At 38.7% G+C, this 288,358-nt stretch overlaps 10 protein-coding genes and 2 non-coding genes across 30 annotated transcripts in view; 5 read left to right on the plus strand and 7 right to left on the minus strand.

Moving 5' to 3' along the window:
• Nucleotides 1–1,086: 1,086 nt before the first annotated feature.
• LOC111564208 (actin related protein 3) lies at nt 1,087–23,298 on the minus strand. Its single transcript, XM_023263654.3, has 12 exons — nt 23,104–23,298; nt 18,566–18,621; nt 18,065–18,189; nt 14,978–15,088; nt 14,624–14,719; nt 13,119–13,226; nt 12,130–12,273; nt 9,715–9,888; nt 8,772–8,864; nt 6,793–6,918; nt 5,692–5,775; nt 1,087–2,204 (listed from the first exon to the last, which is right to left on the minus strand). The coding sequence occupies exons 1-12, from the start codon at nt 23,145–23,147 to the stop codon at nt 2,109–2,111; spliced, it is 1,257 nt and encodes a 418-aa protein (XP_023119422.1). The 5' UTR covers nt 23,148–23,298; the 3' UTR covers nt 1,087–2,108.
• A 761-nt stretch (nt 23,299–24,059) lies between these two features.
• On the plus strand, nt 24,060–28,200 carry LOC111564380 (uncharacterized). Of its 2 annotated transcripts, XM_055015412.1 has the most exons (4): nt 24,060–24,364; nt 26,350–26,530; nt 26,746–26,903; nt 27,004–28,200. In XM_055015412.1, the coding sequence occupies exons 2-4, from the start codon at nt 26,455–26,457 to the stop codon at nt 27,754–27,756; spliced, it is 987 nt and encodes a 328-aa protein (XP_054871387.1). In that variant the 5' UTR covers nt 24,060–24,364; nt 26,350–26,454; the 3' UTR covers nt 27,757–28,200. The 2 variants fall into 2 exon arrangements, with proteins under 2 accessions (XP_054871387.1, XP_023119680.1); XM_023263912.3 differs by lacking the exon at nt 26,350–26,530 and having other exon boundaries at nt 24,074–24,364.
• Nucleotides 28,201–29,755: 1,555 nt separating this feature from the next.
• On the plus strand, nt 29,756–38,015 carry ddx18 (DEAD (Asp-Glu-Ala-Asp) box polypeptide 18). Its single transcript, XM_023263668.3, has 14 exons — nt 29,756–29,915; nt 31,192–31,392; nt 31,493–31,684; nt 32,471–32,606; nt 32,775–32,875; nt 32,987–33,186; nt 33,335–33,449; nt 33,842–33,981; nt 34,088–34,249; nt 34,341–34,493; nt 34,632–34,745; nt 36,910–36,966; nt 37,101–37,278; nt 37,532–38,015. The coding sequence occupies exons 1-14, from the start codon at nt 29,810–29,812 to the stop codon at nt 37,675–37,677; spliced, it is 2,001 nt and encodes a 666-aa protein (XP_023119436.1). The 5' UTR covers nt 29,756–29,809; the 3' UTR covers nt 37,678–38,015.
• On the minus strand, nt 38,013–65,094 carry LOC111564220 (glycerol kinase-like). Of its 2 annotated transcripts, XM_023263680.3 has the most exons (20): nt 64,857–65,094; nt 60,863–60,936; nt 57,862–57,968; nt 57,653–57,730; nt 55,837–55,916; nt 55,351–55,488; nt 54,977–55,086; nt 52,925–52,991; nt 49,126–49,161; nt 48,293–48,360; nt 47,314–47,356; nt 47,115–47,195; nt 46,872–46,950; nt 46,622–46,718; nt 45,958–46,042; nt 45,492–45,612; nt 43,746–43,889; nt 41,819–41,905; nt 41,566–41,640; nt 38,013–39,185 (listed from the first exon to the last, which is right to left on the minus strand). In XM_023263680.3, exons 1-19 carry the CDS (start codon nt 64,908–64,910, stop codon nt 41,567–41,569), a joined length of 1,623 nt encoding a protein of 540 aa, XP_023119448.1. In that variant the 5' UTR covers nt 64,911–65,094; the 3' UTR covers nt 38,013–39,185; nt 41,566. The 2 variants fall into 2 exon arrangements, with proteins under 2 accessions (XP_023119448.1, XP_023119456.1); XM_023263688.3 differs by lacking the exon at nt 41,566–41,640.
• A 4,513-nt stretch (nt 65,095–69,607) lies between these two features.
• On the minus strand, nt 69,608–79,340 carry si:dkey-219c10.4 (high affinity cGMP-specific 3',5'-cyclic phosphodiesterase 9A). 2 transcript variants are annotated; one of them, XM_023263610.3, is made up of 14 exons: nt 79,199–79,340; nt 76,720–76,881; nt 76,586–76,637; nt 75,895–75,997; nt 74,849–74,991; nt 74,699–74,758; nt 73,336–73,513; nt 72,400–72,522; nt 71,723–71,815; nt 71,498–71,565; nt 71,299–71,401; nt 70,662–70,766; nt 70,308–70,454; nt 69,608–70,202 (listed from the first exon to the last, which is right to left on the minus strand). In XM_023263610.3, the coding sequence occupies exons 1-14, from the start codon at nt 79,284–79,286 to the stop codon at nt 70,017–70,019; spliced, it is 1,611 nt and encodes a 536-aa protein (XP_023119378.1). In that variant the 5' UTR covers nt 79,287–79,340; the 3' UTR covers nt 69,608–70,016. The 2 variants fall into 2 exon arrangements, with proteins under 2 accessions (XP_023119378.1, XP_054870962.1); XM_055014987.1 differs by lacking the exon at nt 79,199–79,340 and having other exon boundaries at nt 76,725–76,862.
• Nucleotides 79,341–81,204: 1,864 nt separating this feature from the next.
• On the plus strand, nt 81,205–85,239 carry nifk (nucleolar protein interacting with the FHA domain of MKI67). The gene is made up of 6 exons (XM_023263885.3): nt 81,205–81,422; nt 82,871–82,999; nt 83,468–83,576; nt 83,857–84,068; nt 84,334–84,396; nt 84,634–85,239. Exons 1-6 carry the CDS (start codon nt 81,300–81,302, stop codon nt 84,841–84,843), a joined length of 846 nt encoding a protein of 281 aa, XP_023119653.1. The 5' UTR covers nt 81,205–81,299; the 3' UTR covers nt 84,844–85,239.
• On the plus strand, nt 83,185–83,315 carry LOC111564402 (small nucleolar RNA ACA64). Its single transcript, XR_002745777.1, has one exon. It is a non-coding gene; the product is annotated as a small nucleolar RNA ACA64 (small nucleolar RNA).
• On the plus strand, nt 84,433–84,563 carry LOC111564409 (small nucleolar RNA ACA64). Its single transcript, XR_002745779.1, has one exon. It is a non-coding gene; the product is annotated as a small nucleolar RNA ACA64 (small nucleolar RNA).
• Nucleotides 85,240–89,847: 4,608 nt separating the features above from the next.
• LOC111564385 (interleukin-1 receptor-like 2) lies at nt 89,848–122,696 on the minus strand. Of its 4 annotated transcripts, none has more exons than XM_023263926.3 (12): nt 122,389–122,696; nt 102,780–102,857; nt 100,946–101,198; nt 100,557–100,749; nt 100,261–100,432; nt 100,042–100,101; nt 99,043–99,178; nt 98,742–98,896; nt 96,621–96,764; nt 95,225–95,392; nt 93,716–93,996; nt 89,848–91,081 (listed from the first exon to the last, which is right to left on the minus strand). In XM_023263926.3, the coding sequence occupies exons 2-12, from the start codon at nt 102,853–102,855 to the stop codon at nt 90,785–90,787; spliced, it is 1,935 nt and encodes a 644-aa protein (XP_023119694.2). In that variant the 5' UTR covers nt 102,856–102,857; nt 122,389–122,696; the 3' UTR covers nt 89,848–90,784. The 4 variants fall into 4 exon arrangements, with proteins under 4 accessions (XP_023119694.2, XP_023119712.2, XP_023119703.2 ...); XM_023263944.3 differs by lacking the exon at nt 122,389–122,696 and adding an exon at nt 116,183–116,340; XM_023263935.3 differs by lacking the exon at nt 122,389–122,696 and adding an exon at nt 102,964–103,303.
• Nucleotides 122,697–123,989: 1,293 nt separating this feature from the next.
• On the minus strand, nt 123,990–134,551 carry LOC111564373 (interleukin-1 receptor type 2). The gene is made up of 10 exons (XM_023263898.3): nt 134,374–134,551; nt 131,837–131,930; nt 130,537–130,795; nt 129,805–129,979; nt 128,417–128,594; nt 127,702–127,797; nt 127,552–127,617; nt 127,332–127,467; nt 126,735–126,880; nt 123,990–126,571 (listed from the first exon to the last, which is right to left on the minus strand). Exons 2-10 carry the CDS (start codon nt 131,919–131,921, stop codon nt 126,420–126,422), a joined length of 1,293 nt encoding a protein of 430 aa, XP_023119666.2. The 5' UTR covers nt 131,922–131,930; nt 134,374–134,551; the 3' UTR covers nt 123,990–126,419.
• An 8,263-nt stretch (nt 134,552–142,814) lies between these two features.
• On the minus strand, nt 142,815–270,794 carry LOC111564115 (mitogen-activated protein kinase kinase kinase kinase 4-like). 12 transcript variants are annotated; one of them, XM_055015025.1, is made up of 32 exons: nt 270,511–270,794; nt 270,181–270,246; nt 211,696–211,752; nt 193,737–193,862; nt 189,637–189,747; nt 189,266–189,356; nt 187,757–187,887; nt 187,371–187,425; nt 186,884–186,962; nt 186,599–186,774; nt 186,336–186,408; nt 184,182–184,392; nt 175,920–176,081; nt 174,607–174,693; nt 171,737–172,069; nt 170,149–170,304; nt 164,108–164,401; nt 162,384–162,493; nt 160,732–160,892; nt 160,424–160,521; nt 159,548–159,726; nt 158,572–158,689; nt 157,592–158,050; nt 156,367–156,481; nt 154,230–154,418; nt 153,294–153,437; nt 150,959–151,093; nt 149,185–149,285; nt 148,767–148,916; nt 147,719–147,878; nt 147,325–147,464; nt 142,815–146,080 (listed from the first exon to the last, which is right to left on the minus strand). In XM_055015025.1, exons 1-32 carry the CDS (start codon nt 270,565–270,567, stop codon nt 145,997–145,999), a joined length of 4,608 nt encoding a protein of 1,535 aa, XP_054871000.1. In that variant the 5' UTR covers nt 270,568–270,794; the 3' UTR covers nt 142,815–145,996. The 12 variants fall into 12 exon arrangements, with proteins under 12 accessions (XP_054871000.1, XP_035801205.2, XP_054871001.1 ...); XM_035945312.2 differs by having other exon boundaries at nt 157,592–157,942; nt 270,511–270,793; XM_055015026.1 differs by having other exon boundaries at nt 154,230–154,397; nt 270,511–270,793.
• Nucleotides 270,795–280,941: 10,147 nt separating this feature from the next.
• The window catches only part of lonrf2 (LON peptidase N-terminal domain and ring finger 2), a 15,631-nt gene continuing 8,214 nt past the window's right edge, over nt 280,942–288,358 (minus strand). For both annotated transcript variants that reach the window (XM_023263820.3, XM_023263812.3), the window contains 8 exons: nt 288,024–288,249; nt 287,066–287,165; nt 286,748–286,862; nt 285,790–285,911; nt 285,482–285,668; nt 285,213–285,347; nt 284,696–284,845; nt 280,942–283,343 (listed from right to left, as the gene is read on the minus strand). In XM_023263820.3, coding sequence (XP_023119588.1) covers nt 283,185–283,343; nt 284,696–284,845; nt 285,213–285,347; nt 285,482–285,668; nt 285,790–285,911; nt 286,748–286,862; nt 287,066–287,165; nt 288,024–288,249 — 1,194 coding nt within the window. In that variant the 3' untranslated portion in view covers nt 280,942–283,184. The remainder of the gene's footprint in view (nt 283,344–284,695; nt 284,846–285,212; nt 285,348–285,481; nt 285,669–285,789; nt 285,912–286,747; nt 286,863–287,065; nt 287,166–288,023; nt 288,250–288,358) is intronic.

The raw sequence follows: 288,358 nt of genomic DNA on the forward strand, positions 1-288,358 counted from the left end.
CTTTTTTGATTTTAGGAAATGGCTGCAATGAAACAAAGAGTGAAAAATTTAAAGGGGTCTGAATACTTTCCGTACCCACTGTATAAACCACCTATTCCTCTGTAGGGTTGTGGGGGGGCTGGAGTCAGCTGACTTGGATGTAACATTGAGTACGTACTTGATTATTAATAGTACTGTTCAGTACACATATGTTTACAAACTGTATAAACCTGAATACTTCCATGTAAAGGTCAAAGCACAACCACAGAGGTGGTCAGGATGTTAAAGGTTATAAGGGAAACATTTGCCCCTGCTCTATGTCACACTAAAGATGTATTACATAAGTGATGGAGTGTTAACAATCTAAAAGAAGGATAATGACCAAAAATATTGTTAAACGCTGCTTTAATATCAATTTCTCAGTTAAAATGTGTAGACAAAAACATTCCTTTGAGTTCTTTGTGTCACAGCATATCAGTAATGAGCTCGTCATAGTTTTAAATGATTCTGAATGTCTTTTATGAGTGTAGTTAGTATTTAAATCACTTTATATGCTTGTATTTTACCGTACCAGAGGTTAGAAAATTGTATTGAAGTACCTTGGATATATCACACAAAGCTGCCACTTGTGCATCTCTATCATACAGGAATAGTTCCTAAGGATATAATTCTTAACAGAAATGCATATGTGAATCTGCCCTCCAAAGTGGTACCGATGACCCCAATTTGACCTACTTGGCTCATGGACTATTAGGGTGAAGACAGGGGACACCCTGGACAGGTCACCACTCTATCAGAGAGCCAGTGAAACTATGGCATGTCAAAGCTAATATAAATCCTGAGGTTTTTACAATGACTGGTTGTACACAAGCTTCAACTATCATTGAAAAATCATATATATATATGTGGTGAGAAAGGAGTTAAAAAAATCAAATTTACAGGAGACTTTTAAAAATATATATTTTACTACCCCATTTATACAAATGTAACTAATTACATTACTTAAGATGCATATTTGACATTACTGATTAGGAAAAATTGGAATTAATAATATAAAACATTAGCTGACTGAGCAGAAATGAAAGAAGTCAAGAAGAACACCAATGCTTAGAAACAAATTTGAGCCTTTATTGGAATGTTGCAAGGCATTAAATACACAAATCGCATTCTTTTAATAATTTGGTATTTAATTAAAAAAAATCTAGTCTAACAATACTGGTCTGACAGTCATTCTTATTCAGTTTCATTTTTATAACCTCAGTAAGTCCTCTCTCTTTTCTTTCACTGCATCAGAGGTGGAAACCTGACATGGTCTAAAGTGAAAGCAGATGTGAATTCATGTACAGAGAATTAAAGGGCAGACAGCGATGACACATTGCGAATAATAGGAGAGCACCTGCTCAAATTCCAAAAAAAACAAACAAAAAAACTGCGTATCAAAGCTGCATCGTGGATTAAAACAGTCTCTTGCTGATACTGGTATGCTTTTTTAAATTTTTTACCCCTGATTTCCCAAGTTTTACATATAAAAAACTTTTGTATGAAATATAAACAAGCTCTTACCATGATACACAGACATGTGCATTTGAAGCTGAAAAGAAAATGCTGGAAATAAAAGGAGACAATAATATGTTCTAAACTTGTCATTGATCGTGAGAGTCATCAATCTTGCCTGGACCCATGTTCTATAAACATAAATAATATGTTCTGGTGTCAGGAAGTTTTTTATCAATGTTACTGTCGTCATCCTACGCCAACATCCGCCAGCACCATCATCATCGTCATCTTTATCATCATCTCTCACTGCATGTTGCGAAACAGATCCAGAAATGTTAAAACTGTTTTGGCTTACAAACCGTTTTCCCTCATTTTGAAAAGAAAAAAAAAATAGAAAAGAAAGAAACTGGGGAAAAAAGGAACATTCACAATAAAATCTCCAGCCCATCTGTGTTTGGTCTGGTGTCTTTTCTTTTTTTTTTATTATCTCTTTCTGGATCGCCTTCTCATCCCCCCCTACACATCCATAACTGAACGAGTAATCGAAAAGCACAGCCTAACGTCACCGCCCCTCCCCTCCCCTCCCCTCCCCCTCCCCTCCCTGTAACTGTTAGACTCTTAAGGTCCAAAAGTTACGACATGACTCCGAACACAGGGTTGTGGCGACAGATGCTCGGCCCGATCTCTTCATAGTCCTTTTTGGTGTGGCAAACCTGGTAGAACTCAGGCTGGAAAAAAGACAGAAAAAGCACATCAACATATTAAATGTTGCATACATTTACATGTTTATTACTCCGCCAAGGAATATGGCAGTTATGTGATGATCGGCGTCTGTCTGTCCGTCTGTGTGTCTGTTTGTGTGTCTGTCTGTGTCCGTCTGTCTGTGTGTCTGTCTGTGTGTCTACAACGTTACTCAAAAATGGACTAATGGATTTGGATGAAATTTTCAGGGAAGGTCAGAAATGACACAAGGACCAAGTGAGTAGATTTTGGCAGTGATGCGGCTTATAGTCTGGATCCACAGATTTGTTAAAGATTTCTGTATCATTGCAAGATAGCAGCACAGCGTCACTGTAGCCATGACAACAAGTGAACGCTATGTCAGCTGCCTTCTGACGATCACATGATTGCGATCCTACTATAAATCCACCACTGCTGACTTGCTGGGACTTATGTCAGTCAGAAATGATACAAAGAACAATTGATTAAATTGTGGGGGTGTTTCCAAGTCCTGCTACATATTTAGGTCACATAATTCGGTATCCATACATAACGTACACATACATAACACACGCCTGTGCTCAGTGCACAGTAATTTTGTTTGTGGGTACATCTATATTAAATGCCCACATTCTATGTTGCAGTGATTTCTGATCATCAATAGCTAATAAACAAATGTTGCATTTCTAAAAAAAAAAAAAAAAAAAAAATGTGCTGCATTCCTGACAATGCCATATGGGGAACTGAACAGCCTTGGCGGAGTACTGTGCTCTCGGACAGCTTTTCTTGTTTTGATATGCTGTTGTTGTAAAAGCAAAACTTTCTTTGTACCAAGGACCTTTTGTCAGACATATGTGACATAAGGTGGTACAACAGTAACTGTTAAAACGTGAAATATAAACTCTGCATTTTTTTCTGCTACTGCATACAGGCTTACTATGTAAACAACATGTACTATGCTTTCCATCATACTAAAAACTGAGAAATTTAAATAAAGTTTGAAGTCTTTCTCTCTCTTTCAAATGCCTACTCTGACTCAATCTTTAATCATCTGAACCCCAAAACTCATCGCTGAGTTTGAAAGGCATGCTGTCTTTAAAAAAAAAAGGGGGGGGGGGGGGGGAAGCAACATTTATCAGAGCCAGCAACTGCAAAAACAGAGTATCACTGAATTTTGAACAGTAATCGATCAAGGTTCACATATAGCTTCTTCGGGAAAACTAACCAAATCTAAACTTAAAATAGGCCGACTGACTGATTACAAGTTTGTAGACACCTGTGATGCTAATTAGAGGACACACCCTGATTGAACATGTCCCTATGGTCACATTATTTCCAGTCTTTTCTAGGGATACCATCATTTTTGTCCAGGCCTGTTTCATGAGTTTATTTTTTAAATAATTCTGTTGAACCACAGTTCAAAAGCAATGTCTGATTTTCATTGGAAAATTTTCATAGAATTTTTATTTATTATTACTTTTGTCAGATTCAAATTATTTCTGTGACCATTGTGGGTTTTTCTTTAATTAACTGAGGGGTACCAACAATTTTGCCCACGTGTGTATAACAATCAAATAATTTCATTTTTTAAATCCCCAGTTTGTAATTTCTGCATCTAGAGGTCTCTCAATCAAAACAATAACAAAAGACTACTTTGATGAAATTGTAAAGTACTGAGTGATCATGTGAGTTTTCACCACCACTGCAGATGACAACCTATCTGATGTGACATAGGCAGAAATCTTATACACAAACAAGGTCATCTACTAAAGCTTTATCCATGTTACGTTTAGACACATATATTCACATTTAATTTTGTTGTAATGAAATAGTGCTGGTCATTGCTCATTTACCATTAGACAAGTGGACTACCTATACAATCGCTGTACATAACGTTACGTGGTTAATTCAGTCATAGGGTAACAAAGCTCTATTATCAATACAATTCAATACAATGTCGGCTGGCAATAAACTGCAATAGTCAATCCAATACCTGCAAGTGTACATGAATGACTTTTAACTTGGGAGCATGCATGGGGCGGTTGCATTGTTTACATCACTACTGCAAGAGGGAGGAAAACCTCTCATACTCCAGAGACAAATGACGTTACTTTTACCAGTTACTGGTATTGGATTTATCATTACAGATATCTCCAAATTAGCTGCAGATATTTACAATGTACATTGCAGATATCTGCGGCTGAATTAAGTTCTAGTTGTTTTAAATATCTTTGGTTTAATTCTGACTAGTAATAATTCTAGTTCAAGATATCTTTAATGGTATATTCAATATGTTTACATCGTCTTTTTAAGACTCTTGAACTAAGTTGGAATTAAAACTAAAATTACGTCTGGTCAAAATGAAATTACAGATATCTTGAATAAGACTGCTGGCTTTGTGCAACACACTGCAGATACTATGGCACAGTAACTGTAACTGCATATTACAAGCTGTTTTACCACCACATCAGCCTGTGGCTAAAGTTCAGGGAAATTTCAACTGCAAGTCTCTGATGAATGAACCTCATGTTCTCCACAAAGTCCTTGCTAATACGCGCTAGACTAGTGACACAATGAGATATCTATAGCAATCATTGTAACCCGCCGAAACTGAGTTACACATATCTCTAATGATCATATTGAATGGTCAGAATGACATTATTAATATCTAGAAAAACAATTCTGAATAGTCACATTGTAACTATAATTAGTCGAAATGGCATTTCTGATATGTGAAACATTAATTCTGGACAGACAAACTCAGTTATCAAATCTTAAAACAGTTTAGCATAGAGTGCTTGTCTCTCTGCTTAGTTTTGGACTTGTTTATTGACACAACTTCTCTCCTTCTCACTTCTACACTTAAGGGTGGCAGGCAGCAAACAACTTCACGCTGAAACAAGACCTCGTCAGAGTACAGGAATTGAGGTGTGGCAATGTTGGAGTCAATGTGCTCAAACCGTCAATACTGTGAGTTCACTAAATTAAATCAGGACTATGATACTCAGACGATGATGCTGATAAACTAGCCCTCAATGCAGGATACATTCTGGAAGGTAGAAATATAGAGCAATAAACTTTCTTTAACTGAAATCCGGAGACATAAAAGGAGTAATTAATCTTATCTGGGGAACAATTCCATTAGATTTTAACATCAATTAGCCTTTTGCAAATCAACTGTCAGAGACCTATGCTCCTAGTCATATTTCCTGCTGGTGAAATTATCAGCCTAGCTCACTGAAAAAACTTATCAAGACAGGGGAAAAAAGAATAATGAAATGTCACAACCACCCACAGGATTCACTTCCACTCAGCAGGACTAAAATAAATTGCGCAACAAATAAGGATTTTATAGAAGTACTGCATGCCCTTGTATGGTCCACAAGAAGAAAGGCATTATGTTAGTGAAATTAAAAGCAGATGTCATCCTGCTGTCACAAGGTATGACTAGTACATGTTGATGAAGTAGTGTGACTGCATGTTTGAAATACTTACAGTTGATGCTAACATTGATCCACCAAACCACACTGCATATCTCTGCATGTGATGAGTGATAACCTGGACATCGATTGGTTTGGGCTGCGGAGGGAGCACACAGAAAAAATTGGGGATCAGTTACATCTGGGCCACTTTGGGAACAACAGTATGGGAGGGATGGGTGTAGTAATGGGAAGACATGAGGCAGACGAAACTGAATTAAACTGTAAGGGCTTTTAAAAAAGACATCTGAAATCTTAAATCCTAATATCTCTTGAACAGTTCTTTTAAATCTGAGCACTTGATGCTCTGTCTTTGTTTTGCACACATACTGAGGATCTATCTATCCATCCATCCATTATCTACACACTGCTTTACCCTCTGCAGGGTTGTGGTGGGCTGTAGTCTTTACCCTGGACAGGCCACCAGTCTATTAGAGAGGCAGACAAATCAAGCACACTCACACTGATGGACAATTTAGAATCAGCAATTAACCTCAGCATGTCTTTGGAGTGTGGGAAGAAGCTGGAGCACAGGGAGAACATGCAAACTCCTCACAGAAAGATCCCAGGTTAGGACCTTCTAGCTGTGAGGTGACTGTGCTAACCGTGCAGCCTATCCATAAATACATGATTATCTATCTCTAAATGCATGGATCTATAAATACATGAAGTTAATTGCACTGATGTACGTGATATTTGGGTAAAGCTACTGCTGGCTGCAGACAAAACCTATTAACATATCTTTGAATGTTGTAGCTACATTAGCTACACAATTTGCTTCATTCATGACTGAGGTAGATTTACACCTACAAATCATCTCATCAAGATGGATCACAGGTATCCCCTTCATGACCTGACCAGTTAAGGAGGAGGTCAGACAGACAATCTGACTTTTACCTGAGGCTAAAACATTTTGATTGTGGGTTTCAAGGCTTTATTACATTTTTAATACATGAATTTGCAATTGAAATTAGTTGATCTGCATTCAATGTGTTTCTGTACCAACAGTATTTGTAGAGGGAGAGGACTTTTCTCTCAGTGCAACTGCTCACACGGTAATTGTGTTTTGTTGAGCAATATCGATCCGTGCTGCGTATAAATTAATGTCTCCTCTCACCTTGAGCTTGCCTCCACTCAGCTCCTCACTCATCTTCAGTCGGGCATCAACCGTCCTCTTTAAGTCTCTCTGCAGACGGCGCCCAAAGTCCCTGAACATGGTGGAGCCTCCTGACAGAACAATGTTCTGTGGAAGAAAAAGGTGATGGGGATTACAGGGATGTAGAATAAGAAGTTGTTAACACCAGTAACATACAAATGGGTGCAGGCCAGCCAGTCTGGGAAAACAGTCTATCTTAGGGCACAACACTGGGATGGGAAATATTTCAGGCTAAAACGATTCCTCCAGTTATTTGAGTAATTTGATTACTAAAATTATTCAAGTCAAAATTCTCTGAATCGAAGCTTTGTATAATCCACTACATACTAGACCCCCGGTCACTAACTGATGGACCGCGAGTCCAGACTCAGACTTCATGTGATTTTAAATTTGACGGAGGCTTCTACTTTAACCGGCCCAGTTTTTCTAGTGTTTACAGCTTCGGCTTAGTAGATCAGAGGCTGAACTACGAAGGCAGTTCAACATAGTCAGACTTTCTTTGTGTAAGTCGGCTCAATAAAAACTAAAACCTCAGTCAGAGTTAACAGGTATGAAGGTGGTTTTCAACTTTCCTTTTTAACTCAGAATTTCTGCTACAAACTCGTCACACAAAAAAAGGCATTTAACGCATCATCTAACTCGTTTTCTGCATAAAATGAAATGATTGCAAACAGGTCATTTTAATAGAGAACAACGAGAAACAGAAAAATTCGTGATGGTAAAAAGCTGCTACTGGAAATTATGTAAGACAGGAATGCTGGTAGAAAACTGTTAAACATGCATAATGTATTTATTTTACCGATCAATGCAGCTGATTATTTCTAACAGACAGCTGCACAATAAAACTATCAAACTTCACATATTTAAACATGATATTGTATTGAAGTGCATGTAGATCTGATAGTGTCTCAAAAAGAAGGAAATCACTTTAATTTGTGGCTAAATCAAAGTGAAACTAATGTTACTGACTGAATATTCTCTGTAATAAAAACTAATAATCTAATCAGTTTTCTTAGTTGTGTTCTATCAGCTGCAGTACCAGCAGTTTAGACGGACCAAACATAAAAACATATTGATGTGATTTCTGCATCACCAACTACATGCATGTAGGTTCCCATGACTTTGAGTTTTAGTTAAAAACCCCTGTACTATTCTATATATGTACAATACCCCCGTACTATACTATATATGTACAATACCCCTGTACCATACGATTATAGTATAGTACAGGGGTATTGTACATAAATGACTACATATGTTTTTTTAAGAATTAAAACAGAAAGTAAAACTGGTAGAAACAGGTTGAGCTCATGGTCGTAGCGGTGCTGAGAAGGGAGGATACAATACCCCTGTACTTTACTGTATATGTACAGTATACCACAGATGCCTGCCCGCGTTCCGCCAGGACGGTTATTTCTGTTGCACAGTGCGCTCACTTACGCATTTGATGCTGTAACGCGCATGTCAAGCACGGAATCTGATTACTTGATTGATCACCAGAATAATCGACAGAATACGAGACTACTAAAATAATCGATAGCTGCAGCCCTAGAAATATTCCTCGATAAACACAATGGCCTATAAATCTAACCACTGATGTCCCTGAAGAATGACAACACCAAAGCATGACTCTTCTAATTAGCTAAAAGTTAAAACAAAAACATCCATTGTCTGTAACCAAGCTCATTTGCTCGAAACTAAGAAAAAATAATTGCACTGCTTTCACAACAGCAGTTTGTCTATTAGGCAAAGTCATAGACTGGCTTTGTAATAACTCATGGTATAGTCAAAGCCAGTCTTGGTGAACAGTAAACAATCTTTCAAGTCTTTTAACATTGTCTTTGGTGTCCTACGATGGCTCAATCAGAACAAAGATACAGAGAAAGAGAAAAACAGTCCTCTAATAAGATGTGATGCAAGAGTATTGCAGGCCAGCTTACCTTATAGAGAGGACGCCTGACATCAATAGGGCAGTTCTGAATGACTTCATCCACCACCTCAGAGATGGGCTGAGTAAAGTCAGGGTTGGCAAACTGTGATGGTGAGGAAACAAAGACATGTCATCCTGTGCTGTGCATGTAACAAAGATACTGAATGTACTTACTGTATACCAAAATATGCCCGAGTGATGTTCAGTTAAATAGCTTGAATGTTTGTCTATCATCAGAAATAGAGAACATCAACAGAGTAGCCATGTGATTGATGCAGCACAGCGGGTTGGATGAGGTTTGGACCGCATGGAGAGGTTTCTAATTGAGGTAAAACTATATTCCAAGTCCCCCATTCAGCATTTATAAGCAGTATACAAACATGTAATTCCAAGTTTACAAGCCATTATGAAATAGTCGTAAGCAAATACAAAGGAAGTTTATGTACATATTAATGTACAGCGTATGTCAACAATTCATCTATTATAAAAACTAGATTTTATATTATTGCATATTATTTGAAGTGTTTCATTCTTTTTTAATTCACTATTTAATACAATAATCTAATAATAGTCTATTTGTTTCTTAAAAATGATAAAGAAAAGGACTTACAGTGAAGTACAACCTTACAACCTAGATTTGAACAATTAACATCACATTTGTGTGATAATAAAACTGACAGGCAGTCCTTTGTGTCCCACATTTCTATGTCCACCATCTCTATGTTTTCTTTTTTTGCACAAAGGCAAGGCAATGGATTTTTCATGTATGTTAATTTTGGTGCTGTTGTGAGATTTTGTGGGCGGTCTTGTGATGCAACTCCAATGTAACTGACATCTAATGTAGTCAGCGGCCACTATGTGCAATGCTCTGACAAAACTAGGTATGGTGGTTTCAGTTATCTATAGTTTTAATAACATTGTGTTTCCTGCTTTGATTTGCTCTGCACACGAACCTCTGGGTGGAAGAAGATCTCAGGCCCCAGGAAGCGCTCGTAGCCCACATCGATGGTGAACTCCTTCTTGCTGATGGCATTGATGCCGGTGTACTGCTTGATCCACTTGGAGCCATCTGTGTCATACTTGTTGAACTCTTTGACTAGATCTGGGCACACGTAGCTAAACCGCTCCTGATGGGCAGACCAGTAACATTGTGTTAGTTTTCGTATAGTAGATTGTAAAAATGTAACAGGGTTAGTACAATTTGAATTTACCAGCTAAATCATTCCACCTCTATTTGTCACACTTTTATTATCATTGTGTAATGGAAGAACAATCAGGACAGCACACAACAGTTTACTGTATTCAGAGAAGATGTCATTATTTTGATTTGAAGGGAATGTGGGTTCTGCGGCTAGCCAGACAGCAGTGGAATTAACATTTCCAGACATGATTGGCCATATGCACAACAAGCATCACCTCAATACTTGTGTTAATTATTTGAATTCACATTATTTCTTGTTTGTTTGTGCTGGGGTAATGAAGAATGGTCCTTGACATCAAGAACAAAGTCCTGGATAACAAGCTATTGAATAAACATGAGGGAATTGTGGAGAATTGAGGTGAATCAATAAAATGCTGTGACTGACAGGAGTAGTAACAACAGATAAAACGCAACTAACATAAAGTAATATCAAATTGTGACCTGGAGCGTTGCAAACTGGCTTATAAAAATATTTTTTGGACACTTTTGTTGAAACAAATTCAGCTGTCAAAGAGGAACTTGTATGGTTCATCCTTAAATCTGTGCTGCTATTGTGTTATGTCGCACAAAACAACCATCTCAAGCTTGATTTGATCTCAGTTTGATTCATTATCAGAAACTAAAAGTATTGAGTTGCTGAAGGACACAGGCTGCATGTAACAGGCAGACCGAGAGTGCCATCTGGTGTTGTCATGTAGAACACCGTGAAATTCCACTTGGCTATCTCATTTTTCAAACTGAAGAACAGTCTTGTGCTGTCACTGTGGCAAATGAAGCTGGAGTTCGATGCATCTTTTCTAACAGAAGCATTCCTACTGCAAAGAATGAAAAGTGTCTCCTACTACTAGTGTTTAATAAGTAGCTTATTTACAAGACTCCAAATCTGCGCACATACAAATGAAAAGCTACAAAGTGTTATAGATTTTGCCAAAAAAAAAAATAATTTCATATCATTTTAGGCTATATACATATACCTTTACTTATAGTATGTGCAAGTCAACTGTCCATAAAGTCTTTGATAAAATACTGAATTCATGTGACATCACTGTCCTGGCAAATCCATCTGTTGTAAAGTACAAATAATCACAGTTTTTAAATGAACACACATTCTATGACACGACTGGTTTCACTGGTCTTCTAAATCTGCAGCATTCTGTCATTTGGTTAGAGGTAGGTTACTTTTATGCTAATCGTGCTCATATCTTCAGTCAGGCATACCTACTACAGTGATGGAGAAAGCCATAGTGTGCATGCAATATTTGTCATTCATGCGAGATTGGAAAGCTCATTATGTGACATAATGCATGACAATAATACACTAATGGAAAAAAAATCTAAACAAAAAGCAATGTATCAAGCTGTCTAATATATTTCCTAAACTTGAAAATCTGCCCATGTATGATGCTAATCTAACTACTACTCTACGAACAATAAAATAAAAATACCACAACAGCTCTGATGGAACCCAGAACTCAACCTGAGGACGGCCACTATATATCAAATGACTTAACCAAGTCTAATATGATAGAAAGTTTATGGTGGAACTTGCTGTTAGATTTAGACAGAGTTTAATATCTATGTCAGGAACAATTTAGAATTACAAGTAACTAATGAAATTACTGCTGCTGTTTGTTTGATGCGCATCTCTTCTGTTTTGATCACGCTCATATGGATCCTGTTGTTGGAAGCAACAAACTAAAGTTCAGCTACTGTAACATGCTGTCAAAGCCTGGATTACATTCATTATTGGTGTGTCTCATTAATCTGACATTGCATTACAAACATCACAGATAAGTTCATCTCTATGGACGTTTCAGTTTAGATATGAAATTGTAGGGCACAGAGAATGAGAAAGGTGCATTGTGATTTTGTGACTTAAAAAGTGAGCTGGGTGTTCATTCAGACATGAAGTCGACACATTCAGGTGATGTCAGATTAACAGAAAAGGAGTGCATGTCTGAAAAGGGCTTTACAGTTTAGGAATTGTTTTTAATAACATGTACACACATATTTCTTCCATGCTAGAGCAAAGGAATCCATGCCGGGGTTATCTGCTTTTAGAACCATAACAGAACAATGTGTTAATCCAACTGGTGACACAATGAATAAGTATAATAACTGCTTTCTTAGCAGAGGAAATGACTGGTGGGAATTGTGGCAAACCTACCTTCACTGCCTTGGCTGTCTCCAGCGACTGCTCCGGTGGGATGCCCACCTCCCTCTCCCTCAGGAGCTGCTGAGTGAAGTAGGTAATGTCTCGGCCTGCAATGGGGATGTGCTTTATACAGCTGCCGATTACGTAACCTTCAGCCTGAGAGAGACCGGGAAAAAATAGAGAGAAAGAAAGAGAGGATATCATCTAAGGTGCAACATAACAGAATAACATGCACTGATTACACAAAGAGACACAGAGTCTCCACTTGTTAAAGCCTGATTTGTTTTCATCAGATCTGTGTCCTGCCAGGCCTTCCACATCACAACAGTGCTGTGTTTGACTTATTTTTTTGTGCATGTTCAGCAGTGGCTACAGACATGCTGATTTGGCCTGCCAGCCACTAAATATATTCCACAAGCACATTTTGAAAAACTGAGTAAGTCCTTCCAACCTCTGAAACACTCTTGCCTACTTTTACACATCAACACTATCCAGTTATTTAGCAAGTCAACAGGTTGTCCATACAGTGTAAAACCTCAATATAACACCTTTTAACAAATGGATTTTACACACTGCGGCTCATAAAAACAGTTAAATGTAAGCCATCTGTGTTTAACAGTCAACAAATGACCATAAAGAACACAACAATCAACTGAAATGTTATTCAGGGTGAAACAAAAAAAAGCATCACACCTCTCTAAAATTGAAGTGCAAGACCACTTAAGGAACTGATGTTTATAAAAGCTCCTACCTAGTTTCTGTATAAATAACAAGCTGCTATGAAAATAAACTGGCACAAATGTGTTGAAAGATGTTTAAACAGAGCACAACACAATAGATATTACCATATGCCAAACTACTACATAGCCATAAGGGAACACACAGTGCAAAATATTCTATATTTACATATAAATGTTGGTAATATAACAACCAATAAGTTTGTGCTTGAGAGTGTGATTATTGAAAGAACCATGACTTTTTGACAGGTAAGGGAAACTTACCACAGGAATTACATGGGTAACACCGTCTCCGCTGTCGATGACGGTGCCTGTCAGTGTCCTCTCTCCCACTTGTCTGGAGGTCCAGGAGGCTGCTAGAGCAAGCACAGCCTGCCACCCATACAGACAGGGAAATGTCAGACATATTGATAAAGTATATACTGCACAGTATATTCATGCTTTGACACTGCTGTTCTGTAGTACCTTTATGTGAATTACTAGGCTTCGCTGTAATAGTAACTAGTCATATGGTCACATTATGAATCAGTACACATGCCCAAAAAGTGATATAGTCTAAAGGATATTTCCTGATCGTACAGTATCTTTCTCACATTTAGACTGTATATAAAAGATGGACGTAGCCATCCGAGTTTAGAAGTTGGCTGGTGCCATCTTGCTTCTTGGAGTGTTGATCTGAGTGGAGAACCTGAGGACACTATGTACAGTGACATAGTAATCTCATGTCAATCACAAGGTAGACCTGCACTAAAATTTACTTCATTATGTGTCTTTCTCTAAATTGGACCATAATTTACATCTTGAAATTAGCTTTTGAGACTATTAATTCATTCGGAAATCTTTCAATTAGATAGCAGATCACGTGAGAAGTTCTGTAAAGCGTCTCGAGACAATTTGACTGTAATTGGCGCTATATAAATAAAATTGAATTGAATTGAATTGAATTATTTTCTCATTGTTCTGACTCATCAGATGTTGACTTTGATTACAAAAGTGCCTGTCATTTGTGGTGCATATTCATTTTAAAAATCTTTAGTATGGGAAACAGAAACAACCTGCAAGCACCAACCTTTATGCTGAAAATAAGTTTTGCCATTGCACAGTTTGGATCACATAACAAGGCAGTCGTGCTTGGCGCTTTTCGTGAATTTGCCATTTTGATGATGGCCTCACGTCCTGAGTCCTGGTGTGCAAATGCTCCATCAGAACAGTTCCACCATTACGATACTGCACTGGCAGCACTGATGTACCTTGAACCTAACATGACCCAAGATTAGTGTAACTAGTTTAAATGGAAACAACCAAGGCCAGCCCAGTAGCTCACCTGGTTGAGCAGGCTACTATGGCCATAGATCGATTTCGGCCAAAGGACTTGCTGCATGTCGTTTTCCCATCTCTTCTCCCTACCTTTCCCGTCTCTCTAAAACTGCTCTACAACAAAGACTCAAATTGCTAAATGTTAAATGAATAAATAAATACAAACAAGCAAGTGTTTTTCCCCTATAGCAGAATGACACTGCGCTTCAGCCAGTATGTTCTCCAGTGCTGACACAGAGTGGCGGAAAAAGACCTGGCTACACAGTACGATTTCTTATAGACATCTATACAAGCAGGCTGCTTTCTGCAAACAAAGGAGTTGCTCCCTGCTAATGTAAGTAAGTGTTAGGCACTTGCATATTGCTTTCGATTTTCAGAACCAGAGGCTACATCCATCTTTAATACACACTTTCTATTTACAGACAAACTACACATCTAAGCATGAGTCTGACCTGCACAGCGATGTACAGCCCTGGTACATTGAAGGACTCAAACATGATCTCAGCAGTGTACTCTCGGTTTTCTGGTGTGTTCAGTGGAGGCTCTGTCTGCAAACAAAAGAATGAGTACATTTACTCTGTAACAAACTCAGACTTAAAAAGTAGAAATCTGACTAAAAGCAGGAAACAGAACTGCTTGGTTTATCATTAGAATAATATCTTCATATATGAAATGGTACAAAGAATAAACACACAATATATTCAGAAGACAGCGTTTCATTTGTTACTTGGCTGCTAAAAGGCGTTATTTGTGGCTAAATGTTATGTTCCTAGTGTTGGATTGTCCATGTTTCAAAAGACCCTTACCAGGAGGAAGTAGTGGTCCTCAGGCTCAGCCCTCAAGTACTTGAAGATGATCTGCTCCATGAAGCGCTCCATTAGGTCCCAGTCCTCCACAATTCCATGACGGATTGGCCACTAATGAAAGAGTTCAGTTAATTAGAATAATGCACCTGTGATTCCAAGGCAGCTGGATAAATACATGAATATAAATACTAATAGAAAATAAACACTGATAAATGCAGTAAAGTGATCATATACTGTAGATACTATATAGTATATGAAAGCAGCCCAGACTAGGAGTTGCCAAGCAGGCTATTTTCTAGTTTCAAGGTTCTTGCAGTTTTCACAGTATTATCATCATATTGTCTAATACCAATACTGTGACAACAATGTCTAAACTGTCTAATGACAGCATGCAGTTGATACGCCTGACTCAGCCCTAAAAGCAGACTGCCGTCATTTACAACACTGAAACATGGAGGTAGTTCAGTGAACGATTTAGAACAACATCCAGAGAATATTGATTAACACGAAATGCAGCAGCCGATGTTCATGTCCGGTTACATTCCTTAAATTAAGTGTTATGAATAACAATAATTATGGCTAGTCTCCATTTAGGTTCTCCTGGGCCATATTCTGTGTCCATAGTGCCATGTGACATACTAACTGCATGAGTAAGGATGTTTTAATGTTGGGTTTTTGCAGTTAGCATACATGTAATCAGAAAAAAAGACTGACTGACAGCAATTTACACAATAAATGTGTCACTGGACGTTAGTAAAACTGTAGGTTTACAATGTCACTTCCAATTAACATATAGAACAAGGAAATGCATTGATTGAAATGCAATAACTGTTCTTTGTTCTCTGAGGTGCTGTGTGGTGGAACAGTTTCATACCATTTCACAATGGCTTTTAATGATTTCAGACTATTCCACTACATTGCAGGAGAATAGTGTCCAACAACAGCACGCTAAGTTTAGTTCCAATGTGAACACTCCATACTACAAAACTATAGGTTATTTCCACTGCAGGAACATAATGACCTGTAACATGAAGTTCATTATAACCTGAACCTTTTGACAAGTTGTAACGCAAAGTTGGTGGCTATTTTATAAACTTGAAGAGGTGACAGTGAAACAAAGTCTTCCATTTTTTATGTGGGGAAAACTTGCTTTTCATTGTTTCTTATTAAAGAAAGTTTTCGAAGTCCTTGGTACTTTTCTTGCATGTTTAGTTCAGGTATGGGTTAGTAATCTCCTGTAGTGAAAAAGAGCTGTTAGTGCGCAAAACCGGGACACAGATCAGGTGTTTTTCACACTGATGAACTGGCTTACAGCAACACTGAAATGAAATGACTACAGTTAAATAAAAATGCTTTTTTGCTCTGAGACACGAACAGCCTGTTCTTATCTTTTTTTAGTAATATGCATGGAGTCCCAGATAGCCAGGAATAACAGCATCTGATGAAATCACACTCAGTCAGCCATGCCACAGAACATATACTAAATTTAGGTCATCTTGTACAACATCTTGTCAGTCCCATCTAATCACCAAGTCACATTATATAGTTGTGGATGTAAGAAGCTAAATTCACCCTATAGTTCCAACAAAGTAAAATCAACTAAATATGTCATGTTTTACCTCTGGAGGTCACAACTGGATTATTTAAACATTGTAACATATTGCATACATTAAATAGTCAATATGTAAATGTGGAATTTGTTGTTATTATTTAACTTTGGATAAAACTAAATAAATAAATTCTTGCTTGGATGAGAGGAAAAAAGAGGAAAAATCACCTTTAGCCCCATGAGTCACAGGTTATTTTCAATACCTTAATTTTTAGGCTCTTTTCTTGGTTACTATATGGACTGTCCATACACCCTGTTCCTTGTTTATTTCTTAACAGTACAAAGTGTACAGATCTTCCATGTTCATATGATAATACTTGCAGATTTTTCATTTTAACCTTTATGTAAAGGAAAAACTATTTCAGTATGTGAAATTGTGTTTATAGATGTATCTCACCATAAAATGCTGGCAGTGACTGTGAGTAAATTATATAGAGATTGTCTGGAATATGGCAACAATCAGAAACACGAAAACTACACAACTAGCCACATTAGTTTTACATATGTGTTACTGAATTAACTGTCATTGTACTATTTATGTATTTATTTAGCTCCTGTGTGTATTATATACATACGAGCCAACTTACAGAGGTGGCAAACCAAGCAGATGTTTAGCCTCTCCCACCTCTATCTCCACACAAAAAAATGTTAAAGGCCACTTTACCTAGAGGGACCCAGAGTCCAGCATTACCACTGCCTACTTGCCAACAGGGGACTTGCACTCAGCTTGTGAACACAACTTTTGAATCATTACAGTGAAAAGCAAATCCATTGTTTTTTATTTAGTTTTCACTAAGGGTGGGATATTATGTCAGCCCTACGTTGGAGACACTGCAGACATTTTGCTGTGATTTCAAACCAAGGGTACTCTTTGGCACATAGACAAACAACTAGTATCAACATTACATGATGAAACAAGAGGGACTTTGTGCACTCCCAGCAGCTCAAGCTCATTTACTCTCGTGAGCATCACCGCAGTGAATGTGACAACACTGAAAAGCATGCTGGCTTGCATACTTCAAAATCCAACCAGATGCAGTTGGACATCCTTATATTTTTGCATATTATATTTTACATACTCTGTAATGGGATATAATTTGTTTTCTACTGTACTATATATAGTTAGGTAGTAGGGATATCGGAACGCAGTCTATATTTCACAGACAAAAGCAACTAACATTGCTGGAAAAGTCAAGTCAACAAGTTGCATTTGATTTGCATTACAACTTCCTGCATAAAGTACTTCAAGAGCAATTCAACTCAGAAGACAGGATGTGGATTTGGATGCAAAGTGCATTTACTAGATTTAAAGAGTTAACAGGCTCTCCTTTACCTGGCCTAGTTTGTAAATCCTTCAGCACATTACCTGCACAATGATAATGTCAGCATTTGAATGTTTTACTTTCTTTAGAGATTGAAGCACAGTAATTGCTTTGCCAGTTGATCTGTGGGTGAACTAAGCTGTCAGGGTCACGTACCTTAGTGGAATATGTGGGTTTGTCTACTGCTTCATCTCCGATGTAGAAATCCAAGTCATCCACCCCCTTCATCATCCTCCGCTGGGCCTGGTCTCCGACCTTGGCTGACTCTTTGATGGCGATACCTTACAAGAAAAGAGAGAATTTAATTTAGAGTACTACAGAGGATACAGTGCAGAGAATTTAAATGGGTAAGTAATTTAGAAAGGCTGACTGATACGTAACATTTCATGATGGTTTTGTATATCACATGAAAGTATAAAACTGGATAAGAAAGAAACCCTTTAGTTTGTGAACCAGTTACAGGAATTATCTCAAGTTAATACGAAGAATTCAAACATCCTTTTGGAGCTTATTTTATTTAATTACAACAAATAATAAATGAAGCTGTCTAAACAGGAAAACATGTTTGTTGTATCAAAGAAGCATCATGGTAGTTGTTATTGTCACTGGTCAGTTGGGCTGTTGTGATGGGAATTCAATGCACAGCAAAATACTCACATGATGGCACGATGAACTGTGGCTCTGTGTTCCCTGCATACCCCAGTTTGGTGTAACTGCAAGAGAAATTAATTAGGTTTCACTATAGGGAAGCAGCAACATATATATAAAGAAAACAAACAAAAAAACAACACCGGCCACGCTGGTGGCACAGCATTTGTGGGAGAGAGAGTTTAGTTTATTTTTGGCGAGACGTGTGCTATCGTTTTGATCAATGCCATCACTGTCCTTTGGCTCACTGGTTAGATGCCAAAAGCAGCGGCAGCAGCGTTGCTAATGGGAGTCCATAAAAAGAGCCATTCATGTTGCATTGGTAAACTGAGTGAACTATTCATATCTGTCAAGGGGGGAAAATAAGGGCAATATGTATAAATTGAACATCGTTCACATAAAGTAACTGTGACATCAGGGCTGAATGCTAAATGCTGCATTACCTACTTCTCTACAGTAAAAAAGTAAGCTAACAAGAAGAGAGAAGTGAGTACTAATGTAAAACATACTTATGTTTCTAAAAAATAATCAAGTCTGGGATCAATAAGCAACTTTTCCATGTCTATGTTCAAATCCAAGTCAGTTTAGACACTGGGAGCATACTTTCAGCCTTAACATCAAGGACTTCAGTTTACAGCCTTCTCTTCTTGGTATGAGTGGTGCTTTGCAGGGCACATGCTAACCAGATGTAGTCCTGACTGGAGTAGACCCAGACAGGAGTCCATACTTCCTGCACACACAGCCCAAGGGACTGATAGAGGATACTGCTGACGAATGCCAAAGCACTGTGGGCATAATAGACCACATCCTGGTCATAACAGTGGCTCCTTTGAATTGTCCAAAAAAGTAGCAGGAAGGACCACATCAGCAGTATTTAAAAGACATAATTTGGAAAAATTATGACAGACCAACTGTCCTAAACACACTGTCATGGCTTGTTGTTAATATGTAAAAGGTAGACAGGGATCACGAGAAAGACCCTGTTTTGAAAATTTAGACAAACAAGTTAATTAAGGATTTTGAATTTGAATGAAAGGTTTCTTCTCCCTAGATTGCATCTTCCAAAGGACAGAAAATGTTTATTTATACATATATATATATATATATATATATATATATATATATATATATATATATATATATATATATATATATATATATATATATATATATATATATATATATGGCAACAACAGACATTTGTGTAGAATGAATTCACGCAGAAAGCACAAATATAGGATTAAGAAACAGCACTCTATAATGGTGGGCACTACTACTTAAGGGCAAAACACCAAAACTACAACTTCTTGTGGCCACATAAGATCTGGAAAAAAATAACTTTTTAACTGCCACACATTTACAAATGATAAAAGTACATTGATAATTATTTACTGATTGTAACAGAAGAGAAAAAGAATAATCAACAGCTCAAAAAAGCCTGTGTGTTGCATGTGTGTCTGTGTAGTTAGAAGACAAAAGGAAATTCCATTTCTCAGCTGGAGAGATTTTACTTACAATCTGATTTCTGTCTAGTTTGTTTGCGTAAAATAAACTCACCCGTCAGTGATATTACGAGACACTGACTGGCAGGCAACACTGACTGCACACTGCTATTTTTTTTTCTCAGCTTCACCTGAACAACTGTTGGTTTGTCAAGATCTGAAAACACAATGGTGCACAAACACAGCATTATAGTATAATCTAATCTTGCAACTGCACCTATTTATCAAGCACTGTAAAACAGAATAGTGCAAGTTGCTTCAGATAAAACAAAAGAAATAGTTAAAAAACAAATGTTTGACAAAACTAAGTGCAGTTTTTTCTAGAGGCAAACTGTCAAAATATTGTATATCTGCAAATACATAAGTATATCCGCTTGTAGGTACAAACTCAGAGAATTTTAAAGCAACTGATATGCTACTTTGTTGTGTAAGACAAAATTGAAAAAGGGCTCTAAAATAAAGAGGGAACAATAAAGACATTAAATAAATACAAGAGTACATAGGGGGCATTAAAATAAATGAAAACATAAGTTCATAAATAAAGACAATATACAAACTAGAAAACCAAACTTATTAGCCAGACCTAAATATTGGATGTGTTCTCCTGATAGTCATATCAATATTGTTGTTTTTTTTTTATGTTGGTTCACTTCTGCTGCTTTAGTCAACTGCACTTTCAGCCATTGCAAACAGCTAACCATGTTCAGTGTTCAACTGATAAATCCTCCATACGCCACCTGTCCAGCGTTACAAAGTCAAAGTCAGTCACTAACCAATCAACAATGTTAAGTATTTAACAGCTAAAAAAACAATAGTTTCTCAGATGATGAAGACCAAAACAAAATTAAAAGGTGCATAAATGTTCAACTTGCAGTAATCAAAATCCTTTAATCCTTAAAAATAAGGAACTAGCGATTAGGGGAAAAAAACTGATTTCTCATATCAGTAAGAACAGCATGGGCTGACAGCAACAGAATGCAGCAGCAGTATTCTGAACACCTTCATACCACAGAACAGTCCCAGCTTGTCTACTCCAACCTGCCTTGACAAGCTTAAAATATACCACACGTCTGACAGTGGACATCATCACACATGACAGCTGAAGCTGATCACAAAAAGCTGAACTCCTGATACCATTTTTGGCAAATTAGAGCAAAAACTGGAGATCTGCATTTTTTTTTGCAACTGGTGGACAGAACAGAAAGGCCGCTGTTGGTTATGTAGGTCACTTAAACTGGTTGGAGATTGATATCAGCTGTCAGTTAGCTGAAATTTGGTTTGCTAAATACAGATGACAAATTATTCCACCTAACCTTCTGACTGCACTTAGCTGCACCTGATAATTTTTCCTGCTACAGACACCTTGGTGTAACGATAGCTGTGCACTAAAGGCAACCTAAACAAAACTATACCCAGATGTACTCGGCGGTTCTTTCTAGTCTAATCTAAGAATAGGAACCAAGGCGCTTTGAAGGTTCATGAGTAGAAGGAAGTGAAGTTGTCACTATTTGGACATTGTGAGCATGACTCAGAGACAGCTGTTGAACTCCCTCAGCGCTTTACAACATCTGCAGATAACTGGCACACTGTGGCTCAGCTGCAAATCCAATGTTTGTCAAAGTTTCCACTTAAAAAAGCCCAACTATAAACCAAATATCAACCTAAACTGTACTCCGGTGAGCAAATGTTATTTGTGCAGATAAAAAGTCATTCTTGTAGTCACAGATACTGGAACATATGTCTTGGCCAGAAAAGTAGAAGCCATCTGCTTGGTGAGAAGAAATTAGCACAGGCTAACCCACTTCTGCACTTTCTTTTGCTGTCCCAGTGCAGATCAGAGGCAGCAGACTGGTGAACAGCCTGGAGGGAGGGGTTGAGTAGGGAGGTATGCAATGTGAGGAGTTCAAGCCTCTACATGCAAGCAATGCAAACCACTTTTAGCCCCCAAAATTAACCTGACATTCCTATCATTCTTAGTATTATTATTATTACTTGGTCGAACCTAAATGTCTATATTGTTAAAAGATACTTAACCAAAGAGGGATTCGAAAAAATGATGTGAACACAATAATAAAATCCAATAGCAGTACTTCAAATGTCATACTTAGGTTGGTCCTTTATTTCGAAAGGACAGACAATCAAAAGTGAAACTCTACCTTGTAGTAAAGTAAGAAAGAAGCCCTGTACAGCACACCCGATCAATACAAACAGTGCTGCAGGACGAGCCAAGGTGTTACCTTCTCTGCCCTAGAAAACAACATACGATGCCATGGCGATTCTAAGCTTTGAAATATCTTTTAAAAAATGAATGTAAAGAACATCAGTAGCCTCATAAAGAGGAGAAATTAGAGAAGTTCAAAAAAACATGCTCGGATGCCGAGAAACGACCATATATGGACTAAAAAGCGTGAATGAGGAAGTGTAGGCTGTATAGGAAGTAGTACTGCGCCTGCTCAAATCTACATTACTGAGCAAAACCATTTATGAATTGCACTAGCTAATACGACGGCCACTTTCCCGACAAAGGCATCAGAGTGGCAAATCAGGTCAATAATCATAGAACGTTTGGTTGGAGCTGCAATAACGGCTTGATAACTCCAAATGAATGAAACCAGCGGTGGGGGAAACCTTCCTCACTCAGGTTTCAGTCTCGCAACAGCAAACACTAGCTGAGTTGTAATGAAATCCCTTCCGTAGGAAAACAGACTTCCAGCTAGTGATGAAAGCTCGCCAGTGATGGAAGTAGCTAACAAGCCGGAAAACGATTTAACAAAAATAAGCGGCGACTGTGTGCACCAGAGCAGCTCAGACGACCTGGCTCGGTTTATCTCGGAACGCAACCGTAATATGAGATAGTAATATGTCACAGTTAGCTATACGTTAGCATACTAGCTCACTGGCTAGCTGTGTGCATATACAAGGAGACGGACAAACACACCCAGTTGCTGCTGTCGCTGCTGACACTGACAGTACCGTAACCGTGCTCAGCCTCTCGGTGACACCCCAGCCCCTTGTCTGCACGGCGGTCCGGTTTGAACAACTCACCCGGTGCCGCAGTCGACAACACACGCCGGTAACCGTCCAGCCATCGCTCCTCCGGGTTTCTGGTGCTTTAGAAACGGTTAAATGGGATGGATAGCAGGCTGTGTCGGCTGGAGGATCTGGCAAGCCGTCCACAGGCGGAACCCCGAGCCCGCACAGTGCCGTTTCCACTTCCGCACTTGGCTTCTGGCAGGCAGGGAGAGGCAAGATGGCGGAGGCCGGGTAGAGCGACGCAGGCAGGGCTGAGGAGCTGTCAATCACCGGGAGGGGACGGCAGCACTGTACTCCTGCTAACCCCCACAGTTTAATAAACACGGTTTTAAGAGATTACACTTAATTTTATAGTCTAAATCAGTGTCGTATTTATTATCCAGCGAGACAATATTTATTTGTGTCCTTACCTTTTTTTTTTAACTACACAAAGGTAATCCGGTATTTCTTTTGTATCACAGAAATGACACTATTTTTTGTTAATAATACTTAAAATACGAAGTTAAAAAATAAGTAATATATGATATGATTTCATGACAAAAATTTTACATTAACTGTCATTTCATTTACATGAATTGACTATAAGCAGAATAAAGACTATGGAAATAATAATTTTTATAAAGATACATGTGTTATTTTCTTCATATAAAATGCCAATATATTCCAGAAAACAGGAACCTTTAGGTAATGTTCCCCAAAGATTCTGTTATAGTTCCCTGAAAAGTAATATATGTAGAATTTTCCAAGAAGGCTCAAGTTTAATTTTCAGGGAACGTTCCGCGAAGGATCCTGTTTGCTGGGTATAAAATCTAATAATTAAAAAGCAGTTATAGTTTTAACTTCAACAAATGGTGGAAAAAATGATCATCCATCGTGTTATACTGAGTTATACTGTATCCGAATGTGTAATAATCATAGTCTATGGTAATAAGCTTGTCTAATTCCTAGGCTGCTCCAGCTCAGTGGGTGGCGGTAACGGTCCTTCACATTCAGACGCCATCTTGCCAGAATGTAAAGCGAAGAAGAAGAACGTGAACCATGAGAGAACCTGCCCCGCAGCGACAACCGCAAGTATGATGAGAAATAGCGGGGACTATGACTCACTTTCGTGGTCAGATACGGGGGCCACACTGGGGGCCCACAATGGACAACATGCTGATAGATTTCTGGCGCAGACATGAATGTCTGTTTAACTCCTCGGCTGATTCTTACTACGACAAAGATGTAAAGACAAAACTGTGGACTGAGTTTGCCTTGTCCATCGGAAAGTCAGGTAAGGCTGATGGTTGAAGGATGATGAAAAGGCTATGGCAGTATGTTGTGGATACTGCTTTTAGTTTATGTTGCATAAAAAAAGTGAAGCATTGTGGAAACACATGGGAGCAGCAGAGGTGTGAACCGAGCTGAACTCAGTTTAGTCAGACAGGACATGGCTGACAGAAGATGATATTGACAGTGTTATACTGCCAGTGAAAGAGCCACAGTTTTTGCAGGGTGGCCAGACAGAGACCACCATCACAGTGCCTCATTAGTATGTTATTTGTTTGTTTCTGCATGGAACATCACTGCAACATATTTTTTTTTTTTTGGTTACTCACTCTCATCATTTACTTATTGAGGCGAAACTACTATGTAGACATGCACTATGAAAAATCATCACTCTGTCTTTCTCTGTGGCTGCTGGCGTTGTACAGAAGTTTCTGCCGCTTGTTTCCAGAGCTCTTCCAAGTGGTTCTCTACAGTCTGTAAGATTTTGTACAAGAGCTTCAACTAAACCCACAGCTAACCCTAAATCATACACACTTTAACTAATAAAAGCATTTACAGATTTTCTATTTATGCATTTATAAAAGAGAACAACAGCACAAAATCTTTAAGTTACAACCAAATTATTGTGAAAATTTTATGACTGGTCAGAACTACTTTTTACTTAAAGTACATTCTACTGTTTCGTGCAGTATTCAAGTCAAGCTTGTTTATACTCAAAAGAGACACAGTGATGTATGTGATGCAACGGTGCAAAACAGCATACTGGCTTGCATACTGTACACAGCTCTCTATCACACTTCACTATATGCTGGGTGGTTTGGCCAGACTTTAGTTTATGGTGACCACGGTCACCCCAGACCTCCTGTTGGCTTCACCCTGTACGCTAACACAAGGTACAGGAAGATACAGTCAAGTCCATGAATATTTGGACAGTCACACAAATTTCAATATTTCAGCTCTGTACACCACCACATTGGATTTGAAATGAAACAATAATATGTGCTTCAAGTGCAGACTTTCAGCTTTAATTTGAGGGTGTTTACATCCAAATCAGATGAATGGTGTAGGAATTACAACACATTTTAGATGTGCCTTCCACCTTTTACAGGGACCAAAAATAATTGGACAATTGGCTGCTCAGCTGTTCCACGGCCAGGTGTGTGTTATTCCCTCATTATTTCATTTACAAGGAACAAATGAAAGATCTAGATTTCATTTAAAGTTTGAATTTGGAATCTGGTCCAAAGAGCTGTCACTGTCAGTGAAGCAAGCCATCACTGGGTTGGAAAATCAAAACAAACCCATCAGAGAGATAGCAAAAATATTAGGTGTATCCAAATCAACTGTTTCGTCCATTTTTAAAAAGAAAGAACGCACTGGTGAGCTCAGCAATGCCAGAAGCCCAAAAACCACGGAAAACAAGTGTTGTGGGTCACAGAAGTATCCTTTCCCTCAGCGTCAACAATTAAGAGAAGACTTCACCAGAGCGAATACAGAAGGTTCACCACAAGGTGGAAACCACTGGTGATCCTGAAAAACAGGAAGACCAGATTACAGTTTGCCAAAGAAACATCTAAAAGAGCCTGTGCAGTTCTTGCAGAATGATTTGAAGAGAAGAGTATAGAGAAGGGAAGGAACTACCCAAGATCCATAGCATACCACCTTATCAGTGAAGCATTGTTGTGGTAGTATCATGCCATGGGCATGTATGGCTGCCAATGGAACTGGTTCTCTTACATATATTGATGATGTGACTGCTGATAAAAGCAGCAGGATGAATTCTAAAGTGTTTCAGGCAATATTATCTGCTAATATTCAGCCAAATGCTTCAGAACTCATTGGACGATGCATCATGGTGCAGATGGACAATGACCAAAGCATACTGCAAAAGCAACCAAAGAGTTTTTAAAGTCAAAGAAGTGGAATGTTCTGCAATGGAAAAGTCAATCACCTGACCAGAATCCAACTGAGCGTGCATATCACTTTCAGAAGACACAACTGAAGGGAAAATACCCCAAGAACAAACAGAAACTGAAGACGGAAGCAGTAGCGGCCTGGCAGAGCATCACGAGGAACCAAACGCAGCATCTGGTGATGTCTATGGGTTCCAGACTTCATACTGTCAATGACTGCAAAGGATTTGCAACCAGATTCAAGAACCAAATATTAAGTAACAATTTGATTTATGATTATGTTAGTTTCTCTAATCGTTTCATTTCAAATCCATTGTGGCGGTCTGCAGAGCTGGAATGCTGAAAATCATGTCAATGTCCAAATATTTGTGGACCTTACTGTACATTAAGCTGAAGTAGGTTTAATGGTTTTTCATTTCTTTTTATGTTTTCTGTTATAGTTGACATAGGCTTTGTTTCCTTTTCTTTACAGTATCAGATGTTGAGAGAAGGTCCAGATCACTCAGGACTCAGTATGGGAGGGTGTTATGGCATCCAGAGAAGGTCAACACTGTCCAGCAAAAGATGCTTAGGGAGAAGCTTGATTTTTTGCGACCTTACATAGTTCGCAGGAGAGGTGAAACATGTCTGGTAAGTTGAGACAAATAGCAGAAAGTCTGGAGATGTTTCCTTGCAAATTTTGACTGCACATTTTTGCTCACTTCTGTTTTCTTTTTTCTTTTTTTTGCAGGAAGAAAAGTGTAACGATCAAGAGGAGGATGATAAGGAGTTGGAGACTGAGGAATGCGTTGATCCAGAGATGGGAAGCTCGTTAGGCAGCCCACTGGATGCTGATGTGACTGGGCAAGACCTGGATGATGAACTGCAGCCTCTTGGTTCTATCCCAAACCTTGCCTCCCTGCATTGTTCAAACCCACAGACTCAGGTCACAGAGGTGAAGTCTATCAGCTGCCCACAGTGTCACGATGGAGAGGACTCCCCTGATCAGCCTGAAACTGCTGCACTAGACACTTCCAAACATGACATACTGAACCAGTTCATGGAGGTTATGATGTCCGACATGCGTCAAATTAAAGACCCCATGGTACTCATGAGACTCCGCCGAGACATTACTGACCTGGTGTTCAAAGCAGTGGAGGAGGATACGCGGAGGAGATATATTCGAGTGCCGTCCACGGCCATGATGGGGGACAGCACACAGAGCGACTCATGTCCTCAGGAGCTGCGTTCACTGACAAACATCTCTTGGAGACAGAGATCTTTGAAGAGAAAGAACCAAGTGTGTGAGACTGAGAGGAGGATGCAGAAATGGGAGGAGATGAAACACATAAGGAAAATGGCCTCACAGCTTGTCCAGCAAGGCCAAACAGTGCAGAGGATGAGTGAAAATGGCTGTCAGGTTCCTATTCAAGATTTGGAGATCAAAAGAGAAACAGAGCCACATGTAGTTAAGACTGAGGAAGAGCCATTTTCAGTAGCTTGAAGGTTTACATACAGAGTTCATTGTTTTAGCCCTGGTTAAAGTCAGTCTGTAGGGTTTGTAAGCTACTATTCCTGGTCATAACAATTACCACAGAAATATTTGTGTTTGTAACTTACTAGTAGCACTCTGTTGAAAGTTTTAGTAATTAACAACATTTAAACTAGTAAAATACTGTATAAAGGGAATACCAAGGAATGCTTAAGACTCATCTCTGCTATTGCAAAGATAAAATTTCTCAATCTACGCCTCAAGTGTACAATTTAACTTGTGGATATTGTACATCTAGAAAAGTTACAGCTTAGGAAGTGTCATCCCTTTTTGCACAACCCTGAGCTTTAAGCGCAAGGTGCTGGGCACTGTGTGAGCCTACTGAGGTAGATGAAGCCTAATAAATGTTTTGATGTTCTGCTCTCATTAAAGAAAAAAATACTTGTTTTCACTGTTGTTGGTGTCTGTGTACATTGCCTCATTGGAGTAGCACCATATTCATGTACAATATACAACAGACGTGAGTATACCCCTGTGCAATAATGCTTAATTGTCAAATAGTTTCAGATTTTTCAGTTCATCAGTTGAGTGCTTGCTGTTATGAACAATGAAAATTTAATAATTAGAAAGACTATATTGAAAAGACAGGCCCCAAAGTAGTAAGACAGTGTAACTAAAGTGATATACCTGTGATCACTGGCCTGCAAGTTAGAAAGCCTATAATCACTGAAAGTATAGAGAAGTCATTTACAGTCAGGCTAACTACATGAACATGATTATAAAATGATTTGTGAACACCAGAACATTCTCAATTTTGGATGTATGGATTGTGTATCTGCTGCTGTCTGCATCATGGCTCTACATGTAAAAACAAAATGCTAGAGGAACTGAAAAGTTACTGCATGGTGATACAGTTTTTAACCATCTGACATTATGATATAGTGGTGTTGCCCAGTCATATCTGCAGTGGGCCATGCTGAGGACGAAAACATTCAGTTCTGTTCATTATTTTCTGTTGGATTTACGGTGTGGGTATTATGTGTGTGTGTGGTTGTATTCTAGAATATCATCCTGTCACTACTTCTGCAGCTTTTATCTTGTTTTATCCTGTTCAGGTCCTGCCCACCATCCTACTGTAGTCCAACTGCCACTTAATATCTGCACTACACTCTATGCCTAAAACAGTTAAGCTATTGTCTGTAATAAACCTGAGGTGATTTTAAGGACATTTAAACTGTAGACACAGATGTTAAGCGTAGGCCGCAAGCTCCCAAATTTCCGTTTCCATCCTTCTGTGGCTTTAAGGTCACATGAACTCCCTTCTCTACCTGTCTATCAGAGCCTGTCCTACAGGTGTTATCCCAGCTGATCTTAGATAACCATGAGACATGGCTGACACCTGGAGGGAGTCTGAGCAAACACAGTCACATATGATGAACTTCTTCTGGCATGGAATTTATTGAATAAGTCCACTCCAATGTGCCGGATTACAAACGGATTGAGGAACACTTGATTATTTCTTGGGTTCCTTCTACACAACATATTCCACAGTTTAAATGACTGTAGGAATTATTCATGGAGGTTAATAAGATACAGTTTTCTGTGTGTCGTGTTGCCTATTTCTGCACTGTACAGTGGTAATAAGCAGAATAATTTGATATACACAACTTGTGGTACATTATAAAAAGGCTAGAATTCCATTATTCACTCATATATTCACCTGCAGCTCATAAGAGTAATCGGGGTTGAATGCTGTTCATGCTGTTCATGAGTAACACGATACCGGTTGTATGCAGCTTTTAATCAGATTGTATGGACAAATGTTTGAGCTAGAAGGTTTTTTTTTAAATCCATGCTAACTTCTATGTTATTTATCTTTAGTCCCTCTAATGACAAAGCTCCCTGTGCACCTTCTAGTTATGCTCTAAGAATCTTCTCCTTAAGGCATTTTGCTTGTTTGCACAAGGCGAGGGGTCCTTTTCATTTTCGATCAGGCAGTGCAGACTGGTACCCCGAAGGGTCCTGAGCACCACACACATACACACGTGTGCTGTACGCCGTTACCATGGCGGACCTACAGATGAAGCTGCTCCGCAAGAAAATTCAGAAAAGGAATGAAAAAAATAAAGAGCGAAAATTACTGAAGAAGCCGACAGGAGACGAGGAGGCCGGTATGTGCTCTCCTCTTCATGAAAGCTAATCTGTTGCTGTTCGTTTCTTTCGTGTCTGAACTTCACTTGCTAAGCTAGCAGTGTTAGCTCCTCACGGTGCTGCATAAATCTGGAACTTTGTCACACTGGCCGTAAGTTACCGTCAAGATTCAGGACAACTTCAGCTGATATTAATGTATAACTTTTTAAAGGTATTGTATGTTTGTCTTACCGTAGGTAAGTGGCGATTAATAGGATTTACAAGTTAGCTAGCTAGTACTGTAACACATTCAGGTTTCCAGAGTTTTCTTTTAAGAGTGTGCTTGTCAACAGCATTCGATTTATTAATGTGATACAGACTTCCATTATGTACAGTATTGAAACAGAAGTAAGTGCAATATCCCTTAGATGTCACATGATTTAAAGTCCCATCACTTTACATTGATTGCTTTACTTCTAAATGGAGCCGTATCGTATTTGTTCTCATGTCAATTTAACGATTAAAAATGCAGGCCCACACAGTCCGAACTCAATGCAACAAAAATTAGTACGCCCTAACGACTAAGATTCACATATTTTGTTTATATTACCTAAAATAATCACCTACTTTTTTGGTGACCGACTGGATTGTCCCCAGCATGAGGAAACCAGTATTGCACAGATTTTACAAATGTTTTGCCATTCAGACATTTTTGTTCCGTCTGGTCTTTCCTCATGATTGGTTTGCTCCACTTTTCTCTCTAAAATAATTCAAAGCTGTTCTATGGAATTCAAGTCAGGAGACATCCTTGGTCAGGTCACAGTCTTCCCACCTCTGTACTTCATTGTCAGAACTATGCATTCACGATTATTTCTTTATTATTTATCAATGTTATTATGGTTACAACTGTGTTTCCACTAAGTTTTTGTTTGTCGTCAGTCTGTGTCCTTTTCCATCTTTGTAAAGTTTCACAATGAGGGTTTTCAGTTGACCTGTCAGTTCTTTTACTTGTGGAACCTTCATGTTGTGTGATGTTTCAGTGATCTCAGTCGAGGGTGACTCTTGTTGCATTGAGTGTTGACTTTGTAGCCTGTAGTTTCCATATAATCTTTTCTAAAGTATTTTGTATTTGGTTGTTCATAAGAGCAGGTGCACTACTTTTCAACTTAGAGAAACTCTAATTACTACAAGGTGGTACATTGTAAATCATTTGACACGTGATATTGCAAAGCAGTGTACTCGCTTGTGTTTTATTCTGTGTATCACACAGCTCCTCATCATCTGACAGATTATGTGTAATGATTTATTTTGTTGCAGTGAGTCTCACAGTAGGCTCAAATGGATTGGAAGACGAATGTTGTGAGGAACCTGCCGCTGCTGGTAAGACGGACGCGGAACTCAAGAAGAAACAGGCAAAGAAGGTTGAGGGACCAATGGAAGGGACCACCACCAAGGAAACTCCTTTGAAGAAAAAGAAAAAGAAGAAAAGGAAGCTTACTGACACTGATGAACCCCCAGGTAACCCACCACAAAAGTCTGCCCAATTGAAATTCCAAAGTACAGTTTCTTTACTGGTAACTATCATGGATAAGTATCATGACTATAATTTTCATTTTAGCTGAGAAGAAGAGCAAAACTGTGAAAGAAGCAGATGATGATGAAGACAATGAAGAAGATGAGGAGGAGGCGGTGGTTGCAGGAGAACAGACCACTGACACACCAGAGGACGTTGCAGATGAAGAAGATGAAGCCAGAGAGGAGGATGAAGAAGATGATGAGGATCAACCTGAGTTGCCATCTGGACTAACAGGTATTGAGAAATCATGTCTGCATATTGTAGATCAGGATCTCTAGTAGTATTAATACTTGTCTTCAAGCTTCACTCTCAGTCGCTGGCATACAGCACTCATACATGCAGCATTTGAGTAAATACTAATAAAGTTATTGTTTTGCTGTGGCCCTTTAAACTCCACCTGGGCTTTGTCAGATTGCAATGGATAAGCAGCAGAAATACATGCTATTGATAGGAAAGTTATCATCTGCACACACTGTGCTAGAGATTGAATGAATATTAGAGGTCAGCCCCCCATCCCACCCCTGTTTCAGTGTGCACACATTTTAGATTTGCTTAATCATAGTCCAAAAACATACAGCACTGTATATACTTCTGGTTTCTTGTTTGCACAACCTTTAAGAAATAGGGTTATAGTAGAAAGCAGGCTATAAGCAGGTTTCTATAGTCCTCTGTGGCCTTAAGTGGCCTGCTGTTGCAATTATTAACCAAACAAGATTTATTTTTTGTTAACATCAAAACACAATCACCAGAAGGAAAGAAACTAGTTTAGCTGCGCTGCCTTTATGTGTTGCCCTTTCAGTGTTTCCATCATGAAACGGGTGTCAGCTAAGGCAAACAGAGACTCTTGTGGTTTTCTTTGGGGGAAGCTGCAAGTGCTTCTTCTGACAGGAATAATTACAAGAACACGTTTGATGTAACTAGTTTCCTATTATGTTGCCTTCTTCAGGAAATTCAACTTTCTCTAAATTTAGCCTTGCGGAGAGCACTCTGTTTCTCATGAAGTGTCAACTTTTGTTTCAGGAGCGTTTGAGGACACATCGTTTTCCTCCCTTGCTGCCCTGGTCAGTGAGCACACGCTGAAAGGAGTGAAGGAGATGGGCTTTGAACACATGACAGAAATCCAGCACAAAAGTATCCGCCCTCTGCTGGAGGGAAGGTAGGTCAGATGGTTCTGGGATGGTTGTAAGTTTAGAATTGATGTACAACTGATTTTAAAACCTAGATAGTCATTTCATTTCACAGATTTTGATATTTTTAAAAAAAGCTCTGTAATGAATATTAAAGTAGAATGAAGATAAACTGTGTTTGCGTTCCTTCTCTGCAGGGATGTTCTGGCTGCTGCTAAAACAGGAAGTGGTAAAACCTTGGCCTTCCTCATCCCATCTATAGAGCTCATCTACAAACTCAAATTCATGCCTAGAAACGGTGAGATCCAATGTTTATTTACCGTTTCGCTCTACAGTTTGGTGGCCGTCTGTAGCACTTGATGACTGTTTAAACTTGTTTTTACACTGAGTTCTACTTTCTTCCCCCCAGGCACTGGTGTAGTGATCCTTTCTCCCACACGCGAGTTGGCAATGCAGACGTATGGCGTGCTAAAGGAACTGATGACGCACCATGTGCACACATACGGTCTGATCATGGGAGGCAGCAACCGCTCAGCTGAAGCCCAAAAACTCGCCAACGGTGTCAACATCCTGGTGGCCACACCTGGCCGTCTGCTGGACCACCTGCAGGTGAGCTCACTGGAATCCTGAGCAGGGTCATGGCATGCATGGCACATGTGCTTTGAAGAAAGAAGCACAAAATTATTGTTTCAACCTTGTGTTTCATTTTTTGTTATTCCATTTTAATACTTTGATGGCTTGCTTTCTGTGTCTTCAGAATACCCCTGGGTTCATGTTCAAGAACCTGCAGTGTCTGATTATTGATGAGGCTGATCGTATCTTAGAGGTGGGCTTCGAGGAGGAACTGAAGCAGATCATCAAACTGCTGCCAAGTATGTATCTGCTGCCACCAAACTCTCCTCTGTATTGTCCAGTACTGCACTTTGGTAACTGTTCAGAAATAAAGGGGGTCAAATTACTTATAAAGAGGGGGCAGAAACAGTTTATCCTCCAAAAATACTTGATTCCATGTCTTAAGTGCAACTGATAGCTTTTTTATGACCATATCGTATGCCTCCTTTTTCAGTCTCCAGTTTGGCTTTTTATGGAAAAATTGTCATTAAACCAAAGCAAAGATAATCATCAGAGTTACCCTAAGAGTCACAGAAGGTGTTCTTCTTATGACAAGTATCCATATTTCCATGCGTCACATAGGTGGAGTTCCCTTTAATGTTGATTTTTTATTTTATTTAAATCATCCTGTTCTCTTGATTTTCCTTTCTAGAGAGGAGACAGACCATGCTGTTTTCAGCCACTCAGACTCGAAAGGTGGAGGACTTGGCTCGCATCTCCCTGAAGAAAGAGCCCCTCTATGTTGGGGTGGATGACAACAAAGACAATGCCACAGTCGATGGCCTGGAGCAGGTACAGTCTGCTGTATTACCTGTGGGCTCAGTGTTGTACAGATGACGATTGGCTCCCGGGGTCCTGAGCACACTGAAGTGATACAGTTGTCTCTGATGTGTTTCAGGGCTATGTGGTGTGCCCATCAGAAAAGCGCTTCCTGCTGCTCTTCACCTTCCTGAAGAAGAACCGCAAGAAGAAGCTGATGGTCTTCTTCTCCTCCTGCATGTCTGTCAAATTCCATTATGAGTTACTCAACTACATTGATCTGCCTGTCATGGCCATCCATGTAAGACATCCCTCTCCACATCCAAAAGTCATATATGTACAGTACGATCTGCAGGGCCGGTTGTTGTAAAAGCGGTTGTTCCATCTTACAGGGCAAGCAGAAGCAGACCAAACGGACCACCACGTTCTTCCAGTTCTGCAATGCAGACTCAGGCATCCTACTGTGTACAGATGTGGCAGCTCGAGGGCTGGACATACCTGAGGTGGACTGGATTGTCCAGTATGACCCCCCAGATGATCCCAAGGTCTCAAAACTAGTAGAAAATAACAGAACTATACTTTAATGTATTTCTTGGTATTATTATTACTTTTACCAAATGATTATGTTAGAGAGAGAGAGAGATTGAACAGACTCCATTTTGAACTTCACTTTTCATTTGCAGGAGTACATCCACAGGGTGGGCAGAACAGCCCGGGGCATCAATGGCAGAGGCCATGCCCTCCTGATCCTTCGACCAGAAGAACTCGGCTTCCTGCGCTTCCTCAAACAGGCCAAGGTGATCATCTCGGAGTGTTTAGCTGTTCTTTAAGCCCTTTTCAGACGTAGACTTCTTTGTCATTCTGGCTGTAATTGAATGTGTCAACTATACATCAGAATCAGCAACCTTGTACATGTCACAAAAATTACCCTTGATGTGGACAAAAGATCAATCAAGATTTTACTTTTTACTTGTCTTTATGTCAGGCACATGAGCTGTTACACAGTCACAGTTTATCAGCTGCAGTTGAATCATTAGTTACATAGTAGCTGTCTGTAGGCTGAGGCCTCACCTCCATCACAGCTGTGGGGTATTTTAATTTACTGTTTGCAATGGTGTGAACAAAAACAATGAAAACCGTTGATGACAGAAAAGGATTTTTGACTTTAAACAATAGATCAGTTTCATCATTTCACATTAGCCTACTTCCAGTAATGGCATTCTTGTCTGCGTGGGTGCTTCCATAACTACATATAGAATGCAAAACCATCAAAACATGGCAAATCAAAGCCAAGTAACAATGAAATCTAGCTTTAAGTTGCTGTAGTTAGACTGTCATTACACATGGACAGAATTTTCAGTGTTTAAGAAGTCATAAATAAGCTGTACTTTTGGTTATTTGGACAGTTAGATAAACTTTTGTTAGTTTACATTAAGTTCTCTGTTTATAAGTGCATTGCTTTGTACACTGCCTGTCAGAAAAAAAAAAGTCGCAACCTGGATTTATCTGAGCAAATAGGTAAGAGCCTTCCATTGGATAATTACTGCAATGATGAATATGTTTCAGCAGGCAACAACTTATTTAACCCTAGCTGATGCAGTGAGGAGCTTCTCATTTCTTAAACAACCATGTCACAAGGCATATCCTGTGGTCATGGAAAGGATGTTAATCTGTTTCAGAAGGGTCAAATTATTAACCTGCATCAAGCAAAGAAAACAACTGAGGAGATTTCTGAAATGACTAAAATCAGGTTAAAAACCATCCAACACATTATTAAAACCTGAAGGACAGTGGAGAACCATCATCTTCGAGGAACAAATGTGGTCAGAACAAACTCCAAGATGATCGAAGCAAATCAACATTAGAACTCACAACTACGTTTAATAGTAAAAGTAAGAGAATTTCCAAACACACAATATGAAGGGAACTCAAAGGATCGGGACTAAACAGCTGTGTAGCCCTAAGAAAACCACTGATCAGTGAGGCTAATCAGAAAAAAAGGCTTCAATTTGCTAGGTAGCATAAAGATTGGACTCTGGAGCAATGGAAGAAGGTCATGTGGTCTGATGAGTCCAGATTTACCCTGTTCCAAAGTGATGGGGGCATCAGGGTAAGAAGAGAGGTGGATGAAGTGATTCATTCATCATGGCTTAGAGTTATGATCTAGGGTTGGTCAGGTTCAGCAATGTTCTGTTCCCAAAGAATGAGGTCAGCTGACTACATGAATATACTGAATGACCAGGTCTTTCCATCAATGGAGTTTTTCTTCATTGATAGCATGGACATGTTCCAAGATGAAGATGCCAGGATTCATGGGGTTCACATTGTGAATGAGAGGATCAGGGAGCATGAGACATCATTTTCACACATGGATTGACCTCTACAGAGTCCAGACCTCCAGCCCCATTGAGAATCTTTGGGATGCTCTGGAGAAGACTTTGCGCAGCGGTCCGACTCTCCATCATCAATATAAGATCTTGGTAGAACTCTGGACAGAAATACATGCTGTGATAGCTTATTGAAACGCTGCCACGGCCAATTAGTGTTGTCAGATATATTTAGGACATATTAGAGTGTGCAACTTTTTTTTGTTGTTTTTTTGGACGGGCAGTGTATTATGTCACTAGAGCTTTTGTCCAGTCTTGCTTGGGAGGCAAAAATGTCTTGTGCTCTTTGACTCCCTGCATCACTGTGATGGGTATGTTCACATGTCGCTGTGAAGAACATTACTGTAAAACTCACTTACCTGTAGATGATAGGTTGCTGTTACTTTAACTCAGCGATGAAGCAGCAATGTTGCATATCTTATGTCTGAAGAGATTTAGTGTTACATACACAATTAACTGCTCATTAATTTGTGTGTCCTTCCAACGTGAAATTTTCTCCAGTTGAAAATCTATCATGCTGTTTGAGTCTAACATTAGCATTTGCTTGTATTCACACTGATCTCATGTTGTCCAGGTCCCACTGAGTGAGTTTGAATTTTCCTGGAGTAAAATCTCTGACATCCAGTCACAGGTGAGAAATCGACTTAAGCCTACACTCAGTGACACCTCTAGTGCTGTTTGTGTGAAATAAGTGTATTAGTAAAAAAAATAAGTGCAGGCTCGTGCTTTAAGTCTAATTGCAAAACTCTGCTTCTCATTCCTTAGCTGGAGAAGCTGATTGAGAAGAACTACTATCTCCATAAGTCGGCTCAAGAGGCCTACAAGTCCTATGTGAGGGCGTACGACTCCCACTCACTCAAACAGATCTACAGTGTCAACACCCTCAACCTCCCCATGGTGGCGCTCTCGTTTGGCTTCAAAGTTCCTCCATACGTTGACCTCAGTATCCTTTACATGTCAGCTTCACAGTTTTGTTATTGTGCTGGTATCCCACATTTCACTTAGAATATAGAAACTGATAACTCTTTATGGATCCAAAAAATAATGAAGGCTATGTGTCACACAGGTGGCACATCTTTCTGTAGCTTTTTTTGTGCTAACAGTAGATGAAAATTAAACTTCCAAAACGATCAGGAAAATTTCCCATGAATAGATGAAGAGACTGTTGTTCTCCTTAACTGAACTCTTCTCTCTAGATGTCCACAGTAGTAAAGGAGCAAAGTTGCAGAAGCGAGGCGGCGGAGGTGGCTTTGGATACCAGAAGTCCAAGAATGTGCACAAATCCAAAATCTTTAAGCACGTCAACAAAGCAAGGAATGATAAGAGGCAGTTCTCCCGCTGAGGACTTTTAGTGCAGACATCAGTTCCTCCTGAGTGTTTTACACACTGTGGAGCTTTTTTATCACATGAACTTCCTGCTTTGAACGTGGTGCTGTGTCCATCTGACGTTAATCCAGTTTTTTTCCCACGAGTTGTTTAAAAGGGTTTTGTAAATGTTTATGTTAATGTTGAATGCCCAACTTCTTTCTGTCCCTCTGATACACAAAAATGCTCACATTTCTCTGATGCATCTAACATATCGAATCACTATTGATATTAAAGTATACTTCATCCATAGTCAGCCTTGTTGGGACTTTTCTGATGCTGATTACAATGAATAAAGGAGAGACTGTGAGGTGATTATGTAGTCATTTTTATTGTACAAGTCTGATTTTAACTATTGATTACAACGTATACGTTGCTGCAGAGCTGAAGAACTCTTGCAGTGCATCGGCAGCAATTAGGGAAAATAAGCAGTAGGGTTTGGGCAACTTGTGCATAGATTATACAAAGCTGAAGACAGCTTTGAGCTTTAAATCACACTTCAATCAGGACCTAACAATGACCACATGTTCTTTAAATAGTAAAAATGAACTTCACCTAGAGGGATCTTCACTCTGTATTAAAGTTTACATTTTCATTGTTGATGATGGCTCAGATGTTAAAAAGTCGTGTAAAAAGTATGAAACATAAATTGTCTTATTTTTTTAAAAAGCCCTTCATTAAAACATTAAAATAAGGATTCCTCCTAAAGAAACCAACAAGGCTCCAATATTTAATCTCCCTACACAGGATAAATTATAAAGTGCTATTGAGAGCCTGCAAAGAATCAGGTTTCAGTTTGTTTTTCTTTCTACACAATCAAAATAATTTTAGGCTCATTGAAATAGATCCAGTGATTCCGTTCCCTCTAAAAAAAAAAAAAAAAAAATCCTTACATCTCCATGGATGGTATTTCTCATTCTACATTAATTACACCAAAGGGAAAGGCCCACTTTTTTAAGTAGGTAAAGAGAAGTAACCATTTTAAAGAACTAATTTAGTCCTACTCACTCAACATGTGTAACATCAGGTCAGTGCTGGTTTTAGATCTCAAGAAAGTACAAACACATCAACACTACATACAGAGCAAGTGGGTGTGTAGTATTTCTTCGTTAGTTATGCAGTACAATAGTGCAACGCTTTACTTCAGACTGTGGACATCAGATTTCCCCTGTGCTCTACTGTACGAGTTCAGTGAGTTGAAGACAGATTTAGAGTTTATACTGGATGCTTTAAAAATGACTCCCCTTTCTCCAGAAAAGGAACAAGAATCTCAGAAAGCCCCACAGGATGTGTCACTCTTCATTTCAGCTGGCACTTGAGGTTGATAAGATCTTCGGATACAATGTCTAGGAGGCTGAAAGTAGCATCAAACAGTCTTCAGGCCCGTATTTACTGTGAGCTTCTTTCTTTTTCCAGTGCTGCTCCACAGCAGTCTTCCATGTTCCCAGCAGGGTCTGATACCACAATTAGATTACTGCTGGTGATCTGTGAAGACAGACAAGTTTTAGGATGAGCACAACACAGATTAGACCCAAGCAGACCACCTTCTTGCTGAACACAAGGTCTAGAGGCAAAGCAGTTATGAAGGTGCCTCTAAAAGTTACAGACTTGTAGCCGTTTACCAACAGCCTTAGATCACTGTCCACAAAACTCAAATGTTTGTTGTCATATCTTTCCTTGAACAGTGATATAAGGCTTTATAGTATATAATATCCCCAAAATGAGAGTTAAGCCTCTTGTTTCTGGATGAGGTCAAGAACTTTTTGAATTATCCTTGTGGTCCAAAGAAAATGTTTTCAAGCAAACATGCAAATGCCCTGAGGCTGTTGCTCTGTCCCTGAGCATCTGACTAGTTCAGCTGTTTTTGAATGATCTAATCTAAAACACAGCAGTTTAAAAATGGATCTGATCACACAGATGAAGCAACGAAAACAGATTCCAGAGCAGCACAACAAAACGGTCTAAAACTGATTTTGTTAGTTAAAAAAAAAACACTTACAAATGACAATGTACACAGGGTTATCATAGTCTCAAGCAATTGTGAGATACAATTTTGGACAATTTTATTAGCAGAAGTAGCAACAATTAGGGCAAAATATTTCAGGTTAGATGTCGTCATATATTTATCTTCTTGCCGTGATAACTGCAGGTTTTATTTACCTGCTCATGGTCTAGAGCAACTAAGCAATGAATATATCTTGACATATTTGAAAAGAAAACTATGCACTTTCCTGTTATTACTCTGCCAAGAAATGCAGCGAAGTTATGTGATGATTGCTGTTGGTTTGTCTTTGTGTCTGTTAGAAACATTGCTCAAAAATGGACTAACGGATTTGGATGAAATTTTCAGTGAAGGTCAGAAATGACACAAGGACCAGTTGATTAGATGTTGGCAGTGGCAGCTTATAGTCTGGATCCACGGATTTGTTAAGGATTTCTGTATCATTGCAAGATAGTGGCGCGTCACTGTAACTATGACAACAAGGGAACACTACGTCAGCTGCCTGACGATCACATGATTGTGATCCTACTACAAATCCACTGCTGCATACCATGAATTTTTTAAAAGAGTTCATTCAACGGAAACCATACGACTGAGCAGCCTTGGCAGAGTACTGCGCTCTGTGTGCTCTTCTTGTTTGTGATCCTTTGATCATCAAAAAAACTCTTATAGTTGATAAATGTAACTCCAATTAACAAAGCTGGTTTAAAAAAATATATAATTATTAATTGTATATAATGGAATTTAGAAGCCACACCATTTGTGGAACACCGCATTGCTTCATGTGAAGTGGGATGTTATCATATATTTTACCTTTATCAAAAAATTTCAGTTCCTATAATTTGGATATTGCACTGTTTAAAATATTTAGATAAGTTGTTCAGCTCTACCCTGTACTTTGTAAGGCTTTATAAATGCAAGAAATGGAAACAAATCTCACCTGCTCTCTGAGGCATTTCTAAGATTTTAGAAATACAGATTTAGGGGACATAATAGTAATTTACAGAGATTATTAAAGTTTTAATTTTACATAAATTAATTTAAGGCAATTGAAGCATCTGCAGGTACCTTGGATAATTGCCAGGTTCACTTCTTGCTGCTACTGTACCACAGAAGTACAATCAGAAAGGGTCAGGGTCACAATGGTCTTTCCTTCAACCTTTCACTTTTGTAATAAGTAAAACTCGGCTACACAGAACTCTAGACTGCAGGAAAAATCATCTGAATGTAAAGTGAAACACGGGTGCATTTTAAACTTTAGTTTCTCAGAATGTAGCAAGGCATGACCACGTGATCCAGACAATACGTTGAAACTGTACAATTGCAGCTACGCTAAAGACAGAGCAACAGCCTCGCTTTGTCAGCAGGACAAAGTGGAAACAACTAATACACATGCACACCGAAACAACACAAACACTGAGGCTGAACAGAGTTCAGCCATTTGACAATGTCATCCACAGCAGGTCTGACAGAGGGTCCTCTTCAAGCACAGTGACACTGAAAGTCCACCAGTTTGCATTTACTCAGTTGTTTGCTTCGGGTTTAAGTCAATTGACTCTTTTTAGGTCATAATTCAGTAGATTAAGTTGGATCACTCATCCTCAAAAACTGATAATCGTGAGCTTGTCGATCATCATTGGAAACCTGGTATCCACCAATGGTTTTGATGACCTTCCGAGAAATTTCGGACCCTAAAATGTCTATCAGTTTAGAAAAATCTGTGTCGGTCAAACTCATAAGTACACAATGTTAGTGATGCCTTTCCAACGTGACCATGCAAACCCAACCTCATCACAACACAAAGAAGATAGTGTCTTAAGTCTTCCAAGTGTCACAGAAGGCATATAGTAGTAAATGGAAGACCTTAGTGGTCCACTCTGGTGGGGGGAGGGGTAGGAGAAACCCCCCAGGGGCCGCCGTTCGCCTTCTTTCCTAAACCTGTTGACAGTAAAATGAGAGAGTGTCCGAGACGGACCACAGTCAGACTCCTGTCAAAGTTCCCTACTCGTGATTTCAGGGAAATTTATCAAACCAAAACACATTAAAATCAATTGCTGTATGTGTGGAATCATTTTCTGTCAGTTGTACATTTACAAGTTAATACTCAGTTGCGTACCGTTTCCATTGCAGCAAGACTCTGTGGTCTCCCAGTTCATGGCCTTCTGGACAGCCTTCTTCCAACGACCAAAACGGAACTCGCTCTCTGTTTTTGATGAGGAAACACGTAAGTTGCAGTGATGCAGTGAATATCTTCAGTCATGATAGTAACATCCACTAGATGGCAGCACATAAAAATGAAAAGTAACCAAGTGAAACTCAATCACTACAAATTTGGTCAATACTGAGCAAGTGTTTATTTTACAGAATGTGTGATTTCTGAAGTTTTTTCATGCATTATTCAGCAACTACAGAACAGATAAAAAAATCAAAACAGTGTCTGTGACAGAAAGACAGCAAACAGCACACAACTGAAGTCTGAGCGCTATATCAAAGGAATGGTAGCAAAGATCAGCAGCAGCCTTAAATAAACTAATTCAAGTTACTTATTTTGTCCCTTGTTATATGTAAATGAAAAAGACAGAATATAAAAAACAAAATAATCAGCCTAAAAGTGCATTAAATGCACCCACTACACCTTTTAATCTGTTTTGCTGTTGGTTTACTGTCCAGTTGGGCTGCAGCTATAGATTGCTTTAGTAATCGAGTATTTTATCTATTCTGGCGATTAATCGAGTAATCAGATGTCATGCTTGGAATGCGTGTTACAGCATCAAAAGCTGAAGTCAGCATGAACCGTCCTGGTGGAACACAGATGGACATCTGTGGTGTATTGTATATATATAGTATAATATAGGGGTATTTTACATATATAGTATAGTACAGGTGTATTGTACAGATATAGTATAGTACAGGGGTATTGTACATATATAGAATAGTGCAGGGGTTTTTAACTAAAATTCAAAGCCATGGGAACCTACATGTATTTAGTTGGTCATGCAGAAATCACATAAATATGTTTTTATGTTTGTTTAAACTGCTGGTACTGCAGCTGATAGAACACAAATAAGAAAACTGATTAGTTTATTAGTATTTATTAGAGAGAATATTCAGTCAGCAACATTAGTTTCATTTTGATTTGGCCACAAATTAAAGTGATTTCCTATATAGTTGTATTGTGCAGCTGTCTGTTAGAAATGATCAGCTGATCAATAAAATAAATACATTATGAACGTTAAAAAGTTTTCCACCAGCATTCCTGTCCTACACCATTTACAGTAGCAGCTTTTTACGGTCATAAATTTTTATATTCCTCATTGTTCTCCATTAAAACAACCTGTTTGCAATTGTTTCATTTTGTGATTTTGAGTCAAATGATGCGTTAAACGCTCCTGTTTGTGTGGACGAATTTGAAGCAGAAAGTCTGAGTTGACCAAGAAAGTTGATAATCACCTTCATACCTGTTAACTCTGACTGAACTTTTCGTTTTTGTTGAGCCAGCCTAGACAAACAAAGTCTGACTATGTTGAAATGCCTTCATAGTTCAGTCCTCTGATCTCCAAAATGCCGTAAACACTAGAAAAGCTGTGCCAGTTAAATTAGAAGCATCCCGTCAAATTTAAAATCCCCTTATAATTTTTTGACTATAGGTTTGGGTCCATATAGGATGAAGTCTGGGTCCAGACTCAGACCGTGGTCCACTAGCTGGTGACCTGGAGTCTAGTATGTGGTGGATTAAACGAAGCCTTGAATTAGAATTAGAATTTTGCCTCGAGGAATTTTAGTAATGGAATTACTCAAATAACTGGAGGAATTGTTTCAGCCCTACTGTCCAGCCTAATAGCTTGAAACCTGTTTCCGCTCATGCTGTAGTTGCTTCTCCGCCTTTGTGATGCAAGTGTTGCTGAGTACAGTTTGAGAGAGAGGAACTCCATGTTGTTTTTCAAGCTTTGCAGATTTTAGGAACTTTTCTGACAATCACATAAATCAAAAACCCAGCACAACCAGTCCAATCAAGCACAACACCGCTGGTTATGTTTTCTTACCGTCAGAGTTGATTTGTGGTTCATATTTCTCAGATGTGACATGTGGGAGTTGATCAGGGCTCAGGGTCCACACCTGCACGCCCTCTGCTGCCCCCGCTGCCATGGCTGCACCCAGAGCTGTGGTCTCCGACATGGTGGGTCGCACTAGTCCAGCACAGGACAGACGCACACAGGCATGAAAAAAAGATTCGTTTAAATCCAATACTTTTCTACAACCAAATCTCATTCCTTAAAATCAAAAAGATAAAACTGTACAATTTAATCATCATACAAAATCCATTTGTTAATTTAATTATACAGAGTGGATTTTTGCTTCAATGTAGTAATATTTATAGTAGTGGGATTTTTTCAAGAATGGATCCATTCAATTAAGAAACAAGAATGAAACAAACATTTGGCCTAATAATGAAAACAGAGGTTATTGTCCTCAGTCTATAAGCTACTGCACATACTTTAGTTTGGTCTGTGCAAAGTCTGGTTTTTCATGTATGACCAGATTGTCAATGCTTCCTGAACCATCAACTAAATGCAAACAACAGGTTTGTTTGTGTTTAAGTTAACTGGGACAAAAGTCAGGGAAGACAAAAAGGTATAAAGTCCTCATTTCATTGGTTACTTATATAAGCTACTGTTTGAACTAGAGGAGACGTCTAGTTTTTCATGCTGACAAATTTTCCCCTCAGAAGAGGGGATTTAACATTTCAATTCTGCCTTAAATGAAGCTACATGTCCTTAACTACTCCGCCAACTAACGCAGTAGCGTTATGTTACGATCGGCGTTGGTTTGTCCGTCTGTTTGTCTGTTAGCAACATTATTCAAAAAACGGACTATTGGATTTGAATGAAATTTTCAGGGAAGGTCAGAAATGACACAAGGACCAACTGATTATATTTTGGCAGTGATGCGGCTAATAGTCTGGATCTACGGATTTGTTAAAGATCTCTGTATCGTTGCGAGATAGCGGCACAGCGTCATTGTAACTATGACAACAAGTGAACACTCCGTCAGCTGCCTGCTGACGATCACATGATTGTGATCCTACTACAAATGCACCGCTGCAGACTTACCAGGATTTATCCGTCAGAAATGATACAAGGAATAACTGATTAAATTGTGGGGGTGTGGGGCGCCCGGATCAACTGGTTAAGCGGGCGACCCATGAACAGGGGCTATAGTGCCCGATGCAGCAGCCTGGGGTCGATTCCAGCTCCCGGCCTTTTGCTGCAGGTCTTCCCCTCGACTCCTCCCCCTTCTTTCCTGTCTACCTTTCTACTAATATGTCTAATAAAGCCAACAAAAGGCCAAAAAAACAAGTTGAAAAAAATAAAAATTGTGGGGGTGTTTCTGAGTCCCATCAGTTCCACCCGCTACATATTTAGGTCACGTGATTCGGTATCCATACATAATGCATAACACATGCCTGTGCTCAGTGCAAGGTCATTTTGTTTGTGGGTACATCTATATTAAATGGCCACATTCTAAGTTACCGTGACTTCTGATCATGAATAACTAATAATTAAATGCTGCATTTCTGACAATGCTATATGGAAGAATGAACAGCCTTGGCGGAGTACTGCACTCTCTGAGTGCTTTTCTAGTTTGCTTTGCTTCACTTGCTTCCTTCTGACCCTCAAACATGGAAACACACCTCTTCATCTTTGCATAAAGGACATAACATAAAACAAAACAAAGCAAAACAAACAAAGAAAAACGGATTTCCAATGTGACGTTGTTTAAGTCCTTACCTACAGGCATGCAGAGGATGTCGGCCTGCAGCTGCATCAGCAGCCTGTTGGACGTCATCCCTCCATCCACCTGCAGCTGAGTCAGAGGGACGCCACTGTCCTGGTTCATCGCATCAAGGATCTGATACAAACAATGCAGCAATTTATGACTTCATTTAAAGTTTTTTTTAAACACCTGACAAACTAAATGCAATAAAATCTGTCAGTCCAGCTCCTGGAAAAGTTTGTTGCTGTTGCTGAAGTTGGTGCTAAGAATGTTTTTATCAGTTTATTTTCTATTAACTGACTTTTTTGCTAGTTGAGAAAATCTACAACATTCACTACATAATTCTAGGTACCTTTCAGAATATTGAGTCCAATAAGCAACACAATGTGCAGAAAAACAAAAAGTGTATATATCAAGAGACTGAGACAACATTTTGAAGCGTGTGGAGGAAGAACATCATCTGAACTGGGCCCTGCTCACCTCTCTGGTCTGGAAGCAGACGGCCTCCAGAGCAGCAAACGCCAAGTGGTTTCTGTTGGTAAACTGTGTGAGCCCACAGATGATGCTAGAAAACACAAAGAGGAATTCAATTCAAATATAAAAGTAAAAAATGCTGACATTAGAATAATCTGTTAGCTGCTTATTGTAACTAGTCATTATTTTGTCCAAGGTAAAAGACAAAAATTACAACAAAACTGTTTCTTCAAGCATTGCTAAATGGTTAAAACAATTTATTTTATTATTTATTTAACAGGGGGCTGCACAGTGGCGTAGTGGTTAGCACTTTCGCCTTGCAGCGAGAAGATCCTTGGTTTGCGTCCCGGCTTTCCCGGGATCTTTCTGCATGGAGTTTGCATGTTCTCCCTGTGCATGCGTGGGTTTTCTCCGGGTACTCCGGCTTCCTCCCACAGTCCAAAAATATGCTGAGGTTCATTGATTATTCTAAATTGCCCGTAGGTGTGAATGTGAGAGTGCTTGTTTGTCTTTGTATGTGGCCCTGCGACAGACTGGCGACCTGTCTAGGGTGTCCCCTGCCTTCGCCTGAGTCAGCTGGGATAGGCTCCAGCACCCTCCGCGACCCTAATGAGGATTAAGCGGTGTATAGATAATGGATGGATATTTATTTAACAGCCGATCATCTCACCCTCTTGCACTGGGCTCCCAGTAGGGAGCATAGAGGCCAGAGAACGCAGGCACAAAGTAGCAGCCGTAAGACGAGCCTGCTGCAGCTGCTAGCTTCTCTGAAACGAGAGGATGACAAAAGACAGAGAGGAGTGTCGTTATCCAGGCAGAAATCTCTCCATTACACACATCATTTCATTATTACATTGCTACAGGTTATGGATGATTTCTGATTCGACATGAGATGAGGTAAGATGTGACTGTGAGAGTACCGATCTCAGAGGAGGACTGCACAATGCCCATGTTGTCCTTCAGCCACCGTACCACTGCCCCTGCAATGGCCACTGAACCCTGCAAGAACAACGAAACCCACCAGAACCAGAATCATCAGAGCTCCAGGCGGCTATCAGTCACTAATTAGTTAACACTAGGCAGGACATTACTGTAATAGGGAAGCAGATTTGGGAACTAAACTTGATTGAAAATGAGAAAGACTGATGGAATCTATTTCACACCTCTAGTGCATAGCAGGCAGGCTCGTCTTTTCCCATTTTGTAGGCAACTGTGGTGAGCAGGCCATGTTCTGACATCACAGGCTGATAGTCACAAGACAAATATGAGACAGAAGGTGAAATAACAAAACAATATATCTTAATCAAACAGTCACTGCGATGAATACTTTAAACAACAAAACAAAGAAAACCAATAACTTGCCTTGGTCCCTGTATTTCTGAGAAGGAAGCAACCAGTCCCATACCTATTAATAATAAGAATAACAATAATACTGAGAATAACACTGAGACTGATGACTGATTTATTGATGGTTTTCTTTCAGATTCCAAGCAGAATGATGTAGATTCACATACCGTGCTCTTTTTAAGAAGTTAGAACAAGACACAGGTTAATCTGCTATTTTCTACAGTGTTTGACACTTGCAAATGACTTAGCCCCATAAACCAAGCAGGCTCTCTAAACAAGTAGAGTACTGGTTGACAATATGAATTGCAGTCTGTTGTTAGCTGCTGGTGACACCAAATAGTGAGACAGACTATTTTACAGAACATGTTGCAAACTCAAATGGATCAACTCTTAAAAAATGATGACACATTTTAGAAAGCAATGAGCAGTGTGATTTCATCCTACAGGATTAGACTGTCAAGGCAGAGTTCCACTGTTTCATCCCATTGTGTCTGAAGGTGAACATTTGGCAAAAACAACCTGAACTATGACATGATAGCCAGTGGGTGTTCCAGTTGTTGGGCACATGGTCAAAACACAGTGGGTCTCTGGCCATAACACAATCATGATTCTCTGCTTGTCCTACTGAGTGAATCTGGCTCCTTGTAACTTGTCGAAAGGTTCACCATTTTTGACAGTTTAGGAGATTCAGCATTCATCACAGATGAACACCGAGACTTTAAGGGAGTGTTACAGGCATTGCAGAAGTGCTGGTAGCACCGTATCGCTGCACAAGGAGGCACAGTCTTCATGAAATCACTTCATGAAAATGCAGTCAAATCAAAACTCCTGAAGTTAATAGAGAAATAATAAAGGGTTTTGTGATGTTCCTTAGTTGGAAAGAATAAAAACAGCTTGGTTAAGGATGGTAAGAAACAGCGCGATCAAGTGCAAACACCATCACTGCACTTTTTAATGTAACAAAGTAAAATGAAGAAAACAGCAAATGGCTCACGTGTTTTTGGCCTGGCCTTCCTTGAAGCACATCTGACCAACCAGGGCAGCTGACTGGTCACCTAGACACTGATGGAGAGGACATGGTTATTGTCAAAAAACACATAACCAAATACAAACAAATCAGCCTTATCCTGGAAACTGGAATCTTAACAACACCCACACTTTCTGACCAATACAGATATCAATACATCCATCTATTCATTCATACATCCATTCATTAGATATTCACTGCTTAATCCTCATTGGGGTCGTGGGGAGCTGTAGTCTATCCCAGCTGACTTATGGTGAAGGCAGGGGACACCTGGACAGGTCACCAGTCTATCACAGGGCTACATATTGAGACAAACAATCACACTCACATTCACACCTATGGACAATTTAGAATCACCAATTAACCTCAACATGTTTTTGGACTGTGGGATGAAGCTGGAGAACCTGGAGAAAACCCACCACGGAGAACATTCAAACTCCATGCAGAAAGATCCCAGGCCTGGGGATTTTGTAGCTGCAAGACGACGGTGCTAACCACTGATCCACATGCAGCCCATATCAGTACATTTAAAACATAAATAAAACACTTCCATAAGGACTCCTTATAAATTAGATCTTACACAGCTGTGACAAATAAATGTACTAAGCATTGTGCACGATGGACTGACATTTCACGGCCAAAGAAAATCAACTTGTAAAAAATGTGAAACTATAACAGCAAATCTAAAAATAGCTGACTGTCATGTATAAACTGGACATTAGATCATATCAGTGACCATAAACAGCAAATTAAAAAAAGAGGATGCAACAAAGTGAAGGAAAGTAAAGAAAACTCCTTACCCCTGAGATTGGAACTCCTGCAAGAGAGCCGGATTTCTGGTTAGAAAACAGAACACAGTTTCAGATTTTGGATAAATGACTGTGGGACACTGCTGTCTACTGTATAATGGATCAACTGTGGATTTCACAAACCACACAACATGAATAGACAGCAAGTGTGTTCACATTAAAAATATTTGGACAAAGCAAGAAGGCATTCACTGTCATGCTTAATAACGGCAGGCCTCATGGGACATACTGCTCGTGTTAGGAACCAAACAACCAAACATGTAACTCCGACTAGCTATTTGTAGTAAAGTATATAACAAACAAAACACATTTGTGTATCCAATGATTGTAATACAATATATTCAAGAGCACTGCAGTGAAATGTGACCTATTACCATGTTAATATGTCCATGTGATGGGTGTGATAAGACTTCAGGTCATCAACATAATATGACTCAATTTCTATAACAATGTTAATCAATAAATCCTCAAAGGCCAAAAACAAAGCATGACCATAGTTAAGTTTAAGTTAAAGTTTAATTTATTTATATAGCATATTTCAACAACAAGGCGATTCAACGTGCTTCACAAGGACATTAAAACAGCAGATGAAAACACAATTATAAAAAGAAAAGGGACACATTTAGAAAATCATTAAAAAGGTCCATAGTAATCTTAACCAGAATTTGAGGATTAATGCATTATTCATACAAATTTCCAGCTTAATGTGATAAAAACCCCATGACAGCCTTCATGCTGCATGACAGGAGTCATGTCAGAGTGCTTTTATTACCCAATATAAAGGTCGGTTACACTACAACGCTTAATTACACCATGAGGTGCACAGAGTCCTCTTATGATGACTGCTCTTCTTAGTTGTGGATTGTGTTGATTTCATTTATTTCCATTTCCAAAACGGTTGTTGCAGTTAGGAAGAGTTGCAGGAAGATGCTTCCAAACAGCAAAATATACCTCAGACACTTAGAGGTAAAAGACAAACAAAAATGAGGAAAACAAACAAAGCTGACCTCTAAACTGCAGTACAAGGTGCATGTTGCATAAAAAGATTGAACAGGAAAGATCATGTTGTAGTCAGGAGATAAGATACGAGCGCAGACAAACACAGATAGACGATAACAGGACCAGTGACCTCCTATTTTATAATTCAGCTGACTTCAATATGGGTTCATCCAGCAGCACAGCTTCAGAAACCATTCAATAATCACACCATATTCCAGTGTGACTAAACAACAAGGCATCTTATCAGGCCATTTATCTGGGAGAGGCCACGATAAGAACTTTTATAGAATTCTATCTGTACTTAACAGAGCAAACCGTCCAATGCACATTCAATATAAAATATAGCAACATTCTCTTTTTAGAGCAGAATAATACAGGGTTATTCAAAAAAAAATGAACCGATTTCAGTATGCAATATTTTAATAAGGAAAAGCAATAGAAAACTCCAGCCAAGTCACAAGCATTCTACTCACAGTCAACTTTTTTTTTCCTGTCTTACAAGTATTCAATGTGGCTACCACCTGCAGCACGGGCAACATCAATGCGATAAGAGAATCTCTCCCAGATACGTATCAGCATATCACGATCCACTGAGTTGACCGCTGTTGTTATTCGATGACCTTAAACATCAAATAAAAGTTGATTGTGAATAGAATACTTGTGATTTGGCTGAAGTTTTCTATTGCTTTCCTTTATTAAAATATTGCGTAATGAAATCAGTTCATTCTTTTTGAAAAACCCTGTACTAAACAGCAATTAGTCGTGAATAAGACCAGAGAAAAAACAATATTCCTATTTTTTAAAAACAGACTAATGCTCTTTTGGCTTCTCTCTCAACCGCCAGACCCCAAAACCCCAAAAGGTTTAAAAGGCACGTTTTCTTAAAGGCAAACAAATTAAAGAAAGAAACTCTATACAGTCAATAAACTAATCATCTGCATCGTTCTTTAAAAAAAGCCAAATCTAAGCTTGAAATTGCTACATGTCATCAAAATCACTTCTTCCACTTCTCATTTAAAACGTCATCAGAAATGAACTGTTACTATTTACTAAACTTTATGTTGCTGTGTGAGAAGAGACGACAGACTCCGTTGCAACCAACAGTCACGTGAAAAAAGTTCAGGAATTCTGCTGAACTGCAGTCTGTTTACACAGAGCAGAAAGGTGATAAGAGAGACTGAGAGGGAAATAAAGCATACTTAAATAAAAGAAATGCGGCATGGATCAAAACAGTATAGAGAGGAGTAAGGGCTGAACACATCAATTTAAATTCTTTTATTTGTATTTTCCTTTGTGGTTTTTTCCTTTTTAAACTCTCTCAGTGACACTGACCTTCAGTTAAACCAGGGGTGTCAAACATACGGCCCGGTTCAAAACTGGCCCGCCAGAGGGTCCGATCTGGCCCACAGGATGACTTTGCAAGGTGTAAAAATTACAGAGAAGACATTAACTGCAGATTGGACATTTGTAAAACTGAACATTTTAAATAATTTCTAGACCTTGACAAGTTATTTTGATCATAAAGCAAAATATTATATTGTTGAGTCCCAGATACCTGGAACTAAATGTTTAGTGCCTTTGTAGACACACTGTGATCTGCAAGTTGTAATGTGGAAATGATAAACTGAGGCATACTAGTGTTGAAATTGAACTTAATTTTCTTCACAAATTTTCAGTTTGTTCACAGTGTTTTAGAAAAATACAGTTCCTTAACTGTGAACATTTTCAGAATGTATTTTATTGCAGTTAAACAAAGGGAAAAATCTGGAGTTGTGGTTATCTATAGGTTATTATGCAGTAATTTTACTGATCCGGCCCACTTGAAATCAAATTGGGCTGTATATGGCCCCTGAACTAAAATGAGTTTGACACCCCTGAGTTAAACATATTTCACAATGCTGAAATTATACAGGCTGATGCTATTTTAGCTGGAAAAGTTTTACTACTTCACAATCAACGCTATCTGTATATTATCTGCTATTCTGATGAACTATACACTTTATCTTATCAAGTTTTATTAGCCATTACAGTGATTAGACTATTTTATGACACCATTTACCAGAATATTTTCTAATTGCAGTTAGCCTTAGTCTGATGATATTTACTGTCTATGACAAAATAGAATTTGGGCTGCACTCAAAGACTCCTGGGAACACGACTTGGGTGTTGAAATGTCCAACAGCCAGTGGAGTGATGTTCTTTGTCTGGAGCGCTCTTCATTTGTATGCTCGACGAAAGACCTAACACAGCGCAAGAAGCCCACTACACCTACACAAAATTATTTAAAATATTTCCCAGCACAAGTGATGCCGTCTCCAGCTGATGATTTATACATTACATATGCATACTTGTTTTGGACATGCATGAGGCTTTTGGTCGACTGTAGCTAAAACTCTTTACACAGGTCCTCAACACAAGTATGACCCAGACTCCATCTATGCTCTATTCGATCTCTGACTCAAACTCACTACAATACAACTTCTTAACAGTTTTACGATCCATACAACTGGATGGGAAGTGAAGACTAACTAAAAGAATCTGGGAAATTGGGAAATAAAATCCTTATTTTTTTGTAGCCATGAGCAACATGGAAGTGTGGGAGACTGGGCGGTCGCTTTGACATATCTTAATAAAGAGGTTCAGAAAAATGTATTGACTTCTCTCTAAGATAGAAGGGTAACTAGGGACGGTTTAATCAGGTGTATCTATAAAAACAGACAGTATTATAGAAAAAGAACAAACAGCATTTGAAAAACTGTCCCAAACACACAGCAAGTTTATCGGCGCTTACCATGCAGCCGTATATTTCAGAGGAACTTCGGACTTTGGGCAGGATTTCCATCGGGACATCAAAGTACCTGGAAACAACACAACAGGACTCAATCACAATCACGTAGGTTTATAATGTACCAAGCACGATGCCACAGTTTTACAACAGGAACTTAACAACCTGTGACCTGGAGCTACCAAGAGCCTGAACCTGTGTGAACCTGTGAGGTCTTTGTTCTAGTTTCTGCCTCATCCCATGTTTTACAAACCAGAATGTTTCAGACAAAGGTTCTTGAAAAGATGAAAGTTGAAGAAACATTGCATTTTAATGCCGTGTTTGTTGCAAATGCGCCAAGTGCACATCTCTCTTGGGAAGTGTGTATTGTGTAATAGATTTAAATATTATGATGGGGCATTGTCATATGAAACACCATCAAATGCATGAGCATTACATCAGGCTGGATCAGATGCACTGCAAAATGTAAGATCTGTGGCCATTAAATTATGAGACTGGGCACATTGTAGTCATTGATCAATGGGCAACATAAACAACCCCTTTATCCTCTGGAGGGTCATGGGGGCCAGTGTGCCACCCTCAATCTGCTCAAGTTAAATAAAATTGAATTACAGCATTAGTCCCATTTGTCACACCTTATATATCCTAAACTGCAAGTTTGGAATTTGCTAACTGCACTGTTTCAGACTGCAATTTTGAGCTTACTATCAGGTTGTCCCAATAGCTCTCTGAAAAACCGACAGTTGATCCAAAACACTGCAGCGAGAGAACTGACGGGAGTTACCAAGAGAGATCATATTTCTTCTACACTGGTTTCTCTTCATTGGCTTCCTGTGACATCTATAATAGAATATAAAATCCTCCTCCTGACATGCAAAGCTCTTAAGGATCAATCTCCATCGTATCTTAAAGACCTTATAGTAGCATATCATCGTAACAGAACTTTTTGCTCTCAGATTGCAGGTTTACTTGTAGTTCTCAGAATTTCTAAAAGCAGAATGGGAGGCAGAGCCTTCAGTTATCAGGCAGCTCTCCTGTGGAACCAGCTCCCAGTTTGGGTTCAGGAGGCTGACACCCTCTCTATTTTTAAGACCAGGCTTAAAACATTCCTTTTTGACAGAGCTTATAGTTAGGGCTGACTCGGGTGACCCTGAGCGGGTCAGTTGGAGTCCAGATGTATGGGGCACAACTGACTTCGACGTCCCTTAGTTCTGCCCCTAGTTATGCTGCTATAGGCCTAGGCTGTTGGGGGACCTTTTTCGATGCACCGAGCCCTTCTCTCATCACCTATGTGTTTATTATCTATACCATTATTGCATTGCATTCACTCTGTGTCCCCCTGTGTCCTTTCTCCAAGTGTTCCTTGTTCCAGAGCTGGATGCTTCTGATCTGTGGCTGCTGTCCCACCAACTGGCTTAGCCTCCATCATGTCCATGTGTGATGCTTCTGCTGTCTTTCCTCCAGCCCACTGCTTCCAGCTGCCCATTTCCATCAATCTACTCTGCACTGACCTTACAATACATGATGTGCTCATCGACACACTCTTTGTATCTTACTTACCAGTTATATATGTAGTATATTTAATGTCAGAGCCGTACATCGTGACAGTAAACTTATGAATCAGTTTACACATTGGCTTGTACTTTATATGTATCATCTATGTTTCTCTTATCATGCATGTATACCAATGTGTGTTATACATTCCCTTGTCCCCCACCCCCCTCTTCTCCCATCCCTCTCCTTCCCCCTCTACCTATTCTGTCCCTCCTAACCCAGCCAGCGACAGATGGGTGCCCCCCATATGAGCCGTGTTCTGCTCAAGGTTTCTTCCCGTTAAGAGTTTTTTGCTTGCCACGGTCGCCTTAGGGCTTGCTCTGGGGGTTCACGCAAATGGGTTCTGTCTTGACAATTTGAATTGTAACTGACGCTGTATCAGTAAAATTTAAGTGAACTGAAATTGAATTGAATCTGAAATCAACTACCTACTGACAATTATGTTAAATGCAGCAAATTGTGATCATATAATGCTTCAGCGTGTGCATAAATGTGTTTGTTTACCTGCAGAGCTCAGGATCCCAGTCCATGGAGTGAATGTTGAACAGCATGGTGCGACTGGCATTAGACACATCTGTACAGTGGACTCCTCCATTCCTGCCCCCCGTCAAACACTGAGGGAAGAAACAAAAGGTAACTGGGTGCTTCACGAAAAAATAATACATGAATGGATGCACAGAGGCTGGTTTCAAACCAAGCAGGTTGAACTTGCCCATTAGCCAACATAGGAATGATTTTGTACACATTAGCTATGTGTTTTTAATCAGCTTTTAAAGGCATTCTCTGGGCTTCAGTTTGGCTCCATACAAACCAGTGGATTATGTCATCTCTTGCTTCATCTATCTTTACATGCAGTCTGTGTTTAACACTGCTCTTACCCAGATGATCCATGAGTCCACTGTGCCAAACATGGCACGGCCATCCAGCATTGCCTCTTGGATTTCGTCCACATTGTCCAGCAGCCAACGCAGTTTTACCGCACTGAAGTAGGTGCTGATTGGAAGGCCTGTCTTGTGCTGTGAAGAAACATGTTTCACATGGTTTTGGAAAGAAAGACCTCAACCTGCAGACACGCATATCAGAAAAATCATCAGGAAAGAGATCAAGGCCACACTGTTGGAGGTTTATGGATGCTTTCCATTAAATATAAAATAGAATCTTGTAGACTCTTCATTCAAAGCACTACTGACTTCCCCATACACTGGCAAGACCACTATCAAATATTCCATTGATATATATATATAATGTATTCCTCCCTATTGTGGTGAAATTTCTCAGGTTTGTGAACAGTACAGCCTGATTTTAAAATCCAACAGAATGAAAAAACAGAAACATACAGGGATGTCTTGTCCATCATTTCTTACCTTGAGATGGTTCTTGTTTCGGCCTGGAGCTTTGTTGATGAGCCTCTCCACTGTTGACTGTGTACGTAGATCCAGCCAAACTAAACACAGAGTGCAGGAGGAAGACTCACACATGAGAACCTGAAATATCTACATTAGTCTCATGAAAAAATGTCTACAGTACTGTGAACCAAAATTAAAAGAATGAATACATTTATTGCACTACTTAGCTTCATATATACACTATCATTCAAAAGTTTGGGGTCACCCAGGCAATTCCATGTTTTCCATGAAAATTCACACATTTATTGTATTATGTGCTAACATGATTGCACAAGGGTTTTCTAATCATCAATTAGCCTTTCAACACCATTAGCTAACACAATGTAGCATTAGAACACAGGAGTGATGGTTGCTGGAAATGGACCTCTGTACCCCTATGGAGATGTTCCATTAAAAATCAGCCGTTTCCAGCTGGAGTAGTCATTTACCGCATTAACAATGTGTAGATTGTATTCTGATTCATTTAATGTTAAGGACATTTCAAAGTGACCTCAAACTTCTGAACAGTAGTGTATAATTGTTCATTTCCATTCTTTTTTAATGAGTTATTTTAATTTGTTACATTCCATAATCTCACAAGGTATATATGTATTTTTGTGTCTACTTGATACTGAGGATATTAGGTGCCTCAGCATCAAGTAGACACAAAAACTATAAAGAACCAAAAGCACCTGTTCTGCTGGTTGTTGGTCACAGCACTCAGAATGATCTGGTCAGTGACAGTCACACCACATCTAAGCCATGAAAAACTACCCACTGACAGCATGGAACATTAACATGCTTGAACAAGGCCAAGTACAAGATGAAATGGAACAAAACTGACTCTGATAATCTCAGACAACATATGGCACCACCATTGAATCATAGCAACATATAGCATAAACAACAGGAACACTAAGAAAGAACTTTTGAATGCGAAACAGTTATTTCACTGAAACTGTTTCAATTTCTACCCATCTAGCCATTTTCTATACACACTTAATACTCATTAGGGTCACAGAGGGGGCTGGAGTCTATCCCAGCTGACTTGGGGTGAAGGCAGGTAACACCCCAGACAGGTCACCAGTCTATCACAGGGCTACATACACAAACAATCACACTCGCACTCACACCTACAGACAATTTAGAATCACCAATTAACCTGAGCATGTTTTTGGACTGTGGGAGGAAGCCGGAGAACTTGGACAAAACCCACATAGGCACAGGAAGAACATGCAAACTCCACGCAGAAAGACCCAACAATGTTTCAATATCCTACAAATAAAAACCATTTGAATAATTCGAGGCACTAACTTACATTTTAATCAAAGTAGCTTCAGACTAGCCAGCTGGACATTCCTTTATCTGGTCCCACTGTGTACACTGAACAGCTGACAACCCACTCGCAACACATCACTCACATTCCATTTATATTCCATTCATGAGCTTGAAAGCCTTGCAGATGAACTACCCTATGAAGTGCTTGGGGTTACAATGAAAGCTTGTCTTTGCTAATAATGTCAGGTTTGAGTGGGTGGTGACTGCATTGCTTAGCTTTCTCATTGAATCTCTGCTGAGATGGTGATTGGCCGGGCAGGGACATGACATAGGACACCACAATTTGATGCAACCAAGTCATGCACTGTGCACTTTCCCAGATTACATAATCTTATTTGCTCACATAATGATGTCACAGCTCAGTGACAAAATCTGACACTTCACCTATTTAGAACCAAAAAGATTGTAACAAAGGGAACTATTTTAAATCCTAAAACATACAGATAAATATACTTACCAATGGCATTGTAGAGTGGCTCACCAGTCTCCTTGTCCCAAACTAGGGTTGTCTCTCTCTGATTGGTCACACCCACCGCTGGAAATCAATACCAACATAAATGTCAATAAAACCTGTAGCCAACTTCTCTGTTGAGGGACTACCAGCTACTGTTACCTGTCCTCTCATTCAGATGGAGGTTTAAGCACTCCACACCATTAGTGTCTCACCTTTTATATTGGAGACGCTAATGTTGAGTTGGCAGAGTTTCTCGCAGGTCCTCTCCATGCACTCGTAGACAGATTGCATTATCTCCCTGGGGTCCTCCTCCACCCAGCTGAGTCAAACACACATACAGGCATGTAAACATACAGGCCACACATCTAGATCCAGAACCTGCTTTATCCTGGACGACTGGACATTTCTAAATATGCAAACAAAATCCTCGACATTACAGTTTAGTTGTGTGTTGTGTTCCTCAGCTGCAGCGACTGCTACAGTCTGACAGTCACATACAGACACTGTATTGTTCACCCCAGACTAATCACTCTCTGCCTTTCAATCAGTTGAATTTCTGACAGGTCATAACTCTTTGCTGCCTTTATTCAGTGTGAGTGCGTCCTGATTTTTATTGCGGCTGTCAAAAGATCCGTTATAAACTGTAGCCAACTCCATACATCCATCCATTATCTATAAACCACTTAATCCTCATTAGGCGAGGGGCTGGAGTCTATCACCGCTGACTTGGGGTGAAGGCAGGGGACACCCTGGACAGGTCACCAGTCTATCACAGCGCTACACATAGAGACAAACAATCACACTCACATTCACACCTGCGGACAATTTAGAGTTACCAATTAACCTCAGCATGTTTTTGGACTGTGGGAGGAAGTCGGTGTACCCGGAGAAAACCCACACAAAGGGAGAACATGCAAACTCCATGCAGAAAGATCCCAGGAAGGCCGGGATGCAAACTGGGGAACTTCTATCTGCAAGGCAACAGTGCTAACCACCGATCCACTGTGCAGCCCTGTAGTCAATTCATTTTCTATAATTGGAGTAAAACAATATTTATGTCTCTAAACTCTTTTATAGGTTTGAGGGTTACAAAACATCTTTCTCATATGTACTGTAAATGGAACTGTTGCCTAAGCCAGTAAGTACATCCAGAGGTGTCTTGGACTTCAGTGGTGCCTTTCTGACACTGCTCTGATGAACATCTCACTCAGGTACTGGTGCTGAAACAAACGATCACATGGCCAGAAACACAGATGGTAATAAGATCTGGAAAGGGACAGTATGGAAGGCAGAAGACTGTGTCGACTATACCATTTCTATAGTAAGGCACCAGGAATTTGTCGTAAGAACCCAACAAGAAAGATGTAGTCCAGGTTGAAGTGAGCCACAAAAGCTCTGGTCAAAACCATCTGGGAAAGGCGAACGTTGTTGGTTGAGTGAGGTTTGTAGAACTAGTGACAGAAAGCAAAGAGCAACCCCTATTCAGTTAAAGATGGCTGCTGTGTCCCTCTCAGTTAGTTTCTGGGAGACACTGGATTCATGCCAGCGAAAACCAAAAAGGCCTAAAAGATTTCCCTGTAGAAGCAGAAAAGGCATGTTTTTGACTCAGGCTGTGAAGAAAAGACAGGAGCTGCTTGATCCAAGAAGCCATGCAGTGGAACCACCTCAGGAAGAAATGCTTCAAAGCTCTAAGCATTGACCTGTCACCAAACTGGTCTTTCTGCAAGCAAGCCTGTGTCGTCATAACCTTGCAAAATAATCTAAATTACCACCGGCAGCTACAGGATATGTGCATCATAGAGAAAACAGCACAGGATTACAACAGGCCATCATCAATGTCATGAAAAACATAAATCAAATTAAAGCCTAGTCATAGATCCAGTGTTTTTAACAGCAAGGTATCACACTACTTTACTAGCATCCGTACAATGTGCAGCATTAGTTGCTTCATCTACAAGTCATGCAGGTACACAGCCATGAATGTTTTTGACCCAAGTACAACAGGTTACACCACAGGTTGCTCATCAACCAAATTTTAAATAAACAGTAACATCTGAAAATGTATCATCCATACCAACTTGTTGAGCAAGCACTAAAATAAAAGCCAGACTTTGGTGGTTATGCATCAAATAAAGTTAAGAAATTACTCTAAAATGCAGTTAAATTGTAACTTGTGTGATCTAGTAAAAACGTACCAGAGGAGAAGGAAGATACTATTGTTACTATCTGCAATTCTTCAGTCAGGCTGTATTTCTTTAGCATTTGTATTGATTTTTGGGCTGTTGTAGAAGATTTTTTTAATCAAGGTTTATCAAGTATGAGTCAAAATACTGAAGTTCAAAAGGAGGCAAACATCTAAAACTTTTGCCGTCCCTTAGCAAATGCACTACCGTTCAAAAGTTTGGGGTCACTTAGAAATGTCCTTATTTTTGAAAGAAAAGAAGTTTTTTTTCAATGAAGATAACATTAAATGAATCAGAAATACAGTCTACACATTGTTAATGTGGTAAATGACTGTTCTATCTGGAAATGACAGATTTTTAATGGAATATCTACATAGGGGGACAGAGGAACATTTCCAGCAACAATCACTCCTGTGTTCTAGTGCTACATTGTGTTACCTAATGGTGTTGAAAGGCTAATTGATGATTAGAAAACCCTTGTGCAATTATGTTAGCACATGAATAAAAGTGTGAGTTTGAACGATAGTGTACATATTATCATTATTAAGTGAAAAAAAGTAAATACAATCTCTCCATCATCGGGTGACGCAATTCTAGAGCTTCCATTTTTCCACTGTCTGAAAAGTTAAGAAATATCAGTTAAGCAGAAGTCAACACAAGATCTTAAAGAGCAAGAATTTTTCTGAAAAAACGTCATTGGTCCACAAATGGAAATGGTCTAAATGGAAGAGATATAAGAGGGAAACTTCACCAGGAATCCTGTCAGTTTTGCAATTATGCTAAACAGCGTCTGAAATAAAAATTAACAATAACATTTGGCAAGAGGGTCATTTTCTAAAGTCCAATCGTTGGAGGGGTTGTGTTTACCAATTTTCTCTTCAAAAATCAACAAAATTTGTCATTTACTCAGTGTTGCTGCATACAGTTTATCAAACCACTGGTACCAAGAGACATCGGTCTTGTAGATTTACAGGTTACTAAGTAGCAGAGCATCTAGAAATAGTGTTGTGGTGGAGTTCAAGTCACTTACCCCTCCTTGGGGAAACTCTGGTTGATCTCCACTTGATGGTGACAGATCAGTTCAGCTGTTTTTGCATTGAACACCTATAAAGACACACAGTTCAAAAGATGTCAAGAACAGAAACAAAAAAGATAAAGAGCAAAAACGATAATAGGAAGATTTGAGAATAAGGTTCTTCTAACAGGGGCTGCACAGTGGTGTAGTGGTTAGCACTTTCGCCTTGCAGCGAGAAGATCCCTGGTTCACGTCCCGGCTTTCCCGGGATCTTTCTGCATGGAGTTTGCATGTTCTCCCTGTGCATGCGTGGGTTTTCTCCGGGTACTCCGGCTTCCTCCCACAGTCCAAAAATATGCTGAGGTTAATTGATTATTCTAAATTGCCCGTAGGTGTGAATGTGAGAGTGATTGTTTGTCTCTGTATGTAGCCCTGCGACAGACTGGCGACCTGTCTAGGGTGTCCCCTGCCTTCACCCGAGTCAGCTGGGATAGGCTCCAGCCCCCCCCCGTGACCCTAATGAGGATTAAGCGGTGTACAGATAATGGATGGATGGATGGATGTTCTTCTAACAAGGAAAAAAGCTGTCATGGTTTGAAAACAACACATCATTTTCCCAAACCAGTGACTGTAACTTTTCTTTTTTTTCCAGTGACAAGAACAACAACGAAAAGAGTAGAAAGATGATCATCTTTGGCAGGATTTAATCCATTACTCACCATATCTGTCACCCCAGGGTGCTGCCAGGGACGGCAGATACAGACAATAGCTAGCCATTACAGACAAGAATGGAATTAACATAAGGTAGTATATTAGTTGAAACCTATAGTAAGACTGACTTCAGCACTTCCTCTAATAAAGTAATAGGATAAAACACCTGACTACACTACACTACACTACAGTACAGTACGCCCCTACAGTTCACGGCCAAGAAGAACAATGTTCTGGGACATTTGACCTACTAGTAGTTTTCAGTCGCTTTACTACCTGAACTTCTTTGTATTTTATGATTGTCTTAAAAAGAAAGCTAGGAAGACTGGGCAGGCCACAGACTGACCGTTCTGATGCTAAGACAGAGGTAACATTCAGTTGAAGTCACATATCTGGACAGCAAACAGGAAAAGCTCACCCTGTAAAAAGAGACGGAGCATGTGACAGAAGTAGGATGTCTGACGTAATTTTAGGCCAAAATTGCACCACAAATATTCAAAGTCAGACTTGTCCTGTATACAGGACACCAATGTGAGCAACTTCAATTTCCACAGTTTTTCCCATGTGATCCTGGTTGTCTGCCTGACCACGTAAGGTTGACGTCTAAAACAAGTCATGATTGTTATAAATCCATCAAGACAGCTCGAAAACAGCAATTTTCAATTTTCTCACTTTCCTCAGCAGTGTTTAGTCTGCGATTCTTCACATGTCAACATTATCCTTTTGAAAAACTGCAATATCCCTCTCCAACTGAAATGACAAGTCGAGTTAATCCACAGACCTCAATCATATTTTTTTCAAAGACAAGTGCATTGTGTGAACCTTCTGTCTGCTTCCTCAAAGAGCAGATTATCTCCATAAACCACATGTAGAAATTACTTAAAATTTACAGTTTTACAAATTTACAATCTGCAGTTAATGTCTTCTCTGTAATTTTTACACTTTGAAAAATCGTCCTTTGGGCCAGATTGGACCCTCTAACGGGCCAGTTTTGGTCCGTGGGTCATATGTTTGACACCCCTGCCTTAGGAGATTTGTGTCAGTTTTGTTTGGGTAATTAACTTGGGCAACTGTAGAACTTCCACAGTGGTATGAAAACTAAGTAAATCAACGTGAATAATTCAAAGAATTTCCTGATAATAAAAACTTTAACTAAAGCTGAAGTCAAGTTTCCAAAAAGTGAGGGATGAATTTGCAGTTCATATAGATAGGTAGCTAGATAGCTAGATAGCTAGATAGCTAGATAGGTAGATAGGTAGATAGGTAGATAGATAGATACTTTACTAATCACAAGGGAAATTCAAGCTGCTAAATACACTGAGAGGATCCAGGCTCAGATATGTTACCGATATATTTTAGCATTACCAGTTCCTTATTATCATCATGCTGTTTATTGCGACTATGGTCTACCCATGAAACATAAAAACAACCTTCTACGTTAAAGTTTAACATCTGGCCAGATCTACCTTTTGTGGGTCTGACCTTAGTGTGAGCTGATGGAAATGTTGGGCAAAGACCTGGTTCCTCATTAAAACAACATCCAGGGTAAAGTTTAGCACAGGTTTGCTGTGGACTTCCATAATTATTAACTACATGAATTTAAACTGTGTCCATAAGCACAACAAATAAAGTAGACTGGCGCTGCAAAACACTTAGCTGATCATGTTCAAAATATGGATCTGTTTTTGTTTTTTGGAAGCACTGTGAACAAACTGATGTTAACAAACCTTGATGAGGCAGCAGTAGTTTAGATTTAGTTGCTCTCTGACAGTCCTGGCATTAAAGCCTTGTTATTGCTTCCAGCTGACCTACTTGAGGAGCTCCAATTGTAATCACAATGGATTATTCAACAGGATTCATTTGACTGTTTTCTCAACAGTGGACTGTAAGTAATAATTAGACAAATGTCATGGGTTTCCTCAGGACAGGCTGATAAATTTCTAAGTAACATCTACAGAACTGGGATGATGGAGGTGTTTGTCTTTGTTGGTTAATAATAGGAAATGAGCAAATCAGAGAGAAATTTAAACAAAACGGTTGCAAAACTGTCACAAAAGAGAATTTCAGATTGTTTTAAGAGGAGTTGTGAGCTGTTCATTCCTCTGCTTGTCGTTCAGTAAATCAGAGTATGTCTTAGTGCCAGTTCCCTGCCATTTCAAGAATCATTTCAACACTTATCGGTTGGTACAATTTTAGGGCTGAACAATTAATTGAAAAACTATTGAAATTTCAATACGGCAATACTCAAATCACAGGTGCTGTAATGTTATAGTAACGGCAAAATGTATAACAGCATACCATTAGAAATCCAGTATTGTGGTACTACAGAGATTCTCAGTCAACAAATCACATTTTCCTAAACATAAGGGACCATGCTTGTTTTGTACAGGCCACAGTAGGAATCACATCGTTCATTTTGAGATTTGTTTCAGTTTAAAAAATGCAAACATGTACCATTTCTATTAAAATCATGACTCCTGAAACAATGTCTGTCAAAATAACAGGATTATGATGTGCTTTTTTTTTTTTTTTTTTTTTTTTTACATACTATTAAGCCTTGTTCAACGGTGTTTTGACTTCACATGACGGTATTTTAAAAGTGCTTTGGTTTCATTTGTATCACCAGTGCAGAACTTCTGATAATATTCTTGCTCTCAGGATACAGATTCTCTCATGAGCACAAGGTCCAAATTCTAATACTCAGACATAATCAATGAATCTGCTGCACATGTGTTGGTAAACATTAGCTGCATTTCAGCAGAACTGATCAATTCAGCAGTTCTACCAAGTGGCTGTAATGTTTGCTTCCACGTGTTGGAATACACCAGACAGCTGGAACAGCAACATGTTGGTTTCATGTTACAAGTTAAGCTGAACTCAGTTATCCTGGTCCTCTGTATCCGGTTACACACTACTGGTTATTATTTACACCACTAGTCAAAACTCTGGACACACCTTCTCATTCAGTGGTTTTTATTTAATTATTTTGTACATTGCAGATTAATACTGAAGACATCAAAACTATAAAAGAATATTATGTTGTAAACAAAAAAGTGTTTATCATCAGTATTAATATACAATGTAGAAAATAGCATAAATAAATAAAACGCATTGAATGAGAAGGTGTGTCCAGAGTTTTGAATGGTAGTGTGTGTCAGCCTACTCTGTTATTTCCACCTCCAACTCTCTGCTCAGTGAAAGTCTTCATTGTGGCAACAGCTCTATGGTGGAATCAACGAGCTGAACACTGGAGTCCAGTAGACAGTCAGAGGCAGCTCCTCTCATTGAGCAAACTCACCAGGAACCTGGTGGAGCTCGTCCCCTGGTCGATAGCAGCTACCAGCGGCTCCATTCTCCACTGTCCGCTCAAACACTGACGGAGACTCACGGTGACCGGTACCGGCTGCTGGCTGTCTGAGCTGCCCGCCGCCGCTTCCTTGTCTTGTTTCACTGAAACAAAACAACAAGACAAGGAAAGACCCACCACCCGTGACGGACAAGACGACCGACGGAGCGGACAGACCGACTGCTTGAGAGGATGTCCAGGAACCGGCCCGCGCACAGCCACCAATTGGCTGCTGTCAGAAGGCGTCGGCCACGCGCCGTCCAATCAGATTTGGGGGCACGCTCACACGAGTGCAAGACCCGAGGTCGCGAGGACACGAGAATACTACTGGAGATAGGATTTATGGCTCTTTGAAGGGAGCTGGATGTTGAGGAGCCGTTCCTTTCAAAGAGCCGTATAAAAGACTGGCTCGTTATATTCATTTCTTTTAGAAGTCAACCAGGGGTAAATGTTTTTATCAAGGAAACCATCGGTGGTAGCAGTTATAAGATATGATATGGATCAGAATAATTCAAACTTACACATCCCACCAATATATACTCTAGTTTTATTCATATTTTTTTTACACACACACACACACACACACACACACACACACACACACACACACACACACACACACACACATATACATTCTTAATTATTGTTTTTAGATTTTTTTTCTGTGTTGTTGAAATGTTCTTGTGTGGTTACATTGTTTTTGTTTTATTTATATATATATATATATATATATATATATATATATATATATATATATATATATATATATATATATATGTATATATATACATATATGGCGGTGTAAGTTGTTTGCTAACCTGGACTTGAAAAAGATGTTTTTCTGACAAATATTGCATTTTGCTTTACTTTCATCCCCAGAAAAGTGCATCCAAATGCTGTCACATTTCCTTTGACTCTGGCTCATTTTTTTTTTTTCCATTGTTAATATTTCTTCCCCTCTGATAAAGCGGTAAATGTGACTCTGCTCCAGTCTCCAGTCAGCTGGACTCAGGCAGCGCTCACACTTCTCTAAGTTAGCTGCATATAGCTACATTCATGTGAATGGAGGATGCTGTGGACAACTCAAACTTAGAGATGTCATTAGTCGTTTATGTGAAGGCAGCGTGGACAGCTCAGACTCAAGGGGCAGGTGACACATGAAGAAAGCACGGGCAATTTGCACATATCGTTCACTTAAAAGAGCCGTTCAAATGACTGACTCGTTGGTGAATGTCGCATCTCTAAAAACTACACCCGAAACATGAATGAGAGCAGAGATTGTTAGAGACATTTACACAGGCAGATCTATGCCTTAAAGGCTGGGAAATAGGTCAAGGAGACACTGGATCACTCCAAAATATATAAACATTTTGAAATCCTGTCAACCAGTTACTGGCTGCGCACATCACTGTCTCTCTCACTCCCTTACACACACTTAGACACACTTACACACACTTCCAACTGCAGCTGTTGCAGCAGCTCCCACTCCACATGCAGGGTTAAGGAGTTTACACACTGTCTCCTCTTCTCTCCTTTCAGTCACATGGGTTTCCTCTGATGATGAGGGCCTAAGGCCTAAAAATAGAATGGATCTTTATTTGGCTTTGTGAAGAACTGAGCTGTAGGGGCCTTCACTGGAACAGGGCTGTTACCAGACAGCTATCAAAGTTGGTTGGTTCTCCCTTTTAAATAAACCACTCAGCTGCAGGACAACTTTTTGGGCCATTAGCAACTAAAAAGTATGAAGAGCAAAAGTACTTGTCAGACAAACAATGGACCCCTCTGACCACTGTATTAATGTGGAATTATAAATACTAATGGATTTAAGGTTTCAGCTGCCTATTAATGTTTTTGTTGCTGGTTATTAAACATAGGTATTACAGACCGATCACAAAAAGGTTTGCTGGTTTGACTGGTTAGTATTCATTTATAAAGCCTTTGATACAGTACATGAAACATATGCTACTTCATATTATTTACTCCTCGGCCACAGTTACTCCTCTTGGTATCCAGTGAACGCACCAAAAGCAGAGGGGACAGGGCTTTTTCAGTTATTGCAAGCAGGCTGTGGAACAGTTGCTCATTCTATATTAAATCCTGTCCTGCAGTTACTAATTTAACATCAGTAATGAAGGCTCACCTTCACTCACTTGCTGCCCTAGTCACATCCATTTGTACTTTCTTTGCTTTTTCTGCTTTATATTAAATAGTACGGGCTGCACAGTGGGGCAGTGGTTAGCACTGTAGCCTAGAAGATCTCCGGTTAACATCCCGGCCTGGGCCTGGGATCTTTTTGTATGGAGTTTGCATGTTCTAAATTGTCCATAGGTGTGAATGTGAGTGTGACTGTTTGTCTCTCTGTGTAACCCTGTGATTGACTGGTGACTGTTAGAGAATTCTGCGATGTCAAAGGATGAACGAGGAGGCAGATTCAGAGACACGCTGGAGACTCAGATGGCTTATTTTGAGAATAAGGTTTACTGATATCAGGGGAAATGATACAACGAGCAACACGGTGATGTAAGCACTGGCAGCATCAATTCTGAAGATTCTCTTCCACCTTGGGTATATAAGGACTAGGGAGGAAAGCCATAATCAGATTACGGCCCAATATGGAGACAACTTATCTACTCAAGAATGTCAACTAGACAATATGTAATCATAACCAAGTCATGTCTTGGTACAGCATGTTTCATGGCAGCATCTGCCTTTCTCAGGGCCATATTAAGTACAGAGAGAGCCTAAACATTCTTACAGCCTCAGTTTGGGATAAGCAGAATAGGAACAAGGGTCAACCTATAGAATGATTTGAGGTGACTCATAGGATCTGCGAGGAAATACTCTAATAAGGGGAAAGAGAGTAATTTTTCCTTCACAGTGACCTGTCCAGGGTGTAACCTGCCTTCACCCTAAGTCAGCTGGGATAGACTCCAGCCTGATTTCATTCAGTTTTCTCATGTACTGTTTTGCTATTATAGCATAGTTTAGTCATTTGCTTTACATTTTCTGTCCTGTTCACACTGCTGTATTTATGATATGTATATATATATATATATATATATATATATATATATATATATATATATATATATATATATATATATATATATATATATATATATATATATATATATATATATATATACATATATATATATATATATATATATATATGCACTATTCCAGGTTATACACATTGGGTCTTGTCTCTCTTATAGCTTGTGACTTGTCCTGTCTGTCCCTGTATCTCTCTGCAGGTATTTCTGACTCAGGAGCTGTACAGGTCTGATCTGAAGTCTACTTGTCCTGTCAGTTGCTCCAGTGTTTGTGATCTCTTGTTTGCTTTTCTCTCATCTATCCATTTCCCTCTGCCCTTTACCCTCACCCCAACCGATGGAGCCTGGTTCTGCTGGAGGTTTCTTCCTGTTACAAGGGAGGAGTTCCTCTCCACCATTGCAAATTTCAATAGCTTGGGGAGTCCAGGCAATCTTTGGATTTGCTTTTTTTTTCAATCTCCACATCTATAAGGTCTGAGCTGTATAATCTATTATAGTCAGGTTATAAGGTTTTATCCTTAACATTTAAATTACACCAGTTGTTTCACATCATAAATAGCTATGTGGTCTTTGCCTCAAAATGTAAATTTTTTATGTATACACCAATGTTATGTTTTTTTCAGAAAAATCCTTTAATTCAACAGTGTCACACAATGGTCATGTTTGGTTTTGCAATCCCAGACCTGCCTCCGGAGTCCACTATGACAGGACCTACTTTATGGTGACACCTATAGTCCAGTCGTGCATCCTACACCTTTTGATATCTACAGACTAAACTTATTTTAGTTGTAGTTATTTTTACAATATGGATTTATTGAAAATAAACAAAGACCAAAAACAAACTGAAGACAGCTTAGAGTTGTTGGATTTAATTTCAGAGGGGTCTCAGGGGAAACATGTGCTTATCACCTTTATACATGCTAGTCTCATGATTTTACCAGGCACCCAGAAACCGACCAGTACATTACTAGTTGCTTAACTGATTGGTTAAATGACAGAAGCAATTTTATTAACTCGTATTGCAAAAGTCACTTTTCAAGCAAATGTTCTAAAAATCCACTAATTGAAGCTTCTTAAATGTTTGGTAGTGTACCAGGTTTTGATTATACTAGACTCAATACAATAATTGTTTGTTTGTTGTTTTGTTGTTTTTTGTTTGGTCATACAAAAAGGGACAATCTGAATGTTATGTATGATAGACATATTTCTGTGAATAAAATTACTTGACACATAAAAATGGACCAGTTTCATCAAACCATCAATAAACTATATTTATGTTTAAGATGTCTCGCACATTGCCAGACTTCTTAAACATAAATATATGTTTGAGAATGGAGCCATTCTCCAACAAACTTGCAATTAATCAGTTGACTCCACTTCACATCGTAATTTCAAGACCTTACAATATTACCAACCCAACAATTCTCTTGGACCAAGGTCTTTGGCAACAATGGGAAAAAAAATGTCTTAGAACAAGTAGAAACCTCCAGCAGAGCCAGGTTCAGGGAGGACGGAAATCTGCTTCGACTCTTGTGGACCCACAAGATATGAAGTAAATGTGGAGCTTTTGAGGCCCCTGGACGTATGGGGCCACGCCCGCTTGGCAGCATTGGTTGGATTCAACAAATCCCATACTGGAACACACTGTTAGGCAGTTGAAGGACCACTGCTGCAGTATTTTATTAACTTTACACCAAACCAATATACAATGCATACAGTTTATTTCTTTGAGTATAATCAACACTGGAGATTATAGCATGGTTTTCTCTGAACTACTTTGGTACCAAAAAATTAATGCAACACACTGGACCGTAAAATGTTACTGGTTAAAATGATTGTATTGTTTCCTGATTGAATCGATACTGCATACACTAAACCTACAACACAAACTATCTAAAATGGAATACAGTACTTATGCTTTACCCAGTAAATAAACAGTTGAAGATCAAATTTAGATGTCTCAAGTACATTTAAATCAGCTGTAGTTTATACAAATGTTCAGATTACTCAAATAGGCGACGCTGAGTTCATCAGTGTAATCTTTGTCCACTATAGTTCACTGTATGTCCGGTTTTGAGGCCTCTGGTCCAGCTTCTGTCTGGCTGTCCTGTCTGCCAACAGCTACCTCCTTGCTCTTGGCTGCATTCTCACTCTGAGCCCAATTCTTTTTCTCCCTCTCCAGTGCTTTCTCCATTTCAGTGTAGTAGTCCAGGGCCTTCCGCACTGGGTCGATAATGTGGTGCTGCAGAATTAACAAGGGATGAATAAAACTCCACCCTAACTGACCAAGCTGCATACAAAACAGTAAATACATACAGAATTTCCTCCATAGTTGTGATTTTATTACCTCCAGGCAGGGGAAGAGGTTGGCCAGCTCAATGAAGAGAGGCAGGAGGACAAATCTGATGAAACCAGTTTGAGATGAAGGCTTAGTTACTTTGTCCCGATCCATGAAGGGGGTGACTGGAAGACCCTCTAGCTTCTCCACATCACTCTGACAACAGAAGGACAACACAACTAGAACTGAAAACAAAAAACTTTCTATTATATTTTAGATTGAGCCGAGTCTTGAGTTCCACACACATTGAACTGTTACTCTGACTTACTGTGTCAAGAAGGTCAGATCGTGAGAGGAACAATAGAACAAATCAATAGTGTTGCCACAGTATGAAATGTCTTTACGCTGTGTTGGAGTCAGTACCTGGTTGTAGAACTCTTGCAAAAGACAATCCAGCCAGGGTTCAGCCACCTCCATGGGCCGTGCCTCATTGGATATGTCACTCACTTTGATCAGGATCATCATTAACTGCATAAACAAGCGGGAAAAAACAAATAGATGCTAATGCACATTTACTTAAGTAAGGTTTTGTTTCCCTGTAATGGAACTTTCTGTAGTGTAGTATGACTACTTTTACTTAAAGAGATCAGTCAATCGCAGACACTGTTCATTAGACAAAATATGTTTGCTAACATAATTTTATTCATGCATGATATCATTGGTGCTGAGCTATGCAATGTGTTTTTTTGTTTGTCAAAGAGTCAAATGGTTATTTACAAGGCTGCATAATTTCACCATTCAACAAAAGACAACTTTAAACTGAATAAGTAAATATAATAAATTCTCTGCTTCCTGTACTGTACTGTTTGCTCAACATCGTTCTGAAGAACAAAGTGAGAAAAAATGTGATTGTTTCCCCTGACAACAATGTCCCTGCTTCATATTACTTTACAATGCAATGCATTGCAAAAAAAAAATAAAATTAAAAGTCTGAGACAGTAATACTTACCAAGCATGTTTTTTAACTCATCTGTCTGTTGTGCACCTGCATTCATCTTACCACATCTCTATGATCCTTGTTGGTGAAGTCAAAAGCAGGCAGGATGAACTTGAACTTGCTGAGAATCTCATTGTGTCTTGTCATGTCAGTGGCCAGAATGCATCTGCAATTCCAGCAATATAGAAAACAACTGCTGTTGTGATTACATGATTTAATGTAATGAAAAAATGCAAAGAAGTAATTAGGAAGATGATCTCACTTGATGATTCCCTCCCTTATCCGTTTGTACTGATCCACGGACAGATTTCTGAAGATGTTGCTGTCTGTCTACAGTACAAAAAACTGTCTGATCACACTGGCAGTCTAAAGGTTGACAGGCTCCATATTATGGCAACAGATTGGTTCATACCTTCAGAGTATAGTCTATGCTATATAGCAGCTTAGACAGAAAATTTTAAGCAAACAGCAGGATTTTCATTCTTACCCTTTCAAGTATCTCAAAAGCTACAGCACAGTGGTGGTTCTCCAGCGGAGAGATGTCATTGTAGCGAAGAGCAAGTTCAGTCCGAGCATTTATCTGAAAGATGGTCAAAAATTAGTTTTAAATTACAATAAATGTAATTTAAATGGTATATTTATATAACTTGAAAATGAAGCTGCATAAGAATAAATAAAACATTATTTCAAAATGAGACTGGACTGCAAACAGGTCAAATACAATAGACACTGTGCACTATAATGATGCTGTCAGACTTTTAATGTATATGTAGTAAACAACTACCATTATATGGTGGGTAATTTTACACAAAAGTACAAATACCCTAAAAACATGTTTGAAGCTGTTCAGGAACACTGTCTCCATTACATAGTTCGTCCACTAGAGGACACTGACAACTGTAAACTGTAAAATTTCCCCTTAGACTGTATCTTATTAGGAATCACTTCAGTCAATGTATTGCATATTTCGATATTTTACTCATGTTCTCATGGAGCACAACATCCACAGTCCTCATCCAAAGTAAAAATGCATTGTAAAGTTCAGCTGGGGGCAACATGAAGCTTCAGCAGCCTGAAGTTGACAAATCAAGTGGGTATCCTCCAAAGGGCTATTCTTACTAGTCCCTCACTGTCTGCTGAAGCACAAACAGGAGCGTCAGATACCTGGTAAACATTGTTGTAGCCTGTGTGGTCGAGGTCGTGGCAGACTGCAGAGGTCAGCATGATCAGCAGGTCAACACTGTCCATCTTGCTCCTCAGGTCAGTCAGCCAGATCAAACCATACATCTGTTCACAAATGAGAAAAACTCAAACAATGAAGCAGACATGACCGGAACAGCTGTCTTGGAGATTTTCAGTTTTTTCGCTACCTGTCTCTCATTCATGCCAATTTCCTGCAGTGCCAAGATGGCTGCCTTTGTGGCTTCACATAATTCTTTTGTTTTAGGTATTTTGTGAGAACTGACAACTTTTGAGTTGTGCTACGGCTTGAAGGCAAGCAGGAAACCATTCTAGGCCTTTGCATGTGCAGTGCTGCTTATGACATGAAATTGTTTCTTATATACCCTGGGAATACAGTTAAGCTTAAGCATGTCAAATAGGACATAAAGTATTATGTAATCAGCTTTTTTGTCATGTTCATTGTATTCTTCAGGTAGTATAGCTTTAGTGGTAACAGGCATTAAAATGAAGAAGTAATTGAAGAAAACAATGGTGGTCTTTCTAAGGTTGAGGGAAGCTGAAATAAGATTAAGGAGATGTTAATTTAATTATCATAACAGGTATCCACTTTCACATGGTCACATTTTCATTTGATACACTTTTACTGACTGTAGCCGCTTCAAAGAACGTGAGCCTTATACATCAGATATATATGGGAAATGTTACAGTCAAGAACTCATCCATGAAGTGTTTTCCTTGATGAATGATAAATGCCTGACCTGCAGACTTGTCTGCCCTGAGGGTTAGATGTCCTTCACCAATTAGCCATCAAGGTGATTGCATAATTGCTCAATTTCATGATTACATATAAAATTGGTCTCTCTGTGATTTGTCCTGATCAAACTTCACACTAACACATGCACATACACACATACTCACCATCTGGGTAACACAGAAGCAGTGCTTGAAGTTGTGGAAAGGGATGTTGTTGTATCTTCGGTAGACTTCAAACAGGAACTGTTGCAGTACCTCAGGCTCAATATTGAAGGTTGCTATGAAATCTAAATCTGTGTACATGACCTGCAGGAGCACCATGATTTCTGCATCCTCCCACTGCCTGCACGCACGCACACACACACACACACACACACACACACACACACACACACACACACACACACACACACACACACACACACACACACACACACACACACACACACACACACACACAAAATGCACTATGCCGTGAAATGGTCCTTTTGAGAATAAGAGAACAGTGTGTGGCCTTCTCCATTAGATTCCAACATCTGGCCTCAAGAATTACGTATAAGCTGCTGCTCGGCTACACAGAAGGATCCACTGACAAGGGTAATGAAACAATGTTAAAGTCTCTCTCTGGTCATTGAATAACCCCCTGTAAACATGTCAAAATTATATGTTTTCCCAAATAGCTTAAATGTAAATCTCTGTCATTGCTTCCTCTAGAATGTGCACATATATAAAGTCTCCACCTCTGTTTTTATGCACTTGTCCCACCCACTGCAGCTCAAGCGCACCAGCTCAACTACAACTCTGTAAACACTGTAAAGCTACTCTCCACTCCACAATGGTAAGTTCTAATTTTGGAATAATTCAGACATACACACATTCTGAAGAAGGATAATGACAGAGAAAATCCTATCCTGCACACTGACAGGATTGATTCTTTAGGTTTCTTTCATACAGTAATTTGGACTATGTCTTTGGAAGGAATAGTTGAGAATCAGAGTTACACACTGTTGGCTTTGGCATTTTCCTGGAATTTGTTGACAGTAACATGAATGCAGACTGATGCTAGACATATCCTTTACACGACCCCACTGCCCAGACTGTGGTTATGACATGTGAGAAGCTTCAGTTCTGGCTCTGTAGTCTGCACATAACCCCATACCCATCCACCTCCATCATTCTGAGTTTCCTTTAAAAGCTTTGGAACAAATGAAATGATAATCATCCTTAGTGAATGCAGTCTTCCTCATGAAGCTCATTTCAAACATGGTCTGTTGGTCGAGCCTTTTATGAAAACCCTCTTTCAATTTGCAAGCACTCTGCGGGCCTATTCATATTGAGATGAGTGTGTTGATCAGAAGAAAAGGATGTGGGCTCCTACCCTCTTCAGAAACGCATCAGAAGTGTTGGGCACGAATGTCATTAACTAGCATTTGCCTCACTGTCTCTACATTAAGGAAACAGGTGCACTATGGTGATGAACACTGATTCTCCAGCTGACATTAAAGCTGCTTTTCACATCAAAACTTACCAGTTATCAAAGGTTGGGGTCTTTAAGTACTGCCTCACTTCCTCTGATACCTCCAGAGAGCTGACAACATAAGCAATAACAATAGCAAAGTATTCAAATTTTTACAGAACAGTTATAATGACTGTCGGTGACTTTTGCATGTGAACATACCTCATTTGCAGGAACTTTTCCCGTACATGTTCACACTCCTCCCTGGTTTTACGCAGGGTTCTTTTGTGATAGAATGGGGAAGGCTTGTGAGTTCCCTCTGAAAGATCTTTAAACAACCCCAACCAGCTTAGATGCTCCACACTCTGAAAACAGTGTGAATAAATTCAATTAGCTTGGAGGTTAGAGAAACACATCAAACCACTCACTAAAAAAAATCTGTATCAGCAGTAAACGTTGCATTTTTTTTTTGTCAGATTTTTACTGTGAATGAAAAGATTCCAACCCATGCTATGACAGGCTTTACTGTAGGCTTTGTGCTAAATGCGAACATCAACACACTGTGATGAACAGATCGCCTTTGCCATGTTAAACATCATAGATTACAGTGGAACCATGTTAACATTTGCTAAGTAGCAATGAACACATTTCATGGCAGTCAGTTCAATAGATGTTGGGATGTTCCAGCAAAAACTAAAAATGTCAATCTGATGGTGGCACCAAGTAAAATGTTAGGGAATCACCAGCAGGATTCACCTGGGAATCATGGGGTGTGTAGTTTCTGGCAATCCATCTAGCACATGTAAGATATTTAAGAGAATAACTAAAATGCTGAACTAGCTGGTGATGCACAAGGAAAAAGTCTCACATAACCAGATGTGACCCCACCGTGTGGGAAAATGGTCTGGCTACTGCTCATTACTATTTTGTTATCTAGGAAAAAAAATCTCAGTGTCTTTATATTTCTTCAAACCAATCATAGCTGTTTTGAGCGGTGCTCAGCCTGGGATGCACTGATGGTACATCTGCAAAATAGTGATGGGATGGAATGGAATGGTTGGGGTTAAGTATGCTAAAACCAAATCTATGTAGGTGTTCTGTGGTCATGCCATCACACCTTTTATGAAACAGACACCTTTTTCTGGCTCTGGTCAGTAATGTTTTTCTCATGTTTAAAAAAAAATGCTGATAACTATGCCATTCAAGTGCTGAAGTCCAGATTTTCCTGCAGTGACTTCCTTAAGTCGCGGGATAATTTGCTGATGTACCTCTAGTTTTTCCCTGAATGAATCCACTTGTTTCTTCATCTCATACACAACTGCAGGAGTCTCACCGGCCTCGAATAGGATTTTCTTCTCCAGGCTCTGCAATCTGAGTTGACACATTGTCAGAGAAGTGTTTGTTCATCTGTTGCTCATCAAGCAGTGTGTTGTCTCACATTCTAGCTCTGTTTCTGCCCTTCTTGTTCAAAGTATACACTACCGTTCAAAGGTTTGGGGTCACTTAGAAATGTCCTTATTTTTGAAAGAAAAGCAGTTTTTTTTTCAATGAAGATAACATTATATGAATCAGAAATACAGTCTAGACATGGTTAATGTGGTTAATGACTATTCTAGCTGGAAACAGCTGATTTTTAATGGATTATCAGAGGCCCATTTCCAGCAACCATCACCCCTGTGTTCTAATGCTACATTGGTGTTGAAAGGTGAATTGATGATTAGAAAACCCTTGTGCAATTATGTTAGCACATGAATCAAAGTGTGCGTTTTCATTGAAAACATGAAATTGTCTGGGTGAGCCCAAGCATTTGAACGGTAGTGTATGTTACTGCTCCTTGATCATATGTCACACTTTACAGTGCACACTGATTATAGCATACCAAAATCACAGTTTGTAATTTTTTTTTCCAGGAACATCTTGAAGAATCTTTTCCTCTCCCTTATTTCCCACCCTCTCTACCTTTTTTCCATGGATGAGAGATCAAATCCTAGTGCACCAGCAAGCTCTGCACCTATAAACACAAAAAAGGAGAGAGTATGTCAGCTGTTTTTATATGAACCCAAGTGATTCCTATGGTGCTAAATTAAAGATACCTAACGGGTCACTGTTGCAGTCGGCGGCCACCACCTCCAGCTTGTAGCAAGAGTTGGGGCTATTGGGCTCCAGACTCGGAGAGATGTTGATAATGTTGCCTTTGGGGTTGTACAGTTTCAGAATGTCATGGGGTCCTGCCTCGGCTGCAGAACGGAACAGATCTGGAAAGAGCACCGTAATGTTCGTTTCGCAGGTTTTGCAGAACAAACCTTACAGACTGAGGAAATCCACAAAGTAAGACTGTGAACAAGAGACTCAGTGCTTTCTATACAAATATTTAGGTGCCACTTCTTTACAAGGCACTATTTTTAAAGAATTTGTGAATTGTTACTATTAGTTGATAAATGACTGATTAAAGATTTAAAGGTCTGTTTTAAAATTATTGCCATCAAACACTAATAAGAACAACTTCTGAGTTTCCCCTTATTGATATCCTTAATCAAAGGACAACACACACACAACAAATCTGAGGGTTTGAAATGACTTCCTTGACATTTCTACAATAACTGTGTCAAACAAAGAGTGTGACTTCAGGTTCCAGGTAGTTGCAATGGTCAAGTTGTATAAACCAAACTATCAATTATCTAAAAAAATAAATACACGAGCAGATTAAGCCATATGGAAAACTAGAAAAGCACTCAGAGAGTGCAGTACTCCACCAAAGCTGTTCATTCCCCCATGCGGCATTGTCAGAAATGTAGTATTTTTTTTTTTAGAAATGCAGCATTTGTTTATTTGTTTTTGATGATCAGAAATCATGGCAACATAGAATGTGGCCATTTAATATAGATGTACCCACAAACAAAATGACCTTGCACTGAGCACAGGCGTGTGTTATGCATGTGTATGTTATGTTCGGATACCGAATTGTGTGGCCTACATATGTAGCAGCCGGTGGGAATTGATGGGACTCAGAAACACCCCCACGGTTTAATCAACTCTTCCTTGTATCATTTCCAATAGATAAGTCCCAATAAGTCCGCAGCGGTCAATTTGTAGTAGGATTGCAATCATGTGATTGTCAGCAGACAGCTGACATAGTGTTCACTTGTTGTCATAGTTACAGTGATGCTGCAATGATACATAAATCTTTAACAAATCTGTGGATCCAGACTATAAACCACATCACTGCCAAAATCTAATCACTTGGTCCTTGTGTCATTTCTGACTTTCCTGAAAAAATTTCATCCAAATCCATTTGTCCATTTTTGAGTAATGTTGCGAACAGACAGACAGACAAACGTACGCTGATGATCACATAACTCCGCAGCGTTCCTTGGCGATATCATTACTCCTTGGCGGAATAGTGATAATGCTTGTAGGTAGAGTAATGATAATGCTTGTAGGGTTATACAAAATATTTAAAAATGAGTTCCGCCTCAACCTACATGAGTAAAGTGCTGCCTGCACATCACTGCATAAATAGTAATATTTTAATGATATAGTGTGTAATAGCATGCAAAAGGACTATTTTATTGCACTGAATATTTTTACCTTTACTACTTCAAGTATGTTTTTTCCACTTATACTTTTACTAATTTTACTTAAGTAACATCTGCATTGGAGTTTTACCAGTAATGGAAAATTGTCACTGCATGATTTTGTTAATTTCACTTAAGTAAAGGACCTGAATACATCTTTCACCACTGCTGGCAGCCCCAAATGTGTCTTGTAACACTATAAATGTCATGCCTTAATAGATGACTTATTAGCATTAATAAAGCAATCATTTACGCTACAAGACCTTTACAAAATCTAATTCATCAGAGAGTTGTGCTACTCATAGTTCTTAAGAAGCCTTATATTAACAACACTGAAAAGTGTGTAGTCACTAACACTTGTAATGTACTGCACACTGGTTACCCATCACTTAGATGTAAGGCTTTAAACAAAACCTGGTTGAAATTTATAAGATCTCCAATGCTTCAACTAGAAACAAGACAAAAAAAAATAAAAAATCATGAAGCCGGGGCTGGACAAAGCCTCCAACTGATGTGACAAGTGGGGCTGTCAGTGGCAGCTGTATTGCTGTCTGTAACTCCGACTCCTTTATTCCTTGATCTGCTTGTGTAATGACTGGTATATATTTTGCATTCTTGCATTTATTAAGTTTACTTTCTCATTTAGGCAACAAACACACTATTGAAATATCATTTATCACCAACCTGCACTCTGTTAAGGCAACAGAAATGAATGCACTCTAGGAAGGATATCTATAATCACAGATTGTATATTCACATTATACTCTTAGTCTTTCAATAAGCATGAAGACATCATAAACATACGATGGTGAAACTTGGCAAATGAGAATTCTGATAAAAAAAAAAATTTACAAAGCAGATAATAATTCTACTCCAACACAATGATTGCACATGTAAATATGTGTGTGGAAATAGATATCACCTACTACACATAGTTTAAAATACATTTATGAAATAAAAGAGAACATTTAATAGTGCGATAATATTCAACTCCTACCCTTGACGTCCTGAGCTGGGCAGTCGACAGGGAACTCAGCCTGTTCTGGTCTCCCATTCACTGTGAAGTAGATTATTTTTGTTGCCATGTCATGAATTTAGAACCACAGAGGTTTCTGTATGCACTGCTGATCAGTATCTGATGTTTGTCTCCCCTCATTATTGTACTGATAAACACTGCCTCCCACTTAGTTTTGTTCTCTCCACCTCCTCTTCTGCTCCTCCTTCTCTTTCCATCCATTGTACTGTAACGTTTTTCCAAACACCAGGAGGAGGCATGATCAGTTTTTTTGATTGTGTGAGTTTATTATTTTATTCATTTGTTTCATTTGCAGATTTTTATGTGGACACTGCATTCGACCACACGAAAAATACATTTTTATCATAATTACACTATTATTATTTAATAATTCTGACACAGCATCTCATAATTGCAGAATATACACTACCAGTCAAAAGTTCGGACACACCTTCTCTTTTAATGTTTTTTCTTCATTTTCATGACTATTTACATTGTAGATTCTCACTGAAGGCATCAAAACTATGAATGACTACATATGAAATTATGTAGTAAACAAAAAAGTGTGAAATAAGTCAAAATCTGCTCTATATTTTAGATTCCTCAAAATAGCCACCCTTTGCTTTGATTACTGCTTTGCACACTCTTGGCATTCTCTGGATGAGACAGTCACCTGAAATGGTTTCACTTCACAGGTGTGCCTTGTCAAGGTTTGTGGAATTTCTTGCCTTCTTAATGGGGTTGGGAACATCAGTTGTGTTGTGCAGAAGTCAGGTTGGTACACAGTTGACAGCCCTGTTTGACCAGTTAGAATCCATATTTTGGCAAGAACCAATCAGCAAAGTAAAGAGAAACGACAGTCCATCATTACTTTAAGAAGGGTAGGTCAGTCAGTCCAGAAAATTGCAAAGATTTTAAATTTGTCCCCAAGTGCAGTCGCAAAAACCATCAAGCGCTACGACAAAACTGTTTCACATGAGGACCGTCCCAGGATAGGAAGTCACCTCTGCTGCTGAGGATAAGTTCATCTGAGTCACCAGTTCTCAGAAACAGCAAGTTAATAGCACCTCAGATTAGTTCCCAGATAAATGCCACACAGAGTTCTAGTAGCAGACACATCTCTATATCAACTTTTCAGAGGAGACTGTGCCAAAACACAAGGAATGGAAATTAGACCAGTGGAAATCTGTGCTTTGGTCTGATGAGTGCAAATTTGAGATCTTTGATTCCACCCGCCATGTCTTTGTGCAACGCAGAAAAGGTGAACGGATGGTCTCTACATGCATGGTTCCCACTGTGAAGCATGGATGAGGAGTTGTGATGTTGTGGGGATGCTTTGCTGGTGACACTGTTAGGGATTTATTCAAAACTGAAGCATGGCTACCACAGCATTCTGCACCGACATGCAATCCCATCCGGTTTTCATTTAGTAGTTAGGGCTTTTTGACCAAGAAGGAGTGTGATGGAGTGCTACGTGCACTTTGGTATTGTAAAGCTATTTTCAAACAGTCTTTTCTCCTAGTTATTTTAGATTTGTTCTCAGGACAAGTAAATTTACAAAACAATTGCATGTTTTAGTATTTTGTACATGGATTCTTTGAATGGGTGGGACATAAAATGTCCTCCAATTCTAGAATGACCCATGTGTTTGCAAAAAGAAAAAAACACAGTGCTTGTTGGGTTTTTAACACATCACTCCTTTCCTAAACTTTACTCATTTGTAAACCTGAAAAACTGTGGTTTGGCATTAAATAGAGATTAAATTAATTGTAAATGAATTATTCATCCATTATGATCAGACTATGTGTTTTGTTTTGTCTTTTTTTTTTAATCTCTCATTGTAGCTCCAAATGTGATAACATTAAACTTCCAGCAGCTCTTTGACGGTCCCTGCAGTGGCGTCAGGACACCTCCGGACCTGTAGGCGGCGCTGTGAGACTCTCACCACCGCAGTCAAAGCTTCCTTCGCGTCTCTTTAGCTGTCACCACATGGGCAACCGGACGGAGAGGACCAACGTGGTTTGGAGACAGTTGCTTCACTGGCTTGCTTAAATTCCACAGTTTATGTCAGTAATTAATAGATATGACTGAAAATAAAGCAGAGTCGGCCTCTAAGCCGACTAAAGAGCTTCTGGCGCTGAACCCCGCTCAGGAGTCAGAGTTTAAGAAGAAGGTGCAGGAGGCGAAGAAGAACAAATCGAACAAGGTGGGAGAAGTTGTGGCCCTGAAAGAAACGTGTGAAGTTATTGCACGAGTAATGCTTTGTATGGTTGTTTACTCCTACATTAAATAGTTGCTCTTTTTCGGGGTCCTATTTGAATTTGTGACCTGTTTAGTAAGTTAGTTGTATCCACTATAAACGTTTAAACCGTGTACTTTAATGGTGGCTACACGCTGTGACCGGATAGTTAATGTTTTAAGTTTAGTACGTGCGTTATTGTAATGGTTCATTAAAATGGCGGCTGTAGTTTTATCGTTGGCTACCTCAACAGAAACTATTGTTAGTCAAACTCAAAGGTACGTGTATAAAGCTATCAACACTTTGTCTTCTTGTCAGCTTATAAGAAGCTCTCACATTTGCCTGTCTGTCAAAATCCGTCATTTTGTTGTAAAACTACATTGTATCTGTGTTTTGCTGTCCCATAACATTTCTCCTCAGAGAATACTGCAGTAAATGACTATGAAAACCGGCATTCAACTATGTCAAAAATATTCACCAAGTAAACACTACCTAAGAAGACAATGTTGACATAATATGTATGTCAGCATGTGTATTGTCACAATCTCTCAATAGGCAATTAGTTTAGAATAATAGACTGAGAAAATCTCATGCTATGCTGGTGAGACAGAAGTACTACCAATATGACATTTACAGCTGAACACATTCAAAATTAAGTAGTTTTTCCCATAACATTTGTGACAGAATGCAGGGCTCCAAACAAACATCTTAATTTAAATGCACAAGCATATGAACTAGGTGAAATTTTCTTTACATCATCTTTAGTGCTGAATACTAACTATAAGTGTAACGTTTTGTCAGTTCCCATACCCATAAGTAATGTCTTAACACAATATATAAGTGATTGAGAAAAGGAAAACAAGGTAAGGATTACTGGTTTGTACATTTAATCATTTCTTTTACATAAGCACAACTAATCTAAAACTTGTAAGATTCAGCTCTTCTTTGGCCTGATTATAAACACCGGTAAACTGAATTGCCATCTGACTCCTCACTGGTTTGGTTTGAAAATGCTGCAGGGATGACGGCTGCTCCCAGTCATGCTTCAGTCAAAGCACAGGACAGGTTTCTTGGAGACGTTTTGCTTTTTAAATGTTTCACTATGGAACATGAATGTTCTGACGGCAAAAGCCTTGTTCCGAGCCACGCTTTGGTCCCCTCTATGCACTAAATACAATTTAATAAATGCCTGTATATTAAATAAAATGCAATAAATGACTTTTTATCATACTTAAATGATTCGTGGAGACTGAGAATTTTCTTGTGGTGTTGTTTGGAACAGTGTGACCGCTTTGCATGCAGAGACTCATGCTACTCAGAGGGGAAGAGGCAGCAATTCACCAATGTACATAAATGCCTCATATGCTTTGCTAGATACTACCATGGACATTTACATGTTTTGAATTTTTTCACAGGGGAGTCGTTTGACCCCAGGAGTAGTTTATGTCGGCCATCTGCCACCGGGACTGTTTGAGCCTCAACTCAAATCGTACTTCGGACAGTTTGGGGAGGTCCTGAGGCTGAGGCTATCCAGGAGCAAGAAGGTAACCCTGAAACTTTAGTAACAAACATAATGACACATCAGACAGTGAAAAGTCTAATTCGTATTGTTTCCACAAGAATATAATAGTAAAGACCTAAGATTTAGATTGTCTTAATTTTCAATATTAGATGAATGAAATGATGGCATAATGTTTCTGATAGTCCACGCTTTAATTGGACCTCTGGCTTAGACTGAAAATGGTCTCAGATGTAACAGTGGTCTGAGGTCAGATAACTGAGCCTAAAGTAATCAGGTGCATTAAGCTTATCACCTGCTCTGCCTGTTAGCAGAGTGATAAAACCCATGTGCCAACAAACACATGGAGGAAAACTGAAATATTTCATGAGAATCTACAGCCCATAAAAGGAAAATAGATTAAAATCTAAGTTAGATTGGTATGAGCGGTAGAGAACAGATCATGGGATATTTTCATTATTTCTCTCTATTCTTGTGTTTATTTTACTTGCAGACCGGTGGAAGTAAAGGCTATGCTTTTATAGAGTTTGACTGTGATGAAGTAGCCAAGATTGTTGCAGAGACTATGAATAATTACCTCATGGGAGAGAGACTCATCAAATGTGAGTATTGTTCACCTTTAAGTCTGTTCATCACCAGCGTGATTTCTGTTCATCAAGACAGAAGGATAGACATTTCCCCCAACACGTCTACATTAAAGCATATTAGAAAGTTTACCTGATAACCCTGTCAGTCACTTGTATTACCTTATTTAAAGTCTGTTTACAGAAATTGCTAGGGTATATGTATTGTTTTATGCCTTTTTTAAAGCGTGTTTGTTCAGTTTAATTTGTATGATTGAGTTATATCACAAATTCATTGTTGCCTCTTCCCTTTTCCCAGGTCATGTGATTCCACCAGAGAAGGTGCACGAGAAGCTGTTCGTTGGCAGCCAAAGGCAATTTAAAAAACCCTCATACCCTGCTGTAACACGCTACAATAAGAAGCACACCCCAGAGCAGGTTGCCAAGATGACCGACAAGCTCCTGCGCAAAGAATCGAAGCTCCGCAAGAGGCTTGCAGCACATGGTATCGACTATGACTTCCCGGGATTTGTAAGTGTTTTGAAATTAAGAGTTAACATTTCTATATCAATTATATGTAGTATATTGTCATTGAATATTATCTAACATTGCTGTTAGGAACATTAGGGTAAGAATACGCGTAACCATTCTAGAAAATTCAAGTGAGCTGGGATAATTGACATGCTCTTTGAACTCATACAGTTGGTTTCAGAGGTGTGTCACATACTAGAGCTACTAGTATATGTTTCTGTCTCTTGTTTCCGTCCTGCTTAACTTTAGTGCCCTTGCTTTCCAGGCTGCCCAGGTACCTCAGAAGAAGAAGTCCTCTGACACCATGAACGCATCCATGTGTAGTGAGGTAAGGCCAGCACAGGTTATTATGTTCAGCTTTGGCACACACTGAAAATGGCCGCAGGTGTGTCAGTGGTCTGTGGTCAGATAACTGTGCCTACAGTAGTGTGGTACATTAAGCTTATTGCGTGTGTCTCATGGTGGCGGCGTGATAAAACCCATGTACCAACATCCTCTCTGGGGAAAGTCCAAATCAGTAATCCCTCTGTACCAGGACCACTGATGATACCCTCTTTCACTTCAGGACAGCACACCGGTCTGCACACCCTCTCTTCTGGAGAGGAGGAAGTCCATGGTGGTTGACGACGATGCAGATGACGAGATTGTTGTGAAGATGCCGCCTGTAGAAAAAGATGAAGAGGGCGCTGCAGAGGAAGAGGAGGAGAGTGACAGTGAGGATGAGGAGGAATCGGAGAGCGAGGAACCCTCTGAAGAGGAAGCAGAGGAACAATGACAGTCTTGAGTGATGTATTGTGGACTTTGGTTGTCAGAGCCGAGGTACATCAAGATCATGAACTGTGTCCAAAAGCAAACTGTCTTTCTGTATGTAAAAATCACATTACAGTGAAGAAAGAGGCTCTTGTGTGACATTTCACTGTAATGATAGGTATTTTTGTTGGGACTGTGGATGGTGATGATGGTAGAATCATCTCACTGAAGCCAACTGATGACCAGCAGTTGTCCCTTGATGTCTTTGACAAAGGCAGTTTTCCATTTTAATCTTACGTTTCTTTTGCCATACATGGCTGTACATGTTGAAACGAACATTCAGCAAAGTTATGTATTGCTTTGTAAATATTCTTCTGCTATGTAATCTATGGTCTTTAAAAATAAATGAATTATTGAATCATTTTTTCATTACACACCATGAATTGTATGAAACAATAAGCAAGTAAATGACTCTCCTCGCCCTGCTAACAAAATACTCTGTTTTCACCTCAAAGTAGGACACATTACTGTAGGAGAATCATATATGTACATAATAAACTGATTCCAAGTTGAGTTTAGCATGCTGAGACACTGTCATGATGGGCTCTTGGTGATGGGACAGACCTCCGAAGTCAGTCATTGGCATCCGTCACAATGCAGTTGGATTTCTGACTTGATTCTGATGTGGTGGCCGTAACCTCATGAGATGGGTGCACTATAGCAATATGCACTTTGAAGGTGTCAAAACTAATAAGATGCAAGTGTTTTTGTAACTTCCTGTACAGATTAAAGGCTGATTTGAATGCAGTTTTTTTGGCTTTGCCTGAGCTGCTGCCACCAGCTCTTGGGTATATTTTTTATTGGTTGGTGACTCAGCTTGGAGGCACATAACCACTAAGTACTGGATTGCCAGTAAATAAAGCTAAATTCATTGCTGAATCTGTAAGGATTGTTATTATTACCTGACTTAATCAACTTTCATACAAAAGGATTCCAAACATTTAATGTTTCTCTTTTAGACGTAGTAAAAATGTCTAAGGGACTCAGTAAGAATCCAGAATCTGTATTGATTATGCTGTCTTTTTTGTATCTACATTTTTTTCTCAAAGCGTAAAATTTACATGCAACAACAAAAACACATTCAAAGTCACACTGAAAGGATCCACATCAGTTTCACTATTTTTTTGCTAGAAGTCCCTGAATGCTAGACTTTGCGGTGTAAATGAATTTTGTAAGATGCGACATTATGCAGAGGGATGAAGATTCAGCAGTGTCTCAAATCCATCTTTACTGCTCAGTGTAAACATTCAAATATTCATGATGTACACTACCAGTCAAACGTTTGGACATATCATTTAATGGTTTTTCTTTATTTTCATGAATATTTACATTGTAGATTCTCACTGAAGACATCAAAACTATGAATGAACACATGGAACTAGAAAAGCACTCAGAGTGCAGTACTCCGCCAAGGCTGTTCAGTTGACGTATCATTTCAGACGGATGAAATCTTTAATAAAAAATGACCTTGCGCTGAGCACAAGCATGTGTTATGCATGTGCATGTTACGTATGGATACCAAATTGCGTGTAAATTACTCTTATAAAAGTCTGTTGATCAGTTCATCACTTTTGGCAAACCTTTGTTTTGCTACTGTTAAGGCCTTTCAGTGCACATTTAAGAGCATTCCACTCAAAAAAGACATTATTCTGCAATGTTGGATTCACAGAGGAATACTTCTATCATATTTAACATGAAATAACCCCTTTCTCATGAGTTGAATGATTTTAACTTTCAAAACAACATTAAACCAACACTAGTTGTTTTAACATACACTTATCATGAATTAACTTCATATAAATACATTTAAACACAATATTACAAAACATTCAGTGCTTCTGGTATTACCCCAACTGGTTTTAGCTCATTTTTAACTCTATACACACCGACATGAAATAGCTACGGTTTGCTATGCTATTAGCTTAGTTAGCTACTTAACTCACCAGAGCATCGCTAGGTGTAAACACTACCCCACTCGTTCACCACCGGAGCAACGCACCGTCAAAATGTAAACCGAACCGGTAGATTTCCATCATCTCTCATATTCAATTCGTCAGCTAATTTAGCTGGTATATTTCTACTTTTCTACTATTTTATTTCTCCCGTGGCTTAACTTCTGCTACTCCTCTCTCTGTCCCTCTGCGTGCGCTGTCCTAATGGCTCTTTGGGTGTCTTAATGATAGGGGGTTGAGCTGTAGGGTCTTGTTCTATGACCAGATGTCTTCTAATTAGGAAACATATGTTGTGACCTCATACTTGTCCAAAGCATATAAAAGAGACCTTCGGTTATCGTTCGGGGAGTTTCATATTGGCTCTGAATCCTCCCAGGCAGTCTCTCTGTCTGATCGATGCTGTTCTTCATTATAATAAACTTATTATTAAGCAAGTCAGTGTCAACGGACGTTTTCTTCAACATCTGCACATCCTCGATGTCTAAGAGAAACCACGACACATGCTCCCTCATTGATGTATGCTGAACGTTCCATGCTCCCTCATTGGTGGATACTGAACATTCCATGCTTTCTCATTGGTGGAAACTGAACATTCCATACTTTCTCATTGGTGGAAACTAAACATTCCATCCTTCCTCATTGGTAGATACTGAACATTCCATGCCTCCTCATTGGTTGAAACTGAACATTCCATGCTCCCTCATTGGTGTATGCTGAACATTCTATGCTTCCTCATTTGTGGATACTGAACATTCCATGCTCCCTCATTGGTGTATGCTGAACACCCTATGCTTCCTCATTGGTGGAAATTGAACATTGCATGCCTCCTCATTGGTGGATACTGAACATTCCATGGTTCCTCATTTATGGAAACTAAACATTCCATGCTTACTCACTGTCTTGATCTGAACATCCCATGCTTCCTCATTGGTGGAAAATCAACATTCCATGCTGTCTCATTGGTGGAAAGTGAACATTCCATACTTTCTCATTGGTGGAAACTAAACATTCCATCCTTCCTCATTGGTAGATACTGAACATTCCATGCCTCCTCATTGGTAGATACTGAACATTCCATGCCTCCTCATTGGTTGAAACTGAACATTCCATGCTCCCTCATTGGTGTATGCTGAACATTCTATGCTTCCTCATTTGTGGATACTGAACATTCCATGCTCCCTCATTGGTGTATGCTGAACACCCTATGCTTCCTCATTGGTGGAAATTGAACATTGCATGCCTCCTCATTGGTGGATACTGAACATTCCATGGTTCCTCATTTATGGAAACTAAACATTCCATGCTTACTCACTGTCTTGATCTGAACATCCCATGCTTCCTCATTGGTGGAAAATCAACATTCCATGCTGTCTCATTGGTGGAAAGTGAACATTCCTTTCCTCCTCATTGTTGGGATCTGAACATCCCATGCTTCCTCACTGGTGAATACTGAAAATCCCATGATATCTAATTGTCTTGATCTGAACATTAAATGCCTCCTCATTGGTGGATATTGAACATGCCATGCTGTCTCATTGGTGGAAAGTGAACATTCCGTGCTTCCTCATTGTTGTGATCTGAACATTCCATGCCTCCTCATTGGTGGAAATTGACCATTCCATGCTTCCTCATTGTTGTGATCTGAACATTACATACACCTCCCATATGATGTTTAAAAAAATAGGGAAGGCTGCATTGTTAACAGGCAGAGCAGCCAAACTGTCACATATTCTGCAAGATTATGTTTTGTTTGCGTTGGTTTACTGCATTGTTGACTTAAGTCAAATACAATTTTAAGTCAGTTTCACTCAGTTTTCACCTTGTGTGAAGTGACTTGTGACATTTCACGTGTTTTTCTTGAAGAACTTTTCAAAAACTTTTATTTTTATTTTTATTTTAGCATTCTTCATGTGAACCTGCCTGGCTCTTAGAGGTTAACAGCTGTTTCTCTAGCCAGTTTAACATCTCCACACCTGATCAAACTGCCTTCTTTGCTGGTTGTGAAATCACATTCACCTTTTTGTCTCTGAATAGCAGTACTTCCATATAATTGTCAAGCAATTTTAATGCAACTTTAGCCTATTAGTTTTGCCTCCATTAATATACTGTGTTGTTCAGGTTACATTACAAATGGCTGTAGTTAACAGAGCAGAAGAAACTGGAAACAAAACCACTTGTTTTCCAACTGATCAAAAACCTAAAAGAAGAAACAAACAACTATATGCCAGTTATGAGAGAAATAGAGAAAAGTCTCTGGAATCATTTTCAGCTGGGAAAATTGTAATGATCATATGATATTGGCCATGTTTTCTGCTTTCCAAAGGCAAATGCAATGAAAGAGTTAAATGTTAGCAGCGTCAGAAGTTATTTGAAAAAGGTGTTTCCATCTCCAAATAAATGTTCTCAAAAAAGCCAAAAATGGAGCAAGCGTAAAAACATTTTTGCAAAACTGGCAACGTTTTTTCACATTTTGCGATTTTTCATTACCTTCATCCAATGCAATACTTCAGTATGCACATAAGAATAAGTAAGAATAACCATTTAAACCAACATGTAAAATAGGTCCTATTTTGGAATGTGATGGTACATTGAAGGACTCATAAAGATTCATTATTTCAGTGACGGTTGCCAAACAATAAACCACAAAGCAATACTTCATGCAGGGTATCCTGTATGCTTCTTGTTGCATAATTGTGTGATATATTTGATAACACACTTTGTAGCTCTGTTTGCACTTACTATACCATGTGACAGTTGCATAACGTTGGCAAACATTTCACCAAGTTTTAGGGTTATTGGAGTTAATTTAAATATTTTATAGAAATAAACTTGAAGTGCCTACTTTGAACAATTGTGAGGTAAAAGCAATATTCAAATAAAGGTAAAATACATAGCAAGAATGTCAACTGGGTTAAATTTTTATGTAACAAAACATGCTAAACCACTGAACCTACTGTGGTGTCGTTGGTGTTTATGAGGAGAGACCAGTGAGATGAAAATAAATCAGCCTTCTGTACTTTGTTTTTGTCTGCAAATTTTATTAATGAAACTGAGCTTAACAATGACTGTTAACACATCATGAATCTTGTTTCACTTCTGAATTTTGATCCTGTGTTTCTTCTACCATTGGACATAAAGTGTGTGGCGGACAGTTTGTGTTCTCTGGCAGGCTGCAGTCAGTGCTGGTTTTCAGAATTTGCATGCTTCTAAGAACAAACTCAAACGGACACCAATTTTTTATCTTTTTTCAGCATTTAACTTAATTCTTGTGCTTTCTGGTTGCAAGACACAGCCTGTATAAATAACATACATACGTTTATGTATTTTTCAGAAAAGTATACATCCCTTTTTCTCTGCGGTTCTTTGCAGTTCCTTTTCTGTGGTTCATTACCAGTAAATGAATGGCAGAACATGTAATAACAAGTTCACAGTTCACTCTGTGACATTTTATGAAGCTGTAGAAATGTGTATATATACTTTTTACATATTTACACTTTAGTCTTACATATGTACATTTTTTCAGTGCTTTCTGATCCACTTGGTTTGTTCAGGTCTTCTTTGTTTGACATGATCCTTCAGTCTACATCTGTCAGAGGATGTCAAGTTCATAAACTAGTGCAGGTCAACTATGGATGGAACAGACTCTAAAGATCTGATCAGTTACTATGATTTCAGCACATGCCATACTTTAAAAAAAAAAAATCAGAAATGCGCTACATGGAAGGTTACACAATTAGAAGGTAAACTCAAAATGTACCCACTGAGGTGACATTTCTAGCAGGAGTACCTTTGGTTGTAATTGTGTTGTCTTGATTTGGAGTGTGTACCTCATCACTTCTAGTAACAACACAGTATTCCTGAATTGTCTCTGTATGAGGAGATTCACAACCTCACACATCTGCATTAGAAACCAGTTCAGCTTTGGTTCAGCATTTGACACACACACATACTCCATCATAAGCTTAGCAGGGCAGTTTTCTCAGGATACACCACCCTCTTGCCCCTGATTGGCATATGATATCTCACTTCCTTCCAAAACGTGGAGGAAGGGGAGAGGGAGGGTGACCACTGTGAGTCCTTTCCACCCTTTTCCTCATCTTCTTTCCTGCTCATACATGTCCTCCACCTTTGCCTCGTCCTCAGGTTCTTCCACCAACACACAGCACCCTGCTTCTTCCTCAGGTGACGGACTGACTCTGGGAATAGAGCCAGTTGAGCTGGGGTGATCTCCTCCAACTCAACCAGAACCACCTGTAAAGCAGTGCTTAGATTAGAACCAGGGCGCCTTTTAAGCATTTGACCATGAACTTTTGTCAAGTAGTCATGTAATCACTGTGAAAGGTTTTCTGTCTTTCAAAAAAGTGCAATTAAATTCAAGAGGGCATGTGCTGTGAGTGTTTTGAGGGAATTAACTCTAGGCTCTGATGCTCTCATAAATTCAATTCAATTCAATTCAATTTTATAGCGCCAATTACAGTCAAATTGTCTCGAGACGCTTTACAGAACCCATATGCCTGACCCCCAGAGCAAGCCAAAAGGCGACAGTGGCAAGAAAAATACCCTTTTAACAGGGAAAAAAACCTCGAGCAGAACCCGGCTCTTTATGTGGGGGGACCCATCTGCCTGCTGGCCGGGCGGGTTGAGAGGGACAGAAGAGGTAGAGAGGTAGAGGTAGAGGGTTAGAGGTAGAGATAGAGAGATAGAGATAGAGAAGATAAGACCTCTCAATAGTGGTAGGAGGCGATTCAAAAATTTTATCTAATTAATTAGAGGCTTTGTAATTAATTAATCGCCATTAATCACATTTAAAAAAATCAAATAGCAATATTTGACACAAGCAAAATTTTTCAATTCAAATAAATTTTGGTTGGCAACTGAATCGATGAACAGACATATGTGAAATTAAACAGCAACGTTTCATTTATATTTATCTGCATTTTTCATCTGTCTACTACATTCAAAGATTACTGGAAACTCAAAGTTCAGTTATAGCAATTATATTCAACATTTTAGGACTTTTTGTAAACTCAAGCACTTTCAGTGTCTTAAAAAGTTGCCTATTATGGGATGGCTACACCGTTTGCCAGTACCAGGACTGTCGTAGCTAATGTATGGTGTGTCGCCCCGGAGCTCATTTACATAAAGTATTTTCATTTATGCAAATGAAGCACAGGGAGCAGAGGTCCAACACATCGCGAAACTTTTGTTATACGTCTAAACTAGCCGTTGTTGAACTAAAACGAGGACCGATTCAACAACTTATTTCTTGCCTCAAATGCTTTAAGTAATACTTTTTGCTGAACAGTTTTTGCAATAAAAGAAAAAGTTTGCGACCAAGCTGCTATGTTGGTCTGATGCTTCTGTGCTGATTCACTCCTGTGCTTCTTCTTCACGGCTGGCATACAGACTTTCATTACCCCCACCTACTGGAGTGGAGTGTGCATCAGTGTTTCCCGCATGCCAGAAATTCGGGAACTGAGAAAGGTGTGAGTAAAGGTGTTTTTTTTTTTTTTAAAACGCTATTTTTTCTGTAATCAGTTAATCAAAATTAGCACATTAAAGTCCCACCCTTACTTGTGAAGTTTAATTAAAGCTTTGGGGTTAAGAAACTCCCCATAAAGCTGCTTTCCTACGCCGTTATGTGTTGAATTAGTGTGATTGGTGGTCCATGCACAAATTTGCATGCAAAAGTCTGGATGCATGTTGACAAATTACTTCTTTTAGTTAGTTTTTCAAATTAAAAATAATTAAATACAACCCTTCAGAAAACAAACGGCAAATCAACTCCAATTCTGGCACGTATAAATGTTTGTGCATCCCACTAAGTCAATATACCTTTTAATCTTCCTCTGTCGAACTACAATTTCATTTTTAGTTTGCATCTCTAATTAAGCTTATGTTTTTGAACGGCCACCTTATTTCGTGGAGTAGCTTATAAAGACGAGTCTAATATATATTTATCTGGCCAAGGAACGCAGCAGAGTTATGTGACCATTGGCAAACGTTTGTCTGTTTATCTGTGCACAACATTACTCAAAAGTGGATTTAGATGAAATTTTCAGAGAAGGTCAGAAATGACACAAGGACCAAGTGATTAGATTTTGGCAGTGATGTGGCTTACAGTCTAGGTCAATGGATTTGTTAAAGATTTCTGTATCATTGCGAGATAGCGGCATGGCATCACTGTAACTATGACAACAAGTGAACGCTACGTCAGCTGACTGCTGACAATCGTATGATTGCGATCCTACTAAAAGTCGACCGTTGTGAACTTATGTAGGAAATGATACAAGGAACTACTGATTAAGTTGTGGGGGTGTTTTCGAGTCCCATCAATTCCCGCTGCCCGCTACATATTTAGGTCACGCGATTCATTATCCATACATAATGTACACGTGTATAACACACGCCTGTGCTCAGTGCAAGGTCTTTTTTTTTTTTTTTAAAGATTTCATCCATCAGAAATGATACGACTGAGCAGCTTCGGCTGAGTGCTGCACTCCCGGAGTGCTTTTTTTGTTAGTCATTATTTAGATAAATACGAGTGTCTCATTGGACACAGTGTGGACAGATGGTCAATATTAAAGGAATCTGAGGTCAGCACACAGGGCAGTAGCTAGAATTTTGTTGTATTTCTGTCAATATTGAATCTCCTTTTAGCTGTAGTTTGGGTTATTCATTAGTTAGATGTTGCATTTCCTCCATAATCTGCATGCTAACTTTGTCAACTGTTTGATGCTGACCTAGTAGTATTTATCAGAATTTTTTTTTTGGCTTGTTGCATGCTTCTGCCTCTGAAAACGTTTTGCAGTAGTGACTCATAGATATAAAAAAAAAAATTCAATCCACTGTAAAGAATTTGCATGAACAGGTGTGTTTTCTCACCTTAAGAGATCCTTCCAGGAGTGCCCTGTGCAAAGCTGCCACACACTCGAACTGCTGCCTCGTGTCTGGATAGGATTTATCACTACAGTCACATGTCACGCTGTCACTGGTTTCACTTGTCTTGATTTCACTTTTATCGCTGATATCACTGCTTTTAGAAATGTTGTTATTGTTACTGCTGGTGCTGCATGTGTGTCTTTTTCTGATGAAAGTGGAGGCAGTGTAGAGAAGGAGGAGGCGGCGACTGGCTTGTATGTTTTCTTCCACCGAGTCCACCGTGACTGCAGGAGGAAACAAAGGACAAAGAGACACACACAGTGTTAGCAATGTAGCAAGGATTGTAGGGGAAAATTAGAGTACTCCTGGGTAAATGTATTGATTTTTGAAGATTATTTATAAATTTAGATAAAATGAGTAAATGCAATCCATCGCCACAGTCAGCAAAATTACCTTTCTTCAAATGCTAATGCATGTTTTCTTATTATTTCTTGAACTTAATAAACAGAAGAAAGCAAACTGATGCTTGCTAAGTATAAAACTCTTAAAAAGATGTTTCCAACTTTCAATTTCCTTTATGTGAAGCATCATTAGGAAATGGCAGTTAACAAGAACTACGTCACGACAAGATCTGAAAGACCACAGAAATTCAGTTATAACTGCAGGCTGCTGGGCAGAAAAGCAAAGCAAAATCCTCATATGACTACAAGCGGGCTGCAGGAATGTTGAACTGTATTTGTTCTGATCTACTGTGTGGCACTGATGCAGACGCATGTACATAGAAAGGTCAGCAGAAGAAAAGTTTAACTGCAGTCTCATCACAAAAGTCAGTGTTTTCAGTTTCAGAACAACATCTGGATGAACCAGAGCTAGTTTAGAGACAAGTGCTGTAGCCAGATAGTATTAAAATTTAACTCTGTGACTGCAAAAGGCATGCTTTGAGGAAGGAAAGGAAGAACATTTGATGAAAAGAACACCTTAGCAACTATTAAACAAGGAGGTATAGTATTTATGCTTTGGGGTTAAGTAGCAGCCCAGGAGAATGGATTCCAATAAAAACAAGAAAATATGAATGCAAATTTTGTGCAGTTAGTCAGGAAACCGAAGCTTTTATAACAGGACAAAGAATGAAAGCATAGATATTTTAGAATGGGCCCTCATGATCTCTGAATGAAACATCACTGGTTATTGGCTGATATATTTACACATGCTGCATGTGCAGAACAACTTAAAAAATTTCAAAATTTGTATAATGTGCGTTAAAGAGTGTAAAAATTAAGGTCAAGTGCATTAACATTTGAAGAAAAGTTTATATCCTTATGCCAGATTGCTGTAGCCCCAAAAATCAAAAAAAGGCAAACAAGTTAACAAAGATTTACTGTAAGAGATGCCCAGACCTTTGCATACAGTGGAAGGCTAATACAGTGATTTAAACTCAGGTTTTTGGCCAGTGAGTCTGGGTCTTGTATAAGAGGCAAGAGGCAAACTATCTTTGCTGTGTCTGTATCTTACCCTGCCCAGGCAGACAGTCACGGTCCGCTATGAAGAGCTTGTAGTCGCAGGCCTTTTCCAACACTTGAGGCAGCGTGTGAAGGGCAAATGTCTCCACTTCGTTGCTGAATCCAAAGTCGTAGGGCTGTGGGTACGCCACATAGGCATCATATAATTTCCCATCCAGGTCTGAGATAGGAAACAAAGAGCTCATTAGGGGAAGTAGGTAGTCCTTGTGTCATTCTAGAGAATACCCTTTCCCCAACAAAATGCAGCAAGACTGAAACCCTCAGTTGGAGATTCTTCAACTAAATGGAGAACAAACATTAGGTGTAAAAAAAAAAAAAAAAAAAAAAAAAACAGGTAAGGCTGCTGATTTAACTGATCTGCTCTGTTTGTGTTTCCTCACAAGACTTCAGCTTGATAACTCCAGAGAGCCAGCTACTGTTAAAATAAAATCCATGCACTGCTCTCAAAGTCTAGTTTTACAATATAGATCTTATATAAGTCATACATTTGAATTAATTTAGCTCAGTGGTGTCATTATTAAAGCTGTAAGGATTCATCGACATTCAGTTAGTTGTTCTTGCTATAACTATTTTGATTTCTGAATCTTTTTAAATGTGTTTCAAAAATGCAACATATTCTTGAGTTTCCGATTGTCATATTAGTGTTTTCTTTATCTTATTAGATAGTAAAATAAATATCTTTGGGTTTTCAACTGCCGGTTGGACTAAGCAAGGCAGTTACTGTCAGATGGAGCTTCAGAAAATTGTGACTATATGATTGATTTAATATTACTATTTACTGAAAGTTTGTAGACCAAAGAATGGGTTAATCATGAGAACTATCTGTCAAGTAATTGAAAATGAAACCATTTCTTGACAATCGCACCGTTCTCATTGACATAAGATAAAATCACCTCTAGTTTCTTTTCTTTGTTTTTTCTTCGGGACTCTGTTTTGCAGTTTCCCCACATGTCAAACAGCGGATGCAACACTGTCTACTACTTTCCCTTAGATTTTCTGTCCATAGTTTTCCTTAAAATGTTGGTTTAGTCACGGAGGGGTTTTTCAGAAGACCTGGTACCAATGTGTTGTTGTTTTTGTTAAAGTGTAATGTACAGTCGAGATGTTCAAAGTTCTCATGTTGCATAATGAACAGATGAAATTTCATCAGAAACTGGTGCAGGCGGAGATGTGGTTTCCTCTGTTTTCCCTTACTGTTGACACATGTGGCCTGGTATCATTTTGTGTGCTGTGATGAATGTGTAGACACCATAATTGTGTTTTGCAAGGGGAAAGCATCATTGTGGGTTTTCCATTGAAGAGCTTTTTTGTGTGGTTTGACATATCATTACATTACCTACTGTATCTAGTAAAGTGCACATAACTCCACAGCTGCTGTCAAGTCTTACCTTTATTTGTATAGAGGATTGGAAATGCCTTCCTGAACCACAGCACAATGTCAATCTTAAAGATATAGTAGACGATGACACTGATGATAAAGAGAATCATCACACCACCAAGCACCAGTCCAATAGGTAGTATGATGTTTGGATCTGTTGAGATGAACAACCCACATACATGTAATTTTAGACTGGATTTCCACCATGACATCTAAATCAAGTATAAAAAATATAAAAGACTGACTCTTCGAACACAAAAGGCATGAAAATAATGACAAGCCTCTTAAATACTTTTAAGTTGTAGGGTTAAGGTTATTATTCTACACAGAGAGGGTTTGTGAACATTTTAAATTTGATTCACTTCTTTTTTAATGATTGCATTTTCTTCATCAAGATCTTGCCTCAAGTGTCATTGCCTTTATTGAGTAGGGATGATTTAACTCGGGCTGCACAGTGGCGTAGTGGTTAGCACTTTCGCCTTGCAGCAAGAAGGTCCCTGGTTCGCGTCCCGGCTTTCCCGGGATCTTTCTGCATGGAGTTTGCATGTTCTCCCTGTGCATGCGTGGGTTTTCTCCGGGTACTCCGGCTTCCTCCCACAGTCCAAAAATATGCTGAGGTTAATTGATTATTCTAAATTGCCCGTAGGTGTGAATGTGAGAGTGCTTGTTTGTCTTTGTATGTGGCCCTGCGACAGACTGGTGACCTGTCTAGGGTGTCCCCTGCCTTCGCCCGAGTCAGCTGGGATAGACTCCAGCCCCCCCCCCACGACCCTAGTGAGGATTAAGCGGTGTATAGATAATGGATGGATGGATGGATGATTTAACTCCCTCTACTGGCCATCTATTGAGATAGGTTTCATATTATCTTCAGAGACAGATTACAGATCTGTCCTAACAAGCAGTTAAAGAAACTATGGATAAATACACAAAAAAAATGCCATCCTAATTGCAAAATTAACTGTTAATGTCTGCTCAGAGATGAATAGAGCTACAGTGATGAATCAATTAGTTGCTGACTAGTAAATTAATCATCAGCTATTTTGATCATTTAATTGGATTGAGTGATTTTTAAAATTTAAAAAAAAGTCAAAGCAGCTGACAAGATTAGCCAAGCAACTTGCAACAATTTTATTCTCAAGTGGGAGCATGTGCAGGTTTTCTTCTATAACAGTAAAGTGAGTATCTAAGTGTTCTGGAGTCGTCATTGGGTAACACAAGCAATATGAGGTATGTTTTCTAAAGCTGCTGCTAGAAATGTGCTTTGACTGCCTGTGATGGACCCATCAACAACAGGCACCATGAATAATTCTTTTTCATTTCAAACAAATAATCACAAACACAGTTTTGGTTGAAACTGTTTATTTAACTTCTTTGATTTACATTATGACACTGTTGACAATTTGAGTGCATGCATTTTGGTTACATTTAGTGATCATAAATTTATCAAACTGGTTTGAATTGTTAATTCGTGGTCTTTGTCGCTCCACATGCTGTGGAGATCTTGGCTAAAGGGAGAGGTGGAATTTAAGGCAGCCTTTTATGCTGGCAGGCAGGAATTGGAAGGTGCCAACTCCCAGTGCTGTGAAGGGGAGCTCTGAATTGCAGAGGCTTCAAGAGAAACAGCATGTGTACATTTATTTGAGTTTTGAGGTGGTATTGTTATTTAGTATGTATAGGTATTATTTGTATTATGTCTTTAAGTGGCAGTTGGGTTTATTTTTGGGTTTTAATGATGTGGGAATAGGTCTCTCCCCCTTGTGTGTGTTTGTAAGCTAGCCTATGTGTATATATATATATATATATATATATACCTCTTCTTTTGTGTCATTCAGTAGGTCAGGTCTGTTCAGTTCACACTTATGTTGATAGTATTGTTTTGTTGACCTCAGTTTATTTAAAGGGACCAGAGTTAGAATTTCTTTTGATACTTTTTATTTGCTGATGTATTTTAATCTTTTGTAATCCTGGCTTTTCTATGGACAGTTTTCTTTGGCAAAATGAAGCCTTAAAAGTTCGAAAAAAAAAAATTCTTGTGTCTTTGCTGCTTGGTCCCTAACACTGCACATTGTAAGAAGAATTCTTTATGTTTTATTGAAAGTTTTAATTTGGGAAATCTCCAGTGTGTGTTCACCTGCTTGCAGCAGAGTAAAATGTCCCTTAGGAATGCCCCGCGAACTGTGCACTGTACAGGTGTAGCTGATGTTGAAGTCCTCCTTTTTCAGCTCAGAAAACATCAACATCCGCTCTATCCATGTACCTTTAATATGATCATCCTGGCTCCATATTCTGGTGAGGACAATCAGATGAGTTAAATGTAACGCTACTGTGCCTGAATAGAGCAGGAATCTCAAAAGTAAACATAAGCATCTCTCAGCTGTTCTATCACAAAGCTGCAGATAAAACAAGTATAAAGAAAAGGAGAGGGTGCTGACCGTGGTTCTGATGTGTAGACGCGATCCGAGGGGAGGGTGGTGAAAATAAATTCACCTCTAGCCATCCACAAGACATCAATGAAGGGGCTCTCAACACCCGGAACAAACACAAGGCACCTCTTGCTGAATTTGGAGCCTAAACACATGCACAAACAATAACAAAAATTAGACTTTGCAAAACTATTTCTCTTAATCAATAAATCTAAATTTAACATTTTTACATATTTTTTATTTTTAGGCAAGTATATTGAGATGAATGTATGTTACAAGTAGCAGTGGAGAGAGGAAACCCTGCAATTTTGAAACTAATCTTCAACTTATCACACAGCCATTTTATTCTCTGATTTAATGGTTATTCTGGTGTTAAGAATAGAATACAAGTCATCTTATACAATATTCAATCTAAAATGTGCATTTGCAATGACTGACCATATCAACGACCTGGTGTCACTGAATGTTGGTCTGAATGAAAACTTTAAGCAACCAACATTTACACAGGATAACAGAAGTTAGCTTGGAATCTAGAACCTTATTCCACTACAAGAAGTTTCGGGCTATTTTAGAGCAGCCTGAGCTTGTCCTGACTGCAAGAACCACTCCTTTAAAACCTCTTTTAGGTCCATTTGAAGGGGAGTAAAAGGAACATCAGGTACTTCTGAGCAGCCCTGAAAAAAACTGCTGTGCTGATTTTAATGCTTATTTGTTCAACTCGGAGAGCAAGAAAGCACTATTTTTCTGCTGTCATTGAGTAGCAGTCTTCTCTACCTCATTGCCAACTTCAACATAAATTTCCTCACATAGGCTAACATAACAGACCCTGCATCAGGGCTGTATCCAGTCACTGTTATCTGACTTTGTTCTGGTCACTTGCAGTAAACATATGTCTGATCCTGCAACACCATAGAAACAGAAAGGTCAAAAGGGTAGACTGAGGCTGTTCCCATAATCATTTGTACTGCTTTAAGTTCCTGCAATGGAGAGCAGCTTTTTGTGACTCACCCATCGGTGCCTTGATTATTTCATTGGCTGGTTCATGCACTTGTGGAGCCAAATGAAAATCTGAAAAGACAGAAAAATATAGTAACTGAAGTAGAGTTTGGCTGATGTCATGAATATGCTATTTGGAATTTTAAACACGGTACTGTGCAAATGTTTTCCACTTAACCTTTACTTTTGTGCTGCACAGTAAGGGATGCTTGTAATGTTGGTTATTCCTACCTTTGACTTCTGCATTAATGGTCTCTGACACAGACCTCATAACGCCACCAAGGGTGAAAGTCAAAGTGCAGGTATGGAGGCAATTGTTTTGAGGTCCCACCTCGGTAATCGCCAGCTTGGTCTTATCCCTGTAGATATACTCATCTATCCCATCCACTATGGGATCACAGCCCTAGATGGGGAAAGGAAACAAAAATGTCTGACTTTTAAAAAGAAAAAGTCATGTAATGGATAGTATATTAGTGGGTTAATAGGAATTTTATGTCAGTTCTCGACAAGAATATGCCATAACTTACTCTGTACCACTGGATAGAGGAGGGAATGTTGTAACTGTCAAGTTTATCGATATAGTCCCCCAGAGGACAGTGCAGGGTGTCAGAAGCTCCATTTGTTAGTGGTTGAACAGCTCTCTGTGGCCTCCCACACTCTCCAGGAATTGGCAGATCCACTACCAGCTTGGTGGCCTGCATGTAGCACTTAGAGGGAGTTCTGTTGGAAAAAATAAGGAGAGGTTTCATCAAGGAAAGAATAATGAAATTGCATAGACTGTCGTCATGTCCACAACTTAAAATCTAACACCATTGAGCCCACCTTTCTCTGTATTAAGGGTCTTTCTTTGCTGTCTATAAAGTTTGTATTTTACTATTCCTTTCTGACATTTCTGTTTCTACTGATGCCACCATACCTCACTACGGCCACATATTCCCCATCGTCGTCCAAGGTTACGTTAAGAAACCACAAGGTCTCTCCGTACACCAAGATTTGACCAGTTTTGTTTTTCATTTCTTCTTCTGTTGTCGAGTTGTACCAGGTGATGTTGTATGGGGCAGTTGTGAAGTTGAAGACTTCTGGGGAGACCAGTGTGCTATTTAGCATAGCCACATCTCCAGGAACAGAGAAAACCCTCTCGAACTGGAGCTTGTAGTCTGTACAGTTCTCTGCAAATAAGTGGAGAATGGAGAATAGGCATTTATTCAGTGCTGATTTAGCTGAGCATTTCTGATTTTTTTTTTTTTTTTGAAGTTATTTTTTTGGCCTTTTTTGGATAGGTGCAGTGGAGACAGACAGGAAAGGAGGGAGAAGAGTTGGGGGAAGACATGCTGCAAAGGGCCATGAGCGGGAATGGAACCCAGGCCGCTGCATCGGGGACCAGCCCCTGTTCATGGGTCGCCCACATAACCCGTTGAGCTATCCGGGCGCCCCATCTTCTGCTTTTTATTGCAAATGTGTTGAATGTACTTGGGAGTGTCCTAAGAGCAGGGTTGTGCTATAAAACAGTCTTAATTATTTGTGCAAAAAATTGTGTTTCTCTAACAGTGATAAAGTGATGAGTAATTTACACTAAATGCATCTATTTATCTTCTCAATTGCCCTGTTAGACAACAGCAATAGGGTTACAGCGCTCCAGACTGCCATCGTTTAGTTGACCTTTGCCAAAATTTTTGGCAACGGTGCTCATAAATTTTGTAACTACATCGCAAAGAAAGGAATGTCTTGTTCGCCAATGCCGCTGCAAACTTTAGAAATTTGTAGGGATGGACAGCACTAATGGAACTACAGCACCCTGTGACTTGTTTTCCCTCTTAAATTCCATCTTGGCTTTCAGAGTAGTTCACTTTTTAATGGTCTGATAAACAACAAATACAACAAGAAGAAACTGATTGAGTTTAATCTTATTTATCATTGTTTCTGTTAATAAAAATACATATGATGAGAAGAAAATAGATGAGAAGTAGCTGCTGTTTTGTACAAAAACACCACAGAGGTTAAGATTGTTTTTCTGTTTTGTTTTATGACAGTTGGTATCAAGTTATTTTTTCTGATCTTTGGCTTAAAATATTACATCACGCTGCCCCTCTTCAATGGTAATGGGAAGAACAGCGTACATGATGATTTTCTGTTATTACAAAGTACATCAATGATTAATCATCCTCATGCCCTACCGCCTAACAGTCTCATCTTGAACACAATCCCTAATGATGAAAATACAGAAAAATAGTGGTGCTGAAGTGGCGTATTAAATATATTTCTTGAGGCTTCCCCTGTAGTTGGCACCCTATCTTAAAGCTCTGCTTCATTAGTTTGTCTTTTTTGTGAGTTTTTTTTTCCTGTGTTTGTTTCAGTTACCATGCTGTATCTTAGTAATAATTGGGTGTATGTTCACCGGAAGGATTAGGGCAGCAGCTCTTCCTTTTCATCAGAAGCTTGATTTTGTTGCTCCTTGGATTTTTTTAGTTATGTCAACTTTACCAAGAATAGTCGGAAATCAGTTTTGAACTATCAGGTATAACGGAAGACCAATTAAAGTTACACGTGTAGCTGCGGTTACACCACTGGCCACAGGAGGGCAATAGAATACTGTACAGACTGGAGGCAGATGTTAAAGTTGGACTTCGAAAAGACATGAGAAATGTAATGTATTTGTTTAATTATTTTTCTCTATATAGAAAGAGATCGTTAAACTTGAAACAGACGTATAAAGTCTCAATTGTCAAGTATAACAGTGTGTCACAGCTTACCTTGTACAAATCCTGCACAGATCCCACATAACCCAAGGAAAAACAGAAAGCTTCCCAGTGTTGAACTCAGGCCCATGGCTGGAAAATAGACACAAACACAACATTTAAAAATGAACACATACCCAGAACGCACAAGGGTGAAAATGCTACAGCAGGAGCCTCAAATAAACAGCTGACAACTTACTGGAACCACTGTCACTTGATGAGTCACATGAGCCTTTAAAACACAACGACAATCAGCAAAAATTATTGCTTTCCAGTTTAGGACCAGCTTTGTTTTACCTCATATTTCTAAAAAGTGCATCTGCTTTTTCTTCCCTCTGCTTTCTAATTTCCCGTTTTTCCCACCCTGCGTCTAACTCTCTTTTACTCTAATGCTACGTCTGTTCCTCAGCTATACATGACTCGCATTCTGGTATTTGAGGAGTCACTTGTACAAACCTCTGACAAAATGCCGTGTAATGCTTTGGAACTGGAAGGAGTCCCAGTATGACACGGACTGCTGCTTAACACAAGCGCATGTTCCTGCTCAGCCTTGCCTGTGACTCTATGAATGAATGCTTTAAACCCTCAGGGGATCTCGGTTTCCTCATGTACAATTACTACAGTGGTTTGAGTCAAGTATTTGAACCCCAGAGCAAAACCTTTATAGCCCCAGTGATACATTGTGAATACATCAAATCAAATCAAATCAAATCAAATGCCTTTATTGTCATTGGACATATGTACAACAAAATTTTGAATGCCTCTCCTTCGTGGGATAAAACGATAACAACAGGTAAGATAAAATATATATAAAACAGACCATGCAAAAACACACACACACACATATATATATATATATATATATATATATATATATATATATATATATATATATATATATATATATATATATATATATATATATATATATATATAAAGAAAATAATTAGATAAAATAACATATAAATTAAATAAATATTGCACAAACCCACCCAAAACTGCACCGCCCATGCTAGATGTACAGGATTAGGAGTTTTTGCACAGGGATTTATTGCACTAATTTAGCTGCTTTATGGCACAGGGGTAAAAACTGTTTAATAGTCTTGAGGTGTGGGTCTTGATAGACCTGTAGCGCCTTCCTGAGGGCAGCAGAGTAAACAGGTGATTGCCTGGGTGGGAAGAGTCCCAGTTTATGTTTGTGGCCAGACGCAGGCAGCGGACGTTGTGTATGTCAGTGAGAGATGGTAGCTGTGTGTTGAGTTTCCGAGCTGTTTTGATGACTGTGTGTAGTGCCTTCTTGTCAGCCTAAGTGCAGCCTGTGAACCACCAGAATGTCATGGCAGAGGATGCTCTCACATTTGCCCTCTTCAGTGTTCTTAAAAAGTGCAGTCGCTCCTGTGCCTTTTTCACAATAGAGGTGGTATTCACTGTCCATGTGAGGTCCAGTTAGATGTGTGTGCCCAGGAATTTGAAGCTGCTCACTCTTTCCACCATGTCTCCATTGATGTAGAGAGGAGCAGGCTCCACTCTCTTCCTCCTTAAGTCCACAATCAGTTCTTTTGTTTTGGTGGAGTTCAGTGCCAGGTTGTTGATAGAACAACATGCAGCCAGTCTTTGAGCTTCGTCCCTGTAGGCGGTCTCGTCGTTGTTCTGGATCAGCCCTACTACAGTTGTGTCGTCCGCGAACTTGATGGTGTTCGATGAGTGGGATGCTGTGCAGTCATGGGTGTACATAGTAAAGAGAAGAGGGCTCAACATATGTCCCTGTGGGGCTCCAGTGCTGAGCGTCAGGATCAGGGAGTGATAGGACCCCATCCCGTTGGTGATGGGTAATTTTTTGGGTATGGGAATAATGGTGGCAAATTTAAAGTGTTTGGGGACAGTACATGACGACAGAAAGAGATTGAAGATGCTGCAGAATACCTCAGCCAGCTGGTCTGCACAGTCTCTTAAGACTCTCCCTGGTATGCCGTCGGGTCCAACTGCCTTCCTGGGGTTCACACCACGGAACACTCTCTTGACATCCTCTGTGCTCACAGTAAGCGGCTGGTAATCAGCGGATGGTAGTGAGGGTGTTGGTCCGGCCTCTGCATCAGCGGTCTCAAAGTGGGTGAAGAAGAGATTGAGTTCCTCAGCCTGCGAGGCACTGCTGATGCTGGGAGAAGGATGCCCCCTGTTGGAGGTGATGTTGGATGCCCTGCCAGACGTGGTCTCTCTCATCAAAGTACCCCTCGATGAAACATCCACTTCGGGGAGAGCAAAGCCGCTGCATCCTGGCGCTCCGCCATCTTGTTTTCCGTTGAGGAAAATATGTTTAACAGGCATTTGTAAGTTGTCCATATTGGCAGTTTTGGACGCTCGTTAATCCTGATAACTTAAGTGTCTGTGTAACCTGAAATACTGTATTAATGCCAAGCCCACATTCTCTGTTTTAAATTTAACAATTCCAGTGAAGCTTTTAAAGATAGGATGCATCTGTGTCCTCAAAGTTGACAAAGAGAGAAAAAGGAAGTGTTACTTTGTGCAATTTTTTACCCTTAAGTTGCACTGCCAGCTTTTATAGGTTGCTCTTATTGACAGTATGCAGCATTTGAAGACCTTAATTGTACCTCCTAGTATTAACAGCGATATAATGTTGCACGTGAGAAGAAAAAATACAGATCAAATGGGGCAAGAAATAGACAAAGCAGACTGGGCATACAGCTTAAAACTAAACAAATAAACAATGACGTGGTCCTCTAACAGTTTCCAGTTGGGTGGTGAACGGAGCATGAAACAGGAATTCTCATGATTGACAGACGATATACGACAAAACACTAAGCAACCCACATCTGTAAAACTGTGCATTTTTTCTAACCAATGGCTGAAAGAAACCAGTTTGTCTCACAAGTTGGGCAGTGGTATGGGGCATCAAAATGCACCTTACTAATAAATGTATAAGTCTTTGGTTGTCTGTGTGTCTCCATGCATGCATGGCTGTCTTTCCTAGACAAATGCTTTATTTGCATAAATCTTCACTCTGCTCCCTAATATTGTTATTAGAAGCCACAAAGGGCACCCAAATCTTTGAAAACTTAGTGCTGTTTTAAAGATAAAAACAATGAAGTATATGCATGTTCTGAAAAAAAATTAAATTGGTCCGGTTTAAAGACAGACAAAAATATCAGAGTTATGACTACAGTGTCTAAGTTAATCATTCAACGTTCAACCTACTTCGTCGAATTGGGTATAACAACAGGAGCTGTCGCATTGTGTTTGAACTCAGTGACAGACCACGTTAAGCAGATAGTGACTGATTTTATCTAACGACAGCTTTTACCACATGCATTCAGAATTATGAATGCCTGTAGCTGCATCATCATTGGTGACCTTCACTGTCATTTCAGCAGCAGTATTTGCCTACTGCTTCTAATTTCACATACTACAGTCTGGATTTTTAAGGATACTCAACTACCTTTAATGGGTTTTAGGACTTTATATTACAATTTTGTAACGGTCCAGTGGTGGATCTATTAATGCAAACAGCTCATGTTCTGTATTTTTAAATTTTCAAACCCATAAATCTTGATTAAATAACAAAAAAAAATATCACACCTGCAAAGATGAAAGTTGGGAAAGTAGTATTGGACAGTCAGAATATGCAATATATGTATCTTTCCAATTTTTTCAAAAGTGGTTTTAATTCTAGAGCATGCAGGAAGCAGTAAAACTGGAAAGCTGCCAGGAAAAAGATGAGAAGCAGTAAAATCACACATTTTCACACAGTCCACTGGAAACTTTTGATTGAAGGTAAGAATTTTGGCTCATAAACAAAATTTTTGTGTTTTTATGTGCCGTCAACAAAGTAGCCAAACGAACAGAAGCTTTTACGAGAAAAATGTTCCAACCAAATGTGGAACTGCTGTGGGAAGATAACAGTAAATGGTGGAAAATGAGCTAAACCACAGTACCCACACCTCTCCTTCTCGCTACCAGACAAGTCGCTGCTGAAGAGACTGACATGGAAACTAACTTCTGTAGAAGGAGGTGGTTTAGCAGGGCTCCCGTGAGAGTATACTGCAACAAGTCCTGTGGTTTCACAACTTTCACGTGCATCAATTTTGTGTTGTGACTCAAATCTGTTAGTGCTAGCTGGAATCACAGTGCGCTGTCAAATCTGTAGTTCAGTTTATTTGATTTGGAAAAAATTGTACATTCCAGTGACTGACAGTAGGTTATGTATACTTATGCTCCTAATGAGTATAGTAATGTTGCCTTGTGTCACAAAGAGCGCACAAAGAAATATCCCAGTATTATAATACATGGCTAACTAGAGGTACAAAAAAGGTGTTATTTGTAAGAATATTCTGGAAGCTATTACTATGGCATAATCATGTCACACACTTACATTTTAACCTTTTTGAACCTGTAACCCCCTGGCAGATTTGAACGGCATGCTGTCTAAAAAAAAAAAACTGGCAAAATTACACTAGAAACTGTTAAAAGAAAAGAATGAATCATCAGATTTCAAATTTTCCGATGGTCCTTCATTGTCAGGAAATGCGATCAAATCTAAACTGAAAATTGTGATATTTCACCCCAGTCACCTTATTTTACATGTCTGATGTAAAAATGTACCACAAATAACCAATTTCTGTAAAAATGAGAAAAAATCTGCATTCCTTGTCGTAACCTGGCAAGCCATTAGAGACTCTGTTTGGATGAACACCAGACTCTGTTTGCACAGAGCAAATACGACAAATGTGGAAACTACTTAAAAATGGAAGTAGTAAAATATCTATGATGTGTAGAGCATAGACTGTATACAGTCTATGGTGTAGAGACTAATTTTTCCCCTGTGTTGTTAGCAGATGTGGGTCCTTGGAAAAATGTTGCAAATGGATGCCTGTTATTTTTTGTTTCTGTAATATTTCCATGAAAGAAATATTATTTTGTTTTTTATATGATTTATGGTGCTATAATTTCGTAATACTGCACAAAAGACATTGGCAGACTCTCACTCCTTTTAGCCATAGTTGTGCTGCTTTCCATAGAGAAGCCGGACTTTTTGTTGCGGTGAAAAATGAATCCACAGTGAGAAAAAATGGGTCAGGAGCAAAAAAAAAAAATGCCTCAAAAGTGATTGGTGTTCAGAAGATTAATTAAACTAAATCAACTGGAGTCGGATGTAGTAGCATACAAACACAGCACAACTCAGTTTTCGTGTCTTTTTAAAACATTTTATCATTGTTGTTAGATGATTTCCAAAAATATATACATGTATAGATTGACTAGAAGACCAGTTTGTGAATAGTTCTGCAGATATGCTCACACATATCAGAAGATACTGTGGTTGGACTATGCTCACACAGTAAACCACATAGTTGAGTCTAAGCAGACTGATGCCTTTCAGTTGAAGTGTCTTTTTTTTGTCCTGACCACAAGCTCTTTAAGAGGGGAATTTAAGCACATGTTGAGTGTGGGAAAATCTTTTTGAGAGGGAAAATCATTTTGAAAGGTCAAAGGAAGATCCACAACCACATATAACTTAAGGTGCAAAAGCAGCAATAGATGTCATATAAGACTGCAGTTATCTAACAGTTTTTTCACTTTCTCCTAGTTTCAATGAAAGTTAACAAAGAAAAACAAAGAAGGAAGAACACCAAATTTTTTTTTTGTTTTGTTTGGTTTTTGCCTTGCTTGATGTATGGTCCTAGAAATATAGAGAGGGATAATCCATAGAAAACTAGGCAATATTGTAGATAATCTCAAAATAACAAAAAATGTATGTTGTGAATTTGCCCCCCTGGGAAAAAAAGAGCAATTTTAATTTTAGTTCGCACATATTTCAACCTCTGTCTTCATTTTGTCAAGGGATCCTGAGGCAGTGATTCACTTTGTCAGCATAGTTTTTCTTCTGGGACAAGTTCAGGCAGGGAGGAGCGTGGGAAGAGCTGGGCCGGTTCAGCAGGTCATGGTACGAACAGAGATGTGGGAGAAGCACATGGGAGGCTGAGGTGGACGGAACTGACTGAGTCATCTGGAGATGTAAATTGTTTGGCAAATGCTTGATCTTGCAAACCAAAACCCAGAGCTGTTGATGGTTTGCTGTGTAAAGAGCTGAACTGTGACTCTGACTGTGTTGGTATTTTTTCCTTTAGTTAACGAAGGGTTTGGTGACAAATAACATGCTTTTTTTTGGCTTTTCTTTCCAAATATTAGTGCCAAATGTCCACCCTTTGTGAAATCACTGCATACCACATGCACTACAAGCAGCTTATCATCTGTAATATTTCGCTTATCATAACCTCATACATTACTGGTAACCCACTTAACTGCAGGCAGCAGATAATGGAAAAATTTATTCCTGACAGGAAACTCTTACAAGGAAAGAGATAAAACGGTTGACCTTGCCAAGAATGGAGTGTCGATGTAGCACCTTTTTATAGCCACATCTCTGTCACACATACATATACTCAGAAAATTGTAAATGGGATTGCCAAGTGGGCCAGTTTGGGCCTCTCCTTTACCATATAGTTCAGAGCTTCACTTGGATGGACATAAAACAGTGAATTCTCGGTATAGAAGACGAGCAGATACACCACTAACAGTGGCTGCAAGCTAAAGATTACAATGTTGAGATGATACAGACCGTAGCTTAAATCAATTCACTTTTAGATTCTGGTTGAGCTTTGAAATAATTCTATAACTGTGATGCTGTATCATGATTGCAGATTCAGCCATGAGTCATTTTGAAATGGGTTATTCTTTCTACCAAAACTGAGGTAGTGTAATGTTTATAGCTCTCCACCGTGACAAACTGCGGGACAAGACATGATTTATTAGAATTAAGCTGAAATAATCATCTTTTGGCCACAATGTAAACCTGTAGTATTATAACTTATTCAGGAGAATCTTATGTTTCACTGTTGAGTAACATTAAAGATGGTGGTTAAAGAAAAAGTAGAAATGAGAGTAGAAAATGAGGAAAAACTCTATAACAACTTTAAACAACCTTTTATTTCAATTGCTCACTCCCTTTAGATCTGAAGACTATCCGATGAACTAGAAAGTGGGTTACAGTGTTGTCTGAGAATCTTTGCTGAGTAAAATCTGGTCTCAACAAAGACATGCAGATAGCTTAACTCCAAAAACAAACAATGAGATTGATGTCAATCTGTCAGTATTTACATTCTGTAGTAGATTCTAAATTTCCCTTTTACATGTAGACTTCTGGTAAATTTGCTGTAGTCATTTCACATTTCTACTATTTACAAGATCATAAATGATCACCTAAAACTCCATTAAAATCTGACCTGCCCACAGTGGATTGCAGGATGCTGTTGTTAAAATAACCTTGGAAACGGGACAAGCTCTCTGAGCGTGTTATGGTTGGTCTGATTTTAGGGGGTCTGGCTTTTGGATTGTTACATTGCAATCATGACCTACTGCATCAGATTTCGAAGAAATTGCTATTAAGGCACAAAACAAGAGGAGAACACTTTTAATCCAGAGCAAACAAAGCTAAATCTGCCAGTTTCTGGTGGCAGGAGGTGTTGGAAGGAATTAAACACTGATGGAAATATCGTTATGACTGTGTTCGTCCTCCTGAGTGAAACAGTCATAGAACTTTTTTAAAATTATTATTCATGTTGTTAAAGCAGTAACTGTCAGCAAATTTCTAATAGGGCTGGATAATATAGCTGAAAAATGTTATTGTGATAAAAAAAAATTCTGCTGATCAATAATTATTCATCTTTTTTTTAAAGACCAGGAGAAAAAATGGCTAATTTGATTTCAGCCTATTTATCAAAGTACACCAGTAACAATTTTAATGTTAACACAACAATGGATAGCTTACAAATAAAGTGATTTACACATAAATAAAAATTAATAAGGATAAAGGAATCCTTCACCTTTATACACAGTAAATAAGAAAGAAACTGAAACTTGGAGATGCACAAACATTCTATCTAACAATTTCCTTATTGCTATTGATAAACTATCTTTTGCCAGAACATATCTCGTTTTATTGCCAAGGCAATAAAATTCTTCTAATTATCTCCAAGATTTTTCTGTATGTAAAATGTCCACTGATTTGTTTAACAAAGTGATACTGTATGTTTGTAAACCAAGACCTAAGATGGTGTTGTAGAAAATGCTTATAAGGCAGAAACTGTTGGGAAATGGGTCTCACTTGCTGAGAAGTTTGTGCAATGTTTGATTTCACTACAACAAACTGACTGAAAGTGCATTTATGTCTGTTTGTATACGATTTACTGGTAGTTGGGTGTGTTGGCCTACAGATCAGTCCAGCCATGCGGACTTTGTCCATCTGTTTGCATTTGCAACACAGACTCAAGTCCATCTGAAGTCCAAGGCCCTTAAAACAAGAACATCTAGACAGCAGATAGTCTTGATAAACAGTCAGAAATTTTACTGTCAACTCAACGTTTTGTTGACAAACTTAGAAATAATATTTATAAATGTAGAATGTTTTACTGTCACTGTATATAAAATTAATTTCACGTAATGTAACAACCTAATTTTAACATAAGCAGTACAAATATGACGCACAACAGCACTATATAATCAGCAAAACCCTCAAAAGTAAGGATCAAGCATAAGTTGGAAACAAACACAGTGGAAGTTAGCAGTGATTTGGTATGAACAGTGGTTGAAATCAGCCCACTGAGCTGCATAACTAGTATGAGTCATCTAAAACAAGCACACTTCAGTCATGATTCACCAACAAGACAAATGTAAGGCGGCAGCAGCAAAATGTTCTTTCAGCTGCTGTCCGTACAAACAGTTGACACAGAACAGCTAACAAATATGCAAGTAGAACTCTAAATTCCTGGAAGGAAAATGTTAAACCCACTTCAACACAACACTAGGTTTCATCTGAGCCACTGTGTCTTGAATGTAGATAAATTACTAACCAAATTTTCTTTTCATTTACTAACAAGGCAAATGTGAATGTTGAAGAGTTTATTGTCGAACTCATCCAGATAGAGCTACAGCATTCAAAACATCCTGAGCCCCGTATCCAAAATCTGGTGTTGATTTTATCACCTAGAAGATCTCATAGACTTAGAATGGGACAAAAATTATATTCACCATAGGATGCTTTTGGGAAACAGGGCAAATGTCAGCTATTGAAGTCTAGATTTCCTAGAGTGATGGAAAAATGCTAAGCAAAGCAACAGAACTTGTTTTTTGAGAGGGGAAGAGGATGTGATCCCAGATGATGATGGAGAATTGAAACCCAGATCCACAGTGCATGCCCTAGTGCATACCTCCACAACAAGCGACTACATGCCCAGATAACTGACACACCCCGTATGAAAGCGTAGGAGTCACATGAGCCAGAATCACTTACGCTTCATTTTTCTCTGTGGATATAGCTCATTAATTGCAAAAAAAGAGCTTTCTATGAATAAATTACATGTTTCCGTTGATCTATATGGATGGTTCATTCATATGTCACATCAAATTTATGGGTTTAGTAAAATATGCAAAAGCAAGAGATTCAAATTATTGCTTAGATACATATTATTAATAGCACAATACTAGAAATTTAATAATCATTTCCAGCCATAAAAGTACAATTCTCAATACCAAAATGCTTTCTTGAACAAAAACTACTGTACAAAGAATGTGTCATTCTTCATGAAGAGTCAGCTAACATCATGAGTTGTAATGTAACGGTTTGTTTGTGTGGGCATGTGAAGTAAACATCCAGCTGCAGTTGTTTTGATGTAGTATCTAAAGGCAGAATACAGCAACATTTGCTGTGAAATGGATGTATATTGTTACAACATTGGTCACACAGCAAGCTATGAAGAGGTTTATTCTTGTGTGACTCATTGCAATCATCAAGCAAAGCCCTGAATTAACATAATCTTTACAGTATACAGACTCTAAGATGTTCTTAACCCTTCTTTAATTCCTTTATTTGTCATTTTCTGTCAGACCCATATTTCTCCCTGCCTTCTTGTCCCCACCTTGTTTTTTTTTTTTTTTTTTTTTAAGTGTAAAATGCATTTGTGGAGTTATATTATGAAAAGCAGACCTTAAAACAAAACAAAAAATTCCATTTTGTTTTTGTTTCTCCAAAATGGCCAAAACCCCCCGTAGAAATAGAATCCTTTGACTTGTCCCAGGAGGAGGAAAAAAAACTTAAAACCACTATCCCAGACCGTTGCTGTAACAGACTCATGTTTTGAAATGTACAGAAAGTTCTGAGATGATAAATTAACCAACATTTTTTTAAAAAGGCAAGAGAAAAAGGGGTCTCACAGACACCAACCAAAAAATAATGAATAAATAAAGGGTTTAGGACGTCTTACAGACTGAATGCTACGAGTATGATGCTGCTTCCAGAGTTTGCTAAATGATTACAAAGAGTCATACAAGAATTATATGTACATGTGGATGCACACACAAACAAACCATTATATTACTGCTATTAGGATTTTAAGTGAATGAAGTAGAAGGCAACCAGGTTGATTCTTGAAGATATTTCACCTCTTATTTAACAGACTGGCTCAGATCTAACTTGAATGGTGGGTAGGAATTTATTTTCACCCTCTAATCACATTGTTAATGGTCCGTTAACAGAATCAAATACCTTGAATTATAAATGGTTGTGAAACTGTGTTGTCAGCACCTGATAAGTGGTGTTGTGGACTCCCTCCTCTGTTTAAAGATGACTGTTATAGTTTAACATAAATAGCATCTTCAGATTCTCTCTCAACCCATTTATATGTCCCTCAGGATGCAGGTGGATTTCTGAGTCTTGTCCTGAGGAACTGCCCTCCTGTGTTCGGCAATGTGCTTGTGGAGTTGTTGTTTAGTCGTTCCTATATAGCTAGGTCTGCTGCGTTGGACTGGAAATACAACATTGCCCAGCTTGTGTCTAGGTGTTGTGTCTAGGGTGAAGCAGTTATTGTCTAAGAATGTTGCTGGGCCAGATGTGCACTGGGGCATTGTCTTTGTCAAAATCCCTCTAAGTTTGGTTAATCAACCATGAGAAATGTGATTTGTGGGTGAAAGTTAATACCAAGGATTTCCGACTATTCAAGTTAGTGATGAAGGAACCTCTTAGATGAGATCTAAAACATCCTCAACAACCAGTTGCCTTCTGCTGAAACACTTAAGATTATCACGACGTGGATGACTGAGGATCTATACAGATTTACTAACATTAGGAACAATGCAGAGCTCACTTTATGACCTTTCTTTACATCACCTTAAACAAGACTGCATTAGCCAAGTGAACATTGTAAATGGAACATTGCCACAACAGATGTCACCTGTCGCAGTTTACAAACAATAGTGGTAGTGCTTAGCTGATTTCTTTGCACAAATCAGGATGCTTGCCTTTGAGATGCTTCGATAAGTTGGAGGTATTTCCTCCTTTTGTTCAAAATGTGCTGTGCACAATGTGTGAATAGTGGTTGTCTTTAACGTGTCTATGATCATGCAGTTCCGACTCAATTTATCTGCATACGTGACTCTTGTGGTCATTTTTTAAACTAGTTGCAACAGACCTGTTGCTGCTTCTGCACTTGTTGCTGTCATGTTTTCATAATTTTGTCATGGACTTGGTACTGAGGTATTGTTTCTCGTGACATTCCTGTTGCTCATATTGACTGTTATGAACTATAATCAGTGCAGCTGTAGCACCAATCAGCTTCCTGTTCTCTTTACCATTTACAGCATATTTGTTGCAGTGTATATAAATACTTTGGATATTTTAAATGTTTAGGTGCTTCTGGAGGAGTCGTTTTTATCCCTTACTCTGAGACACTCTCTCTCTCGTTTCTGCCATTAAAAGCAATGAGATTAGCACGTGTGTACGTTTATCAGTGATGCTTGTGCCTGTTCTACCTGCTGAATTTTTAGTCCACCTATTAAGAACTTGTTCACCACAGTTGCAAAAACATTGCAGGTCACAAATGCTGGCCTGTTTGTGCTCCCAGATTTTGTTTGTGTTTGCACCCTGTTTCAGGAAAATAGTGCCCCTAGTCTGTTAAACATCAGATTAAGCGTATTTTCTCTTCCTACAGGAAACAAGCTGACCCTTAAAGGAAACCACTCTTTCATTCTGCCACTATAGCAGTTTATCTTTAAAAATGTCTGAGAAAATATCTATAAAATTAAACATCAGACTATCAGAAGCCATCGAAAAGCAGCTGTAAATATTGCTTTGTTGGCCAGAATGGGGACAGTGTGGGAATATTCCAATAGAAATTACACTTTTCTACCCTTAAGAGAAGAAACTATAGATAATGTGGGGGAATCGTCTTCCAAAATAGTCAGTGTGCTCAGTGCAGACCTTGAGCTGTGACTGATGGTTTTAAGTTAAAGACATTCAGTCTGTGGGAGGTCATTAAAATACATGACTCATTTAGCACTAAATAGGGAAAACAATGGGAGTTACCCAGAGCACAAGAATACGACTGGCAAGACTGAATGTGATGTTTCACCCTACGGACAATGTTGTTTTTAGTGTGAAGTGAAATAAGATGTAGGTCTTCGTAATAAACATGTTTGCTCTTTTTGGTTTTGTGGTTAGATGCTGTGTGAGACTCCTGGCTGGGTTAGACATGTCTGCTTTTTACACTGTAGCTCTGTTTGTTTTGTGTAAAGCTACTAAACTGATCAGATCTGGCATCTAGTGGTTGCAACAGCATGCATTAATGCATGTTTTAGTGTGGGCTGCGTTTCCATCTCCAGAGGTAGTGTAAAGTACCAGCAATGACATAAAACTGTGAAAGCGCCTGAAGAAACACAATGAATCAGGTTGTCTGACCTTCGACAAACAGCAATGGCACAAAGACAAGTCCAAAACCGAACGGTTAAGTTAGCAGCAAACAGAAAATGGTCAGTCTAATAATAGCCAGGTGCTCTGCCTAAATGTACAGAATGTGAGAAAGTACAAACCATCACACGATGGCAGAGAAAACATCAGTATTAAAGCACAAGCACAGAGGAAAAACCCCATGGTTCTCCAGACCAGCACTGAACAACCATATACCAAAAGTCACCAGTCCTTTAATGGAGATTTTTGATTTTATATAGTGACAGTCAGTTTTTGTTTTTCAAAAACCGTTTCAGTGCCACACCACTGATTTTCTACAACAGTTTATTTAAAATGAGTAAAATAGCATCAGTGCTCACAATACATAGTTTAAAAATGAGTTGTTGGCTACATTAGGTACCTCTAATGTAGTCTAAATGAAAGTAGGTCTCTGTGGTTCGCATTACAACACACATCTCTAAGAGTAAACATTCTACTCTGAACAAAGTTTTCCTGAAGAATGAATTGATCTCATATTCCCAAAAAGATGATACATACCTTCAGAGATAGTATTACAAAATCCGAAATTCAGACAGATAGGAAAAACTGTGGGTAGAATTTATTGACTCACCTCAGAGAAACAGACGGAGGAAGAACGAGATAGTTTGCAGCACACGGCAGCGCTAACAGAGGAAACCTCACCTCTGACCCTTGCATGTAGACTGGAGTCTCAACCATGCAGCTCAGCCGGTGACTCAACCGCTCTGTCCCACCTCCACGGGACGAAAGCACAAACAACACACACAAAGAGGAGGAAGAGAGTGTTTGGATTGCACCACTCAGCTCTCTGTTCATCTTCCTCTGAATTTCGCCACGCTGTTAAACTGTCAGCAAAACCTCCTCCTATCCTGAACCAAATAACTGACCGTAATCTGCACTAAAAATAACTTCAATTACTCAAAAAATTGACCGCAACCTTCACTAAGAATGACTTCTATTGACCAAATCTGACAGTGATCTCCAAAATAAACATTTACCTAAATCCTAAAGACAATATTGTGTATTAACCTTTCAGAAAATGACTGCATTTAAAGCAAAACACTTGTGACAAAACAAATGACCAAGCAGTAGCGCCTGCATTTTCATTTACATCCATCCATTCAGTTTAAGTGATTTATTATGTAGAAGACCAGAGACAAACAACCATGCATGCTCACTTTTACACATACATAATTGAGAACCACCAATTTACCTACAATACATGTCTTTTGACTATTTCTTTCATAAGATATACACATTTCATTTTCATAGAATATGATTGGAAAAATTGTGACCACTGCAAGAATGTGTTCTTCTGAGGTTATAAACTACAAATATTATTAACAGCTATTATATTGCTATATGAAAATGGGGCATTTCTTTTTTAAGCATAAAGACTTTACAATCCTTGTCTTCAAGATCTGTGAATCAGCTTATTACCTAATCCAAATCATTACAGTTTCATTCATTTTAAGAGCTGAAAGCATCACAACTGCCAGGAATAAGTTTTGATTATTAAAATCCAACGTTAAAGCAAGGTGCAGTTTTGCAGATGTGTGAAACTGCACCTGGGCTTCCCCACTGGATAGAGGAATCCCCAGGAGACAATGGCACTCGTTCAGTTATGAGTCATTCTCCAGCATTCACAGTCCCTGAGCAAATGTCACATTTTTCAAACAGCATGCTCTGCAGAAAACGTGAACTACTTACAGCCACAATTTGGCAGTTAGCCACATCCTGATGCCCCAGCAAATTCTGTGTTCTCTTTACTGTCTTGGAGGGAAAACGTTGCAACCACAGGGTTTTTTTTTTTTTTTTTTTTTACTATATAGACAGTTGATGGTTGCCAGATGATTAAATCTGTATGTGCATTTGATGGCTGATACTGATGCTACTGTTTAAAGGTGAGTATTTTAATGCAGGTGTTTCAGTTTGTAATGGGAGTTGAGTGCTGTTGATTCAATTTGACACCATATAAACACATGGTGGGACAAAAGTAGGCTTACAGTTGTTTCACTATTCTTTCACGTTTTAGATCTAATTTATCCAAACCCTTATTCCAAACCAGTATTCTATATCTCTTATTCACGTTTTGGAAATGTTATTAAGCGATTTCTTCCAATTTTGATTTAGATTTTTCTTTTTTTTTTTTCATTTGTAAATTTTTTTTTTTTTTTATAGGCCTCTCCCTGGGCTGCGACCTTATCGTGGTGGAGGGGTTTGCGTGTCCCAATGATCCCAGGAGCTATGTTGTCCGGGGCTTTATGCCCCTGGTAGGGTCACCCATGACAAACAGGTCCTGGGTGAAGGACCAGACAAACAGCAGCCCAGAAGACCCCAATGAAGACTAATAACTTTGGAACCACGAGTCCCTTGCCCGGATGCGGGTCACCGGGGTCCCCCGCTGGAGCCAGGCCCGGGGGTGGGGCTCGATGGAGAGCGTCTGGTGGCCGGGCTTCTTCCCACGGGGCCCGGCCGGGCACAGCCCAAAGAAGAGACGTGGGACCCCCCTCCAGCAGGCCCACCACCCGCAGGAGGGGCCATAGGGGTCCGGTGCCATGTGTGTTGGGTGGCGGCCAGGGGCGGGGAGCCTGGCGTACCGACCCCCGGCTACACAAGCTGGCTCTAGGGATGTGGAACGTCACCTCTCTGGCGGGGAAGGAGCCTGAGCTGGTGTGCGAGGCTGAGAAGTTCCGACTTGATATAGTCGGCCTCACCTCGACACACAGCAGGGGCTCTGGAACCAGCCCTCTCGAGAGGGGTTGGACTCTCTTCCACTCTGGAGTTGCCAATGGTGAGAGGCGCCGAGCAGGGGTGTCAATACTCATTGCGCCTCGGCTCGGTGACTGTGTGTTGAAGTTTACCCCGGTGGACGAGAGGGTGGCCTCCCTTCGCCTTCGGGTGGGGAGACGGTTCCTTACTGTTGTTTGCGCCTACGGGCCGAACAGCAGTTCGGAGTATCCGCCCTTTCTGGAATCCTTGGAGGGGGTGCTGGAGAGCGCCCCTTCTGGGGATTCCATAGTTCTGCTGGGGGACTTCAACGCTCACGTTGGCAATGACAGTGAGACCTGGAGAGGCGTGATTGGGAGGAACGGCCCCCCCGATCTGAACCCGAGCGGTGTTCTGTTATTGGACTTCTGTGCTCGTCACAGATTGTCCATAACGAACACCATGTTCAGGCATAAGGGTGTCCATATGTGCACTTGGCACCAGGACACCCTAGGCCGCAGTTCGATGATCGACTTTTTTGTCGTATCGTTGGACTTGCGGCCGCATGTCCTGGACACTCGGGTGAAGAGAGGGGCGGAGCTGTCCATCGATCACCACCTGGTGGTGAGTTGTCTCCGATGGTGGGGGAGGATGCCAGTCAGACCTGGCAGACCCAAACGGATCGTGAGGGTGTGCTGGGAAAGTCTGGCGGAGTCCCCTGTCAGAAGGAGTTTCAACTCCCACCTCCGGTCAAACTTCAACCATGTCCCGAGGGAGGTGGGGGACATTGAGTCCGAGTGGACCATGTTCCGTGCCTCCATTGCTGAGGCGGCCGATCGTTGCTGTGGCCGTAAGGTGGTCGGTGCCTGTCGCGGCGGCAATCCCCGAACCCGTTGGTGGACACCGGCGGTAAGGGATGCCGTCAAGCTGAAGAAGGAGTCCTACCGGGCCTTTTTGGCCTGTGGGACTCCGGAGGCAGCTGACAGGTATCGGCTGGCCAAGCGGGCTGCAGCTGCGGCTGTCGCCGAGGCAAAAACTCGGGTATGGGAGGAGTTTGGCGAGGCCATGGAAATCGACTTCCGGACGGCTTCGAAGAGATTCTGGTCCACCATCCGGCGTCTCAGGGGGGGAAAGCGGTGCACTGTCAACACTGTGTATAGTGGGGATGGTGCACTGCTGACCTCAACTCGGGACGTTGTGAATCGGTGGAGGGAGTACTTCGAAGACCTCCTCAATCCCACCGACATGCCTTCTGATTCAGAAGCGGGGCCTGGGGTCTCGGGGGTAGATTCTCCCATCTCTGGGGTCGAAGTCGCCGAGGTAGTTAAAAAGCTCCTCGGTGGCAGGGCCCCGGGGGTGGATGAGATCCGCCCGGAGTTCCTCAAGGCCCTGGATGTTGTGGGGCTGTCCTGGTTGACACGCCTCTGCAACATCGCGTGGACATCGGGGGCAGTGCCTCTGGATTGGCAGACTGGGGTGGTGGTCCCTCTTTTCAAAAAGGGGGACGGGAGGGTGTGTTCCAACCATAGGGGGATCACACTCCTCAGCCTCCCCGGGAAGGTCTATTCAGGGGTACTGGAGAGGAGGGTCCACCGGATAGTCGAACCTCGGATTCAGGAGGAGCAATGTGGTTTTCGTCCCGGCCGTGGAACTGTGGACCAGCTCTACACCCTTAGCAAGGTCCTTGAGGGTGCATGGGAGTTTGCCCAACCAGTCCACATGTGTTTTGTGGATCTGGAGAAGGCTTTCGACCGTGTCCCTCGGGGAACCCTCTGGGGAGTGCTCCGGGAGTACGGGGTAACGGACCACCTAATACAGGCTGTCCGTTCCCTGTATGACCGGTGCCAGAGCTTGGTCCGCATCTCTGGCAATAAGTCGAACTCGTTTCCAGTGAGAGTTGGACTCCACCAGGGCTGCCCTTTGTCACCGATTCTGTTCATAATTTTTATGGACAGAATATCTAGGCGCAGCCAGGGTGTTGAGGGGGTCCGGTTTGGTGACCTCAGGATTCCGTCACTGCTTTTCGCGGATGATGTGGTCCTGTTGGCTTCATCATGCCAGGACCTCCAACTCTCGCTGGATCGGTTCGCAGCCGAGTGTGAAGCGGTTGGGATGAGGATCAGCACCTCCAAATCCGAGTCCATGGTCCTCAGCCGGAAAAGGGTGGAGTGCACTCTCCGGGTCAGGGATGAGGTCCTGCCCCAAGTGGAGGAGTTTAAGTACCTCGGGGTCTTGTTCACGAGTGAGGGAAGGATGGAGCGAGAGATCGACCGGCGGATTGCTACGGCCTCCGCAGTAATGCGGGCGCTGTACAGGTCCGTCGTGGTAAAGAGGGAGCTGAGCCGAAAGGCGAAGCTCTCAATTTACGGGTCGATCAACGTTCCTACCCTCACCTATGGTCATGAGCTTTGGGTAGTGACCGAAAGAACAAGATCGCGGGTACAAGCAGCTGAAATGAGTTTTCTCCGCAGGGTGGCTGGGCTCTCCCTTAGAGATAGGGTGAGAAGCTCGGCCATCCGGGAGGATCTCAGAGTAGAGTCGCTGCTCCTCCGCGTAGAGAGGAGCCAGATGAGGTGGCTCGGGCATCTAATTAGGATGCCCCCCGGACGCCTCCCCGGTGAGGTGTTTAGGGCACGTCCCACTGGGAGGAGGCCCCGGGGAAGACCCAAGACACGCTGGAGAGACTATGTCTCCCAGCTGGCCTGGGAACGCCTTGGGGTCCCCTGGGAGGAGCTAGATGATGTGGCCGGGGAGAGGGAGGTCTGGGCTTCCCTCCTAAAGCTGCTGCCCCCGCGACCCGACCCGGACCAGCGGTAGAAGATGGATGGATGGATGGATGGAAATTTTTATAGGGATTGTGAGCAATGGCAAACGGATTAAATCAAGAGCAAAGAAAGTAGATAATAAAGCAATATTGGAAGTGTGAAAATGCCGAGCAGGTGTGCAAATAATGGCAAGGAGCCTTTAACACTCGTATAATCGTATTATACACACCCTGTAAAATTAGAGTTGGATGCTGCTGTTCTAAACTGGGCTGATATTTATGAAATGAGATTTTTTTTGCCATATTCAGCCTGCATTTTTGATTCTCTCGCTACTTTTCGCATAGATTTCTAGATTATAAATCATTTGGTGAAAGCAACATTATGCAACTATTTACGCTAAAATAACAGCGACAACGTAATTTTGATGGTACACTTCACTAGTAATAGAGAGAATGGCTCCTTTTTCCATTCCCAGTCAACTCCCCAAATACTTGTTCTCGCAATATATTAGTTTAACAGATACAATTTTGCACAGTAATTCATTAACACTTAACTACACTCCATCAGACACTACCAACTATGGGTCCACAAGTGGCTGTAAGTAGAAGCTAGCTTAGTATTGTCAGTACAGACATCAATCACTTTAATACTTGTTTCCACCCGCCATAAAATGGAAAAAGAAGAAAAACTCCATTACAGACATCATAGCAGCAAGAGGACGTTGATAGAGGGTCATCACCGGTGCCCAAATCCACCACATACAACATCATCTTTCCATCATGGGAGCATGTCACCTGCATCTCTGTTATGTGACATGATGGCATGGTTAAGGAGTGTTAGGAAAGAAGAAAAGGTTAACTGTGGGGTTCTGCAGGCCACATTTTTGGTAAAGTGTTTGAACTAATTTATGTAAATGTGGGGAAAAAATACGGTAGTTGAATTTGTTCTTTAATTTCACCTTTTTTCTCCATCTTTGGAAATACACGTCCCTACTTGTGTCTTAGCAATCCTGAAAATCTTGTGCTTTCATGATAAATGTTCAGTGGGTGGCTGTGGCTCAGGCAGTAAAGTGGGTTGTCCACTAATCACACACATTACACATTCGTCTGTGAATCGGTGAATGAGAAACACATTGTGAAGCGTCGTAAGTGCCACTCAGGACCAGACCATTGAAACCATTTGTTTGGTTAACATGGTGCTGAAGAACTGATCTTGAACTGAGTGTAGTGCAGATGTGGATAGGGATGTCACATACGGTAACAGTGATGTCAAGGATTCTGAAAATTCATTATTCCAGCAGTACTGTTCAAAACATAGAACTCACCAGGCTGTTGTTATTCTCCTCTCCTTCTGTAAAGGCAACCCGCCTCCTCAGGTTACATGAAATTCCTGTAAAAACATCTTAAAAAATGTAGGTCTAAGCTCCTACGTGGTCTTCCCCACTCCGACTTCCTCTTCTGTGGAGACTTCAGCACATGTTGCAATTTCCTTTTTCAGCTCTCTTTTGAAAGCTGATGTCCCAATCTGTTGTGCAATAGCTGGAAGAAGAGCAGCCTGGATCCTGCTCTTCATATGACTTACGCCATACACAGACCTCTTACGCAGCACTTAAAGCCATTTTTTGTAAAGCAGCACAATTTAATTCATATGATCATAAATCATTCATATGACTTTATTAAGGAAACTGTTGTGTCACACCCTGCTCTGTCAGATAAGTTGCTTCCAGCATTGATTCATCCCAGTTACTTCCCGTAATCCTGGTTTATATAATAGTCATACTGAGACCTCTTGTGGTTGCACAGAGAAGCAATTTTAGATCAGAATTCCTGCAAATGCTCTGATTGATAACTCGCGAAAGTCAAGCTGTCACTACTTTAATCTATTATTTTCTGTAAATGATTTCTGATTTACGTTTAAAGTGTTGTTTAACTTAGATTTTTCATTTTACCAACTGTACCAGGTTGCATTTAGAAAAGACTTTGTGGTTCTACTGCATATGCTGTGCAGTAAACTAGAAAAGCTATATATGACTGCCACTCGTACATGTTTCTGTGCAGGATGCCATTGTGGTTCAGAGGCTGAGTGGAGACTTTTATACGTGGAGTTTACATGCTCTCTATCTGTTTGGGGTTCATCTGGCTGTCCCTGTTTCCTCTCATAGTCCAAAGACATGCTAGGTCAGGTGAACTACCACTTATCTGTTAGAATGTCTATATCTGCTTTTCAGTGAATGTGTGCTGGCACAGGCCAACCACACACCCCTGAAACCAGGATGTGGTTTTAAAAGTGGATCAACATACGGACAGGTGTGTTTTTGTAGTCTCTCTGCAGCTAAAGAATATGTTTTTGTGGTGACCTGATTGTGCTTTGTTGATTAAGTGTGCTTCTTCTCTGGAAACTACACTGTAGAAAAATGGGGCAGTCTAACGTTTGTGTAACAAGTGCTGTTTTGTTTTGCTTTTCCCCTGTCACACCTGTTCTCTTTGAGAAAAGAACAGAGCAGTAGCAGTCCTGTTGATTTAAAAACCATTTAACTTCACACTGACTGACTGACATTTTCTGATAAACTAATGAATTGAATTCACCTTTATCAACAAATTATGTTCCCCTGCCTTTTTATGTCACACTAACCACTGAAGTACCCATTGGACATGTGAACAATGCCTTGCTACAAAACACATTTCTACATTTGTACAACTCTGTACATTTTAAAGATGTTGGGTTTGTTTTTTCTAGCTACCATGCTGTAGTCATAGGAGGATTTCCTTAATGCAATGTCACATTATATTTGGTACACTATATTTGTGTTAGAATATGATTTCATGCTTAAGGGGAGGAAGCTGCTCATTCTTTGTTTGAGGGCCAAACCTCAACCTTTGACATGCACAAAAAGCTACATAAAACTGTAAAGGTAATGGTAAAACACCTTATTTATTTTTAGACTTGAGAATAGTCACAAGAACAGTTAGACCATTAAAACCATTAAATTTATTTAATAGAGAGGTAATATAACACTTTATTTTATTACTCCACCAAGGAACGCTGCGGAGTTATGTGACGATCGGTGTACGTTTGTCTGTGAATCCATCTTTGTCTGTCTGTCCGTGTGCAACATTACTCAAAAATGGACTAACGAATTTGGATGAAATTTTCAGAGGAAGTCAGAAATGACACAAGGACCGCCTCATTCAATTTTCGCAGTGACGCAGCTTATAGTCTGGATCCACGGCTTTGTTAAGGATTTCCCATTGCCAGATATAGCTGTCGGCACAGCGCTGCTGTAACCATGACAAGTGAACACTGTGTCAGTTACCTGCTAACGATCACGATTGCGATCCTACTACAAATTGACTGTGATTTATCAGATGGAAATCATACAAGGAACAAATGATTAAACTGTGGGCTGTTTCTGAGTCCCATCAATTCCTGCCACCCGCTACATATTTAGGTCACACAATGTAGCAAACCCCAGCCAGACAATGGTGAAGCTCCTGATGTTTCACAAAGCCTTTATTTACATTCAGCCGTCAGCCTTATTTTGAACACAAATTCACCTTTCTGTCATTCAATCATTTCTTCACAGTAAGAGCTTGTCTCCATTCCAGCTAGGTGCTTCTAAGTTTAGACACATCCTTTGCTAGACAGCAACAGCGTGGAACCGCTTTCTTTCATCTTTACGTGAATTGTCGGACTTTTCAGCAGCATGTCAAAAAACCGCTTCTTAGATAAACACTTCCTGTGCCGCTGGAATGGTGACAAAATAAAAGCCCGTAACATTAAAAATACGCCTTTAAAATAAAAGCATGGAGGGAACGGTTATTTTAACGCTAACAAAACAAAGGCTTGCCAGAAGTGATGAACTGATCAGCAGACCTTTAAAAGATACATTTACACGCAATTCGGTATCCATACATAACATGCACATGCATATACATGCCTATGCTCAGTGCAAGGTCATTTTTTATTATAGTGTAGTTTCTCAGACATCGAGGGTGTGCAGATGTTGAAGAAAACGTTCATTGACACTGACTTGCTTAATAATAATAATAATAATAATAATAATAATAACTTTATTGCAAAGAACACAGCATCTGATCAGGCCCCATGGTCTGCCCAGTGGAGAATTCAGAGCCAATATGAACCTCCCAGAACAACATCCTGAGCTCACTTTTATATGTTTGGTCAAGTATGAAGTCATAACATATGGTTTCTGTTAAAGGCCAAGGTAGATCTTCCCAGATATAGAGGCCCCAAAGAGCCCTATCGATCAACCTCCTAGACAGAGGGACCCCTATCTAAACACAGCATTGAGTTATTCCAAACAGTCAAGAACAGGCAAAACACATTCCATTCTAATAAGTGGTACATATCTCACGTCAGGTACTACAATAGATTTCATCCGTCGGAAATGATACGTCAACTGAGCAGCCTTGGTGGAGTATTGCGCTCTCTGAGTGCTTTTCTAGTTTTGTATATTTTTATCAGTATCACAGCATTAATGTCAAACATTGCATGCAGTTGAACGTACACATTAACACTTTGAATATTTTCTTAAGCCAGTTTTTTTTAGAATAGCCAAGTTTGTCATTTAAATGTGTAAACATAAAGATTTGCAAAATTATGTTTAAACGCTTTTCTGCAATACAAAATGCTTCCCTGAGAACATTTATTGCATTTTGAAAAATACACACACATATCTATATCTGTATCTATATCTATATTGGCATCTGTATCTATATATACGCTCAGTGGCCATTTTATTACGTACCCCATTAATATCTGATGCATCCAATACAGCATGTTTTCTGTAAAATACTTTTACCTCTATCAAGTATAAAAAATAATAATGTCTATTGTTTTGATCAACACTGTTCATTTGTTTATGCTTACAAGACAATTTTAATTGGACTGCCCAGAGAGGGGTTTGCTAATATTCTGCTCACACCATTGGCAGATATATAAGGGTAAGACTATTAACTAACACATAATAACCCATACACATACTTTAATCAGTTCAGTTGATCAAAGCTAAACATTTTGGAGTTTTTAGCAGAGGTACAGGCCTATGTAATAAAGTGGCCTCCGAATGTGTATCTGAGTTGGAGTACTTTGGTGTTTCAGTAATTCTGTGTCACAGTCAGGCAAGGTATTTCTGCTACTACAGTACAACACATATGCATGAAAAGTGCTGCAACTGTATAAATAATCCAAATACATTCAAGTGCTGCTTAATTTCTGCTTTTCTACGATACTGTCACATTGTCATAAATTCATATTCACAATGCATGATAGACTAATTTAATGCAACAGAAAACACATTATAGGAGGTCTTTGTTTGCGGAGGGAATGCTTACATTAACAGCTGTAGCTGCTGTTCTGCCGAGCCAGAAAATAATCCATTTTCTGGTTCTTTTTAGGTTTGAAGAGGACATAAAGGAAAATAGAAACCACTGTCAGGAAGCAGGACACCGCCACCGCTGCTACAACTACCCACGTGAACGTAGAGTCTGTGAAGAAAAAGAATGAGATAAATTAAAGTTTTGATATAGAATAAGTTCTTCTATGGTGTGAAAAGTATAACAGATTTGTAGAATCTAATTTTAGTAAAGTCTTGCATTCTTGATATGAACAGTTGCAAAAGTGTTTGGGTAGGGTTCTTTGATCTCTTACCCTCTAGTTGAAGCTGGGCAACAACTTCCTGTCTCCCTCCCATGTTCTGTGTGATGCACTTAAGCTCCGTCTTCACATCTTCTTCTGTTATCATTGTAATGATTAGCCTCATCTCAATCTGGCAGCCTTTGGACATCCTAGTTACCCTGGAAACATGGAGACAATCTTAGTCATTTGTTTATTTATCAAGGATGCCATCACAAAACATAGTAGGCACAATCCAACGTGTTGCGGCAGAGACAGCAGGTGAACGGGTTGCATCACTTCTGACAATGTTTTGAATATTTGTGTTAAAAATTACTGTAGGGTCTTTACAGTGGAACAAATGGAAAATGACTGCATGCATCTTAAAAAGTTTTTTAAAAATGTCAGAAACTCCAATAAGAATGCAATAACTGTACATGTAAAATATCCCTGATTATATTTGCGAATTGGTGAACTTTTCACATTTAAAAGTAGTTTTCAGTCCAATCTGTATTCTAGCACTCACACGAGGGCTCTATAGTACCAACTGTGGGGCAACGTAAGGTTGGTTTAAGGTGAAGTTAAGTTCTCCTTCACTTCCCTAACCAGTACAGCAACTGGAAGTTAGGCTACCTTCTTCCTCCCTGTAGGGCCCTTCTGTCAAGGTACGATGTCTCCACTGATTGGCCATTTATCAGCCATGTGATCACAGTCGACTCGGCTATTGGACACCCAGTAGACACCACGCAGACCAACTCCAGTCCTGAACCTAAATTCAATGAGAGGCAAATTAAATTAGACCTGTAGTCAATAGAAATAATATACCTATGGGAGGATTGTTTGTGTCACCTACCATGTGAACTTTCAAAGGTGGTTCCATTAAGTGGTGAGACAATCACAGGTGGCAGTATTGTGGGAGCTGAAACATGAAGAAGATTTCATCAGTAGTATCAGCTATATTTGTCTCTATAGGGAATTTTGGATTTCATAAAAGAAAACTCACTGTGAACAGTGCTGTAGGTGCTGCTGATTATCTTTGTGTCAGATGTCTCAGAGAGGTTTGGCACAGTGGTCACGGTGGTGATTTCAGGGTCTTGGCCTAGTCGACACAAATTTACACAATGAAATTAACAGCTCTTGAAACAACAGTAACAATGACCTTGTTTACACGATAATAAAATAATGAATTCCAGACAACGGTGTTTCATGACGTTTAAAGTTTCTTGTATCTCGCCTGACATTGAGTAGTCTGGTCACTGTGGCTCAGCTAAGTCGATACACCTATGCGATACACCTATTTGACCAGCAGGGGTCAGGGCACACTAAGAATTATGGTGTTGTAAAGAAGAACACTAATGAAAGTTTCAGCGAATTACTGTATTTTATTGTTTAATATTTGTAGTTGTAATATCGCAGTTAGAATTTTTGCATTAAGTTTTCATTGAATTAAAAAAAATATGAAATAAAGCATTAATCTGACATTCATTAAATGGAGCAGAAATACTTGCCTTGAGTTATTTACACTAATCTGCAAAACCCTACAGTCTACCCCGTGGCTGTGTAGAACCAGTCTGCTCTACTGTACTAGTGTTATACACAATACTCTCAAAATACACCTTGCTATACCTTTGTTTTAGATAAGAACTCTGATTTACCCTGCACTCCTTAGTTGCACTCCTTAGTGGAGCTGTTCATAAAAAACATTGCATGCTACTAACCTTGCACTTCTAGCTGGATGGCTCTGCTGACTTTGTACGGCTGGTTGTTGATGAGCACTCTGAGTTGGCAGGTGTAGATACCTGCATGGGACTGCCTCACAGCAGGGATCACTAGATCTCCTCTGTCCCAGCGGAAGGAACCTGCTCTGCCTGGCTGAAGAGCTGTGGGGCTGGAGTCCTGTCAGGAAGCAAAATACTGTTATACATGGAAAAGAAGCAAAGAACTCTCACAGCAAGGACTGGGGGTTCAATAAATACTTAAGTACCTAAGATATTGTATTCCTAAAACTGTTTAACAAATCCAGGGCTTTTGAAAATGTTTTATAGTGGGAATTGAGACATTTTCCATTTAATTGAGTCCGCAAAATAGAATTTCATGTGGTTTCCTTTTTACAGATATTCATATTCTGAATTAAACAAAAATCCAGCATACGGAGCTAAAAAAAAATGCAGAGTCCTCGATGGGTGCTGTTGTACCATATAGCTTTAATTCTTCATTTGGCTACACAATTAGGCTAGGGGATTAGGGGATCATTTTGTCGCCAATGCATGTTGTAGTTGGAAAAGTTTCAAGTTTGAGAAATTACATGGGCATGTTGTGGCATTGAAATAACGAGGAGATTACCCTGCATTATAGGCAAACCACAGCTGTCTTGCACTTATTGCAAAGGCAATTGCAGACTGTACACATCTTACGTATAACTGAACTGTCAGTGCTGTTGTTAACAATCTTAACAATTATATAATGTATGATTTCTGCAGACCTCTACTGGTAGTAAGTAGAAATAACAACTTTAATGGTATTAATCTTAGTCATCAGTGTTTACTGTGGTTCCCCCCTCCGGTGTCTTAAGAAGTACCAGTTGTCTGTTGTCTCTATTGTTGTATTAGGAATTTTCTAGAAATGAGGGATTGTTGAAATAAAAAATTATACATCCATTGCTGCACTTATGACAGAGAAAAATAAGTTTTAGGACATTCTGAATGTTTATTTGCATTGGAACCAAGTTAGAGAAGAGGTACCTCCTGTACACTGTTCCTCTCCTTGCAGTAAACTTTATTAGAAATACAACATTTCAGTCCTCAGACCTCCATCAGAAAAGGCAGAAATGGCAGTATCTATCTGGTATGTTCTTTGACCCTCAGTTTTACCTGATGAACGTTGAAACTTATTTCCAATGAAGTTTTTTGCAAGTAAAAGTACTGTGCCTGGGAGTTGTTAGAGGGCATGAGCCTTTACAGTTAAATTTAGAATCAGGTTAAGCAACATAAAAAGTAAAATAATCACAGGGTTTGAAGTGTAATGAACAGAAACTTCATTCTGAAAATCACAGCAATTGGTGCCAATAAGCATTCAGTGTACTTTAAGGTTTTTTTTTTCATCTCACCTTATGCCACTCTATTAGTCCGTCCGTGTTGTTGAAGTAATTTAGAGAAGGACACGTGAATTTCCACTCTTCTCCCACTGTGACTGACACTGGATAGGACAGTTTCTTCATGTCAACAGAAGTGGATTCATACACTTGTAGCGTGATGCTCCCACTAATGCAGTAGGTTTCATTTCTAGAGATAAAATAAGTATAGAAATGTTAAAATCACAGGTAGCAAGAAGGTGCTGTGAGTGACAGTCATTCTTTAACTAGAATGCTTGAATCTTGAGGAGTGTCTTTAAAGAAAACCACACTCTCTGCTAGTATCAGAAATGTTTTGTCATCTGCTCTGTCCATAATATTTCCATGGAGGGCGGCAGGAGGAAGGACGACATTTATAAAATTGACTGTAGGTCATAAAAGTGCTGTTTGGTGTATTTTCTAAATAAGTCAACATAAAAAGAGTCAAATTTTCACATTGTTTACTATCTAATCTCCAACATAACAACAAGCAGTTCTAAAAACAATGTGAAACACAATACAAAATTTTTAGTTGTTGGTTTACATTCCTTAGTAATTGAGATAAGGAGATAAAATTTAAAGACTGTTACTGCATGCTTGCTAAATTGCTGAAGTGAAAAGAAATTGTCTTGTCACTTGTCCCCGTATAGAAATTATGTTCAGTGGAGCTTAAAGAAAATGACCGTGCAGGTGGGAGATTTTACTTGAAGACTTTTAATCAAGGTTTACCTGTAAGTGCAGGTATATTCCCCCGAGTCTGAAGCCTGAGCTGGGAGGAACCACAACTGTTTGTTGCGCTGCTGGACACGTCCCTCGCCCTGATACTCCATGCCTGCTGTCCCGTTGTCCTTACTGATGAAATATTTGGCTGTTGGGGGGGCGATGTTGCGTACTTCAAGAACTCTCATGAACATAGGGAAGTAGAGGATTACAGCTTCGCCCTCCACTCTAAATATCTCCACTTCTGGATAAACCATGTAGCAGCCATCTGCGGGGGACACAACAATCAAAGAACTACTACAGATACTGCAGTATATTGTATTGCTATTATATTAGGCCCACCAGTTTTATTGTGGGGTTGGCAATTTGCTGGAGGGAAGCAGAGGAAAGGTTGTATTTTTACTCAAGCTGACGTCGACAATGCTTGTTAACCATATGTGCAACTCAATACAACGACACTGTAATAATCTTTCCACCATTTAAAGGAGGTCACACACCCAAATGCTGCTATTGATTTATTCTTTAACCCTCTGAACCCCAAGCACTTTCTGGGCATGTTTTGCTCCTGCTACATTTTTACTCACTGTGGCCTCATTTTTTATTTCAATATATAGTCCTTTGCTTTTATGGAAACAGCACAACCATGACTAGAAGAAGAGAAACCTAAAAACAATGTCTGTACATTTATGCCAAAGCAATTCTGTGATTATTCATTTTACGAAAAAATGATTAAACAAGCACAACATTTTTCAAGTGCCCACTAATATTTTACTCTTTACATTATTTACACTCTAATTTATCACACCACTCTGCACATTAGCTCTAAAAAGATATTTCTCCTTGTGGAATGTGTCTTCCACAATTTGCTGACAACAGTACCATACGATTAGCTCAAGGACCGTTGGAAATGTGAAAATCAGATGATTCTGGCTGTGATTGTGTGATTTTGGCTTTTTTTCTAAAAACAAAACATGCTTTTCCATCCCAGTACAACTAAACTGCATTCTCAGTACTGTTTTGACAGAAATATTGTGCGTGTTTGGGATTGCTTTTGAAAAACAAGATAGCATGCCTTTCAAACTCACTGGTGAGTTATGGGGTTCAGAGGATTAAATACTAGATATTGACCACAGTGTCATTCAGTACAAAAAAGTCGTTAAAGCAATAGCATGATGAGCTGAAATTCACAGTAATAAGCAAGAATAATACACTTGGTGAAGGAAAAGCTTGTACTTCCCAGATTCTCTGTTATTCTACAGCATCTTGTTATAATATACAATACGTTTAGCATAATATACAGCATGCTCACCTTTCATAGGCAGAGGAGGTAATGGGGGTCTTCCACAAACACATTCCACGATCATCATAACAAGCATCAATGCCAAGCACACCATGATGGAAGTCTGCACGGACACAAAAATATGAACTAGATGAAAAAAGAAAAAATCTAGTGTCTTAACTGGTGGGCCTAGTATTGAGTTAAATACTATTAACTAACAGTAAGGAATAGAAATCACAATAAGGATGTCACTTTTCTCTGCATATTAAAACAAACAAAAAAAAAACCTAACAGGAAAACTGAAGAGAGTCCTGCCTGCTGCTGCGATTTTTGCCAATGCTATATCTTCAAGTCGCTTAGAGTTTTGATGACAATAAGCCTTAATTTAACCTCTTTTGTAGATTGTAAAACGTGTGACATCACGAGACTTGTCATCATGGTGCTGACACTCCCCTTCATCCCGCCTCCACATTCAGAGACAAAATTAACCACTGAAAGCACCACATGAGATGAATCACCTTCAAAGGGTAAAAGTCACTAAGATCAGAGGTCAGCAAAGAATTAACAACTAAAAATAATAATAGAAATAAAAAATATTTGTCTTTTAAGTATTTCAGATTAAAGCAATATGCTTTCTGAAGAAACAGTCAGCAGTTTCAGAATAGAGAAGTTTAGTGAATAATTAGTGTGTGGTTTGTGAAAATCTCAGTGCTCAAAACTAATTTATTATTTTAGAAGTTATAGCAGTAGTCTCCATATTTTAATGCTTTGTAGTGAAGCTATACTTACTTTATTTCTCCTATACATGTATTTATATTAAGAAGAGGCCATTTACTGTCATTCATTACGCAGTTTGAAAGCAACTTCTATTCTTTTTATTAGCTGTGAACATCACATGTTCACATGTATTTTATTCTGTTCTTTTTATACGAATACATACAGTGTTAAACAACATACATTTTTCTGATGCTCATTTGATCACATATTACTTTATTATATTCTATATATTTTATTCAGTAATACAACCTAATTACTATTCCATATTATCCTATTTCATTCCTCTTTCAGCTTGGCCTCTGTCAGGCTACATAAGTAAACTCTTGAGTTTGTGCACAGTTTTAAATCGGCACTTTCATGGGAAAAAAAAGCAGATTTTCACTTCTGCTTTTGCACCTCTCATTAGCGAAATCAGCTGACAGCAGTCAACACTTTCTTACACACGAGTACAACCACAGATGCCCAAATGATTAATCGCTTCCCCCGATAGTCTTTGTTTCAGTGTGTCATCACAGGGCAGTGCCATTCATAAAAGCAGTGGGAGTGCCATTGTTGTAAGTACATATGCCCACATGAGTCACGTTGGATTAAGTGTTATGTTTTCCAGGAATAAATTGAAACCTTTAATCCACATGGATAGTATCGATTGAAGCTGAAAAGCATCCTACATGAGCTTATTTTTATTGGTCAAACTCCTCACAGTCTGTCATATTTTACTGTTTGCCAAGCATATAATACACATATAATATGCTATAACTGCTGTGTAATACGACTGAGAGATGATAATCCAGTTTTACTGCCTTACTCCTGTACTCTGGTTGTAGTGTGCCTTTGCATATACTTATATGTTTTTATCATTAAAAAAAATATTTTGGAAAAAATCTCAAGCCTTTGGTGAAAGATAATTATTGGAAAAAATATTTTAAAGTATCAATATAATGATGATGTAAAAATGAAAATGAGTATTGTTCTGTACATCTTACACTGAATTTTAAGGATACACGTGTTCACAAAATATATATGAATATATATATATAAGAGAAAAAGATTATTTATAAATTATTTTTATGGGTGGATTATGTGGAGTTATTGACTGATTGCATTTATAATGCACAGAAATACTTGAGTATTTTCCATCCTCACTATGTTAGCATTGTTAGATGGATCTCACACTTGTGCAAATGTAGTCTAGATACAGTCTGTGTTCTATAAAGAAACTATAGGCAGGAATGAAAAAAATATTAGAAGTAAAAGTAGTTTCTGCTATGATGTGAAAAAAAAATTCAAAGAAATACTTGAATGTTTTCTACAATGTACAGTCACCTTGTGAACCATTTATACATGTCAGCTTATTTAGATAAATTTCAAACTAGTATAAATGAACTTGAGATACAATCTATGCTGCTAACAGAAAATATAAGTAGTGGTGCAAAAATTATTTGAATGTAGTTTCTGCTATGATGTCAAAATCTATGCATTTTAATATGTATGTAAATGTCTGTGTGTATATATACTAAAATATATTATACATATAAACACTATACAATATAATACATCAAGCACAGGCAGTACAAATTAACATTTCAATAAATAAACATATTTCATAAATAATGAATATTTTACTGTATTTCTAGAACCATGAACACATAATTGTGCAATAGTTTGTAATGTAAACTCAGCATAGTATTATTGATGTAAACTCAAACAATCATCTGCATATATAAATACAGTATATGTGAGGGTGTATAGCCACACACATGATTACACACTCAGCAGTACAGTGTACTCACAGATAAGAGGTGATTGTTGTGGTTCCAGCGGTGGTGACAGGCAGATGTGTCGACAGGATCGACTGCAGCAGCAAGTGATCAGTTTCCTATCGGCTCAGGGGAAGCCCTTGCTCTCTTTTCAAGGTTCCCACCCCTCTGAGATGGAAATTTCTCAGGTTTCCCAATGTAACGCAGTGTACGCTACAGCTCACCACTCATGCCTGTTGACTCCTCACACACACATACACAGTGTATACACAAACTTGCTCCACATACATCGTGTGAGACGAACTACAGTTGTTGCCACCCAGAGCAATTTCCTGCAGGTTCATTCTGAAAAAAGGTCGTGGTCTGGTTTTACAACTGTTTACAACTGTCAGTCCTGCTGCTCTCTGGCATGATCTGAATTTTCTGCGTGAATGGTGGACATCTCTGTTTGTTTTAGCACAAGAAAACACACAAGTTATCCACACATAAGGGATTGTGCAACCACAAAAACACATTTTCCCACAGATAGCAATATCTACGCTTGTTTTTGAAATATCTGTTCCTGATGTTTCTTTTGCCATCCTGATATCGTGGAGGGAGGTGTATTGAGTTTGGCTGTGATTTTAAAATTGCTGTAAAGTGATAGTTATAGAAAAAGTAAAGGCTACTTAATACCAAACGTTCCTGCTTTTTTACTATTTGATTAATGGCTGGTATGTTGGACAGAGTAAGACGATCTGATCTTCCATTCCTAATGCTAAGCTAGGTGAATTACCAACTGACACCCTCTCCATTCACAGGGCTGTCTCCAAATTATTTTATTTATATACAGCTAATCTGCATTCATTTGTTATGATGTCATTAAAAACACCGTGCCATTTATTTAAATTTTATAAATTTACTCTTTACTTCTCCTTCTTCTGACATATAAAGCTCTTAACAGCCAATCTCCATCATATCTTAAAGACCTGATAGTACCATATTATCCTAGCAGAACTCTTCGCTCTCAGACTACAGGCTTACTTGTTGTTCCTAGAATCTCTAAAAGTAGAATGGGAGGCAGAGCCTTCAGTTATCAGGCACCTCTCCTGTGGAACCAGCTCCCAGTTTGGGTTCGGGAGGCAGACACCCTCTCTATTTTTAAGACCAGGCTTAAAACCTTCCTTTTTGACAAAGCTTATAGTTAGGGCTGACTGGGGGACCCTGAGGGGGTCAGCTGGAGTCTTCATTTGCACAACTGACTTCCACTTTGTCCCTTAGTTCTGCCCCTAGTTATGCTGCTATAGGCCTAGGCTGCTGGGGAACCTCTCTTGATGCACTGAGCCCTTCTCTATCTACCTTTATATTCAATATATATACCGATACTGCATTACACTCACTCTGTTTCCCCCTGTGTCCTCTCTCCGAGTGTCCCTGGTCCCAGAGCTGGATGCTTCAGATCTGTGGTTGTTCTCTCACCAACTGGCCTAGTCTCCATCTGTGGGATGCTGCTGCTGACCTTCCTCCAGCCCACTGCTTCCAGCTGCCCATTTCTACCAGTCTACTCTGCATTGCCCTTACTATACTTGATATGCTCATCTACATGTTTTTGAATTTACCACCAGCTATATATGTAGTATATTTAATGTCAGAGCCGTACACCATAGCAGTAAACTATAATCAGTTTCCATGTCAGTTGTACTTTGCATGTATCATCTGTCATATCATGCATGTATCAAATTGTGTGTTTTATGTGTTTTAGGTGAAAGTCCTGTTGCTGACATACATTTGTATCAAAATCAAATGAAATCTCTTACAAAATACATATGAGAATGCAGTTTAGTTATATATGAATGTAATTTTTAGCCAGCAGAGGTGCCGTACTTGACACAGACATAAATGCTTCTCATTTAACTTTTGGGAAAAAAATGAATAATTAAATTTTCCCCAGCATTAGTGTGGCACAGTTTGTCTTACATTATTGTTGACACCTCTCTAAGCAAATTATTAACTGACTGTATGTCATTCTTTTATTTATTACTCTTTGTACTAAGATTGTACATTTTTGGTATCAGTTTGATGAGTTGTAATACAAACATTTTCCTAAAATAGTATTCACCTCTGACCTATTGCTTTATTCTGTCATCTGCTTGTGTTATTTAAGCTCTTAATCTGACAATCTAATGATCAGTTGAACACTTCACTAGTTTCAGAGATATCGAATGAGTCACTTGACTTTGTTGTGGTTTAACTGGTTGAGCAGCACAGCTTGCAGGCTGTGGTGACATCTTCTGGATTGTTTCTTCAGCAAAGAAACCTCATGATTAGTGAATGACAAGCCAGCTGTTCTGTAACGAAATTTGTGACACTCCCGGTTTATTTTTCTGTTTTTCCTGGCAGAGCAGTACGTGAGCATGTACACCTTTAGGCAGGTGATATCTGATGACTCAGTACGTAGATAAACATGATGCAACACAGTTTTTGTCACCAGCTATTTTTGTTGAGGAAAACTTTAAGCTCAGGCTGGTTGCAGATGTGGGTTTGTAAGGTTTGTTTTGTAAATTAGATTTCTAAATAAATTTTGCAGGTACACATTTGTACAGTTGTATTATCCTGATAGCCAGATTACTTGTTATGAGACAAAAATATACATAAATGCAATATTGTGCGTAAAATGGTAAAATCATGACCAGTAGCATCAATAACTGGCAACAAGAAAAGCACTGAGAAAGCGCAGTACTCCGCCAAGGCTGCTCAGTTGTTGTATGATTTCCAACGGATAAGTCCCGGCAAGCAGTGGATTTGTAGTAGGATTGCAATCGTATGATCGTCAGCAGGCAGCTGACGTAGTGTTTGCTTGTTGTTATTGTTACAGTGACGCCGTGTCGCTGTCTCGCAATGATACAGAAATCTTAAACAAATCTGTGGATCTAGACTATAAGCCGCATCACTGCCAAAATCTAATCAGGTGGTCCTTGTGTCATTTCAGACCTTCCCTGAAAATTTCATACAAATCCGTTTGTCCATTTTTGAGTAATGTTGCACACAGGCAGACAAACAAACGTACACCAATCATCACATAACTCTGCTGCGTTCCTTGGTGGAGTAACAGTCGCAATACTTGTTTCTTATTAAATAAATATATAATTATATAATTTGAACGAAAACATTCAAATACATTTGTACTGGATAACATCTCTATTTGGAGGAGGACAGGGAATGGCTGACCATCTTTGAAATTGGGTAAATAAGAAATTTCCTTGAGCCACAGGAAGTTCTGATTATTTTGAGAACATTTTCAAGAAATCAGCAGCAATTTTTGATTTAAAGACTGTGGTGTAGTAGTATCAGATAGGATGGGTTCCATCAGTTTTTTTTTCTAAAAAGGAAATGGAACTAGTTGTGAAACAGGACACAAGCTACCCTGAAGCAAAGCACTGAACCTTCTTGCTCTAGTGAACCTGTCTAGCTTTTAAATGTTTAGATAAGGTTGTTGATAAAATGCAGCAAACATTTTCGACAAATCCAGACTTAGGCTGAAGAAGAAAATCTTGGCACTCAGCTATCATATAAACAAGTGTTAAAAACAACTGTGTAATGGTAGCATGACTCATTGTTCTGTCATCTCCCTGCGTAGCAAGTGCAGTATCCACCGTTGGGCATTCTTGTGGATTACTCAGTTTGGTTGACATATTGTTAATGACGGGGCATTTTCCAGTATAGACATAATCCATGTATGGGATGAGCAGACTGCAGTGATGCAAGCTGTAGGGTGATTATAATTGAAACAATCCCATAGTTTCAGGGTCTGGTTGGATTTAGTTAGTAATCAGTTACAAGCAGAAATTAGCAAACAAAAGCCACATGACTAAGAATTACGTTCTTTAAGATCTAGTATAATGATGTCTTCCTGTCAGCATCTGTCCAAGCAGGTTTTTTAAAATTAAATATTACAGAATTACAGAGTCCATTTTTCTAAATAGAAATGTATAAACCAATCTGTCCAGTGAGAGTTGATATTCACTATAATAACTCATTGTACTTGATGTTCATTAATAACATGTTTAAAACATCTAAACACAATTTACAGTTTAGACTCTGGAAGTTCTGCACAGATTACCATACATGAGAAGCAGGATCCTTTGCCTTCTTCAGCCCACAAATACCTAACTGCTTGCAAAACAAAGTCTCATTTAAGACAAACAGCTCCTTTATTATGTTCATTTTGGACTTGTTTCAAAAAGCAAGCTGTGATTAGCATGTGTGTGCTTATAACCACTCGTCTAGGCTTCAGAACAATGCAAACATGATGATAGAGAAGCATGTCTGTCAGTGTTAGTCCTACTCATAGACTGTATATGAAATATAAACATAGCCTCCAAACCTGAAAAATGAAGTCAAGGTGGAAATGCCCCTGCATTCTTCTAACAGCCAGCAGGGGGTGACACCTCTGGTTGCATAGGGAAGTCTGATTGTATAGAAGTTAATGAAAAAAGGACCCTACTTCTCCCTTGATCTGCTAGTTTTGAGATGTTCAGAATATAGGAGGATGTTAATTTTGTAAATTATGGTCCCATGTAGAGTAAAAAGACAATGAAGTAGGAAGGGCGCAGTGCTGACCTCTTGCCTGCATCCAGTTTTAACAGGCCAAGAGGATGATGGCCAAATTTCAAACTCGACGCTTTGAAATGACAGTTCACCAACCAGCAGACGGTGTAACAACCACTATGTCTGTCTTTTCTATAATGTCTTCGCCCTGCCCCCTTATATTCTATAAACATGTGTGCCATTGACTGTATATAAAGATGGACAACAGGAGATGACCCATCGGGTTTTTTGTGTTTTAGAAGTGCTTCAGAAGCTTAGTTTATTGGCTCCAGCAGGCCACCATCTTGACATTATCTGACTCCATCTAACCAAACAACAACAAAGATGTGGAGCATGAGTTTAACTAAGGCGTCTTCAGGTCAACAACTGTCTTGTAACAGCACCCACTTGCTACTCAAAGTTTCCATTCCCTTAAATTAGGCATGTCTTTCAGCCATAATACAATTTAAAAAGGTGGGTCATATACATATCTACTCCTGAATAGTTCTCATAACATACTAGTTTAGCTGAGGAGACCAAGACTGTTTGTGTATCAGACTGTAAACACGTATACTTCTTCTGTAAAGATGGACATTTTAACATTGGAGCCTTACTTTTTGAGTCAGCCTCAAATTTCATACTTGGCTTCATTTTTCAGTACTGGGGTTTGCCGCCTTGTGTGCTTGCATGCTCAATTTAGAGACTGCTTATCAGTAGTAAATGAAAAGTCATTAAGCATTCAGAATGGCAAAAAACATTCAGAATTACATTGTTGTACAGACAAGGGACATCCTTATTAAACAGGCTAATCTAAATCTGCTGGAATTTTCATATGCTGCATGATTTATGGGCTTATTATCTTTATTTACATAGCAGTTTTTACAACAGACGATGACTAGAAATAGAGTTGATCCAGTAGATGATTTGTTAGTTATTTTTGGAACAGAGCTATTTTTTTTTATTTATTTATTTATTTTTTTTAAGAATTTAAAACTAATACACAGGCTAGACATGACATGGAATTAAAAACTGTTCCTCTGTTCAAATTCTTGTCTTTTTTGACATATTTTAGATGTCTTTTTTTGGACATCTAAAATGCAGATATATTTGATATGCATTAACACAACCTCAGGGAAAATTAGCTTTTTTGGTCATTTATTCACCAAAATCCTTGGCCTCAAAAGTTAGGATTAGGAGTATTGATACTCATTATAAAATAGGCATTAAGCAGGCCTTTTACTCCACTCACACACACACGCACGCACACACACACACACACACGCACACACACACACACACACACACACACACACACACACACACACACACACACAACCTTGTGTCCTAAACAGGTTAAAAGGTGATGGATACAGGACATACCGTTCACTTAACTCTAATGACGGGTCATTGAGAAAGCAGAAGATGTTGCGTGTTTTGGGAATTCTCAAGATCGCCTCATTATCTGTGATATCCTGATACCTGATAACACTGGACAGATGACTAAGCAATTAGACAGACCTGCTTTGTTTTTTTTCTTTATTGAGGAATTAACCTTCTGTGACTCAGCTTATTAGTATGGTACACATTAAGTGCAAATGGCTGAACTGAGACTGAACTAAGAATTTTCTGAATGACTGATATTGTTGTCCCTTTGGGGGCATAGTCAAATGCAGAGGTGACGATTAAGCTAAACATTAGTATATCTACAGTGTTGCCATCTTTACATTGAGTATTTTGGTGACGCAATCATTTAAAGTCCTAAAATGTGCATATTTAGTCGATGGGATGCAGTAGGTCTTAATGGGGAAGATATCACAATTTGCATCCTACAGCATCTGTTTCTCACAGGAAACCACACTGAAAATAATTGCCATTGTTTCATCACCAAATGTGACAAATGTCTGCATTAGCTCAGCCACAAGTTCTTATCTGTAGAAAGGTAATGTAACTATCTAAACCGAACTGTCCTCTCAACCCAACTGGAAACTGTGATAAAAATATCTAGAAAGGTGTGGCAACATCTCTCATTTTGTTTATATCTCAAAGTTTTGTGTAACATGAGCCAAGCTAAAGGTTTTCAAATGCAAATTGGGGAAGCACCTTGGAAATGATTGCTGCAATAATGTCTCGTTTGTAACAAAAAAAATGCTGCAGCTTTTTATGAAAGCTGTCATGAATTTCTTTTTTTTTTCTTAAAGAGGGTCATGTTTTAAACCTGCAGTGGGACTTTTATTGTCTCCTTCCTCTCTAATCCTTCCTCTGAACAATGACAGGCCTTTTTTTCTGGAGCTTCAGAAACTTTTCATGGAAGCTTTATAGGTTTTTCTGCCATATTCTTAGATGCTGTAGCCTTTTCTATGGCTTTGGCGGTTTTAAGCTCTGGCCAAGCAATCATTGCTAGTTAACATAAAGCATATTGCTAAATTAGACTAGCACAGAAATGTCACCACAGCCATCCGTATTTTGCACTAGTATACTGCAAAACATAGGTTGGCATAAAATGGGCATTATTGGCATTGCACCTCATAATTATAGAAATAAGGATGCACTAGCTCACCCATATCAAATGAAATACAAAACCACATCAGCCACCGATTGAACGTTTAGCAGACAAATGCTGTGTTCAACTTTTAAATAATAAAAAAATAAACCCTGTTCAGTCTTTCTCCTACTTGCAGCACCAAAGTGCATATCCCTCTATCACAACATTAAATGATATTTACAGATCACTGAATTACAAATACTGTATACCTCTTAATATTTCAGTTTAGCTGTTCGTGAAGAAGTGCATTGTATAAACTGTTCATGGTTTTTGCAAGAGTGAGTCTTTGAACATGCATGTAATGTGCGTCTATTTATGCTACAATAAGTGTACGTTGTTAACATCTAGTTACAGATTGGGCTGTAGTACTGTGTCAGTTAATATCCCTGAGGTATGCTGAGCACAGTGGGTGGATATAACACAGAATTCCTAGAGAATTTAGAACTTCCCACTGTGGAAAGAACAGGCACCGTCAATGGAAAGAATGTACAAATAAAAGCACCAGTTACAAATATTTCATGATGAATTAAAAAGGTGTGAATGACTGAGAACTTCCTTGTATAGTCTCTCCTCATAACAAGCTGCTTTCTTGGCACATGTGCAGTTGTTGTGCTTGCAGTGTGGATTGTCACAAATTTTATGTTTGCAGTGTCAACTGGGTATACCCTTACCTTGACTTTGATAGATGACCTTTATGTCGCTTGTACCCTTGTAGACACACGTAACGCTTAAATTGGCTTTTTAAGGTGATCACAGAGATTTTCGACCTTGTTAAGGCAGACAAGACAGCAATAAACACTTACAGAAATACTCCCATGCACCAAACTGTCACAGAAATTGTTTGTGGATCTCCTCATGCAAAAAACTACTCATGCAAATAAAGGGCCCCTTGCATAAGACATTCTGAGAAACTTAGATTTGTCATTACTTCTCTTTTCAGCAGAGCTCAGACACACACTCAGACTGAGATCAGACATACAAACACCACAGGATGGCCTCAACAAGAAGTAGAAGAAAATTTCCAACACACAAACAATATCCTCTTTGAAGTAATCCTTCATGCAAATAGCTAATTTAACATTACCGTATTGTGAATGAACAAATAGTTTGCCTGTTGTGTAGTTTGACCATTGCTCCCATTGTTTAGCTCAGTGTAGCTGGCAGGTTTCATATGCAAACATCACCAAGTTTCCATTACATGTGAATTAGCAGTCAGCAAAAATATATCTGTTGAAATAGAACAAAACGTGCAACTGACGTGTTAAAAGTATTTGAGTTAGTCAATATATATTACAAAATGTCTTTTTTCAACAAATTTCCATGTGTGTTTAGGGAACAAACAGCAGCAGAGGCAAGAGACAAACTCTTCTTTTAAAATTACTTTTAAAGTTTATTCAAAGAAAAAAACCTTCAGGAAAATACACGACTTCCTGTCATACACAGAGAGGACATAAGTTAGAGTAGCATGGCAGAAACAGCAGAGGGAAAACACGTCGCCATACGTCCAAGCCTGCAGGGAAACTCACTGCAATGTTTCCATGTTGAAGCAGCGTTATGTGATTACCTGAAATGAACAACACGTGTGTTCTTTATTGTTTTGTAAGTACGTTAGTTGGTTGGGTTGGGGAGATGACAAAAAATTTAAAATATCCAATAAAACTGGGCTCAAAAAGCAGAAACAGAAAGTATTAAAGAACCAAGATGCATATGCATTAAACATAAATACCTTGATGCACATTAGTGTAACAAAACATTGCTTCTGTAAACATTTTCTCCACCTAAGGTGAGCAATAATATTAAACCACCGCAGTCGCATATTTATGTGTACACAGACTTACAGAAACAACAGAAACTATTGTCAAGCTTCTCAACTAGCTCTAAAACTTAAGAATACACAATGCTTCAAGTGATTTTTTTAAAAAAAGGATTTCCAAGTAGTGGTTTTCATAACAATAGGTTTACACATTTTAAATGCTGCCTTCTTGGCACTTTTTCCAACACGAGCCGGCGAACGACTGCTTTTTCTTGTCAGGTATCAACCTAAGTCTCATCCATTATTTAGCCCATTAAGAATATCAATAATAACCACAATTTTTCATTAAAGTCAATACAGCCACTCATCAAGGCCTTGATGCAATAAGAGACACACACTGGGTACTACTGCACACACAACCTCAGACAACAGCATTGGGGTCCAAACGGCTTCACTATACAATTGAAGCAAAGGTTTGTGACATAAACTAGGTAACCTTTTCACATGTCTAAACACTGCTCATGTGTGTAATCGGTATCGTCAGAGGGGAAAACACATCCAAGGTTAACTTGATTGTGACCTGACGAAAACATGTTTGGACATGAAGTCAGAGCACAGATTTGGACCCTCCTTTGCCCCTGTTTTGAGCGAATAATGTGCAATCTTTGAGAGCCGCTGTGGAAACGGAGGAAAATCCAGCTCGGCAGATGGCCCCGAGGAGGTCAGTGATGCAGGTTGCTGCTCAGTCTTTCACATATACACACAACTTAAATAACAGCTGGAGCAGGAAATGTGGGAGGGGACACAAAATAGAGAAAGCAAATCCTCTCCAAAAAGTGGGTTTCCATCTTCGTTTCTTCGCAAACAGCCGAGTGAGGAAAACCTCTGCTCCGTGTTGCCTGTTGTGAGATCACAGTAACACTGAAATCCAGAGTCTGAGTGTTGAATTAACGAAGTCCGTGTCCGCATTTGATGGGAAGACGTGCTTGATGCACACAAGCAGGACTCTCCACTTACAAGAAAATGCTCCTCAGCTCTTATACACTCTCAGCATTTGCTTCTGTGCAGATTGCCACAGCTGTGGAAAAGGTAGCGAAACAAATACAGAAATTGAAAATATCTACACCTGACGTAGAGGCTCTGCTGTTGCAGCTTGAACTTGAAATTGAACATCTAGGATTGATCACTTGTGACAAGATACAAAGCAAAAAACATCATCTCATGCCTTGGACCACCACACAGTAATAAGTCTTTCTACATTCTTGACACTGAGTGCATTGAATACATACAAATGATATAAATGAAAGGTGAAATGAGCTGAAATAACAAAATGGAATATAGAAATCTGCCTCTAGTACTGAAACAAACCTGCTGACCACGCGTTTAGCTCTCTGCCACATAAATCCAGTTCATCAATGTCACTGAACTCTCTGACAACACACACACATACTAAACTTTCTCCTCTACTTTATCACTCCATTATCACATTTTTTCATGTAATATTTGACTATTCACAGCAGTTGAAGTTTCTTGACTTCAGTCTAGGTTGTCATGTTTGACCGCTGGAGGGGAAAACATGACAAATGACACTATCCTGAAGCTTAAATGAACTTTATTGTACATAGACACCTTTGTTTTACTTTATTTTTTGGATCACACCCACATCACTTTTTTTTCTTATACAAACACACCTCAAACGTCTGTGGTTTTTGATTAAAAGCAAGCAAATTTGTGGACTGTGGGTTGATGTGCGTAAATGTTTAAAAAAAAAAACAAAAAAAACAAGGTAAAAGACATGTTTAACTCCACATAGTTACGCTTATCTTCAAGGAATAATAATAATAGTAATGATTCAAAAAAATACTATTTTGAAATCCATCTGCTTCATCATCACCTTCTCACTCCCCTCCCCCTTTTTAAAGCACCTGTCCACAACAACACAATCCTCCAAACACACACACCCTCCCGTTGAGTCCTATCATTTAGACTTACAGTAAAACCTTAAATTATTAGGTCCCTTCCGCCTGCTTGTCACCTTGACGAGTTCCCTCCGGCTCTGGGGTTTTTACACTTTACCCCTGGCTGACTCTGACCAGTCTCTAACCAGCATGTCAGCAGTAATTGGACCAAACAGAAGTACATTTACACACACTACTGTAGCATTAATACAACAGACTCTGACCCCATCAGCCCCACACTCATAAGAAAGGGCAGAGGGTGGGAACATGGGGCAGAGGGGAACTCCCTTACAAGAGGCAGACCTGCAGAAGGTAGTAGTAGTAGTAGTAGTAGTAGTAATAGCGGTAGCAGTACTAGTAGTTAGAAGACCTCAAGCTTACTGACCAGCCCAGGAGCACGGAAATGATGCAGAGGTACAAAATCTATCCCATCGCAATCTGATGAGCACCAAGAAAACAGAGAGGGAAACACAAAGTTGTTTGCCTCCTTTTCTTGAATTCACATTTAATTTATTTCTACTTCCTTTCATATATTTAACCATCGATTTCATTTTGTACGCAGGTCGTCACTTTGGGTTTTTCGGGGGTCAAGGCTCGACTCGACCGGTTGTCGCTGCGTCACAGGCAGGCCCAGAGCGCTGCTGCAGTTCCAGAGGGAAGCTGAAGTCGGTGGCGTCGACCGCTCCAAAGGGCTGGTAGGTTACTGTGTTTGTTCTCGTTTGGTTGTCCGAGGGCTGACAAGACATCAACGGTGGGTTCTGAGATCCAGTGTTAGCGAGGGTGGAGGAAATGAGGAGGATGAGGAGAAGGAGGAGGAAGAGGGCAGGGTGTGGACCTCTACCAGCTGAGCAGGTTGCTTCGGCCCAGAGTCATGAAGTAGACCTGGCTGGAGCCTCCAGATCGTACAGAGGCGAAAAACACCTGAGGACGACACATAGACAGAGATTATAGCATTCAATATAATTTGAAATCTGGAAAAAAATAAACATTTGTGAGCTAACTGGCATCCTTAATCTTCCCATAATTCACAGTCCTCAGCAGATCACATCATTTCCAGTATAAGTTGTCCACAGAAGAACCACAAAAGGAGAAAAAAAAAAATCTAGATTTCTTTACTTGTCAGTAGTCTAAACAAACCAGCAAAATCCAGAAGAGAGAAGAGAAACTAGAACAGTCAGAAGTTACTTCCACAAGTAAACCAACACAGGATTAGCAAACTGAAAGTGGCATTTGAGGATCTTACAGAATTGTACTTGCACTTTGCATGTTAGATGCTCTGTGGATGTCAGTGTTCATGTGCACAAGTGCTGCAATGATTAAGAGACAGATTGTAAGCTATTAAAATGTTCACTATTTTGATAATGGATCGATTTTTTTGAGCAGTTTCTTAAGAAAAAAAGTCAAAATTCCAGCTTCTTAAATATGACAAATTCAGGTGTATTTACTCCTCTATGACAGTAAACTGAATATATTGAGTTGTGGGCAAAACAAGACACGTGAGGACATTATCTTGGACTTTGCAAAATGCTGGTTGTGATTTTTCAGCATTTTTTTTTTTAGCTTTTTATGGACCAAACAACATTTTTTTTTGCATGAAGCCATTTTCATGTCAAGTAATTTTCATTTTCAGCAATCAGCAGCACTGGCCTAAAATTTCTAATCAAATTCTGTTTAAATGGCTGAAGGGTTTGAGACAAATAAGACAGCAGAAAACCCTTTTTATGTAGTTGATGGTTTGAATGTTTATTCTGTTGTTTTGTGGTTTGTTACCTCCATTTATTGGTCATTTTTATCAAGCAAGCCACAAGCTGACTGGAAGAGCTCAGGTTTGCACAAATCGTAACGTCATTAGTACAAGTCATCTAAATTCCCCTCAGAATTTATTTGTCTGAATGTTGCAGTTTAAACATTGCCTTAGTTAACTTTTGAAAAAAAAAAAAACTGACGTAAAAAAAACCTGATAGGAACACTATTTGAAATGATAAATATCCTTGAAACTCTATTTGAAAATTAGATTAAAATGTTTTCTTCAGAACATTATGAGAACATGTAGGTAATGTCAGCTACTGGTGTAGGAGCTTTCCCTGCTAGCTGGATGTACGTAGCTTTTCAACCTAACAGATCAGATGGGGATGTGTTGTTGAAACCTGACATGTAGCTCTCACCTTGTCGTTTCTTTCACAGAGGAACTTGAGTCTCTGGGCTCTCTTGTGCATGAAGACGCCGTCTAGGTGACCAGTTTCCACCGAGCGGATCTCTATGGCCTTCTCCCCCCAACCCATGATCTGGTTGGAACGAATGTAGGCTAGAAAATGGTAGAAAAGTTCAGACATATTTATTTTTTCAAGTACAAACAACAAAGTAACACATTTTGAATAATGAAATGGAGTAGACATCTTTCTCAACAAAACAGATGGAAGATAGTATGTGGGTTAAATAATAAGTACATAACAGTGGGTGAAGGTTTACAGGTTCATTTGGGGGGTTTTCGGTGTAGATACATGAATGAAGAAAAACTGAAAGGCATGTGTTTGTGTAGCCTTTGCCCCGGTGACTCACCGACTGAGGTGGGCATCTCCCCCCACTGCAGCACCACGTCCTTGGTTATACGTCCGTAGGTGTTGACGTAAACACCCTCGTCCTCGTAGCAAACCAGCAGTTCAATCCCGTCAGTGTTGGGCAGGATGATGATTGCGTGTGACTGGATGTTGGTCTGGATCTGCAGAGAAACAACACACGAGCAGCATGACGTCTGATGACTCTGAGACCTTTTAATCTCCTGTGATTAGTTTTATTCATTATCTACACTAGTATTGGTAGTCAGGGACAGTGATTTAACAATTTTATGATCAAGTACAGCCATTGAGCACTATGTACAGTAAGACAATTTGGAAGGTTGCTGTCCTAAAGAAAGAAGCATCTAATTCAGCTGAATTTTGCTGGAAGAAGCTTGTTTTTAATTGAAAAGGCTACTTAAAATTACTGAAGTTATGATAATTTACCAGAAACTCAAATCACTTTGTAGTTATTAAAGCTGTATATTGTCACAAAAGCCCCGAGTTGAACACATCTTGATTCTCCAAATCGAAAACTGATTCATTTCTATTCAGTCCGATGCAGTTCTTGGGGCTTGTTTCAAAATCAATGTGCTAGCATTAGCTACCTGGCAGGGACAGGCTGAATAAAGTAGAAACCACACACTCTTGACTGAACATTCACAACAATCACAAACTGAACTCAAATCATTTGTTTTTCAATCTGTCATTTCTGTAATTGTGAACTTCAGCTAAACATCTTGACTCATGACTGTTAAGGGAATAGTTACTTTGACTAGCTGCAGTTTACTGGACTGTCGTGACTCCAAGCAGCCAATAAACCCAGCTACAGTATGAAACACATTTGCATTATAATTTAAAATATCTTTTATGTGCACATGATAAATAACTAAACTTCCACAAAGTAGACATAATACACTTCCTGCAGCCCAAACCTAATCAATAAGAACAAGTATCCACTGCATAAACTTAGCACAGATTAAACGTAAGAAGTGAAATATCCTTAAACACACACAGCAAACGTGCATGTTGGATATGATGTGTGGTCTTACGTGCGTAGGCAGGTAGATGTCATATACAGCTCCAGAGTCGACATCCACAGCATGAAAGCCTGAGCATGAGCCATAGATGACCTTTAACCTCTGACCTTCTTCCACCGTCAGGTCGACCAGCAGTGGCTTGTGCACCAGGTCACCAAACGACTGCGGCACAAATATCACAAAGTTTAGTTTGTGGGTTTTTTTTGTTTCCCCCTATTGCACAATCTTGAGATCAGTATATATTTGATAACACAGACATGATTGATATTGATAGCAAATTTCAGAAGTACTTTTCTGCTAGAAATATGAATCTTTGACTTGCTTAACAGCTTAGCTATCAACATGCATTCTGAATAATAAATCCGCAACAAAATACGTAAAAGTCACTGTCATTGTCAAACCAACAAGCTAAGCTAGTTGATTAATTCACCTTGAAGGCCATGAACTTGTGGTACGGCTTCGGTGCCCAGGCATAGACCTCAACTGAGTTCTTCAGGGCCAGAACCAGAAATTTGATCCTCTCATATTTCACTGGGGAAAAAGAAATCAAAAGAAAATATTGTAACAGCATGAAATAGCCTCATTGTCATCAGAATGGGAAACTGGCACACTGTATGCTGCAGTTTTTGCTGGTGTTGACTAAGTCAGCTGGTTTTGGAGATTATCGATCACTGTAGCTGTAGATAGTAGATCTGTTGATTTAAAACGGTACCAATATGCTAATCTGTGGTGACTAATTTCACTTCTTTCTCTTCCTTTTTTTATTTTGTCATTGTGATTTTTCTTGTGGATTGTTGCCACTTTTTACAGATCAATTTGCCACAATCTTTTATTCCAGATCTCTCACATATGTCCTGTGTATGGCAATATCTTGTGCAGAGTAAGAAGGAGATTATTTCCTACACATTGGGAATATGGGAGGAATTTAAAAAAGGGAAGGATTTGGTTTCAACAGCAGCCATTATGTTTCCTCCTAGGGCCTCAATACAAGATGACTTTAGCAAATCATTCAAGAGATGAAGTTACGGGATAAACTGTATACTGATCAGCTGACATTATTTTTTACCCTCCTCACTTAAATCCATTGTGCTTTAGAAAGGGTTTAATACTTAATGAACCATTTCTGCTTTGTAAAATTGAATCAAGATTTGCATAGTTTGCCTTTCAAATATTGGTCTGATCTTCATCTTTGGAAAGTCCTGTACTTTCCACGAGTGTTGTTTCATGACACTAATGGATATGCATGAATAAAACTGGTTGACAGGAAAAGAATTCTGTGACTGACACTTCTGGTCAGGGTAGAGGGTTTTCCAACAGGAAGTGCCTATCTTTGCTAAAATCACCAAGGACATTCTGAGTTTTAGACAGGACCATGTCGCTGCATGTCCACTCGGATGTCCTTACCGCATTATTACCCAATCAAGGCCTTTCCTTCTATCATTTATCAATGCCATGTTCGTCACATACCCATGAATCCACTCATAGACTGAGTTTGTTAAGTTACTTGAAGTGACGCGTTTCAGTCGAGATTTGACCACATCCAACGGGAAACGGGGATTCATAACAAAGCAGCCATGAAAGCGCTGAAAATTAGTGCTTAGACACACTCCTATAGACTGTAAAGAGCTAATTGCATGCTTATTCTTTACCACACCTAACTATTACATTATAACAACCTTTACTGATCTCAAACTCAACATACCCATTAACACTGAATGTGAAGAGAGACTGTGGCTATGAAATGCAACAAATATTCCAAAATTGAACTGACCCAAGAGGCTGCAATTTTATGGTATGCTTCTTAGACTATTAGGCCACAGGAAGCCCAAATATGATAATACTTAAGTCTTAGTCTGGTCGTTGACTAAACCCTGAAAAACTCACCTCAGTGTATCTAATTTAGATGTTTAGAAGTTTTATTTCCATGAAAATAATCCCTTCCTGCTATAAAATGGCTTAGATGTGAGTCTGCACCGTTGTTTCCTCTAGAATATGCAAATCTCCAATTCTTACCTTTGTCATGTGACTCAAATGTCTTTGAGCACATAAAAAAACACTTTTTGGATATGTTAACAATGTAAAAACAAGGGTTTTTAATCTACAGCTTACCTGTTTGGTAGCCCATTTGCAGCATTTCTGTCCATAAATGCGATAAAATCCCTAAATACTTTTATAGAAAAGTAGCCTATTACATTATGACCTACCAACTTTGTAGTGGACGCAGCCCTCCAGGTCTCCTACGGTGGTCCAACCCTGTTTCTTCTCTACCTCGGGGTCATTATGCAGGATCTTGTTCCTCAGCCAGGACAGGTAGTAGACACGGAGCTTGTTCTTCTTACCTGTCATTGATCAAGAAATAACAGAAGGAGAGACAACTTTAACTAAATCAACTTATTTTCCAGAACAGAATTCATATTTTATAAGGTCATGTGGTGAGATTTTCTCTTTCATCTCTGCATGTCTGCAATGTTTTACCACAAATGAAGTTGGGATAAAACCTATTCAGAGAAATAAAAGCATCAATATGTGAAGAGATGCAGACAGAAGATCAATAGAAATGGCTAGCAGGGATCAATTCAGATAATATGCAGCTTTCTACTGCTGGAACTGTCAACAGCCGCCTAATTAACCCTTTAAGGCTTTCTTTTTCATCACAGGGTAGAATCCTACAGCCTCTATTTTCTCCCCTGAAAACAGCCCTGAAAGGGGTTCTACAGGGCAAGTTTCTGCAGTGGAAACATGCACAGAGTTTCAGGACGCCCTAAAAAGACTTTCAGTAGAAAACAGCCTGCAGTCTCTTATGCAGTCCATCTTCACATTGTATGTATTGCTCAAGATATAAAGAAAAAGCTACAATGGATACAGGCAGGACAGGTTCATAAACAGAGTGTTTTCTGTGCAGCTGTTTATAACCGAGACATGCCATCCCTGCTAACCATTTTCACAAATGTAATAAGAAACCGTGATTTTTTTTCAGGGCTGCACAGTGGCGTAGTGGTTAGCACTTTCGCCTTGCAGCGAGAAGATCCCTGGTTCGCGTCCCGGCTTTCCCGGGATCTTTCTGCATGGAGTTTGCATGTTCTCCCTGTGCATGCGTGGGTTCTCTCCGGGTACTCCGGCTTCCTCCCACAGTCCAAAAATATGCTGAGGTTAATTGATTACTCTAAATTGCCCGTAGGTGTGAATGTGTGAGTGATTGTTTGTCTATATATGTAGCCCTGCGACAGACTGGCGACCTGTCCAGGGTGTCCCCTGCCTTCGCCCGAGTCAGCTGGGATAGGCTCCAGCCCCCCCCGCGACCCTAGTGAGGAATAAGCGGTGTATAGATAATGGATGGATGGATTTTTTTTCAATAAGCCAAGCTGTGGATACATTCACACATTATCTACGTTAAGTTTAATGTGTAAGGCTTTTGTTTGTACTGTCTCCTAGTAATCTGTTTACATAAGAAGAGATTGTGTGAGGATGTGGTCTTTGAAATTATTCGTCACAACACATGCAGCCGTCTGTGACGCGTGTTTTTACATGCCGGCAATGCAAATGAGTTTCATAGAAGGAAACTGACGCGTGTGCAACTCCTTGCATCCTAGTATTTCCTTCCATCATGGAAAGCTCAAGAGTGTGTCAGCGTTACATAGTATACACACACATGACGTGGTCTCACTCAGCAGGGATTTGCTCAACATCCGGTTAGCTCAAAATATCTGTTGTGACATTTAAGACTGCGCTGCTTCTATGTGTGTGAAATTGAGAAAGAGGAGAAGTAAGTATGTGGATGCACTTTCAGTCTGAGAAATCTTAGAACTCAATCATGTGTTTTTTCGAAATAAGAATATTTATGCAATATGCATTTTGTCTCAATATATTTTATGTTGAGGGTTTTCATTTGTACTTGCAGGTCTGTATGTCTGCTTGTGCACAAGCCGGGAACAGAAGTAGAGTAGACAAAACCCCATAAGAAACACATGCATACTCGAGCACTATGAGCTATCACAGCAGGATAAGCAGAAGTGAAACAGTTTTTCAGTGTAAAAATGTATTTATTTAGACTAAACTCTGTGTTTGAGGACTTAATTCTATTGACAAGCATCTGCACTGGGTCCATGCGACTCCGGGTTTTACTTTCTTGCTTTATGTAATATTTGTCACTGCTAAATCATTCCTTTAACCTTATTTATTTACATTTATTTGTATAAATGTGTTAATATGTGTGTTAACAATAAAAGTACTACCTTTGTACCTTTATAGATAAATTAAAGTGGTTAAATTCAAATTGAGCCTTTAATCCTCCTACTCTTTATTAAAAATGTCATTAAAATTACCAAAAATGATCTGTATTGACTAAAATGAATCCTTTTAGTATCTCTAACACAACTGAAATACACTAATACCTCATTTGCATGCATGACTTTATCTCTAATTATGTGCATTCTCACTGTAATTGCATGAGGTTACATGTTTGTTTCAGTTCATCTCATTGATCAGTTCGTCATCTACGTGGGACTGATTTGGCTGCAAACGTCTAAAATGTGCGTCTACCTGATATAGTGACCAGGACGTTGAGTCCCTCGAGGACGTCCATCTGCTGGAAGCGCCGTCGATTGATCAGAGGATAAACTTTCCCCTGACCGCTGCGATCCAACAGCATCAGGCCACTCTCTGTTCCCACCAACAGGTTCACGCCTACACAGACACACACAAATACACACTCATGAGAACTCCAACACCACAGACCTCAGTTAGAAATACAACCTGCAGTCAGACAGGTTGAATATAGAAGTTTGTCTTGGCTTTACTGCCACCATGTGGTCAAGACTATTATAGCTGCACCATATTCAGAAAAACAAGCTTTTCTGATGGACACAGAATGTTATGACAAATTAAACAGTTTCATCTAGTGTACTACAGAGGGTCACAATTTAAGGATTTCAAACCTAAAAAATGTTGTAACCTTAAATAATATGCTGAATTAAAACATTCCTACAATACATAAGTAGTTTTTGTCTCCTAAACCAATAAGATTGTGTTTGAGTTCATAGGTGAGGGTTTTGCTATTATTGGCTACGTTCCAAATCACATACTTTTTCTTTGAGCATGTATTACAGCTACCCACACAACAAGGACATACTATTTTGTTATAATAACGTGCCTTAAACTTTCTCATTGTCTGTAGTGCGAAATAGGCTGTCAAGCTTGTGGTATATGTGATGTAACTGCAGAGGATTGTGGGTCAGAATGTAAAGGAAAAGACGCTGGTTCACATACTGCAAAATCTGACCAGATGTCTGAGCATTGTTGGCAGACAACTTTGGACGTACATTGTATTTGGACATATTAAATCCTTTTCTAGCGTACTAAATCGTATGAAGTATACATATTTAAACACAGCCATTGCTTATGTTTCTAAAAATTGAAGCCATGTTGCCTATTATTCCTCTTACTTCCAGCTTCCTTGGTTTGCGTCCTCATTCTTACCCCAGAGTGCAGCACACAGGATCTCAGAGTTGAACCTCTTCTTGTATTTGCGGATCTCCGGTGTGTCGCTCTGAGGACGAGTGTTCACTGGGTTAACGTTGACCACAGAGCCCTTCCGAGATGGATCTGCTCTCAGTGCCTCCGCCAGCCTGGCATCGTTGGCGTAGCCTAAAAGGTCAAAGGGAAGGGCTTAGGTAGGACGGTGCAGGACGGTGTAGGATGTAGAGTTTTCCGGGCAGGGTAAGGGTCAGTCACATGGTCAGCATTAGAAAGGTGTGTGAATCTCCTTCATTGGATTTTCTTAATCGTAAATACAGAATTGAAAGTCATAATGGTTTTAAATAGAAGGCTGGGAAGTTTGCTTTAGAACAGCATCTGGAAAACAAGCTCGATTTGACCGTTACTGATCAACTGATCCACTCAAATCTCAAAAAGAAGGTTGATGTGAACTTTCCTTTATGGTACAGCAGAGGTTTTGTTTAACAGACTGGGATACGTACCATCATAGTATTTCATGGTATCTGTGTTAGAAAGTGGACTAAAGTTTTTGCTGCTTCTCTTAAATCTGGGCTCCAGACATCTCAAGGTAAATCTTTAGTCATCAAATGATGAAATGCAGACTAAAGAATCTTGTATATGGGGTCATTTGCTGATCACCAGCTGCATCAGGTGAGGTAAAGCTTCAGCAGACCAGAGTCCTCAAGACGTGGCCTTGATGATGAAGGACTGTGATTAAAAAAAAGCTTAATTCATAGACTGTGGCAGCTAGCAGCCTCCTGTGGCCTCGCTAGCATGCTAACAAACTGCTTTTGGTTTGTTATTGAACTTTCCACACATTCAGGCTCCTTATTCTTTAAGGAACAGGAGCTTGTGTTTTGTTCACTGTCCACAGCTTCACAGTTGAAGTGGGTGGAGTTTGCAGCACAAGATACAAGATAAATGTAAATCTTTTTTAATATTATGTGATTAAAAAGCCCTGTCTTTGACATCTTCAGTCCAAACTGAAGCAGTGTTAGATCACAAGACCATGAGGGGGTATCCCAAGAGGATTTTTTGAAATGAAATCATATTTTAAAATGATTAGAAATAGCATATTTTAGCCATAACTGTGACAAAAAAAATGAGAGCCTGCTGCTCCTACATACTGTATGTTTACTCAGTACAACAGTTTATAAATGGAGATTTGCACTCATGCATTCTGACTAAATTACTGTAAAATAATAAAATTGTTATTATGCTGTTTTTTTTGTTGTCATTCTGCCTGTTTTTTGGATAGACCTTTCAGTGAGTGCACGTAGACGTGCCTAGTGGGGGTCGCAAGTCTCTGGTGCCCTCAATTTAGGGTTAGAGGGCTGAAAAGTTTGACAACTCCTAATCTTAAGGATATTAATCGTATCCAAAAATGCCTTTCAAAAGCCCATGTAAATTGTTAACTAGCCATAAATCCTGCCACTCCACTTTGTTAACAGCTTTTTCAGAATCCATGGACAGAACGGTATGTGAACAGTTGCTGTTTTGTATATAATCTATTATATGTAATAATCTTTGCATAGTATTTGAATCTAAGCATTCATCATTTTCTGGATTCAGTCTGATCTGCATGTATTAGTCCACTTTTATCAAACAGCATTGATTTTAGTTAACCTTATACAAGATGCATCATTAACGTAAAGAGAAGAGTTCACCTCTGAGCGGTGTCAATTACAAAATTAACACCACATGATATGCCCCATTTTTGTTAAACTCTCCAGTTCAGGGTCTCTTTTGGCACTTCACTCATTCGCCTTAATCCCTTTTTAGAGAGAGATTTTTCCTCATAGTTAATTTTAAGTGATGTAAGTCCAACAGCCAGAATTGTTCTTTGGATTTTACTTGTACCTGAGGAGAATTGTCGATTTAATCTGTTCAATTAATTTAAGAAGAAAGGAGTAAGTTTACTGAGTTTAGTCCCTCATGTTCTCACTCTGATAGAAGTGCCAGATAATCTCATTTGACCAGGTATACTAGCCACTACTGTTTCTTTTGGCTGTGATTAAAGTAAGTAATAGCTAAACAAAGAAGGGAAGGTGTTGTGCAGAGACTCTATGCTGCTTTCTCACTTAGCTATGCAAGTTAAAAAAAACAGAAAGTGACCTACCGACATTATTGAGGGCGCTGCCGGTGGATGGAGAGACTTGGAGGAGGCGTGGGTCAATGAACGGAGTGAAGGAGGAAGAAGACTTGTGTTTCTGCATGTTGTTACTAGACTGGCTCTACAGAGAGATAATAGACGATTTAATGGTAACAGAACATTTTATCTCTGAATGAGTAGACCAGAAACATGAACATTAGATGTTTACTGATAAAAATCAATGTAAACAATTAAAAAGACAATCAAACAAGCAGGCAAACTGAAGTATTTCTGTTGCATGCAATTACAATCGAAGGGTAAAATCATAAATACTGAGGGAAAAAAGGTAAATACAGTGGTGAAGGATTAAAAAACACAAATGTTGTTGACAAAAAACACAAAAGGGGGAAGATGCAATTTAAAAAAAAAAAAAAAAGTATTTCCATGTGTAACATACTTGCCGTTGCACTCCTAACTGCCCTGTGTGTTATGCTTTATTGTCTGGGGGAATGTGAGAATGTGACTGGTTTGCTGAAAATAGGCAACATCAAGGAATAAAATGAGATTTAAAATGTTTGGGAGAATACTTGTAAAACCACAGATAGCCTCAGAGGACACTTCAGCCAAAACTCTTCAAACCAGAGCTAACAGATCTGTTATGATCATAAATCTAAAACTCACTGGGGAGCAAAAGCACTGTAACTGTCATTTTTTTTTCAGTAAAGAAAATCTATTTATTTACTTACTTATTTGGATTTGAAACCCGCATATTAAACCTTTGCGCAATAAACTGAACAGGATATTCACAAGGCAAAAAACTTTCCAAAAAAAATGAAATGTGATTTGTCTTTAAATTCCAAATGATACATAAATGGCACTCTTCATAAGTACCATTTCTCTCCAGAAGTTTTGTACCAATAAAGAGAAAAAAAGAAATGGTGAATGGGGCCATCTAACACTGGAGAAGAATCACAGTGGCCAGTAGAGGGTGCCATACCACATCCAGGATAGAAAAAAATGTAAGCAAGGGCTGGTCAGTGGTGTAAAAAGAGCATCAATTTGAGGAGAGTTTCTCTTGTTTTTGTAAGATTTATGGTATTCTGGCTGCTGTTTGAGAGGCTGTGAACTCAAACATTTGTTATTCAGCTGCATTGATCAAGATGATTTCAACCTCACTTTGCTCCTCCTGTTCAAGATTACAAAAGAAACGATGCCCCTCAGCGGGCGTCCGAGTCTGGGCTGGGCCACATACCTCTGTGAGGATGCCGAGCTTGTCCAGGGGGCTCTGGGGGGACATGGAGGAGGGACTGGCAAGGCTGGAGGAGGAAGGGGAGTTGGATGCAGTGGAGGAAGGGGAGGAATGGTGGCTCTGCTGGATGAGGTCTGGGAGGTGGTGGATGCGACCAGCAAAGCCGTTCCTGTCCGAGTGCTGTGTGGGGTGATGGTGGTGGTGGTGATGGTGGTGGTGGTGGGGGCTGGGTGTGTGCTGGACAAGGCCCGGGCCCGACACCGAGCCGGGACTCGGAGCGAAGCCCGCGAGCAGAACAGGAGTCTGCGTTTGGCCCGGGCCGGGACCCGTACGCTTTCTGTTGTCACCTGCACTCTGGAAGTAGAAAGAGGGGTACAACACTTTGGGTCTAGATGCGTTCCTGATCAGTTCAAGGGAAGGGAAGGTGTTAGCTAGAGCAAAGGGTAAGCTACAGTGGCTATTCTACAGGTGGAAAGAAAACTCTTGTTAGCAGTCCGTTATGTGGTTAGATAATACTGCAAGTTATTTTCTGGCACTATAAAGTTGACCTTTTGTGGTGTGCGTTGGTGCAAACTCCATGTGATAACTGCTCATGTATTTTTTTAAAGTTGTTTTGAGGAAATAACCTTAAAATTTAAATGTCAGAAATGGGTTGAATATCTAGCAAAACCTGACTAAATGTTTAGTAATGTGATAAATCTATGAATATATGAATTCACTGTTGACTTGTGTATGCATAAATAAAATCCGTTAGCCTTTATACCCCACCTACGTTACATTCTTTTAGTTTTGTATTACACTTAACTGCTCTCCACTGGCTGCAAAGTATGCAGGAACAGAACATGATCAACACAACATACAAACAAAATGGATGAACACTTGGGGTAGGAACAAACAAAGTGCACGATAATGGAATAACTGAAAGTAGGTGGTAAATGATGGATGCACTGATCTGGTTTTTCCTCTTTGTTTTAACCCAGTACCTGTCTGACAATCAGCGTGCTGTCTTTGCAGGGAGTCGAGCCGGCGTCGCTCTCGCCTTCATCGTGGACGATCATGGTTTTCACCGACTCTGTCTCTCCGTTACTCAGCCTGGCAGAGCTGCAGGAGAGAACAAGGGAACAAGTATTCAACAATTATACATTGTGCTCTGGCTGCTATTTAGAAAATAATTATATAGTTTTCTGCACTAACATTTATGTGAACCAACATGCAGGTTGTTTAGAAAGAATCTGATCTCATCTATTAAATTTTACCCTCTGAACCCCAGGCAGTTTCTGGGCGTCACATTTTTCCTCACTGTGGGCTCATTGTTCACAGCGATATAATGTCCCACACCTCTATGGAAACAGCACACCAATGGCTACAAGTAGAGAGAACTCAAAAATAACTGTAGCCAGTAATAGCAACTGAAAGTTGAATTATTTTCTTAATGTCCACATGTTACATGTTATTCATTGTTGCATTTTAATTAGCTTCCATATGTTTCTCTTTCCTGCTTTGTATAAGCACTGCCTGCAATTCAACCCAGTTCAGCAGAAAATAATTTTTGTCATATGATGCTGATCATAACTGAGCCACTAAAGATTTCTCAAGTGTGCAGTTTTTTTAATTTTTAGTGGGTCTGGTTAGTGCAAACAATTTCTTTTCAGCATTTTTTAAAAAATGAACCATATAGAATAAAGTGATCTTGATGAAATATTATGATTTTAAACTTCGATTTGGTTAAATTTTCTGATGAATGACACGTCACAGATGAGTAGAACCTTCAGGTAGTTTAAAATCTGTTTTTTTTAGCTTGTGGTTATAAAGGCTGGTGTCATTTTGGTGAAAAATAAAACAGACATGTCTTTCAAATACATTGGTTTAGAGCGTTAACTGATGCATTTTGCTGTTACTGACATAATGCAAAGTATACAGAAAGTGTGTTTGACATCTGAGGTAAAGTTGTGTACATACACAGCTCTGGAGTCCTCTGGGCCAGAGGTCGACTCCTCACCAGCCTCCTGGTCCACTTCTTCATCATCATCTTCATCTGTGGTGTCTGATTCTTCGCTGGAGGATGAATAATCCGTCACCTTATTTGGAGGGCGAACATCATCCACTGCACGCAGTTCCTTCGCCAAAGCCGTCAGGTCCTAAATGTCAGGAGGTGAAAGGTAAAACCTTTCATTTTCTGCCATTAAATTTCAATTTCTTTCTCTGTTGGAGCTTTGTCCATTCTGCAAGTCTTTAGCTGGGATGCCTCATAAGATTTTCTGTTAATCTTTCTTTAGTAAAGCAGGAAACAGCGCTGCTGAAAAGGAAAAGTGGTTAGACGTCTGCCAGCCAGTGAGAAGCCAACATTAGAGCAGCAAAGCCAAGAGATGAAGCAAGAAAAGAGATGATTGTACAGCCGATGCTCCCCAAGCTACTGCAGGTAAGGTTAGTGGATTAATTCTGATAACAACTATTAGAGCTGCAAAGATGAAAAAGTATAACACTACAGGAGAAAAAGTAAATTATTAATATTAAAGTCAGAAATGGCATGAATTGAAATGGCCACTGCCCAGGCAGAGAGACCAGTGGAGAGAAAGCAAACAATAAGTGCAGAAAACCTATCAGCCAGTGAGCTCAATCCAAAGATAAAACCATTTCACAAAATCTGGTTGTGCCATTCTATTGGACGGCAAGATCACATGACACAATCCAGTCAGACCTCGCCAAATCATCACACGCACTCCAGCCTAAAAGCCTCACACCATCGTGTAATTATCACCACACACACAGAGTTCTACATCTAAATCTCTCCCAGCTAGTGAGCTGCTGGCTAGTCAGGTTTGAGTCGACTCTCACCGCCGGTTTGTTTGGCCTGACCAAGTCCCTCCTCTCCTCTGGTTTTTTCCCAGCATTCTCTGGCCGCTGGAGGGGCGAACCCTCCGATTTGGAAGAGGCTGAAGGAGGTGGAGGTGATAAGGTCAGTTTATCCTAAAAAAATTAGTTGGAACAAATCTACAAATGTGTATGTGCGATTCCACCTGAATATGTGTAAAACGGTGTTGTTTACTTTAACACAGCTGTATTTTAAGGTGTTGTTTCAGTTATGATGTCCACCTCCGGCATGTTTTCTCAGTGCTGAATTGATAAAGTGTGCGTGGACTCACAGCGGGCCCTGAACCTCTCTCCAGAGCCACAGTGAGAACCGGGCTGAGAGCTGGAGTTACTGGAGCTGCTGGAGGAACTCGAGCCTCCACTGCCACTATTACTGGTCGGTCTGGGAACCAGTTTCTCCACTCGTTCCCACAGCAGCCGAGGCTCCGCTGCACTGCAGAGGCAATAGACAGCAGAGTCAAGAAAGTCAGAGGAACTATTACACAGACAGGAACTTTTAAATGGTAGGGATGCTGCAGGCACTGTACTGTGTGATTTGATTTAAAAACACTGGGTGGGTTTGATATTCTGACACACAACATCAATATTTTTTTTTTGTGGGGTGGGAAGAAAGCACAAAGAGATTCTGATCAGAAAACAATAAACTGTGAAACAACATAATGTGACGTTACAGTTATCAAAATTTTGCATAGTGCATGATTTCAAAAAAATGTCTTTGTATTGCAAATATAAAAATTCATGTAAATTCCCCATAGGTTTTTGCTTAGATAAAAACAAATTATGCCTTTAGGTGTTAAGAAATACAGAGAAAGAAACACAAGGGGTGCGTTAGACTATATTGACCATTAGATTGTATTCAAAGTCCATGTTGAGGAAAGTAAATATGCTAAATAAGTAATACTACAGTCCACACACAGAGTATAAGTTCTAGACGTGAGGAAAAATAGACTTCAAAGGTAGAAGGGTGAGAGGTGACACACACAGAATCACATGAAAATGCTTGTGGTTTGGAAACAGAGAACTGCATGTACGTGAGAACACACAGATTTACACACAAATTAAGAGTAAGAGACAATAAAGTTCGACAGCTCACACTGTTACATAAACCCTCCCACTCAACTCCACAGATAAAGACTGTAGCTGCTCAGACAGACAGTGAAGACAGCGAGTGCACCGAATATGATGTCAGATCCAAACAAGGCGAGAGTTTCTCCCACAGTCTTTGAGAAAGCCCTTCTTTCTCATGTCTTTTTAATTGCATAGCTGAAAACAGCAGCCTGGATTTGGATTTTCTGCTGCACAAAACTCAGACTCATCTCCTGCAGGCTTCAAACTAACGAAGAGGAGTTTAAGTTCTGTAAGATCTCATATTTGTGTCACAATGTTCCCATTTTAACACACAGACAGAAAATTCACAAATATATTGTCTTCTACAGATATAACCAGTGGAGTCCGACAGAGCATTATTCTGGGTCCAGTTCTACCTAGACATCTGTAATTTAATGCTAATGTTATGTTTATGTATGTTTTAATGCTCTTCTAATTTATGAATATTCAGGAATTTTCAGGTTATTTGTTAATTTTCAACTATTAATGAATTTACATACTTTAACGATTATTGCATTAAGAGATTTTTGGACCCTTTTGATGTGTTTCTGCTATATTTTTTCTACTGAAAATATGACTCACATGTCAAATCATACTCATTTGTATGAAATAGTTGCATGACTTTGGTTTATAAGTTTTATTCAGTTTATTTTTTAAAATAATCCCACAAATATATGTTTTGTTTTTTCAAACCACAAGACGTATTAGAAAAGAGGAAACTTTTTAATAATGAAGGGAGAACAGAAGAAGAGCAGGAGCAATGGTGGTTAAAAGTAAAGGGACAAAAACAAAGACCGGGGTTGTCTTGAGAATTTACCTGGCAGCATTGCGGTGTACAGCGTGGCCGCCGTGTGAGGCGTTGCCGTGGTGATGAGGCGAGTCTCGCCTTGACAACACGGGCGACCTTGATGTCGTCCTAACAGGAACCTTTTATGATAAAAACAGTGACCAGCTTATATATATACACACTCTGTAAGCATGAAGTTGCTTCAGAGTACATCGAATAATTCAAAACAAAACAAAAACCACATTTCAACCCATTATAATTCAACATCACAGCAGCTCTAAATGGCAAAACTTCTAAATAGTAGCCAAATAAATAGCTGTATGCTTTCTACCTCATGATAGTAAACAAGTTAACTGTATCCATAGCTCATCAGACTTCGTTAAGAAAACTAGACAAAAGTCAGGTTTGTTTTAAGATGAGCTCTCATTTCAAACAAAATCAGTAATGAAATAAACTGTACGCCACAGTTGTTGTTGCTCAGAGGGTTTGCATCTCCAATGTTGCTGCTCTTACTTATCTCATGTATGAATCTGCAGGCTAATGCAATGTGGTACTTCTGTGAAATACATAGTTTAATTCCATTCACACACCACAAAATAATGTTCTGGACAAGCCAAACCTCATCTCGCCCTCATACACCCAGAGCACCACTGTGAAGCAAAACTGTTACACCAGTAGTCACATTTAACACCAGTAGTCACATTTAACACCAGTAGTCACATTTAACACCAGTAGTCACATTTAACACCAGTAGTCACATTTAACACCAGTAGTCACATTTAACACCAGTAGTCACATTTTCCCCTCATTGAGTCACATGTTAATTCAATAAAGCCAACGCAGAACAGTCAGTAGCATCCAAAGAGCAGAACAACAAAGCAGTGCAGAACAGAATTTCTAGCTGCTAATCTGTTTTGTTTAGAGGTTGAAATTTGGGACAAAATGGAAACTGATGTTAATGATACTGGAGACTATGATGTGCAGTTGAGATGACAGCGCTGTCAGCGTGGTTGTGCCTGTGCTTTGGTTGTTTGATTATGGCTGTGACTGTTTTAAATGGATGTAATGCTGACTGCATGCAGTACTTGTGAGTCTTTGAAGCTACTGTATTTCTGAGCACTTTCTGGTGTGTTGTCAACACATCTGTACATCCTGCAGCTCGACATTCCATCCTGCTTCAGATTAACCCACAAAAGCAGCTAAACAGTAATTTTTTCCAGCCACAGCCTCACCTGTCAGAGGAGACCAGAATTTTAAAATGAGGAATGAGCACTAAATGCATCATATGAAGTGTCTCATCATCTCTCTTTTCCATTGAATCTGCAGAGTGTTTCTTTAAACTAATGTGTTAGAAGTGGACTGGACTGGACAATATACCAGCTGTAAATGTTTCAGAGGGACTGCTTGACGTATCGCAAGGGAACGTAAAAGTAGTCTAGTAAATAAAGAATTTCTTGCTTTGACTCTTTAAGGGATTCGTGGCCAACCAACTAGCTTATTTTCAAAACTTTTCTCCTAATTTAATGTGGGTTTAATAAAGCCATATATGTTTCTCCAACAAGAAAAGAAAAACCAATAGAGAGTAAACTATTGATGCTGGTATTGCATATTCAGGCAGCGAGCAAGAGGCTATTAAAGTAATGAGGATAACACTTTGGGAATCAGTTCTGTTTGGTCAGTTATTAAATAAATTGTGTCTAGCCTCTAACTACAGCTACCAGACTACAGCAGGGGGACCTTCTTCCTATCCTTACCCGGGGCGGGACATCCTCTGAACGGACCGGTTCGTAGGGCGAGGGCCTACTCTGGGGAATAGGTTGTGGGTCAGTGCGTGCGGCCGTTGATGATGATGATGATGATGTTGGTGATGATGATGATGGAGAGTGATGGTGAGATTCGTGGCTGTTGTGAAGGTGCAGACTGTCAAAGCTAGGGACAAGCGGCTCACTGAAGGAGTGCGACCGCGACACAACAGGTGGGGTGGAAATGGAGGAGTTTGACGAGGCCACGCTGTTGCTGCTCTTTAAGGCAGCCAGATGGGAACGAACCTTCCAGACGACAAAAACAGAACACATCGGGGAGCACAGGTCAGTCTGCATGCTGCGTACGAAAAGGGACAGGGGCTTCAGAGTGTCTTTAGGAGTATGTCAAGATGGGAGAAACATGGAAATTTAAAACGGTATGCGAGGACCATTTTTGGATTAGGCCATCTCAGATCATCGGGGTTCTTCTGCTCTTCCATCTCTGATTTGCTTGAAGCTTTTATATAATAAAATGTGGATGTTCAAAATTGTTTCTGTGAAATTTTAGACTGATAGATTTAGTATTTTCTAGGATAATTCTTACTTTAAATTGCTATTTTTAGCACATTTTTTCTCATTGAAATTTTGATAAGGATAAGTTTGGATGACAATATTTCAGGAACTGTTAAAGACAAAAGCCTGAAGTTTACTGTTATTTCTCATCATGACACTGAAATTCTGCAGTATTGGATGAGTAGATTAAATAGTCTCTGATTATGGCTGAGTTGATATACACTATCAGTTTGGACACACCTTTTATATACCTCACACACACACACACACACACACACACACACACACACACACACACACACACACACACACACACACACACACACACACACACACACACACACACACACACACACACACACACACACACACACACACACACACACACACACACACACACACACACACACACACACACACACACACACACACACACACACACACACACACACACACACACACACACACACACACACACACACACACACACACACACACACACACACACACACACACACACACACACACACACACACACACACACACACACACACATATATATCCATCATGAAAAATCTCAATTTATAGCATATATTAATAGAAAAATTTATAACATTGAGAACATTACAAATGATAAACAAAACATAGAATATATTAATACACGTTCAATGTGTAAAATACAGCATGTTGAAAGTTGGTTGCCTAGCAATTAAAAAAAAACTTTTACCTCTGAAAGTATTTGATATATCAAATTACACATATATATATACAAATATCTGTATTTTATGCTATCAAAATTTCAAGCAAATCAGATGGTCGAGCAGACAATTTTCTAAAAATGTGATTTATATCTTATTCTATAAGCTCTAGGAACACTGATGTAAAGCTTTAACATAAACTCTTCTCAGCTGTGGAATATATACCATTGCTGGCTTCACATATGTGTTAATTTCAAGTTGTTGTTTTTTTACATTTCAGTCTTTGTCATGTTTTTTTATTCTAACATAACACTACAATTTCAATGATAAATGTGCACCAAAGGGAGTGTTTAATCCAAGAGATGATATCTAGCAGGAACTGTGTCTTTTCACAGGCTGCATTAGTGATCAACTTATTTTGCTACAGTAGTCTTAATTAATTACGGCAGCTTTCCCTGCTTTCACTAATGATGGCAAAAAACATATTTTCTCATTTAGCAGAGAGCATATTCTGCTGCCTTTTTTAAATAGAATGACAAGAAACATTTACCTCCTACTTGCTGACATGTTTCATGTAAAGGATTTTGCTCTATATTCATAATTTCCGCTCTGCAGTTGACATGGATGAAAATAAAGAGACTATAATTAAATAATTATTAAAGAGCTCTTGAGTAGAAGGAAGAAGAAGACACGCATTTAATCTCTCTCAGGGTATTTAACCTTTTGCTGCTGCAGCCTTCGCGTTAAACTGGTGGAATTAAATCCAGTCTGTCTGTGAGGGGCAAAAGGGATTCAAGACGATCTTTCAGCTCTAATTTTGGCCATCAGTGCCCAGAGCTCTTCTAATTTATAATCTAGACACTTAAAACCTGGCACACTAACTGACAACCTGACAGTAAGGACCCCTCAGTGTTCCAAAATACAAACATCAAAATTACAAACTACTGCTGTAAAATACTGAATCACAAGCTCAGCAGCTGATTTTAGTTGTACGTTTGACTCCAACTACAGAGAAAAGAACTTATCTGTGAAATCAGCAGCTGCAGTGCGTGTTTAGAAATAAAACCTAAAGATATTTTAGCTTTAGTGGCTATGTTTTTGCTCCAAATCTTTGCAAAGCCCCTAAAGAACCCCGGTTTTCAGAGCACAACAGGAGGACAGAACACAGAAGATAAAACTACATACATGTTAAACCTTTTGTCACTCAGGCTGCAGAAACTCCACTGTAAAAGCTCTTAATCCAATTACAACTTTAATCAATTGATTTAAAAAGTGCAGCCTGATTCTCAAAAGGTATCATGTAATGCTTTTGATTTGTGAGAGTGACAGTGGAAAACAGACAGTAATAACAAAATGCACAAGCAATGAGTGAAGACATGAAGCTGAATGCATCCTGACTCAAATATTGAGTCATTTTAATCTGTTTAATCTACTGTATGGTCATTTTAATTACCTCTAGGGAATTATTTCAAGAATAATGCATCAATAACAATACTAGATGCAATTTAAAAGAGTTACTACACAATTTGAACAAATCTCCTTTTTTTTTTGGTCAGGTAAAATTTAATTCCAAACAAAACTTGTCTGCTTTGAATTTAGTCTCCCAGCTGGTTTGTCCACATTAACACTCAACTTTTGCCGTTTTATTACTGTTTAAGGTGAGAAAACCTCAATTTCACCTGTTTAAGGCCTCAAGAGGACTCAACACCAAAACCAAGCATGAAAATAAACTATAATAAGGACTGAAAACAGGCTGGCATGCAAACATACATATAGGGAGAAACACAACAGGCTTAACAGCATGCACACATTCATGGTTGGGGCAAGGAAGCGTGTGACTCGAACAGTGTATAAATCTGCACCATGACCATAATCTTCTCCTAAACTTAACTCAGCAGTTTCAGCTGTTAAACCGACCCAGACATCAACCACAGAGGTGTTACAACAGTTTAAGTCTATATATGTCATGACACAAACAATATAAATTGTCGTTGAGGTATGAAAATATTCCAGTAAAACGTTAACAGTTCAATCCAAGGGCTACAAACTGGCTCCAGCACCTTGACAAGTGCTTCAAGAGTTTCTTGCTACTTGGAAATTAGAATCTGTATTTAATTAACTCTAATCAGACGAGTTCCTCAGTACAGGTAGAAGTCTCTGTGTATAACAATGATAAAACACAACAGCACATCTGAGTCTGATGAGTCGCTGCTAATGAGAGAAAACTGATTAGTCCACTTTTAACATTATGCTTTAATAACGCACCAGTGAATTACATCATCACCCCCGTTTTACCCAGTTACGGCATCAGTTCTGTATAATTTAATCTGTGTGACATATTCATAACAGATTGACTTCAATGAACTGTTGATTATTCATCTTAGTGGATTCAATCCTTCTCTGGAAAAATGACTAATGCTCTCTGAGTCACTCTGCTTTAAATCTGGGTGCCCATGAATTATGGATGTTTTTCATCACTAGTACACAACGTGGAGGTACAGTATGTAGAGCAGAGAAGTACAAAACCCCAGCATACCACCAGACAGACATGTTCACATAAAAACACACATTTGCACACTGAGGGAAATAAAGCAACTGTAATAATTGCACATTTGGTGAAAGTACTTCTGCTTTGTGGGTGGACACCCTGTCAATTAAAGAGTTAATTATGACAGAGGCGGGTTGTAATCATTTCTTTTTCATTGCCACGAAAAACTTTCATAACAAGGGAGACAACTGTTGGCTTTGTGTTGTTACAAAAAAGCTCTTCAGTCTGAAAATCAAAAATCTGTCATTAGCTTTGAGATTTAATGCAGTTCCACAATTTAGTTATTTAAATTACGGGATTGAAATAGAAGTGATGACAACCCTGAGTTTGAAAAGATTCTTCAAGTTCAGTTGAAAGGTGGAGCCAATATCCAGATGAAACAACCTAAAAGAGTTTAGCTAAAGACACAATGCAAAAAGGAGGAAAACCATAGAAAGCAGCACAACTAATTAATAAAGCACTAAAAACTCTTTCACATAAAAGATTCAGTTGTTCTGGAAATCACTTGAAAGAGAGAAACTTAATGAATGACTTTGACAGAAAAAAGTAGAAAGTGAAATACACAAGAGTTATTCACAAAAGCATAGCAAGAAACAAGAACAAGGAGAAGAAATGTTCTTTCCCACTGAATCAGCATTTTGGAGAGCCAAGTTTTTACATCCACTTCATACCATGAAGTGGAAGCTGTAAAGTGACAGCATCATAAATCTATTCAGTATTCGCATGGCCAGTGTTGGCAGAGTAAGGCTGACAGCATCATCTAAAAAATCTAATTCGGTCCGTCCACATGATTTAAAGATCAGGTATATGACCAAAAAGTAAAGGTTTGCGAATTGATGAGGCTGATTGTCACAGTACATGCCAAACTTGAGCTGTCTCCATCAAGAAAAGTGCAATTGCTACTCCAGTCAGGTGCAGATTCATCGGAAAACAAGCATATAAATACAGAAGAGCTAAATGTTTTAAACTAGGGATGTCCCGACAAAGCCATTTCTTAACTGATCGGTATCTGAATGAACCGAAGTCCATTTAACATTTGCTGTCACACAGGTATCTTAAAGGGAGAGCACAATGTTTGGAAAGACGATTGAGATGCAAATTTTGACTAGTTTCTTGAATGATAATGACCAGCATTATCAAGCAATAAATAATTCACTGACAACACAAATTAAGCACAGTGGATGTTTGTCCTGTTTTGTTTTTGCTGGACTCATTAAATGTTTCAATTAGTCCCGGTTTATTTTAAACATACAAGGTCTGGCTGGAGGACATTAAGTGTCACAGAAGTCTTTGTTGTGTTGGCCATTGCTAGGTAAAACCCTATGATGCTCTGTGCTTGCTAATGCAGAACTGCTTGTTGTTCGAGTGACCGCATCATGAGGTTGCTACGGTGTCAAACTGTACAACCAGGTACTACAGTAAATCTACAATAAATTTTCCATAATGTGTGTCGAGAATACAAGCTTTCACTGTCTTTTGGAGCTTGTGGAGCAACAGTACTCCCTAGCATCTCAATACTACATTTCAGACAATGTCCTACTGGAGCTTTACAACAAAGTTTGTGTCCACCTTTTTAACATTAGAGAACAGCTTGGATGCAGAAATACAGTTTTTTGTCTTCATGCATGCCAAGCATATTCACTGGATTGATCTTAAGAACTTTACCATATCACTGGAAAAATGCTGTCTGATTGGGACTCAGTATCATACTAAATATTAAATGACTTGGATTGAATTGGGGGCTGAAACACTTGACAAACACTGGGACATTCCTATAACCCTATCAGTCAAAATTTCAGTTCAGCTGGCATGTACCCTGTGTACACTGAAAATGAGCTAAGAATCAGGCTTTATCCTCAGCACTTGCGACATTCCCTGCAGCCATTTCCCAATACAACCCGACAGTGGGAAACCACACATGAACGTCTTAGGTGCGAAATAACAACACAAGAGTCACTGCGGTTTCAGTCGTATGGGAAGGACAGTTAGGAAAACAGCCAGATTGCTATTGTTGGATCAAAGTGAGAGAAAGGCAGTCATCATATGACATACAGTCATGTCATATGACTCAATGTACATGTACTTTATGGTTTGGAAAGGAAAAGCACCAGCACACATTAAGTTGTGACAAACAATCCACTGTACAGCAACTCGGTGTGCTGCCTCTGTTCAGCAGAAGTGAACTAAAAATTAAGGAATCATTTAAGAGAAGGGTAATAGGTTATCTTTGATACCTGTGGCTCTACAGGCCGGTGCATGGCAGGCGCCTCAGATGCTGAGTTCCCATTGGGGTATGAAGACTCGGAGCGTGGTGGCACTGGAGGCTGCTGGGGTTTGGTCTGAGCTGCCTGAGGAGAACCCTGGATGTTCTTCCGATATCGCTCATCAGCCTACAGAGAACACACACCAGCAGCAGCATTAGCGGTAGTCACACAATACAGGTCAGTGTGTGTCAGTACATAAAGAAGACATAAAGGACAGAAGCCATGACACACTACAGTATGTTAGTTTCTCCCACAGAGGAGAGAAGATTTGTACTAGCAGTGGTACAAACATGTCAGAAAGTCATCTGCTGATACAGGCACAGCAGCAGGAACAACAGAGCACCTCCTCAAGGGCAGCAGTGTTATTGTTGCCACAATATTCCCACATCCCTGCTAGAAGGACAAGAGCAAGAGTGTCATGCATTTTTCATGTGGAGTAAAAACAGAAAGGTTAGGCCACACACTGAGGTCCAGGATACTGATTCACAGATTCATTGATGCTTCGTGTTGCAGGTGAAAGAGTGCTCTTTTTGTCAGAAATTTCACTGCAAGCAAGACCATTTTAATTTTTTATTGACTGGAATGGTGGCTAAACTATGATAATCAGACCCTAGTTAAACTAGGCTATTCTTTGAGTATCTCTAACCTTCTGCTAAAACATTACAATCACCTGCTGTTCTCTTTCAGTGTTCATCTTCCAACATGGCTGCCAGTGTTTGTTTTAAATCCCCTGAGCAAGGTGAACTTCTGAAAATATTTCTGACAGTTCTTACACTGCCCTGTGAATGGAAAACCCTATCCATTCCTTTGGAAAAAAAAAAACTAAGCTAAAAAAGAAAGACTACATGGAAGATTTAGTCGGTGGGATTCTTTTGGATTTGTGTCTCTCTTCTCTTTCTCCCCTACCAGGCCCTAAATGGGAACACCAGGACGCCAAAAAGGAAGAGACAGGGAGTCACACTGAGGACTAATGAGGTGGCTTGTTATTACAGAAACTTCTTCATATGGCGACAAAAACAACAGTGAGGCTAATTAGAGGAGCAGTGGTGCCCTTGCTGAGAAGGAGGAGCTGAGAAGGTGAGCGTTTCACTGAGAACTCAGTGGTCATCGTGGGAAGAAACAAACTGTTAAACAATTTCGGTCTTTCACCCCAGAATAGGGCCAATTAAAGAGCCGCAGGGCACTAAAATGTGAGTGTGCTGCTTATTTGTATATGATGGTACGTCCAGGACACATAGATTCCCTTAAAACTCCCTTGAAATCTAAGATCTACCTTGTATTTATATTCACATGAGAAGAGTCTTCCCCGACTTTGTTGTTGGTCCAGAGTCACTTTAGTATATTTGCATCATGGACCTGTTTAATTATTAGATTTGTGAGTTTAGAAAAAGATGATGAATTCTAGTGACAGCTCGTCTACAAAGCATCCATTCACCCCACACCACCAGCGCTCCACCACCATGTACACAGCACACCCAAAGCAATGGGAGTGAGTACACACAAGCAAAGGAAGCGTTCTATAGCAGTCAGTTTAACAGCGTTGAATTTCGAGGTTCACCTCTCTGACCGGCTCAGAGTCAGGGGCGTTTCCTTGAAGGTCAGCAACCGGTAGATTCGGTTTTGTAGTTTTTTCCAGACTGGAGGCCGGACTGGACCATGTCTTCTCAACGCTCTGTGGCTGCTTCGTTGTATCCGGCTCAGGGGTCTGTTTAGGCTTTACCACATCGGATTCAAGGTTCTGTGGAGGTTTGGTACTCTGTTGCTGGGCTGCTTTGCCACTATCCAGGCTCTTGTTTTGCTGCAGCGACAGCAGGTAGGCCTGCTCCTGCTGCAGCTGTTTCTGGAGCTTCTGGGCTTGTCGCTGCTCCTCAAGTTCCCGCCATTTGTACTCCTGAGTACAGGGAGGGTCAAGTTGAACCAAAACCACTGACAGAAAGAAGTTGGTCAAGGTTTCCACAACACTGTACTTTGATGTTTAGGGACCCATTTAGATGATGCCTCGGTACCTTCTGGGATCCATAAAACATTTATTCCTACCAGCAATTTAGAGTCAAATGTCAAATTCAACTAATCTGCATGATGTCAAATCATATTCCTTTGGAGAGATTCAAGTAAGCATGTTCTCAGAATTAAAACTGCTCATTACTTACTACTCACTTTCAAGACCTTTGATGTGGCACACAATTGTGCGTCATTGTAACATGGTAATGGTGAGACGCCAGGCCTAACTGGACCTATGGGACTGTATGAAAATTATTGCGAGGAGGTGGAGGGTGATGTGTTTTTCCTTGCACTCAATTTCTATTTCATTTCTTCTTACTCAATAATATTTGCTTACAAAGATTGAATTGTGCTTTTTATTTATTATTTTGCTTGTAGAACGAGTGCATCAGAGAAATGCAAGATGTGGATCTTTATCGTTAGTAAGAACTGAAGATTATCTCTCTGAAGTTGTTTCACTAGACAACAGAACCTCAATGCATCATACAGAGGTAAAGTATTATAAGGGTGATCAAAAGGTTCAGAGACTGTGGTGCATGTGCGCAAACAGTAACAGTCGTGTTTGGATGTCACTGTGCTTGTAAGAGCAGAATCTCTGTTTTACATGTATGACCACTGATAGGTTTGCTTTGCCAATTTCTGCATGGATCTGAAATGGATGCAGATAAAAAAGCATTTGCAGCAAAAAAAAGCATGCAGTTTCCTAAACTGAACAACATGTCAGGTCAGGAACACACCAAGGGCAAATCAGTCATTTTCTTTGAAAGTCATGTGGTTTTTCTGCAGAAATGAATCCTCCAGCGTTACAACATAGTGATTACACTTTTTTTTTTGGCCAAAGCAAAACAACTGTCATTCTCTACCCACCCTATTTGCTAGATTTGGTTTCTTGTGATGACAGCTTCTTCTCCAAAATGAAATCCAAATTGAAGGATCCCATTGCAGATGTTGCTCGACATGTTTACCTTTAGGGAATATTACAGTGATTGCAGAAGCTCTGGGAGCACTTTATTGCTGCACATGGAGACTACTTAAATGGCGATGGCAGCTAAATTTAAATCAGGTGTTTAATTTTTTTAGGCAGTCTCGTAACTTTTTGATCAACTCTTGTAATTCATGTTCAGCAACTTAATCTGTTCTACAAATGGATGAAGAGCAAATGTTATGCTGCTGAAGCGCCTCAGAAACTACAGATTTCCCCCCTTTTGTTTGCTCAGTATCATTGGTAGTAACACTGTTCATTTAGTAATTCTTACTTCAAAAACAGAGGACAGTGTGTGCAATTTGGCCTATGTAATAATGTGCACTCCATTAAAAGACTCAACTTGAAATCAGGCTTTTGTGAAGAAATAGGAGGCAGGAAAGTAGCAGTCGAGAGTGCTGCCAAATATTTATTACTTGGGGATGGCGTTGCTTTTCTTTAATATTAAACACTGTTTAGTCTCTCTCCGAAAATTAATAAATTTCATACAGTCCCTAAAAAATATCTAAACCAACTACAGCAACAGCAAACTGGTTGGAAAACATGTAATGCGTCCAACTGCACGCCTGTTACACCACTTAACTGTGGTCATGAGTATTAAAACCACTGAACCATTAATACAGTTTTACAGTCTAATGCATTGGGATAGTTGTGCCCATTGCCAGAAGCTACATCTATATATAGCAAGAGATTGTTAAATATGATGTATAAAATGTATTCTCTGAAATCTTCAAACGTTTTAATACTTAAGATTTAAATCAGCTTCACCAAAGTGTGAAAGCCAGTCTTGATGTAAGGACACATCTTCAAACAGAAGTTTATGGTGTGAAACTGGAAGTGGGGATGTGGTTGGTCATATCCTTTTATTATGTGAATATCCTCTATAACCCCAAGAGGAACAGAATCCTTTAAAAATGAACAACATCAAGTCATACAAGCCCCCTAAATAACCCGATGTCTGTGCATGAAACCTGTAACATCCGGAATAAAAAAAGGGGAAGCCCTCTTTCCTGTTTCATGACTAGTTTCCTGGTGACGACTTAGCCAACACTGCTGGGCCTGTAAACATCCCGACTTCCCCAGATAAACCTGAGAATGCCTATTATGTTTAGACCTCAGCTGTTAATGGCTCCCCTCGGATCTACAAAAATCACAAATTATTCCCAAAAGCTTGATTCGGTTTAGAAGGGAAGGTAAACAGAATCAGGAGAGCTGGTGTAACGGTGGAGTAATAAGTACCCACAATATGAAATTTAACAACCTGGGCTGTAGTTGTGGAAACATTAAAACAGAACCACATGGAACATAAGAACACATGGAAACAGATCAGCAAAGGAAATAAAATAATGGGGCCAATACTCTAAGAATACATAAAAACTGTTTAAATTATTATAGGAAGAAATGAACTAAAATGTAGAAGTGATGTCAGTGGTTTAAACACTCACCAGCAGCATGGCCTGTTCATGAAGCAGCTGCTGTTGCAGGATCTCCAGGTGCCGCTGCTCCTCCTCCAACTGGCGACGGATGTACTCCTGTCCATCAAACACAGACACGATTAGGTGAAAATCAGAAAACAACACAGTATTTATTATGAGGCATATCTACAAATGTAGTACAGCAGGTAAATGTGACAACAGTAAGCGCAAGCGTAATCATGTCAGCGCAAGAATTAACCCAAGATCTACAATTTTTCGTAACGTTTTAGGTTTTTAAAAAATATTTTGATGTATTTTTTTTTTTTTTTTTTTTTTTTTTAAACAAAAAAAATCCCCCCCCCAAAATTAATCAGGCCTCAATTTTCACAGTTCCACTTCAAGGTTAAACTGTAGTGGGAATGATTCATTCTCCCAACACTTTCAATTCCTGAAATCTAAGAGTCTACTAAGTAAATTGTGCTATTTTTTGGTATATATACTTCATATTTTTAAAGATTACCACAGTTAATTTCGAACAAACGTAAAGGATAAAGTGCGCTATCCAAATAGGAAATGATTAATCATCAGGCGTCTTCAGTTCAACCACCTCCGATTTGCTTTAAAATGTTTTAAAATCATAAACAATAAATAAGTAAAATGAGATCTGTAAAGTTTTAGATTTACATATCAAGTATTTTCTGAGATATTTCCATTTGTTATTTTGTAATTGCCAGTTTTTTCGCACATGAAATTTGAGATTTGGACAACAATATCTCAGCAACTATTAAAGACAAAAACCGGACATTTTCAGTCTTATTGCCCATCATACCATTGATTCATAATCAGTAATATTGGACAAGTAGATCAAATAGTTTCTGATTATGGCTGAGTTAAAATATGACAAGTCCCATCTTTGAGCACACATTACAGTGGGTTGGTGGGCAATTTTTTAATTTTTTTTTTTTTACAAAGAATTTCTTAGAAAATACATGATGCATCAATCTAAAATTTCACAAATATCTCTGTAAATATTAATATTTTACGGCATAAAAATTTCAGGCAAATCAGAGATGGTGGAGCCAAAACTGTTCTAAAAATCTGACGATTTGAGATGGAATGACCCTGATTCCTGAAAAGCTCATATTTGCAGAGGCTTAGCAAACAAATGAGATTTCTTAAGACATCAATTTACTTGTACTTTGCCACAATTTACATATCAGTGATATGATAGAAACTTTCAGTTTAGCAGCATGTTTACTTGTTGAACTACTTTTAAAAAGCTCTTACATACATCACATCTTTGCTCCGTCTTTATTTCCCTTCACTGTGATTTCGGTTCATACCTGTTCTCGATCAGCCCTCCTCTTCTCCTCCTCAGCCCTCCGTCGTTCTTCCTCCTCTTTGCGGCGTCGCTCCATCTCCTCGATGCGACGTTTCTCCTCCTGTTCACGTCGGCGCTGCTCACGCTCCTGCTGCCTCCTCATCTCGCGTTCGCGCCGTTGTTGCTGCAGGTGGATACAGGAGGCGAGTTAAAAGAGAAACCTGCTCAGCGTCCTACTTCAGATTTTTTTCAAGTCATATGAGACGCAGAGCTCATGTTTTCTACTGAGAGTGAAACCAGAAGCTGTATGACTGAACAGTATTATTCTGATTTGACCTACATGGATATCAGACCCCTCGGTGTGCGGCCTACATGGAACTTTCTTAGAAGACTCAAACTGTACTTTATTGGTGCTGAAAATCTTTTCTAACTTAATATAACCCAAAATGATTGTCTTTGGTGACACTAAAGCTCGGCTGAGCATCACAGGTATAGATGACAAGACTTTGCATTAATGCACTGAAGGTTAACTTTATTTTCAGGCATTTTGACAGTTGCAAAGAAAAGAAAGTTAACACAGACAAAAGAGTCGGCTGCAGGGACAGCCAAGCCTGCATTCATCTAAATTAATCCATCAGCTTCTTTAAAGCAGTTTAAGAAAAAAATCAGTCTTAGCTGCCAGCAAAACAAATGAGAGTCAAACTAGCTTAAATGTCAATTACAGTGCATTTGTTTCATCAGACCATGGAGACAAATGGTTTTAATTACTGATTGTGTTCGCAGAAGGTAGACGTCACAGATTAAAATCAAACTGCACTGAAACGTAATCGTTTCCAAGGAAAACAGTCAAGAGTCTGTTTTTTTTTCTTGTGATTTTGACAAGATATTTTCCAGGCTAAGACCAACAGCTGATTAGTGAATCAATTAATGAGGTGAACAACATCTTGATGTTTGATTAGAGTCCCAATTGTGCACATTTACAGATCTATATTTTTATTTTGAGGGTCTCCTAGAATGTTTACAGACTTTAATGTTCAAAAACACATTATTTTTCTGCTGCTTTTCACTCTTTGTCATAAATACTCCTTTAAAGCCCCCCTACTAAATTGCCCAGTCTGCTCTGATTGGTTAACTGGGCAGACAAAAGCAGGACAACGCTGGATATCTACTTTAAATGCAGATCCATGAGTATAAGGATGTGACTCTTGGGAGGACATAATAACAGATTGCAAATAAGCTGTTCATTCTTAGGGTGTGGCCAAACTAGATGCTATTCAGGCATTATGCATATTAGTAACATAGTGATGTCAACAAGTGACAGAAAGAAAACTCTGGCCCCAGTCATAGTATTTTTTACGTGGGAGAAAAAAAATTCCTACACAATTTAGGCTTTGTAAGGTTGCAGACCTTTTACATGCACCAAAAGCTCTAAAAAACCAAAACTAATCCAAAAGCATAATATGGGCTTGATAACAGATATTATGCTGCACTATTAAATTTATTTGTCCTGAGTGTGATACAAAGGGCAGCTGCTACTCTTACACATACTGGAAAACCCCAAAAAGCATCATAAAGTACATGCTTTTTGAACATTTAAATCACTGACCGTAGAAAAATGCCACACATTTTCAGGTTCCAGATTCTCAAATGTGATGATTTCCACCTATTCTTTGTCATATAGTATAAGAAACTGAGTATCTTTGAATTTTGAGTTGTTGGTCGGACAAACGGGCAACCTGAAGATGTTAATATGGGTTTCTTAACAGGACGAGGCACATTTTTTAGGTGGAGTCCAACACTGATTTTAGAGAATATAGATTTTATATGAGTGCCATTTCCAAATTTTAAAAACTGCAACACATTTAAGGTCATCTATTGAACATCACAGAAACTAGTTACAGCAATCAACTTACTTTTAGCAAACTTTCAAATGAAAAATGTAGGATAAAGTGACATTTGATAAAATACCATGGACTTTAAGCTTAGATTCTAAGCTTTCCACATGTCACAAATGAGTAGTTCAAGGATCGTGGGAAAGTTGAAAACCTGACGATTGAATAATGTATGTAAGTTTGTCAGTTTTGTAAACACAGCGTGCCTTTTAAGCCCACCAGCAGGTTTTTTTGGGTTAAGAAGGTTGAGGCTGTTCTGCACTGGCTTCACTTTTCAGACCCAGAGGCTACATTTATTTTATATACAGCTTTAGGTGTCACTGATGCCTACATTCATTAACAGCTAACCTTTTGTTTAATGTTGCTGTTTCATTCAAATCCACAGGCTGTCAAGGATTTACAAGGCTGTCATCATGTGGCCTAAATATTCTTCATCTGGTTTTTGCCCTTTCTAAACTCTATTTACACATGTTTTTTTTGATGTACAAAGATGCACGTTACAGTTTAGGGCCTAAATATGAGTATTTACCAATCTGAGTAGAGAAAATATAAATACTATGGAGAGTAGATGAGCTGAAGTGGCAAGGAGGAAGTTAACGTCAACATTTCAGGGACTGCATTATGACTTGATCACTTAATCAGAGTAGAAGTTTAAGTCTGAATGGCACAGCGTTTGGCCAAAATATGTCTCTCTAAGCAGACAGATGAAGAAACTACACTGATTCCTGTGTTGTGAAAAGGTGCAGTGAAAGCTGCAGGACGTCAGTGGCGGATTCAGTGTCGTAACGCATCGTGTTTATACAGATTCTCTGCTCAGCATTCAGAGCTCTGAAGGAGGCGACCTATCTAAATAGGAGAGCACATGTACAGTGGTATTTATCCGACATGGCCTGCGTTCAACTGTGGCTTCCACTGTGTGATTCATCTACAAGCACTGTCATGAATCAAAAACAGAGCCTTGAGCTGTAACTGCTGTGGGAAAACATGAGCAAAAATAAAACTTTTTTCTCCTCTCCTGCCACGGAGACCTTACACTTGTGAAGTGTAATGAATTTACATCTGCCCAGTGGCTGTTAGAGCATGTTTAAATTCTCTGAATGTCGCTGCATACAGTTTAATTTCTTTGCTTGTCAGTCCATCTTATAGTATTTAGATCTGCCTCTTTTTTTTGCTTCCACAGAATTTAGTTTGCTCTCCTCCTGTCCACATTTGTAATCATCTCTCTGCTGCTCTCTTCCTCTTCCCCCTCCATCTCTACATTTTTCTCTCTCTTCTCTGAAGGAGGTGAGGAAGAAATGCAGCCCGGCTAATTCAGACGTTAATAAAAAAGGACCACAGCTCAGAGAGATAGAGGATAATTACAAAAAGGGCTTCCAAACTCATTGTCTGGGGGACACCAATTAACTTTTTTTTCTTCACAGCAGCTTAAAATTGATTTTGTGTATTATATGAAATTATCAAGCTAAAAATCTAACCACTAAACCCCCCCCCCCCCCCCCCCCCCAAGTCAAAACTTTCTAATCTTATTACACCAACATAATGTGCACATATATGAACTGCACCTGACAAAGTAGCTCAGTTCCTCCTCAGGCTCTCACTGTTTCATCACTACACAAACAAGTTGAGACCAGAGTGGAGCTGAGCTGAAAACACAGTGTGTCCATAAAATGAGGACGTCCTACTTTGACAGACACTTTTCTACTTAAGAAATACTCTCAAAAACAAGACAGTGGACAGGGATACTGATTCTCTCTGGAGATGTTGCTGGTGAAATTTTAATGTTGTATTTGGGTAAAGACACAAATCTCAGAAGTAAATTTAAAAACCTTAACAAATTAAACCAAACTTAATAACATGGCTATAAATTGTTCTGTCTTAGTACTACTGCTACTAATGTATTAAAGCCGCACTTTTGCTGAACTGAATGTGAAGCTTTATCTTCTATACACTATAAGGCATTATAATTTGCAGAATGAACATCATGCTCTATTAAAAGGGACTGAAAGCTTGCGATTAGGACTATAAAATCATTACCAAAATATTTACTGAGGTAACAGATCAAGTGGGAAGTAGAGTAACTTTCTCATAGACTTCTATTCAATCAGGCCTCTTTTCGTAACCAGAGGAGTTGCCCCCTGCTGGTTGTTGGAGAGAATGCAGTTTTAACAATCTAAACCCCAAGTAGTTTCTCTGCGTTTTCTGCTCCTGCAGGCTCATTTTTCACTGCAATATAAAGTCCTACATCTCTATGGAAATAGCACAACCACATCTATAAACTGAGAGAATTCAAAAATATCTGGTATAACAAAGTTAGAATGCATATAAATCATTAATAAGAAAAAAAATACTTGAAGATTTGCATTTCTTTGGTTAGTTATTTTACAAAAAAATCTAAAAACCTGGAACCAAAATTTCAACATTTTTTCAAGTGTCCAAAGGTGTTACTAATACAATCTTCTTCCACATTTGTCACCTCTCCGCTCTGTGTAATTATAGCCCTCAGTTTGGTGCATTTCAGCCTAATCCAGCTAGAAAAATCTAAGTCCCACCATTGTTGGACACAGCTGAGTCCCTTTTTGCTTCCTAGTTGTGCCAAATAGCAACAATTTTTTTGCTTTTTACTGTATCTGGTATTTTAAAAAAAAATTTATTTTTTAGCAAATTTTTAAAATAAAAGAAGATTAGATTTTTCCCAACTGTACGGCACATCACTGATAACTAGTTCAAGGATCATCAGAAAGAGGAAAATTTCATGATTCTCTCTGTTTTTAGCTCTGAGAAATGGTGTAACTTTGGCACTTTTGTAAAGACAAGATGATTTTCAGGCCCGTTGGTTTTAAAATTCAGAGTTGAGGCAGTTCTGCACAGGCTTCACTTTTCAGACCCAGAGGCTACATTCATCTGTATCTACAGTCTTGGATATTGGAGCTGCAGCTGATGCCAAAGTTCATAAATCACTAGCTTATGGAGGTTTGCATTGCAATTTACCAATTAATTGTTTAATTCAAAGCCCAAATTCACAGACTAATAGTCAAAATAATGCCCCAAAATCATGAAGAAAAGCACTCACTATGATAAATATAAGAATATTCAGTTTTGCTGAATATTCTTATATTTATCATAGTGAGTGCTTTTGCAGTTTTGCATGGCAACTGACTTGGAATTATTTAAAGAAACTCGCAACTGTTGCTGATTAAAGCTTTGTCAATGAAATAATTAATTACTCCACTAATCCATTGAGCAATAGTTTGGACACGATTGCCATGATAAGGTTTAGCATCTGATGCCACTGTGCAACTTGAAGCATATTTCACACACGTAGAGACAAACAGTTTGTACTACAAACACCGATTTAAAGGCTTTTTCCTCACTTCATCAGAGTACAGCAGCTGTACAGTAGCTAAGTCACACATCTATCCACAGTGATGCATTTCCTTTTTCCTACCACTTATTTCAGCCTGCTAGTATTTCAAATGGGATGAATACAGAAGACAACAACTAAAAATCTACAAAACACAACAGAATTTCATGTTACGCTTCTCAGTATTGTAGAAACGGTGACATTCAGTCTCAAAGAAGAATCTCCTCCTCGTTGAGGATGCGTGTACAAAACTTCATTAATAACTCAAGACTTTCGCTGCAATAGGCTTATTTTTAGTGCTATTCAAACATTCAGTGTAATTGCTGGGAGGATCCTGTGATGCCTAAATAATGAATAATACATTTACTCTTTAGTTCAGTTCAGGTTTTATTAAGATCTCATATGAGCGATTTGGTTTCTACATAACAGCCAGATTTTAAAACTTTAAAAGGTTCCTATGTGACCATTTAATAATCTGATTAAACTGGAAAGAAAACACATATTTGAGGATGATCACTGACAGTTTAAACTCAACACTGAACATTTCTGTGAAACAGATCAGACAGCTTTCTTAGTTGGTTTCCTACTCTATTCTTCCAGTTTCTGACAAAGCTGCTGATTGCGTTTTTGTAGGATTTATAAAGTAATTTCATCAAGTTCCTGTCTACATTAAAATTATCTCAGTTTAGAGACAGTTTAGACGCTGCCATCTCAAAACAACAAAACAACAACAAAAAGCTCGATCTGATATCAACCACACACTCCACCTTCTGGCTCTTAATGTGTCTGAGCTTCAGCCCAAACATCAATAGTTATGTCTTTTGTTTTTCCGATACCTTCAGCTGCAAACAGGCATCATCATATAACTTTAAAAAAATCATCAAATACTGAGCTGTGACACGTTTTAGTAATTTCCAGGACACTCACAATGTCTGCATCATCTGCAAACTTAAAGGACACCATGTTTTTATGTTTTCTTGTGCAATAATTTGTATATAAAATGTATAATAATGGAGATAGGGCACTTGATTTGAGCCTGTGGATGTTGTCAGTGGGAGCTGAGAGAGTTCTTTTACTTAAAAAGTCTAAAATACAGCATACTAAGTGGAGATCAGAGGTTTTTTCATGCATGGAAGAATTTTTGGTGCCCCAGTAAGAGGGAATAGCCAACACCAAAGGAAAATCATCAGCGCCAGATGCTAAGAATTAGGAATAAAAATAGTGATTCAACTGTTAAACCAGTCTTGTTAACTGGGGCTTCATTTACTCAAGCATAATAGATATTTTTGTTTATCAAATGGGCAAAAACAGAAAGAAAATGCATATATTTCTGTCAAGTAGTCACCACAGATTCATTGCCTTCACTGTATGCAGACTGATCACGTTTACCGTTGTGTGTATTCATCCCCAAAATGTCCATTCAGAGCCAGAAAACCCTGGATCAAGGCCAGAATTTGTAATTAATTCATCTGCTAATAAATGGGGTTGTATGGTATTAAATGCAGATGAATAATCTATCGATAGCAGCACAGCACATGTGTTACTACATTCCAGATGCTTCAGTGCCACATTTATTAAGGTTACAGTGTTTTCTGGTTCTATAAGCAAAATGGAGACATGGTTCTCTGTTAAACAGGTGTCTATTTAGGCAGTTTAAGTTGCAACCTGATTTTAATTTTGCAGTTTAAGGCTTTACTGAAAACAGATTTTACAAATATTTAGTCATTCTAACTGCAGAGATGAGACAAGGCAACTCTTAATGGCAATTTCATGAGTAATTTGAACCCAAAACTAACTGGTGGGTTTGAAAGACATGCTAGGTTTAAAAAGAAACAAAAATTAAAGTATTTATCAGAAGCAGAAACTGTTAAACAGAATCTATGGATTTCCAACCTTCCAACTACTCATCTGTGACCTGCTGTTCTGTTGGTAAAATTGACAAAATCTAGGTTTTAAATTGTGATATTTCATCAAAATAATTTTATTCTATGAGCCTTATTTAAAAATTATCCAAAAATTAGGCGCCCAGATAGCTCAGCTGGTTGAGCAGGTGACCCATAAACAGGGCCATGATTCCCCGACGCAGCGGCATGTGTTCAATTCCAGCTCACGGCCCTTTGCTGCAGGTCTTCCTCCATGCTTCTCCCATACTTTCCTTTCTGTCTCTAAACTTAATCTGTTAAATAAAGCCAAAAATGAACCATTTTCTCCAACCAGATTCTGTAAAAAAATAAAATAAAATTCTGTGTTCCTCAATGCAACTGTGAAGTCAAGAGTGTTCAGCAGTGGCGTGACAAAAAATTAGAGATTTTTCAGCTGAACTGGGATAAACTGCAGGCTGTATTTATACAGAGCAGATAGGAGACAAGTATTGAAACAAACGAAAAGCAGTAAAATATCTACAGTATGTCGAGTCATGTTTTTTGTTCATTTTGGTAAAATAAATGTTTTAATTAAATTTTTGATTAAAAAAAAAAAAATCAACTTACGGTTTTTCTTTCTTTTAGAAATTATGGCAAATATAACTCTGTCATACGTAACAGAATACATTTTGTTCCCTTAACTTCTAGCAATGTTTCTGCTGTTTCCATAGAGATGCAGGACTTTATACTGCAGTGAAAATGAACCCATAGGGAGTAAATATGTGACAGGAGCCAAAAAAAGGCCCAGAATCTGCTTGAAGTTTAGATGGTTCAGCAAGTCTACTTTAACTTTTTTGTGCAAAATCCTAACTAAATGAATGTATGGAAGTTTAAATAGACGTAAACAAAAAAAATATCCTCTGCATTTGGACTCTAATGGGAATACTCCCACCTGACAGACTATTACAATAGTTGGGCAATAACTTTAATGACCACCTCTATTTAATTTCTCAAGTGTTTAAATATTACTGTTTTGTTGCGTTGCCCTGCAGGATTGTGTTGCAGTAATTTCACCACACCCTCAGATCTCAGCAGTTAACTGGGAGAATAAAAAGTTATCATAAGCTATAAAAAGCGTGAAAGGTAATTTATGACTCGGTGCTGCTCACCTCCTCCAGCCGCCTCCTCTGCTCCTTCTGCTGCTCAATTCGTTTCTGCCTCTCGGCCAGTAGTTGGCGCTTGTACTCCTCCTGCTCGCGGAGCTGCTGCTCCTGCAGGAGCTGCTGGCGGCGCAGAGCCTCTGAACGCTCCTTGTTCTCCTGCTGCAGCCGGATGAAGTCGCGGCGCAAAGTCGACTCGCCGGGCACGTTGACTATGGAGCTGAATGGAGGAAATAATAAGAGGTTATAAAGCTGCTGTGTCAACCTGGAGGAACTCAAAAGATTCAATCAATAAATGCATCTTTGCATCAGTACATCCAGTTCAGGCTTTATTAAGATCTCATATGAGCCATCTGGCATAAGAGCCAGATTTCAGAACTTTAAAAGGGTCTTCGGCGACTGTTTGATAATCTGATAACACTGACAAGAAACACATATGAGGGAGATCAGTGACAGTTCAAACTCAAAATTGAAGGCTTCTTTGTTGGTTTCCTATTATTTTCTCACTGTTTCTGACAAAGCTGCTGACTGTGTTTCTGCAGGTGTGTGTTTTCGTTTCATCGAGGTTTTATATAAGTTAACATTATGTCAATTGACTTGCACAGTTTAGATGCTTTCATTCCTTTTTACACAACACCAAGCCCAATCTGCTATCAATCACACACTTCTCCTTCTGGCCCTTAATGTGTTTGAGCTTCAGTTCTAAAAACAATAATCATGTTGTTTGTTTTGAATAAATCCAGCTGCAAAAAGGTCTCATCACACCGTTGTTAAAAATCATCAATAACAGGGCAGTGACATGTTTCATTATTTCCTAGGACCCTCACAATGTCTGCACCATCTGCAAACCTCAAAGAAAGCCTCTAAAATGTGCAGTAATTTGTATATAAAATATACAATAATGGTGACAGGGTGTTAACAATGGAGCTGTATGCAGGAAACAGAAAGAGGTTAAAGCTGGTGTGTCACCCAGGATAAACTCAAAAGATTCAGTCAGAACGTCTCACACCAAAACGTCACGCTAGTAAATGTAATTTTACAAGTTAGACGGTGTGAGGAAGAATCTTTTGGCTCCTGCACACCGGCCTCATGTAAAAAATGTGTGAAGAGTTCCTTTTGTTTAAGTCTGGAGAAACTAACACATAAGTTGTTTGAAGAAATTGTCATGAAATTTTTCTTAGTGACTTCCTAATTTGAGATAGTGAGAGTTTGTTGTCAATTTGGTAAAAATCATAATGCCGCATTTTTAAGCCTGGGACATAAATACAGTGAGAAAAACACTCAAGTACATATCTACGGTATTTTCTCTTTTTCTAAACTATTTCAATAAAATGCGCATGAATGCATTATTTTATTACCATACACACTTATTTTCACCTCATGAGTCTGACTAATTGTGTGTCATTGGGGGAAACTGTGATCCAGGAGACACCTGTTACAGGAACTGATATAAAAGCTGCTTGGACTACTTTGGCAGGTGTTTAAATGTGTGTCTGTGGACAGATTTTGTCAACACGATAACGTCACAACTTTACAAGCCAGACTCATAAAACTTTACAGGTGTGTAGCTGAGACAAAAATGCAGAATGAGTTTGAAGATGGGTGTGGTCCAACCTATGAGTATTAAAGTAATAATGTAGTAATTAGTACTGAGTAAGCATGAGGCAGGATGTCAACATGTTGACAAGAAGTCATCACTAAGATGTCTTAAGCATCGTTATATGAAAATAAGTGCCTTTATTACCATTGCACAAGTGCAATACTATCATATGGCTCTCCTTTTAAAGTGCAAAAAATGTAAAAAATAATAAAAGTATTGAGTATAAGAATAGCGTGAAGAATGTATCTACAGAGAATAAAACAGTAACAGTGCAAAATGTATACTTACAAGAACAAAATGATATAGTAGAAAAAAAAATTAATGGGAAGTAGATAAAAGTATTCAGGTGCTGCAATTCAAACATAATTATTATGCACATGATTATGTTAACATTGTGGTTTGTCTATCAAAAGATGATTAGTTTCCAGTAGTAGGGGAAGCTACTACATGATGTTTGGCTTGTTTGTAGTGGCATGTGACAAGATGTATATTAGCTCGATAGAAAAACTCTGCACTGAAAACTGCAATACTGTTTAAAATGAAATGTAACACTTTGTTGTTACCTCGGTTCTCCTTCTTGCTCAGATGCTTCTTCCTCCTCTTCTTCGCTACCACTGTATTCATACTCCGTCTCATCTGTGGATATTAAAGGAAAATAATTTAACAGCCATACCTGAAATATTAAACTCAACATAAATCGATAACAGCTTTAATCAATAAATGTTTTGATGGTAATAAATGCTGGATTCTTCTGTTTCTTTTTATAGGATTCGATATAGCATTCGAGTTTTCCTTTCAAACAGACAGATCTCCCTCCTGGACTCACCCTTCTCTCCCCTCTTCTTCTTGGTTCGGTCGATGTGGTCTTTGAGCTGGATGCGGACCTGCCTCTCGTTGGGTTGGTCCCTGATGAAGGGGTGTTTGAGCAGCTGCTCGGTGGGAGGACGCTGGGTGTAGTTCTTCACCAGGCAGCCCTCGATGAAGCTGAAGAACTTCTTCGACCTGGTGGGGCAGGGAAATGTGAGTTACTTTACATATTCAACCACAAGCCGGTTTATGATTATAAGGGATAATTTTGAAAGAGAGGATAATAGTGGAAAATGTGCCTCACCATTTTTTGGACTTGAGTCGAGGAGGGGGGTTTCTAGGAATGAGGAAGAGGGCTCTCATTGGATGCATGTCACACAGAGCTGTAGTAAGGAAAAAAACAACACAGAGAAGAGATCAGTGAGACTAAAAACATGATAAAATCATATATTTTAAACAGATTATTTTGTGCATTTATCATACCTTCCAAATGGAGATGAAAAGGTTAAATGGAAAGTCAATAGTGAGCATCTATTTGCCTGTTTTGTACTTTTCCACATATCTGCCATCATAATGAACTGTAAAAGTTTCAATTTTATTTGCAGAAGTTGTAGAAAAATGCACCTTTTTTATTTTGTGCTGTAAAACACTAGATTTGACTCCAAATTTGAAGAAACCAGTGGCAAAAATACACCAGACAAAGCAGAAGTTGTAATATTATGATTCTACAATATTTATACCAGTTTCTTAAACTTATTATTTCAATTCTTTTATGTTTTATAAGTACTTACGTGGTGCTCCCTCAGCCATCTCTATAGCCGTGATTCCACAAGACCACAGGTCACTCTGGAGAACGGAAGATGAGATTAGTTAAGGCTTGTTTAAGTGAATGTTTCTCTTATTTGTGTGTCTATTGCAATCAAGGAGTAGTGTGAGCAGTGGTTTCTTAAGCTTTCACATTCCTGCAAACCCCCTAAATTGAGGACATGCCAGTTTTTGGAACCACAAACTTGCAGACTACTAAATAAAAGATTTTTTTTTAACCTATTGCACTTTACAGCAAAAATAAGTTTGGTTTTGGGCATTCATAATACAACACGGTTCCAATTGGTCTTAAATTCATTCTGTGACATGTAACCTACTAATAAATGAAAACAGATCCAGCTTCTGTCCTCACCCTGTAGTCGTAGGTGGCATCAGGGTTCTCATCACAGGCGATGACCTCTGGAGCCATCCAATATGGCGTCCCGATGAAAGTGTTCCTCCGACCCACCGTCCGGTCCAGCTGAGCGCTCACACCGAAGTCCACTGAAGAAAACACAAGTAAAACCCATCATTAGTGGTTCTAAACAGCGTCCAGTCATGCGTTCAAGCATTTGGACTCATGTAAGTGATGCAAAGTCCACTTACAGACACTGTACAGGAGAAGCTTAAGGAAAGAATTTGTGTATAGTTTGATTTTCTATCAGTTTTACCTTTTTATGTTACATGTTGCACTATTTACTCTATAAATTCAAAGCAGTGACGTCACTCTCTGCATTATTTTTTATGCAAGCTGTTTTGAAGACACCTATAGAAACACATGCATTTTAAGGGCAATATTTGTATATAATTAGATTTTCCATCAATGTTGCCTTTTTTATGTTCATATTCACAACCTATCTTTACATTTTCAACATTCAGAATGTTGCATTTAGCATGTTTGTGTTTTGTATTTCCATAAATATATTTTTTTGATTAGGATTTGATATTTTTTGTGCTTTGGGGCCCAATAGGTTAATATAGTGTGAAAAAAATAATAGTCAGATCATATAGGTGATGTGCTGGAAAAAAAGATGGGCATGGTAGACATGTTTTTATGTGGTATATAAAGGCAAAATTAAAAGCATTCAAAAACATCCAAATCAGGCCAAGACCTCTAAGGGTTAAAATTAGCTCACAGACAACAATCCAGATCCTGTTTGACAGCAGACAAATTTTGTAAAAGGATTCCAGCATTTCACTTGCTCTATAACCCATGTTAATTACATTTTTACACATTTTCTCTCCCTCCAACGTCACCACACTCAAGTCGCTGTTGACTCTGGACTCTGAGTGTTAAAGGTCAAGTTACTGCTCCCTTGAAAGTCTCTGTTTCGCCTCTTTTAGCTAAATCCTGGAGTGGTTTCATGTCACCACAATGGAGACATTGTGGTTCATAGTGTGTGTCACAGGACAGCAATAAACAAGGTCACAAAGAGTACCTTGGTTACAAATACTAATCTAATTGTAGATAATTAAATACATAAAATTTAGATTGATCAGTGGAAGATTCATACAAATGCTTGGAGAACACAAGAGCTTTTTATTTTCATATTTGGCAAGTTAAAATGTCGGCTGCGACATCCACAACAAAACGTGCTCGTCTATAAATGGGTAAACTGCATGAAAGAGGATCTGTAGCGTGATCAGTTCATAAGATCAGATGAATGTATGTTTTGTTGTGCCTGCAAATGACTGTTAAAACTTTTAGTGCAGCCCTGCAGCTGTGCAGTCATGTGAAACATTAGAATGCAACGCTGAAAATGCAAAAGCTCGAGCTGGCAAACCAGCAGAGTGCTGAGTCAAATCTGATGCTGCAGTCGTCCAAACCTCACTGTTTACAGTCTGAAGCCACAACTCAAAGCAAAATCAAACCAACTCCTACCCAGTTTGACCTCAGCATTTTCAGTCAGCAGCACGTTTTGTCCCTTGATGTCACGATGGATGACGTGATGCGCGTGCAAGTGAGCTAATCCCTGTGGAGAAAAAAAGAAAAAAAAAACAGTATATTATAGGTTTGCTGCTTCACAAAGCTGTTTGGCAACTGGAGGAAAAATAAAAGTAGAAATTGGCAACAGGATCATGAGACAGAAGTGATTTCTGTACGCTTTGTGCCATAATTTAACATTTTGATGTGTATAACAACAAAAATGAATTAGAAGTCGACGGTTTTTGAGGATATCTGTAAAAGTAGTCAGTGGAACAATAATATCTGTACTTCTGGCAGCATGCAAGACAACAATATCTGTGACCGACCCTGAGGATCTCTCTGGAGATGTAGGCGATCCAGTCCTCCTTCAGTGAGTTTCCTTTGGTGTTCTTCACCAGATCTGTGATTGAACCGGCACCACAGAACTCCATCACCAGCTGGAGGAGAGAAGAAGACACATTCAGAGGTCAGAAACAATCACTATCACCTTCACCATCAATAAACTATCACCACATTATTCCTGTAGTGTCACTACCCCAAGCAAGTGACAGAATCATAGAGTTTATTAGCCTGGACTTTGCATTTTCCATTTGTGAGTCTCGGTCTGAATGCAAATGTGCTGGAGCACTTTAAGAGCATCTGGTTAGACGGTAACAGAAGTGAGAGGTCCGTGGAAAAAACATGTTTAATCTGCTGTGATTGAGTCAGAAAGCAACGTGACTGCTGGGAAATGTGGTCTTAATGTCAAAAAGAGAAGAGTTGACAAATGTGAAGTGAGTTTCCTCATCACTGTTTCACACCAACATTTATAGAATTTAATTGGAAAGAAGCAAATACAGCTTAATATGTGACTGACACTGAGCAGTTTGGTTAAAATAATTTCATAATGTCATTAAAATATCTGACTGGTGATTCTGCACATCAGACAAAATTCTTCAAACAGAAACTTCCATGCGTATGTTGTTAATTAATTTGGACATTTGCTTTTTGTATAATATAAATAATATATTACAACAGAATATGATTATAATGTCATTCTACTAAACAATACTGAACTATGTACCAGCTCTAAAATATGCAATGTTATTTTCAAACACTGGGTACTAATGATTATTTTATGACAAACAAATATAGTTTATATTTAACCCTCTGAACTCCAAGCGGTTTCTGGGCATTTTCTGCTCCTGTTACGTTTGTCCTCTCTGTGGGCTCTTATTTAAAATTTATTAATATAAATTCCTGCACCTCTATAGAAAGACAATCAACCATAAATAAAAGTAGAGAGAACTCAAAAATGTAGTGTAAGTTATAATGCCATGAATCATAAAAAAAGGAAAATGAATTGTATTGATTATTTCATAAAAAATGAAAAAACCTGGAATCAACGTACAAAATTTGTTCAAGTCTTTTCAAAGCCACAGGATAAAATTGTGACTCTGCTTACTATAGATATTGTGCCCCAGGGTTTCCTCTACATTCTACTCTACACTCTACACTCTACATTTACATCTACACTCTACATCTACACTCTACAGCGGGCCGCCGCTACTGAAATCCTAGCCGCCGTTCCTCCAAAATTTTTATTTTTTTTTTAAATAGTTGCAAATACACCACCGCCACATGTCTCCACCTTCACAGCAGTCTTGCACTGTGTCAGGTACTAGCGAGTACTAAGGTAAACTACAGATAACTACCTTGCTCAGTATCTACTCTTTTGTGTGTGTGTGTGTGTGTGTGTGTGTGTGTGTGTGTGTGTGTGTGTGTGTGTGTGTGTGTGTGTGTGTGTGTGTGTGTGTGTGTGTGTGTGTGTGTGTGTGTGTGTGTGTGTGTGTGTGTGTGTGGTGGCGGCTAGCGGGGGGGCTCCCCGGAGAGCCTGCCGCCACTGCTGAAAAACATCCTAGAGGAAACACTGGTGCCCCTTACATTTTTATTCTGTTCATGTAATTCGTACTTGTCACCCATCTGCCTTGAGTAAAACACTGCCTGCAGTTCAGCCAAAGCCTCCTGAATTTTTGTCATCTGTTGGTTGGAGCTGTGTCACTGATGACTTCTCGGTTGTGCCGAATAGCACAGAATTTTTTGTTTTTTACAGAATCTGGTTTGAACAAAAGATTTGTTTTTGGCAATATTTTGAATGTAAAATGTAAAGTGACAAAATATCTCAATTTTAAGGTTTAATTTGGCTAATTTTCTAAACAGTGCTGCACATCTCACCTGATATATTCAAGGACGGTTAGAAAGTTAAAAATGTAACTATTCTTCCCGCTTTTACAGTTGTGATTCGAGTAAATTTGGTCATTTTTGTCATTTTTTTTCAAGATTATATTCCTTTCACACCAGCTGGTGGGTTTTGGGGTTCAGAGGGTTAAAGAGGATACAAAAATATGAACAAGCAATTCTGAGATTGCAATTGCCAGCTAGTAATCATGATATCAGGAGGACACGCTACCCTCTGATATGACTTTAACACAAGCAGCTCCTCCCCTAATTTGCATTATTTTTTAATGATCTCTAAGCTGGTGGTGGTTTGTTTCCTACATGTTGACACTTTACAAACACACTAAGAGGTCTTCTCCAGCAGACTGAAGTGGAACATGAAAATAAAAATGACACAAACACAAAGCAGCCAGCATGAAGCTGTAACAGTGAAGGCTGTAAAAAACGGGCTGTGGAAGCAGCTGTAAAAACAAACAGAGGCTGAGCTGAGCAGTGAGAGTCGTCCTGTCGAGGAACAGCAGAGCTGCAGCCTCATAAAACCAACTAATCCTGCCTTTAACAAACGAGCTGCTGTAAATCTCTGCTGCTGCTGCTGCTGCTGCTGCTATTCTCCACCTCCTAGTTTCTTTCTCTGCCTCTGTCGTTAGTTTCATTTGTTTTATTCATTTCCTCTGCACCGTCTTGTTTCTCCTTTCTTTGATTTTTTGTATGATTGTATAATATTGCTCTCTGCTTTATTACCTCTATAATGTGAGGATCTGTACAGGCAGTAATGTTCAGGGAAACTTTGCATTGTTTGTGAGACAGACGGGGTGTGCAAATACTTTAACTCTGTATAAACCCAATATAGCAACAACAACCCTGCATGTGGACTAGAACTGATATGAATGATCAATTAGTTGTCAAACAGTAAATTAATTATCAATTGTGTTGAAGATTTTGAATAATTTTGCTCACAAAAAAGCCTAAATTTCTCTGATTACAATTCATGAATTTGAATATTTTCTGACTGTATTGTCAAGCATATTAAATTCAAGATTTGAGCTTCTGAAATTTTAATATTTTCCTGTTTCTTTCCCCTCTCTGACAGCAACCTGAATATCTTTGGGCTGTGGAATAAGATATAAAATAAGACATCTGAGGATGTCAACTTGAGTTGTAGGCAAAACAACACTAACATTCTTCTCCATTTTCCTGACAATTTTTACCCAAACAACTAATCAATTATCAGATTAACACAACACAACACATTAGCAATGGAAATAGATGTTAATTGTATGTGTAATATCTTTCTTGTCTGTCATCACTACTGACAAAGCCAAGCTGCTTTTTAAAAAACCCCATTACATGTTTCGTGTGTCGTAGTGAAACATCTAAGAATGAATTGTTTTTTCCACACAACAAATCTTTTTCTTTTAGCAATATAAATATCCACGCATCTATTTTGACAGAATTAACTAATAAATGTAAATTCAAATGAACAAAACTTGCAGCTCTAATTAGAGGGAAGATGGTTTTGTTGATGATTTAAAACTTCATTACAAATGGAACAGTCCCAACTGTATTGTAAAATCAGCCCTACTTTGTTCCGTTGCTCATTGCTCAATTTCTCTACAAATGTTCTCATTTAACATTTTTTTCATCTTATGTTTAGTTTAATTCACTGTATTTCCTCAAATAGTGGAACCAAAACCTTTTATTTCCCTTTGGAAAGGTGCAGATTTGTATTAAAGACAGGCCTTTACCACTAATTCAATTCTGTTTGATATGTATATTTTGCCATATTTTAGTTCAAAACTTTGGGTTTTGATCTGCCACCATTTGCTGTGTTAAAGTTACTGCATTACACTGTTAATATAAATGCAACACTTTCTATAACGGTGTAAAATTAAAAGCCCTTTTGCATTTCAGTGGACAAAAACTTTCTTAATAGGACTTTTATTGTGGGAAAATTAGAGGCCCATCATTAGAAACAACAGCTGGACAGGATTAAAAGATGAATTATAAATATTTAGATGAGTCATCCAGAACTAAGATGTGATTATATTGGTAACCTTTTCGACCAAAGTGATAGAAATGTAGAATGCTCTTAACTGGCCTGCATAAAAACACCAGGAGTGCTAACTAAAGAATGACTTATATTCAGTTTCAACCTACTTTAACTTCCTGCCATGACATTTTCTTATTATTAAGGGATTGTTTAACTCACCCAGAGTTGGTCATCGTGTCCTGGTGGACTTTTCTTGATGAAGGCTCCGTAGTAAGTCGCTATGTTTCTGTGGTGGGAGTATTTCTTCAGCATGTTGATTTCCAGCTTAATTTCCTCCTCTTCATCCTGAGAGAGAGAGAAAAAGGAAGGCCCATCATTGTGGAGTTAACACACTGTTATTGCCTGTGAGACAACTGGGAAGCAATTATATGAACTAATGATGTAGATCAAAACAAACAATATGAGTCCATTTTCTTCTTCAGGTTGGTTAAGCTGAAGGCTCTCAGGAAAGACAGGAAAATTTGAACTAAGTCACTCTGACAGGTGAAAAAAAACTGCTAATATAGAGTTTCATGATCAGAGGCAGCAGAATTCCAACATATATTCACCTTTGGTCACTTTTTTAGCTGTTTATTAATGACATTCATCTCTCGTCCAAGCCTTGTAAGTGCTTGTAAACCTCGATAAAAAGCCACTCTTGTCCACAAGATTTAGGAAATATGCGGCCATATGATTTTACTGTGTTTTTAATAAACCCTATTGCTGTAAAATCTTACTGTGCATTATTTACAACTCTCAGCTGAGCAGTAGACCTGTATGAATTATTACATAACCTCCTGATCATAATTATTTGAGATGACCACAATCATTTTGCATATAACAGTTTCCATTAATGGCTGGATGAAGCTATTTATGCCTCCTTCTGCTGCTATAGTTTAATGGAACCAACTGTACATTTAAAAGTTCCGTATTATACGCAATTTTAACAAGTTTATCCACATTTAACAGAATGTAGATTTCAAGTTTAAGCTCACATTGCCCCACAGATTGTTCATCATGCTATTCCTGTACATTTCTGGTTTTATAATGATTCCAAACATCTTGTTTCCGTGTCTGCAGCTGTAAATCTCACTGAGCTGCTGCTGCCCACATCTGTATCAGGAAAAGGCGCTCAGGTACACCTTTTCTGCATCTATTCTAGTAACAGACAGGAGCACAGAGGCTTTTTATCCTGTTTTGACATCGCAACAGGCTGTAAACCCGAGCAGTTTATCCAGAGACACATTTTCTAATCTATGTAGAAAAGAAAGAACAAGTGGATGGTCTTTTTTCACATTTTGTGGGTCTCTTAGACACACTGGGGAAAATTATGTTCAAAACATTGAAAGCCTGTCTGTTTTTCTTTCATAGTAAGGTCCCTTTTTCATTTTGATAAGAATCTACTGACGTTAACACAATGGTTGCACAGCTGTTTACACATTTTGGTTTTAAGCCAAAATGGTGCTGTTCATATGCACAAATACCACTAATCTGAAACTAACAGAGGTATAAAAGAAAACCCAAAAAGACAACAAAATCATTCATTGCAATTATTTGTGAGACTATTAACCCTCCAAAGCCCAAAGCCCACCAGTAGTGGTCCTTGAACTAAGCATGTGGAGCTTTCTTTTGTTTTCATTGAGAAAAACATCCAAATCTAAGTTAAAAACTGAGATATCTCATCAAAATCACTCTCTTCTTATAGTATACAGTGTGTCTTACCTAAAAATTGTTTACAGTAACCAGATTCTTTTCTTTCTCTGCCACAGCTGAGAAACTACGACTGACTCAGCTCTAAAGTCATGTCACAAAAACTCAGGGACTCTCTGGCTGCACTGCAGCCAGTGTTTATACAGGTAGATAAGTATGGAAACAACTACCATCCAGAGAAATTCAACTTTACTGTTTCTTTTGATTTATGGCATTATAAAGAAAATAAAATTATATTTGCTATACTTCAAAAAAAGATTTTTGTGTTCTCTCTCCTTCTAGTGATGGTTGTGTTGTTGTCATAGAGGTATAGGACTTTATGTTGCAGAAAAAAAATGACAGTGAAGAAAAAATGTGACACCAGAAAGTGGTGCAGAGGGTTAATCATCAACTAAAAGATCACGATCATCACAGTTTTACTGAGGAGTCAAATTGCCAAATATCTTCCAGTTCCAAACAAAAGAACAATGTGAAGATGGTACTTTGAGTTCCTGGAAATTGCTATGACAGTTTTTACATAGATTAAGCAAAACTTAACAAATCTATCAACCTACAGAACTGTACTGAACCCTTTAAAGCATCACTTTTTGTTGTTTTACTACAAACAGCAAAACAAAGTCAGTATTTACTGCTGGATATCAAGGAACCCTGTACAAAGTGTGCAGAGTGAAATTTTGTTGACTCATATTTCACAGCAGTAACAGAAAACACATTTGCATATTATTTAGGCTTCTTTCACTGTGCTTAGTAAAAACCAATCTCTCATTTTCACTCTTAGCTTTAAAGATCTGGCTCTGCTCTCAGTGGGACACAGAAAAATATAAAAATAAAGAAACCAGGTTGTTGTGTTAAAAGAAAAGCAGGAACCCAGCAAAGCCACAACTGTGGATTTTTCCCTATTTGTTGGCTTTCGTTCTGTTTATAAGAATCGGGGCCAAGCAAGGAAACAAACGGTGTCCAAGCCGGTCCAGCAAACGGATATCAGTCCAAACAAACATGCAGATCCAGCCTGAACCTGAAACGATAACGGAGCCAAACAATCCAGCATCTCTGGCTGTCAGGATATTACAGTACAAACCAGACAGACACGGAACAAGATCCAGCGATTATTTCTCACTCACCACCACATCTCTGAAGCTGTGTGACATTTATTTGCGAGCGCCTCGCTTCAGCAGTGTTTGATCTCAGAACCCAACCGAGGGCCGGCGTGACAGGACACTTTCTTTGTTATTACGGCTGGTCGATAAGCAGCAGCTGAAGCCTGAACTCCTGAGCAAACTGCAGCAACATCTTATATCCACAAAGTTAAAGCTCTGAGGAACCAAGAGGGAAACTGTTTGGCTTCTCATGTCAAAGCTGCTGACATTTAAGCACTGTGTAGTTCTGATGTTGCAGCTCCACTAACAACACTTTCATCATTGTCCATGCACTTTTGGCTCCATTCAATCCGGACTTGCTCAAATTTATAAGAAACAACCCTGACTTTTCTAGAAAAATACACTGTAAAGCTAAAAATTATATAGACACCCCTATACACATACACATTTAGAAGAAGTTTATTGTCTGTTTTTATGTCCATATGCTGTTTTCAGGATGCTAGAAGACATATCCTGGGCGAAATGGGCAGTCATTGCCATGGATGAGCATTTCCATCTTGAAAACTAAGGAACTTGCATTGTGGAGCTTTCCGTATCATTCAGAACTGGTTTCCGATATGAAAATGTAAGTTGCTCCAATATTAGACCTTCTAACCATTAACGTTTAATTAGTGACTGTAGTTGAACTATACAGTTACTGATTACGATGGTATTTTAGACAACAGCGTGTTTCCAACTTTGTGGGAACAGTTAGGTGAATGTTTACAAAGAAATAGTTTTCCCATGTCGGTCTGGAAGAAGTTTTATCCAACAACTTTGGATTGAATTGGAATAACAATCCAACATTTTGGTTATTATTGGATTGTCACTAGACTTGGCTCCTCGTGACTTCTTCCACATCCCCAAAATGAAATTCAAGTTGAAAGGTTTTGACATGGTGCTTGACATGTTTACAGAATAGAACTTGCAGGGAGTGTTACAAGCCATCGGATGCAGCAACACTGGGAGTGACATATTGTTGCACAAGGAGAGCATACTTTGGTATTATTTAAACTCAGTTCTGCTTTTGATTTTCATAGATGCAGTCCCAGGACTTTTTGATCAAACCTTGTACCGCAGTTAACCAAGCAAATGCATAGTCCAATCACAAGCAGAGCTTTGTGCTCAACAAAAAATCCTCACTTTAAGCTTCATCCTGAAACCAAGATACTGTATCACGCAGCAGGACTGCAAACAGTTACATAAGATTGTTGTCAACAGGATCCAATGTGGAGCCAAATGACGTCAGACTGTAGAATGTTAACTTACATAAGTGCAGTTTTAACTGTAGGAGGCACATTAACCATTGGTTTTAATGCATCTGTAATAAACGCTTCATCCGACTGGGGAGTTAATGCTGCTTGATGACTGCCAAAACATTATCCAACCTTTATATTTATCACTACAGGTAGCTGCCTCACTCTGCTGGTTGTCAAAACGGATAAGAGTTGTGTGTTTTTTTCTTTACAGGATCGGTGTTAAATGTTGGCGCTGGAATTAACTAAAACACACTCGTCTTATCGAGTGCTGCAGCTGCAGAAGCAACAGCAGCCGATGACTCCGCTGACATTTCTGAGTCACGCCCAGAGGTTAAAGGGCAATTCTGCCAAACTTCAGTATTTAAAGATGAAAGATGCATTCACTGTCGACCTCTTCAAGTCTATAAAAGCCTGCAGCTCAGTTTCACTATCTGCAAAATACAGAACAGTCAGTAAGCCTCATGTTTGGTCAACAGAACGCTGAACTTGTATAGAATTATATTAAAAGATGCATTTTTTATGCTGTCAGTCATTTAGGGAGTATTTTCAGCCGAGGTGTGATTTTGGAGCAAAACTGCACGTATGGTTTGTTAGATTATAACTATTTCTGCACTTCAAGCTGTAATTGAGTTAAACTGTTCTATATTTTCTGCTGTTTCCTGCAGCTAAAACAGAAAGCAACTTTACTCTATTTTGGACAGTTCAGCAGCTTATTCATGCTACGTTTATTCTTTTCATAAACTAAGCAGCAGGTTTCCGTGAGGAGACGTCGCCAGTTTTGTTTGTTATTTACTTTTGCTTCAATTTACTGCAGCTGTTTAAAAGACTTAAGCAGGAGCTTCGTCTGATGTAAAGATGACGGGGTCAGTCGGTCAGACGGACAGTCAAGCCAATCCCTTGAGTCACCGTCAGCCAGCCAGCCAGTTGGTCACTGCTCCAGCCAGGCAGCCAGTCATTCAGCCAGGCAGCCGGCCAACCAATCAGTCAGGAAGCCAGCAAACCAGAGTCCTGGCCAGCAAGTCTTTCTGTTAATCCACTCATCAGCAGCAGACCATCAGTAAACCCAGCAGTCATCCAGCCAGCCTCCCAGCAGGTGAGCCAGCCGACCTGTCAGTCAACCAGGCAGTCGGTCAGCTACAAATGTAAATTATATTTAGCTGGAATTCAAACCGAGACCCTACCGGATACTAAAAGATGGACAGACAGTCGACAGCAGCACCTCCTGTGGTCAAAGGAGCACCACAAAATGTCAGTCGTGAACATTTTTGGAATAATCACAGACACCGAGGCCAGAGTGAAGGAGGACGAACATTCTTACACATCGTCCACCACGGGACATGAACAAACAGCTAAAAAAGACAAACAGAAGAAGCATCCCAGCTGACAAAACAGAAGAACTCTTGCATTCCTGTATGTTCTGGGCTGCACAGATGGTCAATAGAAAACATACACCTCGATAAAACATCAAACTCAAAGGATAAAAATCTAAAAATGGATCCTGTAGAAACTAAACCAGTGATGTCCTGAAAAAGGTGCCAGAAAAGAAAAGAAGTCACTGTTTTGCCTCTTAAAGCAAGATGACTATAAATACCAAATGCAAACTTAATTTTTTTTTGATACTGTACTTAAAATCTGTTGTTTATTTGTACCTTTATTCATTTAACTCTCTAAACTCCAAAACCTACCAGCACGTTTCACATTATCTTAAAAACTTTTGTCAAAATCACACCATTTATCAGAACCAGAAATTGTAAAAATAGAATGAATTGCCAGACTTTCAATTTTGATATTTTATCAAAATCCCTTTATTCTACAAGTCACATTTAAACATTTGTCATAAATAAACCATTTGAACTAAGCAAATTGTGAAAAAAAAACTAAATAAAAAAATTAAAATTAAGCATTTTTAGCATAACCAGGGAGTCTTGTGTGACTCCGCTGTGACCAACAGTCATGTAACAAAAATGTAAATACTTTTCAGCTAAACTGGGCTGAACCGCAGGCTGTATAATGTTCGGTTGGGAAGCTTAACCAAATATAGTCTTAAAATTGTAAATATGTTACATGTCTAATTTAAAGATTTGCCAAAAACAAAATACTATAACCAGAAAGCCACTTGGGACTAAGGTGTGCCCAAACTTTGCGGTTAAATAGGTTGAACTGCAGGCAGTGTTTTCACAGTAGACAGGACATGAATATGGAGTCCAATTAAAAATGTAAATAAAATATCTATATATCTATATCTTTATGGAGCCTGTTTTTTCCAGTATTCGTAACCCTTGTGGGCACTTGGAAAAACGTTGTAGATGTTGATTTCAGGTTTTTTCATTTTTTGTAAGATAAATATTCAAATAAATTCATGTTTTGTTTTCTCCTTGTTATGATTTGTGGCATTCTAACGTTGTCATACTGCACAAAAGAATGAATTCTTACTACTTCTAGTCACGGTTATGCTGGTTCCATAGAGGTGCAGGACTTTATACTGCAGTAAAAAAAAAGATCCCACAGTGAGTAAAAATATGGCAGGAGCAACAAAATATCCAGAAACTGCTTTGGGGTTCAGACGGTTAGCAACACAAGCCAGACCTCTGAAATGCATCATTGTTGAAGAATGTCTAAACACAAACAGCCATCTGAGATCTTTGCCTGCATTTAACATTCAAATCATCACAACTATGACCTGAGAAACACATTTGGTCCCGAGGCTGTTGGCAGGTTTCTATACTGAGCTCTACAATCAGCTTAAGCTTCGGCCTGTCAGGAAGCATAATTTGGATTCAACAGATAGAACACAGACTCACACAGTCGAGAAACCGAGATGATGGAGGAGGCAGCAGAAGGTGACCTGTAAGTCAGGATACAGCTGCTTCAACTACAACATGACATCACCCTCTCTCCACTGTGTCTCTTTGTCTCCATCTTATTTGCACACTGCACATTTATCTCGGACACTCCCGTCGCTGAAACATCACTTTCCATTATTGTCTCCTGTAATGACTTCAGTCCCGTGCTCGCGTATCCCATCATTACACCTCTTCCTCCCTCCCAGTCCTTCAAAACAAGGCGTTCTGAAGCTACTCATTATCATTCCTGGGCATGAAATGGTGGGGAGACTTGATGGCGGCCATGTTGCTGTTAAAGTATTACAGCGCACAATGTGAGTGGAGCGAACAGAACCGCGATCCCAGGGGAGCGGACGGCCGCAAAATGGGAGCATAATGGAAAATGGAAGCTGAGTAGGAGGGAGGCTTTGGCTTCTACGGAGGCCAGCAGAGGTTGACATGTCTCTGACAGGCGACCAGAGACCTGGAGGGACTCGTTACAGGCGTTATTTTAGACACTCGCCGTGTTCCTGTCATCTGCCTCAGACGTCTACTTTGGATAAGAAGCAGAGCGAAGTCCACATTTGCAAAAATAACCTGTAAATTTCAGATGAAGCTAATATGGGGCTTCAGCTTTGTGAATCAGACAAATCAAGCAGAGATTTTCCAAAGTTGGAGAGCCTGTTTTGTTAGTATTATTTCACTGTGGCTGAGCAAGGAAGCACAAAAAGAGAATTTTGTGCTAAAAAGGCTGTAACTTTGTAAGATCCTTGTTAAATTTGTTGTAACTGAACTCACATCAAAAGAGTTTTGAGCAGTTTTATCCTGGTTTCATTTTTTTACAGCAATCGGAGCAGAAATCTAGTTTGGCCCCAAATATTTGGTAATGTTAGATCTTTACAGATCCAGTTTTAAACCCCCTGAACTAACTCACAGTCTTTTCAGGGCTGCCTCGATTAATGCTTGATATTTCAGGGTTAAAATCAGGATGTTACCATAATGGCACCAAGAGCAGTGAACACTGTTGGCCACATTCTGCACTGGCAGCTTGAGGCTAACATTAGCTACAGATACTAAAGCAGATCTCATATCCAGTTCTTTCTGAAGAACAGACTACCCATGTTGTCCACTTCTCCCCAACTATTCTCTCATCCTGCCTCATTTAGCCTCCTGCTTTGGTTTTTCCTCATTGCAAAGTATTTTTAAACAAGTTGTTGCACCACTTTCCATCTGTCTCCCCACAATGCGGTGCGTTGCTGCTTGATTCTTGCAGTGTGTGATGCAGCATTATTTTCAAATCCTTGTACAAGATTTGTGTGAAGGAAAAAAAAAGTTATTAGAATCCAATCCTGGGGACAGTGATTATGTGGATCATGGCGATCCATCCAATTTAGACTTTTCACGGGCAAACCAACAAACTGAGTGATAATGTAATTTATACAACCCGGTAGTTGATTTTAAATATAGAAACACAGCGTTTTGGAAGATATAACCAGTGTTTAAATGTGTAGCGTGTAGGGTAATTTGGTTCAACATGGCTAGACATAAAAAATAATAAACTTCCTTCATTCTTCAAGACAAACCTGAACCTTCAACACCTTCCCACTGTTTCATTCACACTTCTGACTGGGCTGGGATCAGTGGGAGTTGAGACAGACAGACAGACGGAGAAATGACGTATTTTAATGTTTCTATTTCAGTCCAAGAGACCAAGGGGGGAAAATATGGCAAGAGAAGCAATTGATTCACCAAGCAAGGTAGAAAAACAACATGCTTGCTGTGGTGTTTCCCTACTTATCACGATTGATTTCTTCCCCATCGAATCCTGATTCTTGCTGCCTTTTATCAAGACACAGAAAACTGCTGCAGCTACAATTCTCTCTCTACATCTTCGCCTTTTCCTTCCAATTTCCTATTAAGGCTGAAGATGACTTCACTCGGTCTGTCATTTCTCTCATTTTTCTTCTCATTTTGCAAAAAAAAAAAAAACAAGAGCTGGTAGGCTGAAAAGAAAGATGGCGACGAATGGAAGATTAAAGACAGGATTTATGCCAGAAAGAGAAGCGAAGAGGAGAAAACACAAGCAAATGTGACAAAAAGAAAAGAGAGTATAATGACAGAAAAGGATCAATGTATGAGAGGATAGAGAGAAGCTGGGAAATGCATGAGAGATGAAGAGAGAAGCAGGCAGCAGCAGTAGCTCCTCCTATAATCCTACTGCACTCCAGCTGAACCTTCACTGAAAAAAAAAAAACACTCCGCTACTGATTTCTTCTCCTTATCTGAGAGGTTTCATTTCCTCCACCCTGGCCTGTCCTCCTTCTCCTCTTACATTAGTCCTGGTTGATTGAGAAAATATTCATAGAGGAATTAAAAACTGTCCCCTACAGGAATATTTTGATTCACTATCTGTATGGTGCACTGATTGATAATGCAACAGCCGATTCATGCTGCATGAAGAATATAATCAGTCATAAAGCAGCCCTTCGGGGACAGACTTTCCAACTCCCAATAAAAAAAGACTTAACAGTGTTGGTGGAGACGCCACAATAGAGTTGCTTTGGTTTCAAAAGATGTAAGTAAACGGTCGACTCTGCTGAAAAACCTGCACCAACAAATACCAAAGTTATCACCCAAAGAACCGTCATCCAGTAAAACAAACAGATCAATCTGAAACACCAGCAATTAGACTAATCCCGTAAAATCAATGACCCGTAACGTCAGCATCTCTTCGTTCAAGTGTTGCAAATTAAAACCAAAAAGAAGCTGGAATTATGTCTTTGCAAAGATGCATCTAATTGAGGTTTTACAGGTATTATAGATGAGGAGCCTGCAAATAAATTGTTGCATTTTCTCTGCAAAGTGTTGCTGCACATCGAGCAAGCTGAGCCAAAAGTCAACATTATACTGTAGAGGTTGTATGTACAACTATAAATGTAGGACTGCAGCTAAAGATGGTTTTAATTTGCTGATTTATAGCTATCATTAGTAACTAACAACAGAAAATATCCATCACACTTACTGATAGCTCAAGTTGATGTTCTCAATTGGTCTTTCAAGCTATAAAACTTACTATAATGTAAGACAAGGAAAAGTTCTCAAATCTGAGACTTACAACACATAAAATTGGTGTTTTTGCTTGAAAAATGTCTTCCAGGATATTCAATTAGCAAAAACATTGCCTTTTCTTTTCCTGTCTAATCAATTAAATAATGGTTTCACACATCAGCATTACATCTACCTATACACTACCAGTCAAAAGTTTGGGGTCACCCAGGCAATTTCATGTTTTCCATGAAAACTCACACTTTTATTCATACGCTAACATAATTGCACAAGAGTTTTCTAATCATCAATTAGCCTTCGACATGATTAGCTAACAGTGTACCACTAGAACACATTGATTTGAACACATGATGAATTTAATGTTACCTTCATTGAAAAAAAAATTCTTTCAAAAATAAGGATATTTCTAAGTGACCCCAAACTTTTGAACAGTAGTGTATATACAAAGACGAAAGCTTCTTAAGCATCTGTTTCAACACTGTATTCAACTATGTGCAGCCAGAACAGACATGTTTTAGCCTTAAAGCTAAGGTACTCAGTGTATTCATTTAGTATTTTATGTTATGTTTGATGAAAGTCTCTTTACAACCTGGCAGAAATCAATAAATCAGATACTCTGATACTGAAAAGAAAAAAAGGTCTGCTATCTGTAGCAGACATCTCGCACAACTAAACCTGACAGATGATCACAGCCATTTGTTAGCTTGCTTCCCTCTTTGTGTTTGCCATCCTTTTTCAGTTTCATTAGGGTCTGCTAAAGCAATATTTAAGTGAACAGTATCGGCATAGGTTCAAGCTGTAGTCGTATATTTGAATAACTTTCTTAGCAGAAGCAGCATCATCAATTAATGCTCAATTATTATATAGTAGAAACTGAGCACACTGTGAGCTGTTTAAGGTAGAAAAACATAACCTTTGGTGCAAAGGAACATGGGAGCATTATCCGGATAAATTCCAGCTTGAATTAGCACATTGCACTGGTCGGAAGACATCAAACATAACAGATGATTTTGTTATGATGCCATTTTACTTGCTAAGCCCCCACATTACTCTCTGTTTACCAACATGGAACAATATTTGAAATGTGTATTATTTAGGAAAACGGTATCAGGTATTGCAGGTATGACTAAGATTGCATCGAGTGTAAATAAAAACTCGGTCAAGACATCCCTAGTGTCTGTGTATATGTTAGTCACCGATCTGAACTGTAGCCTAGTTGGTAGCGAATGTTGTTTGATGGTATTCATCTCATGTTAGTCTACAGTAGCTATGAAGTAGTTTGATTGTACTCCTAACCCTTCAAACACTCTCATACGTTACTACTTAAAGGGCACTAAAAGAGTTTTTAAAAGGTGACTTTGGAGGGAGACCTGAAGGGAAGTGGTGGGACATGTTCCATGTTCTGTTGGATGCATGTGTGGTTTCTACGATGCTATATACACTCACTTTAACTGCGTAGTGTGTAGAATTTAATGACATCTAATGGTGAGGTTATAGATTATGTGAAGGGGAACCTATGGTGGCTGCTGGTAACCCAAAACATACAAAAGACTCTCTCTAGAGTCAGAGTTTGGTTTGTCCATTGAAAGCTACCGTAGAAAGATGGCAGTGCAACATGGTGACCTGAGCGAAAGAGGACCGACTCCCTCTGTCAACATTAAACCCTCATTCTGTGTCAGGGGTGTCAATCAGGGCCTGCGGGCCAGAACCGGCCCACCAGAGGGTCCAATCCGGACTTGCCAAGTGTTAAAACTTACTGAGTGAAAATGAATAGTTACCATGGAAGTATTTAAAGACACTGAACATTGTGCAATATAATGTCAGTCTGCAGCTTCAGTTTAAAAGAGTTTGGTTTGATGGAACTTATACACTAATAATTATGAATACTAAATCCCATTTCTGCCAATAGATCCTCCTAAATCCTACACACTGAACCATTAAGATGTCACACATGCTCTTGCTTTTCTATTGCACAGAACATGGAGCTGATGAAAGTAATGGAGTGATGAAGGCAATTCAGCCCCCCTGATCCCTTCACATTCTAATATTTGTAAGGATTTTTTCATTTATCTTTGCGCAATTTGTCTATTAGCAGCATATTTTTACGCACATTCTGAATCTCCTACTTTGTAATTTTAAGCAGAATACTTAATCTCAGTAGAAATTCTTTATTTATTTATATCATGATGTCCTTCTATCAGTATGGAGTGATAAGAATTAAGGTTTCTTTAAAGTCCTGCACTGAGTTTTATCTCCTGTCTGCTGCTAAGTGTCCGTCGCTCCCTCCCACTCTGTATATAGAACAGGAAATGGTATGTGGGTCAGAGCACATATGCTGAGAGTGGACACACACGCACACACACACACACACACACACACACACACACACACACACACACACACACACACACACACACACACACGGATTTATAACTGTTGTTTTGCATTTGTGACACGTGAGTGTATGAAAGCTCCTGTGATTTTTCCTTCACAGGGTTCACACACACAAGTAAATGTTACATGGAATATAAATGTGTGTGTGTGTGTGTGTGTGTGTGTGTGTGTGTGTGTGTGTGTGTGTGTGTGTGTGTGTGTGTGTGTGTGTGTGTGTGCGTGTGTGCGTCCAAAAACTCCAATCTTTTCCAATGCAAACAAACTTCCTCTGCTTGACTGTCATTCTTGGCCGGCGTCCAGACAAACTGTTTATTTTAGAAAACGGCTGAACCGTGTGGAAACGGGAAGACTCTAAACATTTTGGTGGAACTGAAGAAAAAAAAAAGAAGTAACCGCCACAGCTCAAGTTCCCAACACGTGTATTTCTCTTCAGTGATTTAGCTCGTATGAAAACATAAACATTTTCCCATCAAATGCTGCTGCGCCTCCTTCGTCTCTCTTCTTTGATCTCCACAGTAGGAAATGTAGATTTGTTCCTGCAGGCCACAGTCAGAGGTACCATCCACAACTTATGATGTACGTTTTCAATATTTGACTGTCAACTAGATGTTTCAGCAGTACTTAAAACTTAAACTGTGGCACACTGCAAAAATTTTAAACAGATTCTAACTGAAATTTTTATAACAATTCACTATTCACAGGTAACATTACAGATAATATCTAGTAAAATCACAGCAAAATGTATTAATGTACATCTTAAATATAGCCTACACGCAAAAACTGTAAATAATGTCGACATGAAATGACTGTATTGTCAAAAATGGCAATTAGTTTTTTTACAAAGTTTGATCATAAAACTACACATTTTACTTTATTTAAATGAGCAGTAACATTGTTATTTTACAGTTATTTGCTGTTATTTCAAAGAAAAATGTGTTTATCAAGGATTAAAAAATAAACAATTTATTAAACTGTTACTTTACAGAGTTTCCCTGTTTTGTTAAATTATAATTTTAAAAAGTATAAATTTACATGTAAAAAAAAAAGAAAAAGACAAAAGCTGTAAATAATGTCTTCATTGAAAATCAGTATTTTTTTTAAATGGTCGTTTGTTCTTTTACAGCATTGGATTATAAGAGCACTATTATATTGGTTTCTTAGCTTTCATTTGAAAGAAAAAACTTGTTTTTTAAAGACTAAGACACATTAAATATTTTTTTAAACTAATTTTACAGATTTTACATGACTATACAGAAACTATCATAAAATCACAAAAATATCTAAAGATACATGCTGAAAAACAGTTAAAAACTCTAAATTCATGATATCCATGTCAAAATCATATTATATGTCTTGTTGCAAATGTACAACGCGTGACCATAAAATTACAGTATTTAAATCTGCTAAAATGTACAAATATTTGCTGAAAATGTACGCTATTTTTAAACTTACTTAACATTACATTATTCCACCATTTTTACATATTTTTTTGCACCTTTGCTGCCAGATTTTTACCTTCTTCTTTTTTATATATATTTTTTTACTGAACTGTTCTTTAAAAGTGCAGGTTGAGTTCTTGGAGCTGTAAAGTTAGTCACCTGCTTTATATAAAACCTGTAAAGAGCCTTATTTTAATTGGTAGTTGTATCATCTATGCAGTATAACACAAACTACTTCTATATACTGCTTTTTAGATGCTGTGTCAAGATTATCCAATAAGTGCAACTTAGCTTGTGGCATTTTTATCTTTTAGTCCACTGATTAATTGCTGGTCAATAGTACGTACAGCAAGACAAGCAGTTGTGAATAGTATCTTCTGTTGGACCATGAAGCAAACTAGTTCACTAAACACTGTGAATTCAAACTTGACATTTCAGGTTTAACTTTTTTTTTTCCAAATGAATGCATGAATTTCAAGAGAGCTCTCTAAAATGTCCTGTGTAGTCAACACTAACCAAATTCTCTCAGCATTGTCATGTTTTACAGACAGGAAGGTGAACAACATGTCTAATCAATACCCAGTATTTACACAGAGTCTACTATCTGCCCACACAGAGACTGATGGGTAATTTCCCAGCTGCCACTTCTTTCTTCCTCTTAGTCCCTCACAGTAAGAGATTGTAAAACAAAGAACAGAATCATGTGATTGTTTGGGAAATTACGTTACTGATAAGCAACTAATCTACACAGAAGAAGTAGTTCTGGGACAAAGCAAAAAATGTTTCTAATTTAAACACTGCTTGTTGTGCAGACATAAACTGCTCCCAGTGCTCCTGCCATATTTAAAACGCTCTCTGGAAGTCCTGTTCTGTCCATATTTGTCATTTCACCATGCAGCTCGAATAAGACCATGAAATTCTGTCAAGGTGACCCCATCATAAAGTCAAGGATCATCAGTGGTGATGAGAGGTAGGTCTGTGGCTACCATCCAGAGACCAAACAGCAGTTTTCGTTGGACAAGCCAAAAGTTTCCAAGAGTGAAAAAGTTGTCTCTGATCAGCAGCAAAACCAACAACCTGCTCGTTTTGTTAGACATTCACAGGGTTCTGCATTATGAATTTGCACCTTAGTGTCAGACCATCAAAGTAAGTTCTCCTGTAACATCCCGAGGCTTTTGAGGGACAACATTCAATACAAACAACCTGAACTGTTTCCTGTGCCGTCATGCTAATGGACGTCCACTCACAGTGCTTTGAAAACCAACTAAATTTTGGCCGCACCAACAGAATCTTGACTGTATCCTCCAGATTTGACTACGTGCAACATATTCCTCTTACACATAATGAAATTAAAGTTGGAGGAAGGCTGTTTTGACACTTATGGTGCATGAGGTAGCATTCAGGATGTGGCAGGAACACTGGGAGCCGAGTATAACTGCACATGCTGACTACAGCCAAATAGAAATCAGGTATTCTTTGTTTTTAGAGGCACAGTTTGTCATATATACACTGTACAAGAATTTGTGTAACATCAGTATTTTTCTACTTATATACAAATCTGTGCAATGGTAATACTTTTCTGTTAGTATTTCTATTCATGAAAGAATCTACATTATTACTAATATATGTGATATTGTTCTTTGTACATCCAGAGGAATTTGGACAACCTGAACTAGTACATATGCAAATCTTTGGTTTTATTTTTCTACTTATGGTTTCTACATGTTTGCACTGTGGGTTTAATAAAGCTTTATTGTACTGTAATATCTATACCACCAACAAGTCCACTGTGAATGATAAGACTTGAATAATCTGAATAATTATTAGTCTAGCAAACACAAGATATCAGTGTTGGGGAGTCCAAATACAAACTGCTTTCCACTCACATGCCTGGATGTCAAAATCTCTATGCCAGCTGTTCTTTCTCCTGCTTATTCTTCTACTTGAGATACAAAATGTTAACGTTGGATTGATTTCCCTGACAAGCTCAAACTGCTGTGGTCATTCTTTCCTTTATTGGTGTGTCAGACTGCAGCCACCATTGAAGGAAGTGAAGAACGGGGAAAAGACTGCAGAGGAGGCAAATATGCAACAATCGAAAAAGAAAATGCTGCCAGAGAGAAAATACAAAGTACTGCTCAACATATGCAGCCAATATGTGGAATCAGCTCCAATAACATGGTCCATTAGTCTCTAATAACAGTAGAACTACATGAGGATCTTTGAGGTGGGTTAAGCTTCAAGAGTCAACCAACAGCTCCGCAAAATACTGTAATATGGTACCAAAAATACGTATATAAAAGGTTTTTTCAGTAAATTCTGAGAAGAACTATGCTTCAGAAACCCTTACGTATAGATTTTGAAGACTCGGGCAATGGTCCAGAAAGTTGAATAATTATTTAAACGATATGTAAGGACAATTTTTTCTAATATTTTTGTATTGGTATCTACAAAATATTGATTTTTTTCACCTCTTTCGGTCTCCAAAAATCTTCGAATACAACAATGTGGACAGGAAAAATCCCTTTTTGTATCCCAGAATTAAATTATGATCCAGAGACACATTACAGCAACATCTACTTGGAATTAATTAGCTGCTAATATCTCAGATGACCTATTTGATTATTTCACATCCCCCGTCCTAAAAAAAAGCAAGGACTTTATTTGAGGTATTAGAGGTTTTGGAGATAAAACCCTAAAAGACAGACAGGCCAATCCTCTTCAGTGTAGCTGTTAACCCAGATTAAAGGGCCGCTGATACTCTCATTACTTTTTAAGACATCTGCAGGAAACGGTAGAGTGACCTCAAATATGTGTTTATGAAGGTTTTTTCTTATTCTCTCATTTAGTTGTTGATTGTTAACATGAAAAGTGAGTTTAAGTCGATTAGCAGGACATTTCTGGGTGTATACACGGTAAGAAACTCTTAAGACTATCGACAGACTTACTGGCTAAACTGTCCCGATTCAGGGGAGAGAAAATCTGCTGAGCTTCAAACACAAACTCCAAATGAGGCAAAGAAGCTATTTAAAAGTATTGGAAGCCTTGTGATAATAAGCCTGGCTATTTCTGGAGAGGAAATATTGACATTTTGGTGCAGGATGGAGAGTAGGAGGGGAGTCGAGGAAACTGTTTTTGGTGTTAAATTGAAAGCTTCAGTAAAGAATTACCACCAATTTATGATGTCAAATGCAACAAAACTAAATGTGGCATCAATTCTAAATGTGCAAAGTACAAGAATAAGGGTTTGTACATCTAAATCAAGGAGATATTCACTGTTTTGTAGTTTAAAGGTGCACAGATGCTTCAGTTTGCAGTAATTCTCCAGTTGAGTGTTGGGTCCTAATCACCTTGAGCTGTCCTCAAATGTGCCTCACTGAAAACCTCACAAGGCTCCTTTTAAACACCAAATCTCACAAGTTGAACCACTAAAAACTCATCAGTAAATATGTACGGCAAGGTTTAGTTTTGGGGATTGATTGACTATTTTTAACACAACATTTTTTACTTCTAAATCTGCAAAAGGCGTTTTTTTGTCTGCTGTTGGAGATCAGTGCAGCTCTGTGCTAATCTCACTGCAATATACGGAAAACCAATATGTGAAGTCAATAGGAGACCAAGTTTGCTTCATTCACTTCCTTTTATGACAGAAAATAGTTGTCAGCAGCAGCAGTTTAGCCAGCATGTAGTTAAAAATGTGACTTTTGACAATAATTCTATGTTTCTATTTCATATATGAACTAACTGAAGTGGAAATACCATACATTTAAAGAAAAAAAATGTATTTGAAATGTTTTTGCGGGAAAGTTGGCGTTTCAATAAAAGCAAAATGCAACAAAGCACAACTAAAACCATCTTTCTCAAATGAAGTACGTGTATGGAATGTGTTAATTCTCACTGAAGCAAACATAAATTACTCATTTCTATCATGTTTTCTGCATCTCCTCGTTGCACTTTTCCTCGTCTTCTGCAAGAGTTTAATGGCGCTCAAGTAGAAAATATGACATTTGGACTTCTCACAGCAGAAAAAGTACAGGTAACATTAAATCCAGCGCCATTCCATTAGATGTCCAAATAAGCTATGAAAGTGAATCAACATGCCCCAAAATGATCATTAATACACCTCGGATATATCAAAATGTCTGTAGTAAAAAACATCTATTCGTGCCACCAATCCTGAGCTGAAACATACATAAAATGGCTTTCTTTTAGTTTTTTCTGCAAACTTTGGTTAAATTTTGCACTTGATTTGAATGGAAACCTGATTAATAAAGCAAAAGACTCAAAATAAACACTGATTTGGTGTTACTCACCTCGGTGACATCCATGACCTTGATGGCCGCCAGTTGTCCCGTCTTAACATGTCGGCCCTGGAAAAGAAAACAGAAGAGAGATGAGGAAAATGTGAATATTTAAATTATAGGACAGCTAAAGAGAACACAGTAATAATAATAATGATGATGATGATGATGATGATGATGATGATGATGATGATGATGATGATGATGATGATGATGATGATGATGATGATGATGATGATGATGATGATGACAATATATTTGTTTTGTGTTTTGATGACAGAAGCCTGAAAGTGACCAATTTCCAACAAGTGCGATGACATGGATGTGCAGATAGATGCTATGAGTCAAACAGCTTCCCAGCTGATAGTTTCATGAGCTGAGTAAACATTTAGGATGATTCAGTTGGTTAAAAAAAACAAAAACCACTTTCAGAACAAGTCATTTGCCTCGACAATAACGAAGAGAATCGCATCCAAAGCCTCAGCATTCCTGAACACACTGAACACGATGTGGACGGAAGCAAGAAGTTAAAACCCAACAGTTTTCAGGCATCTTCTCCAAAATTAAATGACAGAAATAGTGTCACATAGTATGTAAACAAGAAGCAATAATACATATGCATAGCTAGTCTGCTAGTCTTTTTTGTAGAATTTCACAAAAAAAGTATGCATAAAAGGCTGAATAATATAAACAGTGGGGGTATTGTGTGTTCGTGTGAATTAGTTATTTTCAAAAAGAAGGTTAATATGAACAAATAGCAGATATAAAACTTAACCGTATATGTTCAGGGAGCATAATCTCATTCTTCAGATCCATATTTTGCAGAATTAACCCCAAAAGATCCAAAAACAAAATAGAGTCCTTAAATACAAAGAAATTGGTGATGAATGAAAGAACTTCAAGCCAGAGTTCAGGCAGCATAACCTCAATTTTGAAATGCATATTTAATACGTAGTTTGCATTGACCCAAATTGTCCTAAATGCAAACTTAAGGAGGCCCTAAATGCAAAAAACTACATTTAAATTTGTAAATGTAGTCATTTTGTTTGCATGTTTTTTGTGGAAACTCCAATTAAGAAAACTTCAATAAAATTCAGTAAAGATGCCAAACAAGATAAATTTTCCTTAAAAATAGCGGCAGCATTTAACTACCATTCAGTCAACAGTAGCTACATTACTTAATTCAAGTATTTCCAACCAGCCATAACATTACAACACCTACAGACTAGAACACTGACCTAAATATAGTCCAGAAGTCTAGTATTACATGCAGACTAGCATTAGCTCCTCGCCTCTTTAAGATAATGTGATGTTTCAGAACTTAAACAGTAGAACCAGGATCACCTGACAACAGAATAATCCCAGCATGCACCGAGAAACACGTGTTACTGAGGCCTCACTTTAGCAAATAAGCACTTTTACCGACAAACCTGAAATGTCACACAAGCTTCCTCTGAGCTGTATGAATATGTTACAGTCAGTTGGGCTCATAGTGAAGAGTTGAAGCTGCAAGTTCAGAAAACAGCAAGAAAAAAACCCTCCGAAATCAATTTAAAGTTTAAAACACACAGACGTAATGTTCAGGTAGAGAGAGAACAGCATGCAGGACATAATTATCCTCTACAGTAGAAGCTTTATTCTAACAGAACATCCAGTAACAGAACCAGTACATAGTTGTTAAAGGGTTTCTGTGTTTCTCTAAATACCAGTCTGACAAAATAGAGTAAATAAACCACTAAGGCACAGTACAGCTTTGGTTAAAGTTTTTACCACAACCAGACTAAAATGACAACTTTTCTCAAGGTTTCATAAAGGTTTACATATTTTGCATGAACGGGGGTAAAGTCTTTTTTAACTTATAATGTGTGACAGGTGATTTCTTTCCTGCTCATCATAAATTTATTTCCTCTGTGACAGAGCAAAGCTTAAGCTTAACTAAAGCTACTAAAGAGTAGCATCACGACCTCCTGCAGGTAAAACTGTGCTGATGAAACACTATTAGTGCTGATTAACTCCGTATACAGACCAGAAACGATCTCTAACGTGGCAATTTTAAAGTTAAAAACCACAATAATTTGTCATTTCTACAGGAAATTTTTGGCATCTTCTCCAACGCCCACAATGATATGAATAAAATGTCATTTTTTAGCCAATTTTGTTAATTTAGGGTTCATTTACTCAAGCATACTAGGCATTTCTGGTCATATCAGGAAATGATCAGAAATAATATAAAAATGCAGATTTGTGTTGAACAATGAACACAAAGAAATGTACACAGATTAATTATGTTTACTGTCATGCAGTCACCTCAAAAACACATTTTGAGCCATAGAAAAAGCCTTGATTTCCATTTTAAAAAGAATAACTGATCAAGTGATTGTCAAGTTCCCCTAATATACAATGACTTCCACTTTATTTGAACTTCTGTGACAGTAAAATACATCACAGGCGCCTTGACGACCTCCTGCAGGTTAAACCGGACTATTAGGTCTGATTGATTCTGAGTCAGTGTAAACAGACTGAAAACAATCTTGAGACTGGCAACTTTAAGGTTAAAATAAGAAGAATTTGCAAATTCTACAGGGTTTTTCCGACATAGAGGAATTTTTAGCGCCTTCTCTTAATTGTGCATGAACTAATCATGTTTATTGTCATGCACATGCACCAAAAACTCCCATTCTAAGCCACAGAAAAACCCTAGTTTCCATTGAAAAACAATAAGTAAACATGTAATTGTCCAGTGACAACTTTCATTTTTATTTGGACTTCTATTTGAACTCTTAACATGTTTTTTCTGCTCATTCAGTTGAAGTGCTGCACCTAAGGAGAAGGTAAAAAGCACATCACGGCCTTCACAGTCTCCTGCAGTTTAGACTGGACTGTTAGTGATGATTAACTCTGACTCACTTTAAACAGACTCAAAACAATGTATAAACTGGGTGTTTGATTCAAAAAATAATAATAATTTGCTAATTTTAGGTTTTTTCTTGAATAGAGAACTTTTGGCACCCCTTTGGAGAAGGTTTAAAGCAGCAACAAAGGAAAATCACCTGAAGAAGTTACAATTTTTGAATCAGTTTTGTTAATTTGGGGTTCATTTACTCCAACGTAATGAAGATTTTTGGTGAGGAAATGGTCTATTCTGTGGAATAATGTGCACAACTATGCACAGATTGATCCTGCTTAGTGACATTGACATAGACCAGAAAAAGCCCATTTTGAGTCAGAAAAAAACCCCTAATTTCCAGTGAAAAACAATAACTAAAGATATAATCATCTACCCATATAATGTGACAATCTCCACTTTTATTTGAGGTTTCTTTTGACCTCTTAACATAGTTTTTCTGGTCATTCGGCTCAGATGCTGCTGGTTATACTACCTTTCAGATATGCAAAACAGCTGCAGACACCACAGATGTGTTCTGATTTAACTATGGTTCTTTCTATTCCGCTTGGGGGACAAAAAGTAGATCAGTGTCTATATAATCTAACAGATATGCAGCTGGTTGCACAAAAGCGAGCCCATTGGGCTTCTTCTTGCAGATGTGGAAAGTACAACAGTATCCTGAAATCCCTCCGTGGTAGAGTTACCTCCGAGGGTTAATGCTGAACAGCGATCAAATGTTTTCACAGATGGAAAACCGAAGACAGAGAAAGTGTAAAAAGTCAGAGCAGCCCTTTAAGCCTGCATCATGTCTGCAGCCAGTTTCTGTCCATGTGTGTCTGAACGGCCGCCAGATCGGGTTTCCTTTGTGCGAAGAAGGGACGGTGACACCTGAGCCGGCGGCCCCCGTCTCTGAATGAAGTTGGCGCAGTCCGCAGTCTGAGTGATGAGAGATTAACCCATTTTGGTTTTAGCTGAAGGGGACAAGCATGTATATGTGTGTGTGGAGGTGGCATAAAGGTTGAGGCTGATGGAGAACAAACTAAAAAAAAAAAAAAAAAAAAAAAAAGAACAAATCTGTGCTGTGGGAACTGCAGACGAGCAGGTTAGGAACTGAAAGATAACGATGAAGAGCAAATAATGCAGGAAAGGGGATGAAAAAACAGCATGTGTGCTGGATGATGTAAAAGTTATTTAGTCAGAACAAGATTGAGATTCTTGTTCTTAAGAATATTGTTTCAAAACCAAATTGCAAACAAAAAATTCAGAATTTTTAAACAATTAAAGACTTTAATGGTGGAAAAGTGAAAATTCTGTTTCTAGGACAAGTCGTTCTGAAGAGGAGCAGATAGAAAACAGAGTCCAGGTTTAAACCATATCAGCCATAAAACACAGAGAGTGACAGTTGAGGACGAACTGAAGGAAAAGATAAACAGACGACTGTTAACAGAGCAGCTTCATGGAGAAGCAGACGAGGCTCTGTAAAATTATTTAAACTAGTTTTACGGTATTAAATAAAACAAGCTACTTATTTGCATAAATACAGATATCCTGGACATTGTTTTGTTTATTATTTAGATTTTCTTTTCTTTTTTTCTACAGTCAACTAGTAAATAAAAGTAATATTTTTATAAGTTACTACATGTAATTCAATTAAGAGCCATTACAACAAAATCACTTCTGATCTCAAACCGTGTAATAAAACATCTGTATACCGCAAAATATTTGCAACAAAAATCTGCCAGAGAAAATGTGTGTATTCTCGTAATACATGTACAGTAAACACTGAAATTCTGTAACTTTCAAAAACTGTAAAACAAAAAAATAAAAATATGAAAATAATGTAAAATATCTGAAAAATAATTATAGAATTTTAACTGATTTAAGTACAGTAAGATTTTAAACTTCACGGTCACACAATGTGAAAAAAATACAGTAAAATAAAAGTAAAAATACAGATTTTTTTTAATGTGGAGATTATTTACAGTTTTAACCGGTTTTCATTTTTTACAGTTTAAGATTATGTAATTCCCCTAATTTATTATCTGTAATCACATCAAAAATTCTGAAAATAACATCATGTCATCATGTGGACGCTATTATCAGTTTTGGCCTGTTTTTGTTTTTTATGTAGATTTTCTTTTTTTTCTACAATTAACAAGTATATAAAAGTAATATTTTTACTAGTTATTATATGTAATTCAATAAGGGCCCATTAAAACAACAAAATCACTGCTGGTCTCAAACCAACATGCGTAATAAAGCATCTGTACACCACAAAACATGTGCAATTTACTTTTCAGGGTATCTATTTTATTTTTTACTTTTATACGGAATGTGCTTTTTTCATAATGTGTATTTAATTTTATTTTTAGAATGTATATTTGTATTTTTTCTTATTATGCTGCTGCTCTTACATCTATCTATCATCCATCCATCCATCCATCCAATCTCAAAAGGCTGGACTCTGTTGGAAAACACATTCTGAATTAACATATGTGCTTTAGTTCTTTTGAAAGTAGCTATTAAAGTCTCAAACCTGCCAAAACTACATAAAAATCTCATATTTGTTTGACAAAAACCCACATCTGATGTGAGCTTGACATTTGTTTGCATGTTAAACCGACAAGTTTTGCTCTTTGACTTCACTGTGTTTTGATTTATAAATCTGGTTGAGTCTGATTAGCCACACATATTTTGTCGTTTTAATCTAAAACTCCTTCAGCCAACAGAAGCAGCTGCTGGACTTTGGTGACTTCATGATAGATTTTAATTAATGAACCTACAGAAGTCTGTTAAGTTTCATAAGAATCTCTGAAAAGAAAGTCCACAAGAAACAGAAAATGTGTAAAAACAAGACAAAATATTGTGCTGAAGCTGCATTTTAAAAGAAATAACGAAGATTCAGCCTGAATTATTAACAGTGTCTTTGTGAGAGAAGGTGACCTCAGCACACAGACGGTAATAATCACTGATTCAACCGACAACAACTGCCGACTCTCAGACGGTAACTCAGCGGTTAGAGGATGACATCATCTGCTGCGCTGCTTCCTTTGTTCACAAACGAGACTCAGACATTCGACACACCTGGACCAATAAAAGACAGACCAACAGTCCATCTGTCCGTCAGAACAACAGGACGGACTCTAATAATAAACGTTGGGTCATTTTTCATAATCTGAGGTTTTAGTTTCACTGTTGACGATAATTGCTGGGAAGAAAAGAAAGCAGAACACATGGTGATTTCTGCAGCACAAAAATGTCCAAATGTGTCAGTTTCTAGCTGTATTTATGATGATTTAAGTAAAACAATGGAAAAAATTACTATTTAGTTGAGCTGATGACATTTTTTAGGGGAATGTGAGCTTTTGAAGGCATTTTTTGTTTCGTTTTAGAGATTCACAAGTGAAAAAACTCTAAATTTACTGCCTTGAACAGCTTGCTTGAAGCTAAATTGGACATCAGGTGCCTTTTTAGCGCTGATATAAATGACTTGCTGCACAGAATAACTGTACAAAGAGGCGAGGGCGCGGTGAATATTAGGATCAGTTCATATCATAACGTCCAACAGGGGGAGACATCGGGCGAACTGACAAGACAAATACCATTCGCGTGACATCGTCCAATCGGAGGAATCCGAATATTCGGATCTCAAAATAAATATTCAGATACTACCGTCACGACCGAATTTTCAGATATTCGGGTCCAGCCCTAATTTATAGTCAGTTAAAAATCTAATTTTCAGTGTTTTAAGCAATTAATTCTGCATTCTGACCCCTAATTTGCCTGTTCTAACTGCAGTGATGACTACATTCGATTTTAATACATATATCAGGTATCCTCAATTAGTTATCAACTATTACATTAATAACCTACATTTTGATAGAATTATGAATCAGTTTTAGTTGTCTGTAAAAAAAAATAGTTTTTAGCTGATTTAAGTAAAATAAAACTTAATTTCACGGTCACACAATATAAAAAAAATACAGTAAAAAATGTAAAAATACAGATTTTTTATTTTTATTTACAGTTTTGGCCTGTTTTTGTTTTTTGCAGTTAAGATACAAATTCATTCTACTGGTGTATTATCTGTTATTTAGTAAAAGAGGTAAAAATCTGTAAAATAACAGGAAATTGTTCAAAAGCAATTCAATGATTTACTGAGAAAATAACTGAGAAATTAGTGAATAATAGTGAATAGTGTACATTTAATGGAACATTTAGTATCTAAATAAGAATGTTTAAGTCTGTTTTCTCACATTTTTTCTGGTTTTGATGTTCAAATCTTCACACAAATAAGCCCATAGTCCAGAAACTAGACCCTTAATGAGACATTATTCAAAAGAGAATTAAGTAGTAAATAGATGCAGCAACAGGAACTTGACTTCCTGGAATTAAAAAACAACTAAAAAATATTTAAAACCCTGTATGACCGCTGCTTTACCTTTCAGACTGCAAGTGTCTATAATGCCTTCATTGAGGTTCTTTATTAACAGTCCCAGCTGACTCTGAGCTCCATTCAAACGTGATATAATCCTTCTGTCATTCAACTCTCCCATGACTCTGTGTGGGATGTTTGGACCAGAGTTTCCTCTTTCATGGAAAAGCCTGCAGGCCTCAGGAAGTTGGAGGAGATCTGTGTTGCTTTCACAATCTGAGGCTCATATTTTATCCACGTGTTTTTTTTCTTCAGGCAGCCTTGAGGACAGTTTGTATTTGAAACAACAATGCGATGCTGGTTTGGGGACTTTTTGGTCATAAATGCACCGTCTTTTATCTTGAAATTTAGAATCAATAATTCCCCACAACAATACTATGTGTGTCTAATGTGTCCCACCAGAAACACTAGTTTCTATATCTTTCTTTCTATGTCTTCTGCATCTTGAGACTAAGCACCTGCATTGGTAATAGATAAATTATTTCACTGTTCTCAACTATATAAACTATAAAGCTGCACATTAGCATCATTACATTGTGTAGCATCTTTACTAACAACCAGCACTTACACACATTTCTGTAATACTGCAACAAAATTAAAAAACAAATTTTTTTGCACAGAATTAATAAATAAACTAAATAAGGTCTGCATGAATTTGAAGGAAATTTGTATCAACTGTCTGAAACCCAAGTGGGTTTAAAATGCAAGTTGTTTTTTTGCAACTTGGCAAAAATCACACCATTTATCAGAGCCAGAAATTGCAAAAACTGAAAGAACTGTTGAATTTTTGACATCCCAACGGTCCTTAAACTACTACTCTGTGATGTTTTGTTTGTTCGGGGAAACTTCACCAAGTTTAGCTTAAAATCGTGAAATTTCATGAAAATCGACATGTCTCAAAGGATCTGAAAATTTGCTAAAAAATTGTTTATTTTGTATAAGATTTTGTAAAAAAAAAAAATTTTTTTAAATAAAAGTTCTGAGCTCTCATGTGCAACTGTTAAACTATTTGTGACTCAGCTGTGACCCAGAGTCATCTGACAAAAATTCTATAACTTTTTGACTGAACTAGGTTGAACTGCAGGCAGTGCTTACACAGAGCAGACAGGAAACAACTATGGAAACTAAATTAATAAATTAAAATGTATGCAGTAAAATATGCATTGTGCTTAGAATCATATTTTTCATCATTTTTTTACATTTAGATTCTAGGTATTTACAATGTTTGTAAAATAAATTCTGAAAGAAATTCAGATGTTTTTTCATGATTTATGGCTTTTAATTTTGCCACACACTGCACAGAAGAGGTTTGTGAGCTTAGTCTTCTAATCATGGTTGTACTGTTTCCATAGAGGTGCACGACTTTATATGGCATTGAAAAACGTGCCCACAGCAAGTAAAAATGTGACAGGAGCAGAAAACCTAGAAACCTAGAAGCCTAGAAACTGTTTCAGAAGGTTTTAACAAAGCATTTCCGATGTCTGAAATTGTTGAAAAATGTCTAAACACAAATAGCCATCAGAGATCTAATATTTAATCATCAAAGTTGTGGAAAAAACATGTTGAATATTGCTTTTTTTTTTTTTTTTACTACTACCCATTAAAGTCGTATCTTACATGTCCATGAAGTTCAAATGCAGCTTTGAACATGCAGTTATAGAATATGTTTGTGATACGAAAACAGCTGTAGAGTTGTGTTTGCTATTCTTTCATTTTACAAGTTTCCTGCTTCTGTCTTTATCCTGTCAGAACTGGATCAGAGAGAAATATATTAGCAAAACTACCACATAGCTGTGACTTGAAGCGTGTTCAGCAGACGTTAGTCAGCTGTAGGACTCAGAGGAAAAAGCCAGTCAGCAGCCTGATGAGGTTTAAAGGTCACATGTGGAAGTGATGATGAACTCAATGATTTTGGAGCATTTTTTTTCCTTCGCTTTGGTTTTCAGGGCATCAATGACTCACCTCACTTCATATGATCAGGTGCTGACTGGAGGTTTTTCCTGCTCAACTGACCAGACATTTGTTTTCATTAAGACAAACATAAAGTCTGTTAATCACCGGTAGCAGACATAAACTGAGGTTTAGACATTTTACATCAAGGCTGTTGATTTTAACTTGTATCAGTATATGAAACTTATTTTCTAAAAAGTAAAAGAAAATCTGCTGGTTGAGTCAAAATTTGTGGATCATCTCTTCTTTACCTCCTAAAGTTCGAGGATAAGTTAGTGTTAAACTATTACCCTTTTAATAAAGTTTTGAAGGAAATAACGGCAAATAAGGCTGCAATTTATGATTATTTTCACAGTTTTTTTCCACTGTTTCAATGCTTATTTTTTCAATTAACCAATTAGTTGTTTGATTTTTTTTATTTTAAAATGTAAAAAATAAATGTTTAAAAAGTGTTCGGCATTCTTTGTTGAAGCCTTGTTTCATCCCTAACCCCAAAATATTCAGTTTAACGCCACAGAGGAGGAAAAAAGGCAGAAAATAGTACAATTATACATAAACAATTAACTAAATTATAAAAATATAATGAAGATTACAATTTGTAAAAATGCTGATTGTTTTAATGTCATACCTCATACCGTTACACTTTAAAAACAGTTTTGAAGCAAATAATTGCTGCACTGATCAGTATTTTTATATGACAGATGAGGCTGCGTCTAATGATTATTTGCACTGTATTATTTCGATTGATTGATTAGTTCTTTGGACTTTTTTATTTTAAAACGTAAAAAATGGCTTACAAAGTGTTCAGCAGTCTTTATTAAAGCCTTGTTTCACCTACAACCCAAAAATATTCAGTTTAATGCCATAGAAGACGAAAAAAGGCAGAAAACAGTCACATTTAAGAAGCTGCAATCAGAGAATTTAGATTTTTTTTTTGGTTCCTTTTTTTTCCTCAAAGCAATTAAACAATTTTCAAAATAGTTAATTAATTGATTAATGCAACAAATGTTGTAGTGTAATGAATAATGTTGTAAAACAACTCAGAATTATCACTGGACTCTGGAATTATCAATCTTTTTGGTCCCATTCACTGTTTTACTCAGTATTTTCATCAGTCTTGTTTCCAGAGGCACCAAATAGCTGTTTTATTGTAAAAAAAAAATAAATAAAAAAGCTCTAAAACAACAGTATAAAGCACCAAACTGCTGACATGTAAAGTTGTACATGCCCTACACTTCTTCATTGTCCTTCTGTATCTGTGGGAGGCCATCTGCTTGGAGACCTCCTGATATACTTTCTAGGAGCCAGTCGCACCTTCCAGCTCCCTCTGTATTCTTTGGTCCGCCACCAAAGACAGAAAAGTCTCGACCTCTTCATTCGCCCACGGTACAGGTCTGGCTGTCATATTAAAATTATTAAGAACAGAGAGTTCCAAGAAGAGCAATGCACACCATCGCTGTTTCAATTATTTATTTTATTTTATTTTTTTTAATGCCGGGTTTGGTTTTCGTGCTGGAGTCACTCTATGTGTCGTCACTCCCTGTCCAATCAGTGGCCTGCACTCTGCAGACGTCACATTATCGGCTCGCTTCAGCTCGCTTGGAACCCCAGCTGAGTAGGTACCAAAAAGAGTACCTGGTACCAGGTACTAGTCCTAATGGAAAACCTCACAAACCCAGACGAGTCGAGTCGAGTCGAGTCGAGTAGGTCCTAATGGAAAAGCCCTATTAGTGACCAACTGGAGCATTTCGCTGTCAGACAGTGACAAACACCAGCTGAAAAGAAGAGTGAAAATTGGATTTACATTCACCAGGTGCAAGACGTACGACCTTAAATGAATGCTAATGTTGCTCCGTGTGGCTGAATGTAAAAGTATCTCATTAGTTTAACTGGTGGATGACATGTCAGTACCGTGAGTTAAAGTTTTACTCCCCAGAAAAGCCAAAGAAATAAATATTGTGCTTGAAAATGTAGGTTTTTCCTGTGAAATCTGAATTTTTCCACCATCTTTCACCAAAACACTAAAACTATTAATTCTGTTTACCCAAGATCACAGATCTTCCTCTATAATTGTATGCTTTGTAAAGTAATTCTTGACATTTTCCACCACATTCATTGTTAAAACGTACACAAAAGCTGCTCAGTCTTGGTTTTACATCATCTCAGGATCGACATCTAACCTGCCGCAACATTTGAGATCTTCTGTTTACCTGCTGACAGTTTCACAAACTGCACAACTACATTAGCAGCAATTAAAAAAAATAAAAGCAGGTAATTAAAATGACAATCATCGAGCACAAACAAGCCCTGCGACAGACATTTAGAAACGCTTGGTCGCGACCTTTAAAGCTTCCTCCTCTGTGACTCGTTCAGTCTCCAAGCAGGATCATGAAGGCCTCAGACAGCAGCTTTAATGAGCCTCTCTACTGGGATGGGTGGGACTTGATCTCCAAGTTCAGAAGGTAAAACCCTCCATGATCCATCAGCTGCTGGGACCTCTGACCTCCAGCTTCAGCTCCAAGGGGGAAGGGACCCGAGGTTCTCATTAAAGTAAGAAAATCGTGGCTATGTACGTGTCCAGTACGTTAGTAGAGCAGGTTGTCTACAGAGGATGCGTTCAGGAACAGTGTCGAGTTGCAGGTCGCTTGTATTTTAACTCTCTGAACTCCAAAACTCGCCTAAAGGTTTGAAAGATGCGTTATGTTTTTTTTTTTTTAAATGGCCCAAATGACACCATTTAATTGAGCTATAAACTGTAAAAACAGAAAGAATTGTCAGATTTTCTACTTTCTGGCAGTCCTCGAACTACTCATCTTAACCAAATCTGAGCTTAAAGTTATGATATGTGATCAAAATAATTTTATTTTACATTTCATTTTTACAGATTATGTAAAAAACTAAAAAGACAGGGGACAGAAGCAAATTTAAAATCTGTAGTCAAAATATTTTTCCAGTATTGGTAAAACCTGTGAGCACTTACATGTTAATTATTTTTTATTTATTTATTTTTTATATATTTTTTCAATTTTTGCAAAATAATCAAAGGAATTCAACTTTAATTTTTCTTTTTGTCTTTTTTTTTATTTATGGCATTATAACTTTATTGTAAAGCACAGAAGACATTTCATCTTTTATATATTTAAGTTTTTTAATTACTAGCAGTGTTTCTTGTAGTATATTCTTTTAACTAACCTTGCTTCAGTGTGTTAATTGCTAGCTATGTTTGCTCTGGCATTTTTGGGTATATTATCCAACTCCAGTGTGATTCATGTTTTTAATATTTCTTCTCTTTGAGCTAATATATTATAGGCTTTTTGGGGGGGATTGTTCTGGCGTGTGCACTTTTAGATCCAAAAGTAGGATGTTTGTCATCCGACACCATGTAAAGTTGTATTTCTACATTCATATTTCTACTGTCCTGCTCTGCTTTCTCACACAGAATCCTTAAATTTCCTGATAAATGAATAGCCAACATTTTACCAACATTTCTGCTTTTTAACAACACTTTTGCTACTTATTTTCTTTCAAAACCTCTAAATCTGTTTGCTGTACTTTTTCAGTTTGCTGCCAGAAATCAGGGGAAGTCCGAGACAAGCAACAAGAGGAGGAAGACAAATGAGCTTGAGTGTTGGAGGGTTTAAAGGGAGAAAGAAGAAGCCGGAACGACATTACGAGTGTGTGAGTGGTCGATGGAAGCCAGATAGAATTAAGACAAGGAACTGAGCGACTCCCCCCCAAGGAAATGCCAGCAGAGTGGAGTCATTCTAGACCAACACTCACATAATAATCTGCTGTCGACACATCCACAGAGTTTGTGTTTAGCTCAAATCTGGACGCCTAATTCTGTGCAGCATCAGTGGTGTGTGTTTGTGCATCATCGTGTTTTTTTGGCTTTTTTGGGGGACAAGGCGTTCTTTATTGCTCCCCTCTGGGCTTTGGGGGAAAAGACAAGGAACCAGGTGCAAGCAAACACTTTCAGAAACACACAAAACAACACAAACGCACCTCGTATTCCTGCAGCTCTGATGTTAGCAAGTCTTCATTGATCAAACCAGCGAAGCGTGCAATTATGAAAACGCTAATCATCATCATAATGACGGGTTTCCACACCTCGGGCTGGTTTTTGCATACTGAGCAACAGCTCGAGTCAAGACAGGCTCAACACACAACATAAAGACCCACATACAGAGGAGGGGGGGGGGAAAACGAGAAGAGGTCCAGGGAAAGGAATTAAAATATTTCTGGATGGATCCACACCACAGCTGCTGTTGGATTCTCCTCTTATTAGCATCAACAACTACTAACCTGCAATGGTTGCAACTACTTTTGCAATTTTCTCTAACGTGAACAAAAAAAAAAAACTGTTAACTTTATTGTTGGGCAACACACATATAAATTCTTTCTTTTCAAAGTAGCCTTGAGGTAGGAATGAAAATTTTAGTTTGTGTCTCAAACAAAGAGCTGCTATGTGCTCAGTCTGCAAACACATTATCCTATTAAGTTGGACAAATTCACCAAAAATGAGCCTAAAATGCCTAAAATTCGATAATTCTCTGAACCCAAAACACTTTCTGGGCATTTTTTTTCTCATTTTTACTCACTGTGGTCTCATTTTTTACTGAAATATAAAGTTCTGCACCCCTATGGAAACAGAGCAACCACAACTAGAAGGAGAGAGAACTTTTTTCTTTATTTTTTTATCTCGTCTTTCAGTGTCAGTAGTCAATAATGTAAGGTGGTTTATACATTATTGTGACAATCTATTAAAGTAATCTACTGCTGCTGACAAAGCGGCTGTTTGCACTGAACTACACTTGACTAAAGGACCTAGCTTGCTGATAATGCCCCTGTCTATTTTATGCTTTGTGCGATGTTTCATTGTTTTTATTGTTTGTTTATTGCAAATGCTGGTGTACCTGCTGCATAAACAAATTGTCCTTCAAGGGACAAATAATAACGTTGAAGCTGAAGTAGTATAACATAGTTCTAATTCTTTTAATCATAACAGAAGAAAAAAACTAGAGGTAGACACTCCTTTAATTACTTTAAAGAAAAAATTTAAAGACCTAGAATCAACAACATGTTTCCAACAGGTGTTCCTAAAACTAGGGCAAAAATGGTTCCTCTACATTCTATAAATACTTTACTGCTTACGTTTTTTATTTGTTTCTAGTTGTTGTTTTCTAATGTGCTCTGTGTAAGCACTGCCTGCAGTTCACCCAAAAAGTTCCAGATTTTTTGTTACATGACTATTGGGTGCAGCTCAGTCACAAATAACACAGAAGTTTTAGTTTTTTACAGAATCTTTTTGCAAATATTTTACAGAAAAATGATTTTATGGAATCGTATTAGAGAGGTTTTAAATAAGCCATGTACAATATAGTGATTTTTCGTAAAATCTTACAATTTCAGCTTGTTTCGTGACATTTCTAAAGCTGCTGGTCTCTCTGTTTTTACAGTTTCTGTCCAGACAAATGCTGCAATTTTGCCGGTCTTATAAAGACATCGTGCCTTTCAACATGTTTTGGGGTTTAGGGGGTTATTCAGTTTTCTGTAAAATTTAAAAAAAAAAAAAAAAAGATTATTTCTTTGGAAATCTGTCCAAGAAGCTCACATTTAAACATGAAGAATACAGACGGTACATTATATTTTTAATAAAGTAAGACTTACTGATGTTACAGTGTGTTCAAAATGTAGCTTTAACAGCATTTTAAGGTTTTAAGGCATTTGAAGTTATCTATTATGCAGATTTTTCGTATGCTGTATAGGATAATAACCTTAAGTGGAAAAAATTAAAAGGATTGTATTCAACGTTACAAAAGCAACTTTATGCAAAAAATTCAATGTAAAAATGCATCTTAAAAGAGCATATCCTATTTTAGTGACAGAATCATTGCACAGATATTGACGAAACTGTCAAAAATGAACAATGTTTAAGGAGATTATTCCTCACACTGGGATTTAATTGGCAACCCAGATTCTTCCTCGTCTGACCCACAGAAAAGTGACCCAGGAAACATTATGACTCTTAAACCCTGTGAGCATTTACAGCCACATCTTCATTCCAAATCTGGATCAGATACAGCACCTAGCCTTTGCCCTAAACCTACAGTGTTTAAAGTCTGCAGATTAACTTATTATGTAGAATGCAACAACACAAAAATACAGAAAAGCACATTCAACAACATTCAATGTAAAATATTTCTTCTTGGTTTTGTGATTGAAGCCAAAGCAATTATATTTATCTTGATATTTCATCATCATCATCTACTAATTATTAAATGCTCATGATCCTAGTTCATAACCAAAAGAAAACAATCAAGAACAAAGCTACAATATGAACTCCAGCTACAATACTTTCACTGAACAATCCAAATTTTAACTCCATCTTGTAGCGCTTGTTCAGCTGCTCATTCGCCGCTGATGAATCCCTCCCTGCACGACATGACGAGGCACCGCGACACTGATGTGCTGCTTCGTGACAACGCATGAACAAATACACAGTTAACGCAAAAAAACTTGTAGTGTTGAGTCATATTTAACAGCGTTCCCCGAGGGAGAGCACAGCTGCTGTTTTTAATAGAACAAAACAAGAACGGTGACAGAACAGCGACGAGCACAGATCAGAATATCTTTTAGAAGATGCTGGAAAAGCTGTATGAGCTTTATGGTTTTTACAGTGGAACAATGACGTGTGTTCAGAGAGCTTAGATTGACATTAAATTGGATTTCAGATTGATTTTTTTAACCTTAGGCCTTCATGATACGAAGGAAATGTGCAATAACTTTAGCCAAAGGTGTGCAAATCTGCTGCAAAGCCTTTAAACCACAATGATCACTGAGTAAAGAAATTAAATAAATTACTTGAAACCTGCTTCAATTGAATACATTTCTCATGTATTTGTGAAGTCACAAGTTAGTGTGAAAAGCAAAATGAAGAAAAAAGGGAAATAAAGAGTTAATAGGATGTTAAGCTCAGTTTCTGCTGCAGCTTTGCTCTGCCTCAGTGTTCAAACAGGGAGCTCTGTGTAAATAGGCCAAGAAAACAGCCTCCCTCTGGGGAACGACAAGGAGACAGACAGAAAAAAAGAAACTCTGGTCAATTATAAATCTCTATTGATCACTGTGGTGCAGCTAGATTATTAGAGGAGTATCTGTCCCTTTGCTACACTGATAAGATGCACAAACACCTAAGAAAAATCAATGCAGAATTCACAATAATGGCAGAGAAACTGCATCTGCAAACTGATTTGGTATTTTGTGTTTGTTCTTTTAGGGATTTTATTTACAGATGATGCAGGGTTTTCAGGAAAAATGCCAGGTCAGAAAGTTATAGAGACATACATGAGAGGAGAGAGAGAGAGAGACAGGTAGTTCTAGAGAGAGACAGGCAGCATTGCATAGCTGTAATTAGATCTAGTAGTAGTAAGGGGGTTACATTCTGGGCACTGGTGCAACTTTCCATCATGTAATCGGCTATCAGCCATTTTTAGACGCACGGCAAGGACTGACCGTCACTGAAATGGATATTGCTAATAACCAGGCTGACAAACCACAACATCAGGGCTTTTCCACTGTCATGCAGAGGCAGCAGGGAAAACGCTGAGTCCCTTGAAAGACCTACTAGAAGTATGACTACACCTAAAGACCAGCGAAGGTCAATACTCAAGAGTCGCAATTTCTATGAGCAGAAGTTTCCTCTTATCAGTTACAAATAACATGAATCAAAATACTTCCTTCAAGTCTAAACCCATTTTTTATGTAACTGTCGAGCAAACTGGGAGTGAACTTTCAAAATGTCACACAAAATGAACGAATATCTAATAAACTAGGCTGCTTGGTGCCATCAGAAGGTGGCGGCTGACTCTACATTACGCATAGCTGCAAAAAAATAGAGTAGAAGAAGCTAGAAACAAAATCAGCCTTTTGCCAACTGCTAAGAAACACAAAGAAGTGGAAGAAAAATACAATTTTGGCCAAATTTATGAGATAAAATATAAGAAAGTCTTCAGGAATTGTAATTATTTTTCATGTCATCTGATGTCGGCCATGTTTAATGCCATATAGAGGCAAAAGATAAATAAAAAAAAGTAGAAACAGTTGATCAGTCATGAGTTAAATCTTCGCTATGTTAGAACTTACTCAGAAAAAGTGGTTCTATCTCCAATTATGCCTACTAACTCTTTGTTTAGAATGTCAAAAACCACCAAAAACAAGCAGAAAACCTTTTTTTGTTGAAGGTTTTTCTAATTTTCCTTCTTCTAACAAAAGTATTTCTAATGCAATACTTCAAAATGCATGTAATATTACAGAAACATGGTTTAAACCATGAAGAACTGGCCGATAAATGAAATTTATTGACCTACAGCTCATGAATTTAGGCACATTCGGATTCCAACAGATCTGCACTAGAAAGTTCACAAAACCCTACACATGCTAGTGCTAAATGCTGTGATAAGATTTTAAAAAAACTAAGAGAGACACTTTACTGAGCATATGAGTGCCCAAAGCTAAAGTTTAGAGTACAGAGGAGGTTTTCTGGTGCGTTCAGTGATTGTAAAGTTCGAGAATGTCCAGACACGACGACTAGGCATCCTCTTACTGCTCTTTTCAATGGGACATTCCTCTATCACCCTCTGAGCCTCCAGGATCAGCAGGAAAAACATTGAAACAAAAAAGAGATGCATGAAGGACTGAAGAGACGAGGATTCAGGATGAAGACATTAAAGAGACAGAGAGACGAGCAGATGAACGTTTTTTCGGTCATAATCAGGTGAGTTCTGGCTTTGCTCGCTCATTTTTAACAACATCAATCCACAGTTTAGACTTCAAATGAGTCCTTAAAATGGCCAGAAAGGTGTTTTTTCAAGGTTAAACTTCAGATATCAACATTAAAAACTGGCCAACTCATCTGAGCTTGAGTTCCTGTAGTTTGGCTGGATTTCCAACATCGTGTTTCACAAACTGAGAGGACAAAGGGTCTGGTCTAACGCCTGGAGTGCTTTGTTGAGAAGGAGATCAGGATTTGGTTGAGATATGATTCAAGGACGAGAACTACTGTAATCACAAAGAGATCCACTGCACATGACTGGTTTGGGCATGTACAAAGGGACGACCCTCCAGTTTACAAAGTCCTCAAGCTCCCATCTTTTAAAGACACAATAATTCTGCAGAAAAACAATGTCAAAGGGAGTTTAGACCATTTTCATTGTGGCAGCCTCATTTTCCACAGCAAAATGTCTTCATACTAGTAAAAAATTCTTTTCAAACTCATAGCATGTCAACAAAAAACAGTTCTAGGAGCTGGCATCTTGTTTACACACTCAAAAGTTAATCCTCTGCATTCAGTTTAAAGATGCCACCTCCTGCTTACTTCATCTCACTGTGTCTGGAGGTCCAAGGCCTCTGGACGGAGCCCAGTTGAAACGGCTGAGTACGCTGCAGGAATTAGCTCACTGTCGGACGACATTACCCCTGTTGTTACTGAGATTCGGCTTGCACATGCCGTCCTCCCTCGTCCAAAGAAGACACAGTTGAGCGGCTGCTGGAAGCTCATTATTCTCTCTCAGTGGCTCATTAGTGTTCATCTTGGCTGACTCGGGGTTGCAGAGATATGAATCGGGGAATTGTACACTATTAAACGAATCCTGTTAGAGAGGCTCAGGACCGAGCTTCATAAACTGATAGAACAATGTGTTTTTTTGGTTTTTTTTTTGCAGGAACGGAGATAACGCGGATCTCAATAGGAGGTAATTAAATTCAACAGAGAAGAAAAAGTAAACAGTGATGTGGGTGAAAACTTCTTTGAGTTTTTGATTTGAATCCAGTTTGGGTAAATTGCCTTTAAAAGAGCAGCTATTTATATTTAATCATTCTCCACTGCAGCAGCTTGCAAGTCATCTTAGGGCAGTAAATACCTTTAAGCATGTTTTGAATGCAGGAACTGTCCCTGGAGAACCTTTTTCAGGACTGTTTTCAAAGTAGAAAAAAAGAATCTACTCCAGGGTATTTATTCTTCATGATTCAAACAAATTTTGAGAGGACAATAAGAGTCATTTTGCTGCCTCCATCTTCAACATAAAATTCACTATGAGGGCCAAAACAACAAAGCCTCCACTGTTCAATTTCCTATGAGCTCATAGAAGCATCCAGTAACTATATTAGTCATTGTTTTGGTGCATTTGGAGGCAACGTAACAGTAAAATTTGTCAGATCCTACATCGAAATGGAAACAGAAAAGTTTATTTTATTCATGTCTGGGTCTTTGAGTTTTCTGAATGAAAATAAAATATTACCAGGAAAAAAAGCTTATTTCTCTCTAATAACTGTTAATTATCACCTTTGGCTACAGCTCCACTGAAGAACCTCCTCACATGTTGCATGTAGACTGCAGTAATTCCTGATATCACAAAAATGTTAGTGGAAACATAGGTCAAAGCCATTTTTAATGCCTGATATTAGTAATGTTAACATATAGTTAGTTGTTTTATAAATTAATTTTGACCAAACTGCGATTAACCTTTTGAAAGTTTGCTAAAGAAACATATGAGTAGTTCAATCCACCTATTCTTTCAGTTTTTACAGTTGCAATTTCTGAGATTTATTTAAAATATAACATGCCATTCAAACTCATTGTTGGGTTTTGGGGTACAAATGATTCTGTATCCATCAGGTCTGTGTGTCTTTTATACTTTTTGACTTCGGACTGACTTAATAAATACAGATTGGTTGCCCCTGTGTTACTTCCTGTCAATCTCAAGTCATATTCTACTTTTGTAAGTCACTCTTCCTTATAGTTACTATGAGAAACTTTCAGTCTAGCCAATGTGATCAAAGTATAAAAGTCTTAAAAATGCTAAAACTCTATTTTTTAAATCTCTTCCAGCATAATTTCTCAAACACACTGACTTTACTTGGTTATTAGAGTCAGGTATAAATGAAAAACAGTAACAGTGGTGTCCAATATATGGAAAACATTCAGGAACCGAGTCAGACTCAGGTAATGTAAACTACAGTATCTGATTTTATTACTTTGCTGGCTCGCTGCCCTCTGCAGCTCCTTCAGTGACCCACAACTCCCACAGTCCATCTTATCTCCTGCCTGGTTTAACTAAACCTCCACCCACCAAACTGAACATCAGATCAGATCGTGACTGTTTACGTCTGGCTGATAAACAGCAGCTGGAGTTCACCGACGGGACGCTCACAACTACTGACTCCTAAAGCTGTTTCAAAATTTGACACAGCTTTAGTCAGCAGGATTATTAAGAAGGTTTTCACATGCAGGGGGGAAAAAATCAATCTAGACTGATAACAATCTGATTCATTACGTGCCTAAAACCAACAGAAATCTCCACAGATTCTGTGTCTGAGGGCTGCTAAAACTCAAAAAGCTCATCCTCTTTCTCCTTCTCTGTGTGGGCATCAGCAGCTTAAACTATTAATTTCTTTAGCATAGTTCTGGGATTTAAATCCCCTCATGTCCCATCATGGGCTCCCAGCCTAATTTCTGAAAAACACTTCTCCAAAATGCAAATGATGGGAGTGAAAATTAGCTACCAAACAAGAGGAAAATAACCGACTCTGAACAGCGATGAAGCGAGGCCACGTAATCCTCCAGGGGCAGACACTGCTTAAATTCAACCTGGAAACCAACACTAGGCTTAATCAGAGCCAGGCCGAGTAAGGCTAAAGTGGTAACTCAATTAGCCTGTTAGCTGACTGTGATTTTATCCTCTCTACCTTCTGAAAGGACCGGGATGCGCTAATGGCTAAGCTAACACCCAAGTCCTTACTTATTGGAGATCAGTCAGATAGAATGATACACTAATGCTCTTAGTGACAGACAGATATTCTTTATCTGAGGGATTAAAATACATAATAATAATGTTCTTCCGCACTGGAGAACCCTCATCTACAATGTATATAAGGTTGTTGATAAAAGTAGCACTGCTCATACTTCATCTAGTAGTACGATTAGTTAGCAGAACACTATGTTCCAGATGACCTGTCCAGGATTTATCTTGAATCTTAACCAATAGGTAACGCATTAAGTGGTTTTAACTAATCAAAAAATTGACTGGGGATCACAAGATTTATCATATTAGTAGAATGGAATCAACAAATGAAGCTGATAAGTACACAAAAGCAGGTTTTTACAATACAAAAGCAAAGTAAGGCATGTCTGACAAATGGAGAAATTTACCAAACATGGTAAAAAAAAAAAAAAAAAAAAAAAAAAAAACAAACAGACTTCACCGTGACAAATGTGCAAAGCAATGATCTACAACTAGCACAAATCTGCTACCTCTGAGTTGAGGTAACACCTGTTTTGATCTTCTGGATCCAAGTAAGCTCTCCTTCAAGGATAATGCATTTCATAATGCACGAATTAAACAATGCATCTATGCATCCCTTTATCAATACTGCACAGGAACATAACATGTTTTCCCTGCCAGATGGGAGAAGGTACAAAATCAGTGGAACTCAGTATTGTGCAGGTGTTTGCAAGTATGAGTGAAAGTAGGAGACACATATTGCTACCAATCAATCATGGTCAACCCTGAAACAAAACTATGTGTTGCTTTTGTTATTTTTCTAAGAATCTGAGTTCTGTTTCAATATTATTCCACTATTTTACTAGGTCTTCCGTTCACCATTTTACTGTTAATTCAGACTACTTCTACATTAACGCTGGAATACAGGACCTTTACATTTAGTGAATATCCATTACATTCCAGCTCTTGCTAAATGAGCTCACGCAACGCTAATTGAACTCATTAGCATCACGTAAATTGTTTTGTACTTGACTGAGTAGTTGAGTTTTAAACCTAGCATCTGTAGTAACATTCCCCAACTGGTTTGTCATTAACTCACAATGATTGGTTGGACAAAGTTGCAGAGGGGAGCAACAAAGAAGACGGCTACAGGAGCTGAGAGTATGTTGGAGGCTATGGACGAAAAATATAGAGTGACCAAAAAAGTTTTAGATGCTCCAGATAAAAAAAAAATTAATTCACCATTAGGAACAAAGATTATAGTTTAAAAAAAACAAAAAACAAACGATTGACAGTGACATATACAACATAAATATTTATCAATGGTGTTGTGTAATTCCTCTCACTGCCAGAAGTGGGCGACAAGAATTCCGCCAGTGTACTGTAAATTTTACTGTTTATAATGATAACATTACTCAAAATAGAAGAACTACTATACTACTGTTGATAATGCCATTTTAAAAAGACTGTCTGTATTTCTGTAAATCGAAAAGTGATTTTAAAGAAGATCTGATATTAAATTAGGGCTGTTCTCCGTTTAAAAACAGAACAAAACAATTGAACCATCAGCATATCAATCAATCCAAAAGCTTCTGTTCTGAGGATCAAACAAGAAACTCATCATCACACAGCTTCATTCTCTCAGCTCCATCTGAGGGAAAACAGGCGGCGGGTGGAAGTGCAGCATGTGCGTGCAATCGGCCATGTCAGACACGGCTCGTTTTGATGACACGCATGTGCTCTGCTGATCAGCTGTGTGTTCGCTTGTTCCTGTTTGTCTGCGCTGTGTGAAAGAGGCTGGTGGCCTAGTTTCCCCAGCCACTGATGCAAGATGGCCACTAATACAGACACAGTCCAGCTCTGCAGCCACAGAGACCTGTTTACTGCCATCAAATACCACACTGACCACGTTCATGATGAATAATTATGTCATTATCATGTCAGCAATTTATTAGCAAAACACAAAACAGCTGCAGATTGTGTGAGAATCTGCAGCTTTTCTGTGTTTCAATCAGGTTTAATGCTCTTTTACATATAAAGACGTCACTTATGTTGGCTATGTGTTGGCATCACTTTACTTTTTTCATGAGTCTTACAGGTGAAATGTAAAGCTGTCACGTGGACTACAGTAAAAGTTTACTGTAGTGTTATTGGACAGAGGCCATGAGTGGTATAGTATTCCTCATAATTCTTGGTATTTTGTATTGAACAGCAACAGCAGAGTGCTTTCAGTCTATAGCTCTGCCTTTATCTTTACAGATATGGAAAAAGCTGCAGGGCATTTGTTAAAGTACCTCCGTGTGCGGCAGGGAACTAATGTGCTCATTCCCATGATGCATCAGCTCCTCCGGCAGTTGCAGTGCCGCACCACTGCATTGCCATGGAAACAGTGCAATCTGCGACGCTGAGGAGGTAACGATGTGATTTAAACAAGGGTAAAAAGTCAGCAGCGCTGTTCTCTGAATCTATATAATTTATTTTAGAACATCAAAGTCCCAAACAAGAAGAAAAAACACACTATGAGCATAAGATCACCATGAAAGATGTTCTGTTTTCTAAAAGGGAGATTAATATTTTCATCGAAAATCCTATATAAAGAGAGATCAACTCTCTGTGACATCATGTATAGGTTTCTTTTAACTCTTGGCCAACACAAAAACAAGCAATGAGATGGAGCTGAGATGAGCCATACTAATATTTCTGGGAGATATGGACTGTCCTGTGACACCACGCCCTTAATTATGCCTAAATTTAACCCTTAACACAATGTAAATTTGTGAATTATATAAAAATTCACACCTCGTACAGTTTTCATAAACACAAAATTAGCTGTAGAGACCAAAATTGTTTCTTGGGCAAGGCTATAAACATGTTTATTTCTGCTGTAAAGTTGAGCATTTTAACATGGAGGTCTATTAGAGCTGACTCACTTTTGGAGGCAGCATCTAGTGGCCGTTTGATTCGAGCGTTAACTAAATTTTTGAGCAGTGGAGTTTGGCGCTTGGTTTTAGTTTTTTTGGAGTTCAGTGGATTCAAAACTGCCTCACCAAACAAACATATCAGTATACAAAAACTGTGCAGGAAGAACATTGACTCTGAAGTTTGATTATTGAGTTTGAGCCAATGTTTATGATAATACTTTGCTAAATTTGCTGTGTTTGTGTCAAAACTGCTAAACGCGCCATTCACTTTATATTGAAAGCTTTTGTGTTTAGACCGCAGTAAGTCTATGGGTGCAGGTTGTTGGATGACTGGACTTAGCTGTAGTAGCAACCAAAGGGAAGTTGCATCCTGTTTCCTATTCACAATGCAGCAAATGCAGCAGCGACTGCAGCCCATCCAGACATACATACCCTTTCCACTCCTAACATTCACAGTTTAATGAATTTAGAAGCTTCCCAGTCACACTAGTCTACTTCTGTGCAGCCTCGCAAATGTATGTAGATATTAAAGGAGTCAAACTAGGAAAACTCCTGATTCAAACAACCCATAGGGATGGAAACTAATAATACAATGCAGCACAAGAAGAGATGCAAAGACACAGGAAAAGACAGGAATAGAGGGTGATGGCCCTGCAGTGGGTAATATATAGATGCATCTTACTGAGCAAAACTGCTAGGCCCAGTTCCAACCCAAACCCTGGCTCTCTTGATGATTCGGTCCTTTGATAGATGGTGCATAGGGTACTGCAGTGTTTAGTGTGCTGGAAGAGCTGGCAGATCAACAAAATCCACTGAACGTACAAACGGAAGGAAGGGACAGAAGAAAGAAAGGAGGGAAGGAAGATATCTTCAAAGAGTTCAGAACTGTGCCAAGCTTTTCAGAGCAGGGCTGAGGAAACCGATCTCTCTCCTCCACGAATCGTCCTCTCCTTTTCCTGCTCTGTCATTTAAGGCAAAACTCTGGACCGAGTTCCCCTCTGCAGCTTCCCTGCAGTCGACTCCTTGTCATGCTCAGCTTCATCTCTGCCTCCCGACAAACACAAAGCTGTTGCCAGATGAACAAAGTCACAGGAACTCCGTGGTTTGGCAAATAAAGCTGTCATGGGGAGATTTTTTTCCACAATCTGATGATTTGGCGTTTCTTGCTGTGATTCCTACAAGGTTGTTGCTAAATACACCCTGTGTTTTCAGACATAAGGGCAGGGCGATATTCAAACCACTGGAACTTTCAACTATGGCATTTTTATCACCTCTTCAAAGGCCTGCAAGGGTAATGAATGGGTTTTGAGGGGGGGAGGCTCTGGCTCTGGTAAATATAGGGCCCTGCAATGTCGAGGAGTGAGGTCTGAAGGAGGTTTCACATTCACAGCGGTACGTAATAAAAGACAGCGGCTCTTTTTTCAGCACGAGGAAGGGTGAGGCGCACTTAATTAAGACAGAGATGTTTTAACCACCAGCCAAAATGCACAGCCGAAAAAAGAAATGTGAGGGGCATCGAGGGGAATTTCAGACTAAGGGTTTGTTAACACTGAGTCTCTGTCTCTGCTCCGGGGTTTGTTTGTTTTTTTTGCTCTGTTATGTTTCCACAAGTGACAGAATATTCACAAACAAGCACAATAGATGCAAAAATCCTCAAAGACCTCGCAGAAAAAGCGTGCCTCAAAAGCAAAGTGAAGAAATTCAATTTAAAATGTCAACTGATGACATCAAAATCTCGACAAATAACATAAATCCCTTCAGATATCTGCAGCCAACACTGGAGCACTTTGTTGATGAGCTTCCCTTGTAAACACCTTATCAGTCTAAAAAATGAGCCAAACAAACTTTTCTACATGGAAATAGTCTCTTTATTTTTCAAATGTAAAAGACAGTGCTTTCTGTGTTGGGGCTCTAAATGAACCAAAACAAAGAGCGTTTTCTGTACAGCGGCCTCTGTGACAATCATTACGAAAAGGTCGCCATACAGACGCCAAAGGTCACGGTAATAATGGTGTGTAATTTCTCTTCAAAGTGGCCTCACATACCAACTTGTCAACACATGGATTTAAATAAAGAAGATCTCACCGATCTCCAAACTTCTAATTTACTTGCAAGTTAGTGCCCTCGAAAATACAACTAATCACTGATATTGTTTTAATTTAAAAGCTGCTTTTACCATCAATTTCCATCAATCTCATTTCTTCGTTCTCAATCAGACTGCATTCAAACATTATTACTATTTTTGCAGTGGAAATTCCTCTGTTTGAGTTAAAAACAAAGATATACAAGCACATAACAGACTGTTGAGAACTTTGCAAAACAAACCACTCAAAATATTGCAAAAACAAATCTAGGGTTTAGATTTGGGGGTAAAAATGTCCCTTTAAAGGAAGTGTCTATTCACAGAGCTGTGGGACTATGAGGAATAAAGAGTAATTCAGTCAAAGCCCAAAGTCAACAGTAACTTTACAAGCGTTGGCTCAGTTCCTGGATGAGGGGGGAGGCTGATTTGGCTGAGATTAGCTGCTGGTGGATGAAGATCCACATGTCCAAAACATCAACTGGGGTGCGAAAACCAGTCCTTAAAAAAAAAACATTTAACTGAGATATTCTGAAATCCACACTGTGCAGCCTTTTGTTTTCAGGTGGCTAATATTTGGAGGGTGGTTGTGCTAATAATAGAGCATCGCCTGCTGACCTGGATTCAGCTCCACCCAACCTCTTCCTTCTGTCAACACACTGCAAAAGGCTATTTAAAAGATACAGTCGGCTAAGTGTGTGCGAACAGCGATTCGTCATGCAGCATTGGCATGTTTGCAAAAACCGAAGAAAAACACTTGAATGGCTCATTTGTTCCTTTTTTTAATATATGTGCTAGAAGTTCTATGTATCTGTACTCGCAAATCCCGAAAGAACTCTTCTTTTTATGGCCATAATATACCATAGTCATGTTTTTTTTTCTTCTTTGTAAGGAATGAAGCCTTGTGAATTGTGATGCGCTACGCAGCAGCAGCAGCAGCTCCTCCTTCCTCTCAACATACTGACCCACAATTCAGCTCTGCTGCTGCACTCTATAAATAGCCGGAGATTTAACCTACAGCGAGGGAGGGAAGGAGGGAGGGAATGAAAGGGCAGCACAGGAAGATAAAGAGGGATGAAGGCAGAGACAAACATGAGCTCAGAGATCTCATTCCTGCAGATGTAACTCGGATCTAACAGTAACGTGAAGTAATCAGGAACCAACAGGATGTCAATCTGTCCTCCAGACAAATTAAGTTGCAGAGCAGCTTTTTTTGCTTAATTACACACAGGTGAAGACGCACAGCTATTACAGTGGAAAAGTCTTGTGAAAACATCAGTGAATGTCTTTTTGCTTAACCCTTTGATGCATAACCTGGGTCAAAAGTGACCCAAATCCAATGGAAAATGGGTATCTCTTCATGTGGTCTACGCATCAAAGGGTTAAGAAACAAATAGTAAAACTAGAACAATCTGAAGCACAGTGACATATCAAGGTTAAATGACAGAGCAGAGAGTGACTGACAAGGCTGCTGCAACTAGTTAAACATTCTCATTACTGCACTAAATGCTCAAATAACATCTCATATCCACTAAAACATCAATATGTTTAGTTGTAATTTTAAAATCCCATTTCATGTTTTTGTCGTAATTGTCCCTGGCGGATGTTTATCACAACGTAATTTTATCCTCTAAATGTGAAACAGTTTCTGGATTTTTTTTTGTTCATGTGACATTTTTTTTCAATGTGGGTTCATTTTTTACTGCAATATAAAGTCCTGCACCTCTATGAAAGAAAGCATAAACATAGATATGAGAAGAAACTCACAAATATTGTAAAAAAAAAAAAAGGAAATCAACATGTAAAACCTTTTTCCAAGTGCCCACAGATGCTACCACTTCTGGAAAAATATATGGTGACTCTACAAGTTACAGATATTTTTCTGCTTGCATTTTGAATTTGTTTCCACGATAGTCTCTTATCTGCACTGCGTAAACACAGTCTGCAGCTGAACTCAGTTCAGCTTAAATTTTTGTTACATGACTGACGGCCATAACTAAGTCATTAATGGCTGCTGAGGAGCACAACACTGAGTTTTGTCAGAATCTGGCGAGCAGTTTATTTGTTACAAAATTTTGAAATTAGACGTGGAATAAAGCAATTCACAATTTAACAGAACAGCGTGTCACAGATGAGTGGTTCAAGGACCAGTAAAAAGTTGAAAATCTGATCGTTTTTTCAATTTTAACAATTTGTAGCAATGACAAAACACAGCATGCATTTACAACAATTTTAAACAGAAATTTTGACTATTCCAAAAGCATAAAATCGTAGATACTACAGTTAACTGCCGCTGTACAGTATATTGATGAAATATTAATCATTTGTTTAATCAATTCGTATTTCTGCTGTCAACTAGCCAGGCACACATCCCTAGCACTGATTTCATGAAGTAAAAGACTTGTGCTTTATTGCTTTCTGACTAACAACTTAAATCACCATTCATAAGTTTGATTAATGTTTGGGTACTTTTAAAACCACAACATTGTCTCAACACAAGCAGTTATACAAGATCATTGCCGAAATATTAGATGAACAAGTCAACAAGACATCACACCTGATCAGATGTTCATACTTGTGTGCTTTACAGTATAAGCTGGCCACTGGTTATATATTTTACGCAACATTCTGCTTCTCTTTCATTTTCTGCGTGTGACTGTTTCAAAATCTACTTTGCAAAAGAAAACAACCAACAACAGCCTCAGAGGAGCAACTTAAATGATGAAAATGGCAAGTTTTGACAAAGACCTGGATCGTGCAATTAGGTTGGCCATTTGAATGAAAGTGCTGCAAATGCACAACAACATACACTACTGTTCAAAAGTTTGGAGTCACTTAGAAATGTTCTTATTTTTGAAAGAAAAACATTTTTTTCAATGAAGATAACATTAAATTGTTTAGAAATACAGTACAGACATTGTTCATGTGGTAAATGACTATTCTAGCTGGAAATGGCTGCTGTTTAATGGAATATCTACATAGGGGTACAGAGGAACATTTCCAGCAACCATCACTCCTGTGTTCTAATGATACATTGTGTTAGCTTATCGTGTTGAAACGCTAATTGATGATTAGAAAACCCTTGTGCAATTATGTTAGCATGTGAATGAAAGTGTGAGTTTTTATGGAAAACATGAACTTGCCCAAACTTTTGAATGGTAGTAGTGTAACATTTGCAGGGACACCATCACTGCTTCCTGGGCTAAGCTCCACCCAAGACGGTTGTGATTGGGTTGTAGAAATACAAAAATGTCTTCCTATAGCAGAATGATAATGAGGTGTAGTCAGACCATTCTCCACTGCTGTGGATCAAACACAGCATTGCTATTTATCAGGCATGCCTAACAACTGATAACCAAATTGGTGTTCATCTGTTGAGTCACATCAGCTCCAGACTTCCTGCACCGGACACACACAACCCAACCTCCTAGATCACATTCAAAGGCAACCAAATCGAAACTACAGTCTTAAAAATGACCACAGATTTGAATATAGTTCGGAAAAGCAGCCAAAAAACATCCAACGCTTCAGTGTAAAGATGAATCAAACATAAGATTTAGGGGCTGCAGTGTGAACACAGTCGGAGAGCAGCAAAAAGTGTTAAGTCCTCTGTTCTGCTCCGGCTGATAATCCCCACAGCCTGGCTGCTCTCATCTAACAACTCAAACCCTCCACTGCTGGAAAGCCTCGTATGATTTATTTAGCAAGCAGGAGGAGAGTTGGGATTACAACAGAGAGCGAGAGTCTGAATCATCGGCCCAACAGAGCGACAGTAAATTCTCTTGGGGTCTCCAGGTTTCCACTCAGGTGTGTTTTGCAGCCTGCTTGCATCACCCAACTCTTCATGTGTTCATTTTTAGCCTCAGGTATGAAGTCACGCGCTTCGTTTCGACACTCCCATATCGACCCGCATGGCATCACAGCAGGACGTCCTGGCTGGCAGCAAGACAACCGTCCAACAACAGACCAACTCGCCGCCGAAGGGCCTTTCATGCAGACAGTGAACCCCAGACAGGCTGAGTCATTATGAGTGTAAACAGAAGCAAGCACATCTAGAAATACAGTTTTGAAGGAAGCACTTAGAGTGAATATGCAAAACACAAAAACAATACGTAAAACTGGCTTAAACACCATAAACGGTTCAGTTTAACAACCAACTCTAATCATTTTCCAGATGAAAATGACACTAGTTAAGCAGAAACTACCCGACCAGCTCCGTCTCCTGGGAAACAATCCCAGCAACTAATGCAGGGGATTGTGGGTAAGAGATGTTCATGCTTGAAAATTAATGCAGGATGAAATGAAGTCACTTGAGGCAATTGTGTGCAGTTTATTTCTGGCTTGTTGGCTTGAATGAAGTCTATCACAATCCATCACCATGGCTGCAGGATTCTTGTTACATTTCCAGCCAAACGTCACCTTTTGGGCCCAAAATTGAGTTTTCTGGCTCAAAACAAACACAAACGCAACATTATATTCCTGTTGTTCTGAAGTCTAAGCATTCTAAATCTTTGTCCAGCAAACAGCGACTGATTTGGCCTTATTCCAGGTGTAAATTCGGTCAGCATGAGTTTTACATTTACATTTTTTTCTTTTAAATAAATATCTGCAAAACATTTATAGTTTTAGCCATTTTTTTAGTTAACATGTAAATGAATAATTTTTTCTGTGATTCTACCAATTATTAGCAAAATATGGAACATTTTATAATAACAGATAGACAGATAGATGGATGGATGGATGGATGGATGGATGGATGGATGGATGGATGGATGGATAAAAATAGTTTAAAACAACATGTTTACAGTGTAAAACCAAATTATAAAGTGATATTTTTTAATATCTGGTTCAGACAAAAGCGATCAGACCTGAAACTTGAACTTTTACCAACAACAACTAAAGATCATTTAATTAAAATCTGTTGATCAAAACTAGACAGACTAAACATGACGGCATCATTTTGCTGTTGACACTCCACAGACGTTCGTCCTGTCTGAGGCCTGCAGAGCTCATCAGCTGAATGTCCAAAAATAACCAGCAATCCCAGCAGTTACCATGGGACCAAACAACAGGGGAGGAGGCTGGACGCCGAGGGTTTGTTTTAATCACATGGTGGAGGAGGAAGACGAGGAAGACAAGGAGGGTGATTACAGCGTGACTTAACTGAGAGCAGCCATGACGATAAAAGACAAACAATGGGGCCTTTAGCTTGACTCAGATTTACAGTGTGCAGCTGCGACATGTGTGTTTTACAGCTTGGCTGATCTTCAGCTCATCTCTTATTTTGTCCTTCATACTCTTGAAAAAAAGTGCCAGACTTCCACAGACGTTTGGAAATTTGTCCAGACGCACACAATAAACGACACACAGATGTACACGCACACTCGTAGCCCTTCCTTTTTGAGTCAAGTCAAGCTTATTTATAGAGCAAAAAGTCACAATCTGTGTAAAACACTGCAGCCTAAATTCTCATACGCTTAAGACAATTTAGCAAGACAAATAGCAAACCGTGAAATCTGCTGTGGTGTTTTTTTCCACCTAATCCTCAGAAATAAGAAAAATGATCCAGTATCAACATATCAAAAGTTGTGAAATATCTTGTTTTTTCCTGTTCAGCACATATCAATAACACAATCTGATCAGCAGGTTTTTTTCGGTGAGTGTCTATTTGGCTTTTGAAGTGTGAAGCAGCCTTGAACTATGTGCAAACTATGTAGGCCACAATCCTCAACACCCATCAGCACCTTCCATCAGTGTTGGTCTGTCTTCTAAGAAGAAACAAATGCATCACAGAAACACAGGAACAAAATGTCCAAGCAGGGAATGATTTCAAGTGGTAATAATTACAAGTTTAAAGTGTTATCATGATTACCTTTAAAACACAAGAGTGAGAAAAAGAGCAAATTAGATGGGTAACTTAGTGTCATTCCGTGTGGAAAAGATGTTTTATGTCTTCATATTTCACAAAATGTTGTATTATGTTTAAGTTGAATTTTGATTGTTCAATTTAAATGCATTTTTTGTCCTTAAAATAGATGTCGGTAGTTATATAATGAGAATACCGCTGCAAAATGATGGCTATGGCAAAGTATAAAAACATTAGAAGCACATGAGAAATCTTGAATATCCAGAAAATATTTAAAGTTTTCACAAGTTTTGAAGAACATCTTAATGTAAATGCACTAAGAATATACCCTAAATTGCTTTATTCCACAAGTCTCATTGAAAAATAATCAAAACCAAACCGTCTCTTTCATGTCTCACATTCAAATATGCATGATATTGGTTTTACCGGTGCAAAATAATGTATATGGAAAAGTATTTTAAAAAACACCAGCAAATGAGAAGTGTTGACTGAGTAAATAAGTTCATAAGTTTTGAAGAACCCCTTAAAGGAAATGCACGAAAAATATGCATTAAATGGCACAAGTCTCATTGAAATACAATCAAAAACAAACCATGTGCACCGGATTCTATTAAAAAAATGATGGTTCATTATATTAAAGAGTGGCCATAAAACATAAAAAAATTTACAAAACAGAAATAAAAGGGCATAATTTAACAAGATTATCCTTTTAAAATATGTTTATCATACTAGTGGGGAAAATACAACAAACCATCCCATGTGCACATATGTACCTCATCTTAATACTGAGTCTATTTGGAAAAGCAGAATGTAAAATATTTCCAGGGTAAACGTATAATTAAATGTGCAGCTTGTAGATGCAGCTTCACATGCAGGTGCAGAAGTCAGGTTTTATCCTCAGACATGTTGAGGCTTGTTCTGAAAGTTGGCTGGGTGTAAGTGAGGCTTTAAAGAGACAGAAGAGTTAGTTCTGGATCAGGCGTTTCCAAGTGGCCTGAGCCGACTCTTTTTCTGGTTCACTGAACATCCAGACTCCTTCTGTTTGAAGCTGTAGTCACACAGGTGATGCTCTGATGCAACAAAATGGAAGTTCCACTTGTCTTGATATAATGTGAGAAAGTATTTGATGGCAGAAAAGCATTTTAGAGAAGTTTATTCCAGATTATTATGTATACGTAGCTAAAAATGAAGTAGTTTAACGCAGCAGACCTACTTTTAGGTACCAAACTGTGTGTGTACATTATATAAAAAGATTTAAAAGGGGTTTAATAAAGTGTCAGAAACTAAATTCAGCAAATTGATGCAGTTTTTGCTTGAACACAGTCAAGGTGATAAGTTGAACAGTTCAGCAGAAAAGAACTTGAAAAGCATTTGGAACTACAGCAGTCAAATCTTAGCAAAAATAAAAAATCAAAACATAAAGCACAGACGTGAAGTTCCTTATGTTTAAAAAAAAAAAAAAAGGCCTTTTTGAAACTAAACTCGACTCGGGTTGCCAGATCCACAGTATTCCCATGAAATTGGGATACTTTTAGAGCTGCAGGTTGAATTTGCTTTATCAGACGGTTGAGTAGATTTATTATGCATATAAATTACATTAATAACATCTATCAAAAGTACAGATTTTAAATGAAACTAAGTGATTTATACCCAAATCCTGCTAAACTGGACTGTAGATCAGCATGTACATACGTAGACGGTCAGCAAACTACGACCTGGCAACCCTGCCCTAGACATCATGCTAGGGACAGCTGAGGAATCTGGATTCAGATTGAGGCCAATTGAAGCATTTTTGAGGAACCAGTTAACGAAACCAGATCTATTTCCAGTGTTGTATTCGTTAGGTTTTGGTACTTCGGCCGACAAAAATGCCCTAAAAAATGCCCTTGTGACCGCACAAGTTACAATGCCAGAGTGCAGAAAACAATGTGGCAGCAGCCAGTAGTTCCCACATACAGAACAATAAAAAAAGACTATGTTGTTTATGTGACACTCTTCCTTCCAAAAATGCTGCTGTTGTGGTTCCAAAACTGCATTTAAACCTCAGTATTTAGATTTCTGACATTGAAGAGAGGCTGTTAAGATCCTGTCTGGCCACAAAACTCCTCTCTCTCCTATGAATAGTTCACAAAATACAACACGCATAGAAAACATGACAGGAAAGCATAAAAATATTGTTAAATCTAATCACTTCTGCATAAATATATTGCTTCAGTTACTCTTCTGTAAGTCTACAATAGGTTTTATGCACTATTGCTATGAGAAATAAAGTTTCTTTGCAGATTAATCAGTGATTGGTTGTGGTATATTCAATATTTAAACTCCTCTATATTGAGAGATTATTTCATCTGACTGTCTAATATTTCAGATTCTGTATCAATGACATGATGAGAAATAAATAAGAGTGAAAATTTTTGGCTTTTATCTATAATAGTTCCTGAGTTATTGTAGTTCAAACAGCCTCAAATTTTAATGTGCAAAAAAAATGTGCTGAAAGTGGGTTAAAGGACAATTTTTAGGATTTGATATATCAAGCTCAGACATCATAATTATCTTTATGAATATTTGCATTTTAATATTACAAAAATCAGGCAAACCAGAGTCGGTCGAGCAGAAAATGTGCTAAAAAGGTCATGATTTGAGATGAAATAATCAATGTTTGATACTGTTTTGACAAAAAAAAGGGAAAAAGATGTTTCTATCTCCTATTAACTCCTTTTTGAACAGCCCACAAACCACCAAAATGTTTCATACAAGTCAAAAACTTTCCTCATTACTGCCCTTTTCTATTTGTTCATCCACCAAACAATATCCTCAACCAGCACAAATCACATCTCTGCAGCTCATTTTACCAAACAGCCTCCTCATCTCCGTTTCCAAACCACCGTCTCCACGGCAACCCGGTGAACAGAGGACGTCCGTTGGGGGGCCGAGGGGCATTTAGGCTGGTCGGGAAACAGCGGTGGGTGGCATCGCTGCGAGATCCGACCTGGCGACCCTAGTGCCAGCTGCTGTCAACATGCTCGGGGCAGAGCAAAAAGCAGCCAACGAGCCGGACGCCCACAACAACAACAACAACAACAACAAAAAACAGGCTTCCTCACAGATGAGAGGGTGTGTGAAACCGTGAGAGATGATGGACGTGTTTGTGTCCAACGTTGAGATAACAGAAAGACAGAAAAAGACACAGAAATACATAAAGAAGAAGCTGGTGACAGAGTTGAGTGTAGAAATGCATGCATGGTTATATACTGTATAAAATAGTCAGAAAACCAAGCATGAAATTATGCTAATGCAAACTTTCATTACCTGATAGTTTCCACTTTGTCTCCACTAGATCTGCCAGAGTTATTGCAAAATCACAGTAGCACAATTACTTAAGCTGACTGTGATCATTTTTGTATAATTATTACAATATTTTCTATTTACTTGGTTGAAACAAACAGAAAAGCCCTATTTCAGTTACTATTTCATCTGTTTGGATGGACCCCTGCGGTTTAATTGCACCACAGTGTAACTTCTAATATTCAACTGACAGCATTTCAATTACAGTTAAAGTTAACATCATGGCTTTACCTGTAACATCAAACAATACAACACCACTGTCAGCATATTTTGGTTTTAAACCAAATGAAAAGGGAAGATCCAATAACTTGGAGGATGTGACTTGTGGGATTTGCAGTAAAAAGATGCAGTCAGTGATGTTAATATCACTAATATAAAACTAAGAGAGGCATAAAATTAACAGAAAAAGACAATTAAATCATTGATCCCACCTTTTGTATGACAAATAATCATAAAAATGACTAAAACTTTCAGGAACACGACAGTTAAGTTTAAACCCATCACTTTGTGTGTATAGTTTTTCTTCTCCCCAATATTTCTTTTGGATCAATCAATCAGTTACTCATTTATTTATTTGCATTTATCATAGAAATAAGCACAGAGGAATAGAAAGTCGTTTGTGATATCAATAAAACTAGAAATAGGAGCAGTTCTGGGAAATATTAGCAAGCCATACTGCCCTATCCAATAAAGGCAGGATGGAAAAAAAACAGAAAAAGATACAACTTGGTTAGTTGACACGTTGAACAGTGTGTTTTTTTCGATTTTTTTCACTATTGTGCCCGTTTTTAGTCATTGTAAGAAGCTATGCTACACTGAACCAATAGTATCTTTGTACTGGATATATAGATATGAAATTAATATTGATTTTCTACTGGGATTCAGTCTGTGTGAGCAAACGCAAGGAATTTTTTGTCTGAAATGTCAGACTGTTTCTTTAACAACTCAAACTCCAGTAGCTTCTCCTTCTCTGCGCTTCTCTGCAACTTCAGAAATGTGTTTGATTTCCTCGTATCTGCCTGGTAACACTGACGGAGTCACGACAACATCAGCTGCATTCGGGAGGTTTTGTATCTTCAGTTCACATCATTTTCAGGTTTTCACTTGTGCTACACTCACAGAACGTTTCCAACTCATTAACAATCTCCAAAAACACCACTGTCACTGTAAATCTCACAAAATAGCAGATGTATGTGTTGCTCCTGATGTACTCTCTCTCTCTCTCTCTCTATATATATATATATATATATATATATATATATATATATATATATATATACATACACACACACACAATGAAGATAATCAGAAATACAGTCTAGATATTGTTAATGTGGTAAATGACTATTCTAGCTGGAAACGGCTGTTGTTTAATGGAATACACACACGCACGCACACACACACACATACACATTATAGATATGTATATGGTTTTATAACATTATCAGAGGCTTTCTGTGCAGAATCCAATATCTCTGTAACCGTCTCTCTCCTGACTGTAGCCTACATGTGTTTTGAAGCCCCTCAGTCCTCAGGAGAGTTTTTGCACATTCTGCCCGGCTACAGGAGGAAGTGCTTTGAGAACCTCTGGCCCAATCAGACGCCTCGGTTCCGGTCAGCTGGCCCAGGCTCAGCACCGCCGTCCAATCGCGCGGCAGGGTTCGCGGTCAGGTGACGGGCTCAGGCCAGGGCTCCCAGTGTTTTGAAGCAGATGAAAACAAAAGCTAATGAGGCTGTCAGTCGGCTCAGCCAGCTGCCTCACTGAGAGCTGAAAGAAGCCACAGAGCTCCACGACACAAAAACAGGATTTATTAGAACCACCGACACCAGTGTGTGTGTGTGTGTGTGTGTGTGTGTGTGTGTGTGTGTGTGTGTGTGTGTGTGTGTGTGTGTGTGTGTGTGTGTGTGTGAGAGAGAGAGAGAGTGTGTGTGTGTTATAATGAAGAAAACGAGGTAAACGGTGAAGAAAGGGTAGAAAACAGATGCGAGAAACATTTTGAGAAACTGTTCCATCAGCCGTTAGTCTATTCTCAGACATAAAAAGTTAGAAAACCATTACCCACTACACTGTTTACTAATCATGTTATAACAAGCTACATGTGCATGTTTACAGGTTCCAACCCATTAACATACCTGTCAGCCAGGATGGAACTGTTTTAACTTGGCATGATGGCCCTACACAAACTGTTTTCAGCTATAAATCTACAGATATTGATCTTGGCTGATTGTTAGAACACATTCTGCAACATTTCAGGATCAGCCAGGTTAAGAACACTGGAGATACTTTCAAGTGAGCATGTCAGTTGTATTACAAGGTCTGTTTCCACTGCATTGCTTCTTACATTTATTCTACCTTACTTATTTCTATTTTTTTTTTACTCATGTCTAACTGATATTTTGGTAAGAATTGTATGCATTCTCATGTTATTGTCATTTTTCTGACTAATGTCTGACTGAAGAATTTATTCATAATTGTCAAGCAATTTTGAAGCAAATTTTTGAAATGTCACCAAAAATTTCAACATTTGAAACGCAAATTAGGCTTGTCTCAGGTAATGGCTTTGAGGCAAACGCACGAGGCAGTAGTACAGGCAACATTACGAATGGCTAAAATTTCAAATTCAAAAAAGCTGTATTTGTCCCCTGCGGGCAATCTGAAGTATGCACAGCAGTTGGATCAACAAACAAAGAATTTAAAGTGCAGGTAGAATGAATATAAACAGGTTTAGTGCCTGGATGTCTATGATGTATGAGAGGGGTTTACAAGGGGGAAAAAAGCATAGAAGAAGTTGGAAATAAAACAAAGCTGTGTCCAAAAATTCATACTTCCAGGGTTTCCTCTGCATTCATTCAGCAGCGGCGGGCCGTCATTCCTAAATCCTAGCCACCGCTCCTTCAAATTTCTTTCTTTTTTTGTTATTGTCGCAAATACGCCACCGCCGCATGTCTCCACCTTCACAGCAGAGTTCTGCACTGTGTCAGGTACTCGCAAGTACCAAGGTCAACTACAGATAACTATCTTACTCAGTATCAACTCGTTGATACGTCGGGTTAAGAGCGTAGCCTTGAAAGTGACGTCACGTCAAGCAACGAGGCACCAGGTCAGAGAGTCAGAGGAGTCTCGTCTTGGAAAATAGGGCAGCGACTTACCGGAGAAAAGTTATAAGCTTAAAATAACTCATAATATATTTTTTAAGTTAAACAGACATTCACAAAATATTGATGTCCAGCTAACGTTGCGTAACATATCGGTAGCTTCTGTTCATTGGGCCCGATGCCAACTCAGTGTCGCTAACGTGAGTAAACTAATTGGTAGCATTAAGCTAATATCTACACTCCATGATGTAACTGCTGACTGCGTTTTCAGATGAGCTTGTTCAAATTTTTTAGTTTTTGTTTTGTTTTTACATTCAGCCTTTAAAAAGCCATTTTCAACTGGCCATTCAATAAATAGGTTGTATAAGTAAAATCTACAGTCAAGTGTCATTTGTTTAAGCGTCACGACTTCCCGGAGAGCCTGCCACAGTATGTACAACAAAAAGATTTAGTAGGTCCTAATACACAGTACGTCAAAAGTAGTATACCAAAAATTCCCAGACGTCCTACTTCATCCAATTGGATTTTGCAGTTTGCTTAATTTCTACACAGTTACGTCACATACACTAACATTCAAAAGTTTGGGGTCGCTTAGAAATGTCCTTATTTTTGAAAGAAAAGCATTATTTTTTAATGAAGGTAACATTAAATTAATCAGAAATACAGTCTAGATATTGTTAATTTGGTAAATGACTATTCTAGCTGGAAACGGCTGTTGTTTAATGGAATATTTACATAGGGGTAGAGAGGCTCATTTCCAGCAAACATCACTCCTGTGTTCTAATGGTACATTGTGTTAGCTACTCATGTTGAAAGGCTAACTGATGATTAGAAAACCCTTGTGCAATTATGTTAGCACATGAATGAAAGTGTGAGTTTTCATGGAAAACATGAAATTGCCTGAGTGACCCCAAACTTTTGAACAGTAGTTTATATCACAGTGTGTCGTACAAGTATCAACAAATTTGAGCTGCTGTGAGTGCAAACATTACAGCTCATTTGACATTACAGACTGCGATAGTCAAATCTTGAGGTGCAACATCATGACAAAATAGTAATAATGTTCCATTTGTACACATACTGCGTGAAACATTACGTACTTTTTAAGACCAGCTGTAGTTCGTACTTAAAGTAAAAAGAAAAAGTGTGCATTTGGAATGCAGCCCATTTGTTTGCCAAGTGTTAAAAGAAACAAAACTAGAAAAAAATGCCATGAAGACAAAGAAACAAACAACACTGGCAGTCAGCAAAGGTGGAAGTTGGATGGAGTTGGGTGAATAAGGTTCACGTGGCTACAGTTCAAACCCACATTTGGCTGCTGTGTGGACTAACGCACCATCCTGGAGCAACAGAACAACAGCTCCAAGCTTTTCTCCCATTTTTTCTTTGATTGAGCCTTTGTGGACAGCGATATAAAGCTTCATAGTAGACAGTTATGCCCCAAAATAGGAGTTGTGCCCCTTGTTTCCTGGTGAGGCCAAGAACTTCTTGAAGTTATTGGAAAAAGACGTCCCATTAATTGCTTCTTTAAAAATTAAAAAATAAAATTAACCAAGCAAAATTGTTTTGTTAGGGAGATTTTTTTGCATTTTGCCATGAAGTTTTTCCCAATATGACTCTTGAAAATGTATATTCTGGAAAGACAACACCACCCTCATTGATCAAACCCACTTCTGTCCTGAATGAAGCAAGTTTCTAGTCGCAGCTTTTAACCCAAACTTCTCCCTCTCCAAGCTGCTCTCCAAGACTTCTTAAGCTCGTACCCAGGACAAACAGTCCCCCACCCAATGGCAGCTTTGTTTTTCCTCTCCAGATGGCCACCAACCCCCCTCCACCCTCCAGCACCACACACATCCACACAGGGTCCAGCAAGTCCAGCGTTTAAACCACAGAGGCTCAGACAGGCCAACAACTGTCATTAAGAGCCTCAACCAGACGCCCACAGTTAGCAGTGTTTCCAGGGGGAGGGGCCGCGATAAGCCAACAGGAGGGTTGTGCTTTTTAGTTAGTCTGCTTCTTATTCAGTCCCAGTATCCCAGCATGCAGCCAAAGTCATTGCAGAAAGACTCGGCGGCTTTAAAAGAAATCAATTCTTCTCCAAACAAGATCTATAAAACATCTGGAATCTGCCTGCTGAAGCTCATCATTCATCCTCGATCCATAGCATCAGCATGGCCATTAATCTTCTTTACCATACTGTGGCGAATTCGATAATCCATTTTTAGCACACAGTTAGAAGCATGAACTTCACGGGCCGCACACTCGCAACACAGATTGAGAAAAGCCAGAACACCACTACATAATGTTTGTTGTTCAAACATCAGGAATATTTCGCCAGATTTTCCAGTTTGGAGCAACTATTAAACAGTAAGAAATGACTTTTGGATTACACATATTCTTTAAATAAGTCTTGACCTTTATTTGACCTTTATTTTACCAGGTAAAAATGTTTGAGAACCAGTTCTCATTTGCTGCAAACATAACTTGGCCAACAGGTGCCAGCAGGAACGAATACACATGTAAACTACAGACACAAATAGACATATAAACATAACATAGAACAAAAGTAAACAAGTAAGAAGCATGGGAGCATATGCATGTGAGGGGAAAAAATGTGCATGAGGTGTCGGAAAGTGTGTATGTATGTATGCATGTAAGTAAAGTCTGAAGTGATCAGCAGGAGCAACAGCCAACTACAATCTGTTGGAGTTTAAGTTTGAAGGTGGTGAGTGGAGTCAAAGTTGTAAGTTTAAGGGTGTTTTGTAAGGCGTTCCAGTTGTGAGCAGCTGCAAAGCAATAGTAGAAAAAATCGTAGAAGTACTGGGGATGATGAGCTTGATGTATTCACTGGACCTAATGCGATATGAATTATGGGTGAGATGAAGAAGAGAAGACAGGTAGGGGGGTGTTTTCCCCAGAATTGGCTTGTAAACAAAATGAAAGTAGCGGTGAAGCCGCCGGGTATGAAGGGAGGGCCACTTCACAAATTTGTAGAGATTGCAGTGGTGAGTGTGGTAGGGTGCGTTGATGGAAAAGCTGAGTGATAAAGAGTGTCCAGTTTAGTTCTTTTATAGCAGTAAAATTACAATTTTGATTAGATCACAAATCCGATTTTTTAGTCATCCCTTTTTTCTAATATCTTATGCTCACTCTTAAAAAAAGGATAAATAGTTACCCTCATCTCAGGCTATATCAAACCAACTCTAAAAGAAGCTGTAGACTGGACCATCTTAGTAGTATAGCATTAGAAAAATTGTATTTTTTTAAATAAATGTGGTTGTTATCTGAAGGTACTTGTACTTCAAACCAAGTGCCTTTTAGTGTATCTCGTCTTCCAGTGATATACAAGTGAGAGATAGGATCTGTTGGAATCAGCCAACTAAGGACTCAACAGCAGTACAGTTACAGTAAGACTTTGCAGCTGCTGCAGGGGAGACATACACTCTGAGTTGAAAACATGTTAGCTACAATTCTACATTATAATCTGTAGAATGTTTTTTTTGCAGGAAACCCTCAGCAGTAGGAGTCATTTTGATAGCAGTTTCCTCTCTGAAGAGTTCTTCAGTTTTCTTGGTCATGAGTCATGAGTCTAAACACAGTCAGTGGTGTTTCCAAGGTCAAAGCATCCGTCATGCGAGGCTTCACGGTTTCATGCCTCCCTCTATCTTCCCAGGACTCCGCCCTTATTGATTTTCCTCAGCAGTAACCAACGGCTCCTTCGTTCGGATATCTTTGACCTGTTCCTGCCTGATAACAAACACTGAAAGACTCTCTGTTCGGAGCCAAAATGGCTGTCGCCAGTGGTGCAGTTTCACAACAACAAAACTGGTTTCTTTTAGATTCACTTTGTGTTACTTTGTGTAGGAAGCAGCTTCTCTGGTGGTTCCTCTAAAGCTGTTGCTGTACAGTCAAATACAGGCCATAGAACCAGCTTCACTGAGTACTGGCTCCACAATTCTTGCATTTGCTTTAAACCCTGCAGCTGAAAATCAGTAAGAAACTGTGAAATTTCCTGTTTTACAAAAAGGGAAAAAGCATGGATTCAAAAAGGACATGTTCCCAAGTGCCTACATGCGTGACTGGAAAAAAGGGTGTCTCTTTATAATACAGATATTTTGCTACTCACTTTTTTATTTTGCTTCCACACTTGTCTCCCATCAGCTCTGTGTAAACACTGCCTGCAGTTCAACTGAAAACTCCCTGGACTGTTGTCACCTGACTGTTACTTGCAGCTGAGTCGCCTATGGCTTCACAGATGCACAGAGAGGAAGAGATTTTTTTTTTTTTCCAGAATCTTGATCGTAAAAACAGTTTATTTGTCGCAGTTTTTATAAGAGGCATGTAGGATTCTGTGATTTTAACGACACATCACAATTTTAAACTTAGATTTGGACTAATTTCCTGAAAAACGCCACTGCGCAGATGAGAAGTTAAAGTTGGAAACCAGAACATTCTGTTTTTTTAGTTTGTAGATATGATAAATTGTGTGACTTTGGCTTTTTTTTTTTTTTTTAAAGAAAGCATGCATTTTCAAACCTGCTGGTGGGTTTGGGGATCCAGAGGGTTGATTCAAAACCTACACAGTGAAAAAGAAAGATGTATTTGGAGCCTGTCCTTTATATTTTGCTGAATGACCCATTTTCCTGATACTGACTGAAGTTTTCCTGCAGTTTCTCCATCTGGATTTCAGTTTTGGTCACTTGGGTGTTTGGAGGTTGTGGGTCATGTGCAGTTATGAAAGCATGATTGATAAAACAGGAAATATTAAGAAAACTGAAAGGAAAACACGCAAGAACGTCTCTAACTTCAGCAGCTTCTTCACTCTCACCAGTGCAGCCGTACAGTCTGTGAAAGATGTGGTTAACAAGCTGGCTTTCTTAGAAACACAGATTATTATGTACATCATCGTCGTGACTACAGCCAAGGACTGAAGAGAAAACACAAAGAGATGTCTGGTCATAACTGGAGACAGACTCAGCCTGATAAAATATAAATCACCACAGAAACAACCACGCAGGTTCAGCCTCCAAATTACATTTCAATATTTAGCTGACACGACACAGACGTTCACCAAACGCTACCAGGAGGAACAACACAGTGTCTTCAAAGAGGAGCAGATTAGGTGGATGTTTTAAGGTCCTACTATTCTTCAGAAAAGTCAAACGTTTAACTGAAAATGTCATGTAAATAGTTCACAAAACAACACACACACACACTCAAAGTGTTTGTTTTTTACTATAGTTAGCATGTAAATGAAAACTTTAATCTGTGATTTATAATTTGTAGGGCTGCACCCGAATATCTGAATATTCGGTCGTTGTGGTGGTATCCGAATATTAATTTTAAGATCCGAATACTAGGAATACAGGATTCATTATTTGTAATTCAACCAAACAGGAAACATCTTGATAAAAACAGCTTAAAAAATATTTAGGATTTTGAAATTCATAATATACATACATTTTTTCTTGTACTTGTAAAATGATGACTTTTAGTTGATGTAAAAATTGTGTAATTTTATACAGTAAAGAAAGTAATTACCGTTAAAATAAAATACAATACAAAATAAAATATTGTAAAAATATAGCTTTGCTTTTTAAATTATGTTATTTATGGTTTTGCCTTGTTTTTTGTTTGTTTTTTGCTTTTTTTTTTTTTTTACAATTAACATGTAAATGAAGACTGTTTATAATTTTACTGGATTTTATCTGAAAATATGTAAAATAACAGTAAATTGTTAAATTATAATTAAAAATATTTACATACACTACCGTTCAAAAGTATGGGGTTTGTTTTTAAAATCAAAAAACATGACAAAAGGAACTAGATAAAGACCAAGACAGAATACAAGAGGAAGTAAAAGAGGAAAACTATAAGGAAGAGGAAGAAAAACAAAGAGTTGAGCAGGTTTACATATTTAAATGAAACCTGCAGACTGGTTTCAGGACACTCATATGGAAAAGAGAAGTTTTTATTTTAAAATATTGAAAGCACATTTAGCTCCAGTAGATGCAAACAAACATGAAGATGATCTTTGTCAGTGAATAGAATAAGAAAAACCGGGGATTTTGCTGCAGTCATTAGTGCAAAATTTTGCATGAAAACCTTCCAGATTAGTGCAAAAACCTTAGTTTAAACAAGAAAACTGTGCTTTATTGGAAAAATAGGATTATTGTTCTTGGCAAACTTAATTCCTGTGTAAAATCTGAAAAATTTTACGTATCTGATTGCAGAACAAGTACATTTTTTTTGCAGAAAAAGTACATTAAAACTTCAGCAGCTTCTTGTTCTTGTTTCTTTTTAACTGCTGCTAAATTATTCTTATTTTGACTCGGAGCAACGTACAAGAGTTCCAGTGTACCTGTACTGTGATGTACCTGTGCAAATGGCAATAAATTCTATTCTTTTCTATTCTATTAAAAGTATATATCTGACCAAAAATTCCATGCCGGACTTAAGTACTCGACAGATTTGAATATTCAGTACTACAGACACGTTCTATTTAATACAAAATAATAATTATTAGCATCTTAACTCGACACAGCAGACAGAGAGACACAGATAATACTCTGAACAAGCCATCTGTTAGCACTGTCTGCATCCTTCCCTCCACCACGTTAACACATACTGAGCGTATTATATAACAACCTTTATAGGAGCCAGCAGACACGAAACCAAACGTTAAAAAGGAGCAATTTGTTAATTATGATGGGTTTTTATGGAGGTGAGTCAGTGGGCCAAACACAGCTGATGCTACCGTCTGGATTCTCATGTCGCCTCTGAGGCTTTTACAGTTTAAAAAAATTCTCTACATGGATGTCATAATCAAGATAGAACATGTTCCTTAAAATCTCCTAAGGGGTATAAATCCTTTTCAAAATCCCACCAGATAATGTCAGAAATAAAGCTAAAAATAGAAGACTGTGCTTCTTTTTCTTCTTCTTTTTCTGACAGAGGTGACATCTACGAATTTAGTGTTTTTGTTAAAACCGACAGTATAAAATCTACAAAAGATATTCACTTTACAATGATATGAGCAGAGAGAAGTAGCAAATCTTTCAGTGAGTGTGTGACATTTTTTGCAATTATTAACAGTACACTCAGTGCAGTAAATGTCTTTGTGAAGAAACTCACACTTTGCAGACAAAAAACTGCTAAAGTGTCAACAAATCAACGAACGGGTGCTAAAATGGCTGCAAAGTCACCATGATGTGAAATAAATGAATACAATCCTTTCAACTAGGCCTGCAAATTATGACTATTCTGTCCATTATTTTAGCTAATTCATCTAAAAAACATCAGAAGATAGTGAGAGATGACATCCTCAAATGTCTTGTTTTGTTCACAACACAAAGGTGATCTGTTTATGGACACACAGGATGCAAAGAAACCAGAAAAGATCCAAATTTAAGATGTTGGAAGCATAGAATTTCCTCAAAAACTACTCAAAATGATAAATCAGTCATCAAATGGTTAGTGAATAATTTAACAAAAAATTTAGTTCAACATTCAAAAACCCACACACACAAACACACAACAAACTACTTTTTGTAAAAATACAGATTATTGACATGGACATAAGTTATAATTCTGTTTGTTTGTCCTGTTTTTTTAGAGCAGACATTTATATTGACATCTCTAATTTAACCAGCCTTTAAAATAACAGTTTAAAAAATGATTTACTATTTTTCAACTCATATGTTTTTCTTTTACATAATTGCAAATGTCTTTAATATTGTGATTTTTACTTGATTTAAATAATAATTATATGATCAAACATTGTTAAAGAAGAAATTACATTTTATGAAAAAATACAGCTTTTTTCAATGTGGACATTGTTTATTTATGATTAAAATATGAATCTAATCTTATTCTTATTGTACTTGACTTTATCTGTAATTTAACAAACCCGGGGAAGTCTGCAAAATAACAGTAAAAAATTATTTGATGATCAAACATTATAAAAGAAGAAATTACCTTTTGTGGAAAAAATATAGATTTTTTTTTAATGTGGACATTATTTACTTTATTATATTCGACAAATTTTATGTTTCGTTTTTTATGATTAAAATCATAAATCATGTGAATGAATACTTAGTTGTTCTGATTTTACTGCATATTATTGGTAATTTAACAAAACTGGGGAAATCTGTAAAAAAAATAAATAAATAAATACCGTAAATTGTTAAATTACAAAACAAAAATAATATTTTTTTCAGTGTACTTTTACCTAACAAAAATAAAACATGTTTAGTTAAACTAGTAAATGAACATTAAATACTGTATGTAATTATTATAATAACTACTTTAAGCTTCATTTCCAGAAGCCACCTTGAAATAACGCAGCAAAATAAGTTTATCAAGTTTACTATAACACTTTTAAAGAGTTTAAATATAATTTCACGCATGTAACAAATCAGTTCGACACAAATAGACCAAATCTGAGGCGTTTTATTGGTGGAAAAACTGAGCAGAAGCAAATTATTTCTAACATCTTTTCCTCTTTATCCTGATCACCTTTAACCTTAATTCCTTCCCTTTCCTCCCAGCATGGAGCATCTCATGCTGAAGGATTACCCACACCATGGCGCCCTCCATCAAACCCCCGGGTCTTCTCCTCCTCCTCCTCCTCCTCCTCCTCCTCCTCCTCCTCCTCCTCCTCCTCCTCCTCCTCCTCCTCCTCCTCCTCCTCCTCCTCCTCCTCCTCCCGCGAAGTCATGTGACCGAATAAGAGGAGAAGGAGGAAGATGCTCAGGAGCTGCTGACCTTCCTCTGTTGCTCTTTCCCTCTCCTGAATCCATCCCTTTTCTCAAAGCTTCTCCCTGCTCTGTTTAATCCTGACTCTCCACTGTGATAGATGAGTCTGACCCCTGAATTCCACGCTGAGGTTGGGCTGTGAGGAGCTTTTTCCATCTTTGTTGGATCAGAACTGGGCCGGCATGGCTGGTCGGGCCGACAAAGGAGGAAAAAGGAACCAGAAAGCTTCACTACTGTTCACAGAACTCCTGTTTAACAGTTTGTCTCTGCAGCAGTAAGAGTAGGTTAAGATTCTTACTGGGATTCTGCACCGTCATGATCTTTTTTTGCATCCAGAGCTGGTGTAAAACAACAAGATGGCAATAATCAAGGGGTCACTGCATGAAAAATCAATCAGTGTCATCCTGCTTTTAAGTGCAATAACTTTAGCATATTTAATGAAACCATGCAAAATTTCACCTTCATTTGAGGATCATTTGAGGATTATTTGCAGAGTTACAGGTCCTTAAAGAGCAAAAAGGCGCGTCAAAATGTTGCGCTTTTTAATTTGCATTATTTGATGGGGTTTAGAAGCAGAGTGGTCTAACTCAAAAAAAATCCAAAGTTTTATATGAGTAACATAAGTTTGAGTTTTATATCATTTCAGTAACATTTTATGGTCTAGATTTTAGTTACAAAGTGGTCTAACCCACAACAACAAGTATAAAGTTACAGTGGTGGTTCGAATGCTAGACCATTCTTGAAAACACAAAACTTTTCACCCATTTTTCTCAAAAACTACAGAAAGTGGGTTAGACCACTGTGCTTCCAAACCCTTGATTTACTTCATTTTGAGCCTCATAAGTGCAGGAAATAGAAAAATGAAAAACAGATTTGAGCTCTGTTAAAAAAATTTTAAAAAAACTACAACCAAAATCTATTTTACATCAACTTCTGCTGAGGTGTTTTTGTATGACGATTGTTTTCTATAACAAACTCTGAGCATCAGTATTATGGAATATATCATAGTTTTAATAGCAAAATTGCACAAAAACTCAATGTTTTGACACACAGGAATCTAAACAAGCTTTGGTACCCTGTTCCCCAAAGTTGTTTAAATCAATCCAACTGGACTTTAAGAAGGTTCCTTGAAGACGTTTCATCTCTCATCCAAGAGGCTTCTTCAGTTCTGGTGGTGGTTGATGTTGCCTCAGCTTATAACCTCTGTGAGGTGTGGTCAGTGTTATTCACATTCCGACGACCATTGCCAAGGCCCACCTGGCTCCTCAACGATGGTCGTTGGGAGCCAGGGAGTGACACAAAGGGGGTCGTTGAAATGCGAGTTTCACCGAGCCCTTGTATGCTAATGGTGGTCGTTAGCATGAGCCACCTCACCTGAGTCATTCTGCTGAGTAGTTCTTTTGGGGAGTTTTGAAAGGACCTGATTGTAAAATGACTGTAAATGTACTGATTGTAAATTGGCGAAAGATTTTATCTCTGAACAGGGGGGGTGGTCTGCGACATCATCTTTCGCCAATTTACAATGAGGTCCTTTCAAAACTCCCCAAAAGAACTACTCAGCAGAATGACTCAGGTGAGGTGGCTCATGCTAACGACCACATTAGCATACGAGGGCTCGGTGAAACTCGCATTTCAACGACCCCCTTTGTCACTCCCTGGCTCCCAACGACCACCAAGTTATTATAGGAAATAATTGTTGATTCTAATGGGGTCAGCTGGGAACTTTGGTTATTTAGTTGATTTTATATGGAATTATCCACAATCCTCCATTAATACTGCATCACTTTTAAAACGCTCAACTTCTAAATGCTAAGAGTTTATGATCAATACAGAACTGAAATGACCAGAGCAGTGATTAATCAGTGATAAATTAATCGACAACCACTACAGTAATGATTTATCTGACTGGTTCCATTTTAATAAACACGCAGTTTTTCTCTCATTATGTTAGGTCCAATAACTATAATGCTACTTGAAAATTATGATCATACTTAGGTAATTTTGGATAATGTTATGGATGTTTTATAGACTTAATGAGGATTTAATCAGTGCTGCGCTCAGAGGAACATCAGGACAGCTAAACTGCGATTAGAGGTTCAATCTGTACCGGAGCTGAAGGTGTTTCTCTTCTTCTTGAGGCAACTGTGTAAAAACTGCTGCAGTAAATGCCAGTAAAATGTCACGTGTGACAGAAATGTGTCAAAAATGCCTGCAATTATATGAGAGAAAAGTTGGAAATCCTGCAGCTGATGTATGAAACTCTCCAGTGAGACTCAGCAGCAGCATCAGTCCAACCAGCGAGCATCAAAGAACATGACCCAGATACCGTCTGAGGTTCGCTGCCTAATTTTAGCTAACTATAGCTAACAGGCAGAGTTGGTCACCGCTAACAGACTCATTAACAGCAGCACAAAGAATGTCACCTTTGTGTAAAAAAAACTAAACAAAAAACTATCTACTTCTGGCAGTTAGTCCTTAGAGCTGAATTAAGGAGTAAGTAACCAGAAAAACTCAGTATTGTTTGAACTCCTACACCAAAAAAAATTAAGAAATTCCTTTGGGTTCTGGTGTGTTTGATTAGTGATTTGCAGGAGAACAGAGCAGCATAATTTCTCCATCACAAATCATCAGATGTTCCTGTTGCTACTATCAGCTTCCACTTCTTCTGTCCATAAAGGTCACAGTAGATAACGGAGGTTTTTTCAAGAAAAAAGTTCCCGGTAGCAGCTCTGCTGCTGCTGCTGCCGTTTGTTGTTGCTGTTGTCGAACGCAGCTTCACTTCCTGTGCTGCGAAAGGTCACAGCAGACACGACTCACATTCCAGTCTGAATAGCCGGAAGGCCGATGAGGCAGCTTTGCATGAGTCTATTCCTTCTGACAGCTTCGTAGTTTCTACACTTTTACAGAGCCACATTATAAATAACTGCACATAGAGCTGCAGTAACTTAGAAAAGTATAGAAATTTAAAAAGGTGGGTAACCATATGCACCTACTGACTGATATATTTTGTTTTCTGGTACATTTTTGAGTGTAAACAGTGGATAAATAATTATTTGCATTGATACTTTGACTATAAATTCACTAAAAACATGGCAATTCACATGCCAACATCTTTAAATATCTCCAAAAAGTTGTCAAAGCGGAATATGTTGCAGCGATGAACTCCTCACTCATGTAGGAATCATCACATTTAGAGTTTAGTACTTCATTAATCACCATTTATCAAGCATAAATTTTGGTTCAGATCTATTAAATTTGAGGCTTTGTTGCTTTTCTCTGTGTTATATCACAGGAAATGTAATATTTAGTAGTTTAATATAATCATTAGTCACAGCCCAACAGCAGAAGAACACTATGGCATATTAAAAGTCCTCAAGGTGCCAGCCGTGTGTCTACATGAATATTAATTTAACCTCCTGAACCCTACAACCTGCCGCTCCAAGTTTGAAAGGTTTGTTATCTTAAAAAATGTCAAAATTTCACCATTTATCAAAGCAAGAAACTGTAAAAACTGTAAAAAATGTTGGATTTTAAATTTCCTGACAGTCCTTTAACTTCTCATGTGTGACTTTCAGTTTTGTTGGGAAAATTAACCAAATTTCACCATAAAATTGGGATATTTCACTTCATATTTTTGTTTTAAATCACTTTTTGCTTTTTTCAAAAATCACCAAAAAATAAGCCATTTCTAATAACCAGCTTCTATAAAAAAGGGAAAATTCTGTACTCCTTAATGCAACTGAAACACCATAACTAACTGAGTTGCAACCAACAGCCACGTGACAAAAATTCAGCGACTACTCGGCTGAACTGCAGGTTGTGTTACACTAGGCAGAGAGAAGACAAGTATGGAAGCAAATTAAAAATGTTCCAGTTTTTAGTATTAGTAACACCTGTGACCAGTTGAAAAAAATGCGTTTTCATATATTTAAGTTATTTTTCAACTTTTGTATAACACATACTCAAAGATACTAACTTTTTTTCATTATTTATAGCAATATGAGTTTGTCATGCTGCAGATTTTTATTATTTATCGCATCATAACTGTCATATTGCACAAAAGACATTTTTGAGTTATTTCTCTTTGTAGCTATGGTTGTGCTGTTTCCATAGAGGTGCAGGACTTTATAATGCAGTGAAAGATGAGCCCACAGTGGGTAAAAATGTGACAAGAGCAAAGAAACACCCATGAACTGCTCAGAGTTCAGAGGCTTGAATCACGTATTTCATGACTTCTCTATTGATGAGTAAAACAAGCAAAGAAAATCCACTTGTTTAACATAAATACCGTCAGTCAATATTCACATATTTTAATACAAGGCTCAGTATTGTTCCTATAAAATCAGGTTTTGTGGACAGTTAATCTGCATATCTGTGAAACATCTTTCAGGTTGTGTATTTTCAGCTGCATGTTTGGACCCACAGGAGGATAAAAGACACACTCAGACACGCATCTGACAGCTCTGTGATGCAGTCACTGAATCGCTGTGGAGCTTTTTCCCACTCAGGGACTGTCGGTGATGTAGCTCTGGCCGGCTGATGACAGACTGCTGCTGGAGAGCCACACCCAGCTTCACTTTGTCAGCAGCACAGAAAAACAAGCATCTTTCCTGTTATCAAGTCAGGATGAAGACGTGAGGAGGAAGTGAAACCACTTTGAAGCGCCGTTTCTTAATCTGTATCCGTTCCATCTATACTGATATGCAAATAACATTCTCACCTTTTTTGCTTGTTTCCTGCTCTTTAAATGTGATGATTTACTGTTTTTAATCACAGTAAATTACACACTTGCAACATCTTGAGTTCCAGATACGTTTAGTAATTCAAAATGCAAATAATCATCAGCGGCAGCCTCTTAAATTTAAATGTTTCCTGCATGCAGCTGATAAAATTGCTGCTCCCTGCTGTTAATCAGATATAAAAAGGTGTTATATTACATACCCTTACTTCTCCTCACTTACTTGTTAGCTTGTTAGCCAGAAAAAGCATAAACCAGTGTGTTCATATTGCTGGTTATTGATGGATAGATCCCCTATATCAGCTCAAACATGGAATGACTCAGAATATACAGACTGGACTTCAGTTAAAAATATGGCAGAAAGTGAGATTCTGCTGTCGATGTTTTGACGTCTTCGATCTAAAAGCTAAAACTGTTTGCTTTACAGAAAACTCCTCAGTGAGCCTTCAGCCTTCAGTTTCTTTAGTAAAACTGCAGAAAAGCTCCAGAGAAATGCTCACAAACCATGAAAAACAGTTATAGGTATATGTAACAGTTAAACGGTCATAGAGCTGTGATTTCAATACAGTGAGATGATGCATATTCCATCTCTAGTGTGATGGAACATCTCATTAATCAAGTACTAAGAATAAATCACCTGCTGTGAAATCTGACTGTTTCACTCTATTCATCTCCATTTATCTTATTCACTTAGTGATAGAGTGGATTTCTCGATTTTTAAGTCGTGACTGAAATACATCTTGGATTTTGCTCATTTTCACATGAAATTATTCACATTTATTTTCTATTTCTGACTCAATAAGTGCATATAAGCAGCACAGAAGCACATGAAGTTATGACTGACTGTCAGAAAATACATTTTCATCAATGTCTGCAAATAATTCATTTCAGTCATTTTTCAAGTACATATTCACTATAGTTTCAAGTAGGGCTGCAGCTGATGATTTTTTTTATTGCTGATTAATTTGTTAACTATTTTCTGGATTAAATTAGTTGTTTCATCAATAAATTGTTGGAAAATTGCAAAAAATGTTAATCAGTGCTTCCAAAAGCCCCAAATGACGTCTTCAGATGTCTTGGTTTATCCACAGCCCAAAGATATTCAGTTTAGTAGCATTTAGAAGGAAAGAAACCAGAAATTATTAAGACTGAAAGGAATGGAATGAGTGAATCTGGTTATTATTTTCATCTATTCACACTGATTCCTAATTATCAATCATTTTATTTTTAATCAATAGTTGACATCTAACTCAGTTAACTGTTGTGGCTGTAGTTTCCGCTTCACTAGTGATTTTCTCTGTTTCATATCGCTGTAATTTGATTATTTTGGTCTATTTGTTAGCTTAGCTTAAACCCTGGATTCTTTAAAATGGTGGCGGATACTTTTCACTATTTGCAGATGTTTAAATCAATAGCTTCAGCTGATATTTTAGTATTTTTGTGTGTGCACGTAGTGAAAATAATGTAAACATCCACACAAATTGAGGAACTGTATTACTGTTTGCAGTGCACGTCTAAATCCTGTATTACATCAAGAGTTCCTCAGTGTCTAACATTTTTCAAACCACTGAGACATTTCTTGTGGATTTACAGCACAGCAACAGGAACAGACCTGTGGTTTTCTAATCTGACCATCACAGCAAAGCCACCAACTTCTCCTCACTGCACTGATGACTTCCGTCGTCTCTCTGCTTCCTCACAAACACATTAGCTCCGCCGACACCCAGGACAGGCGGCAAACACCATCTCTGCTCCATTTTTTTGTGTAATTTTAAGGAATAAAACCCCAAAAAATTGAGCTGAACTTGTTTACTCCTCTGAGACATTTTGTAAACTTGAAAGCAGCTCGTCTCGGTGAGCCTGAAACAATTAGAGCTGCGGTTTGAAGGGAACAATCAGCTCAGCGGCTCTTTAAAACTCAGCAAGTCATAAAGGGGTTAAACCATTTCCTCAGAGAGGGGGGATTCCCAGTCCCACATGCTGAGTGTGGTCTTACCCCAGAGTTTTAAAAATTCCTTCTGCTGCTTTCTTCAGCTCTGATTTAATTTTTTCCCTTCCATCTCCCACCGTTTAATGGAAACAGAAACACTGTGACCTCTGACATCTTTACTCCTGGTTGCTAGTAATTATGTTTAGGTTCATTTAGCTTATCTATGCAAGTGTGGAGTCCGTTTTACCTGCCTTTTCCAGCCATTGTGACTACAGATTTTAAATTCATGCTTTGTTGTTGAACCAAAAATGGAAGGTGCAAGACCACCCAAAGCTTAAAATAAAGAGAAATTCAGGTCAGACGATAGTATTTTAAAGATAAACTGTCCTTTTTTAGTATTTGCCAGTGAAGATAAGCTGTATTTACTGTTCTAATGTGAAGCTAGCACCAAGTGTCATTTTAGTGAAAGCGAAATCCAAAATTCAAGTTCCAGCATTCAGCACCCCTGAACTCCTAGCTATTTCTTGATGTTTTTTGCTCCTATTGCATTTTTACTCATTGTAGGCTCATTTTTCATAAAGTCCTGCACCTCTATAGAAATATCCATATGCTATAGATAAGAAGTTATTATGTTTATGTTCATTTAGCTTATCTATAAATGTGTGGGGTCTGTTTTTGCTGCTTTTTCCAGTGGTGTTTATTATAGATTTTGAATTTATGCTTTGTTGTGAAGCCCAGAAAAGCTCAAAAAGCTCCAAATAAGGAGAAATTGAGGTCAGAGGACAGCATTTTCAATAAAAACTGCCATTTTCCGACATTGTAGACAACATATTTATGAACTGTTTTGCAGGGGGAAGAAACCCTCAAATAATATTATATACTCAAATATGCATTAAAAATCCAAACTTAACATCCATGTACAAACATCAGCTCAATATCTAGAGTCTAATATGCACCTTCCCAAGCTATATGGATGAGTATTTAATTCCTTTAGCACATTTTCAGCAACTACACAAAATCTTTTGGTCAAATCTTCTCTCTCTTTTCTACTTCCTCTTTTTTGTACCTCTCCCCTCCTTTTTCTATTTAATTTTTTTCTATCCCACCAGCTGTCGTCGGCGCACACAGCTGCAACACACCTCGGTCCGTCACACTCCGCAGCGATTCGCCGGCACGGGAAGCCCGACCAATCACCAGAGTGTTGAGGATTAAGTGCACATGTGCAGATCCAAATGCATGCACGCACGCACACACACACACACACACACACACACACACACACACACACACACACACACACACACACACACACACACACACACTTTTGGGTCAGATGTTTTGTGAGGAAAAAGAAAAGGTTCATCTTCGCTCAGACCCACACGGCACACGTGGTTATGATTCACTGGATCCTGAGGAACTAAACTCAAAATGTCAAGGTTAATTTGTGTCCCACTGCATCTGAGCATTTCCACAACCACTTGTCTCCTTGCTTTAATGAAACGTTTACATCCCGCCTCAAGACACACACAAAAAATACACAAACAAAGCAAATCAAGATGTGATTTTGGTGCTATTGTTTTCCTCCAGCGCCAGAAAAATGTAAAACTGCAACCAAATGCGGCCACTGTGGTTAATCAAGAGGAGACATTTGGTTATGGTGTAACAGAGGATTCACTGAGGCTTGCCTCAGGGTCGGCCTCATTGTCCAGGACTTTAAAATCTAATTCAAAGTGACACCCGTCTCAGCAGTGGAATCGCTCGATGCTGCTGGTCACTTGTGTAATAATCCTCAGAGGCACAGATACAGTAGAAATACAGACACTGATGCCAAACTGGACATTCTCGTAAGTCAACAAATTCCTGCTCAGACTCCTCGTATGTTTCATGCTGAGTAATTCTGATAATCATATTGAACAAAGACTCATTTTCTTGCAGCAGTTCAGGTTCAGCCACCCAAAATAGCACTTTATATACAGTTCATCGTTCCTGGAGACACCATACTTTCTGTTACTTCCTTTGTACTCTGTTTGCCATCAGCCTCAGCCCATAAACTACACAGTAGTTTCTGTTTTACGTCACACAAGCTCTAAATATACGTTTACATATCATGTGCCAATGTGTGCAAGGAGCCATGTAAACGCTAGTAGATGTAGCATGACCAGAATCAACAACAACACAACTCTATTTTTGACTCCAGCAGTGCTTTAAGAGCATGGCATGATAATGCTAATATTCTGCCAATGTTAAGCCATTGTTCTGCACACAAATAAGTGCACTAAGAATATAAATCGATTATGTCAACATTTTCTGAATTAGAATAGTATATTATCAACAGTCACATTGCGCAGCTCATGTGACCTTTTAAAAATCATTATTTTAAGGTACACATAAGTAGAAATAAAGCTTGAGAACGGAGTTTAGTTGCTGCGATCTACTTCAACCACCACTACCACGTCTACGACTGTGAATTATTACAATAAAACGACAAAATCACCTCCAGCCCTGCTTCACCAAACCTATCTTTGGTGCCACCAAGCAGGAGCTGCATTTACAGTATTAATGTGCAGCTAACATCAACATTAAAGTAGTAGCCAACCAGTAACCTCATTTTAGCAAAAGTGAAGTCCAAAATTCCAGCTCTTTAGCATTTAACCCTCTGAACTCCAAGCTGTTTCTCTGTGTGTGTTTTGTTTTGTTTTTTGCTCCTTTGACCTAATATGTCAGAAAATTGTGAATAACAGACCTAAACTAGATAACGCACTGAATCCCAAACAGTTTCTGGGCATTTTTTTTCTCATTTTTCCTCACTGCGGACTCATTTTTCACTGTAATATAAAGTCCTGCACATTTATGGAAACATCACAACCATGACTAGAAGTAAAGTAAGTAATATCCTCTGTACAGTATGACAAATGTATAATGCCATAAATCACTAAAAAAAATACAAAAAAACAAGAGCTGATATTCCCATTGTTGCTACCAATGCTGGGAATAAAACAAAAGCTCCTAATGCATTTCACTATTTACATTTTATAGCCTCTACAAACTTCTCACTCTTCTCTACACATCAACTGTAGACATTTCACAACTTGCACCTTTGTACACCATTTTTTGAGCCAAGCTGCATTTATTTTACTGCTCAAGTATTTTATATTTCCTCTTCAGTCACTCTTGCCATCTCCTCTCTGTTTTGTGTAAACACAACATGCAAGTCACTTGATATTTTCTGAATTTTTGTTACGTGAGTGTTGGTCACAGCTGAGTCAGCTATGGCTAAAAAAGGCACATTAAATAAAGTGACTTTAACCTCATAATTGGTCTTTCTTCCAGACAGATCTATATGTGACATGATTAATTTAAGTCTGAAAACCAAAAATCTGATATTTGTTCCGTTTTTACAGTTTCTTACACTGATACATGGTGTCATTTTGGCAGTTTCTTTTAAGAAAACACCTTTCAAACCTGCCAACTGGTTTTGGTGTCCAAATGGTTAATCCATATTCTGTAAACGCTGGCTAGTTTCACCCATACATGACTAAACATCACACAACCAGAGCTCAGTGCTAGAAAACCTGAAGTCACTATGCTATAGTATTCAATCACCCAACATTTGCACCACAAATCTCTCTCAAGAGGTTCGTTGTTCAGTGAAATTCACTTGGTTTTGTTCTAAAAGGGCTTGAATTTGGCTGCATAAATCGGTACAACGCAACAGGGAAGAGAGGAAAAAAAGAAGCATGTGGGACTATATTCCAACCACAAGCAAAGAAGAGTCAATCACAGCTGGACACAGCTTTGACTTGCAGTTTGTGGTTCGGCTACACAATGGTGTGAATGCAGGGAGGATCACCTGCTTCCTGTCTCACATAACAAAACCATTCAGAAAAGCTCAGGAACACTGCAAAACGCCTCACAGCAGAGTGATGTCAGTAGCTGCTTTCACATTAAAGCAGCTCAATAGTAGCTCTGACCCAGTCTTCTTCCTCTTCCTTCTGCTCTCATTTCTACCAAGCAACAGCAGGATGATGTCGCTTGCTTGCTCATCCCTGATGGAGGTGAAAATCTGGGCTGCAGACGCACCAGGTCTCCATCAAATCAGGCCTTTTCCACTATCTATCTATCTATCTATCTATCTATCTATCTATCTATATATCTATATATATATATATATATGTGTGTGTGTGTGTGTGTGTGTGTGTGTGTGTGTGTGTGTGTGTGTTGTGTGATGAACAGGCCTATCCCCATTAATGCAGCACACAGTCACTCCAGTGAAAGGCCTGCTGGGCAATGGTGTGCACAAATGCGCAATGAAACACCGCCCACCTAATGGCGCACAAGTCGGTCAACGTGGTGAAGCCTGTCATTGCACGGATTGAGGTTCAGTGTGCACAGTGCAAGGAATATATTTTACTAGGGTGTGGATGGGAGGAAGAAGAGGAGGAGGAGGGATCTGTTTAAACGAGCAAAAATAGGTGGGATGATGGACGAAAAAAATACATGAATGGATGTGAGGAGACTATCAGGGAGATAATCCAGTCCAGACTGCACCGGTCCCAAGTGAAGCAGGGGAGGGGACATGTTAGAATAAACCCGAGGCCGCGAGAGAGGAGGAAAAAACACACAAATGCGTGTTTATGCTCCAGTTTCCTCCAGTTTGTGGAGCTCAAACACGCACACAGACGCACGGAGACGCACAGATGGAGGATCAAACCAACCTTGTAGACTTGTCCATAGGTGCCATTTCCGACCACTTCCACCAGCTCGAAAATCCCAGCAGGGTCCTGGATGCAAAAGGGGAAAAACATAAATTAAAAACATCTTTTTAAAAGGCCGGATCAGGTTAATTGAGTCCCTGTAATTACAATCAGATTCGCTCGATGTAGGAGCCGGCTGCGCCCGGCTGGCCCTCTTCTGCCAGCGGATATTAGACAAAGAAAAGCCACCGCAGGGCTGTGTCACCTATAGATCTGCTGCCTGGGTCACTTTATTCGTTATTATTACCAAATAAACCGGAGTGTGCGGATGTCAGAGTGGCGCACACTCACCCGGAGGGATGCCAGGTCTATGTCCACCAGACTTTTAGCCGGAGAGTCGTTCGCCATTTTCGTGGAAAACGGTGATAAATCGGCGGAATAACGGCGCGTTTTTTAGTCTCCTTCACTCGGACTGAATGTGTCTCATCCTCGGCTGGTTTGAGTTTTAATCCCGCTGCTGATATTCTCTATCCAAGGCGCGTTTTTCCCTCTTTGTATTCCCAGACAGGCGCTCCGCTGCTGCTACATACCGACCGACTGCCGGAGCTCCGCCGCGCTGCCTCCACCTCCCTCCGCCCCCCTCTCTCTCCCTGTCTCCGTTAATGTCTCTCTGCCTGGACTCTCCGCCCTCTCTCCCTCCCAGTCATTCCAAATGTCTCTCCTCCCCTCTCTCTCTTCACTCTCCGCCCCTTTTCCCAGTCCTGACATGGACGGAATGAGACTTTTTGGGGCCTTAAGCTCAATACTTTCCCCTCAGACAAGAAACTGTTCAGGCCTATTCAAGAGGAAGAGGAATTTTATCATCTACCCAAGTCAGTCAAATCAATCAATCGATCAGTCAGACTTTATCTATACTGCACCCTGAATACAAGTGAAATGCAACACAAAGTGCTTTACAGATGCAAACAACCCCCACCCCACACCCACAGGCAAATAATCAATAAAACAGTCAATAAAACAATAAAACAGAATCAGCTTCAATGGTCAAGTACGTAAGTATGTTTGCAACATGCAGGACCTGAAGAAACACCAGATGAGATAAAAATGAAATAATATAATAATGATGTAATACAAGATAGATAAATAAAATGTTAAAAAAATAAATAAAATGTCTATTATAAAACAGAGATAGACATAAAAATAAGAAAAGAATAATAAAATGAAGAAAATGATAAGAGAAATGAGGTAATTTAGTGTACATTAAACAGACAAAAATATGTAAATAAGTCCATAAATAGAGAAGTCAATACAGAAAATGTATGTGGCCTCGAGGATTGAGAAGTGAAGCCAAAGTCTGCAAACTTATCAGCACCTTCTTATGTCATTTGCACATTCTGTCGCTCTTGTATTTTCTGTGGCTTTAACCTGCATTTTTCCCCACAGCCAGCAGGGGGTCACACATCTGGTTGCAGAAAGAAGCCTGACAGTGTAGAAGTCTATGAAAAAAATACTCAACTTCTCCCTTGATTTGTTAACTCAGTAAACATTTTCTCAATGAGTTTAGAGTCTCAATTGCAAATTTCAAGTCTCCTTCAACACAATATGATGTTTATTTTGTAGAATTATGGTCCTTTCGGAGTAAAATAGATGATAAAACAGGGTATGATTGTATGTCAGCTTTCAAAAAACTCATGGTGAAATGGACAAACTTCAAACTTGAAGCCTCAGAGTGGTAGTTCACGTCACTACACTCATCTTTTATATACAGTCCATAGTACTTGCAGCATATTGCTTCAATGGATATCACTACTCCCAGCTGGGTATTTTCAGCTGGCATTAAAAAAAAGATTTGGCCACCACACCCCCTTAATGAACATGGGTGTTGTTTGCACTCTGAGGAATGGTGGATGCAGTCAACAACGCAGAGCTGTTCCAGGTAGTCGTCTACTTACTATTCAGGAATGTGTTGGCACATCCAGGCCAAAAAACAGGGCAGGCACTGAGCTGAAAACAAGCAAATAGAGGCTCCTATTTCAACTTATTTACTGGATAAAACATGTGATGTTTAGTGCACCATTGTTCTTCATTAGGTTTCTAAATACCAGCCCATGTTTAGGATCCTATACATACAAAAACTGACCAACACTGGAGGTTTTTTTTTTAAAGGGGTCAATTGATAAAAGGCTTACACAGAAAGACACAATGTCAGGATAAATAGTGATAAACAGTTACCTGTAGAATAGATTTATACCTGCTTTCTTACCTTTAAAGTAGAGCTACACATTGGAAATACATTGATACCAAACAGAAACCATATAAACTCAATGGTCAGCTTGAGCAGCTCCAGTCTTAGTCTTAATTTTGATGATCTTGGGTACAGTTTGTGCAGTAAATTGGCTCCTATATACATATATATATATATATATATATATATATATATATATATATATGTATATATATATATATATATATATATATATATATATGTATATATATATATATATATATATATATATATATATATATATATATATATATATATACATATATATATATATATATATATATATATATATATATATACATATATATATATATATATATATATATATATATATATATATATATATATATACATATATATATATATATATATATATATATATATATATATATATATATATATATATATATAATAATTCAAACAGTAACTGAAATGAAACCAATGTTTAGGGGTGAACTGTCTCATCTGAAGCATGAAATAAGTTCAATCTTCTTCCAAAATGTAGCATCTAACTACAGTTATCAGATAAATGTAGTGGAGCGAACATGTAAACATGTGTCCAGCAGGTTCGCACCTTTCTCGTGTTACTTTAATGTTTTGTTGTATTTACATTCCCCCTTTCTTCTCCATGTCTCCAACCTCTATTTGAGTCTCTCTCTCAGAGATGGATACAGGGCAATTAGAGCATGTGAAATGGAAACAGTGATAAATATTTCAGTGCTGCCGTCAGTGCATCTAGAAACTAGAAAGGCTGCATTATGTCCTGCTGCTCTACCTGTTATTTGCCCCCTGTCTGATTCTGCACTAATAAAAAAACATGTTTATCCTCATTTCCAAGTCAAGCTGTTGAATGGTTTGATTTTTAATTGCTACTGTTTGTGTCATCCAGAAATGTAAACACAAGCATCCACCCCAGATGAAGGATGGCTGAGAGTGTTGATACTGTTTGGAGTGAAGATCACAAGATTTTGTCTTTCCGTCATTTGAATCTGAAGGTTTTTCTGCTGCTATAAACGATCATCTGTTGTGAAATTTGCCACAGACATCAATTTTCTTCTTGGGCTGAATGTAACTGGACCAGTGATTCCTGGCATTCTTCACCAACACAAAAAAGGTTGATTATTTTGCATTTTAATGAAATATCTTTGTGGTTAATTGATGGTAAATTTGCTACGGACATTCAACGGCTTTTGTAACCCCATAACTTTAGTTATCAGGTGAAAGGTTGATGGTTAAATGCCTGAAAAACTAATAAAAATCCAGAGTTTTAATTGCCACAGACAGGTTATCTCAACAACTATTTTGGACAAACATTTTTCTTTTTGGCTCATTACAACTTGCACTTGGTGATTCCTGGCATCTTCCACCAACATAATAAGGTCATCTCAACACCTTTTTGGTTTATTGCTGTGATTTTTGCAACTGAAGTTCAACACATTTGGTGATCTCTTAACTTTCCTTCATAAGATCAGAATTTCAGCTTGTCCTGTAGTTTAGTTTATTGTCAAATGGTCGAAAGCTAATAAAAAAACTCACTATTCTGAGTTGTGCTTTGTATTTTGCTCTAATTATCTAACACTTGCATGCTAATAGGCTAAAATAAGCTGATGAAACACGGTAGTCATGGCACCCACCAAACATCACCTTTAACTTTGTTGTTGTGAGCATTTTAGCACATTGATGTTAGCGTCTACTTCAAAGTACTGCAGTGACTAAGTATAAACTTACAGAGCTGCTAATGTGAAAATGCAAAACGTCAGATTCAGACGTCAAAATGTGAACATGAACAGTCTGCTGCTGTAACTTCACTGCTTTGTCTTTTCTTTTCCACAAGAATGTTTGCTCCTTTCTAACAATTTTTACTATTCCCTGTTAATGATGCTGGTTCTCCAGATGTTCGGGTTTGTTCCACTGCCTCACTCACTTTAATTCTATCATCCACAAACAGCAAAAAAAAAAAAAACAAGCATCTGTTGGCACACATGGAACATAAACCACAGGACTTCAGAGTCATCAAACTGGGACAGAGCAGAGCACACTTACGCTGATTATCAGCACATAAAGCAAATGTTAAAATCAGCAGAGATGCTTTTAGGATATTATTGTAATTCTTTGCAAAAGGGCAGGAACTGTTTAACTGTAATCACTTTTATTGAAGCTGCATTGCCTTTAAAGAAAATGTGGTTCACAGGTTTTGCAAACTATTAACAACAGCAATAAATAGCAAAAAGTAAAATATGAAGACATCAGAAGACAGGAAACATTTATGTGCTTTATTATAAGAACTGCTGCATCATGTCAAGTTAAGGAGGGGAAAAAAGAGAAGATTTCGGTGTTCTGCCCTAAAACTTGTGCTTTGGTTTATCCACTTGAGTGAGTCTTTCCTTTGAAGGTGATGGAGGAGGGTGACTCAAAGACATCAAAGTATCGCCCACTGGGTGTGCCCTGCTTTCATGTGTTATCTATAGTAAGGATATTTCAAGGATTTCAGGCTGTATGGAACATCTAAATTACTGAGTTTCCTCCAGACCAGAGTCTACACTCAGACTCCTTGTTGGCCTGCAGAGAGGCTCAGGGAATAAATCTCAGATCCTCTTTGTTTCTTGCATGCCAGCTATTTTACTTTTGCACATAGTTTTTTTTTTTTTTTTAACCACACATATTAATGCTGATCATAATTTTGGGTGCTTCTTCATTGAGGAAACACCAACTGACTTTTTATCTTCAACTTTATGCATATTTTTCACTAAGTGTAAATGTTGAGCTATTCTCCCATTACAAGCTCATTTTATCTTTTGCTCAGCATCATCTGAGTCTTATTTTGCAGAACAGCATGATAAAATATATTTCAAATAGTGCTGCAGAGGAGAAGTTTCTAACAATGTAAGTAGAAACAATGCAGTTAAATCTCTTTTACAAACACACGCACTGCCATTAATCCACACTTTTGACGTGGTGGATGCACTTATGGCAGGTGTCAGCATGAGAGACATTTAATTTCACTTCTTTTTTTTTGTAATTTTAACGGACTTCACAAATACACAATACATAAACACAATGACTCAACACTTATTGCATAAATCAGCTCAAACTGGGACCAAACAGGTTGACTATAGACAGGCAGTTATAGCACAAATGTTCTTGTGTTCTTGCATTTGTATCTTTATGACGACCATTTTCAGTTAAACTGAGGAAATGTTTACAATAAGACACTTAAATATGCCCTTCAGGCGAAAATCATGTCTTTTACCTTGCTAACATGTTCGCACTGTTTATTTTTTTATCTGCTAGAAGAAATATTATGAACAAAACAAGCAGTCAACCCCATTGCTGGAGCATTTCCACCATGAAAGTGCAGTGTAAAGTCTCAAAAACACACATTTGGGCTTCCAGGGTTTCATTTCGCTTGTAATGGATAGAAATTAGCCTTGTGCTAAATCCGGCTTATTTATGGCAACCTTATGTAAACTTTATGAAATTGTTGGTTCATTAATATGCACTACCCTGTCCAATAAATGAAGAAATGACAAAATATTGTAGCTAATCGCATGCAAGAACCAATTCTGTTAACTTGCAGAGTGGAACTTTGTCTTCTTCTTCAGAAATAATTTTAGAGTAGTTTTACAGTGGTTAAGCAGGTGAGCTGGTGTGCTCCAGCAGAGATATATGTAGAAAGAAGCCAAGAATTCATAGATCTGCATGTTTTTAAGGTGATTTTAAAACAGGGAGGGATTACTTTCATGGAAAAATGCTCTAAATATGTAAATTTGATGTATAGAGATGAGTTTTGAGGGGTTAAATTTATGATTAAAGAGGGTTTTAAGCAACTCTCAAGGTTAAAAATTCCATTAACTACCAACATGTTTATATTTTCTATATTACCTCTTATCTCTAGTCATACATCTATGGAACATTTTCTAATATTTGTTATTGAAATGTGTGATTTTTTTGAGCAACATTTTTTTAAATGGCATTTCTTTTCTTTTTTTTTACCAGAAATATAATCGTATTTGAAACTAGATTTTCAGTTATTTGAAACAAACCAGACATTTTTAAAAAATGTTTAAAATTAAATTATTCACATATTTTGGGGTAATATGGTATTGACAAGGTATAAGCGACACATAAAAACAGTCCAGTGCTTGCTGAAACATGATTGTTGCACCTTGTTTACACAGAAATATACACAGAAATTTACTGAAAATGCCTCAAAATCTTGTGTTTGCTTCCTCTTACATGCATGACTCTATCATGTCTATTCATGTGTTTTGGGATTCTTTTTGCAGCCACTTCTTCCTTTATTTTTGCGTTGTATTTGTTTACCAGCTGAGAGAAGAAGGTGAGTAACAACTGTGTCATGATGATTATGAGTTTTGTCTTCATGGGATCTATCATCTCATCATGTTTAATATTAAAACAGGATTAAGATGAACCAGTTCTTCCACCATAATTGTTTGATCACCGGTAGGGTTTGTCAGGAGTGAAGGTGTGTTATAGAATGAATGAATGAAGGAAGGAAAGGTGGGGTGGTGCTGGGAAACTGCTGAATTTCAAACAGACACGTGGATGAAACCGGAGCAGCAGCCTTAAATAATAACACTGCTGTTACCACACTACACTTTTCCCCTATTGAGAGGTAGAAAGTATTGTAAAGGAGCAAAATGCACAACTCTGATCAATGTAACACGTTGCTGCTTAAAATTTGGTTTGAGATCTTTGTTTTCATCAAATAGATTTAGTCAGAAAACAGAAAACTGACAAATGTGTGACAATTTCTCCTCATTAAAGTCTGATATTTCTTGTGTACATGTGGCTACAAACTTTGGGAAGCAATCAGGCAAAAACTCATCCAGTGGTGCCTCCAACTAATCAACTTATTCACCTTTCCGTTTATAATGAAATTGAATGGGAAATTTGCAAAGTGAATTTTGACTAATTATTTCATTTCACTTTTATGCAGATGACACACAGATATACCTTCTGCTGAGAGCTGCTGATCCAGGAGGCCCAGTTGCTGTTCTTAACTCTCTCAATGACATTAACTGTTGGATGGCTCAAAACCTTCTTTAACTAAACAAATCACAATCTTAAGTATTACTTTTTAACCCTCCAAACCAACACAGCAGTCTCACAACCAACAACCTCGGTCCATCATCCACCAACGTAAAGCTCGTTGCCCGAAACCTCTGCATTTTCTTTAACCCAAACCTCAGTTTTGCTCCCCATATCAAAAAAAAGTTATTCAGTCTCGCTTCCTGCAAATAAGAACAATCTCCAAGATTAAGTCGATTCTCTCATACTCTGACCTGGAAAAACTTGTACTTAAACCCATCTTCTCCCATCTTGATTACTGTAACTCCCTCCTTTCTGGGATTCCTGCAAATCTCCTGTCGCCTCCAACCTGTCCAAAACACAGCAGCTAGGTTTCTTACTGGTTTTGACAGACGCCATCACATCACACCTATCCTGGCTTCCCTCCAGTGGCTCATTTTAGAATTGATTTAACCCCTTGATGCCTATTGTCGCGACATACCACTTGCATTCAGACTGCAGCCGAGATAGCGTATCCATTCCCCCAAGGCCGTTTTGTGCATATTCAATACGTATCTCGGAACCTTTTGCGAGCACTGGTTTCTCGTAGGACCTAATTATTATATATCTGCTGTTATTATTATATATCTATGTATATATGTTCTATGTGTAATAGATAAATTAACAATCTCTACTTATTTTAGCATCAGCTGGAAAGCAAAAACACACAAAAAATGTTTTTTTATTTAATTGTAAATAAATTCAGGCGTCAAGGGGTTAAAGTCGAGGCTTAAATCTAAGGGTGACCAAGCTTTCTCTATCAGGACCCCTCGACTTGGGAACTGAAGAGATGAGGCTTGCAGAGTCAGTAACTTCTTTTAAATCACTTCTTAAAACCCACTTTTATAGACTTACCTTTATATGAAGTTTATTTTTAGCTTTAATTAGTTTTAGTAGTCTATTTTGTATTATGTCCTGTTTATTACTCCACCAAGGAGGCGGAGCCTCAGTGGAGTTATGTGATGATCAGCATTGGTTTGTCTGTTTGTCTATCTGTTAGCAACATTACTCAAAAATGGACTAATGGATTGGGAAGAAATTTTCAGGGAAGGTCAGAAATGCCACAAAGACCAACTGATTAGATTTTGACAGTGATGTGAGTTATAGTATGGATCCACGGATTTCGTAAAGATTTCTGTATCATTGCGAGATAGCGGCACGGCGTCACTGTAACTATGACAAGAAGTGCACACTATGTCAGCTGCCTGCTGACGATTAAAATTGCGATCTAACTAAAAATCCACCGCACTTGCCAAGACTTATCCGTTGGAAATCATACAAGGAACAATTGATTAAATTATAGGGGTGTTTCTGAGTCCCATCAATTCCGCCGCCCGCTACATATTTATCAGGCGATTCAGTATCCATGCATAATGTACACATGCATAACACACGCCTGGTAATTTGGTTTGTGGGTACATCTATATGAAATGGCCACATTCTATGTTGCCGTGATTTCTACCACAACTATTTTCAAGATTTCAGCCATTGGAAATGATACGACTGAACAGCCTTGGCAGAGTACTGTGCTCTCTGAGTGCTTTTCTTGTTTTTTTTTTATGTTCTCTCTTGTTTTAATTTCATTTTAGATGCCTGGTTCTCTGGTGTAATGTCATCTCTAATTCTTTGATTCTCTAATTGTTGGATCTTTTTAATTTCTAACTTTTAACCCTTAATCTTTTTAATTTTAAACTGCCTATTTTCCTTGTTTGATATGCATGCTAATCTAGCTATTTATTTCTCATCATTTTTACTATTTATTTTGAGTCCTTTGCCTTGTCTCCTTATATCTTGCTTGACTGTCTGTGTTGCATTGTTTGACTGTCAAAGCACCTTGTGAGCGCTGTTCTTAAGGATGCCATATAAATAAAGTCATTATTATTACTCTAATTTTCAGGCTAATCTGGCCTGTTGTTGAGATATTTTGGATCTTGAGTTTGGATTGATGTCCTGATAGTAAGACAGGTGGTCTTTTGTTTATAAATTCAGCTTATTGTGTTTAGTTTAGTCTTCAGGCCAACAGTTGCATCTCAGATGCAGTTAATTTGCACAAATGTCATTAGTTTCCAAGTACTGCTGGTTGTCTGTCCGTTGATTTAGTTTAAAGCTTCTAAAATAAACTGAATTTTCATCTAGATAAATAAAATTCCATATCAGTATCTAAACCCTCTCAGAAACATTCCTCATGCTTAGGCATTTCACAGATCCTTACAGCCAGGTTAAAATTAGGATGCAATTGTAAACATGTAGCACTGTGGCTAAAAAGAAAAAAAAAATCACACTCCCTCCTCATGTTCCCTACAAGTCCTTCATATTCTGAACATCATGAAAAAAAATTCCTTTCCTCTAAAGCAGTGATGGGAGTATTTCTCTTTATGTAATTTTTGCATTGTTGTAGATAAACAATGGTGTTTTATTGTTGATAATGTCATGAGGATGTTTCCTAATGTTTGGTTTACATAATCTGCTTTACATAACATCAAAGTGGTGTCAAAACATGATGGATGCTGTACATGAAAGTGTGGATACTGTATTTCTCAGCCTTATCTCTTCTCTCAGCAGGAGCTCCAGGATGAACTCAATGCCTCCATGAATCATCTCACCTGCTGCTTCTCTGACAAACACTGCCCCCCTCAGATTAAAAGCGGCGACTGCACCTCACTGACAAGCAGGAGGAATCATTTTTTTTAAAAAAACATCCAAATTCATGTTGCCCGGCAACAGTGACACAGTGCAGACTATATAAAACACCTTCAGCTGCAGAGCCGAACAAAACAGGGAGACGCTTGTTTTCAGATCCAGACTTAGTGCAAAAATGAGCATCTAAATGGCCTCCAGCTCGGCATTTTTACCTCCCTGCATGGTGGGAGTCGGTTTACAAAACTTAAATCAGATGTTTCAGACCTTCAAGATGAGACAAGGAAGAATCTGGGTTGCCAATGAAATCACGATGGGAGGGATAACCTCCTTAAACAGTATCCATTTTTGACAGTTTGGTCAATATACGTGCAATATTTCTGTCACTGAAACAGGAAAGGCTCTTTAAGATGCATTTTTTGCACAAAGTTACTTTTGTAATGTTGAATTTTTTTTTTTTTTATCCCGTGTCTTCCCTCACTGAATACAAATAGGGGAGTCTAACACAAAAAGCACAAACCACACAACTGCAACAATCATGATTCGACTGCTGGATGTTTGGATCCTTGTTGCACATCACACCTGCCCTCTGCTCCTAATTTCTTGCCTTTAATTCCACATATAAAATAAATATTCCACCATAGTTACACCACTCTGCTCCTAAATCTTCCATACTTATCTACTACACTTTCAAATATCAATAAGTCATCATCACTCGTATTGCATTCCTTTCCTCTTAAACACAACATGGAAAACCAGGTACACAGCACTTTATGCGTTTTTCTTTATTTGCAATAAAAAATAGGTATAAGAGCTCCCTTTACAAATATACCAGGGAAATGCAGCATGTTGTGAACACTGCTCCCATGTGGAGAGTGACTGACTGCAGTGGAGTCACAAACATTTGGAAGGACAGAATTTTACAGAGAAATGACGCAATTTACACACACGCTAATAATGCAACCATTAGCTGTCCAACATGAACAACTGAACCAGCTTAAAGTCGAGCGCGAAGGAACGTAGAATGCTCTTCTTCAGTTTGTAAACATTTCAATTTATGATTTGCAGAGATGGTTAGATTTAGGCCATTGTTATTTCCTTTTATTGCCTCTTAAGACTACTTTCAGATGTTAAAGGTACAGTGGAGTTTCTTGTAAACAAGCACTAGTTTACATTCAGATTCTCATCAAAAAAATAACTTTAAACCTAAATTGGTTGAATCACATGGAACCATCTTCCTTTTTTCCTGACATGTTTAATACGTTACTACCAATCATCTTTCTGCTCCTTACTCAGAAAATAAAGGCCCGTTTCTTTAAAACAAAAAGACTCTTGAGTGTTACTCTACAGTCCACATGGTACCTTTAATTTAAAAAAAAAAAAAGGTATAAATTGGGTTTATGTGGTCATTATTGTGCACTAGTTTCAAGATTTTTCCAAATCAACAGCTGGTTTTCAGCAGTGACAGTGGGAAAATAAGCTTCTGCAAATGTTCTATGTGAAAGTGAAACTATTCAACATTTTTGTCAGGCCTCGAGGAAACACAAAGTGCTTTGGTGTGAAAAAAGTAATATAAATGTGTGTAATTGTTTACAAGAAAACTCCATAGGGCAACTTTAAGCATGGGAATTGCATTACAGTGTGCATGTAAAGCGAAAGGGTTAGAGAGAGAAAGACAGAGAGCCAAGTTGAAACGTTTCTTAATTAAAACATTAAAAAGGCCTCAGAGTTACATTGATATACATATAAATCACCCAAATTAAGATTTCACCGTACACATACACCAAGGGCATAGCAGAAAGAGAGCGAAACAAATGAACATACATAATCAACCCCTAAAACTAAGTCTGTATTTGAAGTCCCAGAGATATGCTACAATAGGACATAAAAGATCCAAATCAGCGATATCTGAGAGGATGCATCTTTGTGAAAGCCCGGCTTATGTTTAATCTCTATTCCTAAATTGAATCTCTTTTCACAACAAGTGGAATATGTTGTCCTAGAGTTGTAATTGTTCTCATATACTGTAGTCTGTGTTTTGTTTTTTTTTTTAGTGTTAGCATGGGCAAAATGACAATCTCAACACGATGGTTCTCATGTTCTCTCAGATAATCTAACGTACGTGATGTCCACCAAGGCAGGAGATGGAAAGCTGCGGATTTTTGTGGACAAATTTTGGCTCAGTCAGAAAGATTAAACGCGACTGAACTAGAGCACAAACAGGGATCCGATCTCGTGTGCACCTCACTGACAGATTCTGTAATAATTCTGTCATGAGAGGAGGGAGACAGAAAAAAATATTCACATACTACATCCGGGCCAGTACATTCACTTATGTGTTGTCATCATGCCAAGTGTTGTTGTTTTTGCTTCATATTTCAGTGGGTGAGTTTTTGTTTTCAATCTGTACCTGGACGGACAGAATGTGAGAGGCCACGCAGACCAACTTCTGTTCCCCTTCTGTTAAAACACTGTTTAATATAAGCTGGAAAATGAATTCCTCTTGAACCTGATCCATTGCTGCTTTATTTGTTCCTTCATGACAAATAGTCAAAAACACCAAAAAGAGACCCTAAACCAAAGTGTCCCAGCTCGGCATGACTGGTTTTACCTCATTTTCAGCTGGGAGCAAGAGGTGCGCTGTCACTCATTCAGAGACGCACTGCAGCTTTATTCATTCAGTGATGATGGTGCTGGTGCTGGTGGGGGGGGTTTCTGGATGAACACACAGAAGAGAGGAATGCCCCTCATGCCACCATCCCGACCCACCTGACGTCCAACAGAAATGACATGTGCCTGAGAAAAGGCTGCATAACACAGGAAGGAGTTCACGAGCATCTGAGAGCGAACTGATGCAGGAGCAGATGGATGAAAGAACGAGTAAACATGTATAAATTAGCGAATGAATCGGCCAAAGAGTGACCCAATGGGAACATGAATGACTCGAACGGATGAATGAACTAATTTCTGAAGTGCATAGATGCCGGAGCGGTTCTCCCAAGTGGATGGTTTATCACCGCGGCCTCTTGCGAGTGACGAAGATGAGGACCCTTCGGATGGCGATGAGGCGGTCCTTGAGGGAGGTCATCGCCAGGATGGTGAGCTGGGCTCGGTTCTCCAGAGGAAGGACAGCAAGCAGCCACCAGCACCAGGCAGGACCACTGGGACTGGCCTAAAGGGGAAGAATATGGATTTTTGATCATTACAAACAATACACATTTATCTCTGTACATTACAAGATCTTCACTGTTTATAAGGACTTAGAAAAGGATCATTTTTCTCAAAAAAAAATTTGATTTCTGTGGCTTTAAACAAGTAACAATCATGTTTCCTTTTGAATTGTCAGCTTTTTATTTGTGGCTACTTGATGGTCAGGCACCACAGGAGCTGTAAGATGATAATAAAGAAAAAAGGAGATGATTTTACATTTATACAGATGGAAAATCTTTCTTCGGTAACCTGTGACAAACGCCGAAATTAAATATTTCTTTATATTAAGGGGTCACTAAAACATATTGAGAACTTCTCATTATAGCAATTTAGGTTTAAATCGGGAAGACTTCTGAGCCATTTGAAACCGCATACCGTATTTTACCATCAAAGACCACAGAGATCACTGGATAAATCACCTTTAGTAATGAAAAATAACAGCTGAGGTAGAAGTTTGTGGTGAACGCTTTTCTCTACTTCCTGTTTCCCACTCAATCCCACAAGTCTGCTTTCTGAAAGTAAATTTTGCTCACACATTTTGCTCAGTTTTTTTAACACAAACACGTCATCAAGTACATCAGCTGACTATACACATATTTGCTTAAACACACATCAACCGTTTGTGTGCATAAATTCCTAACGTAGCAGGCTTTTGCTTCAGAAACTGCTCCTGTCTGTGCAATTTTCCCTCAAAACACTTACATTTGTGCGTTTTAAATCTGTGTCAAATACAGGATAAATGTCTGTCTGTTTACATCTCTTTTCACATTTCCATTGATTCAATTTGTCACTAACTGGGCGAAAGTTACTGAATTTGCCATGGAACAATATGGAACTGATCTCGATGTGAGCTGACAGCAGTAAACAGAAAACCTGGAGCAGCTCAGACAGTCTAAAGTGATGGATGGAAACAGCTACCGTGATATGTCCCCTTACCACTTTAGGAAAAACCCTTACGCTGCTTAGACTGAAAGCTTTTAAAAGGATGCTGGCTGGATAAGGAAGCTTTTAAGCAAATTGTGCACCAATAATATCGTCTTGGTTACACGCCAAAATATATATCTATTTTTAAAGAAAATCAGGTCTACTTTTCATTGAGATGTATCTCATTACAGACAGGAACCATTCGAAACTTATCTAAATCTGGTGTCTGATACAACATAATCTTTGCACCAAAGGCTGTAATCAGGGTTTCGAAGCACTTCTTGGAGACATCAGTGAATGTGCATCATGTTTCATCATGTTTGTCCTTAAATCCGTAGCGACTGGAGTTAAAAATATCTGTGAAACTGTGCAAAACAGGCATTTTCTGACCTGTGGGTCTGGGTCTTTACTGGGAAGATTTCCAAAGTGGCTGAGTATCTGACTCTTCATGTTGTCTTTCAGGGAGGTGAACCAGCTGTTGGCCTGCTCATAAACAGAGTCGTGCAGCTTCAGAAGCTCCACCAGCTCCTCCCCTTCCACCTGGTGAGACAAGACAGATTTTGTGTTTGTAAAAAAGTGATTAAATGAGAGATGGCATAGCCTATATAATTTCCATTTACAAAAGCTTCCACTTGGCTGGAAAGAGAATAATTTAAGTGCACAGTAACAAACACCAGCAGTGTTGTGTGACAAATAAGTTGTTTTCCCTGCGGCAGGACTGAATTTGCCCATGGCACAGAGGAGGGAAAGTAAACCTGCTGTTCTTTCCACTGCTAAACAGCCACAGAAAAAAAAAAAACTCAGCTCTGCTCTGTGTGACATTAGCTTGACAGCAGCATGATGGAAAGTGTCTGAAACGACATCCTCTGACAGACAGCATACCCACATATCCCTTCTCATAGCTTACCTTCTTGTCTTCCAGGTACTCTATCTTTGCGGTGTTGTAGCCGTCTCTCTGACCGTGACTGAGAACTTTAAACCGAGACACACCGATAGTGTCGACCACCGAACGACCGTCCGGAAAGAACTTCACATCTCGGACCTGAAACACCAAATAATATCGCATTTACAATGATGGAACTGTTTTTGACAGCACATAGCAGAGAGAGATAAAATCTGTAAAGAAGGAAACTAAGAGTATGAATAAAATTGTATGGGCTCTGAAAACACACTCACCTGCAGCATGCAGCCATAGTCAGCAAACCCTTTGAGCTCATCGGCTATGCACATGCCGAACTGCTTGGTTCCGGTCTCCATAGAACGGCGAATCATGAGGCGGTAGCGTGGCTCAAATACATGCAGCGGGCAGGGGATGGTGGGGAAGGCCATAGTGCACACAAAGATGGGCACTTCCTGGTTCAAGCTACAAGACACACAGTGAGAGGATTATGGTCAGCTGTGTTCTGTGTGTGTCTAAAATTTTTACAACATTTTTAATACTTCTAAGATTTCTCAAAACCAATTTGTGTGTTTATAAAACTGACTTCGACAGCTCCTTCATCTCCTCTTCATGGATTTTCTTTCTCTCCGCCAGCTCGTCTCCTAGGTAACGCTGCAGGACTTCCTCCATCAGCAGGGTCTTGTTGTAACCACGGTTGGCTAGATACTGTGATAACAACACACCAACACTGTAAGTAAGCTACTAATTACATACTACAAATAACAGTCTGTACGACAGCTTAGAGCCTTGTTTAATTCAAATAAATGTAATATGGTTTTAGTCCAGTCGACAGTCCATAATCTCTAATATATTACATGTACAATGACATAAAACAAAGAACAGCAGAATCCTATATTTGAGAGGCTGGAATCAGAAAATGGTGGTTTTCTTTGTGGATAAATGGCCTTAACCGATACTTCAACTAAACTACACAGGGGTCACACTGACAATATGTTGTAGGGCTACAACTAATGATGAATCGATGAATCGTCTGAGCACAATATGTCATCAAAATCGGAAGTGAGCGTGCAATGCAACAGAAATTACCGTCCGGGTGGAGCGTGGACCATAAATGGACATCCGTGCTGTATCGTGCATACATAATATATGTAGGGCTGGCCTGAATAGCAGTTTCTGGGCTCCAGATATTCGGCCCCGATTAATGACAAATATCCAAATATTCGGTTCGGTTCGTAACGTCTGACTGGGGGGTAGGGAATCCGAATATTCGGATCTCAAAATAAATACTCGGATACCACCGTCACGACCAAATATTCGGATATTGGGGTCCAGCCCTAAATATATGCAGATATTACATACGCATATATGGATGGATGTCCGTCCGTGGTCAGCACCCTGCCCAGACCGTGATTCCGCTTTTGATGACGTATCGTGCTTAGACGATGAATCGATTCATCGTTAGTTGCAGCCCTAAGATGTTGTTTGTCTTGTTTTGAACAACATGTAATTGCGTATTTGAGGATATAAACTTGGATGTGTACCTCAGAAAGATTCTCCTTGCAAAGAGGGCAGTTGGGGTTGTGGTCCAGACAGCGTTCCAGGCATTTGAGGCAGAAGGTGTGTCCGCAGGGCGTGGCCACGGGCTCATAGAACAATCTGGAGAAACAACCCAATGTTATCCCACTGCATCGGTTAACACATCCCATTGATATTATGTATGTATGTATGCTAATAATGCATTAGAGCGATTTAACAAGTATAGTGTTACATGTTTTTGAGTTATTTTTGCTCCTAATTGCCGTCAAAATTACAACTGCGGTTTTCATGTGTTTGCAAAACACTGGACTGCGGGTAGTCACCTCATGCAGAGTGAACACTCCATGTCTCCACAGTCCAACAGCTCAGCAGGAACCGTCCTTCCTCCCCAAACTGCAGCCTTCTTAAACACGCTTGCCTCATCTGCATAAAAAAGTCATCACATTAGCAAACTGTGCGGTCTGTAAGCAGCATGTGTGATCATTTTCAGACCACGGTTCCTGTTTGACTCAACACCACAAGAAGTGTCTTATCCTCTTTCTTGAACCACATCGAAGCGGAATCACATGGTTGATTTTTTTTTTTTACATTGTTGACAAAAATGAGGCTCGGGATTTATCTATCGTTTTCTATCTCTCAGTAGAATTGTGCTGTTATTATAATATTGAGCTAATATCATAGCAGTCACCTCGCTGTATTCCAGGCAATTTGTAATTAACAAATACATAAAATAAGTATTTCTAGTTTAGTGCAATGTACAGTAGAAGGCCAATGTTCACTACATTGAATGTTGATATAATTATACGACACAGTATATTTAGTCCATCTTGATAGGGGACCAAAACAAAGTAACTGTGTAATAACTGCTTCAGCCTTCAAGTGTAGTGCTGCCTCATCCAGTGTCCTACTTCTACATACTGTACTAGTTCATAGCCAGAATGACACAGCAGTACACGTGAAGGGTGAAGGAGGATGTTTCCATGAATACAATGATACAAATATTACTCAGTGAATAAGGTCATCCATATACTACTTGTTCTGTTTATTTTCTATGATCTCATAAAATAACTGTGCCAGGGCTTCCAGCATTCACTGCTAAAAGTTATCTGCGTCATTTAAATATTTTTTTTAGCTGACAGGACTGCAGCTGCATGCATCGATCGATAAGTAAAACAACGTCACTTACAACTAACTGAACGCTATAAAGTAATGATGTTTCTTGATGGACTACTTTTAGTTACGATTAAGTGTATTTTTAATGAAAACTCAGACTTTTCCTACCAGGTCTGAGGAGTTTGGAAGGGGGGTTGAAGGCTTCTGAAGGTCCATCGCTGCTGTGTTTCCTCTTAAGGCCACCGGTGGGTGCTGGCAGTGCAGCTAAAACATCGGCCAGGTTCTTGGTGCTGCCCTCCCCTGCAGCAGGGTCCGATTTACCAGGAGATACAATAGGTAGGATGGAGGATGAGTCGTCCACTAGAGCACTTTTAGTCACACTGAACTCTGAATCCTGGACACACAGACCAATAGATTGTGAGTATATCAGGAAACAGGATTTTAAAGGTAATTTTGCCAGTATTTATTCAGCATGTTGAAAGGACAACTGAAAAATATAGTTT

This window comes from Amphiprion ocellaris, chromosome 11 (genome assembly GCF_022539595.1).
Source record: "Amphiprion ocellaris isolate individual 3 ecotype Okinawa chromosome 11, ASM2253959v1, whole genome shotgun sequence".
Taxonomy (NCBI): Eukaryota; Metazoa; Chordata; class Actinopteri; family Pomacentridae; genus Amphiprion; species Amphiprion ocellaris.

Excerpts from the sequence above, each read along its gene's own strand:
- LOC111564385 (XM_023263926.3), bottom strand. The coding sequence starts at position 102,855 with ATGGGCCTGAGTTCAACACTGGGAAGCTTTCTGTTTTTCCTTGGGTTA. Across the intron at positions 98,897-99,042 it reads GTCTACACATCAGAACCACG|AATATGGAGCCAGGATGATC; the intron begins GTCAGCACCCTC and ends TGTCCTCACCAG. Across the intron at positions 93,997-95,224 it reads TGACTGTCTGCCTGGGCAGG|TCACGGTGGACTCGGTGGAA; the intron begins GTAAGATACAGA and ends TTCCTCCTGCAG.
- LOC111564115 (XM_055015025.1), bottom strand. The coding sequence starts at position 270,567 with ATGGCGAACGACTCTCCGGCTAAAAGTCTGGTGGACATAGACCTGGCA. Across the intron at positions 176,082-184,181 it reads AGAGGAGGCGGCTGGAGGAG|CAACAACGGCGCGAACGCGA; the intron begins GTGAGCAGCACC and ends ATCCACCTGCAG. Across the intron at positions 174,694-175,919 it reads GGAGGGCTGATCGAGAACAG|GAGTACATCCGTCGCCAGTT; the intron begins GTATGAACCGAA and ends TTTGATGGACAG.
- si:dkey-219c10.4 (XM_023263610.3), bottom strand. The coding sequence starts at position 79,286 with ATGGCAACAAAAATAATCTACTTCACAGTGAATGGGAGACCAGAACAG. Across the intron at positions 76,638-76,719 it reads CTGCAACAGTGACCCGTTAG|GTGCAGAGCTTGCTGGTGCA; the intron begins GTATCTTTAATT and ends TTGTGTTTATAG. Across the intron at positions 70,767-71,298 it reads ACAAGGATCATAGAGATGTG|TTAATGATGATCCTGATCAA; the intron begins GTAAGATGAATG and ends TTGTTTATGCAG.
- ddx18 (XM_023263668.3), top strand. The coding sequence starts at position 29,810 with ATGGCGGACCTACAGATGAAGCTGCTCCGCAAGAAAATTCAGAAAAGG. Across the intron at positions 29,916-31,191 it reads GACAGGAGACGAGGAGGCCG|TGAGTCTCACAGTAGGCTCA; the intron begins GTATGTGCTCTC and ends ATTTTGTTGCAG. Across the intron at positions 34,250-34,340 it reads TGCCTGTCATGGCCATCCAT|GGCAAGCAGAAGCAGACCAA; the intron begins GTAAGACATCCC and ends TCCATCTTACAG.
- LOC111564380 (XM_023263912.3), top strand. The coding sequence starts at position 24,187 with ATGACTCACTTTCGTGGTCAGATACGGGGGCCACACTGGGGGCCCACA. Across the intron at positions 24,365-26,745 it reads CTTGTCCATCGGAAAGTCAG|TATCAGATGTTGAGAGAAGG; the intron begins GTAAGGCTGATG and ends TTTTCTTTACAG. Across the intron at positions 26,904-27,003 it reads GGAGAGGTGAAACATGTCTG|GAAGAAAAGTGTAACGATCA; the intron begins GTAAGTTGAGAC and ends TTTTTTTTGCAG.
- LOC111564373 (XM_023263898.3), bottom strand. The coding sequence starts at position 131,921 with ATGGTGTGCTTGGCATTGATGCTTGTTATGATGATCGTGGAATGTGTT. Across the intron at positions 127,468-127,551 it reads CACCTTTGAAAGTTCACATG|GTTCAGGACTGGAGTTGGTC; the intron begins GTAGGTGACACA and ends CATTGAATTTAG. Across the intron at positions 126,572-126,734 it reads TGCCCAGCTTCAACTAGAGG|ACTCTACGTTCACGTGGGTA; the intron begins GTAAGAGATCAA and ends TTTTCTTCACAG.
- LOC111564220 (XM_023263680.3), bottom strand. The coding sequence starts at position 64,910 with ATGGAGCCGCTGGTAGCTGCTATCGACCAGGGGACGAGCTCCACCAGG. Across the intron at positions 55,489-55,836 it reads GAAACAAGAACCATCTCAAG|CACAAGACAGGCCTTCCAAT; the intron begins GTAAGAAATGAT and ends GTTTCTTCACAG. Across the intron at positions 55,087-55,350 it reads TGGACTCATGGATCATCTGG|TGTTTGACGGGGGGCAGGAA; the intron begins GTAAGAGCAGTG and ends TTCTTCCCTCAG.
- LOC111564208 (XM_023263654.3), bottom strand. The coding sequence starts at position 23,147 with ATGGCTGGACGGTTACCGGCGTGTGTTGTCGACTGCGGCACCGG. Across the intron at positions 13,227-14,623 it reads GGCTGTACATCGCTGTGCAG|GCTGTGCTTGCTCTAGCAGC; the intron begins GTCAGACTCATG and ends TATGGGTGGCAG. Across the intron at positions 5,776-6,792 it reads TGAGTGGAGGCAAGCTCAAG|CCCAAACCAATCGATGTCCA; the intron begins GTGAGAGGAGAC and ends CTCCCTCCGCAG.
- nifk (XM_023263885.3), top strand. The coding sequence starts at position 81,300 with ATGACTGAAAATAAAGCAGAGTCGGCCTCTAAGCCGACTAAAGAGCTT. Across the intron at positions 81,423-82,870 it reads AGAAGAACAAATCGAACAAG|GGGAGTCGTTTGACCCCAGG; the intron begins GTGGGAGAAGTT and ends ATTTTTTCACAG. Across the intron at positions 83,000-83,467 it reads GGCTATCCAGGAGCAAGAAG|ACCGGTGGAAGTAAAGGCTA; the intron begins GTAACCCTGAAA and ends TTTTACTTGCAG.